The sequence below is a fragment of the Lynx rufus genome, unplaced genomic scaffold (assembly GCF_022079265.1).
Source record: "Lynx rufus isolate CCGP_SWC_20201006 ecotype Redwood Valley unplaced genomic scaffold, mLynRuf1.p SCAF_13, whole genome shotgun sequence".
Taxonomy (NCBI): domain Eukaryota; kingdom Metazoa; phylum Chordata; class Mammalia; order Carnivora; family Felidae; genus Lynx; species Lynx rufus.
This window is the reverse complement of record NW_025814827.1, coordinates 15,575,422-15,863,779: the sequence shown is the minus strand read 5'-3', so window position 1 is coordinate 15,863,779 and position 288,358 is coordinate 15,575,422. Positions and strand designations below refer to the sequence as shown.

The following is a 288,358-nucleotide window of genomic DNA, read 5'->3' as shown; positions in this document are numbered from 1 at the left end:
ATTTCTGGGTTTTCTTTTCACTATGTGTTCTTCCCTGAGTTTTGACTTTATTATTCGTGCTTTCTCATTGCACCTCTCCACAAAGCAACTCTTGTGTCAGTTGAAAAGAGTTCTTCAGACCATAGACCCCAAATGACCCCTTTAAGGTGGTGGCAGTGGGTGCCAGGAGAAAAAGGGTTCCTATTGTCTGGGTCAGTGGCATTGAAACAGTGACTCCCTCAGCTTACTATCCCTATATGTGCTTGTCTCATCTCTTGTGACACTTGTTTTCTTCCCTGATCCTGGGGATTGTCTTCAAGCTGTTGACTTCTGGGATTTACAGATTCGCAATGTGGTACTGCTTTTTTGTCTGTTAGTTCTCCAGGGGGAAAAAGCAATAATTTCTTAAAAACCCATACGAATGTGAAGAAAAGCAGTATATTACTGGTTGTTGTTCATAATACAAAAAAAAATAGTAAAAGGAAAAAAAAAACTTCTATCCCACATCCCATGCTTTAAGTGCCACATTTTCTTTTGAGGAAATGATAAATGGCTATAAATCAAGTATGCTAAAGGATTAATTAGAACCACCCCTCCCAAATAGCATGTTTGCATGGAGACAATGTCTAGATGCAAAGACTAATGTTAAGGGAGGAGTTTCTGGCAGAGCAGTAGGTGGAGGATGAGAAAAGAAAGAAAGAAGTTATTATCTGATCTCTGAACTTATGTAGCATGTTTTTTGTGCCAAACAAATTGTGTTATCGTCTCTGAATTTATCAGTGCCTGGCTGGTTATTTAGAGTAAGGCAAAGCAAACATGAAAAATGTTTGAAGTACAGGCAAACAGTTACCCATGACAATGGAAAGAGCCAGTAAGGCTCAGAAAAGTGAGAGGATGTTCCAATTGCTGGGCAGAGCTCATTCTTCAAGAATGGCTGCCCCTGTTATGTGGACATTCATTGAGGAGGAACTGAGCCAAGTAGAACTGAGATTGGAAGAAATGGTTCCAGGGTACTGAGAAAAAGATCAAGCCCAGGGTTTAGGGTAGCTGGGAGATGAGGTCAGTTACCAGGGCAGAAGACAAGTTACAACAATCTCAGCCTCTACAGGGCCAGGGTTATCAGAGCCAGGCACAGTGCTGGGGACAGAATGTGAGCCCCAGGAACAGCTCACTCCTCTCCAGAGCAGTATGGAGGCCACCAAATTCCCAGGAGCAGCAGGAGACACAGATGATTCAATATTCCATGCTCAGGCCAGCATAGGTCTGAAACGAGGGTCAAGCCAGGCCTTAATTTCCATGTGGGGATTTGTAGACCTTGGCTAAGGGGATAAACAAAAGCTACAGAGGATGGGAACAAGACCGACATTTCTTTTTTTGTTTGTTTTTTATTATTTATTTTTTGAGAGAGAGAGAGAGAGAGCACAAGCAGGGAAGGGGCAGAGAGAGAGGGAGGCACAGAATCCAAAGCAGGCCCCAGGTTCTGAGCTGTCAGCACAGAGCCAGTCATGGGGCTCAAACTCATGAACCATGAGATCATGACCTGAGCTGAAGGCGGACCCTTAAATGATTGAGCAACCCAGATGCCCCAACATTTCTTATCTTACTCTGTATTTGTCAATATTAGAGGTCAAATAGTAACTACATGGAAACCTCATAATTAAAAACTGGCAAGTGCACCTGAGTGGTTCAGTCAGTTGAGTCCGAATCTTGATTTCAGCTCAGGTCTTAAGCGCATGGTTCATGGGTTAGAGCCCCACTGTCAGTGCAGAGCCTGCTTGAGGCTCTCTTCCATTCTTTCTCTCTCTTTCTCAAAATAAATAAATAAACTGTAAAAAAAAATAAACATGAAAGGATTGGCCATAATCCCACTGACAAGCTGAAAATTTTTGATTCTACATCTTTTTTTTTTTAAATTGATGCTCTGAAATCACTTTCTGTTGTTTCCCTGTTTTTCTAGCAACCTGGAATATGAGATCCAGACCACATCCTTCATTTTCCTCTCTTGTTTTATGACTCCAGTAGGATCCTGTTTTCCTTACTGATTTACAAAATTTAGCTAACTTAGGGTCTTCAAAGTACAAAGTTAGATCTAAATTTAGTGCTCTGAGGTGTCAGGAATACTTAGTATGATTTACCTGGGATAGATATTGTAGGTCATAAAATGAAAGGAAGGAAGGAAGGAAGGGAAGGAGGAAGGGAGGAAGGGAGGAAGGGAGGGAGGAAGGGAGGAAGGGAGGAAGGAAGGGAGGGAGGAAGGGAGGAAGGAAGGAAGGAAGGGAGGAAGGAAGGGAGGAAGGAAGGGAGGAAGGAAGGGAGGAAGGAAGGGAGGAAGGGAGGAAGGAAGGAAGGAAGGAAGGGAGGAAGGGAGGAAGGAAGGGAGGAAGGAAGGGAGGAAGGGAGGAAGGGAAAAGAGGGAGGGAGGGGCCCCTGGCTATTCTGGTGATTGAGAAGATAGAATCAGGTAAGGATTGGAAAAAAAGATTTCAACATTGGGCAGGGCTTCATTCCTCATTCACCATGCCCAGCCACTAAGACCTTTCCAGAGATAGCCAATTCTGTTATGGGCAGTTTTTGATCCCCCATAAGAGCTCAGGACACTCAGGCACTATGTGGGGGCCAGGCTCCATCCCTATCACCTGAACACTGTCCTCCTTAGTCTCTGGAAAGCCAGCCGGCCAAGGGATAGGCTACTTCCTTCTTCCTTTCATCCAGAACCATCACCCAGAACAATCCAGGCCTCTATCTTCTTGAACTCGACTTTGAAAAATCAAAAGCCACTTAACTCTTGCAGCAAAGAAAGCCAGACTTTCACTGCCTAAAGCCAGCTCTCCCTTTTGAGGAGGAGGAGAAATTGTGTCTTTCTTTCCTGATGTGCTTACTGCCAAGGAAATAAGACCTAATTCTCAAATAGGTCATCCTGCCAAAATGTTAACAATGATTGGTTGTGGTTGAAGTTGCAGGTGATTCAGATTTTCTTCTTTACACTGTTCTGTATTTTCCAGCTTTCTACAATTATTGTGTATTCCTCTTGTACATCAGTAAAAAACACTGCAACCCCCTTTACTGCAAATACATCCTGCTTTGAGGATTGCCTGTCCCAGAAACCTTCAGATGTTTCATCCTGGGTGAGGATTAGCTACTATGGACCCCCAAGTACCTCACCTGTGCCTTCCTCAGTCACAGCCCTTTCATTCTACATGGTCAGTGACGCCTTGTTCCTTAAATCTCCAGGGCTTAGGTCAATCATCAGCACATAGTAGGTCGATCTGTTGATTAAATTAGTAAGCCAATGAATAAATCAGTGACTGAAGCCCCATATTACCTGCTCAACTCTACACTTTAAAAATCTTTCTAAGTCATAAAGGAGTTCATATCTATTAGAACAAATGTGGTCCATTAAGACCAAGTTGGTTCTCCAAAAACTCAAGAATCCATGGTAAAATTTGAAAACTGGCAAACTCTCCAACATAAAAACCTAAAACTTGTTAGAAATATTTCTCAGGGTGCCTGGGTGGCTAAGCCGGTCAAGCATCCGACTCTTAATTTAGGCTTAGGTCATGATCTTGCAGTTCATGAGATTGAGCTCCGCATGGGGCTCTGTGCTGATTGCACAGAGCCTGCTTGGGATTCTCTCTCCCCCTCTCTCAAAATAAAAAAATAAACAGGAAAGAAAGAAGAAAGAAGAAAGAAAGAAAGAAAGAAAGAAAGAAAGAAAGAAAGAAAGATTTCTCAATTCCTGATCCAAACCCTTCCTAATCCCTAAATTAATATTTAGAAATGTACTTGCAAGTATGATAGTCTTAGGCTATAATGGATTAAAGCTAGGAAAGTTCCATTTGTCATCACCACTTGTTTAAAAATAACAGCCACTAGGGGCGCCTGGGTGGCGCAGTCGGTTAAGCGTCCGACTTCAGCCAGGTCACGATCTCGCGGTCCGGGAGTTCGAGCCCCGCGTCGGGCTCTGGGCTGATGGCTCAGAGCCTGGAGCCTGTTTCCGATTCTGTGTCTCCCTCTCTCTCTGCCCCTCCCCCGTTCATGCTCTGTCTCTGTCCCCCAAAAAATAAAAAATAAAAACGTTGAAGAAAAAAAAAAATTTAAAAATAACAGCCACCCCACAGCCAGGTAGGGGACATACTATGTCTTTTCTGGTTTGTTTCTTCTTAACGGAAAGCTGATTGTTCAACTACGGTAGTTCAACTACTACCAATTGGGGAGGCGGGGAGGGCCGGTGAATATCCCAAATACTTAGCTCATTGCTTCACTGTGATTCTAAGGGTCCAAGAAAGGCCTCTTGCACCCAAACATTGTCCATTTCCTTAGTAACTCCTCTCCTTCCTGTGATAGGGAAACAAAAGCTTTCATTCCAAGATAAGGCTGACCCTATAAACACACGTCCAGGAAAGGGACATGGGCTAACAGCCATACTAAAGTTTAAACAGCATCTGTTTAAAGTTTAAACAGCCCCTAAAGGAGAGAGAGGCCCTGCAGAAAGCGAGGAAGGGAAGTTTGGAGAACTTAACTCCATCTGGACCAGCCCCCTTTTTGCCCAGAGCTTGCTGAGCATTTAGACTGGGTACACGCTATTTAAGGTTGGAATTGTTGGGTTTGGATTTCACCTAAATAAAGTGGCTTCTGGTTTACTCTTCCCGTGCACTCTACTGTGGAGAACAAGACTAAGCAGCCTGATTAGGGACGCATAGCTGGGAACAGCACAAATGCAAAAGAAGACTTGCAAAGGGGGAAAAGTGTGCTTTTCTGTTTTAGGAAACCTGCTGACGTAGGGAATGCTTCTGTTTTTCTGCAGAAATGCTGCCTTCAGTGGACAAAATTCAGCCACAATCAAGCTAATTGAATGCACAAATGTAATATTTTTCCAGGGCACCTCCAATTTAATGCTTGATGAAATCGTGTCTTTCGCATATATTTACAAAAGCTTTTCTTCATCCAGAAATGTCTGTTAAAATTGCTTATAGATGCTGAGATAGCAAATCACTCTTCTAATGTAATGAGATAAGTCATCTCTATAAACTTTGCTTGCTCAAATGTACTCGCATAAAAGAAATCAGGCTACAGGCTTTCCTCAATAAATAGAATGAACAACTAGAACTTGATGGCTATAGCATGTTCTGCCTCATTGCTAAGGGATGTTTAAAATTGCACCCTCTCTCTCTCTCGAAGCAGAGTTTTCATTTTGGTAGTTGATGGAAAAAGGAGGTCAAATAAACTGATGTGGATAAGAAGCCAAAGCCGTTTGTCAAAACACGGGGAGACGCCTGGAGATTGGAGTCATTTAAAGACTAAAAATTGATTTAAAGGAGTTCTGTCCTCAAATCATTTTTCTTGCTAAATGTAGCCACTCTGTGAGTCAGGTTTTCCCTGTTTTAGCCATCTTTACTAATAATTTACACTACAGGAACTTCACATGCTGGGAAGATTCATATGCAGAGCCGTTCGTGTATAGCCCAATAAAACGGATCCAAATATCCGTTTGGAAAAATCTGTATGGCAAAATCGAGGCCTTCAGAGGTTTAGCTAGTTGTTTCCAAATAAAATTTGTCTTTAATCTGGAAGCCAACTCTGTGACAAAAGACCTAATGGGCCATCTTACACATGCCTAGGGTCACCATATAGGGCTGTCATGTATGGCCACTCAGGTTGTGTACTGCATAATTCAAAAGGAGATACCATTCGTATAGTATACAACGTGAAGGGTGCCATCTGGAGCTGTACGATGTGACAGCCTTGCTTAGTTCCACAACACAGGTCAGAGGGGGAAAAGGTCATCCTCTTGTTCACATAGTTCAGTAAGTTTCCATGGCTATACTACATGCATTGCCTTTAACTCCTCAAAGAATAAAATCAAAGTTCTTATTATCAACTGACAAAATGTTAAAGCCTGCCCGGTGCTCTCTTCCTTCTCTTTGCAAAGTAAAATTGTTTGGGAGACTATTCAAATCTCCAGATGGTTCTTTATTTCAAGAAATGCTTTGGACAGCTTGACCGAGGACAGACTGGAATCCGGAAGAGTATGAGACCAAAGTCCAAGTGCCCTATCAGTTTTGGATGATATTAGACAACCATTGCTCCATACAGGGGAGAGACAGCGGGCGGTGTTTGGAACACTTCTCCCAGAGCCTTTCTGGTGCCAGTCTGCCTTTTGAATTTTCCCTCACGCCTGCTAGAGGATCCGACCAGCCAGACCAGTGGCCAGGGTGCCCTAGGCCCGGTGGGGGCAGAAGCCTTCCCATAATCCGGCTGCACAGCCTTACCTTCTCCCACCACTTGCCCCCTTGCAGCCTGAAACACACTTTATGATGGAAAGAAACAAAGCCCAGATACTTCTTGATATGAAACATTGCTCCTGACAGCTTCTGCCCAGCCCTATCAATTTTGAGTTCAATACCATAATTTAGGGTTAAATGTAAACATCCTGCTTCTTACGCAGTTCCTTGAACTCTGCCCCAAGCACACAGAAACGCAGATTTTAGGATTTGAACATCAATTCTAATATGCATAGATGGATACATTTGAGGAGGCACTACTTTTGCCTCACATCCTTTTTCAGAAATAGCGTCGTGGGCTTACAGGTACATCAAGGGCCACACAAGAGCCATGCTCCACCCTGAGTTTCTACCCCAAGTTTGCCAAAGGTCAAAACAGCAAATCATTCAGGCCACATATATATTTTGTTTGGTCAACACAGTGTCATTTGAATGGAATTTGAAGTGCTCAAAGTGGGGCAAACCTTCTTCATTTCTCCGGCACCCCCACTCCCCACATTCTGTCCGACTAGCCATTTTACCTGTTTATTGCCATTACCTACGGCCCCTGCAGACTACTGTGTCCTATGTCGGCCAGGTTCAGGAATTAGCAGGTGACACAGAATCCTCTAAGAAGGAGGAATAAATACAGCGTAAGGGTTTGGGGATAGCCATCAAGTCCCTCTGCCTCCAGCCCTATTCCCAGCTTAGGGGAAGTTCCTGGGTGAGCAAGCTGTCCACAGTGTCCTGGGCTAGCAGCCCATGGACAGCATCTTGACATTATGAGACACAATGACACACATCATGTTTACTGCAGTCTTTCCATGAAAGGGGGGCAGACCTGAAACCAGGTGGTGCCAGGAATGACCCCTGGCTGCCGGGAGGTAGGGGAGACAGAATTCTTTCTGCCCTAAGTCTTTGTGCCTATAGTACCTTTAGTGCGAATCACCTATTCGCCATTAGCAGAACCAAAAGAATCTGGTGGAGAGCTTTCTCCCTGCGTTAAAACTTCACCTTGGATTTTCAGGCAGAGCTCAAATGCTTCCTTCTCCTCTGGGTCATCTTTCCCAATCCTCCACAAAGCAATCACTTTCTTCTCTGTGCTCTCAGTCCACTTCTGTTACACCTCCTTCCAAGAATATCGTAGCCTCACTGACAGGTGAGTCCTTGAGGTTGAGACAGAACGTTATTTATTTCTGTACGTCCGAATGGCTTTAGATATATTTACAATATTTGCTAAATAGAGCCCACCATGCCACCCCACTCGTCTTCCCAGTTTGAGGCCATCACTGATCATTTGTTTTCATGTAATTTACCTGCAGGAAGATGAGCAGATGGAAGTTTTTTCCCGTAGTTACTATTATCCCCTGGGCATGAAGAGCTGCCCAGAATTTTCCCTTATAATGGAAATGTTCTCTGCCTGTGCTGTCCAATACATGGGCTGCTAACCACATGTGGATACCGAGCATTTGAAATGTGGATAGTGTGACTGAGGAAGTGAATTTTTAATTGTGTTTCATTTACATAAGTTTAAATGTAAATCGCCACATCTGGATACTGGCCACCATATCAAACAGCTGAGTCCCAGAGCTTTATTCCTCTAGCGGACAGCTTTACCAGCTGAGCGATACAGCCCTGATGCGTGTCTGATTTTTATTTCTTATTTTATTTGTTTTTACACGTGTTTGATTGCTAAACAATTAAGTTGAAAGCAAGGTCCACAGAGTACTTGTTTATAAAGTAAAAATTCAGTTTATTCATCTGTTTATGACACAGTACACAAGAGGCAAAGTGTTTCACATCATAGGCTTCACTTCCAACTCCTTGGAATGTTCATTTCTTTGGCTAAAGAGACTAGACATGAGAGGCAGGCAATGCTTACGCAAGAAATAAAGATGGGGAAGGGGCAATGCTAATGTCATCCTCGCAGGGATGAGCATAAGGGGGCTGTTAGTCACAAGCTATTTTCTAGAACTGTTAGCTGAAAACAAAGGAACACCGCTCCTGGCGCTCATGCTGTCATGGGCTCAGTCATCCCCACCGCACAGGTACAGCAGCGCTTTCTGGTAGTCGCCCTTCGTGTCTTGCTATAAATGGCCGAGGAGAAAAAAGAAATTCAGTATCAGCAAAAAGACCCAAGGTCTGCAACAACATACAAGCAGGCTCAACGCATAGAGAGCCTCCCTGAGCAGCAACAAAGACAAGACTCTGAGGGACCTGTCCAGGCACAAAGACCCAAACCATCATCAGCAGACCCTCAGGGGGTCTGAAACTAGGGGGGGGGGGGGGGCGTCAAGTGACATGATTACTGCGAGGGCAGAAAGAATGTGAGGTAGTAGTGGATTAACACAGCAAGGAACCAGACCCACAGAACCCAGCCTGCTCTTACTGCAGTGAGGTCCTGTATGCATCACCACTTTTCTCTCTGGCCTGCGTGCTTCCAGAGAAGAGAGGTACTTTCCTGCCTCACCGTGCTGTTTCCAGGATTCTTAAGGTCACGTGGGAATAAGCTAGTGAAGCGAGGAAATGATTACTAATGGGCTCATTGGTCCCTAAACTTTAAACGCGTGCCCTAACAAACCTGGGTGTACCAAACCCACCTCAAAATTCATCCTTTGTAACCACGGACATGCCTTTGAAATTTGCAGGGTCTTCTGGAAAGGGGGGCTGCAATGCCTGTCTGAAGGACACGCCAGGGGGCTGATGCATGTGCAGCCACTCCTTGCATGCAAATGCTCCGTCTCTCCAAAATAGAGAGACTGAATTGATGGGAGACGGAAGTTCTGTGTAACCAAATTTGCCAGGCCTATCACAGAGGATTTTCAAACAATGGAAACAGTTGACCCTTTAACAAGGCCAAAGTTGGGGGCACCAACTCTCGCCCCTGCCCCGTGCTGACAAAAATCCGCATATAACTTTTGACTCCCCCCAAAACTTAACTACTAATAATAGCCTACTGTTGACCAGAAGCCATACCTGCAACATAAACATTAACACACATTTTGTATGTCATATGTATACCGTATTCTTACAATAAAGTAAGCTTTAGAAATGGAAATATTAAGAAAATCAGAAGGAAAATACATTTACAGTACTGCACTGTATTTATTGAAAAAAATCTATTGATTTTCAACCAGTGCAGTTCAAACCTGTGCTGTTTAAGGGTCAACTGCATAAAATTCAAAATTTAATTGATCTCGGGCTCTTCAGGAGGATGTCAGCAAGTCTTGCAGGATCATTGTCATGAACACCAATTATCACTGTAGAACAGCAGATGTGGGAAGTGTAAAATATTTGCCTGTCTCTATAAGATTCTAGGACAAATCGTTAATGGCACTTTCTAAATAAACCGCTGATACCTGAGGACTAGCATCTCTTCCCCAGTGAATTAGAAAACCACCACTCTGTCATTATTCTGACAGGCCACCAGCCTGGGGCTCCAGGGCCTTCTAGATGGCCAGGAAGGGCCAACACGTCACCACGGGGCTTACCTGGATGCAGTAGTACAGGGACTTGCCGTACTTCCTCTTGAATTCAGACCTAATTTTCAACATGTCCACTTCACTGCGAGAGACCATGATTCTAATCAGGACTTTGTCGCGAGTCCCCTTGCCCTGAAAGTCAAGTACATGTTCCAAGTTACAATTCACTGACAACATTAATCCAGTAAGTTTTCTTGCACATGGAACTCATCTGGGTTCTTGAGGCTGCCCTTTAAGAAAGTGCAAAGGTAATGATGAAACTACTCCTTTAAGAAAAATGAGCATCTTGGAATTTCAAACACTCCAGGATGACATCAGCACAAACCCCCACTCTGTGCATTCAGTAAATGTGTACGGAGCATTAACTACTGCATGGTTCAGTTTAGTAAGTGTGAGAGTTTACATATGTAACAAACAGCTCCTGGCTCTCAGGGCTTAGAGAACACAGGCCACCACACTTTCACTGTGGCTCTGTGCCACTGTGAATGGTGTAAACAATAAAGACCACAGAATTTACTTTGAGAGTCTCAGACCAGAGGCACTGAGGAACATGTCCTATTTGACCAAAACCCTAGGAGAGATGGGAGAGGTGGTGTGGGCAAGGGATGATGCAGGAAGGAGCGGGAGGGCCAGGAAGGTGGAAAGCACAAGGGACATCTGAGGCGCAGAAAATGGGATGGGACTGTGGGAAGAGACAGTCGTGGGGCCGCCTTTAGAGGCGGACAGACCTAAGTTCAAATCTAACTACGTTATTTCAGGCTAGTTAAAGCTTTCTGAGCTTCAGTCTCCTGATCTGTAAACAATATGTCACAGGCCAAATGGGCTTTTTGGTAATGATTTAAGATGAAGTAAGTAGCACAACGTCTCCTGCACAGTGGGTTGCTTAATAATCTCTCCCTTCCTTGCCCGTCTTTGCTTTGGGGTACTGGAAGACCATCACTGAGAAGTCTGAGCAGGAGTCAGACACGATTACCATCTGGTACTTTATTTTCTACCTGCGCACAAACACAGGTTCAAGAAGGTAGGAGAGAGAGACAAAGAAGACTGACTTGTGGTTTTCTCACCTGTCCGATACAACCACAGCTGACTAGTACATTCCTGCACCCAGACAGCAGTGTCCCTTTCACCAGCCACTAGTCAAGGAGACTTATAGTTCGGGGCACAAAAGAAGAAAAGCCCATTGTGGAAACATGGACCCCTCAGCTGGCTGCCCTTACCTTCATGGAGTCGTACAGTCGGTCAGCAAAATACAGGGGCTTGTTCTGAATGCACTGGACTGTGGAGTGAAGAAAAGGGGTCAGCTACTCCTCTCCTCACCAGGGAGGAGTGAGGCCCTGACCCCGGGCCGCAAATAAGATGACCTAATGTAACAGGAACAGGCTGCAAAATGGGAAACACTAAGGGAAAACCTGGGCTCCTCTGAAACTCGGCTCCATGGTGATTTTAAACCAGGGGATCTTGAGGGCTAAAGGATATGTGAGTTTCCCCAACAGGGCCCCTTTTGTTGTTATTGTATTCTTCCTGGGAAACTCCTCGCTCTACCAAAGTAAGCGTCCCTCAGTTTTATACCTTAAATTTATTCAGTGAAGATTATACAACTACCCAAGTCATCTAAAGGAGCCACACCTCCCAAACACACTTGAATTAACAGGATGGCCACTTGTTACTTCTGCTATGGCAGTTTACTGAAAGCTGATGTCCACTATGGATGGGAGGGGAGAACCACATGCTCACCCAGGTTCAGGAAAGCATTTTCCAGGTCTCCTTTGACCTCCTTCTTGATGCTCTCCAGCATGTCATAAGGGCTGTAGCTCTTGTACCTGTCAAACACTAAGGAAAAACAAAAAATAATTACTAGAACAGAGCGGCTGATCAAAGCTGTCAATGATCACTCACATGGTTACGCACCATGATAAAAATAAACAAACAAATGAGGATGATCACAGCATCTTAGAGGGTTAGGGGTTGCCGTGATGGACCAGAGCTGACCCTGCACCGGTTGACCTGGGACAGCTGTACTGAATGGCACTGTCCTGAATGGCACGGCCAGACCACATTTTTTGACCATCTTCAGCTCTGAGTGGAGCCTTCTATTTGGAAGCAATGAGTAACAGTACATAGTGCCCAGGAAAGTCCATTTACTTCAACAAATACAGCATGATAAAATGATCCTAGACAAGAAGGGGCAGCAAGATACAGCACCAAACATGCAAATAGGAGAAAGAAGGATCCAAAATGGAAGGGAAGGGCCAATGGACTTGGTGATGGAAAAATGAGTGAGATTATGGGGTACAAAGTAGAGAGTGAACTTTGTTCTGGCAGACCCACACCCCAACACACATAACCAGCAGGCCTCGCTGAGAGGACCATCCCGAGGCTCTAGGACCTCCTCAGCACAGCACCCACCTTTCTGGAGGTGACACACACTCCGCTCGGTCATGATGCTGATCCACTTGGGCACGTCTGTTCCTTTCCTCTTCACTCCAGCATCATAGAGGTCCTACAAGCACAACCAACCAGGAAAGTTGACTATGTGGTCCAGAGTAAGGTCATAAAAACTGTCATGCAAAAAAACCCCAAAAACCTATACACTGAAAATGCCAATTGAGAAAGGACAGCTGCACTGAAGACACAGGCAGCAATGTAGTATTTAAGTCAAAAGTTTTTCTTTTTAAAGGGTCAAAAGTCTTAATCAAGTCTTCACTAGGCACAAAGTATGAGACTAGATTATTTGTGAGGTGGGTGCCGTACACATCGATGTCCTTGAATGCCAAAGGGAGAACCAAGAGCTTCTATTCCTACCCAGAAGGACAAGCAAATGTTCATTAGTACATCCAGCCCTCATTCCTTTGGTACTTTGGATGGCAAATAAGCTAATGGTTGTCTGCTGAAGACAGTTACAGATCAGGTACCTATACCCATGCTTCTTAGAGACTCAGAAAGTCTCATTTTTAGTTTCTGGAAAATTTAGGGGCTACAAATCATGATAAGAATGGCAAGGAGGGAAGGAGAAATATTCATTCAAGGTTAAGATACTCATTAAGTGACCACCCACCATCTGGGGGTTGTAAAACCTAACTTCTGTCACTTCATGTAAAAAACCTTCTCTACCTCCTGCTAAAAGTGCTGTGAGAAACACACTGAATTTTAAAACTAAAATGAATTAATTTTCTCTGCAGCTCTTATAAAATGCTTTGAGATTAGCTATTGACCCTCTGGAAAAGGCATGCAGTTCACAGTGATCTGAACCAGCTTAACAAACAGTTCTCGGTGATTCGCGACTGGAACCATCGAAAGTGCTATTCAACCAGACAAGGGTCTCTGCCACCCTCCCCTTCTCCCTCACCACAAAGGACAATAAGCCTTCCTATCCCTGGCTGTGCCTCCACCATTTTCTTCCACTCTGCTATGTTGTTTATGTAGCAAGTGCACACCAGTGCACACAGCCTTAGCACACTCTGCAGAATCTGGTACTTTCATACAAGCAAAGCCTAAACAAGCATATGTGACTCAGGTATTGATCCTATAATTCATACCAGCATCAAGAGGGAATATCTTATGATAACTACTGTTCCCAGAGAGTGAAAATGAAGCCCACAAATTTGACTTTCCTCCCTTCCAAAAGTGGTGCCTACTTCCCTTTGCACTAACTATAGGCTACACATAGTGACCCACTTCTAACGAAGGGTATGACAGAAGTGACACTGTGTGACTCCTGACATTAGGTGATAATAAGCATTTGGCTTCCTCCTTGCTTTCTCTCTTGGATCACTCACTCTGGGGATAACCAGCTGCCAGGTTGTGAGGATACTCGAGCAAGCCCTTAGAGAGGCCCATGTGGAGCAATAGTAAGGCCTCCTTTCAACAGTCCTATAGATGGGTGACCTTGAAAGGAGAGCCTCCTGATGCTGTCAGGCCCTCAGATGATGCAGCCCTGGCCCACATTTTGGCCCCACCCTCCTGAGAAGTCCTGAGCCAGAACCACCCAGCTGAGCCCCTCCCCAATTCCTGTCCCAAAGAAACTGAGAGATGTAACTTAGGGCTACCGCTAGGTTTGAAGGTAAACTGTTACACAGGATCGATAATTACTAAATAGACTATCTAGAGATTTGCTAGAAAACAGAAACTCAAACCGAGAAGCTCGCTTACCCGAGCATCCTGGTCAATCAGTTCATAATCAATGACGGAGCCATCCTCTGCTCTTCTACCCTACGGAAGAAAACAAAATTAAGAACATCAAATAGGTTTCTTTGTATATTTTTTTTTTTAATTTATTTTTGGGACAGAGAGAGACAGAGCATGAACGGGGGAGGGGCAGAGAGAGAGGGAGACACAGAATCGGAAACAGGCTCCAGGCTCTGAGCCATCAGCCCAGAGCCCGACGCGGGGCCCGAACTCACGGACCGCGAGACCGTGACCTGGCTGAAGTCGGACGCCCAACCGACTTCGCCACCCAGGCGCCCCTCTTTGTATATTTTAAAGTTGAAAATAGTATCTTCTCCCCAACTCTTGTAAGCCGTTATTTAATTTACTGAGCAAACACACACTTAAAGTTTTTCTTCACTTGGGATGCCTGGGTGGCTCAGGTCATGATCTCACAGTTCGTGGTTTCAAGCCCCACATCAGGATCTGTGCTGACAGCTCAGAGCCTGGAGCCTGCTTTGGATTCTGTGTCTCCCTCTCTCTCTCTCTGCCCCTCACCCGCTTGTGCTCTCTCTTTCTCAAAAACAGACAAACAAATATTAAAAAAATTTTTTTCTTCATTTTGAAGTCTAGACAAGACTAAGGATTGGTACAACTGAGGTAGTGAAGTGGGGGGAGGGGTGGGCCTCACCATCATCAACCCCCCCCTCCTCTCCTGGGATAGGCACTTTACAGAATTCCCTCTACCTCCAAAAAAAAAAAAAAAAAAGCTACCGATATTTAGTTCCCTCCCTCAGTGAGCTTACAATCCTGATGGAAAAATAGCGTGGAACAAAGATAAAACAACACAGTAATCCATGGCTTAAGAAGACATGAAATGCAAAAGAAGGGAGAAATCTGACAGCATAGTCAGCAAAGTCTGTGGACAATGGGGTAGGGTTGAGGTGAACACTGAAGGATGTGTCAAATGAGGCTAGTAAAGGGGATGGGGAGAAAGGCACTCCCCGTGGGAGGAACAGCACAGGAAGAGGCTGAGCGCGGCCACAGGTCAGTGAGGTGCCACGCAGCTACAGGGGAAGGGAGGCAGGGGGGAATCCTAGGAGGATTAAATTAGGGAAGGGCAGGATATAGAGACCTTTTTATTTACTGTTTTTAATGTTTATATTTGAAAGAGAGTGAGTGCAAGCAGGGATGGGGCAGAGAGACAGTGGAGACAGAGGATCGGAAGCGGGCTCTGTGCTGACAGCAGGGAACCCGATGCGGGGCTCAAACTCACAAACTGTGAGATCACGACCTGAACTGAGGTCTAACCCTTAACCGACTGAGCCACCCAGGCGCCCCTGGATATAGGGAACTTTTAAAGGCAGCGGAGAATCTGGATTTGATGTAGCAGAAATGCGTGTGATCAAGGGAGTGAAATAGTGAAGGCAGCCTTCAACAGATGGGTGGTTGGTGGTACACAGGGCGAGGAGTCGCCAGGGAGGGCTGTATGGAGTTGTTACAGTAATGGAGATGTGAGTGGGCAGGATGCAGCATGCCAAACAATCATCTGTCATTAAGGTTCCTGGAGAAAATCATTTCTCTTCCCTCCCCCGGCACAGAGGCTTCAAATTGCACACTGGTCAGGACTCAGAGGGAAATGCCTTTCATCCACATGTCTGCATTAACATTAACAAAGACCCCCTCTCCAGGCAAAGGACTACCTGGGCAAATCCTTTCGTAAGACGTGAGAGCAGAGAGAACGAAAGAAAAAACAAGAGGGTCACTTCCCATCGGGTCCTATGTGGCTATAGATAGAGGCAAAGTGACCTTCCCCAAGTCATGTGGCAAGGGCTGCCACATAATCCAGGCCAGGACTTGAGAGCTGCCTATTCCTCCTCTGGCCCCAAAGTCCACTTGACCATGCAGTTTCTCAGGATAAGAAATCCTATTATACAAAAATGACATCTCTGCAGTGACAGTGCAAACCCACTGTCAGAAATGAAGCTGGCATTTCTGATGCAGGCACAGAGGATTGACTTAATTCGCTCCCAGGTATAAAATGCGGTATGTGACTTGCCTTGGGAGGAAACAAGGACAAAGAAATAAACCGGAAACCAACCTTTGCAAGGGCAACCATCAGCTTGCGGAAGTCACCGGATGTGTCAGAAATGATGTCTTTCTCCAGATCAGTCTTGTACACTTTGAAAACAACACGTCTGGTTTTATGCTTCCTGCCTGTGCAGCCAGCCAGCCACCCACCCCAACTGCCCCCTGCCCCATTAAGCCTCTGAGAAGCAGAAACAGTTGTGGCAGCATGGATGTATCCACCCAAATGAGGGCAGATGGTCTAAGATGATTTTTAGACTCATAAAATCAGAGCTAAATGTTATTATCAGTGACAGGAGATAGGCAGGGCTGGATCCAATCAGGCATTCTCAAGCTCACCTTTGATCAGTGACCTCTTTTCTAGCTAAAATACTGGTTCCCAAACTCCTTGACTAGGAATAATCACTTTGAAAAGGAAAAAAATTGGAGGGCTACACACACACACACACACACACACACACACACACACACACACACCTGTGCTTTGTTATCCACTGAATGAGAAACTGCACAATGGCAAAAACTTGTAGGAATTAAATATTACTCTTAAATGAATCTGTATTTTATTATTCAAATAGCTTCTACATTGAAACCTAGTAACAGATACACATGTAAGCTGCATCATTTATTCTAGCCACAGCCTCCTATAGTGCTTGGTGCACACAGATCTACATGCCTCTTGCAATAATTATCCACAATCCAGAGTTGGGAACTTCTTAAGCAGAGACTGGAAAGCACCCAATACATTAAGTCCACGTACACTGCTTTCTACTTCCCTCACCAGACCCTTAAGGAAAAAAAATTGTTTTCTCGCCTTTCCCTCCTGCCTATCCTTTTATAGAAGTTCTAGCAGAATGTAATAACCAAAACCCAGGCCACAAGAAGGTAGAAAAGAGGGACCTGGACAAGGGCAAACCCCTGGACGGTCCAGATGGCATTTCTGCATACGTAATCTGGGCATCCTATCCCCAGCACTAGCCCAGGTAGCCATGATGGGGTTACAGAAATTGGGCTGACAAGCTGCATCACAGAGCGGGAGCTACTCACTTTCCTTGTAGACTCTGTTAATTTCCTGAAGCTCTTGGTTGGTCCTTGAGCAGATGATCTCAATGAGGGAGTCCTCATCCGTCCCCAGCCCCTGTGAACCAGGCAGCACAGACATCAGCAGGGGAAGTTCTCCAGGCCATTAGCCTACGTCTCCGATCTCAATCAGGTAAATCCGCAAACATGGATTGGGTCAGTTAGCATGCTCCTTTCTACATTCCTACCTAGGGGATCTCTACTATATTCCTCAGCACAACATAATGTTATTTTCTATGTCTATTTTCTATGTGCGAATGTTAAAAATACATATATATGTATGTATATCGAATGGGAAGAGACAGTAATGGAATACACCAAAATGTTAAAAGGGGTTGCCTTTTGGTGATGGGTTTACAAAATGATTAACTTTTTCTTCTTCCTATTTTTCTTTATTTTTCAAATTATTTTAATAGATGGGAAATTTTTCTTTATTAAACAATTCTGCTCAGTAATTTAAAATAAAGGAAGAGAGAGAGTTTGTTGTCCTCTGCAGCCAGCACCACTGGAAGGGAGTAAGTCTTTTACCAGGGAAAGGTACAGATAAGATAAAATTTTTAGCTTCACTTCTTTGAAATGTAAAATTGGGTTAATGTTAAAAATTTCATTCTTGTACTTCCACTTTCGCTTGATTACTATGCACTCTTCAGGCATTTTAGGGAAGCAAAAGGAAATAATGAAGTGCCAAATAAACCTAGACACCAACACTTTATTAAGGAATAAGAATTTGATGGGTGATGTATTCAAATTTAATATATACACTTTTGAACGTGCCAGATAGCTTGAAAGGACTCAATGAAACATGTATTTCAAAGCTGGCTTCATGATCAAAGTCAAGATTTAATAATCAGGATTCTCTAATACTTGTCTTTCCGAATATGGAAATATCACTTTGAACTAAGTAGAATTACAACTGTTTAAAATGTAAATCAATTATAAGGTGTTAATACAATACGAAACTTACTTATCCACATGAAAAGTGTGTCAGCTATTAATTAAACTTATTAGAGTTTATATGCCCCTGAAAAGTGGTTCATATAATATAAGCTAAACCTCAGGTTAATGGTTAATTTTGAATTTTATTCATAATCTAATCTATGAGCAAATGCCTCTTCTTCTGAGTTTTTAATCATGACGTGTAGAGGTTCTAGCAAAGCCAAACTTTCTTTCCATCTTAGCAAAAGGTCTACGCAACATTCTACACAAATGTTATAGAATGACTACTGAGTGTCTTCAAATATTTTAGGGGGTAGGCTTTCAATCTCAAGATGATAAAAATACAGACTAGAAATAATTCATGTATTGGAAGAAATGCCATATCCTGACACTGTTGAAATATAAAACAGGTATATCAACATAAGATGTTTTCTTCCCTCGCTGATACGCCAGTGTTAATATCTGAGAATTCTAATAGTGTTTTTATCTCTATTCAAAGGTGACCTTGGCAATTTCCAAAACTTGGCCCAAGCTTTCCACAGATTGTCTACAATTCCTATCACAAGGGCAACTTCTACCGTAACATATGGCTAATATTGCCACTGGTATTGCCAGAAGTCAAAACAGATTTTTTTTAAGCATAGTTCAGTTAATGTCACTTCGAGCTTTATGGATTTCAGAAGGGTACTCAACTGTAATAGCTAATGGAAGAGCTGGCACCAGGTCAAAGATTTAGTCGTCAAAGCACCTTTCATTGGGCCCAATTACAGAGATTACAATGGTGACTGACAGCTCGAACAGGTCTATTTCAAGTTACTAATACCTAGTCATCGATACTAGTAAGATTGTACGAATTACAACTAAATAGATTTTTGATGAAAATAAGATAAACTGATCTGAAGTGATGATGGTCAGAAGAAACCTAGGACAGGCTGACTTCCATGACTCCAATAAACCCACGATTTGGTTTTCAGGAGTGCTCTTTTTATCAAGCAGGGTCATTAAATGTTGTTGACATTTTATCATTTGTAATTCTACCTTCTCTGCAATATAGCCTACTTAGGAAACTCAGAGCAAGTCAGCTCAAATAAACTGAGTACAGGTTGGACTAGGCTGGAGAACTGAAGGAAGAAAGAGATTTCCTAACAAATCTTTCAGCAGCCCTGAGCTATCAAGTCCTGGGCAATGGAAGTGCCCGGTGTGAGAAGCCGCCTCACTCTCGAGGTGTTCTCTGGGGAGAGAGATGACATGAACCATGACATCAGCTCTGGTGACAGGCTTACAGCTTGGTCCTTCATAATTCAGGAACAGGCATCATAGAAAACGCACTTGGACTTAGAATAAAAAATGAGAGCTATAGTATTCCCCTGTACTCTGGAGGCTTTACCTAGTTTTATCAGCAGAGGGCAGTATCAGATTATTCAAAGTGTTACAGGCACACACCACATATAAAAGGGGTTATATTTTGCTGTAAAATGCCTTTATGTTTATGCATCTATCACATTTATATAATACTGGATGTTTTAGGTATGCACAAAATTCAGGGAGTTTCTAACCTGGAATTTTTACTATCTAATGTAACTGAAAATTCTAAATTAACTTTGCAAAAGCAAAAAGCAAACAAGAGATAATCTGTGCTACAATACTTTGAACAAAACACAGGTACCATTCACAATCTGAAACCACCCTTTATATACACTATGATGTTCTGATTTTTTTCTGAATTTGAATCAAACAGTGGGACTCACAGGAGAAGGTCAGAAGAAGAAACACTCAAGACCGCATAGGCAGAATTTGCAAGCTTCACTTAACAAAAGCTATGAGTTTTACTTTTGCCTCAATATCACAACAAATCTTTTTTTAAGAAGGAAGTGCAATCAAGGAAGTACTTTTTCCAAATGGTAATTCCAATTGCCCAGGTGCCGAGCAGTAGCAGCTGGTAACTGACTTCTCAGCATCATGAAATTTCTTTACAGTCTTAAAAAAAGTAATTGAAATATTTTTGGTACAAATCCTGAGACTTATAGCTCCAGTTCATTAAAAAAAAAATGGTTCCAAATGAGAATTCAACAAAACTAAAAATCACCTAATTATACTTAGAAAGCTGTAATTTACAAATATTAATGGCAGATTTGACAGAGATTACATCTCACACATGTTTACCTTCATGGAGGCTTTCAGCTCAGAAGCATCATACTGAGCAGGTGTTTTCAAGAGGCCCAAAATCACGGTCTCCAGGTGGCCGGACAAGGCTGACTTCAGTGCTGATGTAAGTTCCTTCAGAAAAACGGGCAAGAACATGGAAAAAAACAGGTTGGTAACCAATGTTCCCTTTAAAACTGGTGAATGAAACAAAAGTAAGTGGGATGTGTTTGTAAGGCAGGTTGTGATTCCTTAGCCACTCTGGGATCTCAGACCAAACTGGCCCTCAACTGCATTCCCCTCAGTGGACCCCGATGTCAGAAACAAAAAGATCAGACTGCTCTGACAAAATCCCTTCACATCCAAGCTGAGCCATCTTCTCCCAGTCATTAAAAGGAAACCAGGGCAGTATGCAATTTCTCAGAAAGCTAGGGGTGTGAGGACACTTTATAACACCCTCACAAGTGATAACCACTCATAGAATACAGGGCACTTTCCAAGCTCAAGACCTTTGCTAAGAAGGAGGTGGTTAGACTAGGGAGCCCCCTGTAAAAGATGTTTGTGCAGCTGCACTAGAGGTGGCTGCTAAAAGTCTCCAGAGGAACCAGAGGCCCCACCATGGGTGGAAGTTGGATCATGAAGTTTTCCTATGCAAAACACTTCATCCAGGACTGAGAAAACATCTATTTGTCCATACCAAACTGGGGCCGAGTTGACAGAGCCGATGGGAGACTGAAGTCCCTCTTTCTCACCCCCTTGACTTTCCCGCTCTGTATTATATCTTAAGGTTTTCACTGTCATAATTAATGTAGATTTTAAGTCAGAGGTCTGAGTCAGCACCAATGTATGCAGACAAATACACCAATTCAATGTGTCTTTTATAGCTGCTTCCTTGACGATTAAACTTCCTACACATCATGAGCATTGAGTGATGCCTGAACTCTCCCACTGTAATTATTTTCCTTTCTTTTCACTTTTTCCCTGTTCTCTCCCTTCTTTCTTTCTCCCCTGCTTGCCAGCAGCACCTCACAGCATCTATAATGGTGCCAGGAGATGATGTACAGTCTGCTTCTGGCAGAATCTTTGCAAACCATTCAGAGGTGGTGAGAACTGAGATGGATCTCAACAATCACCTGGCCCACCCCTTCCAAACCTACTCTCTTCTGATTCCTGGTGTTCTAGTAACACACAGCACCTAGAAAGGGACTTGAAAAGCAACACCTGCCAATTTGGAAATTTGAGGTTAGGGAATTCCAAACTGAGCCTACCCTTGACACTCCTCGACCCATTGTCTGTTCAAACTCAAATAGCATTTGGGTAGCTACTGACTTCTTCCACTTCTATTATAAACTCCTATTGGCATTCAACTTCCTGCTTCTCACAAGGTCTAGCACAGAGCTTTGTATGTAACAGATACCCCAGAAAAGTTTGACAAAAAAAACATTACCATTCCTTATATGGAGAAATCTGGCATCTGCTTGAACATGAAAAAACAAAACAGAAGACCGAGATTCTCCCCCAGCTCCTCTCCACTTCTATTAGCTCTGCCCATGGTCTTCAAAGCTCATGACCTAGGCAGCCTCAGCTCATATCACTAACATACTCTACAATACAGGGCTTTCTCCTTGACTATGCAGACAACTCATTCAAAACACTAAGGTTCTACTTCCAAAATCTCCTTCGGAAATTATCTCAAGTAATTTATGTATCTTTCTGCACACAATGACAATTTTCCTTAGCCCAAGACTAAGAGACATCACGAATCAGTAGGAGAGTGAACTGTCCCCACCACACACAAAGCCTGTGTGATCAATGAACCCTACCATAATTCTGGTAACATGTTCCTTCCAACATAGTATGTGAGGGCTTTGTTCATCTATCTACTTGAAATCAAGACCCAGGCATCTCTGTTTCCATATACACTTATGTGTACACATCCAAGTGTGTTCTAACACCCCACTCTGTAAGTGACAGATGAGGAAGCAATTACAGGCATAGTGTCCAAACAGGTGAGACTTCTGCTCCACCTGGAACTCAGTCCTACCAGCTCCCAGATCCTTTTAAAAAATTGGAGAAATAAAGCACTCCCCTCATGGCTCACTACAAAAGACTGTGCAAGTCTAGTTGGAAAAAAGCATTTTAATGCACATGAGATAACAGAAGCCAGATTCTTCCAATTGTTTGAGTAGGTGGGGGTTGGAGCTATAGAAGGCCTTGACCTGCAACTCTCAGAACCCTGGTGGTCATGTCAACCCCAAGAAAAGAAATGTCTTTTCCAGAAGCCTTCCAGCTCACCTCCACTGTGGCTACGAGTGAAAGCCGTTAAGTCAAACAGGAGCTGCAGGAAGCCACGCTTACTGCACTGTCCAAGAATAAATCAAAAGCTTTTAATAGCAAGAAGTTAAAAATAAAACATCCCATCCTTAAAAATAAAATTTCCTAACACTGCAACAAAATAAAGGATGAACAAATGCTGGGTTGTTCCTTAACCACTAGAGCACAAGCAAGGAAAAAGCTCACAAAGGCTCTTTAAATAGCGGGAACATGGCATACTGAAGATAGCCTAGTAGACCAAATGAACTACTAACTAAGCCCAAGAATTCAAGTATATATATATTTTTTAAGAATGAGGAGAACCTACCAGGATCAATCCTAAGTGAAGTCTACGGTCCTCAGATTAAATTAGAAACATCTTATCAAGAGCTAGCAGAAGTCATAAAGATGAAATGAGTTGCTACATATAAAGAACTACATGCCTGGCACAAAGCAAACATTCTAGAAATGAGACATGTTGTTGATAATCCCTAGTCCCTCCTAACTTTCTGTTCCCAGCAGTGCTCCCTCCATACTCTCTGGTTGGAAGAGGGCATATAGTCTTTATGGTTGAGCTCCAAGCACTCCAGGGGGCCATGAAGTGTGTGAGTGATGACTCTTACAAGGATGTAAGAGGAAAACCTCGGATATCCAAGGAAAACCTGGCTCTTGCTGGGATGAGCCAGAATCCATTAAAAGAAAAAGCAATGGCTGAGGAAATGAAATGGAACAAGGAATGCCCTCCATCCCTGAAATTGCTTGTACCTTTTTGGTCCTTCTCTGGTAGGCGAAGGCAATATCCTGTCTCTGTTCATTGCTGCGGTTGGTCAAAATGTTGACAATGGTGACCTCATCCACACCTACGGAGATACAAGTTGTGAGTAGTTAATAACCCATGTGCTCTAGTCTCCTGGGCTTATATTGAAGGTTTCAAGCAGTTTTTTCAAACTGTTTTCCAAACTGTTTTCCAAACTATAATGCCAAGACATCAAGGTTTGTTCTTTTTGTCAGTATCCTGCACCCAATGTGTTTACCAAATTTTTATCCTGACAGCCTCAAACCTCAAGTCTAAATGGACCTTTTGAATATCTGCATTTGAAAATAAACTACTTTATTCATAAATTGGTTTCTGGAATCAACCGTGGGAGGTGTGTTTGTGGGGCTTTGGCAGTCAAATGGAACAACAAAGATTTAGGAGGATTTTAAATGAAGGTCCCCAAATTGCCATTTAACTGGGGATTTAATAGACAGTAACTGTGAACTGAATTAATTGAGACAATTATTTATATTTATTGCAGGATTACAGCTATATAAGCAGCTAGGTATAATTTCTATAATTATAGAAACTGTCATGACAAATGAGTCAGATTTAATATGGCAGTTGTATTTTAATAGCATAATTGATTAATGCAATCATACTTATTGAAGACTAAATTGTTTTTTAAGGAAAATAAATGTTCCACTGCTTTTAATCTTCAATAGCAATTTTAATAATCAATTTTATAACTTTATTAAAAAGAGTAAGTGGTTTAATCTAAATTAAATCTAAATTGGGAGTTATGAAGTGCCACCAAAATATTTTAGTACCTATTTTAATTAGAACATGTGTATTTACAAAGATAAGCAATGCCTTCTTGTATCTGAAAGTTTCCAATTTTATAACAGAAATACTCCTAAAATGCCATTTAACTTAAGAAAGCACGATTTTAAGAATTCAGAAAGTGAAAGGCCTCCCTCCTGACTGATTCCGAACTTTGTTCAGTAAAAGCAAGAGTCTTTTTGCCATAACTGGATAGGTAATTCTTGGGTGAGGGAGAGAACAGCAAAGCCCAAAAGGTCACATGCGAACCGCAAACAGCTTTGCCTAAAGGAAATCAGAGGAGCCCCAAAACAACAGAACTGTTAGAACTATAATGCTTTGAGGCAGAGGCAATAAGCCAACTGATAGAGAAGGAGTCCTCAACTCTCAAGCATATTAGATCAAAATGCCATTAGGTTAGATTTTCTGGGTATAAAAATAAGTAACATTTATTTTTGTATTTATATACTCATTTCAGAGTGAGTTCATACCAGTATGTTGCTCACTTATCTTAAGTGCATTATCTATAACTTTAGTTCCGATTTTGAAAGTACCAATGTCAACAGAATAACGCAACTGCTATAAATGAGATGCAGTTTTAAAAACGCTTATTTCAGCATTAGAGAGAGTATCAAAAATTAAGGGGGAAAAAAAGCCCTATGTCCAATAAGAGATCTATTACATAAGTGTTCTTCTGTCCATACAATGGGATACTACCATCCTTCAAAATGATGTCATAAAATATTAATTGATGTGGAAAATGTCCATAATAAACTGTTAAGTAAAAAAAAAAAAGAGAGAGAGAGAAAACACAAATGGCAAAGCAATATATACAGTGTAACCCAATTTTTGTAAAATGCATGTGTACCTACAAGAAAAGATCTAGAAACCTTTATACCAAAGTTTTAATAGTGCTCCTGTGGGTGGTAGGATTACGGCTACTGAGATGGGGGTGGGAGGGAGGGGAGGGTGGGTGATGGGTATTGAGGAGGGCACCTTTTGGGATGAGCACTGGGTGTTGTATGGAAACCAATTTGACAATAAATTTCATATATTAAAAAAAAAAGGATTATGGCTACTGTAAAGTTTTCTTTCTTTTGATTACATGTACCTTCAAAGTTCACTATAATGTCATAAAAAGGGTTCTTTTACATACAGAGTAGTGACATGCAGTCATTGATCTAGAATCGACTAGTGACCTCCCATCAAAAGATCCCTAGCATGGTTCTAAATACCTTAATTAGAATGAAACACAATATGCCTAATAATTACAAACTTCATCTACATAATTCTCATCGGTTTCCAAAATATCCTAACACAAACTATCATTCTTCACAACTACCCAGTGAGGATAGGTATTCCTCTTTCTAGTTTGTAGATGAAGAAGCTGAAGCTCAAAGACATTCCAACTATTACAGGTGTAAACATATGCCTTCTTTGGGTCTCAGTTTCTACATCTGCACAAGTAAGGCACTTGAAAAATGACCCCAGTTCTGCTTCCAGGAAATACTAACAGATACAATCTTGCGAGCCTACCCACACCTGTGTTCTCTCTCTCACTCTCCTTAAATATTCTATGGCTCTAACTTCATGTTAGGGAAACCATTGTTTACAAATGTGTTTTTGCTTTACATTCAACTTTCTTACCCAAATCTGAAAATGCTGGAAAACAACAAAATCAATCATACCCTCAAACCTCAATTCTAGTATTTCCTGAAAACAATTTTAGGGCTGCTGACCTGAATGCATGCAACAACATTGACCCATAAAAATTCTTCTCCCTTGGGGCGCCTGGGTGGCTCAGTCGGTTGAGCGTCCGACTTCGGCTCAGGTCATGATCTCACAGCTCGTGAGTTCGAGCATCGAGTTGGGCTCTGTGCTGACAGCTCAGAGCCTGGAGCCTGCTTTGGATTCTGTGTCTCCCTCTCTCTCTGCCCCTAACCCACTCACATTCTGTCTCTGTCTCTCTCAAAAATAAATAAACATTAAAAAAAAAATTAAAGAAAAAAAATTCTTCTCCCTTGGAAACAAATGCCAAGCTTATGTTTGTGGTCCTAAGCCCACGTGAATCAGAATCACATGAAGCACTTATTAAACACAGAGCCCCTTGGGCCACACCTGAGATCTACTGATTAAGACTCTCTAGGACTTTAGACCAAGGAAGCAGCATTTCTACCAGCTCCCTGGTGATTTTTTATTTGAGAAGCACCAAGAGACGGAGAAGTGTGAGGAATGGAAACATCTTTAGTAATCCGCTTACGAAGAAGACTCTTAAGTCACTGTACCGACTGCTTTTGTGAGGTACAGGATCCACAACAATTTCAGGGAAAGAAATGCTTACCTTTGTCCAAATAACCCAGGTAAGAAATAACACCTGACGAGTTCACTGCACAAACTGCAGTGCAGTCCCACGCTCTTAGTCAATGAAACAACCTTTTGCCTTTCTGTTCACAATAGCTAAGCACCCAGCCAACAGAATCCGAACTCAATCCAATTATTGGAAATCCCCGTAAAGAGCCTGAGGGGTTGACCTGGATCTCATGTAGGTGGCAGCAGCTATGATAGTCTGAAAGAATCTAAATGTATTTTACTGAAATGATTTATCAAGCAAACAGCCTGCTGAGCATCCAACATGCTGGGACCCCTTACAAGTGAACAATCTGATCCATTACACAAATGCTAATGGAAGCAACTACAAAGAAATAGAAGCTATTTCTGCAAGTGAAAGCCCCCTCTCCCTTCCTAGAACCTCACCCACGTAAGCCATTTCTCCCATACCTTTGTCTGCAAGGTTCAAATTGAACTGGAAAGAGGAAAAAAAAATCATGGAGTCCAGGATCAATTGCCTAGTCAAAGCCACTTAAGGCATATCCAGTGTCCTAACACCAGAATACACATTTCTGTCAGTGGGATTTAACCATCTTATCTTCAGAACGCTGCTGCTTCCTCTCAACTTGCTCTCATAATTAGTGAGGCAGTTTATTCCTATGGAAAATAATTCAGTGTAGGTTGAAGCTGCAAGGGTCATCCGGTTACTCACCACTTCTGCCCAGGACACGGCTGAAGGATGAGGACTGAGCACTCAGCTACCTATGTCAGGACAATCATCGTCAACAGTGCATAGCAAGTGCCAGTACACTAGGAAAGCTTTGAATTTAATACATTTAACGTAAGTGCAAATGCTTGGAAGATGAGGTTCTGCCCCCCTAGATTTGCACCTTCAGACCTCTTAGGTTCCAGTATGTAAGGAAGTGTTTGCTGGGCAGAAGGACCCAGGTTCTAATAGAAACTGTGTGGGCAGGGCAATAGCATAAAGAAAAAACAACTACAACAAACTTGAATAATGTTTCTTTTCCGTCCCATTCCTCTTGTGTTTCATGTGGAAGGTCAAAGTAATGGAAGCCAAAGGCTCACAATGGGAAACAGTGATGTGGGCGCGGGAGCCTACAGAATGTGGCTGAGAACACAGTATATTCTGTGTTCCAGGCTGATTTTTTAAAATTTCTTTTCAAAACTAATAGAAGTTGAAAGTTTCAAGATTGGCTAAGGAACTAAGACACAAATTCATTTGGCTCCTGATGGGAAACACTACAGTAAATTTCATAAGCACCGATGCCGTTCATGAAAATGGTCGGCTAATCTCATCAGCTAACTAACTACAAACATGTTTCCACTGCTCCTTAGCTGGGGCATCCGAAAGGTCAGTCACTGTTCGAAATGCCAGTCAACATGAAGCAGTCAGCATGCTGCTTATGAAGAAGACTTGTAAGTCACTTCCACCAACTGCTTCTGTGAGGTATAGGGTCAACGACAATTTCAGGGAAAGAAACGCTTACCTTTGTCCAAATAAGCCAGGTAAGAAAGAACACCTGAAGCTCGCTGCACAAACTGCAGCACCACGTGATGCCACAGGGAGGCGCCGCTGATGGCAGAGTTCAAGCTGGAACCATCTGCCATATTTTTTTTAAACATAAAGAACACTTGCTGTCTAAAATAATGGCCAACTCCAAAACCATAAAATCAGCCTCCTGGAGTTCCCTCCTCTCTGCGGGTAGAAACCCCAAGTCAGCTCCACATCTGGCATTCCATGGAAAATGTGGCTTTATTGTCCATGGCAAGGAACCAAGAGGCCATTCTGAACAGGATGCTGACTCACATCTGCCAAGACACATTGACTGCACAAAGAAAATGGATTTCATTTTGTTTGATGAAGGCTCAGGAGTCCCTCAGGGCATGGCTGATTGGTTAGAAAATTAAACTGCCCAGATTCCCTCCTTATCTAGATGCGGGAAAAACCATGCCTCAGCTTAGATTACTGGAGATATGCGTATCAAACCTCAGAAGAAATCACCTTTGCAACATGAAGGTCAGCGGCAGGCCACAGAGAAAGGAGAGGGCCACAGATCCATGGGTGTGGACATATTTTTTTTTTATTATAATAATATCAGCCACTCACTGAATACCTACCATGTGCCAAGCATGTTCCTAAGTACTTCGCACAATTCTACCATGTACTTTTCACCACATCCCTAAGAGGTGGATGTTATTGCGCATCTTACCGATGTGGAAACAAATGCTCATGCAAGGCAAGGACATGCCCAAGGTCACACAAGCAAGTCGCCTGCAGAGTTGGAATTCAAACCAGGATTAAAGACCCAGGCTCACCGTATCGGGCTATCCTGCCTCCTGTTATAGAAAATTATCCAAAATTTAATAAGATCAGAGGAAGAGAGCACGTCCTCCCAGTGTGGCTAACAGGGCCTTCCAAGGCGCTTCTCCATGGCATGCTCACACTCAACCTGCTAGTTACTACTGTAGGGCACAGGCTCCATGGGGTTACACGTTAACTTGGGAGATTATGGTCCAAAGGTTAGGGCTTCAGTGCCCTGTAGGACATTAAAGGTCTTGTATCCAGCCCAGCAATCCTTATCCCTACACTCTTTTCTCAATGCCTATAAACGTTTACCCAGTCTTTCAAACGTCTCTTTGAACTAGTCTTATCTCCTTTGAGTTAAATAAATATTTGGCATATGTTCATCCCAAAGCTATATGAGTCATGTTGGTACCTTTTTGAAATTACACTTCAATACTTCTTCATATCACACTCCTCCATCTAGCTCCTAAAAAGATATGGGACAGTATTGTATCTATATGTCTATAGCACTGGACTTAACTATTTAGTACATACAAATGTACACACATTTAATAATCTGTAGACAATGATTTGCCACCCACTAACAGTGCATGGCCACTGAAGAGATATCCCAACTGAGGTTTTTTCAAAAGAAAGAGCTAAAGACTCTCTCTTCCAGATAGCCATTACTAACTTGGGGAGAGAAGGGCAGCCCCTTCCCAACAGGGCTAATATGCCAAGTCATCTGTCTCCTGAAAGTGACTTCAGGGACAGAGAAGCACACACACATGTATGTACACACACACACACACACACACACACACACACACAGTTGCCCAAAAGTATCCTTCCCACCATCAGCCACAGTGTTGCCTGGCCCAGAATTCCTGCTCTCGGAGGCACCCCGTGGGATCACTCAGCAAACGTGAGCACTCGGTGTCCAGAGGGTCCCGCCAGGAACTGGACATTCAAGTGGACAACAAAGACAAAAAGGGAGATATCTAGATCAGTGGCAGTGACATATGCTTTGGAAATTATGTGGGGCTCAGAACTGTACTATCTGGGGCATGTTAGTTATCTCCCTGGCCTCGGTTTCTTACTCTGTAAAACAGATCATGAGAACATTTACTGGGATGCAAAAAGAAAGGACAGGCTGAGTTAAAGACTGGGAACATGTCTACTACCTTCTCCACTCAGCTTCTGTCACAGGCCTGGCTCTTGTCTGCATTCGGTTTTGAGTCGATGACAATAAGGGCAAAGGGAGGACAGGGAACACTTTTGCCGTTAGCACTCATTACATTCGTTTTCATGATAACCTGTGGCAGCTGCCTGAGAGAGGAGAAAGAAAACAAGTACAGGGTGGAAGGTGGATGGGGAACCCCGGCGCCTCTCCCAACACTGGCACCGACAGGGAATGGTTCTGACTCAAGCAAAGTGTGGTTTAGCTAAGCGCCTAAGAAGAAGGTTTGGCCCCAAAATCAATTTTCTTCTATTTCCATTCTGCTCTGGTCTCACCTCTGAGGAGTCCCTTAGAAAGTATGTCCGTGCCATCCATTGGTAATCCCAGTGTGCATACACTTCAACAATCTAGAACCCTGTCTGCCTTCCATGCATAGTTACATTTCTGAAATACTCTACAGGACCAGCAGGAAAACACAAAGTAGGCCACCATTCCAAATTCAAGCCAAATCAAAATGTAAATGAAGGACGACCTGTCAAGTGCGAGCACCATCTTGTATCCTGCTACTCTATTAGCCTCAGGAGAGAAAATTTTAAAATCTGAACAGATGCACGAGGAACCAGCATACCCACCCTTAACTTGACTGATAGTGAAGAAGTCACTATTTACTGTCTTAGCATTGCTAACACCAAAAAAATCTGGTTCCTTCCATTGTCCCTAGGTAGAACTGATATTTGGATTTCCTCAGGGGAAAAAAGTAAATTTTTACAAAAAAAAAAAGAAAAGAGCTGAGAGGCAGGCAATCAAAGCTAATGCCTATGGTTAGACAGGCACCAGGGACTCCTGCACCCGTGTTTTGCAGACTTCTTGGCTCAGATTTGGCATCTATACACCCATGTAGACAAAGATCATTTTGAAGAAAATCACAAAATCTGTGCTCAGAGTAAAGGTGGCCATGACTCAGCACTGGCGCCTCTTTGTTCCCAGTGCTGCTGTAAGATGAGAACTCAGCCGAAAGTAAACTTGATCACAAAGGGAAAAGTCCTCAGTGAAGGGAAGGTTCCCTTCCTCCTGTTTCCTCACAGGAGGGTGGGAAGGCCCTGGGCTGCATGGGTCACAAAGACCTTCCTCACGAGTACACTCTCCCTCAGGCTTAAGGGTTCTTGTGGGTTTGGGCCCTCACCTCCCACTCCCCTCTTAAGAGAGAAGCCACCTTTCACAGCCAGTCTGCCTCCTGGCATCTTCGAGAGACTATATTCCTAACTGCTGTCTCAGCTGGACGAATATCCCTCCAGGTGTGCAGGTGAACCAAAAATACACGTCCCGGCCTGCTTTCCACTGGCATGGAATGTTAGTACTTTGGGCCATGCTGGAAAACATGGTTCCTTTTCAAAAATATAAGAGAAAAATAAGTGCAAAAACTTGCTGCAGTTATGCTTCTCTATACTTGTGCTTAGGAGAAGGGGGAAAAATCACCCGCTTTTGCATCCCTTCCGGAGAACACAAATACTGCTAAAATCAAAACTGGCAATAATAACAGGGCAACTCATTTCCCTCCCCTTCTAGAGAGAGAGAGAGACCGAAGCTGTAGCCGTCTCTTGGCACTTACACTAACTCTGGGGTTGTGCTGCTTCTAATTACAATCTATTTTATGGAGTCTGGATTCGTCCTTTTCTAATTTAGCTGACTTTCCTTTCTAGTTATTTGGACCCATATGGTAAACCATTCACAGCTGTGTTGTACACTCTATAGTATATATTTAACCCAGGGCCAATCTAGACCAAGAGACTCCTACAGATTTAAGTCTCAGAAACCTCTTGTTAATTAACCAATATTACTACTTTTGCACAGCCTTATTCAGTTTCTAACTAGACGTAAATTAAGGTAAGTAATTGCATAGTCTACCTCAAGCCAGAGTATACACAAAACAATCATGCATTTGGTTTAGGTGACATACTCAAGAGATACTAAGATCCCTTCAAACTAAAAACAAGGCAGACTCACGAGCGTGAGCTAAATTCATTTTGTGAAAACAGATCAAAGCTCACTAGGGAACTGTTATCCTTCCTGGATACTGTCCAGATTCTGGAATTGTCCTCTGCTGCCTCATCTCGCTCCCTGCTCTGCACTCACCTGTGTGTGGTCTGGGATCTGTGCACATTTGACTACACTTTAAATATAGGTTAAATATTTACCTTCTCATACAGTCTCAGGGGCCATGTTAAATCAGATTAAATAAGTTTAATGAAATAAAGTCCTTGCCTTCAAGGAACTCACATTCTGGTCGGAGAGACAAATCCATACATAAATAGCTACAACACAGTATGACAAGAGCTGTAAATGACTTACATGAAGTATCTAAGACAAAGACCAAGGAATAATTGATTCTGCCTCCTCCTCAGAGAAAACTTGGAGAAGAAGCTGTGTACGGGCTCATGCTGAGAGGTGAGTGGGAGCTGCTTAGGGATAGAAGTGGGCTAACACTCCCACTAGATGGGGACTGCACACTCCCATCAGAGTAAAGGCTCTGAACAGCCTGGAGAAGCAGCTAGAAAGAGAATCTGCAATGGATGAGGCAAGGTGACCCATTAAGAGGACAGATGCCGTAACAGGCCAGGTGAGAGAGGATATGACTGAGGGGAAGGAAGGCTAATAACTGCTTCTGGTCCTCACGACTAGTCCAGACAGTAGTAGCAGCCCACTGTTCTCACCCAGTCCTGCCCCTCCCTCAAATTCCTCCAACTTCAGGCCTGTTCCCGTTTACCATCTTTTTTTTTTTTTAATGTTTATTTTTGAGAGAGAGAGAGAGAGAGCACAAGAAGGAAAGGGACAGAGAGAGGGAAACAGGATCTGAAGCCAGCTCCACACTGCCAGCAGAGAGAGTGATGCAGGGCTTGAATCCATGAACTGCGAGATCATGACCTGAGCTAAAGTGGGAAGCTTAACCAACTGAGCCACCCAGGCACCTCTGCCATCCTTTGTTCAACAGCAGCTGCAGAAGCCTCCCCCCACAGGTGACTTGCTCCCAGCTCTCCTTCCTGAGAGTACCTGCACTAAAGGGAAGTCTGTGGTCAGTCAGAGGGAGCAGAACACGCCCAGTGAGCTCGGTACGTGGCACACACTTGCACATGTGTGCACATACACTGAGGTGACCTGATCTAGGAGGGGAGGCCCAGAGAGTCATCTTGTCATGGTCCTTTGCCCTTTGTTTAGGTCAGCATTTGAGGTTTACCCTTTGTTTCCATTGATGTCAAGGAAACAGCAATTATGGAACATGGTGTCCTCCCGATAAAGGGTTTGAGGTGGGAGTGAGGTTAAGGTGTGGCACGAGCTTCTTAATTACACTTAAGGTAGAAGGTATTTTAAATGGGAAGCGCAACTATTAATTAGCTCACTTTTTAAAAGTAGTGTTGGTTATCTACAAATATCAAGAGGAAGGAGAAAGGAACAAAGGGATGTTACTTTCCCAACTACTGACTTCGTTTGTTTGTAATTAAATGTATTGCCTTCCATGTATGAAGATGATGTGTGCCACCATAGCAAATTTGGAGAATACGCAATGTGCTGAAAGTGCAATAGAGGAAAAGAATCAATTATACAACTGACACCTTTAAGGTGAATGTATGTTAAAATGGGCATTCCAGGGGCTCCTGGGTGGCTCAGTTGGCTGAGCGTTTGACTTTGGCTCAGATCATGATCTCACGGTTGGTGAGTTTGAGCCCCGCGTCAGGCTCTGTGCTGACAGCTCGGAGCCTGGAGCCGCTTCGGATTCTGTGTCTCCCTCTTTCTTTGCCCCTCCCCTGCTCACGGGCGCACGCTCTCTCAAAAATAAGTAAACATTAAAAAAAAATTAAAATGAGCATTCTAAAATGTTGGTGATGGTTGCAAAACTCGGTGAATACACTAAGAAACTGAATTGCACATTTAATATAGGTGAATTGTATGTATGTGAACTGTATCTCTGTAAAAATTGCTCATAAATCTCATTTTTCACATTTCTGTGACATTCTACGGATATTCTATGTAACACAGAAGGAGTTACCACAACTTACTAAGTCATTCTCCAACTAGAAGAGACCCGGGCTTTTCACCACCATAACTAATGCTGATATTAACATCTTTGGTACACTGAGCTCTACATGAATATCACTTTCTTTCTTCTCAATAGTTTCCTGGGTTTAAGGTTCCCAAACATACTGACAATCCACAAATTATTTTAAGGGGCCAAGAGAACTAACACAAGAAAATTCAGTTACTCGGTAAAATTACTAGGTACCAAAAGTAAATAATTAAGTGGTCCTAAGTGGAATCACTAGGCATTAAGTCCGGAAGAGAAGAAGACAGGGGATCTGAACCTGGACCACAAATATGACAGGTATCCGATATCGATAGAATCCCAACTACAAAATGTTCTTCACGTCTGAAAATAACTTATGGCAAAGAAAAAAAGTCCAATCCTTGCAGGTGGGTGGCACGAGATCAGGGTGTTTAAGAACACAGGCCTGGGGCTGAACAAAGCTGTTCAAACCCCAGTCTGAACCAACGCCAAGAGACCTGAAACATGTTAACCCTAAATTGTGTCACCCATAAATCCGAGAGGATACAACACTATGTCAGGATCAATTTGAAGTTCACCTAAGAAGAACATTCCCTAAAGTGCTTGGTGCAATGCCTTCCCATAATCAGCGCTCAATAAATAGTGGCAACCATATTAGTGATGTCAGCTGCTTTTGACCAAACTGGAATGCAGGAATCCAATTCTTAGCCCTCCAGACGTTTCTGTTTAGAAACTACAGTATTTTCCTACTAACTCAGAAAGGGCCTGAAGGTATTTTTATTACCATGGGAGTTTCAGCTGTTACCAGAGTTCATTTGCACAATCTTTACATTCCAGTGTGCTTAGAAGCTTTCTCATGCAGGGATGAAAGCAGCCTTTGTCTCAAGCTTGTAAAAGGCACCATCTTTGTCAGATGAGTTAACTGTTAGGTGAGTGGAGTGTGTTTCTACAGTGGCCTGTCAAGAACACCCAGGAATGTAGGCACACCCAAATAGGGAGATAAGGTGAGTGTTAGGACAGTGGATCCTGTGTGTTAAGGTAACATGTTTTGCACATTTTGAGCACTGTCTCTATGGCAGGCCCCACTCATACCTCACAACAACTGGAGGAGAAGAAAAAAAACCCAAAACTGTGTGAAGTGTAACTCTGATTAGCTCTACTTTATAGGAGGAAACTGAAGCTTAAGGAAGTCAAGTGTTTTTCCGGAGTCAGAGAGCTAGTGAATTAGTGGCAGAGCCAAGGTGGTAAGTGAGCCACAATGGCACATGCACTCACCCACTACACACTTCAGCTCCAGCAAAGAGAAAGGTCTGTGGTGAGATTAGCCCTGCAAGTTTTTTTTAACTGTTTATTTATTCATTTTGAGAGAGACCACTGGAGTGCATGCATGCCCACGCACATGCGCAGGGGAGGGGCAGAGAGAGAGAATCCCAAGCAGGCTCCGTGCTCAGTGGGGAGCCAGACGAGGGGCTCCATCTCACAAACCATGGGATCATGACCTCAGCTGAAATCAAGAGTCATACACTTAACCGACTGAGTCCCCCGGGAGCCCCAAGGCCTGAAAATTTTAGTCTCATTTTCTGATTAGTGACTTCCTGACTTCCCAACCCAGCCTTTGACAAGTATGGTCATTTAAAAGCATCAAGAAAAGAAGACTCATATTAAAGGTCTAATTTGGATGCTTCTTTACTCTGCCTCCAGTTGTCCAGGCAGCCATTCTGGGAGGTTCCCAGTGTCCTCACACAACGTAAGGCTGCTTCAGGCAGATGGTGCAAATCCTTGTGTCCTGTTAGAGCTACAGGATGTAAAAGATTTTTCTCCTCTCCATCCTGTCTCTAGAAACAAAGTCACCAGTTTCTCAGAGGTTTTAGGAAAGATGACCATGTAATTTATCCCACAAAACAATTCTGAGAGTGACAAGGGGCACAATCAGTAAATAACGTAGACATAAATAAGCCAGGTCATATGATCATCCTCGTTTTAGGTTCCTAGGTAATCCTGTTTGAAGTTCCCAGTCTGTCAGTGACCTGAATGCAACTTGTACAAGAGTGTCCCTAAGTTAAAACACTCTACTGTGAAGAGAAAACCACTCATCAGCACAGGTAGGAACCAGCAACTGCTCTGGTTGCTGGGTCACATCCACATTTCAGTCTAGCCCCTCAGGGAAAGGAAGTGCTTTGTCCAAAAGGGGGAAGAATGCAGTGAATCACAAGCATCACCACACTAATCACAATGTTCCAGGGATTTGGGGGGTGGGGGGACCCCAAAGACACGTGCTTCATTAACATAAGCCAGAGTTGAAGAGAAAACAGCACGATGACCTGAACAAGTTCTTGCTCAGCTCCGCCCAATTAAATGCTTTATCTGATGTATTTCTAAGGGAAGCTCATATGCCCCCAGCCCTCTCTTACTCATCCTAGAACTTGAGGAAACACTCATTCTGACAGCTTTTCTAATTCAAGCTCCAGGCAGAAGAAGGGGCGTAACTAATAGGGTTAAAAAAAAGGTCTGAATTTTTTGTTCATTAGATCAATCTAAAAGCAAAGCAGTAAAAATTTCCCAGCATTTTTCCAACAAATGTAACAAAATTCAAGGGGATCCAGGACACAAAAGGCTCTTTCGGATCACCATGACCAACCTCCTCCTTATAAAGGAGGCGCTGAGGCCTCCAAGTGAAGAGTTGAGCCCAAAACACACATGCAGGGGATCAGGCCTCATGGCTCTCAGCTTAGACCTATTCCCATGTTACTGGGCTACTTGCTTAAAATACTTTCTCATGTTTTAAGTCTTCTCTTCAAAGTGGGGAAGGAAGAGGGAGGGAGGGAAGGAGGGGTGGGGTGGAGTGGGGAAGGCATAGATCCACTCCATCAAGGCTCGATGACAATTTCAAATGGGCAGTATATGGAGATTTGAGGGAGAATGAAGAGACAACAAAAATGCCTCAATCAGAGCCTGACAAGAGAAAGACAAAAGTCACCTACCTTTGGTCTTGATGGCCGTTTCAATGTTCAGAGCATCACGCTCAGCATCAAAATTGGTGTATGCTTTGACCGACCCGTATGCGCTTGGGGGAGTGGAGTGCTGAGGTTGAAAGACAAACACACTCAAGTCATAAACATTTCAAGCCCTCCAGCTGAAACAGCCCTAAAATGGACTTTTTTCCATTGTTTCTTTAAACAATTCAAATCATTCGTAAACTAGGTAACTAGGGAAGTATCAATGTGCCCATCACACAGAGGATAAGAAACTTCATCATTTCTAATGAGAATTTGTCTTGAAAGGCTCAGCTACTTTAGAATACACCGTGTGTATTTCCACTTACCCTATTTCTGGTGCACACTCAAAAGCAGACAACCCAAAATTGGGCCTCCTGGCTCTCAGCTTAGGCCTATTCCCATGTTACTGGGCGTTTATCTGGTAAGGCTTTGGAAAGCATGAAACTAGGCCGGCAACAATGTGAAACAAGCTGAAAATGTGGTAATGCCTGAATGACAAGTGTGTTTAGCCAAGTTTTTGCTACAGGCATATGAATTTCCACTTGGCCTGTATCACTGGGCTCACAATTCTTTAAAATATAAATGTAAAATGCTGACCTGCTTATTTTAGACTATCAGATAAGTGAGGGAAGCCATGGCACTAAGGTGGTCAGGCCTCACAGCCCACAACCTCTTTCTGCTCACCAAGTTCCTGCTCCTCTCTCTCTCCATTCCCTCTCCTCTGCTATCTTTAACACTATGCCTTGAACCCTATGTCTACCACTCTTCTTATTATCGCCTTTTAAACAATACCCTCTCCCTTTTCCAATGATCTGATGGCCCCACTCCCACCCACCCCACCCCACCACCCCAGACTGAGGGAAGGACAGTAGAGTGCATCTACATCACTTCCTTCCAAAGCGTTAACTTCTCTCCTTCCTTGAGAGCTCTTGGAGCTTTCCTCCCTGCTACCTGGTCCCAAAGCAAAGGACAAGCAAAATAAGACGGACACTGGTTTATGCTGTCAGTGGAACCATCCACCTTCAACATCAAGACTAGTCCATCCCCACCACCTACCCCAAGTACATAATAGCCATCATGATGTGATGACTTTGCCTTGCTTCGGTTTCTGGGAAGAGTCCCAGACCGAGGTGCCCTGACTTACCTTTCCACCCACGGGCAACACATTATGAGGCATCCCAGCACCCATTTCACTTGGTTTTATTAGCAGTGAGGTTATACAGGTAAGTAACTATGATGCCATCCTCTCAAATATCTCCCAAGGCAAACCAGAAATCTAAGTTCAAGACTGGACAGAGTATTTCAAAATGTACTTGTGGTCATCTTGGCCAAATACTGAATCCATTTAATATTTAAAACTCTGAAACACAATGGATTCTTAAAGTATTCTCCATCTAATTTTCCTCAACACTCCCGTAAGATTATATCAATGGAAATGAAACATACATTCAGGAAAAGGTAAGGACAAAATGCTATTCTGAAGTAATATATTTATTATGGTGGCTACAAAATGTGTTTGGAAATCTAAGAAGAACATCTTAGATTATTAGATTATTATTATTATTAGATTATTAAAACATTATTAACAATAATCAATTATTTACATCAATTATTTCCAAAGGCAAGCAGTCTGGTCATTGAGCCATATCATATAAGGCTTTATTTCTCAGGTCCTATGTTGTCTTATTCCAAAAACAACAGTGAGTAGGGAAAAGTTATAAATAATTTATAAATTTTCTGGAAACAAAACTAAATGGATAGTTGAACCTATTACCTGTAAAATCCACTTGTTTGAAAATCAAATTATTGAGGAAAAGTGATTTTTTTTCTTCCTTCAAAATATGGGGGAAATTGGCCCCTGGGTGGCTCAGTCAGTTGAGCAGCCGACTTCGGCTCAGGTCATGATCTCTCAGTTTGCGGGTTCGAGGCCTGCATCAGGCTCTGTGCTGACAGCTCAGAGCCTGGAGCCTGCTACGGATTCTGTGTCTCCCTCTCTCTCTGCCCCTCCCCTGCTTGCGCTCTGTCTCTCTCTAAAATAAAAAAACATTAAAATATGGGGGAAATGTAGGACATTTTCTATTGCAAGCCCATCTCTCCACACAGAGAAATGCATCATACTAAAGGCTACACGAGAAGCCAACTTCTGAAATCTGATACTAAAAATAATCTAATGATCAGATCCATTAAGGAATAAATTATTTAGCTCTTGGACTTGTCTGGACCTCAACATGCAGCTTGTAAGTGTTGCCAACAACAGTGTGCACAAGTTCCAAGAGGAAAGGTTAAAAATATACACTATTGGGGCACATGGGTGCTCAGTCAGTTAAGCGTCCAACTCTTGGTTTTGGCTCAGGTCATGATCTCACGATTCGTGGGTTTGAGCCCCAGGCTGGGCTCTGTGCTGACGGCTCAGAGCATGGAGCCTGCTTTGGATTCTGTGTCTCAGTCTCTGCTGCTCTCCCCTCCCCTGCTCTCACTCTGTCTCTCTCTCTCTCAAAAATAAATAAACATTAAAAAATTAAAAAAAAAATAACAAACGTCTAAGTCCTTGTCTAGAACAACTTCCTGTACACTGTAAGAAGTCCAAAACACACAAGGATCATTTTCAAGATGGCTGTAGCTTATGACAGTCATTAATAAAATGCCAGGGCATGACATTAAAAGACATGTATCATCATAACAATTACTACCATAACCATGCTAAGTATATAGCAAGGTAAAACTCCAGCCACTCCAATGTCACTAGTGTATGTTCAATTTTAATGTGATGCCCAAAAAGTTTCCAGTGCCATAACATTTCTATCAAATTGAACTACTAGAACAGCAAAAGTAACGGGGAAGGAAAGGGGAACAAAGACGGGGAATGACTGTCTATATTTTGTCCTCATTTTCCCTAGATGCACAAGGAAAGAGAGTAGCACAGTTATCCAGAGAGATGTCCAATTTGCAAAAATTACACAAAGTGAAAATGATATACTTACATCACCCTCCAAGCTGAGCTTGCAGAGAATTTCGTGAACAGTAGACATTTTGAAAGAAGCTGGGGAAAAAAAGTACAACAAGAAAATATTTATGAAGAGGCTTTCCTTTCCCCTGAAGCGCAGTGATTCATTATACTAATCTCTATTTCTTGGACCATTTCATCTGAGGATATTAGAGTAATTTTTGCAAATAGATTCAATTCCTATCTTATGATTGGGCAAATTAAAGCTGGGAGATGGTATGCCTTAGATTTGGGATGGACTACAGAAGCACCCAGTCTTTCTCCTGTTCTGTGTAAACAGAACCTGGGGAGACTGATTTGTGAATATAAAAACATAATGCTCCCCAAGGCTAATGCAACGTGTTCAAACAGGATAAAACGGAGTCTTCCACTTTTCATAAAAAGTGGTAAGCTTGTCAAACCAGCCACTGCTTCTGTATTTCTCACCAGTAATTTAACCTATTGAAAAGGACCTGAAAACCATGAGTGTGGCCTGAAATCAATAGCTTTTGCACACTGGCCCATTCTGTCCATACTTATTACTATCCATAATTATTTTCTAACTCACTGATGTTTAGAAGATATTAAACTGTTTATGAAAAAGACAATGGACAGATTTTCTAACATTAACTCATTCCATAAAAGACTGATCCTTGTATATAAGATTCAAAATGGCTGAAATGAAGTCATCTTCCAGTTAATACACTTAATCGGGCTGTGACACTATAGCCTGATGAATTGGCTTTCCAGCTTTGCAATCACACAGTTCTCGGAATTGATACACCAACCTCTGCCAATGAAAAGTGCCCAAGTAGCAGGAAATTTATCTCAACTGAGACAAGAGAGGTCATTTAGCACCATCATCCCAAAATAAAGAAAACAGAGCAGAGCTGTATCCTGAAACAGTGGGATCAACAATTGAATTACAGCAACGTTCACTTTGATCTCTCTGTGCTTAATATTCTTTGATCAAGGAAATTATGCCTATGCAAATCCTGCTTTCCATTCTCTTCCAACAGTTAGCATGGTCTAAGTATCTTCATAAAACTGGCCTGGAGGCAGTGTTTGGCACACACATTTGTTAACTCTTCTCAACACTTTGGACGAAAAGCAGGTGCCAGGCTCTGTGTTGGGTGGAGGTGTAAGAAATGTAAGAAAACAGGATTCACCTTTATTTGTGCTTATAGATATATTTTTGCAAGATTTTCATCCTGAGCTCTCTCCTAGACCACCCCTCTGTCTTCAAGAAAACCACCGCTATTCCAAGTACCCCCACTCCCTCAGCCCTCAGACACCCCCACCCGCAAATATGTCCCACCACTGGGATAGAATCCTGACTGTAAAAAGTCTTGCTCTATAAATAAACTGTGGTACCCAAACAATGGAATATTATTCAGAACTGAAAAGAAATGACCTATGAAGCCATGAACACACATGGAGGAATCTTAAATGCATATTACTACGTGAAAGAAGCCAGTCTGAAGGGCTACCTACTACACACATGGTATGATTCCAACTAAAATGACAGTCTGGATAAGGCAAGACAAAGGAGACAGTAAAAGGATCAGTGGTTGCCAGGAATTAGAAAAGAGGGAGGGATGAACAGAGGATTTTTAGGGCCACGAAACTACTGTGTATGATACTGTAATGGTAGCCACTATACATTTGTCAAAACCCATAGAATGTATAGTACCGAGAGTGAACTCTAATGTGAACTATGGACTTTGAATGACAGTGATATGTCAAGGTAGGTTCATCAGTTGTAACAAATATGCCATGCTGGTATGGGTGGTCATGCATCTCTAACTGAACTGTCCAAAACAGTGGCTACCAGCCACACCCAGCTATCAAGCATTTGAAAACTGTCAAGTCCAAGGTGAGATGTGCTCTAAGTGTAAACTACACCCTGGATTTTGAAGACTTACTATGAGAAAAAGAATATAAAATACCTTTGTTTTTTTATACTAATTATATATCGTATTTATGATACGTTAGGTACATTGGGTTCAACCAAATACATGATCTAAATTTAATTTCACCTGTTTCTTTTCCTTTTTTTTTAAACGTGGCTACTAGAAAGTTTACAGTTGCATGTGCAGCTCACATTCTCTTTCTGTTGGGCAGCACTGGTCTAAAGGATCCCATGGTGCCATGGTCCAATCCTAGTCCAAAAACGTCTGCAGTAGCCAGGTTACTGGAAAACCAAGTTTGAGATTTCTTGTCAAGACAAACAAGCTTGAGTCTGCCTTGATAGAGCAGGAAATCTCCTACTTCTACTTGTGGCAAGAAACATTCCAGAGGGTATCACCAGTATCCATCAGCCTGAGAATCACCTAAGCAGAATTCCCTAGGACACTAACCACCCAATCCTGACCTTGACTACCACCCGTGAGGCTTAGTCAGAACTGCAATAGGTCTGCAGTAAGGGATGAACTGTTGTCACTCACCTGGAAGAATTCTAGTCCCAACCGTAAACAGCTAAGAAATAAAAACACCAAAACAAAAGCAAAACCCTGAACAGAGGACCGCTAAGTCAGACTTGCAGACAGAATTGTTTCTCCTCACAGAGAAGTGTGGATTAAAGTCCACTTCTTTCTTAAATCAGTTACCTCACGTTGGTTCTGATGTTTAGGGAATCCCAACCACAGAGGCACAGTAAGTTTTTATTGCATAGTTCTTCCTCTAAGTTGCCTTTCCAGCCATGAGCACTGGCTTTGCAAACAGCTGCCTAAGCTTGTCCCACGTGGGACCCTCGTTACCGTATAAGTCAAAGGCAATCTGATATACATTCTCCATTCCTGTTAATTCTTCTCCCACAGCCACAACACATTGAGGAGAGCCAGAAAATAGGGCTTTTTTTAAGCGCCACAAATCTTCATCTCCATTTTATCGTCCACAGTTGTGCTGTTCTTTCATCAAATCAATCCTACATGCTACTATCAATTAAATTCTGGGGGCGCATGAGTGGCTCAGTCAGTTAAGGGTGCAACTCTGGCACAAGTCATGATCTCACGGTTCCTGAGTTTGAGTCTGGTTTGTGAGTTCGAGCCCATCGGGCTAGCTGCTGTCATCACAGAGCCCACTCCAGATCCTCTGTCCCCCTTTCTCTGCCTCTCCCCGCCTCTGAAAAATAAACATTTTTAAAAAAATAAAATTCTTCTATTTCATCCTATTGAAATAGTTAAAAACCCATCCTTCAATGGTATTCTCTTATTCCAGCTTGGGGCAGCCCTCAAAGACTGGCACAGAAACCCCATTTCAGCGCCCTCTATGTACTCCCCAGGAAAAGCGGACTTGAGCCCAATAGTTACTTGCTTCTCCCCAAACACTGTACTCCTTTCATCCACAGCACCCTGATGCCTGCTTCCTCCCCCATATCCTTACCTTTACCTCTTTTTCTAGTTATGGAGACAATACCCATTCCTGAAGTTACCACTACTCTGGCATCTGCTAATGGGGTGGCTGTAGCTGCCATCCCACATGCTCTCTCCCACCTTTCAATGCCAAAAGCACTTTCTGATGCCACCAGACTTATTTGCTGAGCAAAACGTACTGAGTTCCTGCATGTACCAAGTACTCAAATGGCAAATGCCTAAGTACCATTCAGGGTGGCAGGGAGTATGTTTTACCTCATCTTCCTCATCGAGTCTTGATCCCCCGCAAATTTAAGAGTGCCTTGCACACTCTAGATGCTAAATAAACTTTTAGAAATGAGTTGGTATTTGGCATAATTAGCATTTATATTTGTATTATTTATAGCCATTCTGCAGAAAAAGCAAAATGATCACAATAACCACAAAACAATATCCATGACATTTGCTATAACTCAATGCAAGTTCTTTTCTATCCAATAAATATTTCCTATTTCGTGCAAGCTTAATAACAAATACATTTTCACCTTACAAATAAAATATGGCCCTTGTTTCTTCATCCGATCCCCTGGCAATGCAAAGCCATTTTGTGAACGACTGACTAGTCACTGGAAGAAACAGTCGGCTCTGCCACTTATAATGCTTGTTAAAACATCAGTTAGCATAGTACGTTTGATTGATGAGAATGTACCAGTGCAGCGCTACTCTTGAAAGCAGAGAAAGTCTTGGTAGTGCTACTGTAGGTTACAAACACGGGTAACATGCAAATAATCAATAAACCCCTAGCAAGCACACACTTGGGCTGCACTCACTGAGGGCTATGACAGACACACACAAAACTGTGAAATGCAGACTCCACCCCCGCAGGGCTTTCCAGCTCTCTTCCCTTCCTGCCCCAGTGAGTCACCTGAGACATAAGCCCAAGGTACTCAGCTAATGAGAATGGAGGCAGGGCCAGAATCTGGGTCCTCTGACTCTTGGGCCTTCACCTTTGCAACTTCACAACAGTTCTTCATTCCAAAGACTAAGACTCAGGCAGAGAGAAAGATAAAAGTAATAAGGGTGGGATCAGGTAAGAGCTTTCTGGTGAGGTACTGACTAGATGGAGAACAGCATTCACTCGGGAAGGTTCCAACCAGAGAAACATGGGGGAAAGGCTAGGGAGAAGAAATGGAAGACACGGTCTATCCCTGGGTGGTGGGAGAACCAAGAGGACAGGTTTAAAACATGTCTAATGTGGTATCCTGTGGGAGGCCTAAAATATTGGATTCTGAATGGTGCAAAATTAAGATTGGCTGTGGAAATACTGGAGAGCCAGAAAGCCAAAGTGATTTGTTCACCAATGCTTGCAGTATCTGTTCACCACAACATTTGCTGTGGAGGCTGAATTTTTTTTGGGGGGGAGGGGGTGGTGCAGGGGGGATGCAGAAGGGGAGGGAGAGGAGAGAGACACACAGACAGACAGACTCTTAAGCCCTGACGTGGGGCTCAGTCTCACAACCGTGAGATCATGACCTGAGCCGAAATCAAGAGTCAGACTAAGCTTAACCAACTGAGCCACCCAGGTGCCCCTGGAGGCTGAATTTTCTTACTTAAGCTCTGCCTTAGTTTACCTAGTGCTTTCAGAATAAAATGAAGTCTACAAGCCATGAGACAATTCCACTCTCACCTATTCCACATCACGGTGTAAAAATTCTGAAGTGTTTTAAAAGCAGAACAACCACTCCTTGCCTGGCAGACTTCTTACAGAACATGAAAATGGCAGTCTGCATCACTCTTTCCAGCACTTTGACCTCACCCAGATCTCCAACTGGTTTCAACTTGTAAAACAGAAGGGAAAAAAAAAGTCAGCAAATACAATCTGTTGGTGAGTTAGGATCTGCACGCACCAGTACCTTCCATTCCCAGGGAAGGGCTGGCTGACGAGACAAGATCATTAAAATGGCTCTTTATCAGGTAAAGTTTTTTCGTTTAAGAAAATAACTGGAGAGGTACAGAGTGACTTACTGAAAGAGCCACACCTACTTCAAACAAGTCTGAAATAATTCACCACCGGGGTGAGAACACAGACTCACTGTGCCCCTCCCTGCCCCAGCCATAAAGGGAACAGTTTTTTCCTCTGGCCTTGAAAATATTAATGAATGAAGACAGTTAACTGCCTGACTGGAAAAGCTCTTCGAGTACAAAGCCAGACATTAATGAAATCTGTGCAGCTGTCAAAAAACATTTACATTTAACATAAGGACTGTCTTAAAGATACTTAAGGGGGCGCCTGGGTGGCTCAGTCGGTTAAGCCTCCAACTTCCTCCAACTTCGGCTCAGGTCGTGATCTCACAGTTCTTGAGTTGGAGCCCTACACTGGGTTCTCTGGCTGAGCCCACTTCAGATACTCTGTTCCCATCTCTCGCTGCCCCCCTTCTGCTGCTCATGTTCTCTCTCTCTCAAAACAAGTAAAAAAGATTATTAAAAAAAGATACTTAAGGATTTGTCCTTTTTTTAAAAAAAACCCTACATTTTTAAAAATATTTTACTGTTTCACTTCAAACATGCAGTAATAAAAATGGTACAAGTGAAACAGGTTTAACTATGCCCATAAAAAGAAAATTAAAACAAAATTTGCAAAAAACAAACAAAAAAAAGTTGAAACAGACAAAGCAAACCCAAGAGTCAACACTACAAACCAAAAACAAGTCCTACTAAAAGGAATTAGGAACCAGCTCCAGAAAACCCAAATACTAATTCACACAAACAAACAAACAAAACCATGTTGCAACAGGGCTGGTCTACACAACCAAATCTGAAATCTGAGTATAAACCAGCAGTTTCGTGGACACACCCACTTTACAGTTTTTACGTGGCATGTTGATGTGTTGCCACAAAACACAGCCCTAGCAACCACGATGAATCAATCAGGAACTGGATGATACAAATGAGGATTTTTAAAGCGAAAATGTGTGGGGTTGGGAGTGTGGAGGGTTGGGTTTCCCCACCAAAACCTTTCCTGTGCAGAGTTCCAGGTCCACAGGATCAGACTGGGATTTTAAACCAAAAGTGGGGAGGAGGAATGCATGAGTGGGGCTGGGCGTGGAATTCATATTGTACTCCGTCCACTCTTCACCCCACCCCCCCAAAGCATCTCTACTGAAGAGAACATTCCTGAAAACACATACTTTTCTCCTTGGTTTTACGGTCTTGATCAATGCCTGAGTCACAGGGCCAAGTCATTCCACAGAAATCCTGGAATTCTGCCCAGTGGCCTTGATCTAACTGAGCAGGGCGGACACAACAGCACTTGCTCTGGCTTGCTCCTTTGCTGCCAGACCTGTATCAGGATGTGTCTGTTTGCTACCTACAGACCTACGTGGCAGCCTCCTGTTCTCAGAGATTCTCTGTCAGTCCCCTGACATGGGTTTGGAGTGGGTGGAAAGAAACTGGCAGGAAGAATGAAGTCAGCTGGCATGAAACACTTTCAGGGTTGGGAAATCAAGGCCTGCACATCTACAGTTCAATTTCAACGTTTTATGACCCACTTATTATATTTCTAATGGGGTCCTGATGCCTACAGGAAAGAGTCTAAACTCAGCATTCAAGATCTTGACTCTGGACTCTACCTACCTTTCCATAAATATCTCCTACACAGCCCCACACGAATGCACGCATACAAATACCTATGTGTGTGTATACACATACACACACACACACACGCACACACCCCTAGCACTGCAGTCAACATTGGACTGGTAATCCTTCTCCAAATACACTGAGCACAGTTCTACTACGTCTATGCCCAACTTCTTCAAGTTCCCTCCTCTGGGAACACCCAATCTTGATCAGCTGACATCCTCATGAGACTTCAGGATACAAAAAATCATGTACTTTTCTCCTGCACCTCTCCCTGCCCTGTGCTCCTGTCTCCTGTACGTGAAGGTGGTCTTCCATTGTATCTGCTCATAGGGTTTGTCACATTCACTTCTGTTTCCTCACAGGTCTGAGCGCAGTGCCTAGCTAACAGTTGGCGTTCAATCGCACTTATGGATGGTTTATACACAGTGGGTCTTTCCAACTTATGTCTCCTATTTCAATGCACTCTTGCTCAGTCTTCTTTCTCTCCTTCAGACTAAACATCCCAAATGCAGTTCCAGTTCCATATATTCTGAGCTGGATGCTTAAGCGGCCAGCTTCTGTGCAAATCTTCTCAAAGCCTGGCAGATCACTTCAGGGGCAGCCTCCTTCTCATCTTGACATACAGCCCCTTCCAACCCGCAGCACCCCACCTCTGTGCTGTTAGGGTCACTTGGGCTCTAGCTCTGTCCCCTAGACAATGTGGAAATGTAACCTGCATCTCCTACAGCATGGAATGTAAGGAAGGAGGTGGAAACGAGGACCTGCAAGTGGCCTCTGGACTCCCATTCCCTCTGGGTTAAGAGTGTGCACCCTGGGTGTGGCCAGGAGACAAAGAGCAAGGACTCTAGATCACAGCCACTCCCTTGAGTCGAACTTCCCACACCAAAACTGGGATTAGAACTCAGACTACTTGGATGCGACTGCCTTCTCTCTCATAAGACTCAGAGCAGAGAACTTAAAGTTTCAGGGTGTACCCCAGAAGGGAGATTCAGAGGTAATCTCAGTGGAGTCACTCAAAACAAGCCTGGGCATCTCCTGACCCCTACTGATGACCTGCTTCCCAACAAAAGAGATGGAGACCGTCTCTGGAAACAGAAGGAAAAGTATACCAGTGAACGGGTGGAAAGAACTTTTTTAAAGAACTGGAATTTCCTGAGGTAGCCTCTAACTAGAACTGGGTGTGGCACCAGGGAAAATGAGGGAGGTGGAGTCCTATGTGCAAAAAAAGAAAAAAGAGGAGCATTCCATTTCTATTTAATTCTAACAATCAAATCCAGAAGGCAGGTTAAGTCACTATAACTTTAAAGGTCACTGCCACAGGCAAGCTAAAGATGATGCTCAGGTTTGTGGAACAGCTGGATTAAAGGGGAAATGAGCTTTCACCAAGTTTGGAAACTAAATATTCATTTGGGAAAATGTAAAGTTCAAAATCCAACTACTATCTATATAATTCACTTATTTTGTCTGTTTTCTTTCACTTCCTGCCAGACTTGAAGTCTTAAGAGCAGAGTTTGTTTTGGTTTTATTTGTTTGGTTTTTGTCTGTTTTGTTCAGTCTTTTAAACCCAGTACCTATACCTGTGAGTAGAACATAATAAATGCGTAATAAATGCTGTGGAATGAATGGATGTTCAAAGCAGCCCAGGAGACCCTGGGACTCCTTTTTGTGACCCGCCCACTCTCCATTAACAAAAAATGCCTCTGCAGGCCCACAGCCTGCAAGAGTGTTAGTGCAAGATTCCAGTTCCAACGGTGCAGAAAGAGCCTACAGCCCTCAAAATCAATAACAATTATAGAAGGCTACCTACCTTGCCAAGAAAACTACTTAAATCAGAAATTAGTCAGGAAACTAATGGCCGTGAGAGCCAGCATAATGTCAATCAATACAGTCCTTTAATAGCTGAAAGACACAAAATGTTAAATACTGAGATGCAATCCAAGACCAAGAACCTAATCAAAGCCAGTGAGCAAGCAGTATTTCCTGGGCATTTGCCACAGATAGGCTGTTTAGCTCTGTGGGAAATTACAAAATCCAGGAGGTCTCCAAATCACAAAAATACACATTGATGGTCACACCCTTTTACTACAGATGTGATGGATACTTTTGGAGAAACCCCTGAAGCATCTAGATAAGAGATGGACTCAGAAGAGAAGTGCTAAACTGAAATGTGTTAATGTCACAGGCCAGAGGACTCCTCTCCAGAGGTTGCCTCTCTGAACCTGGCCTCATCGGAGATCTTCCCTCACAACGCCTGAATGTTGTAATTATGGGGCTCCTTAATTCCATGGCCTCTAACTTTATAAAGCATAGATGTGTTTAGGTTAACAAGCTTTTCTTGGTTTTCAAATAATACAACTCCTTTGCGTTGCTGAGGATTTCAGGATCACCAACCACTCTTAACTTCATAAATATTGGTTCAATTTGCTAGTCTCTAGCTGGGTGTAAGTACACTGATGTGGGAAGACAGGACTGGATAAGCCTAATGGCTTCTGCAATATGTCAGAGAAGGGGGGCACTAAGGACACAGGAGGTAGGTGGAAAAAAAAACAAATTGGGGGGTGAGAGGGGGCAAAGATCTAATTTGCCAATTAAAATAATTAATCAGGGCCAGCCTTAAAATTAAGGAAAGTTCCAGAATGACATTTCAGTGATTTATTCTTCCTACCCACATACCCTCCTTTATCCTCCCACCTTTCCTCCTCACCATCACCCACCACCAAATTCAGCATGTACTATCAGTACAGAATTTAGATACAATCCATGTTAATTAGGAACCTAAACACCTCTCTAACATTGTTTCAATGAGAAAGTGCATTCTGCCTTCTAAATCTCCAAGTTCCAGACCGGCACAGCAGAACCCACTTTTGGACAGAATCCATCAGTAGAGTCAGTCTAAGCTCAGGGGCCCAGACTCCTTGACTCTAGGATCTTATGGCTTTAGGTAAAGACCATTTGTACCCATGAGGCCACTGCTCTTTTAGATTCAGAATACCCACAGCATTAAAATGGCAAATCTTAACCGAAAAGTGACAATCGGCAATTGTGGGGCACTTCGTGTTTTCAGTATGCTCTACATATTTACTTTTGAATGTGTTTTTTGTTGTTGTTGTTTTTTTTTTGTTTTTTTTTTTTGTTTTTTTTTGTTTTTTTTGAAATCTTCAATAGATAATCCTGTGTAGGTAAGAGCGAGCATCCTGAAGCCACTTTCATGGGTAAGGAAACTGATGTCCTCCTCCCTACCTTCTCAACAGCCAGATGATGGAATCCAGCCCTCCACTCCAGGGGCTGAGACCGGCCTCCCAGCTGCCTGGAGCAGCCCAGGGGGCCACGCCCTTTTCTGTATCCTGGTCCCTGACTCACTGCTGCATCACCGGGAGTAACAGTCAAGGACAACCCTCTTCCTTCCCTTCCCCCAAGCTTGGGGGACACTTCCTTCCTGACGCAAAAAATGGTCAACCAAGATACTCTCCAGATAACAATGAAATCAAAAGTTGCTCTCCTACAAGATAATCTAGGCAAAGGAGAATAAGCTGAGTTTTTTTTCCCTTCTTTGTTTCGTGTTATCGGGTAGCTACTACAAACTCCCACACCTCAACCCCCCCCCCCTCCGCCAGCTGCTTTCCTCCTGCGGGTCGGTACAAGTTGCACAAAGGCGAGGTTTTGTTTTGTTTTTCAAGTAAAGTAACTTGAAACTGCTGGGGGTTACTTTTTAGATGGCCGTAAAGCTTTTGTTAAAAGTGGAAGGAAATGCCCCCCAGACCGCCCCGCCTGGGAGCCGAGGCTACCCGAGCAGCCACACCCTGCCCACCGCCCGCGCCCGGCGCGTCTGGAATGTAGGGCCTCCCTCCGCTCCCCTCCCTGGCGCCCCTCTCCAAGTTTCCTGGGAGCACTGCGGGGGGGATACCCGGCCCCCTCCCTCTGCCCCGCACCCCCAACGCCGGGGCGCAACTGGTCCCCCTCACCCCTGCCCAGACCACCTTGGTACTGCGCCGCTCTCCACCTAGTGCGGACCGTCCCTCCAGCCCCCTCTCCTGGACGGCCTCCCGAGGCCGTTCCCGTGGCCCAAGCCTCTTTGCCAGGCCCTCTGCCTCCTTTTCCGCTCCTCCCCGCCCCGCTAGCGCGGCGGCCCCGGGGCCATAGCGGGCGGGCGGGGCGCGCCCCGCTTACCTGGGCCGGGCGCCGAGAGCAGCGAGCGTCCCCAGTTGTGCAGCAGAGCTGGCTGCCCTGGGTGGGGCTTTTATAGCCGCCACATCCTCGCGGTGCAGGCGAGGCCCGCCCCGCCCCGCCTCCCCCGGCCCGCTCCCACCCGGAGTCCGGGTGACTCACCCTCCCCGACCCGCCCGCCCACTGGGGCGGCCTCGCCCAGGAACGTTCCGGAGCAGCGCCACGCGGGAGCTGCCCCCGCGCCCACGGCCCTGCCCTCCATTAAAACACCAATGAGGCTTCCTTGAGGCCCACGTATCAGCTCGTTTCTTCTTCCCTCCTTTTACTTTTTTAGCGCCACGTCGAGTCCCCAGCCCTGGCTTAAGTTAATAAATTAGCAAGTCTTTAGTAGGCTCGGAGCTTGGTTAAGTCACTTTTTCTTTATTTCTTTTTCTTTCTTTCTTTTTTTTTTTTTTTAGGCATCAATGCAATGGAAGGAAGAATTGTTCCAAGAAACATAAATCGGGATTCCCCTGAACAGGGGCCGTTGGCATCCAGCTCAAGCTCTCCGTTACCGTCTGCAAACATATTAGCTTAACCTCTGACCAGCAGTTCCCGGGAGGAGAGTGGGGCGGGCGATCCGCCGGGTTCTGCCCTGCAAAGACTGGCTCTCTGGGGCCTCGCAGCGGGCAGTAGGGCCCGGAGCCAGGGTTGGGGTGGGAGGAGCGGGTGGGAGGCCGAAGCCAGGAGCCAAGATCCCACCCCGCTCGCGCCCGGGAGGAGCCCGTTTTCCGGAGCGCGGTCCGCTCAGCTTCTCTCCACGCCTCGCACGACCCCGATCCGCACGCTGCGCGTCCTCGTGGCAGGCCGTCCGGACTGGGTGGGGCCGGTGGCTTTGAGCCTCGAGTTCTAACAAAGAAGTTCCTCCCTTCCCTCTTTCATAACTGCCGCTCTTCCGCAGCGTTTTTGGTTTCGCTCAGTTTCTTGCTTTTTCTCCCCTGCTATTTTCCACAAGCCACAGTGGAAACATGTAAGCAAACGTGATTTTGTGTGTGACTGCTCAAATACTGCATTCAAACTTCAAACTAGCAGGAATGTTTGACTAAGAATCCCAAGGACGTCTCCCTGCACCTTTGAAGTACTTCCTTTCTCACCAGTCACCGAACTCTTCTCTACTCCTCGTGCTTCTGTGTTTTAATCTTCCATCTACTGTCAGGTCTATTTTCACTTTACAGTTGAGCCTCATTTCACTCTTAGGAATCAGAAAATGATAGGAAAGCCAAGAGACACAGGTTGCCATGCTCACGGTCACCTAGCAGGCTAGCCACAAAGGGGGTCTATGGACACTCACCCCTGAGCTCAGTTACCCAGTTCATTCCTTTGTAATTATACATAATAGGCCCTATCAGAAGGACAAATAGAAAATAAACCAACTCTTTTGGTACAATTTCTGATTTACATTTTTTTTAAATGATTTTATTTTTAAGTCATCTCTACACCCAACATGGGGCTCAAACCCACAACCAAGAACTCAGGCTGCCGGCCAGGCACCCCCCACCCTTTACATTTATATACAGCTCTTAAATTTAGGCTCAAAGCCTTACAGGCAGAAATCGTGTTTATCTGCCTACTCCTCAGAACATTTTGGAACAGAAAGGGAAACAGACTACACAGGTGGACAGAATTCTACCTCTTTTCTATTCCTTTCAGGGCATGGTGCACAGCTTCTTATTCCTACCTGTGTGTGGTGGGGCCTCTACACAGCATAAGATTAAATTCAAATCATGGAATACATTAAAGCCACCAAGTATCCAAAAGAATGGTTTTTTTTGTTTTTTGTTTGTTTGTTTTTTTGCTTATCTTAGTTACGACTTCAGCAAATTCATAAAGATCTGGGAAATAGCCAGAGTTTGCTTCAAGCTACAGAAATTTACACTGATAGTATCATAAAGCTGAAGCTATTAGAAGCCATGGTTTGCTATTTCTGAGGAGCGTGGGACCAATTCTGCCAGTACAAAGGAACTTTTTAATCTTAGTGCAAAGATTCTCTTTTTCCTTTCTATTCCCCCCATAGTTGGGGAGAATGTTTACTACAAAGGATCTCAGATGAGGTGACTGTTGTGCATACTGACCCCTAAAGCCTCTATTTTACTCACACTTTGTCTGCTGTACCTCAACACAGCTAATAATACCTACCTAGCAATGATAAGCACTCACAAAAAGGATAGAATTATTCACACAGAAACAGAATGTTAGAGCAGAGAGGGATCTCAAGACCAACTTGCCCAATCCTTAATTTTTATAGATGAAGAACCTGAAACCCAAATAAAATCTCCTACCCAGTCCAGAAATTAAATAATGCACTCAAGTTATTTATTGCAAGATATCAAATTACCACCAAAACTTAGTGGTTAAAACATAAATAACCGCTTATTTACTCATGATTTTGCAATTTGGACAGGATTCAGTAGGGACAGCTTGACTCTGTTGCACATGATGCTGGGTGGGGCAGCTCAACTAAGGTTGGAAAATCAAAAGTGGCTTTACCCATTTGTCTAGTGACTCAGCAGGGGTTGCTAGAATGTCTGAGAGCAGACTAGGTCTCTCTGTCTCTTGGTCTCTCATCCTCCAGGTCCTCATCTCTACACCAGGGTAGTAATGGTGCTGGCTTTTCAAGAAGCAAAAGGTGAAGGTGCCAGGGCTCTTAGCTTGCAGGCTATACAAAAACAGCAACAGGCTGGATTGGCCTCATGGGCTGTAGTTTGCTGATCCTTGCTTCAATCCATTGTCTTCTCAGTGTTGGGCTTTGCTTTTCAGCCTCTTGACTACACTGTCTGAGATGTCTTTCCTTTTCCTTAAGAATGGCCCATATTTGGGGTGCCTGGGTGGTGCAGTCAGTTGGGCATCCGACTTCAGTTCAGGTCATGATCTCACAGTTCGTGAGTTCGAGCCCTGCATCGGGCTCTGTGCTGACGGCTCAGAGCCTGGAGCCTGCTTCGGATTCTGGGTCTCCCTCTCTCTCTGCCCCTTCCCCACTCACACTCTGTCTCTCTCTCTCTCTCTCTCTCAAAAATAAAGATAGATAGATAGATAGATAGATAGATAGACAGATAAATAAGAATGGCCCAAATTTGTGGCTGAGTAGCTCTCTCAATATACTTCATGCCAGTAGAAACTCAAAGGTCCAGAAACTTTTCGTTTTGTCCTGTTTGTGTCCAAGCTGACAGTTCCTTTATTAATAAAACTTATCTTTAAAACTCGGTGGATTTTCTATAAATCTTAGTGAAGTTCATTCCAGGCTCCAAAATTTATATCCAATACAATTTTCTCAAAAACATTATGGGTCTTCTGTAAATCTTAATGAGGTTTAACTCCATGCTCCAAAATTCACATGTATTATGCTTGCTAAAAACAGACCTCTCTCAGGGTGTCTGGGTGGTTCAGTCAGTTGAGCATCTGACTTCCGCTCAGGTCATGATCTCACGGTTCATGGGTTCGAGTCCCACATAGGGTTCTGTGCTGACAGCTCAGAGCCTGGAGCCTGCTTTGGATTCTATGTCTCCCCCTCTCTCTGTCCCTCCTCTGCTCATGCTCTGTCCTCTCAAAAATAAATAAACATAAAAAAATTTTTTTTAAACAGACCTCTCTCTCTACTTGGTGCTTGTCAGGCTGGACCAAAGCACTTAAGATTCCTAAGAGACCTGAGATAGTCTTCAAAGTATCACATTAAATCTCTCTGAAATCTTAAAAATAAAAGAAGGTTTTGTAGCCACACATGATTTGATCTTTATCCCGAGGCCATTTCTTACTTTGTAAACCTTGTACTGGCTAACAATTCTGTTTGGAAACCAAACATCTTTCTTTAGTGATTTTTCCCCCTCTTATACTTAATCTTAAGAGGCAAAAAGATGACCATTCTCAGGATTCTTCCTGGAAACCTCCTTGGCTAGATTCAGAGTTCATTAGGCACATTTTCTATCATTGATGTTACCATAGGCAACAGTGGTGTTAAACATTCTGCCAATACATAGCCTTTTTCTCCAACCTCCTCACTACTCTTTCAACATCCACTAACCATCTACTGTCTGGTTACTGCCTGGCAGTAGGGTCAATGCCACATGTTTGAGGTTTTTGTTACAGCAACACTCCATATCTGGTACTAAGTTGTTTCAGTTACTGATATTAGGAAATAAACCACCTGTAAATCTTAGAGGCTTAAAACAACCACTACCATTTGCTAATGATTCTGCAAAGGGCAGAATTCGCTGGGTCAGCTCATCTCTGGTCTATTTAGCAGTGGCTAAGGAGACCCAGATGAGTCTGGAAGATCCAAAAGGGCCTCTCTGCAGCAAGGTAGTTTTTAGGAATGAAAGTGGAAGCTTCCAGGCCTAGACGGTAACATTGTCAATTTGTCTGTATCCCACTGTTCAAAAAGCAAGTCATTTAACCCAAATTCAAGGGGAGGGGAAATAGATTCCACCTCTTCATAAAGGAAGTGACATGTGCTGAGAGGGGTGGAAGGAAATGTTGGAAATCACTTGTGCAAACAATCTAACACAGTACTTAAACTAGTAAGTAGCAGAGCTGAGACTAGAATATATGTTTCTGCCTTTCCATTACACCATATTTTTCACATACCACCATTTTTGCAGTGACACAAAGGCTGGCTCCAAGTCCTCTGTTATATGGCTTAAAGTCTCTCTAACCATTTAGTTGTTATTTCTCTGAGCCCTGCTGCATATAATCAGTACATAATAATGGCTTGTATTTGAATATGTGGCCAGAAGAAGAAAAGAGTATTTGTAAAATCTAACATTCAAATAATAGGCGTTCTAGCAAGAATAAATAGGTAAAACAAAGGGAAGAAAATCATCAAGAAATAATCAAAGACAATTTTCTAGAACTGATGGCCATGAGATTTTACACTGAAACAGTCACAATAAATAGAAAAAAACAAAAAAGCAACAACAACAAAATAACAAGCCTAACACACAAAGACACATTACCATGAAATTTCAGAACACTGGATGGAAACAGGGAGAAATTCCTAAAAGAGTCCAGAAATTTTTAAAGGTCATACATGAAGGGTAAGAAATAAGAATGGCATTATACTCAGCATTCAAATCTTGGTTTCTAAATACTATTTTCCAGTAAATGAAACAATTCTGCTAGGAGAAAGGGCTGGTTCCAGAAATGGGGCAGAGAAAATACATGTGAGCTTTGTGTTAAAAAACTTATCAAAAAGACACAAAAGCCAATTTTAAGGGGCTCTCCTCGCTAAATTTTGGGATAATCTGAGCAAATGACAGGAACTGATGGAAAAATGATAGGAACTGATTATAGTACACTGAATTGTCTAAATTGATAGTTTAAAAAATACACAAAAGATAGGATAAGGAAGCTCTTATTTACAGAGGAATGCCAACTTATAAATGTATTAGGAAAGAAATATGAAGTCATTAGTTTGCAACTAGAATTCTATACCCATCCCACTGTAAATCAAGGATGCATGCATAAGAAACATTTTTCAAAAATGCTGGCTAACAGACACATGAAAAAAATGCTCAACATCACCCATCATCATGGAAATACAAATTAAAACCACAATGAGATACCACCTCGCACCAGTCAGAATGCCTCAATTAACAACTCAGGCAACAACAGATGTTGGGGAGGATGCAGAGAAAGAGGATCTTTATTGCACTGCTGGTGGGAATGCAAACTGGTGCAGCCACTCTGGAAAACAGTATGGAGGTTCCTCAAAAAATTAAAAATAGAACTACTCTACAACCCAGTAATTGCACTACTAGGTATTTATTCAAGGGATACAGGAGTGCTGTTTTGAAGGGGCACATGCACCCCAATGTTATAAGCAGCACTATCGACAATAGTTGAAGTATGGAAAGAGCCCACATGTCCTTTGACACATGAATGGATAAAGAAGATGTGGTATGTGTGTGTGTGTGTGTGTGTGTGTGTGTGTGTGTGTGTGTGTATATATACACGTATATATATACACAGACACACAATGGAGTATCACTCGGCAATCAAAAAGAATGAAATCTTGCCATTCACAACTACGTGGATGGAACTAGAGAGTATTATGCTAAGCAAAATTTGTCTGTCAGAGAAAGACAAATATCTGGCTTCACGATACAAAACAGATGAACATAAGGAAAGGGAAGCAAAAATAATAGAAAAACAGGGAGGGGGACAAAACATAAAAGACTCTTAAACACAGAGAACAAACAGGATTCCTGGAAGGGCTGTAGGTGGGGGGATGGGCTAAATGGGTAAGGGGCATTAAGGAAGACACTTGAGATGAGCACTGGGTATTATACATAGGGAATGAATCACTGGAATCTATTCCTGAAATCATTATTGCACTATATGCTAACTTGGAAGGAAGGAAGGAAGGAAGGAAGGAAGGAAGGAGAAAGAAAGAGAGAAAGAAAAGAAAGAAAGAAAGAAAGAGAAAGAGAGAGAGAGAGAGAGAGAAAGAAAGAAAGAAAGAAAGAAAGAAAGAAAGAAAGAAAGAAAGAAAGAAAGAATTTTAAAAATGCTATTTATACCCCTGGACCCTGTGTTTGTTTCCTAGGGCTGCCATAACAAATTATCACAATCCTCGGGATTTAAAACAACAGAAATGTATTCTCTTACAGTTCCAGAGGCCAGAAGTATGAAATCAAGGTATCCGCACAGCCATACTCCCTCTGGAGGCTCTGGGAGAGAACCTTCCTTGTCTCTTCCAGCTTCTGGTAGCTATCAGCATACCTGGTGGCTACAATATTCCAGTATCTCCCCATTTTCACATGGTCTTCTTCTCTGTTTCTGTCTTCTCCTCTTCTGTCTTTTTTAATTTTTTTTAAGTTTATTTAGTTATTTTGAGAGAGAGTGCATGTCCACGTGCAAGAGAGCACAGAGTGAGCAAATGGGGTGGAGCAAGTTGGGGAGGGACAGAGAGAGAGGGAGACAGAATTCCAGGCAGGCTCCGCACTGTCAGTGCAGAGACCTTAACTGACTGAGCCACCCAGGCACCCCTACTAGTGCAGAGACCAATATGGGGCTCGAACTCACGAACCATGACATCATGACCTGAGCTGATATCTAATGTTTAACTGACTGAGCCACCCAGACACCTTCCCTACCCCTGGCTTCTGTCTCTTATTAGAACACTTGTCATTGGATTTGGGACCCACGTGGGTAATCAAGAATGCTCTAATTCTGAGATCTGTAACTTAATTACATCTGCAAACACCCTTTTTCCAGATAAGGAAATAATCACAGATTTTGAGGCTTGGGATATGGACACATAGTTTGAGCATCACCATTCATCCCATTACACATTACACACCCTTTCTTCGGAGGCTCCTGAATGACGTGCTCCACCAAAACAAGAGAATAAAGCAAAAATAGGAAGCACTGGATCTAGACAACTGGGGACTGAATGCAAAACTATGTGAAGAGAATTCTCAGAAAGACGAGGAGGAGAGAACTCAGAACAACTATGCAGCAGGTATACAGAGCAAACAGTCTAGACTGGAGAAGATAACTGGAGGCTCTAGCAAGGAGGCCTCAAAGGAGTGGGAGGAAGTAATTGCCCAAGGTGTTTGAAGGCACTAAGAAGAAATGAATAGCTTTACTGAGTGGTTTGGGAATGAATTAGTGAGACTGTCAAGAAAAACTATCAAATAAAAACCTCCAGGAAAGCAAAAAATTATTGTATTTTATTGTTTTTCTCATCCCAAAACTCATATATTGCAACCTAATCCTCCATGAGAAGGTATTTGGGAAGCAGTTAGGAAATGAAAGCAGAGCACTCCTATAGGATCAGTGTCCTTATAAAAGATGCCACACAGAGCTCCCTCACCCTTTCTCCACATGAAGTCACAGTGAGAAGACAGCCATCTATGAACTAGGAAGTAAGTTCTCAACAGACCTTGATTCTGGACTATCCAGGCTGCAGAAATGTGAGAGATTAATTTCTGTTGTTTTTTTAATAGAGATTTTTTAAAAATATTTTTATTTATTTTTGGGAGAGAGAGGAATGAGTGGTGGAGGGGCAGAGAGAGGGAGACACAGAATCCCAAGCAGGCTCCAGGCTCTGAGCTGTCAGCACAGAGCCCCATGTGAGGCTTGAACTTGTGAACCACGAGGTCATGACCTGAGCCAAAGTCGGACCCTTAACTGACGGAGCCACCCAGGCACCCTGTTTTTTAAGAGATTTTAAAAAATGTTTATTTATTTTGAGGTTGGGGGGGGAGAGAGGGAGAGAGGGGGGGAGAGGGAGAGAGAGAGAAAGAGAGAGAGAGAGAAAGAGAGAGAGAGAGAAAGAGAGAGAGAGAGAGAGAGAGAGAGAGAGAGAGAGAGAATATCTCAAGCTGGCTCCATGCTGCCAGCACAGATCCCGATCCTGATGCAGGGCTCAATCCCGTGAACCATGAGATCATGACCTGAGCCAAAATCAAGAGTTGGACGTTCAACCAATTGAGCCATCCAGTGCCCCTTAATTTCTGTTGTTTACAAGCCATACAATCTATGGTAGTTTGTTGTGACAGCCCGAAGACAGAACATGTTATACTCTCCAGAGATAACCACAACAATATTTCCCATCCCATATGCTCTGCTAGAACCTTGCCACTTCTCCATCAAGGGGAAGAGTGTATCCCCATATCCCAGAACCGCATCATGAACTATTTGACAAACAGACTAACTGCAGAAATCACTCTGTGTGACTTCTGAGGCTAGATCATGAATACATTTCTACCTTACATACTTGAGATGCTTGCCTTCGAATCCAGCCATCATGCCATGAAGAAACCCAAGCAGTAACCTGTGGAGAAAGTCATAGGAAGAAGAACCAGGGTCCTCAACTGACAGCCAGTACCAACTTGCCAGCTACGTGAGCCATCTTGAAAGTGGACCGTCCAGTCTCCAGTTGAGCTATCTCAGCTGAAGCTTCATGGAGCAGAGATAAGCCTTCCCCAAACTGCAGAAAACAGGTTTGACTAGAAAATCTTCAAGTTCTCTTTGAGCTCTAAAACTCACTCCTTAATGTGCAAATGTAGTATATTTAGGCCCATTAATCATGTATGTGCACATGGATGTTACTAGACATAAACAGGTTTTATCTACTCATTAAAATAAGCATAATAGACTTTCTAAATGCAAGTACTTTAACAAAATTGTAACTCTTTACAAGTAGATCACTAGATCACTTTTATCAAATATGATCAGCTTTCTTCTTTCCATTCCATTCCATTTCTTTACATTCCATTTTTGTCCAAATTGGGAAGAGTATCCCTTGTGTAATTGAATATACCCATATATAGTTGTTGCTTTAGTTCACACGCTGGATCATGGATCCCAGCACGTTTTTAGTCCTTAGGTTACTCAAATGTATAGCTATGGCTGCGAAAGAAACATCACTTTATAGTAAAATGAGTCTGTGTAGAACATTATCAAAATAAAAATAACAGGAAACTGCTGAATATCTCTAATGCTGCAAAGGAACTTAGATTTCTAATAATGTGAATGTGTGATACACTCAGGTAACTAGATAAGGGGATTTACCCTGGGGACACACGTATGCAGATGCTATCACTACTGACAGCGTACAAATATTCCTCCCCACTCTGTAAGGGGACATTAGCAAAAAGCAGTATGGAGCCAGTTTTGTAACCCAAGAGACCAGAGACGGTGCAGGATGCTATGGAAGAACATCAGAAGTGAGGTAGATCTAAGCTAGGTACCAAGGGAGGGGCAAAGGACACTACGACTTGTTAAAAAGTCCACAGGACAAGAGCAGATTCTGGACAGGAGATGAAGCCAAGGTTCAGTAGCTGAAACAACACAGAAGCAAGCAGAAGGGAAGCAAGGAGTATGGTAGAAAGGCTGTAGGTGGGGCCAAAGTGGCATGTGCCTGCCTCTGTGGCCCAAGGACATGTGATACCTGGACTCGGTTGACGTGAAGAGTAGGCACCAGTGGTAAATCATTCATGCCATTTCTTCAAATAATGCAAAAGAGAAGGAGGAGGAGAGGAAGATGATGGAGGAGAGCACTGTGAGGGAGGATCCTAGGCTATTCTGACACAAAGAGAAACAGATTGGGAGGTCCTGACCTAGGCATACCTGTAATCTCATCATTTCCATCCTAATTTCTCCATCTGGGAACTGCACACGTTAGCCCAGACCATCTGTAAGTCCTTTGCTAGCTCTTAAATTTATAAGGTCTTACTAAAACAGAGTTTCAAATTCTTTAAGACTCCATTAAAATAATCTTTGGAAGATTCATAATCCAACTTTATTACTCAGGCAGTACAACTTTAGTTCAGCTTAACACTTTGGCATCTGGTATTCCCGGGGCCCTTGGAAAGAATTCCTGATTGGCTTCTAATAGGGTAGATCTCAAGATGGGGTTAGAAGCAAAAGACAGACAGATGGGTGAGCTGCTCTAATCAGCTCTAGTTGCAGTTTTTTGGGTTTTTCCCCCCTTTTTAAATGAGAGGTTAGTCTTCCCCAAATCCCAAGCCTCCACTCCCTAATTTGGAGATGAACCAGATGATTTCACTGGTCTTTCCCTTCTCTGGTTTCTATGACTCATCAGCTATAGCAACTAGGGTGGGGTAAAGAAAACAATTCTAATATTCAGGTTATGCTGTAGCTCCAAAGGAAGGAATCTGAGAAAAACTGTTAAGATTGAAACAGAATGAAAAAAAAACAATGTAACTCCCAATACTCCTAATTGAGAAATTGTTCCCAGGATGTGTCCCTACATTGAGTGCCCCCATCTTTCCTCTGTAAATATCACTTACATGAATGTTTTTTTCATCAAATGTTTTACACATCTTTTCTATGAAATTGCTAAAATGCTTATTAAAATAGTACAAATAAATGCCTAGTTGATTTTGATCGTCCATGTCTTGAAAAAGCAGCCAGTGCCTAACTATAAAAATCAAGGAACTCCCAAGACAAATTCACTCAATTTAACAAACATTGAGTATTCACTATATGCCAGGCACTAGGACAGGACTACAGCAAACTCATAATAGGAAAAATGGTAACTCCAACCTCAAGGTGTAGCAGAGGTAAGTAAGTAATTACAATTTGACAAATGTATGAGACATGAAATCAAAGTACAGGGAAGCCCAATGTGAGAATGACGAATACAGTTAACCATTAGAGAAAGGAAGTAAGACATTCTGTCTTGGCCAATCCATTCAATTACTCATAGCTATTTGAAGTCATTGTGTAACCACAGAAGAGGAAATGTAACATATACCCCATGTATTCTATATCTGTGGACAGTGTCAATGCAGAGGTGTGATTGTTTTTAGGCAAACCATTCTGGTATAAAAACAGGTAAAAAGGAATAGTCACTAGAGATGGTATATATTTATTTGGTTGATGCCACTAATGTGAAAATTTGAAAAAAATTTTGGAACTCCTCTACTTAAGTATTTTCCTCAGAGCCTAAGGCAAATCTGGGTCTACTGAGAGGAGCTGAACAGCTAGAGGTCATTCTGAGCCAAGGCTCATGACTAAACGGGCAAAGGATAGTAGGAGTTTCAACTGGAGTTAAAAATACAGGAAACCATGATTAAGCCCTTACTTACTTACATTGTTTGATGGAGTCAGCAGTATTGATTTTCTGGTTTTAAGGAAGTCTGATCATTCTGATACGAGGTCTGAAGTGAATATCTATCAGTCCAATAAAGTTTTCAGAGTTCCTGAGATACTAAATATTCAAAATCATGTAATAAAATTTAAAATTACTTTTTGGGGGGGGGGTGCCTAAATGACTCATTTGGTTGAACATCCAACTCTTGATTTTGGCTCAGGTCATGATCACAGGGTTGTGAGATCAAGCCCTATGTTGGCCTAATGAGCCCCATGTTGGCCTCCACACTGAGTGTGGAGCCTGCTTGAGATTCTCTCTCTCTCTCTCTCTCTCTCTCTCTCTCTTTCTCTCTCTCTCTCCCCTTCTACCCTTCTCCCCCATTCATGCACACATCCTCCCCCTCAAATTAAAAAACAAAAAAGGTACTTTTTTGTGAGAATGTCCAAAAATATAGTGGACTGAAATGGAATCTTCAGTAATGACATACCTATGGTTGAGGTACTTATACATCAAAAAAAGTCTGAAAAACCAATATTCCATGGGCAAGGGACTAGCCAACCAAGCTGGTTACAGTTTCCAGTGAATGACATTGGCATGATGTATGTCTCATTCAAAATGGATTCAGTTAACACTGTCAGTCCCTTTCCTCTTCCAGAGCCAGGGGCATTGTAGAGTATTCTGGATGGCTGGAACAAACTTAGATATGACCCCGGACACCTGGAGAGGAAAAAGAGAAGGCACAGAATTAGTGGATGCAGAGTCAGGCTAGAGACCCCTGCCAATCACTCCTCATAAAGATTGAGCACTCTCCTCGAGTGGTACTCTTCCTTCGTAAACAGAAATCTTTCTCAGAATCACTAACATTGATTCTGTTAGTTTTTTAACAAATCAGTCTATTAATAAGTAATGCACATAATAAAGTTAACTGTTCTGTATTGTGAAAAAAAAATGCTTGAAGTCTTCATACCCTTCTCAGATATGAAACCGGAAAGGAACGAGGGGCAGGAGGCATGGTAGAGACCCACATGAGCTGGCAGAACTGGTCAACATGTTACTATTTTAACTGATTAAGTCAACTTTCTCATTCAAGGATATAGTACTCGTTTTAAACACTTACCATTAACATAATTATCCCACAAACATTAAAATGTCCTGGGGAGGAGCCCATAGCATGACTTACCCCGGCCCTCAAGCCTCTAAAGGGAGGGCAATTTGGGTTTCACTTTGGGCATCTGGGCTCAGCTGCTTGGCTCATTTTGTTTTTCTTTCGTATACCCCAGAGTCCAAGTTTTAAAAGGTTAGGAAAGAGACCAACTAGGTAAAAGTGGCATTTAAAGAGCTAACCATTCTTTTTTTTCAAATGACTTTCTTGGGAGGATACCAACATTTTTCCAGATTTACAGTGTACTTCCAAATGATATAATTAGAGTTTAATGCCCCAAAGAATAATTTTTTTTTCCACAAAGAAATCCTTACTCCATTTAACTCGGGGCTGTGGAGGAAGGAGAAAGCATCTGACCAAGCTCGTGTGAGGGTCTGCCCTACTTATCACTCCATTTCTGACTTGTCCAACTCCAGGAGATTTAAGATCAGACCACGTTCTCCCAAACATGGCAGGTATTATTTGGTACTGCAAAAACAGAGGTGACAGATGGCCAAGTAAGATGGATCACCAGAACCTTCAGTTTAGACTGAAAAATAGCCTTCCCAGATGTTCCTGCCTTCAGGCTTCCCCACGTTCCATTCTGCCCCCAAATCTATCCTACACATTATATATTGCCATAGTTTCCATGATAGAAGTTCAACCGTGTTGTCCATCTCTACTGCCACCTCCATTAAAAAGCTTTTCCTGGGGGCGCCTGGGTGGCGCAGTCGGTTAAGCGTCCGACTTCAGCCAGGTCATGATCTCGCGGTCCGCGAGTTCGAGCCCCGCATCAGGCTCTGGGCTGATGGCTCAGAGCCTGGAGCCTGTTTCCGATTCTGTGTCTCCCTCTCTCTCTGCCCCTCCCCCGTTCATGCTCTGTCTCTCTCTGTCCCAAAAATAAATAAAAAAACGTTGAAAAAAAAAATTAAAAAAAAAAAAAAGCTTTTCCTGGGGTGCCTGGGTGGCTCAGTTGGTTGAGCGTCTGACTTCAGCTCAGGTCATGATCTTGTGGTTCAAAAGTTCAAGCCCTACGTCAGGCTCTATGCTGACAGCTCAGAGCCTGGAGCCTGTTTTGGATTCTGTGTCTCCTTCTCTCTCTGTCCCTCCCTGCTCACACTCTGTCTCTGTCTCAAAAATAAATAAAATACTTTAAAAAATTAAAAAGCTTTTCCTTATTCCCCACCTCAAGGCAATGCCACAGTCTCTAAGGCAATCAAAGCTTTTCAGTGACAAGTTCCACAGCATGCTTTCTTAGATCCTTTGGGTCCCTTCAACCAAAGGCACCCTGGTCATGTCTTAGCCACACCAATGACCTGCCATTCCAACATGCTTTCCATGTTTGCACCAACGAACATTGACTCTACTTTGTCCCTGAGCTTGAAATTTCCCTTCCAGTCTGGCAAACTCCTTTCAAGTTTTAGATCAAAAGACATCATTCATTGATTTGACCTGATGATACTTCACATTTATGTAGTGACCTGCAGTTTTTTTTTTTAATTTTTAAATATGTTTATTTTTGAGAGAGAGAGAGACAGAGCATGAGCGGGGGAGGGTCAGAGAGGGAGACACAGAACCTGAAACAGGCTCCAGGCTCTGAGCTGTCAGCACAGAGCCTGATGTGGGGCTCGGACTCACAGACCGCGAGATCATGACCTGAGCCGAAGTCGGACGCTCAACCGACTGAGCCACCCAGACGCCCCAATGTGACCTGCAGTTTAAAAAGAACTTTTAGAGCCATTTCTTATAATATTTATTGGAAGTCCACTAGAGCCTATAGAATATGCTGGGAAAGTATAAATATCAGGATTTTACAGATGAAAAGACCGAAACTCAAAGAGGGGAGAGAGAAGGCCTTAGCAAATGAAGGAGTGGAGACTCTAACTCAGAGCTCCCTACTTCTGCCTCCTCTCCACACCCCATGCCTCTTCCAACAAACTCTGACTCTGGGCTGCCTACTTCTGAGACTCAACTTCTCATACTTCTCTCTGAGTTGCAGCTGACAGTCTTAACATTCTAAAGACTCCCCCATCTGCTGGATAAGAATTAACTCTAGCACCGGCTCCTGGGAGGCAGAAGGCTTGGCTGACAGCAAACTCAGCACTCCCTAATATGCAAAATGACATTTTGGCCTTAGGCACTTAGTAAGTTACACAGTCCTTCCTCCTCAAGAGTAAAAGTTTTCAGGCACTAGAGTGTAGCATTAAAAAAAAGCCAAACTGAATTAGTGATTGACCCACCACTTTATTAGCCTCCCAACATGCACACATACACAGAGACATTCAAGTCTCATGCACTGATTTCACTTTCCCTCACCCTCTTCTTGAACTCAAAAGAACTCATTGTGCAATTCTATGAAACTGCATTTTGGAATTGGACAGAGACTCGTGCCAGCTGCCCGTTGTGGCACTTGGGAAACTATAATCTGCATCACTTTTTGTGGGGCAGAGGGCAGACATTATACTTGCAAAATGCATTCCATTATTTATTTTTCACATTAGTAAAACTGCTGTGTGCATAGTGTTAGAACAAAACACAAACTTTGTAAAATACATTCTACATCTTAGTCGTCGAGAAATGTTAACTCTAAACAGACTGCAGTCACTTGATCATTTATTCTGGACTCATTTCTCACTTTGAGTTGCACACTTCAGGAGGAAATTTAAATAATATGTCATGGAGAATAAGGCAGTCAGTAAAACTGGTCTGGACACAATATCCTCTTTGTTTATTTGGAGTCTAACAGGCTAAAACCAAAAAACCTTATAGTTTATTTCTGGAGAGTAAGTTGGGCAAAGGCTTGCTGGAAGAACAACTCGAAAAACTGTGGATGTCTTATGTTTACTTGGCATCGGGGAACATTACCTGCAGATGATCAGACCTCAGAACTGTGTCAAAGAGTAGCCTTTTTTTTTTTTTTTTTTTTTTTTTTTTTTTTTTTTGCCGCACCAGGAAGAAAAATAGATTTGTCCAGACAAGTTTTGGCTGCCAGGTAGAATGTTTTCAAGAGGTTTTGATATACGGTTTCTCTCAAATTGTTTAATCTGAATTTGTATGTCTTTTGTTGATCTAAAATGAAATAGAGTAACACTGAGTGAGTCAGACAGTAATATACCACCTAAGTAATATTGTGCTTTTCTTGGTGCATAGTAAGAAACATACATTGGTGATTTGTCTCATTACTGATGACTCTAATTTTAATCTCTTGGTTAAGATAGTTTCTGCCAGATTTCTTCAGGATTAGGTAAACAAATAGGTATATTATACTTCATAATAACTATCTAATAGGGAGATTCTTTTTTTTTTTAATTTTTTTTTTAACGTTTATTTATTTTTGAGACAGAGAGAGACAGAGCATGAACAGGGGAGGAGCAGAGAGAGAGGGAGGCACAGAATCTGAAACAGGCTCCAGGCTCTGAGCTGTCAGCACAGAGCCTGACGCGGGGCTCGAACTCATGGACCGTGAGATCATGACCTGAGCCGAAGTCGGCCGCTTAACCGACCAAGCCACCCAGGCGCCCCAAATAGGGAGATTCTTTAAGACTATGTGAATATTTCTATTTGCCATCAAGTTTTCACCCACCATATTTAGCACCCTTCAAGGATTCTTAGATAAATAATTATTTCTATAATTATTGCAAATAGATTTTTGATTCCATCATTCCCTCTGGATTTATTGGTTGGCAATAAATCAACTGTAGAACAGAGTATTTCCTTCTTCCCCATTTATTTATTCCTTTATGCCAGGATGAGCTTGTGGATTACTATTTTACTCAAGGCATTATAAAACATTACTGTCATCATTTCATGCTCAAATCTTCCCAGACATAAGAACTCCTTTAAGCTAGTTCCTGGGTTCTTTTGGCGTGCACCCATCACTCTTTGAGCACTTTATTTTCTGGTGCAAGATGATGCTCCAGGTTCATCTTGTATTCTCCCTGCTCAGTCTCGGAATTAATAATTTCTCCAAGGAGCTTTGATTTCTTTTAGTGAAGAAGAGAATTTAGAAACCAAGATCTGGGCACAAGTGTGTTCATTGTTTCTAGAGTATCATTGCTTCTAGGCTCTATCAGCAGAGTTAGAAACTATGTATTCATACACACACACACACACGCACACACACACACACACACACACAGCTGTATCTGTTTCTCCCACTCTCTCTGTATATTAAGTACCATGGATTCATTCTGATACTTCCAATTCCAGTCCAATACTACAGGGTTGATTCTTGCCTTCCCCTTCTCCATGATTCTCAGTGTATTTATTAGCTCAGTTAATCTAGTATATAACCAAACTCCCAGTTTCTTCGCCCTAGTAAAGAGGAAGTGGAGGAAAGAAAAGAAAGAAAAGGCCAGCATGGTCCCAGACATGCCAGCCCCAATTTCCTGGTTTATCAGCCCAAAAGTGATACTTCTCCCCCCTAAGTTGTAGACCCACATTTTGAGTTTACAGGTTCCATAATCACCTTAATTGTACTGCTGACATTTGGTTGAAAACATAACTAGTTGTCTTTTTTGCCAAATCCACATTCTTCCTCTGATATCTTCATTTAAGTCAGTGGCAGCACTCAGGCTAAAAATTTCAGTTGTCTTTGAAACTTTCATAATTCCACACACACAAGCTATTTCATGTGCCATGACCTTTAATTCATCTTTGTATTCCCAACACCTAGTGTCTATTACCTACTTGTGACTATATTACATGAGGTGAACATTCATTTGGGGGATAGGGTCAAATCTGATAGCTGCTAACTAAATGACTTCCCAATCTACACCTTTTCCATCCACTTGCTAATTCATAGAGTTTCCACCTCCTGTCTTTCCTCTCTCTAAATAATTCTTTATATTGTAAGCATCCTAAAATTGACGTCATCTTGCTCAAAAAGCCTTCAACATCTCCTCACTGCTTTTGGAATCAAATCAAACTATCTGGGAATAATAATACTCCACACTCAGGCTCTAACTTACCTCTTCCACTTCATCTCCCATTTATCTTCTTTCCCCCTCATGCTTGTCACATGAGCATATTTGCTATTCTTGAAAATCAGCACTTTTCATGATTTTTACTCATGATGTAATGCTTTGCTTCCTTTTTCATTTTCTTTTTTTATTTTTGAGAGAGAGAGAGAGAGAGCAAGAGTGCAAATGGGGGAGGGGCAGAGAGAGAGGATCTGAAGCAGGCTCTGTGCTGACAGCAGAGAGCCCCATGTGGGGCTCGAACTCATGAACTGTTAGATCATGACCCAAGCCAAAGCGGATGCTCAACTGACTGAGCCACCCAGGTGCCCTTCTGCTTCCTTTTTTGTCCATATTAATATTTTACTTGTCTTTCAAACCAAATATAAAGGTCATTTCTATCATGAGCTTCTCTTATTGTCAAGCACCCCCTTTTCTTATTCCTATGCACTACTGTGCTAAATTCTGCTCTGTATTACAGCTAATTGCACACATCTATCTCTCCAACAAGATTAGATACTACCCTTAAGACCAAAAAACCCAATCTTATTTATCTTTAAATCCCAAGAAATTGGCATAATGCACTACCCCCAATAGATGCTCAAAAAAGCATCATCAAATCATTTCCAAGTTTTGCTGATCAATTGGCAATGAAGAATTTCATTGTTCCACCTCACCTTCTAGTTAGTCCTTAATGTTTATAAACCTGATTTCCCACTGACTAGCCACTCTAATGAAACTTCCGATTGGTGATAATAAATCCAAGCAGGTAGAGCTTTACGTGCAAAAGCATGCAGGCAGGGACTAGATGGCTAATCTGTGTGTTGGTAAAAGCTGGCTAAAGCGGATGTTGCATTAAAGCAGGGCTCGGAGGAGCCGCAATCCCTGGCATCAGCGTAGCACTGCCTTACTGCAGTGTGATTCTTATGATTAACATGCATATACTCTCCTGTGCTGTACATTTCTGGGTAAGCCAAACCTAGGATAGGGGCTGGAGAAAAGATTCCCCCTCCCCCTCCAAGAAATGCAGATGCTCAAGAAAAGGGAAGGAGGAATTCAACCTACTAATCACAGACTCTTTAGGTTTCTTCACTTTCAAAACATTGATTAATTCACACTGTGGCTTTTCCTCCCATTCCTTAGAGAATTAGCCAGGCTACTCCATGCATGGACAGCAATAGCTCCTTGCTTGATCCCTTTCTAACAATAGCTCATATATTGAAAGCCAACGTGTATGCCAAGGCAAACCCTGTACTGTTTGAATCTTCCTATTTGATGAGGCAATCTAAGCCTCTCATCCTAGAAATGGACATCTGGGCCTCAACTCCTTCAGTAACTTTTTCTTGGCAGCTCAGATCCAATCCCCAGATAGATGCTTTGTGTGTCTGCCCCTACATACCTTGATAAGTTTAGACATTAGCCAAGGTAACATGGTGAGAATGGATCAATGAGATACATCTCCTTTATTTCTACATACATCTCAGTGAGAAACTCAATAAATCTTGATATCAAATACTTTTTTATGCTTGCTTTTTTTTTTAAAAATGCAGTGTGCCTTATTTTAACGAGAGAGAGTGTAAGCAGGGGAGGAACATGGAGAGGGAGGACCCAAAGCAGGCTCTGTGCTGAAAATACAGTTGATATCAAATACTTATACGGTTTGATTAAAAAGGTACCATGTACCTGTAACACATAACAAACATCTTAGTATGCAAATTAGTGAGACACTTCGGATTTAGTGTGTTCATAATAAAATACTAAAGTGTTATTTCCCTTCTCTACCCTAAACCCATGCCTCCTTGTAATATGTCTAAAATGTTTACAATGTCCAAAGCCATAATCCAGGGAGAAATGGAAAGGAACGGGTTAACTTCCTTTGCAGGTGCAAAAGAAGATCCAACTAATGAAACTATTTCCAAGTTTTGGTGATCATTTGGCAATGAAGAGTTTCATTGCTTCCATCTCACCTTCTACTATTCCTTAATGTTTATTTATTTACTTGGTCAAGTGATACTTTAATAGGCTATAAATAAAAATCCTGTCTTTGGAGAGTATCAAGAGCCACAAGTGGGCTAGAGCAGAGAGGAGAGGCAGAGTCTAGAGGCCAGGAAGAATCAACAGGCTGTGAAGAATCCCTGAGGTTGGTTATATTTAAATGGCTTCATGCTGCAGGGACCCCTGAAAAGCCGCAGACACATCTCCTGGGGAAATTCCTTGGGCTCCTCCACACTGTCATCATGGCTCTCCACGTCCAGGTAGACGTCCAGCAGCACACACAGGCACTGCAGCTGGTTGGTCAAGAGACGATGGCTGGACTGAGGGACATAGCTCCTATAGCACACGATGACCTCACTCTCCATGCTCTGAATGTTGTCATCATTGCTACTGTTTTTCTCCCCTTTCCAGTTCAGACAGAGCTGGAAAATGGGTGGGATGGAGGAGTAGCTGGGGTTCAGCACCACGGCAGCCTGGAGTTTGGCTGTGCCCCTTTCCATGAGTGCCAGGAGTAGAGATTGGTGTCCTCAGCTAGTCCCATCTCCACAATGTCCTTGGTGAAATGTAGCTGCAAGTAATCCTCATGGGCAATCGTCTCCAGGCAGGAGACAACCTTTGCAGGGAAGAGGTACTGTCAACCACTGGTAACTGGTTCAATGCCATGTTCCAAGGATGCAAACTTTGGAGGGCCAGGTGGGACTGCACCCTAGTCTTCAGCAGTTTCATGGTGGTCCCCATGTGGCCAGCGCTCGGCAAGTGTTCAGCAATCACCGTGTGCTGAGGCTATTCTTTGCGGGAAGAGGAGGTCACCTAGCTTCTGTACCCAGAAATATGGCTTAAGCACATAGTCTCTCAAAGTCAGGATGCCACTGAAACTGATACTGAATGGCTGGATTCAGAGTCTTCTTTCTGTGATCTCCTGGATACAAACAGCTCAGGACTGAGTGAGGAGACAGAAAGTCACCTGCATTGATGGGGTGATCAGCTCCGTGGTGGTCATCACTTTGGCTTTAATCGTCATGGTGTTGAGGTTCATGAGGTAGTAGAAAGTCAGGTGAAGCACACTGTCATCTTTGCACTTCAGGTCCAGCATGCCAGGCAGCAGGTGCCTCTTCAGCATCTCCATGCACTTGTCATCAAACTGAACTTCCAGTGAGGGCCACTGGCGTTTTGTAGTCTGTTCCTCCTCAGCATCAGAGTCACTCTCATCATCTTAGGAGTCTTCAGGAGGCTTAAACAGAGCCTTGGCTTTGTCCACACTGCCTTCAATCGCCACAATGTCTTATGACAGGCCCGCCTACATGCAGCGGCCTGGACAAAGAGGATATAGAGGGGAGATGGCAGGTGTTTAGCTGTCTCATACTGCTTGTGAGCCTGGTCAAACAGTATGAATAGGTACTCTTACACTGGGAGGGAAGCCTGCGTGATGCTACTGAGGCAAGCCTGGAGGCTGCTGAGGTACCTTTCTTTACCTCAGTCTCCTTGAAGATCTCCTCCTTGCTGGACAGGCACTCTACGTACTTCTCTGTCAGCCTTTTCTTCTGCTGCAGCTCCCAGTCCAGACATGCAAGGGTTTGCTGGTGAGGGTCTCCTATGGTGACTTCAGCCTTGCTAATATCTGGAGGAGCCTCCGTATAAAACTCTTCTAAACTGACCAGATCAATTTCTTCAATGCTTCGACTTAAACTCCAGACATTTGGTGATTTCTTTCTGCAGGTGTATCACCTCATACAACAGGTTCTGGAGCTGCACGTGACAGGCATCTACTTTCTACTTGGCCTCATGGGTCTGATCTCTTGCCTTCTTCAATCTGATATGGGCTGATCGATTAAGCTTCTTCAGAGTCATGAAATGCACACAGCTCTGGATCTTCTCATCTTCCATCTCAGTCTTTTTCTCATCTTCTTCAGCTCCTGGATCTCAGCCATGAGCCTCCACAACTCCTGTGTGTACTTGCACAGCTCAGTCTCTGCCAGGGTCCCACAGGTCTGCCTCAGCCTCCTTGCTCTAGTATTTACCTTCCTGTTCTTTGTCAGAATGGTTATGCTTCCTTTCGGATGGAGCTCCATCACTTTGGATCACTTTGGGCTTGTTTTTTGCTTGATTCTGATGACATGGTTGTTTGGCAATGTCAGGAGGAGATAGCAGAGACCGCATGCAGCCTTGAAACTGTCCAGCAACTTATTCCTTAATGTTTATACACTTGATTTCCATACTAGCCACTTTAATGAAACTTCTCCTTTTACTGAAGTTATATGGTTTTCTCTGGGGCTCCTTTCACGATCCTCCTCTCGTGATGCTCATTTCTGCTATGTTACCTTATCTATTTCTCTCAGTCACCACAGACATACCGATTCCCAAATCCGTACTAATGAGATCAGGCTCCTGAGTTCAAAACTCAAATTATCAGCCCTCTTTGATGTCAACTACCTCTATTAGATTCAACATACTGTTAATAACACACTAAACAGTGTCCTTTCTTTTTTCTCCACCTCAAACCGAATTCTTCTTCTGCATCCCTAAAATGTTCACGACATTTGAGATAGTTAAAAACATGTTCACAAATTTTTTCCATAGTCCTCCTTTCAAGAGGTGGAGCTTGAGTGTGCACTTACTGACTTGTATCTCATGAGGAGAATATGCCAGATGTGACAGTATTTGACTTCTAAGACAAAAAGACATTGGGTGCCCTCTTTGCTCTTTCTCTTGGATAGCTCACTCTGGGGTAAGTCACCTGCTGTCATGAGGATAGTCCAGGAGACCTATGAAGAGGTACAAGCAGTGGGGATAAGGCTTCCTGACGACAAATAGTGGAACACGGGCTTCACCTTTTTGAAAGTAGATGCTCCAGCCCCAAACCTTGAGATCACTGCAGCCCCAGCCAACAGCCAGACTGCAACTTTATGAAAGACCTGGAGCCAGAGACACCCAGCTAAGTTGCATCTCCTGACCCACAGAAACTCTAATACATGTTTGTTGTTCTAACTAAATTTGGGGTAGTTTCTTTTGCAGCAATATATAACCCATACTACATCCAAACCCAGAATCCAAGGAATAATGAAAGGAAACAAACATTTTAACTCCTATCCACATTGCCACTCCTATCCACACTTGTCCTCCTCCCTCTCAATGAGTAACATCACAATTTACCCAGTATCCCAAATGAGAAATTGGGATTTCTCTGGAAACCATATTTGACTTTTCCTACCAACTGCTTCACTAAGTTACCATTTTATTTTCCTGTCACTTGAGCCTAGCCCTACTCTTATTGCTTTAATTCAGGGCCTTTACCATTTTTCAATTATTGTAACACAGCTTTTCAACTTTTCTCTTTCCCTACAGTCTTTCCCACCTCTATTTCATTCTCTAGACTGATGCCATCAAGCTTTTTCAAAAGACTACCTGCTCATGTTGTCTTTAAATTTACTACTAGTTCCCAAATGGCACAACATTCAAATGTCATGGAATGGCATGTCTGTCCCTGGCCAATAGCTTTTTCTCTCAAATCCCAAGTTCAGAGCCTACAATCTGGCCATCTTTCACCTTTGCATATGCTTCTTTCTTTTTATGTGGAAGATCTTTCATTCTTTCCTTATAACCCTTTCTCACTTCGAAAAGACTCACCTCAGGCTTCACCTCAGACAACTTGCCTTAATTATCAGGTTCAGGTTATATGACTTTTTTATATTACTTTATCAGAGCACTTACCACATAGTTTAGTATTATGTCCTCCACCAGAATGTGAGCTCCTGGAAAAAATAAAATCTGTCCTTGATACCTAGACCTTCATTTAGGCATCCATCCAACTTCTATCTATTAAGCTGGAACTATAAGACAGAATACCAGGTTAGGTGTTTGTGACATAGTATGAACAAAACAAGTATGCTTCTGTTCTTACACAGCTTGTAGTCTATTCAAGAAGAAAGACAGTAAGTCAAATAAACAAATACTATGGTATGTGAAAAAAGAATATGAGAGTAACAAGGAGGACCTACTTAAGACTGTGTGACACACAAATACACTCAGACATTTCCTGAAGTAAATGTTTTCCAAGAAGTACATATAAATTATACCTTCACCATGGGTGTAAGCAAACCAGGTCCATTGCATTCTTTCCAACACTGACTCTGCTTGACCCAGGGTTGCCACAAACCTTCAATTTGTAAAAAAGAAAAAAAAAAAGTACTACCTGCAAAGTGCAACAAAGAAAAGTGCAATAAAAGGAGGTATGGTTGTACTAAAAATCAAGGAAAAAGCACAAACAGGATCAAATACATGCTATAAGAGACTTGATTAAGCACAAATGAAAAACTAAGGCTGGATTTATATATTTATCAGGGTTACTCAAATTTATGGCTAAGATAATTTCAAAATAATCACTTGTAGGACCACCCATTTTACTAAGTAAAAAATAATATTAAAAATTGAAAGCCAAGTCTTTCTGGTATTTAGAAGTCTGAAGAAATCATCGTCTAGTTTTTTTTAAAAGAGCAAATTCCAAGGGAATCCCTGCCTCTCCCTTAGTTCACTGCCAAATGATTCACAACTAAAATATGTCTGGGATATGGAAGCATGTGACAAAGTTGAAAAAAAAAAAAAAAGCTCAAGTCCATTAAAAAAAAGCTCAATGTTTTAAAAAGGGAATGGCAGGGGGTATGTGGGGGGCTCAGTCTGTTAAGCACCTGGCTTCAGCTCAGGTTATGATCTTGTGATATGTGAGTTTGAACTCCACATCGGGCTCTCGGCTGTTAGTGTGGAAAGAGCCCGCTTTGAAATCTCTGCCCCTTCCCTGTGCTCTTTCTCTCTCAAAAATAAATAAACATTAAAAAAAAAAAGGGGAATGGTAGGATGAGGAAGTTACATACTAAAATACATAAAACAATTTTACTAATAATTACTCATTAAAAAATATTTTATAACCGATTATAAAAATCAAAACAAAACTTGGTAGTTGAGAATAAAAATATTCAACTGTTACTTATAATAGTTAAGAAGATTTCTCGAACTAGTTCTTCTACTAGTTCTTCTACTAGTTCTTTTACTAGCATAAAACACATTTAAAAATTCCAAAAACGAAGCAGATATAACTTTGGATTACAAAACATGTATTTTACAAACAGTGCACATATTTCTGAAACTTTCACTGCACATTAAAGAACAAGATACAAAAATTAAATAAGTCCATTCCTTCTTAAGTCCAAATTGGCTACAGTAACATCAGCTGATGATGAGCTTTTCCAAATTCATCTCCTGTGGTCTTAGGAAATTTAATCAGTACAGATAAGAAAAAAATAGCTTATGATGTATCACATATTAGCCTTATCAGTTGAAATAATGAGATTTTTCTGGAAAACATGATCATCTCTGCTTTCAGTAGCATATTTTAACACTCAGCCGAAATTTGTGCCAAGAGATAGAGGTATTCATCACCAAACCTATAACGCCACAGGTTTGTTTTATTTATTTTTTATTTTTTTATTTTTTATTTTTTGAACGTTTTTTTTTTTTTTTTTAATTTTTTTTTTTTTTCAACGTTTATTTATTTTTGGGACAGAGAGAGACAGAGCATGAACGGGGGAGGGGCAGAGAGAGAGGGAGACACAGAATCGGAAACAGGCTCCAGGCTCTGAGCCATCAGCCCAGAGCCTGACGCGGGGCTCAAACTCCCGGACCGCGAGATCGTGACCTGGCTGAAGTCGGACGCTTAACCGACTGCGCCACCCAGGCGCCCCGAAGGTTTTTTTTTTTTAAAAAACTGATGGTTGACCAACAAGAAAACTGTTAACTTGTGACTTTTCAGAGGCATGGAGTTATTTATTTTTAATTTTTGGCTTCTGCAATAAAATTGCATCAAGTTTTTAAAGATATTAACTTTATTAACTTGCAACAATCATTTTAAAATAGTATATAAAAACTGTCACAATGCATCAGAAGCAAGGTTTATGTTGCTCAAAATTATTTCTGACAGTGCCAAGATTCAGCTTTTTGAGCCAATCTCAACAGATTGGTGATATAATTCAAATTGTTAACATAACACACAATGATAAATATTGCTCTTGAAAAAAAGCAAATGATTTTCCTATTTACAGTTTTTGGAAAAGGTCTACTATAAAAATATTTTTCTCCTCTATATGTTTCCCTGCCATGATAATGTTAAAACATATCTAGATTCTCTTCAAACGTCAAGTGGTAAAAGTATAACATTCCATTTTAGCTGAAACATTCCTTTACATAGCCAACATATTTTTTCAAGGCACTCTAAGAACTCTCAAGGACACTGAAAGAAAAATGTTCATCTTGTCCAGTGATATTCTGGGTATATTTCCCCCTCCAACTTTTCTAAATTGAACATTGTTAAAACCAGTTTTTCTTCATTTTCCATGGCAGAGTCCTTAAGTTATTTTTCTTTTATTTGGAGCTTCTCCTTCATTTTCAACTTGCTGAGCAGGCAGACTTTTGGTTTCCATGGAAACTGGATTCCTGCGGCTGCGTGTAGGCATTCTTGTTCCACCAACCTAAGAGAGGAAGCAAATAGTTTAATATGTTTACAACATATTTATATACAGTCAACTCCATATTATTTATATATGTACTAATTACCTTGCAAATAGTCCTTTATATATTTTTAATCTCCAGCCACCTGGCTGCTTCTAAACAAACTTTAATTTGACACAGTGTAAAGTACTAAACTTTCAAATGCAATCACAGAAGGAATAGATCAGGGTAGGTGGAGAGAAGTGAAGGGAGAAACTACTCTGTGTGTTAAACCTGGAAGAGGCTGAAATGTTAAATTAGAAAATGATAGGATGACAGGCTTTTTGAGCAACGTGTTTGCAATAAAGACTGAAGGACAGAAGAAAGGGAGAAATGAAAAAAACGATAGGAGAGAAAGGAAATACAAGAAAAAGGTCGGAGGTGGTTAAGAGGGGGAAAAATTGTAAAATGGAGAAAGAGACAAAGAGTAAGAAAAATAGCCAAGTCTGCAGAGAAAACGAGGGAAAATAAATGTGGGGAAAAAAAAGGAAGGCAAAAAAAGAACCCAAGTAAAAAGGAAAACTTGAGAAGCTGAAAGAGAAGATTCTTGCAAGAAAGAAAAATGGGAAGAAAAAATTGGAAGGAGGCTACAGAGGAAAAAAGGAAGAAGGGAAGTGGGAGGAAGAAAGTTTGGTGGGGGGCTGGTGCTACCTTAATATCTACTCCTCTTCAGCAAAAGTAGCTGCCCACCCTCACTTTCTAGTCCACACAGCCTACAGAAGAGAGAAGACGTATTCTTAGGACACAATCCCTTGCTAACTGTAGTCCTGCTGAAGATGAGATCTGGAAATTCTGTCATCTCCTTAGACACTAAGAGAACATAGTTTTGACAAGTGGTAATGGAGAAACTCAGGCCTTGCAGAGAAAGGCCAAGGCCATACAGCCTAAAACCATCTCCCCAGGACCTGTCCATTTCTGCTTCTATTTTCCCTGGCCACCTTGCACCCTTTGTATCTTCGCATCTTGTCCAGTGAATTCCAGAGCTGGTGGTGATGGGTAATATTGTTACTCCAAGCACACTCATATTCCTAAATATGAGACATATTATTAGCATTGCTCTAAGGGGCTACTGGCTCACTCAGGATGCACCAGACTCCAGCTTCCCTAACCTAGTATGTTATCTCTTCAGGGGTATTTTTTAGTTTACCATCAGATGACCAGAAAGGACAAACTCCAGTTAGGATTTGAGTCTGCCAGTGTCTGTCCGAATCTGATGAACTTTTCAAATGCACTGATTAGAAAAGGGCTGTGATTTTCAGATTATCTATACCACTCCCTACTCAGCTGATATTTACTATAAGAGTATAGTGATGACCCTAAATTGTATCTACTATATCGCTGAGGAAAGTAAGCATTGTGAAACTTCCATCGTGAGATTTTGTGTGTGTGTGTGTGTGTGTGTGTGTGTCTAATGAGTATCTATTACCAAAGTTGTAGAAAGAGAAAAGGGATGGGCACAGAGCCTCTGCAAAAGTACTGGAAGTGGAAAAAGTCAGGAGTGGCATAGGAAGCAAGGGGAATCCTCCTATGAAGTGCTCCTCCATGAAGCAAGAGGCAGATATAGACTCCACTGTGGTATCTCTCAGGGTTAGTACTTAAGGCACTACACAAAGATGAGAACTGCAAGTGGACTAGGGACTAAAGGATTGTATCAGAGACAGGAATATTTGTTACCTGAGTTTTTACACCATTAAATATGTGGATGATTTTTGTTTCATGTAGGGTGTTACATCCTTAGGTTTCCTGAAGCTTTAGTGTTTTCCTATTGCTGCTAAGGCTAGAAACCCTGTCTGCTTACCTTGACTTGGAGTCCCATTCCCATGGCCTGGTTAGGAGGAAGTAAGGGAGGAAGGTCAGGTAATTCCCTCCAGACATAAAGCTAGATTGTAGCGAGATGTGTAAGAGATGACCAAAAACTTTCAAGGACTTGAAAACATATCAAACCAAGCATTAATTATCTAACTGGACCTAACAGCTGCATCTTAGATAATCTCACTAAGGGTTTGTCCTTGGCACTGAATACATGAAGTGTCTTAAAAAATACAAACCAGCAACTACTCGGTCATATACATATAAGTGAACTGTTTACTTTTGTATTTATATGGCCAAACCCTGAACATATGGAATCGTACTGAAGTATTAAACCAAAAAGGAATAAGTCACCCCCATACAGAATTGTATGTCACAGGTGAGACACTATAATCAGAACTTCCAAATGAAATGGAAATCTTTATCCTTGAAAGAACATAAATCTTTCAAAAGTAGTTTTCAATTAGATTTAAGTTAGTGAAGAAAATTTTGCCTTAGGAAGTTATAAAAATCACTAGTCAAATGAAATTTAAACTGGAAATAACAAACCAGAACTGTAGACAAAATGATTTAAAATGTTAACTTTATCCATTCTTTCACTTATAGCAACTAGTTAACCATATTTATATGTTTTCATGGCCAGAGTTAGCTAAGAATGAGCAAGGAGTTCTCATTTCTAAAAAGATCTTCCCATACAGTAACATTAGGGTAAAGAACTGAAAAATATAAACAACATCATTACTCTAAATTATAAAAAGATCCTCAATATTTGCATTCCAGCCATTTCTAAAAGGATTTGAAAACACAGATTAATATACCATGGGGGAGAGAAAAAAAGAGAAGATATCCATAGAATATGTAACTGATAGCTGTTCCAGGACACACATACTGGTAAGATGATGGAACTCAGACAATAATTTTGACTCAAAGATTTTTGGCAGCAGGGAAGGAAAATACACTCAGTTTTTACTTCCTGAACATTCAGATCCACTTGTACAGAACAAAACTCTTCCTACAACTAAACCCAAACTGGAGTATCTTATATGATATAAAGAATGAGTGACATGGTGAAGAGTTTCTCTAGCCATGGCTTTACAAAAGTTTCAGACAGGTAAAAGTCATTCAACTGGTATTTCCAGGAAGGATTCTACAAAAAGAGTAATGTTAATTATAACTCAATAAATATGGAGTTATACAATACTTTGTAAACACAATTTAGTCCTTAACAGTTCAGCGTACATTTAAATTTTTTTTTTTCAACGTTTTTTATTTTTATTTTTGGGACAGAGAGAGACAGAGCATGAACGGGGGAGGGGCAGAGAGAGAGGGAGACACAGAATCGGAAACAGGCTCCAGGCTCTGAGCCATCAGCCCAGAGCCCGACGCGGGGCTCGAACTCCCGGACCGCGAGATCGTGACCTGGCTGAAGTCGGACGCTTAACCGACTGCGCCACCCAGGCGCCCCTCAGCGTACATTTAATAAGGTGCTGCATTCACTAATGGCTAACACTTGCTTTTCTATTTTTCTATACCCTACTTATCAATTTTTAATTGTACCACCGTAATTTTATCGTATATATTCTTCTGCAAATTGTCTCAAACATTTAATGATATCAAACAGTATAAATAAATAAAAATCAGAAAAAAATGTAACTTTGCTTTTCATAGGAACACAGGGATTTAACCAGGTGGATGCTCCCACTGGACAAGCTATTAGAATTTTCTTTAGTTGACTTATAAACCTTACAAAAATAGAAACTTCCACTGATAATAAATGGACTCATTAAAGCATAAAACTTTATCTACTCTTATGAAAATAGTTTTTAGAATGATATTGCGATTAATGTAGCAAATGTGGACAGGATGTTAAAATACTGTACTGTCAATGAAACAGATAAACAACCTAATGGAATATTTAATTGCCAAAAAGATCTTACCTTTTGTTGTGGTGTGGGACCTAGTGATTTAGGTGGAAAAGTACAAGGTATTCTTCCATGATGGATATGATATGGTAGTAACAGACTGGGATCTAAAGGGACCCAGGGAACTGAGAGACTGGAAGGTACACCAGGAAGGCTGCAATGTGTTTTATGTAAATTGTAGGCTGTCCTAGTAACTTTTCCATCAGATGTCTTGTAGATCAGGAGTGAAGAATCTTCTGCTGCATGAGACAACAAGTAGGAACCCTCCTGCAAGCTAAATCATACAAGGAAATACAACTCATTGGCTCACTGTGTCAATTTCAACAGCATTTTCTCAATCATGATCTATTAGTAAAATTGAAAACAATTATGGGAAGGGAATACCACCTCTAAAAACACTTCTATGACCAAATAACTTTTAGTAAGTCTTGTTTTTGACTATTTTCATGATTTTTAGGCAATTATTTTTTTTTATTACATTTCTTTATTTTTGAGAGGCAGAGACAGAGCGTGAGTGGGGGAGGGGCAGAGAGAGAGGGAGACACAGAATCCGAAGAAGGCTCCAGGCTTTGAGCTGTCAGCACAGAGCCCGACGCGGGACTCGAACTCATGGACTGAGAGATCATGACCTGAGCCGACGTTGGACGCTTAACCGACTAAGCCACCTTTAGGAAATTATTTTAATTCTTATTCCAAAGTTCAGGATATATAATTACTTTCTTTTTACTGTTATCTCAATCAATTTTTAAGTGTTTGGTAATTTAATGGGAAACAGTCTAATTCTCTAATCCATGGATAACATATAATGAAAACCATTTCAGGAGTGTACATACACAACAAACACAGAACCTGCTTTGTATCCAGTAATATAAAGATTAAGAGATATAGAAGTGAATATGATATAGTTTAAAAGAAAGTGGAAGGAAAAAAATGGACAATCACAAAATATGAGGTGCTATTAGAAAAAAAATAACAGCAGTAGCTGATAGGTATGAATGTTTATCATGAGCTAACTATTACACTGCTTAAAAACCATTTTACTATTGAATTCTCAACAACAAATCTTTAAGGCATAATTTTAATTATTCACCCCATATTAGAGCTAAATAGAAATTAGAGACACTAAACAATCTGCCCAAAGTTCTGAGTGCAGGGCTTAGATATACACTCAGGGGATTGAACTCCATAGGCCATAACCTTAATTATGATTCTCTACCATTACAATAATCACTTCTATCAAACAACAAATCTACATTTTCCTTGTCTCCTTAGAAACCTTTAAGGAATTCAGTATGTCAACATAAAGAGCCAAAAGGCTATGATTAACATCCTGTGCTTTCTTGGGATTTTATATTCCTCTAGCTCAAAGGTGCTAGAACATCAGCTATTTCCCATATCATTTAAAATAAGGATTAATCATACTTTAGTTAAATGCATCTGCCTACAAACTTGTAAGTTATGTTCCATTAATTTCTTTTTAGAAATTAAAAAAAATTTTTTTAATGTTTACTTTTGACACAGAGTGCAAGCAGGGAAGGAGCAGAAAGAAACAGAGACACAGAATCGTTCTGAGCTGTCAGCACAGAGCCTGACGCAGGGCTCACACTCATGAGCCATGAGATCATGACCTGAGTTGATGTCGGATGCTTAACCGACTGAGCCACCCAGGTGCCCTGTTCCCATTAATGGGATAATTCAAGGAAGAGTGTCTTCAAAGCACCATACAGTGCAATGTACATGGATGGGTACTAACCATGGTAGGCAGAATAATGACCTCCCAAAGATGCCTATACCTTAAACCCTAGAGTCTGTGAATATATTACATTACCTGGCAAAGCAGAACTAAGATGGAATTAAAGTTCTAATCTGATTTTAAAATGGTAAGATTTTCCTGGATTATGTTAGTGGGCCCAAGGTAATCAGAAGAGTCCTTCAGTGTAGAATAGGGAGGCAGAAGGGACTCAGCGGGGAGATACAACTATGAAGAAGTCAGAACAATGTGATGTGAGGTCTTAACCTGCCTTTGAAACTTTGAAAAAGGAAGAGGTCAACAAGCCAAGGAATACAGGTGGCCTCTAGAATTCACAAATGTCCAGGAAAGAGATCATACCCAGAGTCTACAGAAAAAAAAAAAAAAAATCACTCTGGCTGACACCTTGATTTTAGCCCAGCAGACCTGTTAGACTTAACAGAAATGAAAGATAATAAATTTGTATTGTTTTACAACATGAATTTTGTGGGAATTTGCTATAGCTGCAGTAGGAAATGAATACACAAATTAAGATATCGATAATAAAATTTCAAAAAGCATCTGACAAATGTCATGTATAAGTACTGTGCTTCACGTGAAGAACACAGTACACAAAATAAAATTTCTGCCACAGAATCACAGAACTGAACAGTACCTATGAAATTAATAAACTCAACACCATCATTTTATAAATAAGGAAACTAACATAATAAGTTGCATAATAAGTAGAAGACTCAGAAGTTTGAGATTTTTTCACTTTTAGTTCAGACTCTTGAATTGTTTTTTAGTTTATCTTTAGTAAGGGCATAACAGGAATGCAAAGGTTCACATAATGAAACAGTCTGATAAAAATAGGTGGGGAATCTATATTCAAGATTTCTCTGGACTTACTGAGTTTTGAACACCAGCTCTATGTTGCTTCCTTATCCTGAATATATAAACAATATAGCTAGGCTACGCTCCTTAATGGCCCCCAGAATATCCACATCTTAATCTCCAGAACTTTGGAATGTTACCTTCAATGGCTTTCCAAATGTGATTAAGGTGCAATGTGACAAAGGAAGCAGAAATGTGAATGATGCACTTTGAAGATGGAGAAAGAGGCCACAAATCAAGGAATATGACTATGATCTTAGAACCTCCAAAAAGAATCAGTTCTGCTGACATGAGTTTAGACCAGTGAAAATGATTTTGGATTTGTGACCTCCAAAACTGTAGAAGAGTAAGTCTGCACTGTTTTAAACCAGTAAATTTGTGGTAATTTGTTACAGTGACAATAGGAAACCAATACAACAGAGCCTTACAGAAAAATGTTTATTTACTAGTAAGCTGGGTACTATTATATTATCCTTTTATTTATATTTTCACAATTTAAATCTTGACAAAATAGAATAAATGTTGCATTTCTGTTTTTTTTTTATCTACCCCTAATAGTATATATTCCAAGTTTCTATGAATTTTCACCCAAGAAAATCATACATATCAACGCAAAATGTCCAAAAAATACTTACCTACTCAATTTCTTTAGAATGTGTTGGAGGATGTTAAATAAACTTGAAATCCTATTAAACAGAAGAAATTCATGTAAAGTTAAATGTTAAAAAAAAAAAGGTATTGTTAACAATTGTGGCTTCTCAGAAAGAGAAATACCCTCATTAACAAAGCAAAAAAAAAAAACCAAACCCATAAAATAATAGAAAATAGAAAATGCCAAAAATATGATTAAATTAAAAGACTTGGGGCGCCTGGGTGGCTCAGTCGGTTAAGCATCCGACTTCAGCCAGGTCACGATCTCGCGGTCTGTGAGTTCGAGCCCCGCGTCGGGCTTTGGGCTGATGGCTCAGAGCCTGGAGCCTGCTTCCGATTCTGTATCTCCCTCTCTCTCTGCCCCTTCCCCGTTCATGCTCTGTCTCTCTCTCTCTCTCTCTCTGTCTCAAAAATAAATAAATGTTAAAAAAAAAGTTTGTTGTTTTTTTTTTTTTAATTTTTTTTTTTTTTCCAACGTTTTTATTTATTTTTGGGACAGAGAGAGACAGAGCATGAACGGGGGAGGGGCAGAGAGAGAGGGAGACACAGAGTCGGAAACAGGCTCCAGGCTCCGAGCCATCAGCCCAGAGCCTGACGCGGGGCTCGAACTCACAGACCGCGAGATCGTGACCTGGCTGAAGTCGGACGCTTAACCGACTGCGCCACCCAGGCGCCCCAAAAAAAAAAAAAGTTTTAAAAGACTTAAAAATTTACTTAATTTTTGCCATTTCCTGATTTCTCTTCACAATCATAAAGTATTTGACCTGTGTGAATCAGATGTAAAGAAATCACAATTTTATATTCAAATTATAAACTTTAAAAATATTCAGAAGTCTTCAGCAGAACTAATGTGCAAAGAGCTTGCCTTTTAGAGAAGGTGGTGAATTAGCTTCCAAAGTAACTGAGAGGTATTTTAAATGTGTGATGCCAGAGAAGCCACTGAGTGGCGACAGGATAGTTAAAGGGAAATGAAATATATTTCTTTTGTATCTTTTCTAGACCTAAATTCATTCCTCAACTATTTATTAAAAAATAGGTTTCATTGGGAATGGTGGGGCAGGCAGTGAGTAATGCATGGAAAACATTTTTTATTCATGTAAAGAAAAAAAATTACCCCTCAAAAGAGGTAGTCCTTATAATAGAAGTGGACATTTTTGAGAACAAGCAGAGAATTCAAGACTGAATCTGAAATCCTTCAAAAATTGTGTCAAGCCCCAAAGCTGGAACTCTGCAACCAGTCTAAGTCAGGACAGTGCTCATCCTACTGGTGAATCAAACATCTTCACTACCAAGGTTATCACTCTAGCTTGGCTGTGTGCTCTGGAGCAAATCACTCTAAGGCCCAGCTTCCCAACATGTAAAATGGGGATAATACTACCACCAGTCTTTTCTCGAAAGCTGTGACATACAAATTAGATAACGTTCGTAAATTATGTTCCTTTGCATTTTGGTACGTGGAGTCCTGAGCACAATAAACTCATTTCAATCTGATGTACAGTCATCCGTGGCACAGGGGAAACTTTTAGAAGTCAGGATGTCTAAATAGAAAGCTTGGAGCTAAGAGTCTAGGACTATACTGTTCTTTCCCATCCCTGAAAAGGAGTGACTTGTGCTCTCATGCACTTCCCAGATGCTGGGCTACTACTCTCCCTCTAGCCTTCTCTGTCTGAAGTAGAAAGACTGGAACCACTGGTATTCCATTTAATTGGAAAATGCAGATGATTAATACAGATGGATCACAAACTGGGTCAGGGGAAGCCTCAATGTATAAAAGGTATAAAAGTCTTGAAAATAAATGATTTAAATTTAACCAATATTTAGAGATAAATGAAAATTAGTGATCATATTAACAAGTTTTTAAAATCCCACCACAAAGTAAACTTTCTTACTTGAGTGCTGAGAGTTTTTCTTTTAATTCTTCTGAGGTAATTTCTTCTAGCAGAAAAAGCTTTGAAGTAAATGCATCAATATGTCCTAAAATAAAATATCAAACTTAAAAAGAACAATTGCAGTATTGAAAAACAAAAAAAGTTATCCAATCTCCTTAAAGATGTTTTTACAAAAATGTAACACCTGTAAAGGAACTTTACGTTCTAAAAGAGAATTATACATTTTATTAAGTTTGTTAAGTAAAGCTGCATTTTAAAATGACACTAAAGTCAGATTATAAAAGACATACATATTAATTCTAAAATATTTGCTGAGGGGCGCCTGGGTGGCGCAGTCGGTTAAGCGTCCGACTTCAGCCAGGTCACGATCTCGCGGTCCGTGAGTTCGAGCCCCGCGTCGGGCTCTGGGCTGATGGCTCGGAGCCTGGAGCCTGTTTCCGATTCTGTGTCTCCCTCTCTCTCTGCCCCTCCCCCGTTCATGCTCTGTCTCTCTCTGTCCCAAAAATAAATAAACGTTGAAAAAAAAAAAATTAAAAAAAAAAAATTTGCTGAATATAGAAAATTTTACACATATGCACACCAAAAACTAACCTCTAAGTCCCAAATTTAAGAGTAATAACTGATAAGGGGCCTGGGTGACTCAGTTGGTTAAGTGTCTGACTCTTGTTTTCAGATCAGGTCATGATCTCACGGTTCATTAGATCAAGCCCCATGTCAGGTTCTGTGTTGACAGTGTTGAGCCTGCTTGGGATTCTCTGTCTCCTTCTGTCTCTGCCCCTTCCCTGCTCGCACACGCCCTCTTTTTCTCTCAAAATAAATAAAATTAAAAAAAAACCCTAACTTAAAATATTGGTGTTTCTATTTCCTATTAATGTTGCATTTTCATAGGGATTAAATTTTTAGAGAAATATGTACCTATTATCAAAGTAAGCGGATAGTCAGATTTATAGTTTGGGTACGTTCGCCACATCTCTAACACACACCTGGTTGTTAAGATAAGAATTAGATTATAAAAATCCAGCTTAATTATTCACAACAGCCAACATATGGAAACAACCTAAGCATACATCAACGGATGAATGGATAAAAATGTGGTATACATAAAAAATGGAATATTAGCCATGAGAAAGAAGGAAATTCTGTTTAAAACAATATAGACAGACTTAAGGGCATTATGTTAAGGAAAATAAGAATGAAAAAGAAAATATTATGTGGAGTCTAAAAATAAAAGTCAAACTCATAGAAACAGAGTAGGAAAGTGGTTTCCAAGGGCTGGGGGAGGAAGGAATAGACAGAGGTGGTAAAATGGTACAAACTTTCAGCCACAGTCTGAGAATCCAATATGTAGTGCGGTGACTATAGATGCTAACACTATACTGTATGATTGAAATCTGCTGAGAGTAGAACTTAAATGTAAATCATCAAAGGGAAGAATCCTTTCACAGTGTACACGTATATCAAATCATCATGATGTACACTTTAAATATCTTACAACCTGATTTGTCAATTATACTGCAATAAAGCTTAAAAAAGTCTGGCTATTAAAGCACACCATAAGATTCCCCATGGTTAAAAAAAACAACAACAAACTCTGCTTAAGGTCCTACTTTCTTAGAAGTATGACATAATTCCAGAATTCTAAGAAACAACGTAGCAAAAGACAACACTTCCATTTTAAAAAGTAACATGTACCTTATACAACAAAATAGGTTGAGACAGGACACTTAGGTTTTTTTTTTTTAATTAAAAAAAATTTTTTTTTAAATTTTTTTTCAGCGTTTTTTATTTATTTTTGGGACAGAGAGAGACAGAGCATGAACGGGGGAGGGGCAGAGAGAGAGGGAGACACAGAGTCGGAAACAGGCTCCAGGCTCCGAGCCATCAGCCCAGAGCCTGACGCGGGGCTCGAACTCACGGACCGCGAGATCGTGACCTGGCTGAAGTCGGACGCTTAACCGACTGCACCACCCAGGCGCCCCCAAAAAATTTTTTTTTAACATTTATTTATTTTTGAGACAGAGAGAGACAGAGCATGAATGGGGGGAGGGCCAGAGACAGAGGGAGACACAGAATCTGAAGCAGGCTCCAGGCCCTGAGCTGTCAGCACAGAGCCTGATGCGGAGCTCGAACTCACGGACCGTGAGATCGTGACCTGAGCGAAGTCGGACGCTCAACCGACTGAGCCACCCAGGCACCCCGACACTTAGGTTTTAAATGTACCAAGGAATGGGAATGCAAGCTGGTGCAGCCACTCTGGAAAACAGTATGGAGGGTCCTCAAAAAACTAAAAATAGATCTACCCTATGACCCAAAAATTGCACTACTAGGTATTTATCCAAGGGATACAGGTGTGTTTCGGAGGGACACATGCACCCCCATGTTTATAGCAGCACTATCAACAATAGCCAGAGTATGGAAAGAGCCCAAATGTCTATGGATGGATGGATGGATAAAGAAGATGTGCAGGGGCGCCTGGGTGGCTCAGTCAGTTAAGCGTCTGACTTCAGCTCAGGTCATGATCTCATAGTTCGTGAGTTTGAGCCCTGCATCGGGCTCTGTGCTGACAGCTTAGAGCCTGAAGCCTGCTTCAAATTCCACGTCTCCCTCTCTCTCTGCTCCTCCCCTGCTCATGCTCTGTCTCTCCTTCAAAAATAAATAAAAACATTTAAAAAAAATTTTTTTTAAAAAGATGTGGTATATATGTACAATGGAGTATTACTCGGCAATCAAAAAGAATGAAATCTTGCCATTTGCAATTACGTGGATGGAAGTGGAGGGTATTTATGCTAAGAGAAATTAGTCAGAGAAAGACAAATATCATACGACTTAACTCATATGAGGACTTTAAGAGACAACACAGATGAACATAAGGGAAGGGAAACAAAAATAATATAAAAACAGGGAGGGGGACAAAACATAAGAGACTCTTAAATATGGAGAACAAACAGAGGGTTACTGGCGGGGGTGTGGGATGGGAGATGGGCTAAATGGGTTAAGTGGCACTAAGGAATATACTCCTGAAATCACTGTTGCAATTTATGTTAATTTGGGTGTAAATTAAAAATAATAAAATTTAATTTAAAATAAATAAATAAATAAAATGTACCAAGGAAGAATGATATAAAAGATAGCCCTGGGGGCACCTGGGTGACTCAGTTGGTAAGCATCCGACTTCGGCTCAGGTCATGAGCTCACGGTTTTTGAGTTCAAGCCCCGCATCGGGCTCTGTGCTGTTAGCTCAGACCCTGGAGCCTGCTTCGGATTCTGTGTCTCCCTCTCTCTCTGCCCCTCCCCGACTTGTGCTCTGTCTCTCTCTGTCTATCAAAAATAAATAAAATGTAAAAAAAAAAAAAAAAAAAAATTTTAAAGATAGCCCTGAGTTAAATGTTACAAAATCAAGTCAATACAAAAACCATGCTATGTACCAGAGTTAAAAACATCAATTAGTATGACAAGAATGTAACACTCATCAATGCTGAAAATATCACTTTTTGTCTTTATTTTTTAACTTGCAATATTTAGTTATCAAAACACATTACCTGGGAAGCTGATGACAATCACTGGGACAACAAAAAGTGCACATGTCATTTTTATATATAGCTCCCTTTCATTTGCTTTGTGCTCATAAAAAGAATTAGAAACATTTTTATCAGATGCTCTACCTTAAAACAATGAATCCATTTGTCCCACGTCCATTTGTTATTTCCTATGCCAAGTTTTAGTTTCACCTCTGCATTTCTAACACTCATTATACAGTGGCATTTCTTTTTTTTTTTTTTAAACAACATTTTTTTTTTTAATTTTTTTTCAACGTTTATTTAATTTTGGGACAGAGAGAGACAGAGCATGAACGGGGGAGGGGCAGAGAGAGAGGGAGACACAGAATCGGAAACAGGCTCCAGGTTCTGAGCCATCAGCCCAGAGCCCGACGCGGGGCTCGAACTCACGGACCGCGAGATCGTGACCTGGCTGAAGTCGGACGCTTAACCGACTGCGCCACCCAGGCGCCCCTATACAGTGGCATTTCTAATAACTGCTTTAATAACTGTAGAAAGGGAGTATTAAATATAATAAAATATATTTAGACATTTACTAAATATGCCTTTGAGGAGATTAATAAGTCATATCTTTTTCAAGAAATCTCAGTAAAAAATATAGTATATGTCAAATATGGTCAAAGGTAACTATATAGAGAAGGCCAGACTAAGTGCTAGGAGCCCTACTTCTTCAAGGAGTTTAAAATTCTCTCAATATTTGAGCATTTTCACGTGTGGGCCTCAAATGACTCCTGTGTACTTGAGATATTTATCTCCTCAGCCCTTGGGGCAGCCGAGGAAGGCTTGGGATGGAAAGTTTCTTGGCCACTGCCCTTCAGCCATGACCAATCTCTTGTACATCAAACTGGGCTATCCAAAGGTGGGAAAAATTAATTTACAGAGTACAAATAAAGCCTTTGTGTAATACAACTAAAGGCTTTCTATACATGCATTAAATCATACATATATTCAAACACACCTATACATGCATACATACATATACACAGCAATCCTTGCTTTGCATGCAGTATGGGATGATAAAAATAACCATACAAACTGAAACCATGCAAGCAATTTTAATGATCAGCTGGAAAAATACAGTTGTTCCATAACCATTAAAACTTTCTGTCAAAACATTATGAATTGGGGAATTGATGAATTCCCCATCAATTGTAAATGTTTATGGAAATGAAAAAGATAGTAAAATTAATATTTATTTATATACTGGAATTTACAACATTACAAACACTGAAGATTATTTTATTTATAGAGAACTTATCAAGAGCAGTTTGAACACTGCTTGTCACCTTATTTTGGTACAACTTACGATAGAAAGCAAGCATCTCTTCTATGCTATGAACCGTCATACTCCTTTCTAAGTTAGGATCAGCTTCCAACATTGTATCCTCTATACTTCTGATGTCAGGAAACATCTCCAAGAGTTCCTTTAATGTAAAATCTTATGCTGGTGTCACTTTTTCATCCTTTATGTCACAACCACTTTCCTCATTTGTGTCCCTAAGTTGGCCTTCACTTCATTCCCGTGGCGACACATCTGCGCTCTCTTGAACAGCAGCGGTGCTGACATTCCACGGTTGGCTATTTCTCCTGCAACCCCACTTCTGTTCAATTCCAACTGCACTTCCAGCAGTATCGCTGTATATTTCTTGGCTGTGCTTTAATCGTGGTCGGCCAACTATCTGTGTGATTATCCACTTTTGTAAAACGTCATGAGTTTATCACTGGGAGGCAAGGAAGGAACACAACGACACACTTTGTTTTCTGTGTGTGAACTCAGGACACAGGTACACAGTGACCACTGACAGACTGGAAAATGTGACATAACCGGTCACTGGTCATGATGTGCGTCTGTGTGGACTGGAGAGTCAGCAGTGAAGTCTGGAGTTTATACGATTAGTTACAGTAAAAATACCAAAGTAACTGAAACTGGTGTATCTTAAAACTGCAAATTCACAGGCCTGTCTTTTGTCATTTATATAGAACTGATATATAAAAAGGATTAGAAGGTAGATACACAAGTGGTAAGATTACTTCAGGAATTTTCTTTAAGGAGCATCTCTTAATGTTTTTATGGGGTTTGAGGATAAAAAAATACTGCAATTGAGGAGAAGAGAACTTGTTCATGGTAAAGAAGCAGACATATATTAAAAAAAAAAAAAAAACAAAACAACAGTACATTTATTCTACCTGAAAAAGAGACTATGAGCTACAGAAGTGGTTCTCAAGGTGCAGTCCCCAGACCAGCAACAGCAGCAGCACCGGAAAACATGCTAGAAATGGTAAGCCTTAGGTCCCCTCCCAGACCTACTGAGCTAGACACTATATAGAGTCAGGGCCAGAAATCTCTACTCTCACAAGCCCTACTTGTGATTCTGATGAACAATCAAATTTGAAAATCACAGAACGCATGTCCTACAAACCAACATGCTCTTCAGTTAAAGAAAGTAACTCCGATCTTATATCACTGTCTTTCTTGTAAGGTAAGTTTTATCTGAATTGCTCAATCATGCAGATAAACTCTATCCTCACTGTTTTCTCCAAAAGATCTAATGCACTGTTCCCCAATTTTGATTTCTGAGGAAAAATCATCTTAAATTTCCTCAAAATCTTGAGATCCCAGGGTTGGATGGGGAAAAAATAACAAAATGCTTAAATTAAATAGAGGAGTGGCTAGCAATGGTCAAAAGGAAAACTCAGGCCACATTTGAGAAAGGACTGTGGTGCATGAGTGCATGAATATATGAGCATTTGGAAAGTTTCTAATCAAGACTTTAAGAATTCAGTTTCTAGAACACAGTAAAATCAGTTGTTTTAATTTACACTGATTAATATTTTCACATACAAAGTACTTCACTTTTGTTACATCTAACACCTACACCTCCCTCCCCCAATTCTTCCGTAGGCCTTTTTAGTGTTATGGCGAAGTTATTAACACTTAAAAACTGAATGAATCCTGGTCCTGCCAACCGAAAAACTCTGTATCTATGAATAAGTTACTTAATTATTCTGAACTTTACTTTTCTCTTTTGCTTATAGCAGTGGTCTACACACATCAAAAACTTAAACAGAGCACTTAAAACAGAGCAAATTATCTTGGAAAAGTTAAAATAATATACAATGTATGAATAACTATGCTTTGTTTTGAGAAATCTTGGTTTAATGCTGTGTGATACAACTATGTGAAGGATGGATTAAAAGTTCAATTCATTTTGGGGTGCCTGGGTGGCTCAGTCAGTTAAGCATCTGACTTCAGCTCAGGTCATGATCTTGCGGTTTGCGAGTTCAAGCCCCACATCGGGCTCTGTGCTGACAGCTGGAGCCTGGAGCCTGCTTCAAATTCTATGTCTTCCTCTCTCTCTCTGCCCCTCCCTTGCTTGCTCGCTCTCTCTCTCAAAAATAAGTAAACATTAAAAAATTAAAAAAAAAAAAGTTCAATTCATTTTACTACAGGTCTGTGAGAGCTAAAAAAAGATCCAATGATACAAAGATCTAAATGCAACAAACGGCTCATTGCTGGGCTTACTGAAGAGTGACAGTGATTGTTTTTAACACCACACACCAATTACACAAAAGTCTTTGTCTGAATTCTACTAATTAAAGTCCATCTTCCCTGTTGTTAACCAGTTTTTCTTACAAACATTACGACAGGGCCTGCACTCCTATCCTTGAGGCTCTCTGGAAGATTTTAAAAGAGGTTTCTTTTTTTTTTTCTAATCTGATTCCAAGTTTTTAAAGTATACAGATATGTAAGTTTTTTGTTTGCTTTTGTTTACAATAAGTGACACTTTGGGGTGCCTGGTGGCTCAGTCGGTTAAGCAACCAACTCTGATTTTGGCTCAGGTAATGATCTCATTGTTCATGGGTTTGAGTCCGTGTTGGACTCCGCACTGACCATGGAACTAGCTTGGGGTTTTCTCTCTTTCTCTGCCTAACCCCTGCTCTCTCTCAAAATAAATAAACATTAAAAGAAGTAACATCTTTCATTTTTGGCAAGAAAATCATACTTAACATACCCAAGGATGCTGTACGGCACAACTCTTGGGGTGGCTGTTTACAAGGAAGGGATTGAATACAATGTCTCTCTAGAGGTGTGCTATGTGGAGATAATGAAGATATCTTCAGTATTATACGTGACAGGACTGTATGACAACATAAAGAGAGAGTACGATTTATCAATCCACATACTTAATAATACAAGTAATGTTTAACTTTTCTTTAGAGAACAAATAAATAAGAGTTACAATATTCTCTTCCTACATCCCAGTGGCTTATCTTATGCACACCTAGTATACAAATTAAATGGTTTGTTTTTTACCATTCCCCTTTTCCTTGACTTTTACTGTTCCTTCAACCAGTAATCAAAGGCAACCTCTTTCATTCTAAGCATAAGTGAGTATCTCCATGTGCCAGATACTGTTTTAGGAGCTTGAGATATGATCAATCAACAAGAAGCCCAAAGACGGGCAATCGATACAATTAAAGTACAAAGTTTACTAGCGGCAACCAGGAAAAGGGATTGGGAATACATTTGTGTGGATAAAGAGTAAATGAAGCCAACTAGAGGAAAGAAACCTAGAGATGTGAGCCTGGTCTTTGTGGTTGCTTTTCTCTGGAAAAAGCAATGAAAGGCTAAGAAATGAACCAGGGCTTTCAATAGTCTTTCAGAATCAGAGGACCAAAACTGTATTTCGGGATCTATCAATGAAGTGAACACCTAAACTCTGAGTTGGGACCTTGTGTAAAAAGGGGTCCCTGGATTTGGTGATTCTTTAAAAGAACTCATAGGATTTAGCATATAGCTGTACTCATGGATAAGACGCATTACAGCAAAAGGATACAAAGCAAAAGAAAAATGACCAAAAGGAAAAGGTGGGTGGAGTGAGGTCCAGAGGAAACCAGTTGAAATCTATGAGTCTCTCCCGAATTTCTGTTTGGGGATGATGAAAAAATTCTGGAAGTGGACAGTGGTGATAGCTGCATAACACAATGAATGTACTTCATACCACTGAATTGTACGCTAAAAATGTATTCTGAATTGGACACTACGATGGTTAAGATGGTAAATTCTAGGTTATTCTAAAATATGTATATTTACCACAATTAAAAAACAAAGAGTCCCTTCCTACTGAAGTCACATAGGATGCACCTTAATTCTTCCAGCAACAAGTTTTTTTTTTTGTATATTGGAAAAGCTCATCAGAGATTTAGCACTCAAGGTTTTTATTGGAGGTTCATAATGTAGGTGCGCACTGCCTAGCACATACCAAAATTCAACTTTCAAAGGAAGGCAAATGTTCAAGATAAGCCATACTGTCTGTACAGTGTGGGTACTATGACCTATCCTTATCAGTTAGAGAAAATCTTCTATCAGTATAGAGAATGGTTTACTATCTAAGTTCCCACATATCAGCTAAGAGCCAGCCTTGCAAGGTCTTACACAGGTCTTTCCAAGACCTTACACAGGTCTTGTACAAGACCTTACACAGGTCTTTCCAATGATTGGTAGTGTCAGTCCTGCTACATCAACTCCTACCTACACAGACCCCGAATAGCAATACCCTAGCAGTAAGTGAGAAACAGACTGGTCTTTCTAGGGTCCAAAGTCAAGCTTTAAATGATCTAACTCCCTATAAGTGAATTAGGGTAGATTGCAAGTAATCTTGTCTAGGGCCATCTGGGTGGCTCAGTCTGTTGAGCATCTGACTCTTTATTTCAGCTCAGGTCATGGGTGGTGGGATCAAGCCTTGCATTGGTCTCCATGGTGAGTGCGGAGCCTGCTTGAGATTCTCTTTCTCTCTCTCTCTCTCTCTCTCTCTCTCTCTTCCCCTCTCTCCAACTTGCATGTTCTCTCTCTCAAATAAAAAAAAACTTTTTCTTTAAGTAGTCTTGTCTAGAGGAAGATACATTTTAGCTTTCTCATTATCTCTACAATTTTTCATATATAACAGCTGGCCCATGATAAAGAACAGCCTGGCATACAATGAAATAACATGGAAAAAAAAAAAAAGAAACGTGAAGATTGTGTCCCCCACAAAAGATATGCTGAATCCCTAATCCACAGTACCTTAGAACATGACCTTCCTTGGAAACAGGATCACAGCAGATATAATTAAAGATTAAGATGAAGTCCTATTAAGATGAGTAGGGTGGGCCTTTAATCCAAGTGACTGGTGTCTGTATAAGAAGAAGACAGAGACACAGGAAGAAGATGCCTTTTGATGAGAGAAACAAGAGATAAGGGTGATGCATCTACAATTCAAAGATGTCAACAACTGCTGGCAAATACCAGATGACAAAAAGCATTCTATCTTCTGAAGGATTCTCTCCTACAGGTTTCGGAGGGAATATGATCCAGTGACACCTTGATTTTGGATTTCTAGCCTCCAGAACAAGAAATATCTGTCGTCTTAAGCCACTTACTTTGTGGTACTTTGTTACAGTAGTCCTAGGAAACTAATACATAAAAGAAAATAGAAAAGATCCACAAGAAATCTAGGAAACAGAGGCACTGGACACAGATTTTAAAATAATTTTACCTAATATGACAAAGGAAAGATTGAGAATTTCTATACAAAACTATAATCTGTAAAAAAAGAAGCAAATGCAGGGGCGCCTAGGTGCCTCAGTCAGTTGAGTGCGTGACTCTTGATTCTGGCTCAGGTCATGATCCTGGGTCATGAGATCAAACCCATGTCAGGCTCCACACTGAGTGTGGAGACTGCTTAAGATTCCCTTTGCCTTCCTCTGCCCCTCTCCCCTGCTCACCCACGAGCTCTGTCCCTCTCTGAAAGAAAGAAAGAAAGAAAGAAAGAAAGAAAGAAAGAAAGAAAAAAAGAAAGAAAGAAAGAAAGAAGGAAAGAGCCAAATAGAAAATCTAAAACTGAAAAATACAATAACTGAAATTAAGGACTCAAGTCATGGGTTAAATAGTGTATCAGGGACAGATGAAGAGGGAATTAATGAAGTAGAAAAAAAATATCAAACGATGCATGAAGAGTCAAAAGGAAAGGTAAATAAAGAAAAATAAATATAGGACATTAGGGTTACAATAAGATAATAACACTGCAACTAAAATCTTGGAGGAGAAAGAGAGACAATGGAAAAGCAATGATGGTTGGGGACATACTGACAGAACTCTCCAAAATTGTTCAAAATCATCAAGTCACATTTTCAAGGAGAAATATGAACCCCAAAAGGAATATTTACAAAGAAAATCTAAACTAAGCACATTGTGGGAAAATTGTTCAAAACCAGGAGGAAGATAAAATTTTGTCTGCCAGAGAAAAGAGACTGGTTACTTTCAAAGGAGCAAAAAATTAACATGGACAGCTGACTTTTCAAGAATAAAGTTGAAATAATTAACAACAACAACAACAACAATAATAAACCTTTTAGATGAATAAAAACTGGGATTCTCTGTCACTAACATATCTGTAATAAAGATAATATAAAGGGTATTCTTCAGACAGGGAAAAATGACACTAGTTTGAATCTTAGAAATATGAGAAGAAAAGCAGTAAATCAGGTAAATAACATGAATAAATGTAAATGAATATCAAAAGTATATACTAATAATAATGTATACAAAAATAAAATACTATTGTCTGAGAAAAGCCTAGAGTACTTTTTAATGGAGATAAGTCAGGGATGCATGTTAAAATTATTAAAGTAGCACTCTCCAATTGAGCTTTTTGTGATGCTTGGAAATATACGCACTGTCCCATATGGTGACCAGATGCAGGTTTCAAGCACTTGAAATATGGCTGGTATAAGTGAGAAACTGAATTTTAAGTTTTACTTAATTTTAATAAATTTATAATAGTCACCTGTGGCTAGGAGCTACTGTATTGGCACACCTCTAGAGTAACCTTTAAAAGAGGAGTAAAAGAGAAAAGAAAAAAACAAGTAGCAAAAGAGTATATATATATCTATGTTAACAAAGAACTATTCTGTTAATAAAGGGGAATAAATGGAATAAAAATATATTCAATTCACAAGAAAGCACTAAGACAAAGGTCTCTAAACCAATGAGTCAAATAGAAGTAATATATAAACTCAAATTTATTACTAATATGTGGTAATTACTATAGGTACTACAGACATTAAAAGAGAAGAGGATATTATGAAGACCTTTATGCCAGTACTTTTCAAAATTTAAACTGAAAACATTTCTTAAAAGCATACACATACCACAAGCTACGAAACTGATGCAAGAAATTAACTATCTGAATGGCTCTAAAACTAATTTAAAAACAGAATTGATAATTAGAAGCTTCTCAAAAAAGAAAACTTTAGGCTGACATGCTTCCTAAGTAAAATTTACCATTTATAGAAGAATTAACACCAACTTTACAGAAATTCTATCAGATAAGAAAAGAAGAGGGAATACATCTGAACTCACTTTATGACATAAACATAACCTTAATATCGACATCTAGGCAAGGTATTACAAACCAATCTCACTCATAAACACAGATGGCAGAATATTAACAAAATTAATATTAATATTAAATTAAACGTGCAAATATATAAAAAGAATAATATATCATGAGCAAGCTGGGTTTATGGCAGGAACACAAGGTTGTATTAACATTTTCTTTTTAAATTTATTTATTTATTCTGAGAGAGAGAGAGAGAGAGAGAGAGTGTGTGTGTGTGTGTGTGTGTGTGTGTGTGTGTGTGTGTGTGAGTGGGGGAGGGGCAGAGAAAGGGAGAGACAGAGGATCCCAAGCAGGCTCCACACTGTTAGCACGGAGCCCAACATGGCGCCTGAACCCATGAACTCATGAGATCATGACCTGAACCTAAAACAAGATGGACACTTAACCAACTGAACCACCCAGGGGCACCAAGGTTGGATTAACATTTTAAATTCATCAACAGGATATGTCACATTAGAGAATAAAAAAGTCACAGCAACACATCAAATGCGAAGAAAATAACTGATAGTTTTTTTTTTTTACCCATTCATGATTAAAATTCTTAAACTAGGAATACTAAGGAACTTCTTTATTATAATAAAAGGTATCTACAAAAACCTATGCAAAATACCAAACACAATGGTGAAATGTTGAAAACCTTCCCTCTTAAGATTAGAAATATGGTTAAAATGCCCATTATTCACCCTCTAATTAAGTGCTAGGTAATGAAGGCAAGGAAAAATAGGTATAAAGGTTGGAAAGAAGAAATAAAATGGTCATTGTTTGCAGAAGACATGATTGGTTACTTAAAACATCTAAATCATTAGAATGAATAAGTGAGTTTAGCTAAGTTGTTAGATAGAAGATCAATATACAAAATCAACATGCAAATAAAGTTTATATTTTAGTAACAAACCATAAGAAAGTAAAATGTCAGAAATACCATTTACAATAGCTTAAAAATACCAAATACCAACAAAATGCACTTAACAGATATACAAGATCTCTACATACAAAATCATAAAATACTAAGAGAAATTAAAGATATAAATAGAGAAATATACAAAGTTCATAGATTAGAAGATATGTTATTGTGAAGCTATCAATTTGCTCCACATTGAGTCAATGCAGTTGCTAACAAAAATCCCAATCTTCTTGCTGTTGTTGGTAGAAACTGACAAGCTGATTCCAAAATTTGTAAATACAAAGGGCCAAGAATAGCCAAGAAACTCCTGAAGAAAACCAACTGACAAGATTCACTTTACAACATAGAACATTTTATAAAGCTAGAGTGATTTAAACAGTGTTAATTGTCTAGCTAGAGTAGGTAGAAAAATTAAGTAATTACTCCAGGTGGAGTACTTAAAACAGGTACTGCCTGAAGGACATACAGGGAGTGAGAATTAGATTCACATATATGGTTTATAATACAAGTAACATTGGAGAGCAGCAGAGAAAGGGTGGTATTTTCAATAAAGAGTGCTAAAAATTGAAAATATGATCTTGATATTCCATGTAAAAATACCACATAAACTGTCTATCTAAATAGAAGGGGTAGAAAAAAAACCCCAAAGATTCTAGAAGATAATATAGGAGAATATCTTCATGATCTTGCTGGGGGATGCAGTTTAAAATGGGACAAAGAGGGGCGCCTGGGTGGCGCAGTCGGTTAAGCGTCCGACTTCAGCCAGGTCACGATCTCGCGGTCCGTGAGTTCGAGCCCCGCGTCAGGCTCTGGGCGGATGGCTCGGAGCCTGGAGCCTGTTTCCGATTCTGTGTCTCCCTCTCTCTCTGCCCCTCCCCCGTTCATGCTCTGTCTCTCTCTGTCCCAAAAATAAATAAAAACGTTGAAAAAAAAAAATGGGACAAAGAAAGCACTAATCATAAAGGAAATAATAAGTTCAAAAGATAGCATTAACAGACTGAAAAGGCAAGTTACAGAGTGGGAGAAAAATATCTGTAACATTTAAAACCAATAAAGAAGGACGAAACAAACAGAAATGTCACAACAGAGAAATGAGCAAGAAGTTTGAATAGACAATTCATAAAACTGAACATCCAAATGCTCAATCACATGAAAGAGTGTCCAACTTCATAAACAACCAAAGAAAGGCAAAGTAAAACAATAATGAAATAATACTATCTACCTACCAGCATGGCTAAAATGAAGTCAACTGAGAAGCCCAAGTATGGGCAAGAATGTGAAAAAAAACTGGAACCCTCACATATTGCTAATATAAGTGTAAGTTGTCTCAATCATTTTGGAAAACTTTCTGAAATTATCTACTGAATTTGAAAGCATACATAACCTAGTAATTCCACTCCTTGGCATATGCCCAATAGCAACATGTATGCATGCACTAGTAGACATTTACAAGTATGTTCAGAGTTCCATTAAAATGGAAACCACCCAGACAGGTTCCTAAAGTTAAATGGATAAACTGTAGTATATTCTTATAAAGGAATATGTCAAAATAACAAAAGTAAACTACTGTTACATACAGTAACAATATGGATAAATTTCACACAATATGGATAAATTTCAAAAATTATGTTAATTGAAAGAAGGCATAAGCAAAAAACTCCTATTTTATGGCTCCATATGTATGGAGTGGGAAAACAATACTATCACATTGGAATTATGACTACAAATGGAGAAGAGGAAGAAGGCAATGATTGGGAAGGATCACTTGGGGATCTTCTGGGTCACTGGTAGTTTTCAGCTTCTTGATCTGGGTACTAGTTGCAGAGGTACTGGCTTTATTATAATTCCTTGATTTGTACATTTATACTCTTTCCATTTTCTGAAAGTGTATTATACTTAAAAAGTTAAAAATGGAAGACAAAAACACATCAAGTCAATGGTGTACTTTACAACTATTCTATTTTCTTAGAATGGAAAGAGTACTATGTAGATATTTAAAAATTGTGTGTAAGTATAGAGAAGTTATTGCTCTTTGTTTTAGGCTGCTTTTAATTTTTGGATAAGAAATCCTTTAACTCTTGTATCATAAAGATGATCTTCCATATTTTCACCTAATTCTAGCTTACTAGCTTTTTCCTCAGCACAAATATACAAAATCTTCCTTCACTATCTTGCAGTTATCTATTTTCATCACGAAGTCTACTTTTGGGGCAATATATTAGGTAATAATTATAATAAAAAAGGTTTGTATATACAGTCCCTGAAGTAAGTTGAACAAAATATTATGTTCATTATGTATAAGTGAAAAGGCTCAGGCAAACAATTATAAATACATAGTAATCATACACACATATCTTCTCACTCCCACATTTAGCATGATTTCCACTACTCTATTTATAATGGAAAAAGCACAGGCTGTGGAATCAGAAGAGATACGGATATAAATTCTGGATTTCCCAGCAACTGTGTACTCTTGAGCAATAAACACAGAGAACCTTAGTTTCTTCCTCTGTAAAACAAAGATAAACATCATCTATTTCACAGAATAGTGAGGATTAGCAATAATGGATATATAGTCGTCGACCCACATTACATACTTCATAAATGAGAGCTCTATTATATTCTTTTGTTCTATTATTTTACACACACACATACACACACACACACACACACACACACGCACACATGTATTTAATAGTTTCTAAGGATGATTTTAGAGCATTTCAAGTGCATCTGATAATATACAACTTGGTTTGTGAGTGGTAGATACATAATAAACCAAAGAAGAAAAAAAAACAATATTCTATAAGCTGTACTTTGGGAGGCTGGGAGGAGTGTAGTGAGGAAAACTAACTTATTAACAGGGAGGATCAAAGAACAGAATATTTGAAAAGAAACACATTACAGCTTTTAAGGGTATACTGTAACTCATATCTAGCAACTCATTTCCAATTTAGTCTGTTACTTGGATGTCAAAGGGCAATAATAAACACTTCAGAAGTGGGATGTCTTAAGTATTTTATACACAGCTCCTTTACCTTTTGACTATCTGTAGACAGACACTCTTCTTAAAACCAAAACCACTAAGTCTACATTATATTAGGTGTAACTATAAAGAGATTAAGTAATGAGTCACACAAACCACTTTCACAACTGATATATAACTTATTTTAATTATATTCAGTCATTCTAGATTCAACAATAACAAAAATGACTGTTGCTTTCTGTATTTCCAGAGAGTAATTATAAAAAAAACTTACTTAGGAGCCCTTTCTCCTACACTCCCTTCCTGATGTAACATTTTTCTGAAAATTAAAAGAGTAATACAGCAACATGAAACAACAATAAAAAACAACCCTCTAACCCATAGATGCTTTTAAAACAACATTTTAAAACATATTCACGCCCACATAAAAATTCAAACCTATCCCCAAACCCAAAGAAAACACAACCATGCAACATAGGTTTCTCATCAAACAAATGTCAGAGAAACCAAATACACCATCCCATTAAATTAAAATGAATGGCTTATAAGTGGGTAAGATTTACGGAGGATAAAGAGCACACAGGACAATAATTACTTGGACTTCAAAGAATACTTTAGATGAAGTAAGCCATATAGATGATGGCAGTTTTATCTGTTAGAGTACATCAGAAATCGAACAAAAAAACCCCACCACTTCGTATTGTTTTCGTCATGAGTCTCTATTCTTTCTGTGCTTTAAACAGGATTTAAGTGCTCAGTTTTTGTTTCATCCTTTCCTAAAATGGATGTGGCTAGTAACTGCTTTCAAGTAGCTTACATGAAGACTGTTGGTATGTTTCATGGCAAGAGGTCTTTTGGAGGAACACTGCAATTGTGGTCAGTGGCTGAAAACTAAAAGAACTTCGGGCACTGAGTATGAAACAGGAGGAGGGGGCTAGTGCACTACCAGGTAGGACATTTAGCCACTTGTGTTTTTGAGTTAAGCAGAGAGAGCAAATCAGTTATCTTATTAATACTCTTACACAGTAAAGACAAAATATTGATTAACCAAAATATGGAAAAAATTTTCAGATGAGTCGCCTTTTTCTGATTAAGCAAGAAAAACACACTCGTAACAGTTATTTCACACCAGGAATTACGCTAAGCACTATGAGAATACAAAGTTTCATCAGACACTGACCTTAAACTACTTACTGTCTACTGGGAAGATAGGATAAGTATCAAAAGGAACAACACAATACAAAGTAACAAGTCATAAAAGTGGTGAAAAAAAGACTACCTTGAAACATCAAAAGAAGGAAATGACTTCACAGAAGGGCAGCTTGAGATATTTGGGATGGACTGAGACATATGGTATGAATTAAAACATGGGATGAGACATTCCACTTGGAGGGAGCAATATCAATAATGACTGGTAAGTAATCCTTCATGTGAAGTATGTTAACTGTACGTGAACCCAGATAACACAAATCAAATCCCTAACCACCCCCTCAAATAGCAAAACAGAAACAAAGTAAAAAAATGTTATTTGAAAAAATTCAAATGTCATTATAATTTTAAGAAAATTTCAAAATATGTTCACAGTAACAGTTTAAAAGAAGCTTATTAGAAAACACCTCTACAGTTTTAGTTTATTATACTGTAAAATAAACTAAGTATTTTAAAAATAAAAGGACTATGTTGACATTCAAGTACAACTGAACAATGAGTAAGAGGGAAATGAAAACATTTGATCTCACTAGTCACACCCCACCATTTAAGTTTGCAGGAGGAATGCTGTTTTAATAGAAAAAAATGTTAACACAATAAGAAAACTGAAAACAAAGAGTACAGAATGGAAGTATTTATAATTGATTAACAAAAGTATGTTTTTACAAAGGAATTAAAAAGGAGAATAAAGCCTCCTGTGTAACTTACCAACATAAAACGAGCAGTTGGAATGCAACAAACTTTCAGTCCATAAGCGACACAGTTCACTTTCAGTTAGAGCTTCAACTCCATAACAAGCTTGATATTCCACTTTGGGTAGTACATAAACCGGAAATTGCTGAAATGCAAGGTTATGCTTTTTCAAAGCTCCATTAATTTACTTTTCATAGCAAATACATTTGCCTATATAGTTCTGCCACTTTCAAAATACTTTCACCTAATCTTATTTCATCCGTTCAGACACAGTAGAATTCGAGGTGGACAGATAAGATATCCTGAACCAACAGCTACCTGCCTCCCATCTCCACCCCAAATCCACATACCTCCCTACATATGCACACATTTTATCAGGCTGTGTAAGTGACATTAGAAACCTGGTAACAGAGCCTATAACACATATTTGCCCAAAGGTTCAAAGATGGATGCTAGGAACCAAAGACTTATACTATTAATTCTCAGAGGATAAAAAAGGAAAAAAAATTTTGGCCCTTTAAAGCATTAAACACATGGTCTCAGGCTCAAATGCTCTGACTAGCTTGTTTTCATTCTATGAATGTATAGGCATTAATACCTACATTAACACCTGTCAGTGTCCTTATCTTCATTAATACAAAGGCTTTGTTCCGAACATTAAATACCTGGTAGATTATCCATTTAGAGTTTATTGGTCAGGACACTAAATAGATTAAGTAAAATAACTGTGGCCATTACTGGTCTAAACGAGTATATGCAAAGATATACATGCTTCTGAAATAGTATGTTAGTCATGTTCACTATACTCATGTTATCTCATTTCTGTCAAAGAATATTCTACGTTTAATAGTCTCTTCATTTGCAGCTGCAGAAGGAGAAATACATGATTCAAGAAATTTATTCAAAGTGATATGGCTAGTTAGTACTTTTGAAATTATACTAAGCTGTCACTATTCATATACTTGAAAATATTTCATAAATGTTTCAGAATTCCTGATTTTCGCAAAGTGGCAAATTTAGTGTGCTTGGAACAATGATGGTGGTAAGAACAATTCAAATCCAGTAAAATTTTTCTTAACAGTAAGTTTGGTTCATAAGATTACCTTTGAATGTTGTAAAACTCTTAAAGCAGTGTTTCTTAGATTTCAAAGTGCATATGCATAACCCGGGGAATAGCTTTTTTAAAATGCAGAATCCGAGATGAAGAACAAGGTTTTTCTTTTTTTAAAAACTGAAGTATAATTAACAGTGTTATATTAGTTTCAAGTGCACAATATAATATTCCAACAATTCTGTACTTTAGGTTTTGCATATTTAATAAGCTCTTGTTCCAGGGGGCCAAACCTCAAGTATAAGGCTCCTACGTGTCTTCACATTTAAAAACAAATTACACTGTGATAAAGATAATTTTACTGCTAAAAGCGTTTTATTATATAATAATTCTTTGGCAATTGGTAGTCCACATTGACAGTTGCTTATAGTTGCAACGATAAGCTAGAGATAAGGAAGGAGAGGTTAAAATGGTTGAGAAATTTGCTCAGGGACAGAGTCAGTTTACAGCAGAGTTGAATAACTGATAGAGAAGATACTCTTTTTGGATCATGAGTAAATTTTCCTTGATAATACTGCCGTATCTATAAAACTAAGTCCTGAATCTGGTTTTAATTTCTGTGTGTATTCTACTGCCATCTCCAGGAAGCCAAGGGAAAGAAAAGTCTGGATATTTTATGGTATTATTCCAAAATTAAAGTGAAATTTTAAATACAAAGCTTTCAAACTATAAAAATTAAATTTACTGGAGCACCCAGGTAGCTCAGTCGTAGACTGTCTGACTCTTGATTTTGGCTCGGGCCATGATCTCACAGTTTGTGTGTTTGATCCCTGCAATGGGCTCTGTGCTGGTGGCGTGGAGCCTGCTTGGGATTCTCTCTCCCCCTCTCTCTGCCCCTCCCCTACTCACGCGCATGTGTGCTCTCTCACTCTCTTTCTCAAAATAAATAGGTAAATTAAGAAAAAATTATATTTACTCTTCCTTTCTACCTTGAATAGTAACTCCTATTTTTCCCCAAATGAAAGCTTTTATTGGTTCTGTCTTCCAGTTACTCATATAAACCTTTCTAAGCTTTTACATGAATTCCTAAATAGATACTTAATAGCTAGTATCAGAGGTTGAAGAGACTTTTAGGTATTTTAAAGCTTTATCTAAACAAGTTGGTTTTTAAGTAGTAAATATTAATGAGAATGCTTTCTTACCTAGAGTTTAAATAGGGCTACTTTAAAACTTTTCAAACTAGTGCTTAAATTTCCCTGAAATAATTTCTTCCTTAATAACACCCTTCTCTCTCATCCCTCAATTCTTCTTGTTTATAGAATACCTGTTTATTGTGTTTCTAGGATATAAAACATTTGGGAGAAACAAGTAAGTCAGACATGATTCCAAGGGAAATGCATTCTACTAAGGGATTTTAACCATGTGTACTAAACTATTACAGATAATAAAAGGTACAATATGATAAGAATTCACTGAAAATTTTACAATTTTACTCTGGTTTTGACATAATCAAAAATATAAGGCTATTTATATTCTATATCTAAGGCTATAGATATTCTTTGGGGCTTGACTATTTTGATATATTTTGATGAAGAGTGAATTCTTAACTATAAAGTTGTGTCTCAATATTAACAAATTGCATTTTAGTCAAGTGAATGACAATGTCCTTAATAGGTTATCTGTTTCAAGAATTAACTCGGTACCCAATATATCCCTAAAGCTATTCTTTCTTAAGAGATACTGGCCACCAATAGTTACTAACTGCTGGCAGCTGGGAGATCAATACAAAGTGCTAAGGGTTCACAGGGTAGAAAGTGAAAGAAATGAGGTTAGCTCCCAAATAAATCAGAGAGATAGTAAAAATTACAGAAATAAAACAATGAAAACACAGTCCATAGCACTGACACATATTTAAGACATTCATGCTATGGCCATTAAATTGATCACAGTTAAGTATACACGAGAAGGGAAAAAATTAGCAAATAAGGTAAAATCTTTTAATTTAGAGAATATTAGCCTTTATTTAGGAGCAGACTAAAATAAAATTTTTAGTATTCTGTCATTCCTTGACTTTCTCTTATAAAAAACCCTACTACATACATTTAATTCAAAACCATTTGGTTTCTAAAATTTCAAGTCTTAACCACTGATAAAAGCCAAATTATGAAAAGAATTAAAAATTTTATTCACAATCTTCCTTCTATTTAACAAAGGATAACAGTATCATCAAGCAAAAGATCCTCCAAGTCCACTAGACTCTGCTGGACAAAGATCCTAGATCCTGATGGGTTCCTTTTAGAATTTTTTCTTGATAGACACTGCTATTAGCAGCTTGGAAAGGCTGGCACGTCCTCCCTCCCTTTCTTTTCTCTCTCTTTCTCCCCACGTCCCTCCCTCCCTCCCTCCCTCCCTCCTTCCTTCCTTTTCCCAGTTACTCCTTAATATGACAAAGTAGTAATCAGGGACTTGATCCACAAGGGTCAATGCTAAAGCATCACTAATTTTGATCACCTGATTCCTAGCTGCAACTATAATGACATTTTAAAGTGATCACTAAGGATTCTTATTAGGAGGTAGGTTAGAAGGCAAGAGACAGAGACATCAAAATTAAAAAAAATACACACACACACAAAATGACAAATGTACACAACGGAAAAAATTCTCTTATGTAAAAATGAAAGACATCACTATAATCAGTTATAATATAGAGGTTCCTTTTTACCAGAATTCAGTGATCACACAAAAACCAAACTAATCTCAAAGACAACTTCAAATATCAAATACAGAAAACTATTTAAGAACCAATTACTCAAACTGTAGTAAGAACTTCTTAACTGAAAAAAAATTTTTACATCAACCCTCCTCCTCCTCCCCCCACCAAAAAAAAAAAACAACAGAGGAAAAAGAAGACCAAAAATGTGGCCTTTTAACAACTCTGGGAAGACTTCAAACGTGTGTGAAAGCGCACCTGTCAAGATGTGGTACTTCTAAAATGAGTCAAGAAGATCCCCAAAGTAAGAGAGAAAGGGGCTAATAAGTCATAATGGAACTCCAAATTCACAGAAAGCAGGAATATATGTGCCAGCCTAGGTCAAATCTACGATGGTGCCATTTTTCATAAAGTTTATAAATTTCATGCAAGAATGTTACGAGCATTCATGAATTTTATATTTAACACTTTCCATTTTCCCTTATTAAAAGTGCTTTCAGTATTTTACTAAAAAAACAATAAACAAAAAGCCTCAGCTCAACCTGGAAAAATTCTAGAGTGACCAACAATTTAAAATTAAACTTCATAACAATGGCATGTTAAATATTTGCTGATTATCTACTTATACTACCACATCCTAACTCCCGAGGTAACAACTTACTCTTCTGATTTTCTTCCGTTTTTTAGAACGTGGTCTGGTCTCTATCCTCTGGACACTGCATCGCACAAGTAACAACAGGTCTTGCAGGCTAAATAACTTGTAAACAAAATTTCCTTCCTGCGGAGCTACATATTCTGTTGTATCTTCAACATAGTCCTGAAGTTCATATGGCAATCCTTTAAAAATAATTATATTTCTCATTTTTATTTTAAAATACATTAGCTCTTTATCTATCATAATTCAAAATAAAATAATTCCATTATCTAATTTTAGGTTTCTATCAACTTTACTTTCTATTTCTCTGAGTTGAACATTCACACTAGTACCATTTCTGTTTACTTTTACAGGAACTGCAGCCAAGAGCTGAAGTCAAAACTTTTACTACCTTCATTAACACCAACGTTAAATTAGTGAAACAACATATGAAGCAAGAAGAAAAAAAGTTTTAAAAAAAGTGATGTCATTTTCCCTAACCTGCTTTTCAACCGAAAAAAATTTTTTACATCAACCCTCCTCCTCCTCCCACCAAACAACAGAGGAAAAAGACCAAAAATGTGGCCTTTTAACAACTCTGGGAAGACTTCTCAGGCAGAGCTGAGATGCAACTTTATATCTATCTCAGAATGTGAAAAAGTATAAAACTCCGGTCTGACACCACAAATTAGTCAATTTTGAACTCATAAACGTTGATGATTATTTTTGATCACTTCCCCTTCATCATTCCAGTGAGCCTTATCACCTGCAGCTACAGTAGCCACTGTACATGTTGGATAAACAGTACACTGAAAAATGAAATCTCAATGACGATGTAAAGATTATGAGACGGGGGTGCCTGGGTGCCTCAGTCAGTTGAGCATGTGACTCTTGATTTCGGCTCAGGTCATGATCTCATGGTTGTGACACCAAGCTGCATGTGTCAGGTTCCGTGCTTGAAGTGGAGCCTGCTTAATATGTTCTCTCCCTCCCTCCCTCCCTCCCTCCCTCCCTTTCTCTCTCTCTCTCCCTTCTTCTGTCCCTCCCCTGCACTCTCCCTCTCAAAAAAAAAAAAAAGTATATATATATATACATACATATATATATATATGTATGTATATATATATATTTCTATATGAGACAGGTTATAACAGAGAAAGTGAGGGAATGCGGGAGAAAAACTGAAGGATAAGGAAGAGGCAAAACAGTTAATACAAAGGTCTTTGTAAATATTTACTTACGTCCTTTTGGCTTCTGAAACGCAGAAGGCCAAACAGATTTTGGCCAACTAGAGGCATCTGAAGGAGCAGAGGATTGTTCAGAAGGTGGAGTTTGTTTAGAATTTTCCAAATTCATTAAGGGCAATTCAGGTATTTTTCTGGAAATTGGCTTTAGGAGTTCATCCTGCATTTTTAAAATTTCTCCAACTGGATCAAATTTTTTATATACTCGTTTGATAGGTTTTTTTAAAACACATGACTCTTCAGGACTACAAGTAGCATTAGTCTGGTTTCCTACAGAAGCCTGTGTGGAAGAAGAATTGGGGCTAGCTGGTTTAGAATTTAAATTAGAATTCACATCGGCTGTCTTTCCATTACTATTATTTTGACACTCTGTGTCAATGATTAAACAGTCTTCATCTGTATCACTATTGCAAAGAATTACATCTTCACTTCTCACTGCTTCTGATGTAACAGTCTTTTCCTTTGAATTGTCTGTGTTCTCTAGAATATTTAGTTTTTCAGGGGCATATACTGTATCAGTAGCTATATCATTTTTATTAGAGGTTTCAATTTCTGTAGAACTTTCTAACTGTAAGGAATCAGACATTTTCAAGTCACTATTTTGCACCAAAGACTTCTCAGGATTTGATGCCTTTTCACCACATGGTACATATCCCTGATCATCTTTATTTTTGCACTCTTCAGGGCCACCATCCATACCAGTCATGAGCTGTTTCTCCTTTTGCAACTGTTCCATCAGAATCTGAGATAAACTTCTAGAATGAGCAGAAATGTCTGGAGCAGTTGGTGCCACAGATGTGGTTGCTGTGCTGGGAGCTGTGGGGGTATCTGTTGTGTTGGGTACTGTGTAAGTGCTTGCTGGACTTGGTGACTTTGATGGTTTGGTGGTGTTTACTCCAAAAGTTTCAAGTTCTGTGACGTCACCATCAAAATCCAGGTCCAAATTTTCAAGGGTCTCAATTTTTCGGCACTCATTAACTTCATAAGACATCTTAAGAAAACATATTGGCAAACTATTAATAGATATTCCAGGACAGTCCTCACCTATCTCTTAATGCCTCTACACATCACATAGATAGTTCATGCTCTTTAAAAGGAGAAAGAAATGTCTAATGGCTTTGAAAGGTTCTTGCTTAAGAGGATGATAAACTACTACCAACTAACTGATTCAACCTTACTTTCCTACTGAAATGTTGATGAAACAAAGACAAATTTGTGAACCCCCACATCCCAAAAGGAATTTCCACTCATCGAAAAGAGAACCACAAAGAACAAATGTGGGGCCAAACAGAAATGCAAAGGATTTTCACTGATACCCACTGTATATACACTGTAATGAGGTGACCAGGAGGAAAGCCTCTTTGCCCCTATGAGGAAGCTGCTTTCTACCGCAGCTGGGGAAGCGTCACCAGCCTCCAATGCATCCCTAACGTCAACAGTGACTTTCTACACCTACTCAGAGAAAACAACTCCTCTAATATGGACAGGAAATGATTTTATTGTATTCTGGGACATCAAATCATTGAGGTTATAGTTTTTCATGTATTGTTTTGGTAACGGAAGAACTATAAACAGGTCTAATTTATTCAAAAATAAACTGTCCTCTCCCCAAGTAGCAATAGATCTTTCCTCAATCTGGCAAAGGACTTTAGATAAATACCATAAAAATTTGGTTACAAGCTATACATACCCACTAGCCATACAGGTTAGGATCTGAGAGAGAAATATTCTGACAGTAATCATGTAGTAAGAAAGAACAACTTATGTCAATTATTCAACTTCTGTGAACCTCAATTTCTTCATCTCTAAACAGTGATAAGAGGGTCATCTTCTTGGATTTGTTCTAAGGATTAAATGAGAACTTGTATATAAAAAGTTTCTTACCATAGTCCCTGGTACATAGTAAGGAGCTTCTCAGTAAACGGTAGCTCTTATTAAAATAGGCCACCAGATTTAGTAAAAAAGTAAAAAAGTTAACCATATGCTGTTTACATGAGGCATTCTTACACAGAAAGGTTAAAAACAAAACAATGGGACAAACATCAAGAAACAGAGATAAGAGATAGCAATATTAAGTGTTCAACAAAGCAGAATTCAGTGCAAAAAACATTAGACAGAAAAAGGAATCCTATGTTGAAAAAAGATGAAATCCATTAATAATGATTTTTCACATGCCAAATAACTTCAAAATATGGAGTCAAAATTGAAAAATAAAAGGACAATCTGACAGAAATACAATTGCACTTGGTCAATAATATACTATTTCTAAGTAAAAACAGGGATATAGAAAGTACATATAATATTAAATGATGTATGAATGACTGAAAACATATACACAGACTGCAAAGATATACCTTTTCCCTCCCAAGAATCCAAGGGGCATTTCCAAAGATGGACTATAAATTAACATACAAAGAAAACATCAATATAGCACAAAGCAGAATCTGCTAAGATCTTACTCTCTGTTTAGAAGGAAATAAAATTGGAAATCATTAAGAAAAATGTAAATAAACAACAATAAACCCAAGCACCTAGACATTAAAAAACATTCCCAATTATTGGATAAAAGAATTAAAATAATTGCAGAATAGTCAAAAAGGAACAAAAAATAGAACACTAGACATTAAAAATCGGAAATATCATTCACAGCCTTTTCAAGATATAGAAAAATAATACTATTATAATCATAATAATAAAGTGAAGAAATTTAGTAACTATAAAACAAAAAATCAATGAACTGAAAAACAATGGTCTCATCTCTAATAGAACAAACTTAGATAAAATTTTAAATACCATTTATCTGTAAATACTTCAGTATGTAGCTGTAAAAGGATTCTTCTCTAAAACATATCATTAATTATATCAATAAAAATTAATAATTTCTTAATGTCATAAAATAGCTAATCAGTGTTAAAATTACCCAGCCTGATAAATGTCTTTTACAATTGTTAACTGGAATCAGGATCAAGATCCCTACACTGTATCTGGTTGACATATCTGTCAATTTTGATTTGTCAAATGCCTCTCTCCCATACTCTGCCAACTCCCACATCACCAGATATTTGTAGAAAAAAAACAAATTAGTTATCCTACAAAAATTTCTAATTCTGGGTTTTAACTTCTACATCTCCCTGATGTCACTTAACACATTCTTCTATCCCTTAAATTTCCTATTAAAACAACCTAGTAGCTTGATTAGATTCAGGTACAATTTTTTTTTTTTAATTTAAAAAAAACGTTTATTTATTTGTTTTTGAGAGAGAACTTGCGTGCCCACAAGCAGGCACAAGCGGGGGAGGGGCAGAGAGAGAGAAAAAGAGAGGCTCAAGCAGATTCTGCAAGCAGTTAGCAGAGAGCCTCACATGGGGCTCAAACTCACCAAATGTGAGATCATGACCTGAGCTGAAATCAAGAGTTGGATGATTAACTGAATGAGTCCCTAGGTGCCCCTCGGGCAGTTTTTTGTTGTTGTTTTTAACCTGAATATGGTAGTATTGTGTACTTTCTACTTCAGTCAGGAGGCTAATAATGTCTCTGGTTGTCTTTCTTTTTGTGATACTATAATTGATCTATCGAGTCATCAAGGGTCCTCAACTTAATCTACCCACTATGAAACACCTCACTGATCAATTTTAGCAGCCATCACTGATGATCACTGTTCACAAGTTTATTTAGTGTGTGTGTGTGTGGGGGGGGGGGGAGAGAGAGAGAGAGAGAGAGAGAGAAAGAGAGAGAGAGAAAGGGAGAGAGAGAATGCCAAGCAGGCTTCGTGCTGTCAGCACAGAGCCTGGCACAGGGCTCGAACCCACTAACTGTGAGATCGTGACCTAAACCAAAATCCAGTTGGACGCCCAACCGACTGAGCTACCCAGGTGCCCTGATGATCACTGTTTAGATTCATTCACTATTTTATTAGCTGAAAAATGGTGACAATCACATTCTATCATTACCCTAAATATAGATTGCACTGGAAAGGCAAGACAAATATCTGGTATTTTTTAAACCAGTTTTTAGCATGACTTTATGCACTAACACCCTCCAAAGGTGACTAGTACTTTTTAAAAAATTATCATTATGAATTCATGGGTTTTAACATATTTTCTATGTTTTATTCCATTGCAGCCATTCTTTGTCATGTCAAACTGACACATCTCTGGTCAACAGAAAACCTTTCAGTGGCTCTGGCATGTTTTTGATACTATTCCAATATTATTACAGGGCTTTTACTTAACTTCTTTGATTGGCATTTACTCTCTCTCGTATCTCCAAAATTCTTGGTTCCTAATATAAAGGAACCATGGAAATTATCTAATATGCTCAAAATCACAAAAGCAGTATCATTACTAACAATATGGTTACTAAATGCAGTTTAAGATTTTTTGGCAGCTCTTTTTGAACTTAGGATATAAATCTTTTGGGATGTATGGTCAAATTAATGAGCTTCAAATCATTTAAAATAATTCACTGAGTGGTTAAACTACTAACTTGATATATTGTGGATTAATTTGTTTCATTTCAGCTTAGGTTGGCTTTTATAACATCCTAAAAATTCGTTTTATAGACACAAAAACAAAAGTGATTCAAAAGTCAGAAGTGTGAAACAAAGTACATTTAGAGAAATCTAGTTGATATCCTGCTTCCCCTACTTTGTTCCATACTTCTCCCAGTTTTAGGTTTATTATATGCAGGATTTTTATTCTTTTTAATATAAGCAAGTCAGTTTATGTGTGTATATATTTGTATTTCCCCATACATAAAAAAATAGTAGTACATTACACAAAATGTCATCTTCTTTGCGTTTTTCACTTAACAATATATCTTGGGTATCACTCTGTAGATTCCTGTCTATAGTTTTTTCATTCCTTTCAATAGCTGCACAGTATGCTGTCGAAGACATACAGTTTATTTAATCAAAACCCTTTTAAGGGACATGTGGATGGTTTCCAATCTTTTGCTACTACAAATAGTGCTGGAATGAATACTTTGCATATACTTTTTGCTCTTTTCCTAGTGTACTTTTTTTCCTTTTAAGATTTTATGTTTAAGTAATCTCTACACCCAAAGTGGGGTTCAAACTTATAACCCCAAGATCAAGAGACATACGCACTACTGACTGAGCCAGCCAGGCGCCCCTCCTCATGTACTTCTGAGCTACATTTTTGGAATTGAGATTTTTATAGTAAAGGATGAACCCATTTCATGTTTTGTGGGTACATCTTTCTTCAGATGATTATAGAAATGTTATAGAAGTTATCTTTTTTTCTTGGAATACCTTTGTAAGAGCTTCCATCAACAATCTTCTGTTGTTCCTCTTTAAATTGGATGGATTCTCCTGTTCCTGGACAATTCCGTGTGAGGGCAGGCCAAGTCAGCTTTTTGAGCTTCATGGCTCTAAGCTCATGTTTCACTCCTCTACAAAGTATGTACGAATGAATGTATGTATGTATGTATATAAGTGTGTGTGTGTGTGTGTGTGTGTGTGTGTGTGTGTGTGTGTGTGTAAAATCTTAAGTACATTCTGAAATCTGCTTTCTCTATTCCCCTCGTCCTCAGCTATAGAAAAACTTCTTTTCCTTACCTTTAATGTCCTTGTTATGCTCAATATGGACTGTACTACTAGGCTGAATGAAGGCTTTTGTCTGGGAAAGAACTTTAGTTGGTTAGTTTCTAGAGTTTTTAGGGCCCAGGTCATCCCACAACTCTCTTAATTTCCTGAGTGTCCCTGTACTCACCTACAGATTAGAGCCTATCCACATTATTTTCACTTTTGTTTTTCTTCATTCCCTCCTGCATCTTTTACCATGCTCCTTCTGTCTGGGATTATTTTCCTTGTGCCTGAAGAACATCCAACAGAGGCGATCTGCTGGTAGCAAAGTCAATTTTTATCTGAAAATATCTTTGATTTTTTTATTTACGGATATTTTCATGGGTTAGGTAATTTTAGTGTAGGGGTTATTTTAGCACAACATATTGTTCCCAGGGTCTTCTGGTTTCCCTTGTTGTTACTGCAAATTACTTGCCAGTCTAACTCTCAGTCCTGTACAAGTAATGTGCCTTTTGTTTTTCTGGTGGCTTTTAAGAGGTTTTTTTTGTTTCCCACTATTGCTTTGGTCCAATTATCTCTGTTACAATATCTTTCTGGGTAGAACTACATGTGTTAAATGGTCTCACTATATCCTCTATATTTCTTGCTCTATTCTCCCTATTTTCTTTCTGTTGTCCGTGCTTTATTATGGATAGTCTTTTCAGACTCATCTTCCAGTTTATCAATTCTCCTTTCGGCTTCATCTAATGTGCTAATAACCCCACTTAGAAAATTCTTAACTGCACTTACTATATTTTTCAGTTTAAAATTTTTTCTTTAGTTCTTTTTCAAATCTACGCTTTCAAAAGTTTCTAGTTCCTCATCAAAATTTTCAAGCATGGCTTTAATTTCTTTGAATGCTGTATGTTAAACAGAGTTGGCTAATAATCTGTGACTGATAACTGTAGGATCTATTTTTCAGTCTATTTCTATGGTCATTGTTTCTGATGGTTCTTGCTCTTGGTACCTATTCTCCTTGTGGGTTCAGTTATCTTTAAATGTTTTCTTGATGCTTTATTTAAAAAGTTAGTGGTAGAAATAATTTGAGGCCCAAAATGACATTATGTTTCTTTAAGAATTATTTTCATTTGCTCTTACTAGGTGTCTAGAAACACTAGCAATCCAAAAGCATTTGAATCCAAGTTGAAGGCCTGAAAACTCGGGCTACAATCTCTGAGAAGGTGAATTTATTTCTAGTTCACTCTTGCTCCTGGGGTGCAGCCCTGTAGGGTTCAAGCCCTTGGTAGAAAACTAAACTCTGACTTTTTCACCCTAGTCCTGTGATCCTGACAAAAACAAAGTTCATTTTTTGCTGCCTCTTCAAAACTGGCAGATAACACTCAGGGCAAAAATGACTCTCTGAGTGACAGACTTAGCTCTCTGGATGTTGGTCTTCTCTAGTATCTCAGCCCTGTAATTCCTCACTGTCTTGTTAGCTCTTTGATGATGCTAAGAAAGAAAACTTTATATTGTGTCCAGCGGTTTTTCGTTGTTATCAATAATGATAAAGGTCCAAAATACTTGGTTTGTTATCACAGAAAGAAATTATTGTTACTTTTTTTTCCTCTTAACCTACTTCATGCTTCTTCACAGCACTTGTTACTTCCTGACACTCACCTCACACCAAGTATAAGGTAGATTTAAAAATGTGTAAAAAGAGGGACACCTGGGTGGCTCAATCCGTTAAGCCTCTGACTTCGGCTTAGGTCATGATCTCACTGCTCATGAATTTGAGCCCCGTGTTGGGCTCTGTGCTGTCAGCTCAGAGCCTGGAGCCCACTTTGGATTCTGTGTCTCCCTCTCTCTCTCTGCCCCTTCCCCACTCATGTTCTGTCTCTCTCCCTTTCAAAAATAAACAGTAAGAAAATATTTTAAAAATGTATAAAAAAAAACTTAAGAAATGTTGGAAGTGCTTTATGATATTACACCATAAATATATTAAAGGCAAATGTCAGAGAAAAACATATAAACAAATATGAAAGACAGAAGGCCAATATCCTCAAGATAGTATGAGCTCTTAGGTATAAATAAAATAAAAAACATTTTTCAATTTTATTTTCCAATTTTGTTTGCTCTCTCACTTTATTCGGGTCTCTGTTCATATTTGTTGTCACTGGAAAAGTCCTGATCATCAATTTAAAATAGACACATTCCCATCTCTTTCCCCTTAACCTACTCTATTTTTCTGCATAGGATTTATCACAACCTGATTGTTTGCTATGCTTTTATCTGCATCCTCCATCACTAACCTAAGCTGTGAGAGAAAAAGAGACTTTATTTTTATTCACTGCTGTATGCTCAGTGCAGAGAACAGTATCTGCTTAATAAATATTTGTAAAATGAATGGATAAAGTTTTGTCTAAACAGAATGTCTTAATTTAAGAATCATGGAAAATATTTTTAAAGACACAAAATAATAAAAGTACTATTTATGGAGAGGCAAGCATTGTCCTAAATGTTTTATGTGTATTAACTCATTTAATCCAAAATAATCATATGAGTTAGGTACTATCATGAAACCCATTTTGAAGATGAGCAAACCATATACAGAGAGAAATCAGAAAGCTTGCCTAAGGTCACACTGCTCATGAGTGTACTGAAAAGAATTAACAATCTGGCCAAATACTTTTCTGCACCAATCAAACTCATCTATTCCTTTTCATACTTAAGAACTCCTGAATATGAATGAAGTCAATTAAATAAAACCACTATCATGATTACCACCACCACTAAGTTTTTAGTACATATACACTCAGCATTTTACATGTAATATCAAACTTAATCCTTGCAACAATCTTGTGAAGAAGGTATTATCATCTCTCCTTTACAAAAGGAGAAAACTGAGGCTGAGGGAGGTTAAATTAGTTGCTCAAAGTCTAGCTTGACTTGGGGTTCAATTTTAAGTTTCAATATAGTGCCTGTATTTTAACTATTAGATTTAAAGACCTGCAGTAAAACTTTATGTTTCAAAAGGATAAACATTTCTTGAAAAAAAAAAAAAAAAAAAAGGAAGCAAGCATTACATACTTCCATTTCAGACATATAATCTTCTGGTTTGTCCATAAATACTGCAGAAACTGGAACAGATGTGTTTTTGGACATCATGAATTTTAATGGAACTTCATGGTAGATTTGATTTCTCTCTCTCATTGTCATTTTCTTTTGAGGAAGTGGTGAATTAATATAAATTACTTTAACAGGTTTTGAACCTTAAAACAGAAACAGAAGAAAGAGGGTGATTAGTTTCTAGTAGTTATATTTAAAAGAAACAAACAAACAAACAAGATACAGGGCAGAAAGATCACCAAACAAAGCAATATAGAATAGGAAAGTGGTAGCACATGTCTCATGTATTTGCCACTCTTGAGCTTGTGATCTTTAGAGATATAAGGCTGAGAGAATTTGGCTAGAAAAACGTTCTCTAACAGATTTTTAAAAAGCTTTTCTGCTTTTTATTGTTATACTTTTGCTGTCATTATTACTCAGTTCTTACAAGACTCTAGTTCCAAAAAGCGACAAAGTTTTTACCACAGATAATATATTACATTTAGCTCTAAACTGTGTTCATTAGACACAGTTCTGTATTTACTACAATTGTTACACAAAATAATATTATACAAAATAATATTAATTCTAGAAGATATTGACTGTCCAAAGAAAGACTATCCTATGCTTATAAGTACAGACCTATTTTCATTCTGAATTCCAGTACCAGACACGTAAATAAGTCCTGGAAACTGACCCATCTGAGGCTATCTAATAAAGTTCTGCATTCCTTTCATTTCAGTGAAAGAAGAAACTCATTATTGCAAGTATTTTTGGCTACTCTAAACCGTAATTATTTTTCTCTTTCACCCCACAAAATGAGTACGGGTTCTGTAGACCTAAGAACTCATGCATGAGTATCAATTCTAGAGTAGCACTATTTAAAAGTTCTACTAAGTATAAATGTAAAATTCACATTCTCCTTAAATCAAAACTTAAGATTTTTTAATTTGACAAATGATCATCTATGTTTAGATAGTTGAAATAGAACTGGTCCACTCCGCTTTTGAGAGCGTTACTTGATACAGCAAATCACAAACCTGCAACAGGTATTACTTGAATACACACTGGAATTTCCCACTGTTCCCTGTAGTTTGGTCCATGATTATTTAATAAGGTAAATAATGATTGACTAGTTAGAGCTATCTGAGGGTGATATCTTGAAACAAGCTTCTCTGCATTTGGATCTTTACTAATATCCTGAAAAACAAAATACAACTTGTTACTTGATTATATTTATTGGAAATTTCTTCGAGGAAGTACCAAAAAGAAGGGAGACATTCCACTAGGGGACTTTAGAACAGTAAGATGGTTATGTACTTTATGAGATACAGAAGATTACTTAGGAAAATTCAAAAACACTTGTCTACTTACGTAATGCATAGCTGCAGCTGTTTTTTCTGGTGTTTCAGTGGTAGATATGTTATCTTTTGAGAGCTGTAACTTTGCAGGCATTGAGGGAAATACTGTTTTCACGTATTTTACACTGCCCTAAGTAAGAAAAAAGGGAATGTCTTATTCCAAATATCTTACATATTTTTCCCCTAAGACAAGTATTCTCTTCAGCATATGAAACCCTCAACTTAAAATTCTTCACTCTACTTTAGGACCTTCTCAAAGTCAAGACTTCCATGATTTTGCTGGAAAACCTGCATACATGGGTTTTTCTTTTCAAAGAAGGTCCAAGACCAGGGTGCCATGTAATCTTCCTTACTTTAAATTCTAACCTCTCATTTAATGAGGTACAAATAGAACAGAAACTCTAAAATATCCTCTTTACCCATACTTACTTCCAATGATTGTGAATAAAAACCTTTAAAAGAAAAAAGGTTACCTTCTTTGCATTTAGGAACATTACAAAAGGTGGGAATGAAAAGAAAATCAAGAAATAAAGTTAGCAGTGACATTTTAAAAAATATCAAGGACTGTTATCCACAAAATAAAGAAGACCCATTTGTATTGCATATTTTAAAAGTTCTATCCCATTATTGTTCAAAATTTAAACATAAATATTGTCTGTGAAATACAGATGATGTTTCAGACAAAAATAAGTTTATACTTTCATTGGTAAACCTTACCAATGCGAGAAGAGTTTTTTCTAACTTTAATCCCATCTCTATTCTGAATGGGAAGAATCCCATTAAGCTGGTGACTTCATGGAGAGTATAGAACTCTGGATACTTTTTCACTTGTTCAATGCAAGCTTTTAAAATTTTCTAGGGAATAGAAATTAAGAGACAATCATTTGTATCATACATCTGCAATAATAAAACAAAAATAACTTAGTTACATGGGACTATATAATTGTTCACTGAAATATTAAATTCATCTCATTAATCAAACTTCCAATAATCAAAGCATAATGTATATTCCTTTAGTTAATGTCTTATTTTTCATAATTCTTTTTAACCTAATTTCTTAAAAGTTGATATTTAAAAATATTAAAACTAGCAACTGTATTAAAATTTAAAAATAGAAAAGATGCATCATATTTTCTGTGCTATTTAAGAAACTGTCAAGGAAATAAAGTCACATGAAAATTTCAACACACTTCCCTTCAATAAAAGCAGTTATATGACTAATTAGAAATAAATAAGTTTAATACACTAATGATTCCCAAGCACAATAAATTAACAAAGTAGTTATCTCACAGACCACTATAATCTATAATCTAAACAAATAAATAACAGGGGTTTCTGGGTGGCTCACTCAGTTAAGCATTTGACTCTTGATCTCAGGCTCAGGTCATGATCTCAGTTCATGGGTTTGAGCCCTGCATCAGGCTCTGCACTGAGAGGACAGAACCTACGAAGGATTCTGTCTCTCCTTCTCTCTGCCTCTCCCTACCACTCTCTCTCTCAAAATAAATAAAAGAACTTTAAGAACTAAGTAAATAACAAAAGTTATAAATGATGGAGTATTTAGTATTTTCTTCTCTCCAAACTTTTCAAAATACTAATAACTTACCAGGAAATATGATCAACAAGGAAATAAAATTCACAGCTTTACTCAAGCAGAATGTATGACAATTGTGATAACATGTAAATAACTCAAACATGCACAGCACTTTCGGGTGGGAGTGGGGTTATAATTAAAAAACGTATGTACATAGGGGTGCCTGGGTGTCTAAATTGATTAAGGGTCCAACTGCAGCTCAGATCATGATCTCATGGTTTGTGAGCTCGAGCCCTACATTGGGCTGTCTACTATCAGCACAGAGCCCGCTTTAGATCCTCTGTCCCCCTTTCTCTCTGCTCCTCCCCTGCTCTTATACATGCGCTCACTTTCTCTCAAAAATAAGTATTTTTTAAAAAACCCATAAAACACATGTATATCATCTTCTAAGAAACTTAGTTTTTTTCTCCTGTTAATCTAATCTGAACCTTTTAGAACATATTTTACATCATAAGAGTAATTAGCAATAAGCATATCTTTGTAATATCTTTATATCCTCTTTGACTTCAGACATTTATGAAATCTGTCAAGTTACAAATCAGTAACTTTACTCTAGTCTATCTTTTCATCTAGTTTCATATCCCCTTCTCCTCTTATTTAATTCTTACTGCCCCGTCTTTCACATTTTCTCCCTCAATCCATGCTTTTCAATGCTGACTTTGATATTTTATTCAGGATATACTTGCAACTAAGGCAGATGTGGGTTAATATGGAAAAATTCTGTTTGTTTTTAAAAATCCTAGTCAACTGCAAAGTGAAATTTGCATAAAACCTTTGTTCCTTATTTATATTAGTTAACTTCCACCCCTAACATTCCCATCTTATGGCAGTCATTATAAGAAGTTGAACATACGTACAAAGGTAAGCAATATATAACAACTGTATGACACAGAAACTATTCTACTTGGATATTCACTGGCACATCTTTCTTGGTAAAACTCTACTGGATGTTTCACAGGGTTTTACTGAATTCACTAATCAGGGAGAGAGAGAGTCACAGAAAATCTAACACAGTTTTACTCCTATAATGAGATAGATTACTATATATTATTGTTGCTGTTGTTATTATTATCTGAGAGAGAGGGATAGAGAGGACAAGCTGGAGAGAAGGACAGAGAAAGAAAATCTTAACCAGGCTCCATGCTCAGCAGAGCCTGACATGGGGCTCAATCCCACCCTGGGATCATGACCTGAACTGAAATCAAGAGTTGGGACGATTAACCTACTGAGCTACCCAGGCACCCCATTTTTTTTTAAGCGTTTTGTTTTTTTAGTAATCTCCACACCCAGTGTGGGACTCAAACTCACAATCGCGAGATCAAGAATCACATGCTCTTCCAAATGAGCCAGTTGAGGTGCCCCCATTACTATATATTATTAAAGGTATTTCATAACTGGTAGGTACTAAGCAACTAAAGAATCATTATTTGATACATTTAAGACGCTTTAATAATTTATTTGTCTTTGAAAAACAGCTATGAGGTTAAGAGATTCAGGCTATTTCCCATCACCCAACCTCTGAATGTTATTTAACACTCTAAATATCTTGAAAACTAAATACACCAAAAGCATATACATGTACACAATACAGATTTATCATTACAAAGAAAGGTGAAAATGATTCAGCTCCCTAATTTTATTTTGGGCCAGAAAGGAAAAACATAGTATCATACATGTTTGAAACTTAAAAATTTAAAGGACACTACTTCTGGCAGTATGGTAGGGTCGGTACTTTGAAGAGGACTTCTACCCAAATCCCACTAGATACGAGATAAATCAAAGCTAACAATTTTTATGCATTATTGGACTTGGTACAAAGCAAAAAGAATCTCAAGGACCCTAAGTAAATAAATAACCCCCAAACACCTAGAGCGAAAAGAAACAGGAGCAGTGAGCAGTAAGAAAACCCATGAAAACTGAGGTGGCTCGAGGGCAAATGCCTCCACCTGTGGCAAGATCCCGTGAGGTGAGGAGCTGAACACGTGATTCTTACACTTACGCCTTACAAAACAGAGATTTGAACAGGTATTTGTACATCCGTGTCCACAGATGCATTATTCATGAAAAGGCACAAGTAACCAAAGTGCCCATCAATGGATGAATGGATAAAAAAATGTCCAAATACTTACAATGGAATATGTATTCAGCCTTAAAAGAGAAGATTTAGAAACATGCCATAACATGGATGAATCCTAGTTGAGAGTTATTGTTTAATGGATGTGATAAAATAAGAACTACTATTGGGTCTTTGTCTTGGTTCCTGACACAGGGCACCTAAAACCTTGGAATTTCCTGAGTGATAAGAAGGAAGGTCTTTTGTATACTACAGAGATGACTCATGGCTCCTAGATAACTTCAGGGTGGGGGATGTTTGCCAGGAAAGTCCAAGGCCCATTACAGGGCTACAGGTTGACCTACTCACCAACAACCCATAGTTTATTCAATCATGCCTAGGAAACAAAGCCTCCATAAAAACCCCTAAACAACGGGGTTCAGAGAGCTCCAAGGTTGGTGGACACATGGTGGTACTGGGAGGGTGGTGTGCATAGAGAGGGCATAGAAGCTCTATGCCTCTTCTTCCATTTCTTGCCAAATGCATCTCTCTCCTCCATTTACAATCAACTAGAAATAGTAAGTAAAGTGCTTACCTGAGTTCTATAGTAAATTATTGAACTAGAGAAAAGCGTCATCGAAACCCTAGGCCTACTGTCCTGAGGTGGAATACTGGTTGATGTGGGGGAAAAAAACCCACATAGTTGGTATAGAAGTGTTGTTAGAGCAGAAACAGTTCAGAAATAGGTATAAAGTCTCAATTTTGCAAGATGAAAAGAATTCTGGAGATTGGCTATATAACAATATGAATGTACTTAATATTACTGAACTGCACACTTAAGATAGTAAATTTTGTGTTGTATTTTACCACAACTAAAAATAAAATTTAAAAAGGGGAAGGAAATTCTGACACATTCTACAACATGGCTAAACCTTGAAGAAGACATCATTCTAAGTAAAATAAGCCAATCAGAAAAGGACAAATACTCTACTTACGTGAAGTACCTAGAAAAGTCAAATGTCAAATTCACAGCTAGAAAGTAGAATGGTGGTTGCCAGGGACTGGGGAAAAGAGGGAACAATGAATTATTTAGTGGGTACAGAGTTTCAGCTTGGGAAAATGAAAAAGTTCTAGAGATGGATGGTAGAATTACATTCACAAAAGTATATAAAAGTATTTCATGCCATTCAACTGTCCTTAAAAACGATTAAAATAGGGGCACCTGGGTGGCTCAGTTGGTTAAGCATCTGACTCTTGATTTTGGCTCAGGTCATGATCTCACTGTTCCTGAGTTCGAGCCCTGCATTGGGCCTCTGCTTGGGATTTCTCTCTCTCCCCTTTCTCTGCCCCTTTGCCGCTCACACACACTTGACTGTGTGCACACACTCCCTCTCAAAATAAATAAGTACAAATTAAAAAAAAAAGATTAAAATGGTAGCTTTTATGCTATGTATATTTCACCACAGTTAAAAAGTGGAGGCGGGGAGGGAGAGAGAAGGAGGGAGGGTGGGAAGAGGAAGGAGACAGAAAAATGGAAAAGAGACGGAGGTCTGACCTAGTCAATATGGGAATCTCAGGAAGACAGGTTGAGAAAATGAAAGAAAAGCAATAAATGAAAATGGCTGAGAATTTTTCAGAACTGAAGAAGGAAAGGAATCTACAGATACAAGAAACATAATGAACCAAGCATCATTTAAACACACATACACTGTAATGAAACAGTAAACCACCTAATATAAAGAACAGTCAAGACAGAAAAGAGAGATTCCCTAAAAGAAATGACAGATAACACACCTTTCTTTCTTTTTTAATGTTTATTTGGGGAGGGAGGGGGAGAGGAAGAGAGAGAGAATGAGAGAGAGAGAGAGAGAGAGAGAGAGAGAGAGAGAGAGAGAAAGAATGAATCTCAAGCAGGCTCCATGCTGTCAGCACAGAGCCCAACACGGGGTTTGATGTCACAAGCCATGAGAGTATGACCTGAGCTGAAATCAAGAGTTGACACTTAAGTGACTAAGTCACCCAGGTGCCCCCTGATAACACACTTTTCTTTTTTTTTTTCACACTTTTCAATAACAGTAACATTCACCAGACAAAGAATTATTATCTTCAGATAAAGAAACAAAACAGTCAACTTAGAATTATGTATGGAGTAAAACCATCCAATCAGAAAAACAAAAAAAAAATATTTTCAGATAAACAAACCAAAAGATTGTTTATCACCAAGAGACCCTCATCAAACAAACATCTAGAACACGTAGCATTTGAGGAACAATGAAGAGGATCTCAGAATGTGATTTGAGAAGAGACTGAAAGTCAAAAAAATTATCAAAATTTGTGGATAAAACAAATATTGCCCATATAAAATAATAATGTAGATAGGTTTAAATAAGAGACAGCATTAAACAATATCAGTCAGGAGGGGTGTGATGAAAGTCAAAATGTTCTATGGTTTCTGCAGACATATAGACTGATAAAACTGAATAGAACCAGGAAATTGACCCACACATCAATAGTGACAAGACAATTCAGTGAGGGAAAAAATTCATTGTAAAAATTCAAGTGTAACCATTAAGAGAACAGAAAAACAATGAACAAATTCCAAATTAATAAAGAGGAAAAGAAGGAGAAAAAACATCAATCCCCTCAAAAGAAGTAAAAATAGAACTGTAAAAAAGACAAAAAGAAATCACAAACAAGTCTGTGTACATCAATTATCATAATGAATGTAAATGACTAACCTTTCCATTTAAAAGGCAAGAGAGGTCAAGAGTTTACTCAAAAAGAAAAGGAAAAAAAAAATCTAGCTAAACACTATTTTAGAGATATTTGTAAAATACACGTTCTACAGATTCAAAAAACCCCATTAAAATCCCACCTAGCTCTTCTGTAGAAATTGACAAGTGGGTTCCAAAATTTACAAGGAAATAAAAAGGACTAAAAAGAGCCAAAAACAATTTTTAAAAAGAACAAAGTTGCAGGACTTACCCAACATGGTTTCAAAACTTACTAGAAGACTAGGTGATGCTGCCATAAAGACATATATAGATTAATGAAATAAAATAAAGTCAGGAAAGTAACCCACATATTGGTGGTGACAAGGCAATTCAATGAGGGAAAAAAGAGCTTTTTCAACCAATAGTGCTAGGCAGAGTTTCTCATCATTGACAGTTTCAACATTTTGGACCAGATACTTCTTTGTGGTGGGCGGGGCATCCTATACCCTTAAAGGTATTTAGCAACATTCTTGGCTCTACCGAGTAGATGCCACAAGAACTCGTTTCTCAGTTGTGACAATCAATAATGTCTCCAGAAATTACCAAATGTTCTCTGGGAGGCTAAAGCACTCTCAGGTGAGAATCATTATGCTAGAACTAGATATCCATTCAAAAGAAGAATAAACTTTGATCCCAACATCGCATCTTACACCAAAAAAAACCTTGAACATTCACACTCAAACTATAAAACCTCTAGGTTAGGGTTTTTCAACACAAGCATTACTGTCATTTTGGGCTGGATAATTCTTTGTTGTGGAGATGTCATGTGCATTGTAGTATGCTTAGCAGCATCCCTGACCTTTAGCCAGTAGATACTGGTAGCATTCTGCCAATTGTGACAATCAAAAATGTCTTCTGACATCGCTAAAGTCCATAGGGGTAAAGAAGTAAACATGATCCCAGGTGAGAACTACTTGGGGTCGGCAAAGATTTCTATACTAGAATACATAAAAGCACCAACCATAAAACATTTTGAAAAATAAGACTTCATTAAAATTAAAATTCTGTTCTTTGAGAGACATTGTTAAAACATGAAAAAACATGTCACAAACTGGGAGAAAACCACAAATATAATAGACCTGTATTCAGAATACATAAAGAACTTCCAAGACTCAATAAAAACAAAAACCAATAAAATCAGCAAAAGATTTTAAAACATCATTGCTCATTAAGGAAACTAAAACCACACTGAGACACCCAAGAAGTTGTTAAAATGTAAAAAGATTACCAATACTAAGTATTAGCAAAAGTACAGAGCAACTGGAACTTATTTTTAAGAGAAAGAGAGCACGGGTGGGGGGGGAGAGGAAGGAGAGAGAGAGAGAGAGAGAAAGAATCTTAGGCAGGCTCCATGCTCAGCGCAGAGCACTACTTAGGGCTCAATCCCCCGACTCTGGAATCATGAACTGAGCCAAAATCAAGAGTTGGGATACTCAACCGACTGAGCCATCCAGGCGCCCCAAGGGAACTCTTACACACTGTTGTGAATGTAAAATGGTACATCCATTATGAAAAAGGTTGGCAGTTTCTAATAAAATTTAACTACACATGCCATACGATCTGGAAAATCTACCCCTAGTTCTTTAACCCTCCCAAAATGAAAAAAATGTTCCTAAAAAAACTTGTATAAGAATGTTCACAGTAGCTTTATTTATAATTGCCTCAAACTGGAAATAATACAGATGCCCATCAACAGATGAACTGATAAACCAATTTTGGCATAATCATACAATAAAACAAAAAGGAATAAAAATGAACACATTATACATATTTGTGTCAATGTGGATGAGTCTCAAAAAATGCTGAATGAAAGAAGTCAGACACAAGAATACACTGTGTGCAATTCAGTTTTTATGAAACTCCAAAAAAACCAAATCTAATCCATGGTGACAGAAAGCATACTGGTGGTTTCCAGGGCCATGGATAGAAAGAGGCAAAGAGATCTTTTTAGTGTGATGGAAATATACCGTACCATGATTGTGGTCATGATCATACAGGTGTATACATTTGTGAAAACTCAGTGACATGCACTTAAAATGGTTCCTTATTATATGTAAGTTATGCCTCAATAACATTGATTTTAAAAAAAGAGCTTATTTAGTATGTAATGACTATATGCTCTAACAACAGATACAGTACAATCTTTTTTTTAAGAAAGTAAGGGAAAATAGGGAGATCGTATAAAAAAAATTTGTACAGTACAAGCCTCATAGATTTTACCAGAATGACTCGAAAAGACTCAAAAGCCACGGGGCACCTGGGTGGCTCAGTCAATTAAGCCTCCTACTTCAGCTCAGGTCATGATCTCTTGGTCCGTGAGTTCTAGCTGCACATTGGGCTCTGTGCTGACAGCTCAGAGCCTCAAACCTGCTTCGGATTCTGTGTCTCCCTCTCCCTGTCCCTCCCCCACTCAGACTCTGTCTCTGTCTCTCAAAAATTAATAAACGTTAAAAAAGACTTAAACAAAAAAGACTCAAAAGCCAGTATAAAGAGCTGTCACTGGCTGAAGTTGATCTTGTATGAGCTTCAAAAAGAGTAACTGCAGTGGACTAAAACCCATCAAACATGTTTAATTCTATGATTTAATAATAATATTTTTAAAAAAGAAAACACCGATCAACTTTGGAGAATAAGAAGGAATCAATTTTTTTGAAACTCGCACATAAGGGTAAAAGAATCTAGCATTTTTTCTGCTACATGAATTGGGGGACCAAATACATAAGGGAAAACATATCTTAATAAAATTATTCCAACTAATAAATACAAATAAATGATGCAACTAGAATCCTACAATCTCGCAAACCCCAGTGAATGAACAGATCTAGGCAATGAGCATGAAGAGCTGCAAACACCACACAAAGAAACAACCAGACATTATGTCCCACCTGATTAAAGAATAAAAAATCTATGTGTTAAATCCCTTCCGCCAAGACTAAATCTGTTCAAGCTTCCAGATCCCAATGACAATTTGTAAGAAATACAGAGAAAAGAGAACATGTTGAATGAACATCACTGCTAATAAGCAATCAAAATCTAGACTGTGGGAAAACTTTATAGGTCAAATGACCCAAGTTCTTGAAAAGAGAAGGTTTAAGGAAAAGAAAGGAATTGAGGAGGAACCTGTAGATTAAAAGAGTCCTTTTTATCAAATAGAAGAAAAAGGGTCCAACATATACAACCCATTAAAAGTTTTGTATTTTGAATATACAAAGAACTCCCACATATCAATAACAAAAAATCTACTAGAATAAATAGCAAAAACTTGAACAGCTGATTCATACAAAATGACCAATTAGTATATGAAAAGATGAAGTCTTATTTTATATATATATATCCTCTAGATTGTTTAAAAGTGAAATGACCTTAAGTGTCAACTTGAGGATATAGAGCAACAAAACTCTCAAAACTGCTGGGTAGACTGTAAATTGGTATAATCCTTTGGAAAACAGGTTAATATTATTTACTAAAGTTGAAATATGCATACTTATGACCCAACAATTTCATTCCTGGGTATATACCCAGTAGAAATGTGCACTGTGCACCAAGAGACATGTATGAGAATTGTCACAGAAGCACTATTTAGAATAGCTCCAAATAGGAAATGACTCAAATTGTGATCAATAGAATACATTGTAGTTTATTCATACAATTAACAATGCACAGAAATGAAAATTAATGAACTGTAACTACACACATACATGCATCTCACAAACCTAATGAGTGAAGGAAGAATTCTGTTCACTTAAAACTCAAAAAAAAAAAAGGCAAAAGTGAGCTTAAAGAAGTACCAAAATAAAGGGTATGGAAATTATCAATACCAAACTTGTATCACTGATAACTTCTCAAGGAGGAAGAATGTTACCATCAGGAGGGATACATATGGAGCTTGTGGGTTACTGGAAATGTTTTATTGCTTAACTTGGAAGAGAGTTACATAGGTGTTCACTATATAATTATTTGTTAGGCTGTTTATATTTGGTCTATATACTTTTCCATAAGTATACTGCATTTCATAATATAAAATTAAAATTTTTAAACTGTAAAAAATCAGGAAAATATCAGTGAGCCTTTAGAGTGGAGATATAAAATGTAAATTAGACAAAATATGTTGCCAAGTCAATCTGACTAAAAAATAAGACTTAACGCTGATTGTTAGCTATCAAATAATGTACTTTGTCAACAAACATTTTTATATTCATGTAGTTAAATTCAGCACTTGAGAACTGTGTGTCAGGCATTATTCTAGTCATTGGGAACACAGCAGTGCACAAAAAAGTACTTACATACAAGTTGTGGAGAAAGACAATAAAAAAGAATCAACATGGTAAAGGGAACCCTGAAAGCGATGTTATGTTTTTACGGTAATTAGGGATATCCCCACTGATACTTGGCATCTGAACAGAGAGAGACTTTAAATCAAGACACTACTCCATGCCCTTCTCTGGGAAAAAGCTGCCAGAAAGATGGGAAGAGCCAAAAGCCTTAAGGCAGGACCATGCTTGGAGTATTCAAGTAACACAAAGGCCAGTAGGTTGGAATAGAACAACTGGGAGGGAGGTATGTAGGAGACGAAGCAGGCTGGTGTGGGGGGGGATTGAGAGGGTGTGATCACAAAGGGCATTCATTGTAGAACTCTGTAAAGACCTCTTTCTGAGTGAAGTGAGAAACCATTTTAAACCAGTGACATGAGGGGATGTGACTTAGGTTTTAAAACCATCATTCTGGTCTTTTCAAAGGCACTATTAAAATAGGAAAAGCTACAATTCCTTTTCTATATGGAAAAATATGATACTTGGTTTGAGTATATCACATATAGGTTCGGAGAAAATAAACACGTAATGCTTCCTTTTATTTAGAAGAATCATTCTTTTAGTTGATATTAATAGCAAAATTTCACCTTAAAAAGTGTTCAAAAAATGGTAAAACTAAAATCCTCTGCTGTCCCCCAATTTACAGTGACCAGTTTTTTCTTTTTAATTATGGTAAAATACACAGAAAACTTACCATTTTAAACCATTTTTTACATTTAAGAGTTCAATAGTGTTAAGGGTATTACAATGTTGTGTATAATGACTAATTTTAAAGGCTTTAAAAAAATTCAGACCAGTGTTGATGTTTTTAGATAAACTCCAATACAGTAATACATATTATTAACAAAAACAAGTATGAATATACTACAGTATATGATTTTGAGATGCTAGTATTTCCATTATTAAAATATGTGATGAATAAAAGACCTATTACACACAATTTGTTCTCTAAATTGGTGATATTTCCATATGATTTTGGCAGGATCATCACACATTTTAAAATGCTGTTATTGCTTATTTCTCGGCAGTTTAAATAAATGTGATTTTTTTTTTTTTTTTACCTCTGTGAAGAGACGAGCATCATCAGAAAGCATATTATAATCCTGTGCACATTTCTTTGCAGAATTCTGCAAAAACTTTAGGAATTCAGTAACTTCTTCATTCACATGTTTTTTCATATCCTGATTTTTAAAAAAGTAGACACGTCTTGGAATAAGAAGCTTAATTAAAAACAATCACCTCTCAATCACTGCTCTAATAATCTGGATTTAAAGACTAATTAAAGTATCACATCCAAAGCAGAAATCAGAAACATAGTAAGAATTATTATATAATAATGGCAAACATGTTATTAAAAACACTACATTGTATGTAAATGTTAAAACACTATGTTGAACACTTGCAACTAATACAATATTGCATGTCAACTACACTTCAATTTAAAAAAATTCATAAAAATAAAAAAGCAAATGACTATTGTACTACCTATTTAGGAATCATTAAGCTTTTTCATAAAATGCTCTAAATTAACATAAAAAAAGACAAACATCCAAATGGAAAAATGTGCAAACAACATGAATAGGCAAGTTATAAAAAAAAAAAAATAGAAATGGCTTATAAGCACATAGGAAAGACTTACTTTCATTACCAAACACTGTAAATTAATATGAAACAAGGGATCACCATATTTTCCATATCAAATTAGAGGCAAAAAGGTAATGCGCAGCGTTAGTGAAGATACATATTTTTTTAAAGAAGATTTTCATACAATACTGGTACAAATTGGTTTAAACTTTTTGTAGAACAATTTACTCAGGTATAAATACAGATTGAAGCCTTAAAAACATGTATAGTTTTGATCAGGCAATTATATTTTTAAGAATTTATCTTAAGGAAACAAGTATAAATGTGAACAAAGAGTTTGCAACAAAGATGTTCAATACAGCATCATTTATATAATTGAAAACTTAAAACTAAAGAAATTAAAAACTTAAAATTGTTTGTGAGCATTGTAAAATTGTATTGCTAGTACTTAAGATGAACTGGAGTGAAATATGCTCAGAACTAAAGGGAAATGCCTATTACAAAAGAACCAACAAAAGAATGAAAGCACCAATGCTCTATCAATTAAACTCTTTAAATTTCCATTTTTGTTAATAGGATTGTACCTAAAAACATAAAAGCAAAGTTAAAATATTTTTTACTGAAGCTGAAGAATAGCATACATACCAAATACTGCAAGTAGTCATTTTTATTTATTCCAACAGCTTTGGAATTTGCAGGAATTTTTGCGTATTTAACCAACAAGTCCACATAACTCCTCTGCTCTCTCTGTGAGAAACGAGAGAAACGAGGATAAGGAACTCTTGGTTTTGGAAGAAGAACCATTCCAACTGTGGTTTTAACTTTTTCCTTTGCTTGAGTTGCTGAACTAACTGCCGGCTCATTTTCTACAGAACTTGCTGAGGCATTCAAATTTTCTCCTATACGTCTGGAAAAAAAAATACAATTTACAAATATGTGCTTTTCACATGAAGATTACTATCATGGAACTTCATGATTCTCAATCACCAGGGAGAATATAGCATGATTAACATAGTAAATTCCAGATTATTATCTAACTCTGCCACCTGCATTTTGATGTTTAGCCATTTGGTGTAAATTAAGTATTCTGCAGGATACGATCACATTACAAGTTTACCTTCAATTATCTGATGGAGAGGGAGAGGCAAACTCCTTAGATAAGTTATTCAATTTGGAACTATTTTCTCTTTACTCAAGAGGGGTAATTGCTCTTTCCAATCTATTATATATGCAGATATTCCATGTTTACATTTTATTACAATAGAAGTTGTTTTCATTTTTTTATTTATTTTTTTAATTTTAGTTTTTGAGAGAGAGTGTGAGCAAGGGACAGGGGGAGAGGAAGAGAGACAGAATTTTAAGCAGGCTCCCTGTTCAGCATGGAGCCCGACTCAGGGCTTGACTGCAAGACTGTGAGATCATGACCTGAACCGAAACCAGGAGCTGGATGTTCAACCCACTGAGCCACCCAGGCACCCCAACGATGCGAGTTGTTTTTAAAAGCTTAAATTCTTCAGTAAGTGACATCCATTAATATAAACAAAAGCCACTAAAAGCAGGATACGATGAAGTCACAAGTTCACAAATTGATTGAAATTCTAAATTTTCTAGTTTCCTTTGCTTTAATTATCTCAAGATTTAAAAAGAAAATTCCAACACTGTGTGCCATATTTTACGGAAGCAACAGTGGTTTTAGAAAAGCTGTACAATTCTCTATCACTAGTACATGGCTGAATCCATGGAAATGTCTTTATGCCTTGAATGAATGCAAAAGAGAAAATCTGGTATTATCTATGATGAAATGCACTAGACGAGAAAGTGGTAACTACAGAATCTGTTATCTATGAAACGATACCTGCAATTTCTAAAAAAACATCTTTCTGCCCCAGTGAGGTATATGAACATGAAGTTCTTATCTTATTCATAATCTGTCTCTATTCCTAGTATTCAAATGTAGTAACGTACATTTAAAAAAATATTTGTTTGTTTATTTATTTATTTTGAGGGGGGTGGGGAGGAGAGAGAGAATCCCAGGCAGGCTTGGTGCCGTGAGCATGGAGCCTAATGCTAGGCTCAATGCCACAAACGATGTGATCATGACCTAAGTAAGCTGTGATCAAGAGTTGGACGCTTAAATGAATGAGCCACCCAAGTGCCCTAGCAATCTACACTTTTAATAAGAGAGTTTTAAAGTACACAAATACACACACATACAACTACACTTCCTTAGCCTCTATAATTCTATTTTCCATAGCAGTTAACTGTTCACCGTGATCTGGTTCCAAATTAAATAACAACAATAACACAAGAGGAAGGGAAACTAATGAGAAGGATGGCTGTCTATTGATTCATTCTTCATCTCCCCATTCATTAATATTTACTGAGTGACTATCATGTGCCAGGCTAACGCTGGACACTGGGGCACAATACAGTCTCTATTCTCTAAAACTTTGCAATCAAATGGATATGTACATTAATACAATGTAACTATGGAGATCTGAGGTTTCCAAACTGGGTACATACTGAATAGGTGATAGAGAAGAATCCTAAGGTAATGGGATAAGGGATTAAGAGGGACAAAGGGGAGACACAAGAAATATTCAGAGCTGTGGCTTGCAATCATGACAGTATTAATTTCTCTGGGGAATTTTAGAAGCCTGTGGCTACATCCGGGTTGTCACAAAAGAAGGCATGTAGAGAGAGATTAAGGAACACCAGATGCCTGTAATGTAACATATGAGAGTGTACTACACAACTTTCAAAGGTCCCTTTAGGCTTTCTCTGATCATATACAAACAAACCTGGTCTGTTATTACTTATCCTACCAATACATTTTATTCTCTTTTATTTTTATGATTCTTCTATGGCACAGTTTATATTAACCTCTTTTCAATCTAACCTTGTTCATTTTAGCTGGTGCATCTGACTACTGCATTATATTTTCTAGTGCAGTAGTATCTATGCATTTACATATTAAAATATATAATAAGTATTCTTTTCTTTGATTTCACATTTATATATCTCGGACGTTACTTTTAAATATAATGTCGGAGGCTAATTCCATTTCAGGCTAGTAAAGGAGGTATCTCATCTCTTATAAATATTTGTTATGAAAAGTGGGACGGTGTTGGACTGATAAAGCTGAGAATTATCAATCTAGATCTGTATCTGGATAAAAGGTGAGCCCCATCTAAAACCACTGCTAATTTGTTTTAAATCAGCTTTATAATACTAAAGCAAATACAGTAAAAATGCAAAGATTCTTAGAAAAAAAAATAAAGCAAAATATTCAAGAGTACTCTTCTAGAGCTAAACTAAAGATGGAAAACTAATCAAAAGAGCTGGTTAGTGGATGGGAAAAGAATTTTGGAAATTAAAATACAGATGCTTAGACTGGCTCTGAAAATAATACAGGTGAAAGAAGACATACTTAGCTACTAAAGTTTCTCCAATAACTGTATAAAAATAAGCATATTTTAGGTTAACAAAATGAATATTAACTGCTGATCTTGGGAGAAATGTATTACAGCAAATTGATTTCTCACTAGAAAATGTCTTGAGAGCTATTCAAACCTAATGGTATTGTGTCCTCAACTCTTAACAATACTGCTTCACAGCTGTCTCTCTGAATATGAGAACATGTCTGTCCTTGTGGCACAAACTGGCAAATTTAATTAAGCTGCTGCAGCAACAAGATGCTGACTCAGATATGCCAGAGTAGGAATGTCAAGAAATTCTAGCAGTTTAAATTGGCTACATTCAGCAAAGAATGAAATGGCAGCACATCAAGATCATTTCCGTGTGCAGTGCTGTCAAAATCTTCATCAGGGCGCAGGCCAAAAGCATCTGACAGGGTTTCTCTATGCACATTTACAGCATTATATTTTATTTCAGTTGATGGTTTGAAGTTTTTCCCCTTCATTTTGTCAACTACCCACTCTCCTTTCTTAAAGTTTCTATGAAGAAAAGGCAGAATTCAAACTTAGTTTCCTATGCTTTAAGTCTACTGGTTTAGGTGGCTTCTTAAAGTAGCATTTGGAAATGGTGCTTCTAGCCTCCATCTAAAGTCTACCTGTACCTTCTGGATTGATTTAATTTTCTATATTCGACACGTTAAAATTTCATAATTTTTTAAATTGGAAGCTACTTTCCCCCTTGCTGGTTTAAAGCTCAGTTATAAATATCTACAATCAGAAACTTTGATTTAAAAAAAGGTAAATGTTTACTTTTCAGTAGAGGGAGAAGGGCTGAATAAAAATCTCATATTACTGAAAGCAGAGTAATGAGAGTTACCAATATTTTCCTGAATATGATGGGAGAAGGCAAAACACACAAAATTATGGATAATAAAAATTTTACATTTTTTCTAATATTTCCATCAAGAAAACAGCTGTAAATTACCACAGTCTGAAAACCCACTCCTTACTGTAACAAAACTTAGTAAAATTTAACGTGAGCAAAAAAGACTAGAAACATGAAATCAATGTCTTGTGTCTTTATTTTTTCTGTGCCAAAAGGTAAGTTACACTAATAAATTGTTTTGTGCTATACAAAAATCTAAAGAAAAACAAGCATATCCTAAGAAGAAAATATTTTAGGAGCTGTACCCAATTGCCAGCAAGATATCCTTTCCCTTACGTAATTCAGACTATAACCCACACCTAGGATATGCTGACTAGAACCAAACTTGAAAAGAACCATTAAAATACGGTGTGCCTGGGTGGCTCAGTTGGTAAAGTGCCCAAGTCTTGATTTTGGCTCAGGTCATGATCTACAGCCCTGCGCAGGGCTCTGTGCTTGGGATTCTCTCTCTTCTTCTCTCTCTGCCTCTCCCCTGCTCATGCTCACTAGTGCTCTCTCTCAAAATAAATAAATAAATTTCAAAAAAAAAAAAAAAAAAGAACCATTAAAATAATTAAGAAGCAGGATAAAGAAGATGAATATTAAAAATTTTTAGCCTGAAAAGACGAAGGCTGAGATAAATGTACATAAAACGGTGAGCAGTGTTTTTTTTTTTTTTTTAAAGATATATGTTCATTTTACCTTTAAGAAAAGGTAAAGACATACATCTTTACCCTCCTCTTCCAGGATATTACAATTGGTAGGCATTCTTTGATTCAAATAAACAAAGGCAATTCTTTATGTGATAGTAAGTTTTAAAAAATTAAAAAAAGAAATTAAGGTATCCTCAAGAAATGGTACGAGTAACAAAATCAGCTTGAAAAAAATCTATAGATACATTTATACAGGATTTACTCAACCTTCTATAGCTGATATTAGCAAAGACATTATAATTATGCACTTGGCAAGAATGTTGCTTTTAAAATTGCCTCTTTAATACAACATCTGCTTGCTTTTATGTGAACTTATTTATTCATCTGATAATCAAAAAAGCATTTTTAAAATGTTTTTAATGGCAATCTGGCAGCATCTATCAAAATAAAAAACATACATACCCTCCTCGTATAGGAATTTATCCTACTTATATCAGCACATGTATAAAAAGGATGCTCATTGTTTATAATTGGAAAGGGATGGAAATAACCTAAATAAATATCAGTGGGGTCAATTAATTGATTCCAGAGTCATCCTTAAAGGTTTGGATTCCAAAAGCTGGGTTGAGAGTACAAAATCATTATTTCTTAAAAGTACCAGAGTGAGTCTAATGAGCCAATACAATGAGGCTGAGGCAAAAGAGACAGAAATATCACTATCACCAGAAAGCCAGGAGAGTGAGATGTCTTCGTAGTCAAGAGCTCATTGATGATCCTGAGAGGAGCAGTTTTAGTAGACTACCGAGGGTGGAAGCCAGATTACAGTGAGATGTTCAGTGAAAGCAAAGGCAGTGGGATGTGCAGTGACGTGTTTTCTTCTGTTTTATTCATCCATTCTCCTAATCTGTCTTTTGACTGGAAAGTTTAATCCATTTAAAAAGTAATTATTGAAGGGGTGGACTTATTATTATTGCCATTTTGTCAAACGATTTCTGTACGCTTTACAACTTTTTGTCCCCCTCTTCCTCCCAGCAAACACACACGAGTTTTTAAAGAAGTCTAAGTACAAATGAGAGCAGAAGTAAGAAAGTAACATGGAATCCAGGGATTGAGCAGGAAAAACTTGAGCACCTTTAAACACTGAAAGATGAAAATACAGGAGTAAGAGCAGATGCTAATTGACAGAAAGGGTACTGAGAAGGCAGAACAGATGGGGGCCCATTCCATATACAGGCTGGAAATATGCTTCCTCCACTGCAAAATGAGTGAAGAAAAGATGAACGTAAATGTTGAACTCTAGAGAAGCTCCCCAATTCCTCACTTGGCGTATTTACAGTCCATTCTAGCAAATTCAATTACTTGGTTTCAAGATTCATCCACAATAACAGCCAATCACAAAGGAAAGGAGATGTTACAGGCAGGCAAGCAGTGAGAAGGGAAAATTACCACTCAACAGGCATGTTCATAGCAGAGAGGAATTTGGCAGTATCTATCAAAATATAAAATGCATACACCATCTGACTGAACAATTCAATTTCTATGAATTTATCTTATGAAAACGATTACGAGAATTTCATCAACGTACTGTTTATAATTACAAAAACAGAGGAACATATTTTGCAAATTCAGACTACCTAAATGAATTGAAAGTAAATCTATATAATGAAGTATTAAGCAACAATTAAGATTAAGCTATGTGTAGAGGCATGGAAAACTACACAAAATATTATTTTAAATGAAAAAAGCAAACTGTAAAACAGTTTCTTAGTATTTTACATTATTTATAATATGATCCCATTTTTGTTTTTATATCTATGTGGAGAAAGATCTGAAAAAAATTTATACACACACACACACACACACACAAACAAACCAAAGACTAACCATCCTTGGGTACTGGGTTCTTCCATTTTCTAATTTTTACATTTCTGTAATTTGAATGTTTAATACTGGACACATTTATAACACTTCAACTGCCAGAAAACTAACAATCAAATATAAAAACAAATAGCCAAATAAATAAATACATTACCTGTTAGATAAAACACAGAGTTCTTTTAAACTTGGAGCCATGGAATGATCTTTATAATTTTCTTGAGAGAAAAATGTCTTAAGGCCATTTTTTGGGGAAACATCCCTGTGAAACAAAGTAATTAACTTACATTTGACAATTCAGAATCTCATGCTAGACTAAGCAGCACACTGGTACAACTGTAGTTTACAACTACTTTTGCCCCCTATACCCTTTTCCAAGACAATCATTTCTTTATAATTTCAGTTTCATGTACCAGATGTTTGAGTTTAGATGTTTTACTTGGGTAGCTTTTAGCCTAGGCTCATTCTGAAATTCTCCAGTTCAAATAATCAGCCTTGCTCCTTAATACCCAATTAAATGTCAGAGATACTTAAGAGTCAAAGAACAGACTGATGTATAATAAGAGCCTGTCAGGAGCAGAGCTCACCCCAGGCTCTTAGTTTTGTACCATGCATTATTGTGCCAGGCCAAAAGACACTACAAAGACTGAATATCTTACCTATTTTCATTAACTTGGCCAATGTGATAAATGGGGTGCCTCTGCTAAAACCACTTCAAGGTCTTATATGATTTTCCATAACATCATAATTAGAGACTAAGCTATTATAGTCAATGCTTTCCATAGAGAAGGCATCTAATAAAAGCTGGCTGAAGGAATTAGAAAGTTAAAAACAATGAGAACCATAATCTATAAAGGATAAAGATGATTAGGACTCTGTGGAAAAAGGGCTACAATACTGTGCAAAGGTTCACATTTGGTTTCACAATGTCAATGGCATTTTAAGAGCATCTGTGCTGCATCTGAATACATTCTTTATGGCAAGGGGCATAAATGTACATGCCTTCTACAACTTACAGTAGAACAGTCTATCAAATGGTAACTTCTGGCTGCCCATTCCCCAAATAGGAAATCTTAGCATATTTGCTCCACACTAATTTCTGTTTTTAAAAGTGTTTATCAAAAAAAAAAAACCACTGTGATTAAAGTACAAATGATAAAACTTAGAATGTCTTACTTGCTATGTACCAATGTAGTTTCTTATGACTCGTTATGGTACTCTATCTGTGAAATCTCATTAAATTATAAGGATTTTGTATATCATACAAAAACAAAGTCAGAGACTCAGGGACAGTGAGCTCCCTGAAGGAAGGGAGTACTGTTTGCAACAACAACAAAAAAAACACTTACTGAGCACATACTGATTGAACCTTCTGAGTCAGGTACTATTTTAATCAGCTTTGTCATCTCTTGTAACTTTAGTATTCTCTTTGGCTAGCAAAGAGTGGATGCTCAGTAAATGTGTGTTAAACTGATCTAACGCAGCTATGTATTAGATCCCTACAAAACCACGTTTACTGAGTCTGCTATTTGTGAAGTTCTCATGTATTTCTAAAACAGTCTATGCATTTATGTAACCACTTGATATAGACTCTAACAAAATGAAGCTTGTCTATTCTTAAAGAGGTTTTTCTATTACTTGTACAGATACAGGCAAGGTTCTTGTACACAAGAAAATTCTAGCCTGTCTCCTTCGCTGAGAGACCAACAATAAATACATGATGAAGCAATACCTAGTAGCAATCTGAGTGATGAACTATTGTCATTTTTAGGAGAGGAAGTGCAATCAGCTATAACTCAAAAGTGCTCAGTACGTGAAGACAAGATCCAGGTACATTCTTAACCATTAAACTTGTATCATCTTTGTGTTTCCTCCAAATCTCTCCAGGCCAGAAACTCTCCTTTGCTAAACCAGCCACCAGTCCCACTTCACTCCTCTGTAGAATACAAACAAATGTAACTCACCAGTTCAGCCTGGGTTCACCCATGGCCATCATGGAGCTCATATTTCTAGATTTCTGCTTCACTCTAGCCCACAATTCTGCTGCCTGGCAGTGCAGGCTCCAACGGAGGCAGGATTTCTCCAGAATCTACGCTCAACCGAGGAAAAACCAAAGGTCAGGATCAAAAGCAGGTGACCGGCTGGGCCAGGGGCTGTTAACCTAGGTGTAAGAAGAACCTTTAACACCTACCCTCAACTGACAGGGACACCTAAAAGAGAATACAGCAGACAGATGAATATTCCCAAGGTTCTTTGGAGCAGAACAGCAATGCTGATGTAGGAGTCCTTCTCCATTTAACTTACTCCAGTAATGTAACTCTCAGGACACTTACTGAGGAAATAAAAGGGTCAAAACAGAATGGTGTTCTCATTGGTTACATACTAAATCACTTAGAGCATGGCGCTGTAAGTCCTAACTCAGATCCCCTGCACTCCCTTAATGGCCAAATAAACCTTGCTTCCGTTTTCCTAAACATACACGGCATGGGGCAGATTCTGGCAAGCAATGCTGAACAAAAACTCCCTGGTTATCAAGAAGCTTTCAAAAAGAATCTCACTTTTGAGGAGGCTGAGGTCCAGGTGACTTAAGTGACATTTCACAGGATCATACAGAGGAATCACTAGGACTGCAAATCTGGGTTGACCACTCTATGTTCACTGCTTCTCCTTCATCCGGAACGGACTGATAAAGTGGTATGTGAGAAAGGAGCAGTCACATTTAAGAGTCGGTCTCTCGGTACCTGAGGGGCCTGACCTGCTCCTACATAATCCCACCTCTCACATTATGACCCGTTGTGGGGTTGGGGAGGGAGGGTCGATGAAGGTAAAAGGAATGGCTGCGGGAAGGGGGCGGAAGGAGAAACAAGGTTCCAGAAAGGCAAGTTAAAGGGGTGAGCAAAGCCGTGGGAGGGGGCCGCGCCAAAACCCGGGGCAGAGGGTCCTAGTCCGGCCGAGGGGGCCGCCATGTTCCCTCCTCCCGCCCTCACGAACGCCCGCCTGCAGGGCAGCGCCCTTCCTTCCGCGCCTCTGCTGCAAAGCAGCCTTTCCGCCCACCTCTTAGTCCGCGGCGGCTCTGACCCGGGCCGCGGCCCCCACTCCACACGCTCCACCCCACTCCTTACACTGTCGCGCGCGCCCTCGGAAGGCCTTATTTAAAGGACGTAGCCGCGCCGTCTCGGCCCTGCGCAATGACGTGTGCAACGACGCCGGGGGCGGGGCCCGAGGACTCCTTCTCGTATTCGGGGTATTTAGGCTAGAAATTGCGAGGTCCGGTGCGTCGCGGCTGGCCTGAAGGAAGGAGCCAGGGGTTGCGTGTTGTCCTAGAAAGTCCTCGACCTTGAGGGGATGATGAATTAAAAGGAGGACGGGCGACAAGTACAGTACTGGAAGGACCCAATCAGACTTGGTTGTGACCTTAGGCTAATGTCTTAGCTTCCTAAACCAGTCTCCTCATCAGTAAGGTGGAGATATTATTAGCACCTACTTGGTAGTATTTTTTAAAGGATTACATGAAATAACGGAGAAAGTTGTGCTCAACACGGTACTTTAGATGTCACACCCCACTTTAGATGTCAGTTTCCACCAGCAGCCCCTCTGGCTCTCCCACTAATTTTGTTCTCATTCATTAAGGAAAGATTTATTGAGCACTTAACAATTTGTGCTTGGTGCTGGTTACATATATAGGCCTAAGACTGAATACCAGTTCTTCCAGGAGCTTTTGATCATTGGGAATCTCATTCACATTAAATAATTATAAAACAAAATAGAAAGTAGTAAGCTACGTAAGAGAAATTGTACGAATTCAGAGGGAGAGAAATTACTAGTGAGAGGGACAAAAAGCAGCTTTTAATAGCTAATGATACCTTTTGAATATTTATATATCAGTTACCACATTGGACACTTGACATGTCAGCTCATTTGAAGAATTTGAAGTATGTGGATGATGAGAAAGGACATTCTAGAAAGAGACCAGCACAAGGAGCCACATAAGTCTATTGCATGAACAGAGTCCAGGGTGTATGCTAACAGAAAAACATGTCCTAAATTTTACAATGATTTATGATATTATGTAAAGCTATGTTCAGAGAGAAATTATACTTCTATTAAAAATCTCCCTTGGGGCGCCTGGGCGGCTCAGTCGGTTGAGCCTCTGACTTCAGCTCAGGTCATGAACTCACAATTTGTGGGTTTGAGCCCCACATCAGGCTCTGTGCTGACCGCTTGCTCAGAACCTAGAGCCTGCTTCAGAATCTGTGTCTTCTTCTCTCTCTGCACCTCTCCTGCTCAGGCTTTGTCTACTCCGATTCTCAAAAATAAATAAATGTAAAAAAAAAAAAATCTCCCTTGAATCCAGTGACCCTTAGGTAATTTATTTTATCTGAAATGCAAGGACTATGAAAAGTAGTAGAGGAAAAGGGTTTGAAAAACAGACTGGGATGTGGCCACACAAGAACCTATAAGTTAGATTAAGGATTCTGACTTTATTGTATAAGAAATGAAATGCTGGGCTGGGTGGGGGTGTTTATCAGCAGAAGTATGACACAGAGTTTCTGTGTTTCAGGAAAGTTTATCTGGCAATGTATTAAATGAGTTGTAGCACAGAGGCAGGTTAGGACGCAGTGCTTATGAATACTTGCAAATCAGCCAGAGCAATGACTGGCACTGTGCAAGTAGCACTTATTAGGTGAGTGATGTTGACAGCCTGTGCTAGGACAGAGATGGACATCAAAGCAGTGTAGAATTTCAAGTGTTGGGTACTGTCTCTTAAAGCATGCAGTCAGAGAGAATTGGGAATCCTGTCCTACTGTTTAGCAGCTGCTTACGAAACTGTTCAAGAATAGTTCAGGCACTTATGCTGCTGTTATCAGCACATAGTAGTGTGATATAGTAACATCACCATACGTGTCCTGTGTTGAGATTACAAATTATCATCAAAGAGTATACTCTGGTTTGGTCTATTTGATTTCCAGTGGTTGCAAGATAGCACATAGAATCAGAATTTTTAGAGCCAGAATGAACTTTGGAGATTATCTAGTCTAACTTCTTATTTTCCTGTTAAGGAAACTAAGGCCCAGGTTGTCCAATGACTTTTCCAACATTATATGATAAGTGATAAAGTGGATCCTAAAAATTAGGTCTTATAACTTTTGCCATTACAATATATTAAATGTATGTCTCCTTTATTCTTGTTTTTTTTTCTTTTTAATTTATTTTTGCGACAGAGAGAGACAGAGCATGAGCAGGGGAGGGGCAGAGAGGGAGGGAGACACAGAATCCGAAGCAGGCTCCAGGCTCTGAGCTGTCAGCACAGAGCCCAACACGGGGCTCGAACCCACAGACTGTGAGATCATGACCTGAGCTGAAGTTGGACGCTTAACCGACTGAGCCACCCAGGTGCCCTGTCTCCTTTATTCTTTATGCTCTGCTTGTAAACCAGAAGCAGCTTAGTGAAATGAACATGGATTTTGGAGTCTTGCTGATAAGGGTTTTATCTCAGTTTTCTTGCTTACTGGCAGTGTGATCCTAAACATGTTGTGTCTCCTCTGTGAGCCTTGGTTTCCTCATCTGGGTAACGGAGACTGTAATATCTCCCCTACAGAATTGTGAGGATTAGAAGTAATATGTAAAAAAAAAAAAAAAAAAAAAAAAAAAAGTGCAAAGAGTAAATATTCAACATAAAATAGCCATCAGTATATATTTTTTCTGCCCTACAAAACCCCACAGTGGTGGGGCGCCTGGGTGGCTAAGTTGGTTAAGTGTCTGACTTTGGCTCAGGTCATGATCTCTCGGTTCGTGAGTTTGACCCCGCAATGGGCTCCATGCTGGCAGTGTTGAGCGTGCTTGGGATTCTCTCTCTCTCAAAATAAAAACAAACAAACAAACAAACAAACAAAAAAACAGTGGAGGTGGCATTATAAACAAATGATTATAATACAAATGAGAAACAGTACACACACACACACACACACACACACACACAGATTCTATGGGAACACAATGAGGAATAAACTCATTCTGATTGAGACAGTTTAGATACCACTTCAAGGAAGTTTATTTTACACTGAGTCTTGAAAGATGAGTAGGAATTCCCTGGGTAGAGAAGAGAAGAGACCTGTGGGTTTTCAGGTTTGGAAAAAATGCAGAAATGTGAAACAGCACTGTATGTTCTGGGGAAGGGGAAGAGCTACTCCCATATGGTGTGTGTGGTGTGGGGGGTAATGAAACTCATTGGACTGAAAAGGGGAGAAGGGGCCAGAGAGGTTCTTCATGCTATGTTAGGGAATTAAGCTAGGTTTTATGCTCTTGGTGATGTGGAAACCAGTGTGTGTGTGTAGTAGGTTTAAAACAGCTTTATTGTATCCATGTATCATAAAACATAATCTATGTATCATAAAATTCACCCATTTTATTTGTATCATTCAGTGATTTTTAGTAAATTTATGGAGTTTTGCAATTGTCAGTCAACTCTGCCAAGTTATAAAACATTTCATTACCCTGATAAATCCTTTGTGCCCCTTTACAATTAATCTCTCTTCCCACTCTCTAGCCCCAGGCAAACCCTAATCTGCTTTCCATCTCTATAGATATGCCTTTTCCAGACAAAAAATTATACAATATGGATTGTTTCTCTTGGCAAAGTATTTTCAAGATCATCCATATTGTAGTAGGTGTTAGTAGTTTTGTTGCTGGATTGTAGGGCACTTACAGATATGCCCCATTTTGTTTATCCGTGCAACAGTTGACAGACATTAGATGGTTTCCACTTTTTGGCTGTTATGAGTAATGTTACGAGCATTTGTATACCACCCTCTGTGTGAAGTTTGTATGTTCATTTCTCTTGGGCAGATACCAAGGAGTGGAATTGTTGGGCTGTATGGTAAACTTATGTTTAACTCTTTAAGACCCTACCAAACTGTTTTCCAAAGTGATTGTGCCATTTTATTCAATGGGTTTTTAGGCAGAAGAAAGATGCGATTTTCCATTTTTGCTAAATTGAAAAACAAACAAACTCAGAGGTTGAATGAGAAGTCAGTTTCATATTAAAAGTATTTAGCAGTAGGTACTTAGTTTGAATTTACAAGATGTTTCATTGGACCAAATTTCAAAGAGAACTCTTAAAAGGGTGACCACTTGGTTAAGTAAAGTTATTACAGTTGCTTCTAGATTTGTGTTTCTTCTTGTGGACCAAGAGACAGAGAAACATGCATGGTCATCTGTTTTTTATTAGTTCCAAGTCATTTCCTACCGTTCAGCCAATGAGCTTCCTTTGCCTGATTTGTGGTGAACTTAGCTTTAGAGAGTTTATTGCCTGGTAAGTACTTCACTCAGGAAATCGCTTCATGAACTTACAATCATCCATAAGGACCTTTCAAGATGGGAGTCCAGAAATAGTTCTCTAGCAAAGAGGTTTCAATCTAGTAATTGATTCAGGACTATGGGGGGGAAATACTATTGCCAGTAGTAGTTTGTTCAAATTGGGCTTTTCAGCAAAAAATCCTATTTCAAGTGGGGAGGGAATTCTCATTACTTCTGAAAACCAGCTTAGTGCTCTGGCTCGAGATATCCTGTTTCAGAAGAGAATGGCTAAAGAGTTCAAAATTTCCCACTCAGAAGATAATTTGTGAAGTTTATTTTGTTGTGTTCTGTATGACATGGTTCCTGTGCTAAAACAAACAAACAAATAAATAGAAAACCCAGAACTAACTGTTCATCTGAATGCTGGTCTTCTGTAGGGAGCATCTAACTCTCCCACAGAGGGGTTGATGACAGAAGAGATAATTTCAAGGAGGCTAATGAAGTAATTATTTATATTCATCTTTAGAGCACAGTATGTATTTTATTGGAGGGATAAAGAAAGAAGGGTAGAAAAGGTGGGTGTGAGATTTGTTAGGAGGTTATGATCATAATTTTGGCTGAGGCCAATATTAAAATTAATTTTTGTTCTCCAAGCACAAAACAAGTAATAGTTGAAACAACTTCTCCCCCACAAAGAGGAAGTCATCTTGGAGTGAAAAAATTGTCTGAGAAGCCCATCAAGTGGAAAAACAACAAATGGATTGTTGAGACATGCCTATATTTTACTGGAGTCAATAGTACCCCTCCTGAGGAGAAAAAAAAATCCAGAGGCAAAGTCAAATGTATTAAGGCTAGCTTATCTCTTTCCAACATCAGAGATAAATGACGTTAGAAAAAAAAAATAAAACAGGATTTTTCTCCAGCTTACTGCTGGTGGTACAGTGCAATTACAGAGTGCCTGTTAATCTAGTAGTAGACTTCTGCCCCTCCGGAGAGTCTAGGCTTGCATTAAGAAAAGTTGGGGATCCATCAGTGTGATTGTTCTGAGAAGAAGAAGGAGTGTTCTCCTGACAAAAATTCCCTGCTTGCGCCCATGTTCCTGAAATCCCGCAGGCAAGAATGTTTTTATTCTTCTGGTCTCTGGTGGCTTATATGATATTAACCGCCTCTTTTAGGGCTTTGAATACCACTGGGGCCCATCTTCAGTTTCTTGTTCAAAAGGGGAAGTCGACGTGCTGAGCTGCATCTCAGCACGTCAGCGGTTACCCTCCGCAGCTCGCGAGCATAGTCTTTTCGCAGACCTGTCGTGAGAAGTCAAGGCCTGCTCTGCACTGGTCTGTTTAATCCAAGTGCACATTAAAAGTGGAAGTCTAATTTTGAGGGGCTAGACTGATCTTGGCTTATGAGACAAAGCTTAGTAGTAATAGTACCAACCAAGAGACACACTGCGGTCAGGTCTTACTAGGATTATTACTTTTGCTTTTTCTCAAAGAGTTTTTTAACCAGATGTTTGTTTTCCTTTCTATTCCCCCATGAGACCATTATATACAGGAGGTAAGAAATTCCTCTTATACTCCTGTTCTGGTATCCCTCTGGAAGCTGGGCAAGTTAATACATGATGCGGAGGTGAGTGTAAACCATTGTTTTCATCAGAAGGAGGTTAGGCATGGGTTTGGCCAAAGGCCTGGATGTGACAGATTTCATAATTTGAACTCCATTATGTGCATTAATTCTTAATTTCCTGAGATGCTAGAAGGTGGTGAATATTTGTAATTATGTAGAACTTGACAGTCTACAAATATTTCTTTTTCTTCCTCTTCTCTGAGGCAATTGGAAATAAAAGCAGGATTAGGGACTCTCACATGAAGCAACTTTTGGGGTCAATTCACATATTTATTTTACTGAGTGCAAGAGACACTTAGGTATTGTAGTATGCATGTAGAGGAAAATACCAACTCTGTTGCCTTTATTCTGACCTCAGGGTAGTTTACAATCTGAATGTTCTTGACATTACTTTCAAAATATTTTATTTTATTTAAGAGTGAGTGAGAAGGGGAGAGGGGCAAAGGGGGAGAGAGAGAGAGAGAGAGAGAGAGAGAGAGAGAGAATCTCAGGCAGTCTCCACACTCAGCCTGGAGCCCCATGCAGAGCTCTATCCCATGACGTTGGGACCATGACCTGAGCTGAAATCAAGAGTCAGACACTCAACTGACTGAGCCACCAGGGCACCCTCCTTTCAAAATAAATTATGATGAGGGTTTTTGCATCATTAAAATATTGTGATACTTAGCTGATGTTAAATTTATTAGTTTACTTCTATATAATCTACACAAGCGGTGGTTGGGCTGGAGTAGGGCAAAGATAGCTCAGGTAAAGACGGATTTTTCTGTCTTTGGCATCATTTCTGACATTCCATTGTAATGATTTCTAAAGCAAAGATGACAAAGTTTGGTGTGCATTCAGGATTTCTCCCCTCCCATACATCAGGGCAGATACCACTAATCAGTCGTAGCACCCTTCTTTGAGACAGCAAACAGCCTGAGAATCCTCAATGCTGCATTTCTGGTAGCTGTGTCCAATCAACAGACTGGTTAAAATTTCTTTCTTCGACTTCTCTGATCCAAAGGGTAGCTTGATCCTTCTATACATTTTCCCTCAGCAAATGGAAATGAATTAATTTTTTTAAAAAGGACTATACTACAGACCAGTACTGCTCAAACTTTAATTTGCAAACCAATCACCTGGGGATCTTGTAAAAATGCAGATTCTGACTTAGTAGGTCTGGGAAGGTGCCTAGAATCCTGCATTTCTAGTAAGGTCAAGGTTGCAGGTGATGCCAGTGCGAATGATCTATGGATGGCACTTTGAATAGCAAGATTCTTCTGGTCCATTTTCTGGAGACAAAATGTGAGCCAGCGAACTCAATGCAACTCAATAACCAAGAAAAAAGAAGAAAAACAGGCAAGTGTTCCATTAGAAGCTGAAGTTTTATTATAGGATAACAGTACATAAAGCACATCTAAAATTGATGTGTTCAATGCACTTTTAATAAAGGTAATGTAATATTAAAGGTACAGTTTCTAAGTACAATATAACAACATTCATATTAGAATGAAAATCGGAGTATTTAAAAGACAACATTAAATCTCTCTTTTTTTTTACAGCTTGTATTTACAAAATGAATCAAAATATTTTTTTTTTAAATTGAGGACTCAATAAAATAACAAACAGCTGGAAATAAGCAGACTACCGTAAGAGTGAATTGAAAAGAAAACCCAATGTAAGTGAAAAGTTGGATGATCCTCTAATAAAGATCATTAGCAAAGTTTTAGTACAATACTGTTTTTAGGATTCCCGTAAATGGCTTGCATTTTTAGTGTGGCAGAAAAGGAGTTTTTACATACTGTACACAAAACAGACAGCATATATTTATAGGTACAGTATTACTGTTTCCAAACTTGCATGTATATTTACAGAAGGCTGAGTTTGTTACTCACAGAGTTTTGTGACATTTGTGTGCTTAATCCTTAAGACCTACACACAATTAGAATCAGCATTTCATGTGGTCTTTTTAAATGTGGCTTTATTACTTGGTTGTAGAAGAAAGTGTTAACCATAAGGCTTGACATACTTTATAAATTTACCAAAAAAAAAAAAAAATCCCAGGAAAAAGTTTTAATTTGGGCACACTTGTCATTTAACAGTTATCAAATGCTGACGTGTGCTGGCCATTGTGTAGACGCGAAGAGATACAATCTCTACCCTCAGGAAGTTTAGGATGCTAAATGGTGCTGAAAAACAAAACGAAACAAAACAAAACAAAAACAGGTTTCAATCTCTACATGAAGCAATAAGGAATGACGTGATTTGTATTTAAAAGAGATTTCTCCCTAAACTGTAGCCAATTCACTTTAAAAGGTTAACTCTTAGCATTCGCTCTCATTAACCACATGATTGCATTTATAATTAAGGTAACAGCAACTCTTCCATAAAAATGGAAAATGTCTAGAATTGTGGGTAAATATGCAGTGCACGGAAGCCAATAACCATGGCTTGAGAATTTATTACCTTCAATTACAAAAAGTGCAGTAAACAGAAACATTTGCTCTATATTTATAAATTGCTCAAAAATCTTTGCTAAAGATCTTACAAATTCAGTAATATTACAGAACAATTCTAATCAATATTTAATAAGGTTAACTACATCCTTAGTCAGATATTTGATATACTTTGATTTGTAAGAATGCCAATAGGTCTTGGGAGAACAGGTGAAAGAGTTTTAAAGTGAAGGTCTTTCACTCAGTTCATGGAACTGGTTGAGGTCATATTAAAACAGAACATCTCTTGTCAAATTTGCTTTATGGCCCATGTTCTGCCATGATAGTGGACATCTCTATGCTTCCCATGGCTCAGGTAGGAGGGGAAAGTTTCTGCTATCAAGCCACCAAGGATATTTTATATAAATGCCTATCATCTATAATAGGAGCTAAGTACACAACTCTGTCAGGTGCCAATAATATAATTCCTTCGTAAGAAAAAACAAAAGTATTACTCCATTAAACTAGAGTGTTTCTTTAGGATCTTGAAGGCCTGGCAAATTATTTCTCATCTCAGGAGATACGGTATAAAGCCAAGTAGCAAACATAAAGTAAATGCTAATAAATTTTCATATATCCATATTTATAAACAAATTCACCCTATAGATGTCAAATATCCATACTAAGGAAGTAATTTTATCCTAATTAAATACACTCTAGAATAATTTATATAATGATATTATGTATTTAAAGAGAAAAGCATGTCCCAAATCCAGCACTCTGATACAGCTGCCAGTGGGAACAGGTAGATATATATATATATATATGTATATATATACAAATATATAGTTATACTCAGTGAAATTAACAAGACCCAAAGGTGGTATTGTCTAGGAATAAAAGGGATTTTTTTGTTGTTCACAAAAGTAACTTATCTAGCACCACACATCAGAAAAACACAAAAATAGCACACTCTAGTTCTAAACAGCTATGTCTAAAATAGATTATATAGTAAAACCAGTATTATACAGCATATTGTGGATTTGATAAACAGATAAATATTTGCACTGAGTAGGCTGTTTATAATATAACATTTTCTTATCTATACAGAATGAAAGCCAAAAAGTTAACTGTATAGAGATGTGCAGAACAACATTAAATATTATGACTTAAAAGCAGGGACAAAGGTAAATTTGAAAGAAGAGTAAGAGAGAAAATGTTTACAGGCCATTACAAGTTCTTAAGTTAATAGTAAATAAGGAATCAATTGCTCAAGTTGAAGAAAGCAGTAAACAAGAGATTGCATTTACATGCAGATGTCTAAAATTTGTATTTTTTTAAGTCTATGCACAAAAGTCATTTGTTTTATTGCTTGACATTCAGTTATGGCTAGATTATTTAACCTATTTTTTTTTTTTTGTACTTTGGAAACAAGAATATCGTTAAAGGTGCCATAAAAATGGACAACATTGAAAACGGTTTGCAAATAAACCACCTAACACTGCAGTTCTTTATACATATTAAAAGCCTTGTCTGGGGTTTGTCATATGTTAAATATATTTAAACTGGGAAAATATGTTGTAGCTTGAAGCCTCCCATTGGCCCAAACATCCAATACAAAAACACATCTCCACAAAAGGAGCAGGCAGACAATACAGGTACATTTAAAGAAGCAGCCAGCTAATGTCCTAACGTTTAAAATTTACCACTGTTTTATATGAGATTTCAAACCACTGTGGATAAGAAGAGAATTTCGGATTCAGGAAGATGTGTACAGTACATATGGATTTTTTGTGTGTGAAATCATATTCACTATATTGCTCAAGAATTATCTGCATTTACATATGCAATCTGTTTAATAATAACCAAGTTCCTAGAAATGGTATTCATCCACATTAAAGTCATAATGAGTGAAAAGGAAACACACAGACATTGGAGAGAGTTTAGTTGCTCTTAGAGAACAACATAATGGCGTGTGCAGTGTGTCAATGCTAGTAGCAAGCTGTCTTTCATTAGTCCTTAGAAGGAAAGAAGTAAAAGGAAATGTGGCAAACACACTAAATGTAAACAGCAAACACAGATTCTATAGGCATCTATTTAAAATATTCATGTTCAGTTTCTCAACACAAGACTCCATTTTATGTTGCATTGCTGAAAAAACATCTCTATTTGGACTGAATATTCTGTCATTCATTTGTAAGTAAGTAAATGACTGAATGAATGTGTTTATTGCTCTAAGATCTGAGGGTCTGGTTAAACACGGAGATCCCTCTATCTGTGATGTTTCCTTGGTATAAAGCCAGGCTTCTGGATTATTTTAAAAATTATTCTGAGAGCCTGACAAAACTGATCTCACACAAACAAGCAACAGACCCAGAAGTGAAACCGATTGCTATGTAAAGACATTTACAAATCTGCCACCTTCTCATACCTCAAGAATAATAATAGGAAGGCCTCTTTAATAAAAAATCAAATCTGGTGGCACCTCTTTAATAATACTAGTGTTTAGAGATAGAACGAAGACTTGTATTACAGACATTAGCAACAGATCAAGATTTACTATTGCAATTACATTTGTTAATCTGATCCATAGTATAAAGTTGTTTTCATAGGGTTCTGTTGTATCATATCTTTATAAGTAAGAAGTGGCAATCACATGATACAGTATGTGAAAACGTCAATAACCTGTGTGTGATTATATATATGCATATGTATGTATATATGTATATGTGTATGTATATATACCTATATGTATGTGTGTGTGTATACATATATATAGGCAGAGAGAGTAAGAGAGAGAGACAGGGAGAGACAGAGATTTCTGCCATGTTCCATAGTCTTTAATATCAAAACCAACAAGGTCAAAGTTTCTTTTTCATCTAAACAACATGGAAAGTTTTCCCAAATTATACTCTGCTATGGGAGTAAGAAAATATGTAAAACTTCTTCTGAATGTGTATTCCAGGTATGGAAGAATCAAAGCCAACAGTATACTGAGGTTCACTGACCTTATGAAAAATAATGCAAGGAAACATAAGAGCGACGCTCCAGTTCAAAAATGTCCAACGTAACCTAAAAGCTGGCTTGTGGTGCTGCTATATTGTCTTTAAACATTAGCTCTGTATTAATTCAACGGATGAAAACTATAAATGTGGAAGTAAAAGAATGGTGTTACATAGAGGGATTTTTTGGTTTGCTTCTGGAGAACACAATTAAAATAAGTTATTTGCTAGCATTTGAAAAGACTTGTTCAAACTTTCACCTGTTTCACTGCACCAATAAGCAGGCTCTCATCTCATGAGTGGTTTCAACAATTTTTTGCACACCATGTAGACTTTGAAATAGTTCCTAATATATAATGCTATGAATATATTTATCATGGATGGTTTAATTATTAGAGAAAGGTAAATGGAGTATGTGGAAATGCACTTGAAGTGATACTCCCTGTTGGTATATCGCCTATTAATGTATCTTGTGAAGTACTGCTTTGGAAGTTATTCCATGTTTTTAACCACACAAGACTGAAGAACACATACATTTTGAACTCAACAAAACAAGACGATAGTGAAGAGTTTACACGCACGCACACGCAGTCCTACACAGTTCACTTGTGCCTTGAGGGATAGCATTATTATCACTATTATTAATAATAAAAAACACAATTTGTCCCAGTAGTACTGGCCACCCTGTTTGAAGAGTTTTAGGAGATCCCTGAGCACATTGTTTCTGACTCTTAACCCCAACTCCAAAGTGATAGGGTTTCTATTGTTGATATCAAGATGGATTGTCATTCACAGTAAGTCAATCATAAGGTGCTTATTTACCCTTTTTTTTTCCACCAATCAGCACAAAGAACTGTCAGAAAATAACTTTTTTTTATTATTATTACCTTAAAATAATAGCACTGGAAGGACACGTGATTTAAACAATCAATGTTTGAAAACAGTGGCTTTAGGATTATTATCTGGCTGCCCCTCAACAATAACAAGTGATTCAATCGACATTCCTTAGCCAAAAACAAAAGGCAAAAAAAACCAAACCATACCAAAACAAAACAAAAAAAACAACCCAAAAACAAAACAAAACAAAAAAAACCAACCAAAAAAAAAAAAAAACCCAAAACAAACCAAAACTGTACAAATATGTATTTTTTCCCTGAGGGATCAAGGTACACCCGCAAGTGCTCTATGTACATATTGCACTAGAGAGGAATGGAGAACATGTGCAAAAAAGCAACAATGAGAGAAGCTTACATCCTACTTAAACCTTTTCATTCAAGATTCCACTAGGTTGTTTTGCATTTTGGAATGTCGGAACACAAACAGCTATTCCTTAGTCTAAAACTAAAAACACATATTTCTACTATGGCACATTCAATGAAATAAAAAGTTTCCCAAAGACAGATAGACAAATTCCATCAAGAAAATAATACAAAGTTTGTTTGTTTGTATTTTTTTTTTTAGAAAATTACATTACTTTCTTTCTTTGTTTCACATTACAAAATCTTTTTTTTTTCTTTACACAAATCACATTTTATTGCAGGAATATTTCAAGTGCCATCAAATATTTATAGAAGGGTTAAAAAAATAGAAGTCTCTCTAAAGTGGTCCAGACAAGGCTTTGTATAGAATAAGTCATTTTTTCCCCCATCTTCTAGTTTTGATTTAAGTATTTTGAATACATTTTCTTTTCCATTGACACTTAGTAGCCTAGAAGCGGTCCGACACACGCACATCATACACACGAAAACCACACCCACACCTGCATACACACCCACCCACACATACTCCCTCCTCCCTGGCCCTCAGCCCACCCCCATACACTCACAGAGATCCGGGTATCCACACTATAAAGAACAACCAAACTTAGAAGCAGTGCCATAAGTCATATTTTCCTTAAATTAGGAAGGGTGAATTAGGATGCTGAAGACTTTTTTTTAAAAATCCATAGCTTTAACGCAAATTAGGATGCTGAACACTTAAAAAAAAAATCCATAGCTTTAACACAATTTGCAAACTGTCCAAAAAAGCACTTTCATCTGCACTTTTGTTTTCATTGTGACCAAGGCCAGGTTCTCCAGAGTATAATGCAATCATTTGACACCATTGTAACCAAAGGTATTCGGGCTTTGTACAAAAGCCTTACGTACCTTATATGAAAAACTGTATACAAGACATAGCAGCTGGGATAACAATGATGTGATTCCAATCTTTCAAAGACTACTGGATATTTTAGTTTAGGAAACTTTAGTTTATAAGCACTCTTAAGAATAATTGTTCTGTATCACCAAGTATTTTGTGTCATCACACAGGTGTTTCTATAGTAAGAAAGAAAATAAAAATGCAAAGTTTTTCACATCCTTTTCTGAACTTCACTTTTTAAAACTGAATTTGTTTAACTTCAGATCCCAACTTTTATCCAAATAATAGTTGTTCCCTCTGTTCACCGAGCACACCTCTCCTGCTCTGTCCGTACACTGTCAATGTACTTTGCTCTTAAAATCCTCACCTTGCTTTTCTTTCAGAAAGATCTGGTAGCAGCATCATGTCAATGTATCTTGGTTTACTCTAAAAGCAATGTCACCATGGTGGGACTACTATTGAGATTAAGCATCTTTTTTTTTTTTTTTTTTTTTTTTTGCATTTGGTACATGCAAAATCCCTTCTGGGAAAAGGAATTTCTTTTAAGCTCAACATTATGCTCTCTCTCACCCTTAGAGAAGTTCAATTAGCTCTTTTCATTTCACAAGTGGACACTGGAATTAGGTTTAGTTGCTCTTTAATGCGCTAGCACCTGAGGCTGGTCATATTCAGAAAGCTTTGGTTAAAAAGAAGTTAATATACTTTAATCAAACCACCCCCAAATTTAGTGAATCAGAATGACAAAAAACCAAAAAACAAACCAAAAAAAAAACCACCCCAAAAAACAATACCATACCATTTTCCCCCACAAGAGAAATAATAGGAAAAAAGATGGACAAATAAATAACTGAACTAAACGTGGTACTCTTTTCAGAGTATAAATACTATTGATCCTTACAGGAACTATGCTTATTTAAATTAAAATTTTGATTTAACCCTTCTTGCCCAAATATAAATACTATATGCTGATAGTTAACCTCTCTGTATAAACACTCACATAAAGTTTTATATACTTGTAAGAAATTTAAGTAAATATTACTTGCGTCTTCTATTTATGGTTAAACCCTTACTATATTTTTGAAAAAAAAATTTAAGATGTTATTTAGGCTTCATACACACTTTTGTGTGAATAATCCCTTCCTCTTCTCCAAATCCCTCAGGAAACAAGTCAGAAAATCAGTGGAGTTAAAGCCAGAGTATCGGGCTCTGGGAAGCCCATGCTGTTATCCACGTGACATCAGGATTCAGGAGGGACCCTGGTGGTAGAGACACTTTCTCTGCTATAAAGGGCTGCCTGGACACTCCCACCTTTATGCTATGGGAAGATATTTCCTTTTCTGTACAAACGTGGTCTTTGATGTCAGACCACAAGTTTGAATCCTACCCCCAGGGTGACTAAAATCATCTTCTAAATGCCTACATTTCTAAAGGGCACTTATTTTTTCAAATATGCACACCTGTATATCAGACTGTTCATTTTCCCTTCCCCCCTGGGAATTATTAAAATAAAAAAAAACCCCAAAACATGAAATTAAACAAGAACATTCAATATTTCTCACCTGAACACAAAAGCCAAACAATCTTCTAAATATTTAATAAAATAAATTACAGTCCACAGTTTTCTAGTGAAGATAAATACAAGAGTAAATGTTTGCAGCTTAACATCAACTTCACTTTGAATGCTTAAAATATTTCATATTTAAGTAAGAGAAACTGGTTCTGCACTGCATGCCTCTCTCGCCCCTCTATCCAGGGTCTGTGAGCTATGGAGAGCAATATTCTAGAATTATAGCATCTAGAGGCAGCTAGTCTAGAACTAGTTTACTCTGAGATATCCTCTTAGGGTTCCTAGATTATACCAAGAACATAATCATTCACAAAGTAAATGCTTCATGTCCTCACATGGGGAGTGTGTATTTGCTCCAGATATAATCTTTGGGTCCTTCTTATAATAAAAGCTGAATTCCAATAAATATTTGGGTTACTGATTTGTTCTCAAAGCATTAAGAGTTCCAAGTTGAGATGGACTCCATATAACTATAGAATTGTGTAAAATGAGCCTCCCCTCTCTCCCCTGCCTCCATGAGGTGGCATTTAAAAAAGCTTTTTTAAAAATAATGTGCGTGATGGTGTAAGTCCATAGCACCAATCGATCATTCAACTTTGTATGAAGCATAAACACATCTACCCTTAAACTTACCACGAAGCAAAGTATAATTTAGGTAGAGTTCTAATTCCGAATTCACGTGTAAAAAAAAAAAAATAATAATCCACATCGTGATTTCTAGATATGACCAGCCAGTCTTTTAAAAGTAATTTGTAAACAGCAGCATAAATACCTCCTGACGTACCTTCCAAGCCTTCTCAGTTAAACTTGTGTTTCTGGTGCACATGCGACACGACAGTGAACACGCTAGCATTTAATTTAAAGAAAAAGGTGCAAAATGAAAGTGCCTTATCAATTCAACAGGAAAAGCTACACCAGTAACTACATTTTATATTAATTAAAACAATATATAAACAATATCTCTTTTAGCTATATATAGTCTTCATGCCCATTTACCCTGTAATATATTATAATGCTATTGTTGCTAGTGCTATGGACCCTTTTCATGCCATCCTGCTGACTGGCAATAATCGGTGGAAAAATAAAAACTTCCTTCATGAAACAGAGAGCAAGTTGTGCAAAATAATGCCGCAACCTCCGCTATGCACACCAGTCACCGATTATTGCTGGACTCTCTGTTGTTACCGACAGATTGGTGACTCTGCAGAAAGTCTGTGGGCAGTGAGCTACAAGAAAAGGAAATCCTCCGACTTTAGTACCCTCCTTCAGTTGTAAACAGAGGTCAATGATTGAGAAGTTGAGACAGAAAAAGGGTCCATATCTGTAGGCATAATGGAAATCATATGCATGAGAAAAACAAGTTCAACTTTTATTTGTTTTCATTGTTTCCCCTCCTTTGCCTGACCCCGATCACCAAAAGATGTGCAGTGTGTTGGCGCTCCAGGTCTGTGCAGGGCCATATAAAGTGTCTTGGTTAATTTGTTGTTGTTGTTGTTTTTCATGTTTGTACTTCAGACATTCTAGAAGTGCTTAGGTGATACATTTACCCATCGATTTGCATTGCTGGCTCAAATTCTGAAGTGAACAACTCCTTGTATAATGGAGGAAAATGAAGTCGCACAATGTCTGGGTATATTGCTTTAAATGCCATTAGCTTTTCTGTATGTCGTCCACATAAGGCTCTTAACGTAGACACCTTGCATATTAACTGCAAGTGGAAGAAAGGACATGTTGTGAGGAGAGAACAGACATGAGCATCACAAATCAGAGAACCTGGATGATCTTTACAATGTTGTTTATAACAGTGAAACTCACTTGAAGCGACTTACGTCTTCTTCAATAAGGAAGACTGGTAAAAACACATTTTAGGTACATCGTAGAGTATCAAGTATACATGAAATACAATTCTGAAGACAAATAATATAACAACCCGAAAAGATGTTCACGAGCAAGAGTGGCAGAGTTGAGATGAGAACCCAAGCCTCTCACCTCCTCCTCCTATTCCAACATGGTTTCTGCTCTACTGTCCTCAACCCTGCCCTCTGCCACTGTGGAGAAAGAAGACATCTGGTGACAAAGAAGAGGACAAGGAGGTAGTCAGGGGCAGGTGAGGTCACTGCAACTAGAGATGATGGCATCCCCCACGTATTTTAGGCAGCACTAGTACTAGCCAACTCCAGTGACAGCAAGTTTCTTCTGGGAAAGCCCTTTGCCTGAAACAAAGCAATTCTGGGTCTGAGCAAAAGGCCCTGAGTAAAATAAAAAAAAAAAAAAAAAAAAAAAAAAAAGAAGAGTCAGAAGGCCTGGACGGAAGTCCCAGCATCAGCCATTTACCAGCTGAAGATAGTAACAGCTTGAAACCACGTTTTTTTAAAACTCTAAACCACCATACACACTACGTATCAGCTCAACCAGAATAATCCTAAGAAGCATGTTCCACGGATCGTGGATCTTGTCCACATGTTCAGTGCTCTCTATGATAAAAGAACCTGATGGTACCCTTGCCTTGGGGCAAAAAGTTGGAGAAGAAAGTACGAGTCTAGAGACCTCTTCTTCTATTTTCTATTCCTGCCTCAATCTCTTGTTGAAGAGGTGCAAAATAAACACAAAACAGCAGTTAACCCCCAACCTCCCCTCTCTGTATGAACTTAGCTATTGGGAGAAAAGAAGAGAAAGCAGGAAGAAAAACCCAAACCTCTCAAATCAATCTTCTTGAACAATAAAATGCATAGAATAGTCTAAGAAAGAATTGGGCTGATTTTTTTTTAAGACCAAATATATACCACTAAGCACTAGCACTGAAGAATATTAACGTATTTTAAATTGACATCCTAATTATATTTTTATTGCAAAAGGTAATAATTAGCAAAAATGAAGCCTTCTGCTTGGAATACAGGGTAGTAATGGGAAATTGATGAAGAAAATACAAGTCACTTTCTGTTGATTATGAATGAATGTAATGGAAATAGAACTAATATTAGACTATGTGATTACCCTGCTTGTTTTAGTCCTTTATAACTTCCTCCTTCTAAATTCAAAGATTCTTTCTCTAATTTATGTCAATGCAGAACATTAGCTCTGCTTTATGCCTAACTTAGATGGAATAGAAGGAGGATTTCCAGAATGTATTAAAATGCTTAAAAAAAAATTCTACCATTGCCCTATTATTGCAGGATACTTCATAACCAACGATGGTAGAACGTAACCTGAATTTTGGCCCAGTGGAATTTTTTGAAGTGGAGACATTTCTTTCTTGTCAGTAGCCTACTGCTTATAGATACTTTTGGGGTCTGGTAAGATGACTTCCAAAGGTGGCTGGCAGCGAGATCTGTGGCAAGGGATGATTCAGGCTATGCCAGCCAGACCATCTTTTACTCTTACCTTTGTTAGGATTCCATCTTCTCGGTGATTCTTCTGCAGGACATGTTGAAGAGCTAACTGAATTTTCTGTTGCAGTTTTTCAATCTTTACCTTCTCCTGCAGCCATGAGCGATCTACACATGAAAAATGATACTTCTTAGTATTTCTCCTCCATGGTCTCGGGACACCCCAATTCCTCCTGACTCTTAGACACAACTATACCACAGTGCTGAGTTAGAGAACAACAGGCCAGTCTTACTCCTTGTTCAAAATTTGCTCCTAAAACAATGGAAAACTGATCTATGATAGCTATAAAACCGAGTGGTAAAGCTTTCCATTTTTACTGGTACTTAAATGAAGGGAGAGTCCTCTCCTTCCAAAAGAATAGCCATTTAAATTGAAGGCCATATTCACAGAAGGACAAACGAAACCATCACAGATGCTCAAATCTTTCTAAAATTTTTTTTTAATGTTTACTTATTTTTGAGAGAGAGAGACATAGCACGAGCAGGGGAGGGGCAGAGAGAGAGGGAGACACAGAGTCCGAAGCAGGCTCCAGGCTCTGAGCCGTCAGCACAGAGCCTGACGCGGGGCTCAAACTCACAAACCATGAGATCATGACCCGAGCCAATGTCGGACACTCAACCGACAGCCACCCAGGTGCCTCGATGCTCAAATCTTTCTAATAATTACATTTCTGGATAAAATACTCATAGCAATTATGCCTGCCTTTCTGGTAAATAAGAAAATTGCCTTAGAATCCAAGGCAACTAAAATTGTCAAGAGAATTCCAAACAACTGAAGGGTTGTTAATGTGCAGTCTTTAGGTATAAGAATTCCAAACAGAAGATAGTAAATTTGCAAAGCAGATTATCCCCAAGAGGCAGTACTAGTTGAAAACACAGATAAATTCAGGTCAACTTGTGGGTGACATCCAAAAGAATCTTAAGAAAAAGTAGGATGCTTTAAAAACCATGTTATCTCGAAGATTTGTGTTAAGAAGGGCAGCCCTTCTCTCCCAGAGCATTTCCTGTGTTATGAGGAGGTTAATTATGGACTGGGTTTTATTCAATTCGCATTAAAAAAAATTTTTTTTTTCGTTCTTTCTTTAAATTTGATTTTAAAATATTTTTAATTTTTAAAAAATTTACATCCAAGTTAGTTAGCATATAGTACAATAATGATTTCAGGAGTAGAATCCAGTGGTTCATTCCCTACATATAATACCCAGTGCTCATCCCAAGGAGTGTCCTCCTTAATGCCTCTTGCCAATTTAGCCCTTCCCACTACCCACAACCCCTCCAGCAACCCTATATGCTCTACATTTAAGAGTCTTTTATGTTTTGCCCCCTCCCCCCCGGCTTTTTATATTATTTTCGCTTCCATTTAAAATTTTTTTTTAAATATTATTTAAATCCAAGTTAGTTAACATACAGTGTAATAATGATTTCAGGTCAATTCTCATTTCTTAAGATTTTCTCAGAATGGCACGAAGTCTTAAACACACATACATGTGCATGTGTGTGTGTGGGGTTGTTATTTGAAAAAAACTTAAGATTAGATTTAATAAGGGTGGCAACCTTTCTTTGTAGGCACCTCAATATTCTATAGCCATTAAAAGTTATGTACCTTGTAAGAATTCTTTACCTGACATTTCATTGTCATTTGGTTCTTACCTGCTGACATTAGTACAAATGCAGAAAATAATGCAATTTCATCTTCGGTCAGGTGCATAGAACATAAACTCTTTCCAAATTCAAATACAAAGCTAATAAAGTCTTCACAACCTGCCAAAGTTAAAGACAGTTTAGGATTTTGGTTATTATCCTAGGAGAAAAACATAGAGTAAGATGAAGAAGGATGTAGTAGTTCAAAATCCATGGGGATAGTAATAACATTTCTACATTTCTTTTGAAATCTCAAAAGAAAAATTTGTTTAGCCATCATCACTATCAACACCATCATCATCATCCAAAATAATGACAGTGGACTTTTGTTGCAAGGTTACTACGTCATTAAGCACCACTCTAAAAGGTATCTTACTGCTTTACAACAGCTCTGTGAGAGAGGTATTATGATTATTATCCCCATGTTAGAGGTAAGGAAACAGACCTAGAAGAATTATGCACTTTAGGTTATACAGGTAGGAAGTAACAGCCTGAAGTTCAAAGTCAGTCGGCCCGACTTCAGAACCCGTGATCTTTTTTTTCTTTTAATTTTTTAAAAAGTTTTATTTATTTTTGAGAGAGAGTGAAAGAGAGACGGACTGCGAGCAGGAAGAGGGGCAGAGAGAGAGGGAGACACAGAATCTGAAGCAGGCTCCAGGCTCTGAGCTGTCAGAACAGAGTCCAATGTAGGGCTTGAACCCATGAACAGTGAGGTCATGACCTGAGCCGAAGTCAGACACTTAAGTGACTGAGCCACCCAGGCACCCCCAGAACCCCACTATCTTAACCGGTAGACTCGAATGGGCACAATCTAACTGAAACATTACATTCACTGACTTTCTGTTTTCTACTGTATTTGACCTAAAGCACCCTTAAAAATGATAACAAATGACATATTATGGTGGTAAAAATCATTATAGCTATTACAGAATTGAAAACATAAAATGTGGAAGTCCCATAAAATAATAACCCATCCTCAAGAGATTGGTTAAGTTTGGTGTCTACTCGTTCAGTTTTGCATATTATGTATACATATTTAAACGGCAATGGGCCTTACTAAAGTACATAGACCTTCTATCATTTAACTGTTTTTAAAATCATTTAACAACATTATCTTGGATAGCGTTTCATTCTTAATGATTACATCCCACTTCAAATTATAGAAATCTAAACTAATTAATTTTTATAGTACATGTCACAGTTTCACCTAGCAATACTTTGTTTCTACGATATCTGCATTTCATTCTTATTAATGGTTGTTATTGGAGAAGTACGGAAAGGGCAGACATTTAGCTATTTGCTTGATTTTATGTATCAAATCACATCCTCTCATTTACGTGAATAATGTATCCTTTGAAAATCTGGTTCTTAAAATCCAAAAGGGAACTGGAAAGTTAGACAATATAAATTTCTTCGATTTCCACCTAGATGAAATGAAACGCTAACCCTTTAAATGTAAGACAGACATGTGTGCATTTTCTGCATTGACTATAAAGTAACAGAAGTATAAAATCCTTTCATTTTTGTTTCCAAATAACAGCCTCCATTCCATGCAAAAGCTCTTTGGCGGCGTTCCCACATTTTCCTACGGCCCCAGTTTAAAGACAGAGTAGCCAGGTTTCCTTACCCAAGGATTTGAAGACATCGGGGCTAGCATATTTCCCATCAAAGTACACGGTGTTGTTCTGAGAGTCGAAGGCACGGCACATTCTGATAAACACCACCTCTAGAGAACCTAAGCGAAGGCAGAAATGGTGTCGATTATTTTATCGTGGTGGAGACTCATCTAGCTTGAAGGCACGAATGTAGAGCCCCCTTTGCGATTCAGTGCAGCAGGGGCAGTATTTGGCAAACGGCTCCCTGTCACATCAGCTGTCTGTTTAAAGGGGCAAAGTTCACGAGTGGAATTAAAGATGTGTGCTGAAGCTAATGAAGGCCTGTATTCCTGAAGACAGATGGAGTTACAAATTACTTCTCTGGCATTCTTCTGTCTTGCATTACAGAGTCTCAGAGTTGCCGGGAAAACGTATTGATTCCTATTTATTAAAACAAACCAAAAAACCAGGGGCGTACCTCTGAATGCCACAAATAACCTTCCTAACAACTTACTGTTCGCTCCCGAGAGTCTGGAGTGGGAGAAACGAAACACACAGGTGATGATAAGATGGGGGAACGCAGGTGTCCTTCAAATTAATTGTTTCATTCAGAGGAGAAGCAAAATGGAGGCAGTGTTTTCCGCAGATAGCTCAAAACCCTTTAACAAGGACTCAGTTTCTGCTAAGAGAAACCCGAGCTATCATCGTTGGAGGAAAACTGTTCCCGACACCTTCCTTACCAAGCATTTCTTTAATAAGTGGGTGAAAGCAGGTTAGGAGGAGATCTCAAAATTCACTTGCAGAAAGCACATACCTGCTTTGAGAAGCACAATTTGATCATTTTGACACAGTTCCATAAATCCATCAATGCGTTTGGCAAACTCCACCACATACTGTATAGCCTCCGTGATTTTGATGGCACACAATTGCCACATCACCTCCCGCTGCTGTTGAGAAGCGAAGCACATTGACATACACGGTCACCCATATCCTTGACACACTCATTTTAACTGTTCGTATTTTGTAAAATCCTTCTTTGGAAACGGATTAAACAAAGCTAGAGGATTAAAAATGAACATCTGGGTTCTAACGACTGCTTCCAAGCCCCCCTCGTTTCCTCCAGTTCCTCTTTTACCATCTTGGTGGCAAAGGGACGGGAGGAAGATGTTATGAGCAGGTGAAAACACGAGGCAGGAAAGCAACACATGCCACTGCTTTACCCTTGGGCCTCGGAGAGAAGCAAAGTAGGATCTTCTTTTTTTTATTATTATTATTATTTTGTAAGTTTATTTATTTATTTTGAGAGAGACAGAGCACAAGCAGGGGAGGGGCAGAGAAAGGGAGACAGAATCCCAAGCAGGCTCTGCACCATCAGTGCAGAGCCCAATGCAGGGCTTGAACTCACAAACCGTGAGATCGTGACCTGAGCCGAAATCAAGAGACAGACACTTAACCGACTGAGCCACCCAGGCGCCCCAGTAGGATCTTCTTCTGAGCAATCATTTTACCTTGGGGAATTTAACACCACTTTACTGGGGGAAGGGAAGGAAAAGGGGAGTCAATTACATTTACTGTGCACCTGCTTTGAGCTAGATGCTTTCTGACACCTTTGTCTTGTTTCATTTCCCCACGAACATTTTTCCGTTTCCCATAAATGGACATGAATGGTCACAGAGGTTTCACAGCTGGAGGTGTTGGAGCTGGGATTCAAATCCCAGCATCTCTGACTCTGAATCCCATTTCATAAGCCTTGCTGTTTCTTACTGCTTTCTGGTTTCCCTTTGTAACACTGGTTGGCCGCTATCTCAAAGGCAAACAAACTGATGTGTTGCCGTTCTTCAACCTTTCCTGTTTACCTGCTTTTACATACCCACTCTTTAGTTACAGGGTATCTATACCCTGGATCTGTTACACTGCTCATGTGTTCCCCCCATCTTAGTTTAAGACTGTTTCCACCAATATGATGGGGGTGAAGGAAACACTGCATTAGAAGCCAGGAGTCACGGTCTAGTCCTGATATTCTCAATCCCCCACCATATGCTAAGGGTTGTTAGTTTCCTCATTTGTAAAATGCAGGGGAGGATTAGCCTGGATAATCTCTATCATCATTCCTAGCCCTACCTTTCTATAATTATTAGGAAAAACCACAGCATTTCCCTTTCCCACGCCAGAATGGATAACTGAAACTTCCCTTTCTCCAGCCCTGCCCTTCCATTCTGGGGGCTTGTTGATCAGAGTGTGTAAAGAAAAAGGCTAGAAGCAGTGCTCTCTGTCAGCCTCACGTTGCTAGGTTCACTGGAGTTATGGCAATAGCTTCCAAACCTTGTTTTGTACACACTCTCTAGTGCTCTGGAAACACGAGGTTGAGATTATTTTCTATCAGCTTCCAGAGCTTGAAATCTTTCACTGTGATATCAGGACAAATCTCAATTCATTTGGGCTTTTGGACACTGCTTCCTCCAGCTCCCATGGACATATGATAGGAGATATGTGTAAAGTCATAGCACAACAAAATCGGTTTGTTATTGCAGAAATTTCACACACTGGCATCTCACTCAGTAAGACAAAGCCCCAAGTAGATGATCATCTCTAGGAGAAAGATTAAAAAAAATTTTTTTTTAATGTTTATTTATTTTTGAGAGTGAGAGAGAGACAGAGTGTGAGAGAGGGAGGGGCGGGGAGAGAGGTGAGACACAGAATCCAAAGCTGAGCTGGCAGCACAGAGCCTGACGCAGGGCTCGAACTCAGGGATGGTGAGATCATGACTTGAGCCGAAGTCGGATGCTTAACCAACTGAGACACCCAGGCGCCCCTCTAGGAGACAGATTTTTAAACAGACATCTGATATCTGATGAAATACATTCATTGTCTAGTCTGTTTGTGTTCTTGATCAGATCTCTAGCATAAACACCCTTCCCACCGTTGCCTCAATCCTGGGTAAAATTCTTCAGAGTATACCTTGTTTTGGTAGCTCTCTATCTCCTCCTGCAGAAAAGTCTGCCACGTTATCTGCTGGAGCTCTTCTCTCAAGTATTGGCAAGTTTCCAGATGTGATTTAGATATATTCTGTGCAAGGTGTTCTAAGGAGAAAACAGATCACAAATATGAAAAGCCAAGTTCTTCTTTGGATAATCAGGGTTTTCTGTACTTATGTGGTTTAAAAAGTAATACGTACAAAGCAACATGTTGAACCAGTTTTCATTATCTTTACATATTTAAATGAGCAATTTGGAACTATTCTGTATTTTCGAACATGAAGATGAAGGACAGGCAAAGCCAATATTTAGCAATAAGTCTTGGGGACTTCAAAGACCCTCCTGACCTTGACCTTCTTCTGTGGCCTTACACTGTTTGGGAGTGAACAATTATTGACCTGGACAAGAGTAGGAAATGACTGACACAGCCTCTTCTTGGAATTTTTATGAAGACACATCTGCTGTATACATTGAGCTCGGGAGGATTTCTCTTGAAAAATTGGGAAATGGGATGTTTGTGTGAAAACAACGATTTCTTTCTTTTATTTTTCCAGCAACTAGCACAACAAGCATTACCGAGGGCCACTATGCCATTACACATAACGTGGTGGTTAAGAGGTGGACTCTGGCACCAGACTGCCTGCGTTTGAAACTCAGCTCTTGTATTCACTAGCTGTATGACCTTGGGTAAGTTACTCAATGTCTTGGTGCTTCGGTCTTCTCATTTGCAAAAACAGTACCTATTTCAAAGAGCTTGTTAAGAATTAAATGAGTTGAGCACTTAAAACAGAGAGGGTCACCTACTATGGCGCTACATAAACATTTGTTCTTATTATACTGGAATATAGGCAGTCTGAAGATATTAAAAGAAATATATGCCAAAGAAATTTCTCTAGGAACTTATAATCTGGTGAACATGTATGCACACGCTAAAAGGACAAGTCAAGACATTAGGCAATTCAGCATCAAGTTGAATTATATCAGAAGAGACAAAAAGATCACAAGCACTGTCATGGACGGGAAACGTGAGGGGAATTAGAGAATGGTTCTTGGCAGGAGAGGAGCATGTGACGTGGACCCTGAAGGATGAGGAGGGAGGATTTGGCAGGCAGAGGTCAGTGGTGCGAAGAGGTGGGCCGGTTTCGCATTCAAGGGAATGACAGATGAAGGAACAAATGATGGCATGTGCAGGGGACAGGCAGATGGGCTAAAGTGATAGTATCAAAACAGAAACACGAGTATGTAAGAGTCCAAATTCTGGAGAAGCTTGAATATTAGGAATGTGGGGTTGGACCTGCTTCACAGAAGGAGTCCGCAGAATTCTCAAGGTGGAGCAGACACACTGAGCACTGTATCTGGGGAAACAGAACAAGCAGTTTTGTGACTGGTGGATTGGAGCACAGGCTGGAGGCCGGGGCGTCATCAGAAGGCTGCTGCAGTCCACAGTGAGGGACTAAGAGCGTGCAGTAGGTTGGTAATAAATGTTATGGAAGAGAAGGATGATGAAAGTATTTTAAAAGAACAGACAAGATTCCATGAATATGAAACCATACCCAAAAGCGATCCCCTTCCACCGTCTTGATTATGTAACAGGAAAGCCCTTTAAAGAAATGGTGCTGAGTGAAACCTTGGCAATCCCAGTAAGAGTGTCTGTTTGGAAATTTGTTACTGCTTTCATTAGACAGAATCAGACTTGTTTGTGTGAAAACAGACTGGGTTCACCTAAGTGAAGCTTGAAACCAGAATCTCCTTAGAGACTGAAACACAATAAATCTTAACAGTTGTATTTGGCAACACACAGACACAAACACAACATAAATGAATATCACGAAAACAAAACAAAGAAAAAAACTGAAGTGAAGAGACAGAGAGACACTGACCAAAAGAGGGAGAAGCCGATAAATGATGTGTCATAGAATCAGTGAAGCTTATGGAGAGAAGAGGGGAGTAAAGACAAAAACAATGAGGAGCCAGAAACAAGAAAATAATTGTGCAAATAGTCCAATGATTTTTGCAGATATGAAAAAAAATAAAGCGTTTGCAGGGAAGCCAGAAGACCCCTATGAGGTAAATAATGGGAAGAGACTCGTAGTATTCCCTTCCAGATCATGCTTCTTTTCCAGTTAATATGGTCAGCATCTTGTTTCACTTCATCCCCAGAATTGTTCCCACCCCTCCCTGCCTATCTGAGCTGACAAGGAATGGCGTAATGTACACATCGAGCCAGTAGAGGGCAGTGCCTGCATTCTCACAACTGCCTTTGCTTACAATTCACAGTTGATTTGGCAAGTGTAAGATTTCAGACACTACTATTTTTAAATCTCCATTTCAGCAAAGGACAAGATGGTCAGACTGAGTAAAAGTTAAGTTAGTGTGGTCTCTTAGAGAAACACTCTGGAAGGGTTAGGAGACCTGGTTTCTGGTGTGAGTTCAGCAGATAACCCACTTCGTGATGGGCAAATCCGTTCACCTTCTCAACCACAATGGTTTCCCTCAACACAGCTAAGGTCTAGGTACTTCAGATAGAAAATCCTGACTTCTCAGTCACAGATTTTCATAGCGGGAAGGGACTCTGGACATCGCCTGGTCCACCTTCTCCTCAGTTTATAGATAATGACACCATTAGTAAGGATGATAACAGTTAATGTTTATATAGCTCTATGTGCTAGACCCATATATATAGACACATATATTCCGAATATACAAATTTTCTTAATCTTCATAACAACCCTAGGAAGCAGGTGCTAGTATTATTGCCCTCTTACTGATGATGAAATCAAAAGCGAAGTGGCTTTTCCAAGGCATCACAGCTGGCAAGTGGCGAGTGATTCAAACACACACAATCTGGCACCAGAGTCTGTGCTCTTAATCTTTCTATTCTGCAGGCAGGGAAACTGCAGCTTGCAGAGGTTATAGGACTTAAAATGGGTTGTACAACCTATAGCAAAGCTAGGACCATAAACCATATGAGCTGACTTTTTGACTAGGGCTTTTGTCCAATAATTGTCTCTTCTGCACAAGGCTTTAGTTATCAATTACAGTGACACGTGCAGCTAGCTTTTTTTTTTTTAAATGAACGTAGGTTGTTTATCTGCAATGTATAATTCAGGTACTAACTGTACATCAAGGGCGAAATTTCCTAGCCAGGAATGCAGATGTATTTCCACTGAAAGTCATGGATTGTAGATACTATTGTTGAAAGATAGAACTGAGGTTAAGATATGTCAATTTACAATTTATTCTCCAACTGTAGAGTTGGTTTCATCTGTTTAAAATCTGATGACAAAATTTCGCCTACAATGAAGTCAGGAGTGTTAGTTAAGATAGTAAGACAGGAATCACTTTATTGTACAGCTGAAACAAATATAACGTTGTATGTTAACTATACTGGAATGAAAAAAAAAAAAGACAGCAGGACTTAAGGCCCTAGAGGAAATATCAGGGAACCCCAGGTAGCTATGAAGAAGGAGCAGCAAAGTCTTTGGCCACTTCTATGCTACCCTTAGCTCCTCAAACTATTTTGTACATGTAAATGGGGAAGAAAATTATAACCCAATTATATTCTTTTCAGACAAATTCTTGCTTAGTTTTAGGTTTGGGACTAACCCTAGTGATAAGCTAATTTGAGTCATTCTGGAAAGGGCCACAGTACATGTGAAAAAGCCCTAATTTAGGAGAGCATGGAGAACATAAGAGGCTACAGGGCTCCCAGACGGCAGAGGGAGGTGACAACTGTGGAAGAGGACATGGACGTGTGGGGTCAGGGAGAAACGGCTTGGCCATTTGTGGCCCCACTTAGGTATTAGCGCACATTTAGCCCCAGGGCCATATTTAAGGGCAATGCTTTGGCTAAGCCCTATGGATTTATTCCAGAGTTGACTATTTGACAAGCAAACAGGACAGATTCAAATGTATTTATGATAAGGTGGGAGCACACCGAAAGTGAGCCAGGTCAGTTTTCATGATATCATGTCAGCTTTCAATCAAATGTGTATTCATTTCTGAAAATTTCACTTTCATTACAGTCCTGCTTAAGTCTCGGCCAGCCAAGATTTCACGACAAAAACGGAAGGTTTTTGTTCTAGTTCAAGAAAAAAATATCAAACCTACCTCTGCTCAGCTTGGCTTCTAGTTCAGAGGTTCCTCTGTTAATCAAAAGAGCTGTGATACACCTTTAATGCTGTTCAGTGGTTAAAGACCGAGCTTAAAATGTCCCTGCTCTTGAGGATTTAAATTTAGACCCATAAAGAGGTGCTTGTGTAAAAACCGTAAAGAACATTCAATTTGTTCTATTTGGAGAAAGATTTTACTGGAAATATAAATTTCACTTAAAATGTTTTATGGGGTACAGAGGTGGAGAAACCATCTAAAGAACACAACCGTTATTTCTGTGAACTAAGAATGTCTGTGCTCAAGTCAGAACCTGCTGGTTCTTTTCCATCTGAAGTCTCCATTCTCTCCTCGTGTTAACTTAGTCACCTCCACAGCAACTAATTGAAATATCCCAAAGGACTGCAACCTTGTGTGAAGAATCGCAGGGAGGAGCACATCAAATTCTAGAACTGCAAAGTTTCTAATCAAAGATTCTCTAATAACAGTGTTGTACCTAAAAATCGATCACATATTATAACGAGGGTTGTTAACACAACTTCCTTGAAATGGCAAGTCTTCCACTGTCTGTGTTATCAATATGGCTAGGTCACATTTCCCAAAAAGCAACAATGTCTCACAGGAATTAGGAAACGACAAATTTTGTTTTGCTTTGCATGGTGAGTCTTCTTCTATGAAATATACCAGTGTTGTCACCAATATCATCACCAAACCATTTTGGCAAATAAAGACGCCAATTTCCCTTTAACATTTATGGAATACACCACGGTTGCAAAACCTAGATGCCAACAGGAGCTGGGCAGTGATATAAAATGGGAAAACACGCAAACGTGTTAGGGCCTATCTGGGGCCAGCTGCTTATTGTCACTCACCGATACTGGTCCAGTGTACTTAGATCATTTTTTTCCTCTCACAAGAAGCTGAAAATGTGAACTTCTAGGCAGAATTGTCTAGGTTTAAAATTTTAGCAACCGATTCAAAAATCTTACAACTCTGCTTGCGTATGGACCGGGCTCAGGGTCAAAAAAACATGTGTATGGACCAGGTTCAGGGTGTGGGCTGCCATTTTTATGACTCCAGGTATAAAGAAACACCTGGAATATAACTAAAGAAAATAATGAACAAAATTAATGGGGCTGTTTCCTGAGTTTATAGCCTCTGTGGAATTTAAAGACCGCTTTAAATCTCTGAACCGAGATGCTGTTCCCTCTCTGATACTGACAGGTCAGTGCGTTTCTTTGATATGTGATGGGAAATAGGGCATAGTCAAAAGCAAAGGGGCAGCGTGAAAATCTGAAGTGGCCCATATGGTAAAGGCGAATTTCTCTTTTAGTACCATTTAAGTACCATAACTTATTACGGGAAAGTCCAACATATCCCACTTATCTGGAAGGGAATGAATAATGCATCACAATGGAAACATGGAGGCCATTACCTAGTTCCGCCATGGACACAGTTGGGGAAGTCTCTCCATTGGTGAAAGAACAGTAGGGAAAGAAGCCTGATGCTGGTGTGTAGTCACATATTGGTTCTGGCTTGATTCCGTTGATATCAAGACCTGACTGGTCTGGGGAAGGCTGTATGTCCAGGTAGAAGCTGCTGACAGCAGAGTCTGCCTTGCTCCCCTCAGGGGTGTGCCCGTCAATGTAGTTGCTGAGGTCCTCGTGAAGCTCTGTCAGCCCGTTGGCCGAGATGTTGTAGGTTGGAGTCAGCGGCTCAGCCTCTCCGGGCTGCTGTTGGTGGTCTCGCTGCTGCTGCTGCATCCGGTGTTTCTGCACTTCTGCGTACAAGCTGTCTCTCTGCTTTTTGGACATTCGGCCAAATTTTACAGCTGGAAGAAAAAAGCCAAACCGCACCATATACAATACGTTCTTCTTTATTATTCTCTCCAGCATGCTTCAGGGGTTCCTTTTAAGTCTCAGACAATCTCAATCAAAAACCACATAACCACAGAATGAGGACATGATCCAGGGGTGAAAGCAGTCCCACCCCACACAAGCTTGCTGGCTCCACATCCCAGAGGAGCAAAGTTTCAGAAACAGACCTAGGACTGGCGGAAGGGCAATGACCACGTATGTTTTCCTGCTGTCACATAACCCTACGCCCAGTGGGAATCACTGACAGGTGACTTAATGGGCTTGTTCATTCTCCACCCATGCAGCCTGCCTAGACCACCTCTTTCTCTTCCCAGGGTTCAGACCAGTGTACAGGGATGCAGACTCATAGAGGTACAACGAGGCACAAGCAGCCAAACTTCAACTTTCATTCATTTCACGCATTCATTCATTTGCTCCTTCCCAATCCAATGGCCCGACACTGGGGCTTTGCTGAGAGACCTAAACAGACTGGATGAGGCCTTTGCAATTCCCTGAATTATATCTCTGAGTCTATGTGACCTAAGAAGCCCCCCTCATCCTTCTGGGTCATGGTGACCCTTGTGAAACCCTTGGGCCCACCTTTAAGTGACTTTCTGCTGTTTAGTCTCCAGTAGAAAGAGTACTGGAATTTTGGGAAGGGCAAACAATGCGTAAGATCCCTGTTGGGAAAATTTGTGTTTGCAAATTTCTCCTTGCCATGTGTCCCCATATTTGAAAAAAGTTTTTATGTTCATTTATTTTTGAGAGACAGAGAGACAGAGTCAGAGTGTGAGCAGGGGAGGGGCAGAGAGAGAGGGAGACACAGAATCTGAAGCAGACTCCAGGCTCCAAGCTGCCAGCACAGAGCCCGAAGTGGGGCTCAAACTTGTGAACTCTGAGATCGTGACCTGAGACCAACTGAGCCACCAAGGCACCGATGTGTCCCCATATTTAAAGTAGAACAATGCGTGTATTAACTATCCAGTTCATTCAGAATCCCAAATGATCTCTCTTAAAATACCAGATAATTGATAAAAGGAACCCTACGATTTCCTGGTCTGAACTCTCCCAGTAACCCATTTATTTGTTAGCCTGATTCTTTTTTTTTTTTTTTAAATATAATTTATTGTCAACTTGGCTAACATGCAGTGTATACACTGTGCTCTTGGTTTTGGCAGTAGATTCCCATGATTCACTGCTCACACACAACACCTCGTACTCATCCCAACACGTGCCCTCCTCAAGGCCCATCATCCATTTTCCACTCCCCTCTCGTCTTTCCCCCCATTGACCCTCAGTTTGTTCTCTGTATTTAAGAGTCTCTAATGGTTTGCCTCCCTCTCTGTTTGAAACTGTCTTTTTCCCTTTCCATTCCCCCATGGTCTTCTGTTAAGTTTCTCAAATTCCACATATGAGTGGAAACATATGATATTTGTCTTTTCTATGACTAACTTATTTCACTTAGCATCATACCCTCCAGTTCCATCCACGTTGCTCCACATGGCAGGATTTTATTCTTTCTCATTGCCAAGTAGTATTCCATTGTATATATAAACCACATCTTCTTTATCCATTGTCAGTCTGATTCTGTGTATGCAGATAAATCCTCTGCTGGAGGGACTAAGATCTACTAATTGATTATGGTTACATTAATACCCGATTAGGTGGATGAATGCACCCATTTGGCTATCATTATAATACTTGGAGTTTTGGGGCAGGAGACAAAATAGATGGAAGTGAAATTGGGATCCAGGGCCACCACCCAGACCAGCTGGGAGATACATTTTCTGCCAAGGAAGACATGTTGTTCCTTTTCACATAGGAAACAAGGGAGTGGGATCCCGGTCACTTTCCAGTTTCCACGACTCAGGTAACAAACTTGGGTGGGGCTGGTTAGGCAGCGATCAAGCTGTTCTGAGCTCTAGGTTTCAGGCCTGTCATTGTATAAGCCCCAACATAATAGAATACCCAGTGGGACAGATAACCATAGGTATGCACACAACTTGTGATCTTAGCCTACAAGTTCACAAGAGAAATGCCTAACTTTGTCGGTTTAGTGCCATCGGAAGATGAGATCTGCAGAGCTGCCAATCACAGGAATTTCTGAGAATATAAATTCTGTGACTTGCATCTTTTCATGACCCAAACTTTCTATTTTTTGTTCCCACACATTTTTGTTGCTACACAGGTCCCATCCTGTGCACCACTACTGAAGGACATCACAACTTGTGCCTGGACAGGCCTATGGGCCCCAAGAACATCTAATTAGGGGGAAAGACAGGCTTTCAGAATGCCTGCCCAGCGTTCTGAAATATTTTCCACATGCTGAAATTCCACTGAAAGAGATGTTTCCTTCAAGGGATCTCTTAAGAGAGCCAGCCAGCCTGTATATTCATAAAAGTATCCATTATACTTTGTGCCCAGTTTCCCCGTTTAAGAATAACTGTCTTGAAATCTGGGGTTGATTACTCCATGTACATAAGACAGTTTTACAGAAGACAGTTTTACAGAAAGATCTTGAAATGTTTTACAATTGAATGATGGCCTCTATTTTTTAACATACTTTCTTTTAAGGAAAAAAAAATTGTCATTGAGCCATGCTTTGTACTATTTTCACACATTCTCTAGGTACAAATATATGACTTTTTCTTTTGTTTTGAGATATATTTTGATTTGCTGTTTGATTTCTTATTTGGCCCACTGCTTGTGCAGTAGTGTGGTGTTTAATATTTATATATTAAATACTGAATATTTACATAGTAGATTCTCCGGCTTTGTTTTATTATTGATCTTTAGTTTTGTACCATTGTGGTTGGAAAATATACTTGGTATGATTTCAGTCTTCTTAAATTTATAATATTTGTTATGTCTCTTTTTATGTGACTTATCCAGGGGATTCTTGAAAAAACGTAAAGAAAATGTGTATTCTATTTTTCATGGATGGAATGTTTTACATTTATCTCTTAGAACCATGTATCCTAAAGTATGCTTTTAGTAAAAAATGTTCTGGTTGAAAAAAGAAATAATAACTTTAACTGGAGGTACTCTTAAAGCCTATTGGAGGGTAGGAGGGAAGACGGACAGGTTAAATAGACAATGAGTATTTAGGAGTGCACTTGTCATGATGAACACAAGGTGTTGTATGGAAATGTTGAATCACTATATTGTACACCTGAAACTAACCTAGCACTGGATGTTAACTACACTGGAATTAAAAAAAAGTAATAAAAAAAATTTTAAACTCAAATATATGACGTTGGTATGTGATTCAAAACACCCAGTTAACATAAAAGCTAATTCATTCCAACTGCCAATAAGCTTACTAGTGTCAAGCACGTGATGATTAGCTCTGGCTTATATTTCTTACTGGGGAAAGTGCCTATAAGAGGTATATTTATTTAGGTCCTCAGATGACATTTACCCTCAATCAATTCATCAACCTGTAATGTCTTAAATGTAAAAAATCTGAAGGTGTTCTGACCACACCTGCTTCTCTTCCATGCCACTCCCACCCCCAGCTGACTCCAATGGATTACAGAGGGGGAAGTAACTGTTGTGGAACCCAAAAAGCCACCAGAGATGGTGGGGTGGTGTAGGGGAGGGGGAGGGACAGAGGCGACATCTTTTGGCAGATCTGGGTCCAGGTCTCAGAAGGCACTTTCACAAGCCCATGCCACTCTACAACTCAAATTATGAGGGCTCACCATCTCGAGACATCCCTACGGCAAGGCATTTCTGCAATCGACAGTGTTGGCAGCGGTTTCTACTGGTTCGATCAATCAAACAGTTCTTCTGACGAGGACAGGAGTAGGTGGCATTGCTTTGCTGACTTCTCCTGAAAAAGCCCTGTGATTCAGTTATAAAATATAAAACAGGTTAGTGTCAGTTTGAGCCGTATGATACTAAAGGCAGTATACTAAGCGCTGAGCAGCATTAATGTTTAATGGAGAATTAAAGTTGTAGCAGAATGATCCAGGAGACCATTAATGAAATTAAAGTCACTTCTTTTGCTTGGGTAAAACTGATCCCCAGAGCTTAATCCTCTGTCCCTTACACATGCGAAACTTTCTTTAACTCCAACAGATGGTTGCCTATTTGAAAGGCATAGGATTAGACCCTGTTCTCAGCTTCTGACGAACAAACCATGTGCTTGATGGATCGGTACAAAGTCACTTATCTTTAACCTTTATCTCCAAAATATTTTTAGTGGAATAAACACAAAACACTTCTCTGGGATGTCCAGAGATAAGGAAAATGCTGCCTCAGTGTAACTCATGGTGGCTGTAATCCTGCTACTGCGGGTAATCTCTACTAGCCCACTTAACTCCACCACACCAGGCATCTTGCATTTCCTAAGACAGAAGCGACTGCCCCAAGAACTTAAATGACATTTGGATGGATGACCCTGGTAGATCAATCAGAATGGGAATACTCCTCAACCTCTGACAGTTTGGAAATACCACATGTTCAGGGTTATGGCCTTAATTTAGCAAATCCAATCTGATGTTCATCAAGTTCCACTTATTTGTTAAGCACCATTTTCGGAAATGAGAGGGTATTCAAAGATGCCAAAGAGGGGCGCCTGGGTGGCTCAGTCGGTTAAGCGTCCAACTTCAGCTCAGGTCACGATCTCGCGGTCTGCGAGTTCGAGCCCCACGTCGGGCTCTGGGCTGATGGCTCAGAGCCTGGAGCCTGCTTCCGATTCTGTGTCTCCCTCTCTCTCTGCCCCTCCCCCGTTCATGCTCTGTCTCTCTCTGTCTCAAAAATAAATAAAACGTTAAAAAAAAATTATAAAAAAAAAAAGATGCCAAAGGAAGTACTGATCTCAAGGATTTCATTCATTCATTCATTCATTCACTCACTCATTTTTGCTAATTTTTTGAGCTGGATCCTCACTATGTCATTAATTTTCAGTGTTTATCATTTTCCTAAAGCTGCACATTTTCCTTTTTGTTATATATTTTTTTTAATTTTTAAATTTTTTTTAACGTTTATTTATTTTTGAGACATAGAGAGACAGAGCATGAATGGGGGAGGGGCAGAGAGAGAGGGAGACACAGAACCGGAAGCAGGCTCCAGGCTCTGAGCCATCAGCCCAGAGCCCGACGGGGGGCTCGAACTCACAGACCGTGAGATCGTGACCTGAGCTGAAGTCGGACGCTTAACCGACTGAGCCACCCAGGCGCCCCTTTGTTATGTTTTAGAAGTAACCCACAAGTTTTGCTATGTAGCATTTTCATTACCATTCACTTGAAAACATGCTCTAATTTTCCAATAGATTTCTTCTTTAATATAATATTTAGAAGCATATTTCTTGATTTCTAAACATATGGGGCCGTTGGTTGTCTTTTTCTTGTTGACTTATCTCTTAGTGGTTTCACAAGCTAGGGAGGTAGTGAAGAAAAGGAAGGTGAGCAGAGTCATTTCTATGATGTAAAGCCATGAAGGGTACAAAAGAGCATTATTATCCTCAAATCCTTAATGTTAAAGATACATGACCTCAATAAAGGGGACACAAGTGGAGAGGGGAGAGGTAAAATCCGGAAAAACTGACAGAGTAGTGGACAAACTGACAAATGTACTATCCCATCAAAAGATTTTTCTGGAGGTTAATTTGGCAGTTGTATCAAAATCCTTAAAAACATGTCTATTTATTAAATTAGTAATTATCCTTTAGCGAATATATTTAAAAAATTTTTTTTAATGTTTTATTTATTTTTGAGACAGGGAGAGACAAAGCATGAACAGAGGAGGATCAGAGAGAGGGAGACACAGAATCTGAAACAGGCTCCAGGTTCTGAGCTGTCAGCACAGAGCCCGACGCGGGGCTCGAACTCACGGACCGAGAGATCATGACCTGAGCCGAAGTCGGCCGCTTAACCGACTGAGCCACCCAGGCGCCCCAGTAATTATCTTTTAGCGAATATATTTTAAAGGAATATTAAGAATGGTACAAAGATTTATCTACAAGGATGTTTATCATACACAGTATCTGTTATATCAAAATAATTTAGAAAGATGCTAAATATTTTACATTAGTGAATTGGAAAATAACTGGATATCCATACATTCAGAAACCATTAAAAATGGAATTTCAGAAATACAAATACTGACTCGAAAAGATGATAAAAATAACCATCTTTCTGTTTATCTGCACTTTCTGAATTTTCTACAATATGTAGGTGGAAATGTATATGAACTACTTGGGAAGTGCAATCTAGTACATCTGCTTTCTTTTGTGACAGGTGGGTGACTATGGATTAAGTCAATAGGTATGATGGATATGACCTTAGTTCCCACTTCTTCGTTTTGGAAGTCAACCTGGGATGGGAGGGGGAAGGGCACTGACCTGTCACCTGCTCTTGGCTCTCTGCCAAACCACTCACTAACCTAAACATGGGCAAGGCTGGGGATCCTGGGTCTCAGACTGTCTGTCTGATATGCTTTAAATCTCCCTTATTTTGAGTCTGGCCTCTTCTGTGAAGCAATCTCTCTTTTCTCAAAAAAAGCTGTGGGCTTTTTCATTGGTTGTGTGTGTGTGTGTGTGTGTGTGTGTGTGTTTTCTTCTGTGAAAAGGAAGTGAGAAGAAGTAAAGCTTTCTTTGGGACTTAATGGAGAGAATTCAGGAAAATATAAATGGTAACAGAGGCAGATAAGCCTTAGAAAGAGATACCAAGAGGTCACCTGGCTAGGTATTCAATTTGTCTGAGATGCATAATCTCTGTCAAAGCTGAAAGGTGTCTATTTCTTTCTTGAGACTACTACTGCTCAGACCAACCCACGTTCACTGTCACCACAGGTGCCTAGGATCAGGAATCACTTGCTTTTCCTGTAGTCGAAGCTGAATTTTGTTGCTTCACAGTTAACCTGCTCCATTTTGTTCCATGATCATCGAATACGGAGAAATGTCTGAGTGATCTCCTTTTTATGTGAATGGAAGCAGTACTTGTGGATGGCCACCCCACTTCCCAATGCCGTGCCTGTAAACCAAATCACAGCATCTGTCACCTTTCTCCTCCACCTGAAGTATTTCTTCTCAGAATCCTCTCAGGTTTCTCCACTTTCTTCAAAAATATGAAATTCAGAACTAGATACAGCTCTCGAATAATGTTCGGGTCATTAACAAAAAAGGATGCCACTTTTTAGTTTGCACTTACTAAATTCAAATTAGTATCAACCATCACTAGTAAGTTCCAGAATGCTTGCATAGAAGCCATCGATTTGCTCTGCTACCAGAGAACACTGAGAGAGGATGGTGATGGTGATGATGATGATAATGACTGAAAAACTTTAATGAGTACTTGTATTAACCATATGTTTTTATTCCATACTTTTTATGCTTTGACATCTTGGGGCCTTGTGACCCAAGGAGAGATTACATTTCCCAGGGCTAGCTAATTCTTAGACATCTCAAACAACTTGCCTGGGAACACACTCTTCATAGGCAAACCAACCAATCCAGAGCCCGTATACCCAAACACCTCCTCTATAATGCTCTCACACTCTGGGCCACTAGTGCCCTGACCAAATTACCCCAGGACCAGGTACCAGACAACTAGGGCAGCCAGAGCTGGCTAAAATTATGAAAACTAGCCAATCTTAAACCTGCTTATCCTGCCCTGCCCATTCCTTTCTAGGGGAAATCACAACAAGGCTCTTGCCCACATTTTCCCCTTGCTCCCTCTACCCCTGACTGATCCTGGTCCTTCCCACTGTGGTCCCCCCTGCATGCCATGCTGCACCTCTTTTTCCTAGGGACCTGTGAGTATAAAATCTTCATCCTTCATGACATTTTTGCATCTGTGTGTCTTACCTACCTGATTACAACAAATCGAAGGTATTGTTGAAACAGTGATTATGTGCTAGGCACCCTGTGCTTTACGTGGATGACATCATTTAATTATAACAAGGGCAGTATGAGGAAGGCATCATCAATTCCTTGGTTTTAGGTACAATGACTTGCTCAGAGCTCCACCTTTAGCATGGGGTAAAGGCAGGGGATGAATGCATGTGGCTTAATTCCAGAACTCACACTTTCATTCTTTTTTATTTTTCTGATTCCCTTGCATGTCAAAAGGATTCCCACTTGCTTGTTCTCATAGAGGGCAACCATTAACTTAGGCAAAGAAACAGATATGAATAAAGCAGCAAGACTGATCTACTCTGAAATTGCTGTTTTCCTTCAGGTTAGCCCCTTTAGCAGACGAAAGGGCACTGCCCAGGCATTTTACAGATTTCTCTTCCACAGTCACCTCCTAATGTGGGTTAGAGTCAGATGAGAAAACCAGTCCCATGATCTCACAATTTCCCCTCATTTCTGACCAGAAGGTCACGTCTCCTTTTATTCACCTTATTTAGGTCTACATTACTTCGGCTTACTTGGAAAACAAAACAAATAACAGCAAACTTACTTCAAGGACACTGAATCATTAAAGACATGCACCATTAAAGATGTCTGAGTAATTATGCCATAAATCGCAAGGAAAATCCATGAAGCATTCCACATGTGCTTTGAGCAATGGCACTGAGGCTGGAACTAATGTCTGGCTTCCACGCTATCAGCTTGGAAAACAACTATACTTCTTTAGATGTGTCAGCTTTGAAGGGATTGGGAAAAGCAGGCGAGCAAACAGACATACCATGCTCTTCTCACCATTTATTCTTCATTGGGTCAGTTGAGCAAGTGTCTGCTGAAAGTTCTAGGAGTGGGTAAGAGCCAGAGAAGAGATGTTCCTTTTGGACTAAGACAACAGAGTCATGCCCACGAGGAGAGCTATCACATACCAGATGGGATGGGTCAAGTAGGGTTATAAGGTGAGAGCCATGAAGAGAGACAGAGGGCAAGCCTGTATGACTCAGATAAACACTGAACTCTGCATTTCAGAGAGAATTAGGACTTGGTCTTGCTTCCTTCCTTCCTTCTTTCTTTCTTCTTCTCCCCTCCCTTTTCTTTTCTTCTCTTTTCTTTTTTTTTCTTTTCTTTCTTTCTTTCATTCACTCATTCATTCATTCTCTCTCTCTCGCTCTCCCTTCATTTCAGCATTCCTTGGGGTTTCTCAGAGGAGGAGGACTGGAAGAGCAAGAAGGACGAGGAAGAAAGGTAGAGGTAGAAATACATTCATAAATGTAAAAGGATTTTACTGACTGGGGAGTAATCCTGTAGAGGGTCCGAGTGAGAAATGAGTGAGCTGTGACACAAGTTCTAGGAGTTGGGGGAGTTTGAGGCCACACAGAGAGTGTAAATAGCACAAGCCAGCGCATGGAGCTTTGGGTGGAACTGAAGAGGTATGTATAAAGGAGAGAAAGTGCCGAAGCTATGTGTTAGCTAGAAAAGATATTAAGTTCATAATTTTGGAGTTGTATTGCCAAAAGATGAGCTCATGAATTACTTCTTTGGTTTTTTTAAAAGAAGACATTTTTTTATGGATGTCAAAATACATGGAGATGTGCCATTGTGAACATGGTGGACTTGACCAGAGAGAACTTCAGGGTAGCAGAACTTGGTGTGACTGTGGCACACGATCACCACCTAGTGGCAGCATACCAACGTGCAGTTACTGCAAATAGTAAATGAGAGTAATACAAACAGGTCTTTAGAACTGGAAGGAAGCTGTGAGATTATCAGGTTCAGTAGTTCTCAAACAGATGGTGCATCTGAATCACCCATGAAGCGTTTAAAAAAGTACACCTGAAATTTATTGAACCAGAACCTTTGGGGATATAGTCCTGAACACATATATAGTTTGAACAATATGAAAGTGCCATTTTTGCAGGTAAAAAACCCCAAAAGATATCACTTTTATATGATAAATATTTTAACAAAGGCTCCTGAAGACTCCACTGCCTTTCCCTTGTTAAGATCTACTCTAGTTTTCTTATTTTGTAGATAACAAAAATGAAGCTCAGAATGGTTAATGACTGGTTTAAGGTTGTCCCATGCCTGATTAAGTATTACTACTAAGACTCAAACACCACTGTCCTAATTTTAAGCGTGGTACCGTTTCACTTAAGTATCTCTCCCTCAAGTGTTGGGCTAACAAAAGTGATGCCACACAGTCTTGATTTCCTCATACACACCAACTGTTTGTATCAATTTCAACAGCCTCAAAGACAACTCTCCAGTGTCTCCTTCCTGATTTTACCTAGCCTTTCAAAGTGCCTTTCATTGAGTTTTATTTTCCATTTCTGCTTCCAACCTCTGGGAAATTCTCTTGCCTAACTTTTGACTTTAGGCTACGAAATTGTTCACCAGTCCTACTAGTTTGGAGTTCCCCAGGACTGGGACTGAGGCCATGATGTATGGGAGAAGCCTCACAGCAGGTTGCAAGAGCAGAGTGTTAAAATTTCAGGAATTCTGTGAACCAATTGTTAAACATAGCCATTATTAAAAATTAACTCATTATTTTATTATTATTTTGCTATTATCCATGCTCTTGAGGTTATTTACATCAATTATATCCAGATGGTGTGGCTGCTACAAATGGGGTGCTACTGTGAGTGAATCTTCCCTGCTCCGTCTTTCCTGCTCTGTCTTCAATGGGATGTCAGGTTGGGAGGCCTCAAATTGACCATGTGCTGGGAGTATTTATACCATGGAAACTGGCAAAAGCTACAAATCAGGGCTTGATTTATTGTTCTGCCTATTGTCTAGATTTAAAAAGCGATCAAGAAGGGGTGCCTGGGTGGCTCAGTTGGTTAAGGGTCCGACTTCGGCCCAGGTCATGATCTCACGATTCGTGGGTTCGAGCCCTGCATCGGGCTCTGTGCTGACAGCTCAGAGCCTTGAGCCTGCTTTGGATTCTGTGTCGCCCTCTCTCTCTGCCCCTCCCCTGCTCACGTTCTGTCTCTCTCTGTCTCTCAAAAATAAATAAATGTAAAAAAAAAATTAAAAAAAAGTGATCAAGAAAACAATAATGTGGGTTAAAGTTAAAATATGTAATGTCTCTGGGGCACCTGGGTGGCTCAGTCAGTTAAGCATCTGACTTCCGCTCAGGTCATGATCCACTGGTCTATGAGTTCGAGCCCTACGTCAGGCTCTGTGCTGACAGCTCACAGCCTGGAGCCTGCTTCAGATTCTGTGTCTCTCTCTCTCTCTCTGCCCCTTCCCCACTCACACTCTGTTTCCTTCTCTCTCTCTCTCTCTCTCTCTCTCTCTCTCAAAAATAAACATTTTAAAAAAATAAAAAATTAAGAAAAGTACGCAATGTCTATACCCACCACATTGTGAATAGCACAACAAATGTGAGGAAGTATTCTAGTATTTAAAAACTATTATCTGATTCTGGAAAGAGGTTGCTCATGTCATCACTGATGAATGAGTGAAGTTCCAAAACACGTTTTCCTTATTTCATTTTCCTCTTATTCATTAATGTAAATGGAAGTATCAACATTCATGTTGGCACTACAGTCTGTCATCAACAACAACTGTACCTATGGATGGAGGAATTCAGCAAAGATCACTGGGGGCATTTAGTGACAACCATTTGTCTATACGTTTATAATGAAGAATATTGTAGATTTTACTACTTGAAAATTGTGTCACATATCCATGAAACATACACTGAAGTTTGGTATATACAGACAGACACTGTTTTCCAATGAGTCAGCTGTTAAAAACTGACCAGCAAGTGACTGGACTGAACCCAGTTCTTCCCCAGATTCCCATCACACTATCTGAATGAATCTTCCCTACTTAGGATGCGCCTTTCGCCAAAGCTGTGGCTTGGCCTTCTATAGCCCTATCACCCCCAACCCTGTAACACACACACACACACACACACACACACACACACACACTCTAGAAACTTCAGCTGAATGGTTTTGTCTTCATTCCAGAACAGAACATATCCCAACCCACCGCCTGTTTCCTAGCTTTGTCTCCTTCGGTGTTTGCTTGCTCAGCCAAGGGACCAACTTCATCCCAGTTACTCAAGGCAGAACGATAAGCTTCATTGCATCTCTGCCTCCTCCCCTCCCCCACCCAAGCAGTCACCGTATTAGGCTGTTTCTTGCCACTTTCATATTTCTCAAATCCATCTACTTCTCTCCATCTTTACTGCAATTTTCTCAATGCTCCATATCTGTAATCTCCTGAATTAGTTATTATACAGCCTCCCAAATGGACTTCCTGCTTCCATTCACACTCTCTCCAATCCATTTTCATACAGTCACTGGAGATCTTTTCTAAAACATAAACCTGATCAGGCCACTTCTCTGCTTATTAGCCCTTGAATAGCTCTCTACTACTGACCAGGCCACAACCACCTATCCAGGCAACTCTCTCCTACATTCACTCCTCTTCTCAAAGTCATACTCTGGCCAAGCCTAAACTGCTGTGTTCACAGTTCCTCATAGGACAGCCACCCCCACAACCCCCCAATTTCACCCCCATTTCCTAGAAGCTCTCCCCTTCTCTTTTTTTAAATTATTATTATTTTTTAATGTTTTACTTATTTTTGAGACAGAGAGAGACAGAGCATGAGCAGGGGAGGGGCAGAGAGAGAGGGAGACACAGAATCCGAAGCAGGCTCCAGGCTCTGAGCTGTTAGCACAGAGCCCGACGCAGGGCTCGAACTCACAAACCGCGAGATCACGACCCGAGCCGAAGTTGGACGCTCAACCGACCGAGCGACCCAGGCGCCCCTCTCCCCTTCTCTTAAGAATTCACTGAGATAATCACTTTCTCTGACTTTGCCCCTTCCAAGACTGGTTGAGGGGCCCCTCCCATGTATACGCTCAGAGCCAGGTCTCCCTCACTGACTGCTTTGTTTCTTTCCAGTAATTAACCCAGTACTTCAAGAAGTCAACAAATACTTGTTGAATGAATGACCAGAGGGAAAAAAAGATGGTACTGATTAAAACCTGTGGTGACAATCATATGCTGAACACCTATTCAGTACCAGGCACTATGTAGGACACTTTGCAAACATTATGGCTCTGTAATTCACATCAACCTTGCAAAGTGGGTATTACGGTATCTGTTTTACAATGAGAAAATCAGAGTGCACAGAGGCTAAGCCATGTGTCCAAAGTCGCACAGCAGGTAAGGGGAAGGGCTGAATCCTGGGTGCATCTTATTCTAAATGCCGTAGACTTCTTAATACAGTACGAAAAAAGCATTGAGGCAAACACGTCGGGCAGATCAAACAAAAGCAGATAAACAACAAAACCAAACAAATAAACGCAAAAGGCCCACTTTTCAGTTCTGTACTCAAAGCTCCGCATAATGGTTTAGACACAGGAGAGGGAGGTGACATTTCGCAGGGTACTGAATACCAGGTTTACATATGGGTAGGAAAACATTTTCATTTCCTGGATCTACTTAATAAACATGGCATTGCCTATGGGGGTTATTAATAGTTTTGCCCAAAGGTGAGGGTTGGCTGGATGGAGGACGATGGGTGTGGTTGGAAAGGTGCTCAGAGGATCTTGCTCTGAGGGGGCTCCCCTCCTGTTTGGGGCTCCTTCTTAGTAAGGCATAGGCTGAAATGCTGATCCGATGTTTGGTCTTTTGACAATTTTCACTTAATGAATTGATTCCTACAGTTCATTAACATACCCACTTCCACTTCTGTATACACATATGTCTTAATTAGCTGTTCATTGGCTGTTTAATTACAAGAAAACAGCTGACAGCTGCCTTGCTGAATTCTAATGGCAGACGCTTTGGAACGGCTACACATTTGCTTTTGACAACCAAGATTTATTCATAACTCTATGATTTATTGTGAATGCTCCTATGCCTGCCTAAATTATTGTATTTTCCGATACAACTAAAAAATTGAAATGGGGGGGGGAGCTCTTGAAGAGAGTGTGTGTGTGTCCCTGTCACGGCAGAGAATCCCTTATGTAAAAGATGAACTGTTACAATTTTATTTCTCTCGGGAAGTTTCTGTTGAGAATATTCAGAAATATGGGAGCGAGGAAGAAGAAACATCTTTGGATAAACATGGGGAGAGAGTTAAGTATTTAAAGTAAAGAAAGAAAGAAAGAAAGAAAGAAAGAAAGAAAGAAAGAGAAAATAATTGCCAACGTAATCTTACTGAGGGGGGAGGAGAGGGCATGAATAGATTAAAATCAGAGACAGGAAGAGGCAGAGGGAAATGATAGAATTAAGTTGCAGGGGGTGGGGTGGGGGCAGGAATAATATTCCCCAAGGAAGCAAATGAAGAAGAGAATTTGTTCTTCAGAAAAGAATAGGCAACCTCATTTGCAAAAGTTAGCTGGTACAGCTCCACACGCATACATCTGGTAGCAATAAATCATGGAATCACAGATCTCCTGAACAACTTTCTCCTTCAATAATGACTGGCCTCCCTGTAGAATTGTATGTGCAAATGATCTCTGATTAAAGCTGACCTCACGTGTCATGTTTGGTAAGCGTAGACGTCTGCTTTGGCATACTGTGATCTGTGACACTCAGACCCAATCCAAATGAACACATTGAACAGCAGGGATTCCCCAGGCAAGCATGAGGGGCCCTGCCCAGAGTCGGACACTACGTTAGAGCCCCTGCTGAGGACAAGGCCATAAGCCCAGCACTGCCTGTGAGCGAGGAAGGGCAGTAGTTACTGAGACATGATTAAGACCAAAACAAAGAAACAAAAAATACAACAATAAAAAAAAAATCCAAATCATCTGGATGCACATTGGAATTTAACACACTCTACTACCAGTGTATTTCATCACAGGACTGGAAGAGTGAGCTACATACATTTTTTTTCTTATCACCTGTATATAACAGAACCGAAACCCTGATGTCACAGGATGCAGAAACAGCCAAGTCTAATTTTTGTTTTAAATGGCTAGCTCTAATATTGGGTCCCGGTGTTCTAAAACACTAAAATAAGGGTTAGGGATGCCTGAGTGGCTCAGTCGGCTGGGCATTTGATGCTTGATTTCGGGTCAGGTCACGATCTCATGGTTCCTGGGTTTGAGCCCCGCATCGGGCTCTGTGCTGACAGTGTGGAGCCTGCTTGGGATTCTCTCTCTCTCACTCTCTCTCTGCCCCTCCCCTGCACACATGCACACACATTCTCTCTCTCTCTCAAAATAAATAAACTTAAGAAAAAATAAAAGTGTTGGGCAGGAATATATCACTGTTGAAAAGTGGATAAAATTGCTCCAAAGCTAGTAACATTTCACAACTGAAATAAAAATATTAAAATCCTCTAAGAAACAGTTGGAGCCTAAATAGAATATTTATGGACATTTCTTTTTAGCCTAAAACATAAAAAGCTCCAGAAATTGCTTTAACTCTTTCAGGAAAAAAAAGAAAAAAAGAAAAGTACCAATTTTGCACTCTGGCTATCTTTGAAAGGCTTTTTATTGTTAACCTCAGATAGCATATTGTTTTTTTTTTTTAATCATTTGTTTTGAGAGAGTGCATATGAGAGAGCATGTGTATGTGCAAGGGGGGGAGGGGCAGAAGAAGAGGGAGAGAATCTTAAGCAGATTCCATGCTCAGCAGAGCCCAACGTGGGGCTCGATCCCACAACCGTAAGATCATGACCTGAGACAGAATCAAGAGTCTGAAGCTTAACCAACAAAGCCACCCAGGCGCCCCTCAGATAGCATACTGTTAATGCAAAGATACTCCTCCAAATTCTCTGGGTGGAAAAGCAAACTTTGCATAAGACATCATCTTACATGTATTGATTGATGAATAAGTATGTGACAAACAAACGCTAGTCTGTTGTTACCCTATCAAGAGCAAAAGGTCTTAAATGTAATCAGAAATCAATTTGCTAACTCCAACACTTGACTGTACATTATTATTTAAAAGGTTAAAGTTGAAACTGTATATCCAACAAAATCTAAAGAATATAGATTTAAAAAAAAACCTGTGTTTTTTATCATGAGATAAATTTTTCTTCATCATCATCTGAGCAGCCACTGTATCTAACAATGAAGCTGGGAAGGGAAGTGGAATGACAAATAGGGCCATTTCTCAAAGGAAACCTCAACCAGTGCCATTTTTCTATAAACACTTCAGCAGTTTTATTCACTTTGAAGACTGAACCTCAACCCTAATATCTGCAGCCTCTTGTTTTATTTCTGGCCTTTTCTTCTGCCTGCCCATTCCATGGCCTGGCCCCTCCTCCCAGGCAGGCCTGCCTCAGTTTACCCCACACCCGCCTACTAACTTATCCAGTGCTAAGACTCAATTCTGTTCCAAGACCTAAAAAATATCTTTAGTGACAGACCCACACCCCTGCAGACCTATTATCTATGTTTTTCTGAGATGCAACATTCAAGACATGACCAAGGCTGGTATACTGTTACCTCATTATTTCAAGAGAACAAGTAAAGTACCTTCGTAATAAAAACCTTGGCATAATGGACTCTTTATAAATTTGGGAATGGCGTACCTATTTGTCCTTATTTTCCAGTGTCCACAGAAAGCTACCCTTTGCCCCACTTAAACCGGATTATATGTTGTCCACAAAATATAACCAAGACTTTCCCGTCTGTGGGTTCTTGCTGCCTAGTGGGTATGTGCTGTTTGTGCCACATCATAGACTGTGACATTACTCCAGGATTTTGTTCTTTTTATGTGCATATATTATTTTTTTTAAAATTTTTAGGTTTATTTATTTATTTTGAGAGAGAGAGAGAGTGCACACGGGAAGGCAGAAAGAATCCCAAGCAGGCTTAGTGCTGTCAGTGCTGAGACCAACATGGTCCTTGATCACATAAACAGTGAGATCATAACCTGAGGCTAAATTAAGAGTCAGACACTTAACCAACTGAGCCACCCAGGTGCCCCTTATTTTATTTTTTTTTAATTTTTTTTTTTTCAACGTTTATTTATTTTTGGGACAGAGAGAGACAGAGCATGAACGGGGGAGGGGCAGAGAGAGAGGGAGACACAGAATCGGAAACAGGCTCCAGGCTCTGAGCCATCAGCCCAGAGCCTGACGCAGGGCTCGAACTCACGGACCGTGAGATTGTGACCTGGCTGAAGTCGGACGCTTAACCGACTGCGCCACCCAGGCGCCCCTTATTTTTAAATGTTTATTTCTTTTTGAGAGAAAGGAGAGGGATTGGCAGACAGAGAATCCAAAGAAGGCTCCGCACCGTCAGCACAGAGCCCGATGCAGGGCTCGAATCCATGAATTGCAAGATCATGACCTGAGCCGAGATCAAGAATCGGACACTGCTAGGAGCCCCATTTTTATATATATTTTAAATGAACTTCACTGAGGCATAAATTAAATACAAAAACGCACCACTAAGTGAAGAGTCCACTTTGAAGAATTCTGACAATGGGCACACCTGTGTAACTACCGCCACCTTAGAACATTGCCACAAACCACAAAAGTGTCCTTCCCTTAGCGGTCATTCCTCACCTTGGCTCTAGGTAACGATATCTGCTTTCTGCCATTATAGATTTAAGATTGGTACTTCTTCTAGAATGATTTCTGAGTGCAATTCTACGGTATGTATTCTTCTGTTTCTGGCTTCTCTCATTTACCAGAATGTTGTTTTGTGCATACAGGGTACATTCTCTCTTATCGCCAAACAGCATTCCACTCTATGGATCTTCTTTATCCATCCACCACCCACTTTTACTCCTTTTTCACTTGACGGGCATTTGGGTTCTTTCCAAAGCTTTGTGGACATTGTGAATAAAGGGGCTGCAAATACTCACAGAAAAGTCTTTCCATGACAGGTGCTTGTGTTTCTTTCCGGGAAACACCAAGGATCGGGTGTGAGGTCATATGTTAGGTTGATGCTTATGAGATGCCACCTTTCTTCAGAGGGGCTGTGCCACTTCACAGCCCCGCCCCCAGATGACAGGAGACTGGGAAATTCACCAGTTTCTCTGTATCTTCATCAGGTTTATCATTCGCAGAGTTTTTGTTCTTCTTCGTCTTGCTGCTGTTTTGTTCCATTTTAATTTTAGTCTCTCAGGTGAATATGTCATGGTATTTCCCTGCGGTTTTATTTACATTTCCCTAACGATTAGAGATCTTGAGACTGTATCCATGTGTTTATTGGCTCCTTGTCCGGGTTTTGTGAAGAGATGGTTCTTGTTATTGTTCCTTTTTATTATTATTTTTGTCCTTTTATTTATTTTCAGATTTGGCTTTTTTTCCTTCTATTTCTTCCAGTACATGGCTTGCCTTTTCGTTTTACTAATGATAGCTTTTGAAGGGCACAGATTTTCAATTTTGATGAAGTCCAATTTATTATTTTTTAAAATAAGGTAAGGACTTCAGTGTGTGGTCTGAGGAAATATTTGTATGTCTATTGTTACAAAAACATGATTCCTTCTAGAAATAATACAGCATTATGTCGTTTTCTTAGGATATTCTTTTTTTTCTTCCTCTTCTTTTAAAAAATGTTTATTTATTTTGAGACAGAGAGAGAGTGAGTGGGGCAGGGGGTGAGAGATGCAGAGAGAGGGAGAGAGACAGAATCCCAAGCCCCAATACGGGGCTTGATCTCATGAACCATGAGATCATGACCTGAGCCAAAATCCAGTCAGATGCTTAACCAACTGAGCTACCCAGGCGCTCCTCTGACCCTTTTTTTAAATGTTTTATTTTACTTTTGAGAGAGACAGCGAGAGAGTGAGCACATGTGTATGTGGGCACATGTGAGTGGGGGAGGGGTAAAGAGGGGGACAGAGGACCTGAAGCTGGCTCTGCACTGACAGCACAGATGCAGGGCTTGAACTCACAAACAGTAAGATCATGACCTGAGCTGAAGTCAGATGCTTAACCCACTGAGCCATCCAGGTGCCCCAGTTAGTACATTCTTTAAGTTAATTTTTGCTTTCAGGGAAAGGTATAAACGTGAAGTTAATTTTTTCCTTTTTCATATTAATGTCTGGTTGTTTCAGCAACATTGTTTGAAATGACCCATCTTTCTTTCATTGAATTAAATTGGCATCTTTGTCAAAATTCAACTGACCTTAAATGGGTGGATCTCTTCCTGAACTTCCTCCCCCCTTTAAATTTTTTTTTCTGGCTTACTAAATCTAGGATTTAGTTCTTGCTTTGCTATTTAGCTTTTCCTATGCAGACCTCATCTCTACAACTAGATCATAAACTGCTTGAGGGAAGGATCAGGTCTTCTATGTCTTTGGACCCCTTACAGCTCTTATATGGTGCCTGGCCCCAAGGTGGGGGTGGTTCTCATTATTTTGCTTTTATTAGCAAGGTCTGCATAACAAATAGCAAATGGTCACAAAATTAAGACTTGACCCCTACTTGTCCTAGAAATGATAGCTGACTACAGTAGCATGACTCAAGCATGTGGAATTTGGCTAGGAATGATTATAACAACAGCCAACACTTACTGAGTGATTGTTATACGCCTGGCATTTTTCTCAGCGCTTTACCTAAATGCATGTGATAACCCCAGGAAATAACTACAATCACTATCTTGATATTACAGACGGGAAAGAGGCACAGAGAGGTTGGGTCGGTGCTCAAGTCAGTAAACAGAAGAATTAGATTCAAACCCAGGCAGTCTTGTTCCAGAGTCAGATCATAAGTGACGCAATACTGTCTCTCCACAGGTAGCAAAGGGGACATGGAGAGGGTGAGCTGGGAACACCCAAGAAGCAGAGAAACAGCTATGAAACTTCTATCAGTTTTGCTGTTGATGTGCAATGCTTACCTGAGTAAATATGTGGTAAAATAAATGATCATCTCAGCAATTAAATAGGTTCTCTGGCTTCTAATGGTTTCAGGTGGTTGACTTTAAAATGCAATTTAAAATACATTCACAAAGTGATTAGCTCCAAAAATGACTGAGTCCCTTTCCTTCCTTTCATTAGATATCTATTTATATATATAATTAGAAATTATCCTTATGGCTAATGATCCTATCACAGAGATAAACTATTTACAATTTATGATGCTGTAACCACCCTCACCTGGTTAGAGCATGATAAATCATTAACATCAGCGGCAAAAGCAGAAGTCTCTAGACTTCACCACAACTAGAGATAAAAATATTAATTATAGCAGAGAGAAATTATAATTGCAGAGCAAATACCATGCGCATCAAATATCAACACATACCCCTGCATTGGTCCCAGGCTGGGCATAGGCCCAATCTGTTAATAAAACTAAGTTTTAATTGTTTGTCTTTGTGATTTCCAATGTATAAAGTCAACAGGACAGGAGAATAGAACCACAGATAACCAAGAAACAAACAAACAAAAAAACCAAAAAAACCCTCACTTTGGCATTGAGGCGGTATGAGATCTGGAAGGGAATCTAGAAAAGTGATAACTATGAAATAATAGCTGCCTTTTGCTTTCTTTTTTTTTTAGTTTATTTATTTTGAGAGAGAGAGTGAGAGAAAAAGAGAGCGCACATGTGTGCAAGTAGGGGAGGTCCAGAGAGAGAGGGAGAGAGAGAGAGAATCCCAAGCTGTCACTGTGGAGCCTGATGTGGAGCTTGAACTCACGAACCGAGAAATCATGACCTGAGCTGAGGTTGGACGCTTAGCCGACTGAGCCACCTAGGCACCTTGTGCCTTTTGTTTTCTTATCGCTGTTATTTTTGTCATGAATAAACATTGGGAGTAAAAAGAAAACACACATTGTTTATGCCTATGTAAACCCAGTGGTTCTCAGACAATTCTGATTTTACTGAACAGCCTGTTGTTAATTAATCTTCTGAATTGTTGGGTATTCATATGAGGGGGCCCCCACCTCTACCCTGGCCCTGACTCAGATGCCACTCTTAGGTATTCACTCTGGCTGGCACAGAAAACGACACGTGGCATTACTAAGAGACTCAGAGAGAGTACTCAGCTTCTCAGGCAGAATGAAGGGACACGTGGGTAATGCCCAGGACCCTGTCCACTTCAGGAAATACCCAGGCGCTGTGCAGCGCACAATATCATGTTTGCTTGGAATTTCTGGCAGGGGGCATCGCCGTCTATATTCCCTTCACCGAGAAAGGCTGGGTCATCTTCCAGCAGGACGAGGTGTGAGCACAGAGTAGGTGGGGGTGAAGTGTGACAGCTGCCCAGCCACATCAGCTGAATTAACTTTGAAAATCAATGGGATGTCAGTCGTTGCAGGCAGACCACCCTCCCTTACATCCTGGGATGGCATAGGTCACGCAGTTGATTTCATTGTGTCTACTTTTGTTTACCTAATTGATTAATTTTGAGGGAGGGCAAATTGAAGAAGTAAAAGGACATAATTTTTTTTCTTAGTAATCTAGAACCTGAGGCCTTGAGGACTGATGTAACGATGAACAATTCAAAATCCCCTTTAAGTAGCAAACCCCTTATTCCTAAAAGGCAGATGATTAAAAAAAAAAAAAGCATGCTTGGCGGTGTGCAGAAAGCTCAAGAAGCACCAAGATGGGATCAATACAGCGGATCTGTGTGCGTACAAAGCAACACATGTTACCATGATTAAGAGTAAAACAAAGACTTAAAGAAATTACGAGGCAAATTTCCCTGAAATCTCCCAGTAGTTATCTGTTATCAGAAGGTGATTTTCTATTTTATGACATTATATTTTCTAATTTCACTGAAGGAAAGCTAACCAAATTTGTGGATTTTATTTTATTTTATTTTTTTGCCTTAGCCTCAAAACGCCTTAGGGCTAATCAGGCCTGGTTCAGTGGCAATCAACTGTCTCGGAGGCCTCCTGCATGTTTAAATAGCTTCTTGCCTGTTTATTTTGCACTGTTTTATCCTGTAAGCTGTCTCAAGGCCCTTCCAATATAAGCCGGAGGATTTAAATCTTAATAAATTGAAATTTGAATAACAGAGGCAATCTGGGTTTGGAGGTCTTGAATGATGAGGATAAACATCTCTATTCCCATTCCCACATTATGCCTGTGCTGAACGTATTGCCCTCGATCAGCACCAGCGATAATTAAGTAGTAACAACAGCAATAAGAATGAAAATATTTCGATTTAAATAGCACTTTTCAGTTTGCAAGGACTTTTATTTACAGGTTTTCACGCTATCCTTGGAATAGTTCTAAAAGGTAGGAAGAACAGGTGTTATGCCCACTTTATAGATGAAGAAACTGAGTCACTAAAAGATTAAAACAAGCCCAAGCAAGAGGGACAGTGGTGGCATTAGGACCAGAACCGAGTTCTATCCAGTGGCTTTGCTGTAATTTGGCTAGATATATCAACATATGTGTGCCAACAATAAGATTCTGATTACATTCTGATTAAACCATTGGAAATATTTTCTTATAAAGTTTATAACAGGGACACTACAGAAATCCAGAGTCATTTCTTTAAAAAACAAAAAAAAAACCCAAAAGGGATTGTTCATCAGTTCAATCAATTCCAGGATTGGAAGTGACAAGCAATGCTCAAATACTTTCCTCTAGCTTCCTGTTAGTTTGATGGAAGGCATAAAAATATATACGACTTCCTTAATTATAATTTAACACCAAAATATTTATTCCATCCTGTCATTTCTCATCACTCAAAATGCCAGGGAGTTGAATTTTTAGACATAGCAGAAGTAACATCGCAAAGATACATTCCAGCATTAATAGAAACAACAACAACAATTAAAAAGGCTTACCTTGCAGCCTTCACATGTAATGACACCATAATGGATTCCTGATGATTTGTCTCCACAGATCTTGCAAGGAATAATTTCAATTTGAGCTGCAACAGAAGCACGCAACCAGTTAATTACATTTTCTTTTAAACACCTTATAAAAGCGTTCCCTGATCAGCATTTGTATAGTGAAAACTAATAACCTGCTAAACATTATACTGCATTAACTATTCATTGCTGAACTGTGAGGGTCCCCCTAGAGCCCTGGACTAAATTATGGCTGCTCGTTATATAATAGCTTTCGGGTTATTAAAATGGGTCATTTGAGAAGGTGTTTAAGAACCCACAAGAAGACTGGAATCAGCATTTCAAAGCCTTCAAGAACTGGAGAGCTCGCAGTTTAGGCCTCAGAGCAAAGCAGATACTAAAATGTTTCCTCCGATCTCATTTTCCATCATTATTTTTAAAAGGTCATAAATCTGTCTTGGCTGAGCACTGTAGCTCCACTGGTAGGGAAAAAAATATACTCCAAAAAGTCAAGACTGCTTAGGAAAATGATTCAACTCAAAATATTAATAAGTTACATATGATGGCAAGATAAGAATGCCTTAATCATCTTTTTTAATTAATGTAGCTGCCATGTGTTAAAAATCAGTCCATTTGTGTATGATCAAAACCTTTTAACCATTAAGTTAATATCCTAGCTGAATTTAATAATGGTGAATCCTGAACAATTGTATATGTAGCTTCTGAGTTCTTCAAGTTGGAAATTGACTGCCTGGTACAGCGTGTGTGTGTTTCTATCCAACTGATTACTTGAAGATGCCTCATACTGGAACACCACCCAAAGACTAATATACATGACACCAAAGTTCTCAAAGATGACAAAGCACATTTCTGAGCAAACACAATAGATCTTTAGCACAGTTGGTTGGAAAGAACAAAATTAAGGATTTAAAAAAATAACCTAAGGAATAGAGTAATTAGGCAAAACAAAGTTCTTGGCTCACCCATTAAATATAATTTGTATGTGAAATAAAGATCAACATTGAGCTGGAGATACAGGATGGCAACATTCACCAGTTTACCTGGAATGTTCCATTTTGCTAAATTTTATTTCTCATGGGCTTCACTATGGATATCATAGTATCATAGATTACTAACTCACACACACAAACACAATTGCAAGAGCATAAGTGGACTTCATTTTCATATAGCCCCAAACTGGCTCCACGCCTTACACAAAGCAATGACTTAACCTAAGGGCTATGTTGCACGATGTAAGTAACACACTTATACATATAGCCCACTCTTAGTTCTAACGTAATCCCATATCCTGGAATAATTTCCACAACCTCTTACTGTGGATTTGATGCAATGTTTGCATCTGATACTCAGAAACAGCATACATTAAATTACTGGATTTAACCTCATTATAAACCATGTGTACCTGCTAACTTCCTTTCAAGGGGACTAGTACAGGACTGCAGTGACTTTTAGGGAGTGCAAGCTATTCTAGAAGGAGAGGCCTTTTCATGTCGATCACTTTTAGTGTTGACATACTGGGCTTCATTGTCCAGAATTAAAGATTGTTTGACATCTTACATCCAGTACATTTTCTGTAATGGGGAGGTTTTCTAATATGTACATAATGGTGTTTTCATATATTGTCTATTCTGAGTTACACAGCTTAATGTGTTATAAGGTTGCATTTAACAAAAATGATCATTTCTAAATCTTCCACCACATCTTGATGTCTTGTTTGATTTCTTCAAGGAAATTCTTTATGAAATGTGAACTCTAATAATGCTTCACATTTATGGCTCCTCCAGTATTTTTAATATAGTCAAGGCCAAGTTTTGTGTCACATAGTGTCTGTAGATCTAGATAGAGTTATATCCAACCTTTTTGAGACACAAAAGCCAAGTGGTAGTAGAGACATTCTGGAAGGTGATGTCAGCTGAGAGTGATGGCCTGGATTTTCCCATGTGAATTAAGTAGTCTATAATGAGAACCAGCCTCCGCCCCCCCCCTCCCCCAACCCCTAAGGAATAGAATAATCAGGCAACACGAAGTATCTGGACCATCTATTAAACAAAATTTATATGTGAAATAAAAAGACGGACACTGAGCTTTTCCTACGTCTTACCTCAAGCCGTAATCACAGAAATTAGACACAGATGAACCTCATTAGGCCCTATAGTTTAAGTCTGTATCAAAACTACCTGAGGCAATTAAAGCAATGTTAGTGCTGAATTTGGACCTTTCAAGAGTTACCTTCCTTCCAGCTTAACAATAGTGAGAGCAAGCACACCTATTTAGTTCTTTAAAAGATATGAAGGCCCTCCAATATTGGGAATGCTGAGTAAAGCTGTATCTAGATCGAATGGAGAATAACGCATTGCTGTTCATTTTGCCTGGGGTCACAGTGGATTATCCATGAGAAGTGAAATGATGATGTAAACATCACCTTAATAGGTAAGACCCAAACACCTGCCAGTGGCTCCTGTCATCCTGCAAGTGATATGTGCAAGGCACAGAGGGGTCTGCTCATGATGGGGGGAGCCCTGGGATCCGGGCCCAGAACTTCCACCCTCAGAATGACTCATGGCTTGGCTCGGGCTGGGGAATGGGCGGTTGGTGGAGGGTGGTTGTAGCACAAACCCAGAGTTTGGTACCAACTACTGCATAGCTCTGCTGGTCTGAGTCAGGCTCCCAAATTCTTGGGGTTCAGCCTTGCTTCAGCTCCCAGGTCTTCAGATCTGGAGGACACTCAAGCCCGAGACATATTTCACAAGATTTATGGAGGCCAAGATGCTTAGTCTGAATGGACTCACTGTATATTGACCTGTATTTTCAAGCAGGGGTCATTTACCCAGACCTTTGACTCCCGCTGTGTTTGTGCTTAGTTCTAGGGGACAATGTCGGCCAAAGAATCAGAATTGGAAAAGCCTCACTAGGAATCTCATAGTAAGGTGATGGGAGCAGTCTCCAAAGCAAAATTCAGGTGTTCTGATTGGCCAGATTAAACTATTCTACTAGCTTACCCCCCGGGTGGCTCTCTTATCTCAGAAGACAATTTCAGTTGCAAGTGCTCTTTAGGAAATGATTAAAATCCACCTGCTCCAAAAAAGCAAACTGTCTGAATGTGATCTGATCACATGTGTTGATATTTCCAGAAAGCAAACATTTGCAGATTGGAGCGGGGCACTTACTCAACCTTCCATTTAATCCAACAATGCATAAAAGCCACTTCCCTCCACCTTTTAGTCAATTCACAGAATTCAAATGTATCAATGAAGGAAAAAAATGCCTTGCAATATTTTTTCAAAAGGAAAGCAGTTTAGTTCTTTAAATTTGAGTTTCCAGACCAGTAAGAGGGAAAAGGACAAAAATCCCTTTTGCCCTTTGCTTTCTATCCCTCAGGCTTTTTCATTTTCTAACAGGCAGTGCTGTGTCTTTTCAAAATAATCTTCTTTTAAGACAAATTATGAGTCTTGGCCCATATATATACTGCACACATTAACTCAGCCAGCCTTTCAAAGGATGAGTTCTGTCAGACACCACTACTGTCACAAGTATATTGATTAAATTAGTCCACATACATATTCATCGCAGCAAAGACGTTCATTGTGTAGCAGAATATCTGAAGCAAGACGTACACATATAATCATGAATTGGCTTAACAATGCACAATCTTGCTATGAAAAATTCTAATTTGCCCACATTTTCTGCTCTATTGCCTAAATAATTTGCTCTCTCACGCACCCTAAGTAATTCAAGCACGCTCTCCACACCTGCAGAGGCAAATTTCTGCGGTTTCAAGGAGCTGACAACAAGTGGCAGCGGGGAGTCAGGAAATCCTGGAATGCAAGTGTGCTAATTAGCCAAGTGGTCCTTGGGCTGGGCTGTCATTTCACATTGTACTTTGAGAAAAGGCTGGCTTTTTACTTTTCATTATAAAAGGGACAAGAACATGGACAATGGCATTCTTAACACTTCACTTATTCCTCAGTACCTTTTTGGGGAGATATCTTAGTCCAGAGAAAAATACCCATTCTCTCAAAGAATTAAAAAATACAATTGTACAAGAGCTGTACCCATTCAATGGGGGAAAAGGTGATGTCATGATAATCTAATGGATTTATAACTAACAATAATAATATGAAACATGTATTTGGCTTATAATGTGTTAGGCATTATATCCATTTCTCCAATAACCCTATGAGGAAGGTGGTATCATCACCATTACCATCACCATCACCATCATCTGCATTTTTCAGATGAGAAAACTGAAGCTCAGAGACCCTAAATAACTTGCCCAAAGTCAGAGAGCTAGGGAGATGGAAGGCTGGGATTTGGACACATTTTGTCTTTTTTGTTTAACTCAAAAGTTTAGTTTTTTTTTTTTTTTCCCATTTCCCACCATAGTTCTCAGCCAAGCTAACCTTCTCCAATAACAAACATCAGGAACATACTATGACTGGTGTGCCACCACTCACCAAGGATGCAAAGGACACAACACAAATGATTTGGTTAAACTTACATAACTACTGAGAACCGATGTCAAGATATCTTTCTGGAAGTTATACGTCATTACTTTATAACCAAGTACTTTATAATTGTAAGAAATCATCAACCTTCTAGAACATTCTTCTTCATTTTATAGAATTTCGAGTAGAGTTTTTGACCTTAAGATGACTAACACCAACGTTTAACAATTCTTAAGGTTGGGCAAATTACTTCACCTCTCTGAGCCTCTGTTTCATATTTGAAGATCCAGTGAAATAATGTAGACATGATACAGCACATAAATGATTATTGTATGTATGTATTCTATGCAGATACACATGCACATCATACAGAAATATTTGGCACTCAATAAATAGTAGTTATTATTATTGCTATTGTTGATAAGAAATCCTGCCTTATAGCGAAATTAAAGTCTTTTCTCCAGACTTTAAGCTCTTTCCAACGTGGGGATAGAGAAAAGCTGCTTATCCCCCAAATAATATGACAGGCAGTTCAGACCAGCTACCACAGCAATCCTTTACAGCCTTGGCACTTAAATGCTACGACGCGGCCGTATATTGCCATCCGTTATGGTGTGTGTCACAAGGAATTTGTTACTAATAATAGTAAAAAAAATTAAATTTTTTATTGGTTCATATAAAGAATAAACTAATAGGGGCCTACGGTTACCTCAATAATATCTACCACTCTAGCTCACATATACAACCAGATACTTTCTTGAACTGGACTGAACAGGGCGGGGTTCCTGCTGGCTTGCCAGGAAAATGGCCCAACCTTGGATGCACCCGAGAGAGGAAGTTATATGGATGAATGTTAACGCGAGTTTGTGTGTCTTGCAAAAACCATCGAGAACTACCGCTTAAAAAAAAAAAACCCCAAAAAACAAAACAACCAAAACTCCCAAACAACTATCTTTTATACCAATCTGTGGACAGCTTTTTTTCTGGAGGGCTGAGAATGTGGAGGACTTTGTACTTGCCATGTTACATATTCCCCTAATATTTGAATTTTTTACAAGCAGCATGTATTACTTTTGTAAGCAGAAAAACCAATAAAGATTAAAAAAGAAAAACCCTAAGGCATTTGGTTTTTATTTTCGGTAAAATGGCTTGAGTCCTTTATGGATTAGACACTTTATTTTATCCCCAGTTTAAAACTGCTGGGGTATTAAAAGCTTCTGTGGCTGCCTGGATGGCAGGCTGGCCTGCGTGTCAAGGCTGGCTGGTGGACGCTACACCTGCTTACCTGCTCCTGGCTTCTAGAGTTTCATGGCTCCTCTGGGTCTAGCCACCTCCTAGTTCCAGGGACAGTGTGCCCTGCCCAATGGGGTCCCACTGAGGGGACAAAAGTCGGGGCTGAAATTCACCTGGCTGTTGAGCCTGAAGGGTGTCTGTAACAGCCTGGAGTAAGGGAGCTTTGCACGGATTTGTCTGCCCAGATAAGCACCTTTTTCTCAAACCAACCTTGCAGGCATGGTGCCGTCCTTCATAATGTGCAAAGGCACTGTGTGTACTAGTGGTGAACAATTCAGGGAGCAAAATGATTTTCCTCCACTCTCTCAGGGCTGCCGCTGGAGGCCACAGGCCGCCACAGGATTTGCAGAGAGCTCTCATTACCTCTCCACGATGGGAGGGGAAGAGACTGTGGGCTTTGAATAGTTCGGCACATTCTGTTTTCCTGGATGCACGGCTCGGGAGTACAGCATGGGTATGTTCCACAGCCCAGGCATGCTCAGTGGTCCTTCAGGGTGGGGAGGGCCAAGTTCCAGCTGCAGCCTATACAAACTAATGATCAACTTGTTCTGCCATTTATTTTGTCTACTAAATATATACCAATACTAGTACGTTTCTCTGTTATGGTCCTTCCTTCTATGGACTTTGGATTCTTTCATAACAGTACTTAATCCTCCCTAAACATCACCAAAGCAATTAGCCACCTAATTAGAAAAGCCCTACCCCCTTTGCAGTGCAGCCTCGTGGTCATTTCTGGCAACAATAATAACATCTGATTTTTGCAGAATTGTGTAACAAATTGTAAAGTTTTTGTTCTCATTAGCTTGTTTTGATTTTGATGCTTACAACAACTCTGAAGTAGGCTGCTGGGTATTATTATCCCCATTTTACAGATGCAGAGAATGAATCTTGGGAGGGTTAAATGGTTTCTTCTCTAGGTCTAGATTTCCCAGAGATTTAATCGTAGAGGCAGCCACGAGTAAGACTGACCTGGCGTCTCTTTCCTATTCAGGATTATTTGATGCCTTCAGGTTTATGCTATCATCAATCTGGGGCTCTCGAGGGGAAATGACAGGAGAAAGCGCTGTAGGCTGATTTACCGAAGAAGCAGAGCTTGCAACACTTCCAAGTCTCCCTCTGACCCTTGACTCCCTGGGTGGCCTCAAACAAGTCACCAAGTCACTCACACCCCCACTTCCTCCGTCCACAAAATGGGAATAATTCTTACCTCCCAGGCAGGTGGTGGCAAATGAATGCTCGCAGAGCTCTTTGAAGATGAAAAGACTTATATAAATGGGAAGCTTTAGGAAGCTTGGCATATCATTCTTGGCAAGGGCCAGGACGCCGTGCCCTCACTACCCACAACAGGCTTCTCCACAAAGCGAATAAAGAAAAATACACAGAACTGTAATTTTCATCTGCTAGCTAGACTTGAGTTTTGTTTTGTTTTGTTTTGGTTTTAATTGGTGGTTTCCAAAATGCCTTCTCGAAGGACGAATAGGTTCAGATCTTACTATTTTAGTCTCAACTTAAGAAAAAAAGGACACACAGATGGAGAGGTCATCTCTCCATCTCAGCTGTGTCAAGCAAAGTCACTGAAACTAAACTTTCACCAGGGCTTGTGCAGTGTTGCAGGGGCATCATGGAAACTGCATGGTTCCCATATGGTAAACAATAAACACACTTGTCATACTTTGACATCCTGAGCCTCGGTGTTAAGCTGATGTCTGACCCAAAGGACCTTGTCAAATTATAGACGTTAAAAAAAAAAAACAAACTCCTGCCACATATTCTGCTCTCTTACAAAACACCTATATTTTACCTACTATTTAAAGCTACTTCTTAAAATCTTTAACTTGATTGTTGTTTCTGCTGAAAACAGCTTTAAAAAAAATTTTTTTTAATGTTTATTTCTTTTTGAGAGAGAGAGAGAAAGCACGCGCACACATGTGCACGCGAGCATGGGAGGGGCAGAGAGAGAGAGACACAGAATCCGAAACAGGTTCCAGGCTCTGAGCTGTCAGCACAGAGCCCAATGCGGGGCTCGAACTCACGAACTGTGAGACCACGACCTGAGCAAAGTTGGATGCTTAACCGACTGAGACCATGACCTGAGCCGAAGTCAGATGCTCAAGTGAGCTACTCAGGTGCCCCAAAACTTAACAGCCTTTTAAAAAATGATTTTTTAATAAAAAAGTACTGTACATACCCGCCAAAATACATACAAATAAACACACCTGAAACAGTCAAGAGCAAGCATCTACAAACTAGAATTAAAATAAGACAAAATTAGAATTTTGGGGCTTTGGCCATTTCCTTCAGACTTTATACATGTATGAGTTAGGTACATAAGAGTTAAAACACTAGGCCAGAATGCCCCATATGAATTCAGAGAGCTTAGTTGTGTATGCAGGAAATCTCTGAAGAATAAGGAAGACAGGCATATCTTCTCATGTGGCTTTCTGTGAATATGCAGGTAGTTCTGACAATGGGAACTGAATATTAATCCTTTGTAATAGGTTTCTATCCTTACTAGATAAAGCTTTCCAGAGAAACTGACTCATATTCCCTGATGCTTATGTATCTTTGCTAAAAGCCCAATCCAGATGAGCGTTTCTGTCTCCAGACAGGGAAATTCTGTCAAATCAGAGAAGAAACAGATTTCTCGCATAGAGGAATAGTGGATGGCTTTGATTTTTAGATCCAGGTCCGTCTAGAACCCTCCTGCTACACAGTAATGTACAAAACACCGCCATTTAAAGTAATTGACTCTTGACCTCTTTGGGTAACTACCTGATAACCAACTCAATCTTGAGTAAAATACTTGAGTGGCAAGAGAGGCAGTTTCTTAATCTTCACTGTACTCATCCAGTGGGCAAATACTGAAGAAATTCTCAGTCACTAAAAGAGGATGCCATTAATGTCAGCAATATGAATACTTTTCTCTGTTTTGTCTTCCCTATCTAACCTCTCTTACTGCCTTTGTAAACAGTGAAACATACTTGTTGGGAATGTGTGGGGTTCTATGCAATCAGGGACCAAGACAAAGGCAACTGGCCATTTGGCCAATTATTCTCAGCTGGGATAAGGTTCCTCTAAGATTCTAGAATTGACTACACTTTTTCAATATTTAATTCTTGAAGATTTTCTAGGACCTTGCAATCAGAAATATCTAATAAAAACTCTTCTCTTGAATCTCTCAGTGTGGGTTAACTGTCATATCAGCAGGAAAAAGAATCCATTTTATTTTACTAAGTGGTTAGACTATGATCAAATCAAGGTAAATCCCTAATAACTTCTTTTCCAACAGTAAATGTGTGTCCCTTATATTCTCCTGGATAATACTAGGCCAAAAAATGTCACCTGACTCACAGAAGTGCATCTAATCTTTTCTAGCGATCAACCTCGCTCTAGATACCAATTCCTTTTTTCTCCTTAACAAGAACAACTGCGCCCCATTTAGGTTAAATCTTCCTTCGCTTGCAGTTGAGGGCAACGGGGTCAGCTCTTTGCTTTCATCATTTTAAAGTCTGTTTTTCACAATAACAGAGAAGAACATCTCTAAAACCAAACCAGACCAAATCTGGAGATCTTATCTAGTTTCTGCTTAACCAAGAACATCAGAATTACTCTTACTGCATTTTATGAAATAATCTTACTTTATACCATTACCCACCAATTTTCACACCTGACACTCCATTTGGCAGCTCTCTTAACTTCACACGTTTATGCATACCTCAAGCAATCCTCATTGCGCAATCTTGGTATTTCAACGTAGAAGCTTTTATGTTTTTTAATGTGTGCATATAATGTTACAAAAATAAACAAACCTGGTGATTCAATTACAAGTCCAAAGACAGAGCAATCTAGGGACATAGAAATGGATCTTACAACAAATAAGACATTTGCTTAAATCTATCTGTTCTATGGCTTCATGTGAGTCCGACCCCTTGTATGCTCAGCATATAGCATCATAGTTTACTGAATAAATCAATCAAAACATTCTGTTTGCCTCATAATACTCCTTAAAGGGCCAAAATCTCCTGCCTAAAAAGTCAGCTATTGATTGTTAATTCCAATTGTGTAATTTCTATGCTCCCCCCCCCACCACAGGTGCTATCACAAAAACCAGCTGGATGGAGGTGTGCAGAAGTGGGTCAAAATAATAAGAATCCAGATTATATCATCAAAGCTTATCAGGAACCCATTGCTTCTTTCCATTGGCTTGGATTGTTTTTTGGATCAGTTACTATTCATTGAATAGTAGATTATGTCATTTAAGAAATATTCATTCTCTAATCAAATCAAGTTTGGATTCATGGCAAAAGATTGAAAATAACTTGTAACTTCAAACCTTGGAAATAAATTGATATTGCTTTATAGTAAGCCACAGAGGACTAAAATGACAATACATCCACAGCCACGGGTACACATTTCTTGGTCCACAGATCTAGGATGAGGGTAACAAAGAGGATCGTCCCACAGCCCAGATGCCCCTCCACCTCTGTGTTATTTCCTGCTTCCCAAAATCTCCCTAGAATTAATAGGGAGAATGGAGCTTTGGATAAGAAATCACGGAAAGGTCTGGTTTTTATTAAAAGTCATAAGCAAATTATTTGGACTTGCCAGAAGCAGAAGTGTAGATGTTGTTACAGTAATCATTTTAAGACATTATGATCTTGAAGGATTAGCGACCAACTCCTGGAAGAAAAATTCGGCTGGTTCTCTACCTCTTCTTGCCAGGACATAGCCAATGACATCTAAACAATAGATATGTCAAGTTCTAAGCCTTCAACTGTATCACAGATGTATTTCTGGATTGCAGTTCAATAGTATTTTTTTGCAATTATCTTTTATGGTGCTTTTCTTAGGCAACCAGTTCAGCCAGGCATGAGAATGACCAGACAAGTGACCTGAGGAGTTTTTTTCCTGACTCTCTCTCTCTAAATGCATGTTCTTTCCCCTTGCTTTTTAAAGTAACATTTCCATTCTTTATTATAATATAGGAGATCAACCAGAGAATGGTTAACAATATTTGCTGACCGCTGAAGCACAGTTGTTTCTGTGTCTATTCTCATGGGGAGAAAGCAGGCGCTGGTAGCGACTTCTTCGTAAGAAAGGGAAAAACGAAAAAGGCTGCAGAGCCTTGGGGATATTAAATTGCTGTGAGGCAGGAGGAAAAGGAATGTTCTGACCAAGTAAAGAGATTGTCAGATTTATTTTAAGAAGGTCTCAACATCAGACTGGGCATCAATTCACAGACTGTAATACCTAATAAATGTCATTTTTTCCCAACAAAAGGAAATGCATATCGTGGGTGTTTATCTTGAAGCTACCTATTTTCATGTGAGTCAGGTACGAGAGACGAGGTAAGAAGGCCACAGCCATGGAGAGATCACAAAATAAGGTTCACGGCACTGTCCTTCTTACTCCACTTTCAGTTTCGGCTCCTCTAGTCCACGGAGCTGCTTTTTGCCTGCAGACAAACACGTTTCAGATGACATTCTACAACCGTCCTGCACACACCCTCATCAGCCATCCAGCATTTGGCGATGTGCGCTTTTGCTACTTAAGATCGCTTGAGTGAGTGAGTGTGACATTATCATTGGAATAAGCGAATTCTTCTAATTTGCAGTAAAAGTGCACCATTCATACACTCTGCTACTTCAGTGTGGCAAGGTTTTGAAATCCACTTCACAAGTGATGGCAGTGCATTTCACATCAGATGGAAACACACTCTGATTGCTAACAGCTGCTACAGGCACATCTCACTGTCACAGCCTGAGCTCAGAATAGCAGGTCCTTTTTAATGCCCAGAGCTGCTACCATCTTAAATCATCTCTCTCTCTCTCTCTCTCTGACACACACACACCATATGCCACATGCCGCACACTCACACACAGGTCCATCCAGCTGCAACTCCTACCACTACTTGCTGGCAACCTGCACGGCCAGACACCAGAGACGCAAAGAGGGCCCGTGGAACCCACCAACATCTCGTTGCGTCAGCTCCGCCGTATACGAATTAAGGATGGAAGTGCAAACAGGTTTCCAAAGGAGAAGAAAGGAAAGAGTTGGGGATGACCCTGAAGGTAAAGTGTGGAGGTTCATTTTGCAAGCTCTAGATCCTGGGGGTGAATCCCCACCCTGTCACTTACTAGCCATGTGAACTTGGGCAGGTTTCTTAATGTCTCTGCCTCTGATTCTCCTTGCCTTTAAAATGTTCGCTACCGGGGCGTCTGGGTGGCTCAGTCGGTTGAGCGTCCGACTTCGGCTCAGGTCATGATCTCACGGTCCGTGAGTTCGAGCCCCACGTCGGGCTCTGCGCTGACAGCTCAGAGCCGGGAGCCTGTTTCAGATTCTATGTCTCCCTCTCTCTCTGCTCCTCCCCTGTTCATGCTCTGTCTCTCTCTGTCTCAAAAATAAATAACGTTAAAAAAAATTAAAAAAAAATGTTTGCTACTTCATTATTAAAGCGGACCCGGCAGAGTGCCTGAAGAGCCAGTGCCTTCAGTAAGTGCTCTGTAAATGTTAGCAATCCTCTTCCTCCTCACCCATGTTTTAAGGGAAGTACTATCCGCTCAGGGCTGCAAGTGGAGGTGAGAAAACCAGCAGCAGAAAGAAGAACAGGTCAGTACACTCCTTTTAGATAAAGACACAGTCAAGGTTAGCAACTTTTTAAAAAATTTTTTTTAAATGTTTTTATTTTTCAGAGAGAGAAAGAGAGACAGAGTGTGAGTGGGGGGAGGGGAAGAGAGAGAGGGAGACACAGAATCTGAAGCAGGCTCCAGGCTCTGAGCTGTCAGCACAGAACCTGATGCAGGGCTCGAACTCATGAACTGTGAGATCATGACCTGAGCTGAGGTGGGACGCTTAACCGACCAAGCCATCAAGGCGCCCAAACAGCAGCTTTATTTGTAATGCAGAGGCCTAACATGAGAAGTAACACGAAGCAGATACAAAGCAGAACTGAAAGAGACCGGTGTGTATTATGTCAGCGACCCACTTTCTAGGTAAAGCCCACGGCAAGGCTGGCATCTTGGAGAGGTGGTAAGCAGAGGAAGTGGGAGAGGTTTCTAAGAGCTGTGTGGTGAGATAGCAAAAAGACTGAACTACAAGGGTTAGGAGGCTTCTAAAAGTACCTGTCACTGAGTGCAATTTACCAAACACCGGAGAAACTTTGCAACTCTCTTTCTCCAGGGCTCATCTGATCTTAGGTGCATTGTGGCACCAGACAATCTTCCCAATCCAGTCCTGCTCTATTATACTGTGATTTGATGATTAAGAGAGTTGAACTGTCATTTCTCCAACAGTAGGGACATCTTTTTCACGGCAAAACCCAGCAGGGTGTCATCTAGTCAGGGAAAAAGTTGTAATAGAGGTTGGAAGGGAAGACCACCTGGCAACCAAATTATCTGTTTTCATCGCATGTTGGTTTAGGAAAGAGAACAGAATGAAATGTTCTCCTCGAGGTCCACAGGAAAAGTTCTGCCAGAGCTCTTACCAGAGCTGGAACGCTTTGTTTCTATACACCTGCCGCTGCCCCACTCCCTTTTTTGGTCTTATGAAAGAAAAAATGTTTACTACTATCAGTCAAAAAGTATTCCTTTCAATATCATGCCCTGCCATTATAGAAGAGACAGACAGAAGAAATGGTTAGCAACACGATGCTAACTTGGTGTTGATAGAAAATAAAGTCCTATTTTCCCTTCAAAGTAAACAATTTGAATAGAATGTGCTGATACAGGGTAAGATTGTTTGTATTCCCACCCCCACCCTCAATAATTGTATGCTTTTGCTTTAAATCCAAAGCAGCAAAGCCCATGGCAAGTAGCATCAGTAATGCAAATCTATTTCCCATTGTTATTTATTTTTCACAACAAAACCTCCAACAGCAAAGCATTTGAGGACCTCAAGCTACATGGTTCCCAGCTACAACTGTCTAAGGCAATAGAAGTCAAGGGCCAAGTCCAAGGTCATGTCAAGGACCATTAAGAGATACAGAGGTAACCTCTGAGGAACTGTCTGGTGACAGCACAAAAGCGTATTCATCAGACAAGAGTCTTCTCTCTGAGATGCTGGGGAACCAATGCCCAGAGGGGTGGCTGGAGTCAGCCCAGTGCTTTAGGAAAATCAACCTAACTACTCACAGCGACCTGCCTTTATTTTGATTTAGCTGTTATTCAAAGAAACCCGATGCAGCTACTGAAAGCAATTCCAAAAAACAAGAGTTCAAAAAAGAGAATTAAGGCTTAGAAAAAATCATTTGAATAAGCGTTCAGGCTTCCAAACTGAAATTCTGAATGGGACAAGATTTTTTTTGGGTGCACAACCTTGGTATGTTGCTTGAAAAAAATCAGCCACACCTCAAACACACCTGCCAATAACCAGAAAGACGGCTAGCACCTATGAGGAATTAGTGTTCATTTAAAACATCCTTTAAAATACGTCACAAGATTAAGTTTGATCAGTCCTTACCCAACTCCACCCTCTAAAATAAACAAATATTTCTATTGAAGCCAGTTTCCTGTTCTTGGAATCAGCTTTTTGAGTTGTCAGTTAGACAAGATGAACTGATTACCATAAAACGTACCATTGTCAACAGCAAGACAGGTAACTCTACCAGAGAAGAATCAGTCTGTTTCTTTTTTTTTTTTTTAATGTTTATTTATTTTTGAGAGAGAGAGAAAGAGTGAAAGCATGAGTGCAGGAGAGGGACAGAGAGAGAGGGAGACAAAGGATCCAAAGTGGAGTCTGTGCTGACAGCAGGAAGCGCAACGTGGGGCTCAAACCCATGAACCATGAGATCATGACATGAGCCAAAGTCAGACGCTTAAGTGACTGAGCCACCCAGGTGCCCCATTCCATTTCAAAATGTTTCTTGACAGTGAATTACTCCATCTATAATAGAGCCATCCTTTCCCCTTTTCTGGTCTGTTGAGGTAAATGGTCTTCAAGAGGGAGCATTTCATGGCCCACTCAGTACAATTCATTTCAGAGTGAATCTATTATTTGCCTTTCGTTCTTGAGTTGGATGTTACTAGTTAATTTCGAAGAATGTTTTCTTTGGGCATAAGTTTACAAATATTCTTTGAGTACCTACATTAAAGTTCAAGGCACTTTGTGAAAAACATAATGTCCTCAATAAGGCAGGGGGTTCTCAGGAACAGTGGTCACAATGATTTTAAAAGGTCTATCTCGTTTTTATATGTGTCATTCCAGGAGTTTTCCTTAATGAGGTTTTAAGGAAGAGATTAACATAGAGAAGACCAAACTTGAAAGTCTCAGACAGGCTGCCTTCAGTGTAACTCCCATCGGAGAGTCAGGAGGCTGGGGAGCCCTCAGTCCCACAGGATGCCACAGCCTCTGAGCCCTCTCCTAACCCGTCAAATGGACAAGCAGCCGTGTGGCTCTCCACCCTCGTTCATTTGCCAAGACTTCCATTTTCTTTCACCTACAACTGACAAAATCGGGAGTAAGAAAGGAGAAAATGGAAAACCCTTGTTATTTGAATTCATGTTTGCTCTGTCTAGTGAGAGAGTAATTGCTAAAACTGGAGGAAACCGCTCACAAAGACTTTGGCCATCGGTGTAAATGGCCAGTGGGCCAAGGGGTCTGAGATCATGACTGGCAGATCGAAGAATGGTTTCCCCGGGAATACTGCCACTCATCTCACTCCGGTGTAGCTCTTCCTCCCCCAACCGTAGCAAGACAAAAACGGTCCCTCGGAGAAAGGCACAGGGACCAGAAAACAGGCGGCAGTTCTATACATCCTTCAGCAGCATCTCATAAACCTTACAAAGTGAAACTTAAAGGAAACCAATTTAAATATCCCCAAACACATGGAACCACCCAATGGGACACAACATGGATTGTTCCAAAGGACTTCCCAGCGGGAATGCTTCGGCGCCCCACCAACCCTTCATCGAAATCCCCACGGCGCCCTGGTCTTGAACGCCACCGCTGAGTACGTGAGGTCTGCCCAGCCCAGAATCAGGGAACTCTGTGCAGACTGCAGTAAAGGCACTGAGCTGCCCCACGACCAAACTCGGCGGCACCTTAGTGATTTCTGAACTGGTGGCTTACGTCAGAATTCTCCAGTGATCACTATCAGGTTATGACAATGAAAGTCACCATCTAGGAGTTTCCCTTTTTCCCCCCACCCTTCAGCTTCCCACACTCACTGCTCACTGTGCAGTTTTGTTAGTCAGGGAGGGGTAATTCTGACACGGCCAAAACCGCACACTCTCGGGAGGGGGGTGATATCTGGATATGGGCCGCGCATCGTGTGTGTGGAGGTGCTTCTGTACTGAGGCACAGACGGCCTTTGAATGTCCTTTCTTTTTTGTCGTGGCTGTCACCCACCATGTTGATTTTCTGGAAGAAGAGAAATGGCCGCCGATATTTTCTTCCCACAGAATTACTGGCACCGGCCTCTCACCCAAAATGAAGATTGGTCTTCATAGGAGCGAGGCTGTCGTTGTCATAGACTTCTTTGAACTGCTTCTCTGGCAACCACATTCAGTGCCAGTGTGCTGATAAAGACAAGTTTGTCACTTCGTAGTCACTTTTGTGGTGGTTGTTCTTAAGGGAAAACAGCTTGGCCTGGTTTCTTCTCGTCCCTTCCTCACCATATTAACCATTGGTTGTTTTCAGAAATCAAATGATGTCACTCTTCCAGGAGAACAATGGCCACCATGGAGACTATTAAGACATTGCTAAAGGAGCCGAAAGCAGTTCCAGAAGAGAGATTACATATTAGTTTTTGGCAGGGACAGCGTTTTTGGCACAGATGTTTAGCCTCCCCAGCGGACTGCTTTGAAGGGGGCAATGTTCACGAGGAAGCATACCTCCTGGTACATTTGTTAAAATAAAATCAGCCTCATTACCTAATAGTGTAAATGACTTTGGGAGGAAACTCTGAGTCTCATATTTTACCTCTCCTTACAATACTGTTCAATTAGAGTGGACTTTGTGGAAATTCTGATTTCATTACCCATCACCGCTGCATTAAAATATGCTTTCTGATGTCATACTCTGAAATAAGCTCGGTTGTTTGCTACAACTACCTACACACAAATTAGAAAATTATATGACAAGGAGTTTAATACAGCCTGTAGCTGGGACACAGGTTATTACTCAAAGTAGTTGTTCGCATGGTTTCTAGTTTCGCAGTAAAAGAAGACGACTTAAAAGGACTCCGTGGTTTTGATGTTCTTCTGAAATGAAAACATTTAGTGAGTGTGTAGCGTTGGGTTGTCATTAATGTCAGCCATGCGAAAACACTGTCTCCAGGAACACTCCAGTCATCCCCCTCCCCTCATGGATACTAGGACTTTCCACTCTCGGGCGTTTCGTTTCGGGCATTGTGCTGGTACTTCTCCAGAAGAGAATCTTTGGGCAAGCCATTCAAGGTAATCAAACACATACAACACTCTTAAATGAATAGGTGGCCTCAATTTGCTAAAATTGGTCAAGAATTTCCACAGGAGAACGTGTTCCTTCCTGAGAAACACAAAGTTAATGAGGACATCCTCAACCTTGGAAAGTGAGAAGTTACGAACACTACACTTAAAGGTACATAGTGTGGGTTCAAAATGATGTGGTGGATAAAAATATTAAAACACCAGATTAGCTTTGCTCCTATTGAACTTCTTGATATGTACAGTTTAACAAAGTCTTAGTGATGAAAGCAGAAAAATCTGTGGCATTCTTGATGTGTTTGATGGTAGGTAGCACCTCTTAAGTACTGTGTCTGTTGCCTGATTGTATTATAAACACACAACAAAACACTATACTTAATCCCAAAGTTAGAAGGAATGAGGAATTAAACATGTTGTACGGAGTGAAATTAATAGCACAGCATTAAAAAACCAGAGTTGCTCTCTACTTTCCTGCTCTATGCAATCAAGTTTGGCACAAGAGAGAAGAAAATAAAGCTATTTTCTTAGGTAAGAAGTAAGCATTAGGAAGTGGTAATCACTATCATATCACCAGGGTATTTTGTGGTTGCTGTTATTTTCCTCTCCTCATTCATTGCCCATGAACTGATTTAAGAAACAAGCAACGCATAAGGGAATAGGCTAAATATAAAACGGTATTCGCTGTATTCTTTGGTTTCAAACACTTTAAAAGAAAGGGACCAAACCTGGGATAAGAAAATATTGGGCAATTTCTCAGGATATCACATATGTGTCATGCTTGCTACAGTGGTTATATACCATTTTTTAAAAATTTATTTTATTTTATTTTATTTTTTTTATGCTTATTTATTTTTGAGACAGAGAGAGACAGAGCATGAACGGGGGAGGGGCAGAGAGAGAGGGAGACACAGAATCCGAAACAGGCTCCAGGCTCCGAGCCATCAGCCCAGAGCCCAGAGCCCGACGCGGGGCTCGAACTCAGGACCGCGAGATCGTGACCTGAGCTGAAGTCGGACGCTCAACCGACTGAGCCACCCAGGCGCCCCTGTTATATACCATTTTTAATATCACTTTCTTATTGCAATGGTTTTTAAACACCCAAGGTGGATTCTCAAAAAGAGATTGCCTGGGTGCTGGGAGGTGGGGCGGGGCATCTGGTGATACTCTCATGGTAACAATCTTTTCATTTCACTCACTTTCTGTGTTTTCTAATTATAAATTCAAACTGTAATGTCTCTCTCCATCCTCTCACACTTCCTTTCTAATCTACAAAACAAAGCAAAAAAAAATGTATTTTTAACTTGTATTGTGAAATAGTCACAAATAGGACTCCAGGGGTTCATAAATTCTGCTGTATGTAAAGTGTCTGATTTTCTTCCAGCTGTCAATTAAATCACAAGGAAAATGTAGCTCATTTTATAAAATAAAATATAAATGATATTTGAAAACTGTATGGCCAAAGGTTTTATTTATTCATATTTGAGCTGCTTTTGACCTAGTAAAATGTATAGGAGAGGAACATCTAAGACTTGATGTGTAGATGGAAATTTTAATGTTCTAAGCTGTTCACATCCAACCCCAAACACACTCATTTAAAAAAATATTGTTTAGGGGCGCGTGGGTGGTTAAGCGTAGGTTAAGCGTCCGACTTCAGCTCCCGTCATGATCCTGCGGTCCGGGAGTTGAAGCCCCGCGTCGGTTTCTGTGCTGACTGCTCAGAACCTGGAGCCTGCTTCTGATTCTGTGTCTCCCTCTCTCTCTGCCCCTCCCCTGCCCCTCCCCCACTCGAGCTTTGTCTCTCTCACTCTCAAAAATGAATAAATGTTAAAATAAATAAGTAAATAAATATTGCTTAAAGCCAAGAATTTATAGTCTATGTAAAAGGGTTTCCCCCTTTAATGCTTACTTAAAAGGCATTAAAATTTTGTTTTTTTGCTACACAATCCTATCTGGAAAATATCAATAGAAGTGTTATCAGTTATCAATCCTCCTCACTTGGACATTAAAGGGATTAAAGTTATTGTCAGCACACAACAAGCTTCCACTGGAAAATAATTAATCCTTTTTGATGCTGTTTGTTTTCCTCAAGGACAGTCAGAAGAAGATGTAAATGGATGTACAGATTATCATGTAAATGTTGGCTCCCAAAGGAGATGAAGGAATCTAAATAAGGCTACCTTCATTCTGAAATAACAAAAGTTCAAATAATGAATGGCTGAATTCACACCTCAAAATTACATTGAACACCGGCTCGCAAAAATAAGTTTTCAATTGTGTGGCGCCATTGCCATCCTGACAGAAAACAAAAGAAGCATTTTGCAGAACCATGCTGGTTTTGCTGCTCTTTCCGCTAATTTACTTTGTGCAGAAGATTCTCGGCGTGGACCACTTGTTCTTCATCACAGTAAACAAACCCCTTAAGAAGAAAACAAGGCAGGGGCGCCTGGGTGGCGCAGTCGGTTAAGCGTCCGACTTCAGCCAGGTCACGATCTCGCGGTCCGTGAGTTCGAGCCCCGCGTCGGGCTCTGGGCTGATGGCTCAGAGCCTGGAGCCTGTTTCCGATTCTGTGTCTCCCTCTCTCTCTGCCCCTCCCCCGTTCATGCTCTGTCTCTCTCTGTCCCAAAAATAAATAAACGTTGAAAAAAAAAATTTTTTTTAAAGAAGAAGACAAGGCAGTGATGAATTAAGTAGTACCTTTTCATCTTTCAGGTTTCTGCAAGGAGATTTCACAGGATTCCGTAAGTGAAATCAATTAAGTAAAAGCTATGGCTGCAAAGGGAATATACAACACGATGCATCCATGTAGAATAGATCACGCACATTTATTTTCAGCGTTTAGAAATTACTGGTGAGAGTGATTCAGTGCCCTTGCCCGTTGTCTTCCTGATAATCTAATGTAAATGTATACTGCATAATAGCTTTACCACTCTGACCTCAATATGGAGTAAATGACAGATGACAAGGAAGTAGAAGCTAGTCACTTACACAAATATGTGATTTTGATGCTTTGGCTCATTCTGGTCCCTGCTCAGTTGCCACAGGACTGGTCAGGAGATGTGGCTGACTTCGTTAAAACCTACTATTTCTAAGGTTGAAGATATTAAACATAGTTTGGGCATATGAAGAGTCATCTTTGTTCTTATTATTTCATTAATAATCTCAGTAAGAGTCCATTCTAACACTAACTGTCCTCAGGAAGGGAAGTTAAAAGGCTTTGAATAATTTCCCCCACTGCCCTGCAATGATATCTTTGCTGGGCCCCCTTCCTTGTCTGAAGATCCTTCTCCGAGTTAGACAATAGAGGTAGAGGTGCTCTGTCTCATGAATCATAGTTTTTGTTTTGTTTAGCTTGCTCTAAAGAGCTAAACCAAATTACAGAGTTCCAGACCTGTAAAGACCTGTGAGATTGCTCAATCGAACCCATTATTTTTTAGCCAACGCAAATGAGGCTCTCAGAGAGGCAAGGTGACTGTCCCAAGATTACCAAGCTGGGGTGAGACCCAGGAGAAACCACCACCCACATGTGCTCATTCTCTTGCCATCTTTCAACTACGTTTATCCCAACGTCCCCACTTCACAGATGAAAAGAATGGAACCAGAGTCAACAGAAATCACTCATGTGGGAGGACTGAGCAGAGGTTAGTTTATCAGGGTGGCTACTTGAGGCCTGGCAGCCACAGGGGGCCTGACCTTGAGGACACAAAAAAGAGGATCATTCACGATTCAGCTAGTGATGATAAGGAGAGGCGGCAAGCTTTGGCACGGCAGGCAGAACGCTGGGCAGCTGGAAGTGGAGATAGTGATCAGGAGAGAAGATCCCAACAGAGTGGGGAAATGACGCGGGTGCCGAAGAGGAAGATTACACTGAAATACAGTTGGGTCCACTTGACATTCTCCCCCAACCGCAGTCCTAGCCCTAAGTGAGCTATAGACGTATCTAGAAATACAGAACCTAAACTTACCTTTTATAGTCCCCCTTAATATTTGCCCTAGGGACCATAGGAAAAAACAAAAACAAACAAAACCAAAAAACCAGAGGCATTCCTACCCTCTCCCCACAAGTCATCTGTTATTGTAATATCTGGATTCATTCTTCATTAACATCTATCACTCCCTGGAATGTTTTGTGTTTATTAGCTGTCTTTACACATTTAGAATGGAAGGTATATAGAGCAGGACCCGTCTTTCTTCCTCATCCTATATTACCCGGGTCAAGCTCAGTGCCTGACATATGGCAGGTGCTCCAAAGGAATGATTAAATTAGGGAACCCTATTGCCCCCTTTTAGCATGTAATCTATTACTGTAGAGAGGAACAAGAAGGCTGCTAGAGATATCCTAGACAGACCTAGGCTTTTCCTTCTAGCATGAAAACTGTATGGCAAGGACCAAATTAAGTTAAAGGATACCTAATTTATTAAAAAAATGAAAAACAAAATCATCTGGGCAAGCATCCTTTTCTGAACTACATTTACTAGAACCTGTAACTCAAAGATGGCAAAGGAGTTCACAGGATTAAAAAAAGAAGCCAGGGGTGCCTGGGTGGCTCAGTCGGTTGGGCGTCCGACTTTGGCTCAGGTCATGATCTCGCGGTCCGTGAGTTCGAGCCCCGCGTCGGGCCCTGTGCTGACAGCTCAGAGCCTGGAGCCTGTTTCGGATTCTGTGTCTCCCTCTCTCGGACCCTCCCCCGTTCATGCTCTGTCTCTCTCTGTCTCAAAAATCAATAAACGTTAAAAAAAAAATTAAAAAAAAAAAAAAGAAAAGAAGCCAGGGGCTGGAGGTGAGGGAGAAGGTGAACTGTCACGGAGAGAAAGGTAGTAACTATTCTTCTGACATCAGAGGCTGGTCCACAATGGACAGCACAGAGGCATCCCACGTGTACTGTTAGGTGCCAAGGAATAGCTTTAGAGATAAATCTGAGCCCAAATGCTAAGTCAGCCACTTACCAGCTCAGTGATCACGGGCAAGTTACTTATCCTTTCCGGTCCTCAATTTCCTCGTCTGTACAAGAGATAGCAGTAACTATTTCACAGGGTTGTTAGGAGGTTCAAATGCAAGAATACATCTAAACAATTAGCTCAGTGCCTGGCACACAATGGTAGACACTATTACTATTATTATGTGAGCTATTGGTATTTTTATCTAATCTCAGATAATACTCAATAATCAAAGTTAATCTCCATCTGCTTTTCTGAACCAAGAATTACTGCTTTATCCTGGGATTACGATAAGGTCAAGGTGGCAAGTGGGTTTCAGCTCATTTCCTAAGTCAGATGGAGTTCTCATGAATGCTTAGGATGCTGGTCGAGGTGCACTGTGCTGTGATTGATTGTGACGTCTGCCAAGGGTGTGGGGCCGGACTCGCTGGTTCTAATATTAGAATTGGTAAGCCTCTTCCAGTGTGACAGAGACTAACAGCTATGTTGATATTACATAACAAAACACAAAGAAATGGAAAGAACGGACTAAGAGTCAGGTGGTCTGGGTTCTAATTCTAAGCTTTGCAACTAACTGGCCGGTGATTTTGTTACAGTCGTTTCTGCATAAAGTCACTTCCTATTCAAATCCTGTGATTTGCCACAATGGATGTTTAAAATGTAAGTTAAATAGTGGGCAGGGTTTGTCCTACAGGAAGTCCTTGGATGGTTATTTGTTGAGATCATTTGAAAGAAAAATAAAAGGCCAGGGATATCATACAGAAGTGTAACAGTTAAATATTTTCTGTCCTCATTCAAAAAATTTGACTCTTCCTACCAGTGAAGAATATGTTGGAAAGGAGGAAAAAAAAATTACAATATTTTTGGCACTAAAAAAAAAAAATCAGCTAATGCTTAGGGATGCTCCAAGAAAGACAAGGCTGTTGAGAATATGGCAGCTCTTTAATAACCAAGGCACCATTTAAAAATAGCTGGAATTAATTACAGAGCTAATGACCCATTGAAAGGCTTATTTAAATACCAAAGCCAGCACTGAACAATCATGGAAAATATGGCTTAAAAGGGTTTTAGAGAACAGAAACCAGGAACAGCAGTTGAAACAAAAAACACATTATCCTAGAACACTAGCTACTTTGGTGAGAAACATTCAGGATGTGAAAATCTCAGGGGAGTTCTCACACTGGGTAAGAGAAGCCACTAGGATCCACAGAAAGACAAGCAGATGACACATTCAGTCACCTGCTTGGAAAAGAAGTGCTTCTATTCAGCATTCACCCCTCGAGGAGAGTCCTTCACAAACAGCCCCCTAGCCCCCGGGCTTCCTTCCACCCTTCCAATCTGCTTTTCTGAGGTACCTACCCATTTTTAATGTGCGATAGGATAAAATGAAAATTTCCGCAGAGAGGCAAATATATATTTTAATAAGTCTCCTTGGCTATTTTAGAGCGGCATTATCTCCACGAGTTTCCTGTGTCTTAGTCCTCTGTGCCTCCCATCCACACCATCATAAGCCAAAGAGGAGGTGATAATGTTCTTCGGCGTGCCCTACTTGCCAGGCAAAAGTGATACCGCTGCAGTTCTTAGCTTCTCTCTGTACCAAAATGGCCTTTCTGCATGTCAGTATCCTGGGAGCACACCGGGTGGCCAGGGCTGGAATGGTTTCATTACTTCATTCATGCCCATTTATTAAATGCATTACTCTTACCCTTATTTACTACAGCTCAGACGTGCCTTGTAGTTGCCTTGCTAAGTTAAACGTGAAATGGAATCAAAAGGTTCCAAAGCCCTTGAGATCTCAGCGTGGGGACGTTGGGGGTGGAAGCGAGGCACTCTTGACGTATATTGGTTTCAAGGAGCAAATATAAATTTTAGTATAAATTGCTGCTCACAATAACGCTTTTAAACCAGCAATTATTTATACTGTACTACTCGAGGAACCCTATAATTATTCTGAAAGCGCTTGCCAACGTCTACCCTGTTTCATAATTGCCAACACAGCCTTGTTCAAAAGAATTAGTGGCTATGTTAAAATTCTGTTTGGTATTAGGTTACTGTTTGAAAGAAGTGATGGTGCGATCTTGTGATATTTAAGCAGAATGGGGCCAATAAAGGAAAAAGAAATGGTCTTGTATTCACAGGTGGGAAGAGGAAGAAGGTGGGGGTTCGGAGGACACTCCAATTGTTTGAAGGTTTTTTGGTTTTTTTTGTTTGGTTTTTTTTTTGTTTTTTGTTTTTGACTTCTCTTCTTAGAAATACTGTCCTCTGCTGAGCAAAATGACTTTTAAGGAAACTTTAAAAAAATGTCTCAAGTGGTAGTTCTTTGAAAGAAGAAAGATAACCCACTTCTCCTTCTTCTTTACTCCCACCCGCCCAGAAAATATTTTTCCACTTCCGGCCTTTACTCCCAATATTCGTAAGTGAACCCGGGTAGTGACTGTGGAACCACAGCTGACACATCTCGAAACACCCATCTGTGTAGGTCACTCGACTTTGTTGACCTATTTTCTGCCTTTTCTTTCTGTTACATACATTTCCCCCACTTGAAAGAGTGGTCCCTCTCTACTTGCCAATGAGGCAAAGAAGGCAGAGGGATTTTAAGTTACCTGAAATTGAAAGCTTTTGGAGTAACTGGCATTTCAGGTGAGTTCTATGAAAAAACAAAAACAAAAAACCCAAAAAGGGATGCATCCTGGATGCTCCTTTTATTTCTACTTCATGCTCTCCCTCCTTCTAGACTCACTCAATTGGAGACCAGGGGCTCTGTGTTCCCCATCTGTCCCCAGATGAAATCTACCCTCAAAACCGAAGGTGTTGTGGATAGCTGCATAAATAGGAAGAGGGAGGAAGAAAATCTAGCCTCAGCAAAAAATTCTGACTTTAAACCATTTATTCTCACCTCCTCCCATGCCCTTTCTCTTTTATGAACCTATCATGGAAAAGTAGAGAACTAAAGCAGTTACCGATCTGAAAATAAGAGTTTTTGTATTATCTATCTAGAATTTTAGGGAAGTACGTCTCCCGCTCTGGGGTCTAGGCTATTTTCTTAGTTCTGTTTACTCTGGCAGGTGAGGTTGTTACCATTGACTGCTCCCCACACTTCTGAGAAGGTGCACTGGGTGAATGTGCCTATGGGCGTAAGCCAAAGTCAGCATCTGAGTCCACTGGCCACGAATGAAGTCCTCTGTGCCTAGAAGGTCATAGCTTCCCCTCTCTCTTCACCATTTCAGGCTCTCTTGCAGACCCCATCTTTGGTTCAAACCTCACTTCCTCCTTTCAAAGCCTTCTAAAATGAAGAAACCTTACAAATTATAATAAACGCTTCTTTTTACCACTCACGTGTCCAATTTGAACTTCCTTATCTTCCTTTCTGTGAGTATGCTGCCTTGCCATCATCCTCTAGGAACACTAGTTTGTCCACCCCAATTCAAAGATAAACGACAAGGGAACAGATTTATCGGAGCATACATTGCTGCATCATCCCCAAATGCTTGAACGGCAATAAGTACCCAATAAATGCTCTTTAAATAGCCAATCCTGACTGGTTTAATCCCACTGTCACTGAACATGTCTTTTTCTCCTTATGTTCTAAACAAGTTTCTCCTCCTCCTACTTGCTGCCAGGAAGAATTTTCTGCTACCTGTATTCTTTCTGCCTAGTGCTCTGATCCTGTGAAGGTTGAGCTTCAAGTTGCCACGGAAGATTCTGCATTATCCCTCTACAGTCATACCTAAAATTAGCCCACTTTCTTAAGTAAGATCTAAGATGCACATAGCTGTTACAATTACCCAGGAACTAGAAAGTAGGGCTTTCTGGTCCTAGAAGAAGATGTACAAGAGGACATGTATGGTTTGGCCTTCATTTGGAAGGAGCAAAAATCGCAGAGGTCACGGTTACATGACAGGAAGGGCCAGTGTAGTGAACAGCATGTTTTGGTGAAGTTACTTTGCACTGTTATGTAATGAGATACAAGCTCAGCCTTGGAGTTCAAATAACCAGAGTCAACTGTTTCAAACTCTGGGATGGGAGAATAAACACAGGAAATTCTGTCCTTGGTCCTCCAGTTAGTCAAGCCCACCATCCATCAGGAGAACATTCCCTTGGGCTACAAGAGAAACATCTTGCAAACTGGAAACAAACAGAAGTCATTTTCTAGATGGTTCTCTCAAAGAATTCGATGAAGTAAATTTTCCTAACTCCAAAAACTTTGCGAACATTATGTATTTTAGAGCATCACCACAGCAAACAGCAGTGAATTTCAGCTGATTAGAGCCCTAATAAGTAATCTGGCATTGCTGAATTTCCAAAGAGCTGAAGTTTTATCCAAGAAAGCACATCAAAACAAAGAGGATAGTTATCCTAAACATGTTTTATGGAGTATTTTAAAAGTGTGACATATTTCTCTTCTTTTTAAAGTATTTTGAACATAACTTGCTCTTTCTTGATGAAGTGACATTATAAAACTTGTTTTAAGGGGTGCCTAGGTGGCTCAGTTGATTTGAGTATCCGAATTCAGCTCAGGTCATGATCTCACAGTTCGTGGGTTTGAGCCCCACACAGGGCTTTGCGCTGACAGCTCTGAGACTGCCTGGGATCCTCCCCTGCACCACCCCCCCACTTCTGCCTCTCCTGAGCTCATGCGCATGCGCTCTCTCTCAAAATAAAACTTGGTTTAAAATGTATTAGTAACTTACCAGAAAAGCAAAATTATTCTATATTATTCTAAATTATTCTAAAGTAATGACTTTAAGGACTTCTAAGATTTATATGACATTTTGTCCCAAAGCTAAACGCCCCATTCTGTTGTCCTTCTTATAGTTATTTTCCTCTTTATCAGTTGTTTTCTTCCCATACATAGTCATATGCTAGCTCTTATGCGGCCTTCCTTCTACTTGTAATTAATATTTCATCTTGGAATTACTTATGTGCTTGGAACGTAACCAGATAGCCAAACTTGTCAGATGACCTGTGTAAAAGCCAATTATAAGTAGGATGTATTGGGTCCAAAGGGATTTCCTCTGAGTCAAGTGCATGAGCTGCAGTGCTTGAACTTTGGGACTCTGTTTTGGCAGCCCACGGGCCTATTTCCTTACTTCCTAAATTCTCAGATGGTTGCTGCTAGAAGAGGCTGCAAGAGGGCAGATCCATCCTAAGTGAAATTCTGCTGTGGCAGGAAGGCAAAAAAGGTAATCCAAAGAGCACATTCGTTAACCTTCCCAGATCAAGTGTGGTGCACAAGGTATGGCCATCACCTTTCTGTTATTTCCATTATGGCTGGATAATTTTACAGAAAGCACATTCAGCTTGAGAAAGTTTCTCGATCTCTTCTCAATGGCTTCAAGTAGATATGTTTTAAGAAATGGAAAAATGACTTAATACTAATCAAAATAAATTTGATGCTCTAAAAAATATTCTAAGCCAAATATCCATACTTGATAAATTTTGGCCATTTCCCCCCTCTTATTACAGACAGTCAAAAGTTACACTGGTTGTTTTTTCTTAAGGAAGCAATTTAAGTTACAACAAGAAGTCTGTGAATGATTTGAATTTGCGGTTTTGGTTCATTTTTGGCCCACGTCAGCCAATCATGTGTAATCCATATCTGGCAAAGCAAAAAGTTTATCAGAGCGACTCTTACTTGCGTTCCCTACGAGACTGTATTAAATTTAGATCTCTCTAGAGATTGTGACTCACTTCTTAAGGAGATTCAGGTTGAAAATGATCCTACAGCTATAAAATGCAGTCTGGCTAGATCTTAAAATGTATGTCACTTTAAAAAACACTGTGTGACAAAACTGCTTTTGTAAAATTCTTTTCTTTTTGTTTATTTTTGTTTTCAAGAGTGTCTTCTGAAACAGTCAAATTCATGTGACATAATCAGGGTCAGCTTGCCCTAGTCACACCCTTAATATTTCATTAACACAGGAACTGAACTGCCAGTCCATTTTTGTTATGTTTATGCTTAATATGTGTATTCAAGTGCATATCCTCCCTCTAATGTGGATGCTTGGGCAATCTGTCCATCTGCCCTTAGCAGCTGCTAATGTTTAACTGTAATTTTAGGCTACATTTTTTTTTCCTATTTAAAACTGACACAGGCTTATTGAACAGAATTTAGAAAATCCAGAAATGTATAAAGAAAAAACGTATTCACAATCTTCATTCCTCGAGATAATCAAGGCTTATAAAATGTACACACATTTGTATATATGCATCTTCACACACACACACACACACACACACACACACACACATATTGGTGGTGATGTTTTAAAATATAAAAATTTCCATACCTGAGGAGGTTTTAATTTGTATTTTTTAAATATGGAAAATGCACATTAATTGTAAATAACTGAAACATAATTATAATTGTGATGATAAGAAAGTAATGAAGAAAATTTAAAACTCTGACTTTGAAACGAATACAAGAATTTCACCCAGTGTCATAGACTCAGGAAAACTTAAGGAAGAAGCCTTAACCACAAGATAGCTCCCAAGGTTTTGGACCCTGTTCCGTGACATAACTGATCTCAATTGCAAAATACCAACCCATTTAAAAAGAAATTGTTTTTAATGTTTTTTTTAAGGGAGAGAGAGAGGAAGATGGAATGTGAATGGGGGAGGGGCAGAGAGAGAGGGAGACACAGAATGGCTCAAACTCACGGACAGTGAGATCATGACCTGAGCCGAAGTCGGACGCTTAACCGACTGAGCCACCCAGGCGCCCCTACCAGCGCATTTTAAAGAGGGTCAAGGAAAAGAGAAGAAAAGTAAATGTCAATCCATAACTCTACCCATGTAAGTTGAAATTCTCCCCAAATGAAGAGTTAGCCTATCAAAGCAAAGCCAAAATGAGGTGAATATTCAAATACGCAGACAAAAATCCCTGTTACTGAAATAAACCACAAATATTTCCTTATTAGCACCTACCATGTGCAGGATTCAGACTATGCAAATATCAGGTATGCCAAACAACTGCCCGCCCTTTCCTGCTTCTCTTTCCCTAATCAGATACATCTGTAGCATTCCACATGGGATTCCACTTATTGTATAGTGGCTCAAGAGGCATTTATTCTAACGGATAGAAGATATTAAACAGGCTTCTGAGTTAGCAGGTGTCTCGCTTCACTTCAAAATGAAGTCTACCTTGTAAGTTTGATTAGGGAAGTGTCATGAGATTTTGGTCCTTATGTGTATTTCCAATCGTTGTAGTGGTCAAGAACACTCAGGATTCCAGTGCTGGCACTTATATAGATCTCAGGGAAATTTCCTTGAGCCTCAGTTCTTCATTTGTAGCAGGAGGATATTACCACTCACCTCACTTCACCTCACAGTGTTCTAAAAAGAAAATGAGATAGTACAGCGCTTGGGTGATGGGAGCTTCTCACGGTAGCTCTTACTGTATATGCCGAAGAGTCTATTAGGCGACTGGCTCCCCACAGGTCCAAATCATGAATTGCCCTGTGTGGTCACACCACAGGGGACACGGGTTCTAGTTCACGGTGGTTCATCGTTAGCAGCCGCTGGGAAATTACTCCACTATGGTAAGTACATGCACAGGTAACGATGACCTCTGTATCTATTAACCAGCAAACATGACACTCGGGATTGGGTAGAACACTCCTGGTATCCCACAGGCCTGGGTCCAGAGTTCACTCTGTGCTCTCACATGCAGCCTTCCACATACCTCCTAACTGGAGCATGCTTGTCACCACACACTTCTTTCCTTTAGCCTGTGAATGACAGGTCGAGGCAATGAATCTACCGTCGGAGATACGCATGCTCACACAGGCATGCTTACAGAATGGCTGTGGCGGTGGAGACAGGGTTGAAGGGCTCTGGGGTCAGACACCTCAATTCAAATCTCAGTTCCCAGTGTTCCTCCAAGAACACTGTGTGATCTCGTACAAGTCACTTTAACCTCTCTGATCCCTGGTTCCCTCAGCTAGAAAAGGGGGACAGCAACTGTTCCTACTTGGAGAGCTGATGAAAGTTAAGGGTGATCATGCACGTTGACTGCTTAGCTCAGTGCCTGGCATATAGAAAAGGTTCAATAAACGTCAGTTTGCGTTGTTACTATTGCTGACTTTATCCTAATCTGGTGCTCTTCACATCTGCTCACCAACTAAAATCTTTTGGAGCTGTTTTTGTTTGTTTGTTTGTTTAACTTGTAGTGATAATTTGGTAAGAATCATCCATACCCTTTCACCCTGTTACTTTTACCTTCACTTATAAGAGCTGGCTAGGGTTTGGGGTACCAACAAGGGCTGCGGAATACGCTTTCCTGTGTTTGAAGCCTCCTGTGCCATAATAACTCTGATCTTTTAGTATCTGTGACAATCCTCTAACCAAGAATGATAGGGCCTGTGAAAGTAAATCCTCTTCGACTTGTTGAACTTTTAACAAGTTTATTGCTCAAATATATCGGGGGATGGGGAACCAGTGAGGGTTCTAGTTTAAACTATTTTCTCAATATAAACTAATCATTATTCTAAGAAAATCACAGGAGAGCAAAAAACATTGATATTTATTTTTTCATTGTTTTTAATGTGTTTAGTTATTTTTGAGAGAGAGACAGAGCACAAACGAGGAAGGGTCAGAGAGAGAGGGAGACACAGAATCTAAAACAAGCCCCAGATTCTGAGCAGTCAGCACAGAGCCCAACGTGGGGCTCAAACTCATGGACCGTGAGAGATCATGACCTGTGCAGAAGTCGGATGCTCAACCCACTGAGCCAGCCAGGTACCCCCGAGAAGCATTAATATTTAAATAACTTGATACCCTAATAATACCAGAGTTAAACCCCTGTAACCAGTGCAATAATAGCATCATTATACTTTGTTTTTCTTCCTACTCTTTAGGGTTTTTAAATTCAATGCCACAACCAACGGCTTACAAACTCCTATGGGCAAGCAGTGACCTCCCTGTGAGCTCGGTGAATATTATCTATTGTGTTCTACCAGTATCTCAGCAAAAAGACAGTGTTCCTGAAACCTCAGTCTTTGCCTTCCCCGTCAGAGCTTTGAAGAACACTGCCTTCTTTTCATGTGGGCTGATTTCAAGGGACAATAGAGGATTAACAGAAGACAACACAAGCAGATTTAGATAAAATTGGTGTATTCCTCAGAATTCTTCCATAAAGGTAACTTCCACAGCTAAAAATAAAAAGGAAGAAAAGTCGGTGTGTTATTTTTTTATTTTTTATTTTAAATTTTAAAGGAGCTGCTTCCTGTAACCAGAGACTCAAGTACTGTTGCTGTTCAAACAGGATTAATTCCAGGCATAGTAGAGGTGGCAAAAATACTTCTGTAAGTGTAACTTACAGGGTGCATGTTACATGTAATCTATTTTTATGTATTCATTAGCAAAACCGTTTGGAATATCTCACTCCTGAATAATGAGATAAATTGCATTTGTCCAATATATTTCCATTTATATCACATTTATATTAGGCCTTGAGCCTAAACCTATGCTATTCAACAATTTACTCTATCTCACTCATAATGGATTTTCTCTAAATGGATCTGTTTCATGTTAAAATTAGTGATAAAGGTAGTATTTTAATGGGATAGGCAGCAGGCCATAGCAACTTCTGAAAGCATAACCTAATGGGGATAACTTAATTATTAGCTATATCACCTACACAAAACCAGGATTATAATAAAACTCAATTTGGCTCAAATATATATATATATATATATATATATATATATATATATATATATCACACACACATATATATTACATATATTTTTTTATCCGTTTTCTTTTTAATTAGCTAATTATAATGTGACCTGAATTGAGACAGTCAACATATCCCTTTGAACAACCACTCACACACTTAAGGAAAATGAATTGTCCTTGAACTCAGGCCAGGTATTTGATGGATTAATAAATGTCACTCGCTTCCTGGCTTCAAGACTGAAGTTAATTCTGATACGAATTTCTTGCCCACCTATCCCTTGATGTTGTTGGTAAATTGTTAAGTAAGCATTTGGGTAATAGGATGCAAAGTTAATAACAGAGGTCTATAATTAATATACACTCATATGTGCACTCTAAAAATAGGGTACCAAGGAAAGTCTTCTTATTAGGCAATGCCATCAAGAATTAATTGGTTAATGTCTATATAGTCCAACTGTATATACATAAAATGTATGATTATTATAATTATGGAGAGCACAGTTCAAAATCCACTTCAAGTTCAAAGAATACCGATTTATACATCTAAGTATAGACGCAAATATTTAACCATTTAAAAATACTTATATAATTGCTATTCTAAACGTTTTTTAAGTATTACCTCTCAAGTTTTACTTTTTCCCTCTTAATAAAGGGTCTGAGATAATACAAAAAAACCCTACATAATTCCATTACTGCCATTAATAACGTTATTTTAGTGTTATTTTAATTTGGCGGGGGGCAAATTTGGTCATACAAAGGGAAGGGAGAAAATTTGGTATTTCCTACAGAAACTGCCATGTTAATGACCATGCATGATGGTGGATGATTAAGGAGAAGGTGATTTAAGTTTACTAAAGGCTAGGTTTACGTGGAGGAGAAAACAATAAATACAGCTGGGTTCCTAGCCTCCAACTCTTTTACATTACTTGAGGTGGGGAGATGAATATAGGAATGTATGCTAAGTTGTAAAGATCAGAATAACATAATACAGCAAACCCAGCTTTTTGAAGGAATTCAGGAAGATCATGTGTAATTTGATCTGGGTCACGAAGAGTGATTATCACATTTCAATAGGCAGTGGAAACTGGTTTGGGAGGGAGAGAAAGCCAGGCAGAGGTCCCAGTAAGAGCATGCATGGTTTGTTCAGAGAGGCATGCTGCATCTCAAAGGAAGGGTGGACAGGAGCCAGTGGGTGCAAAGTAGGCAGCTAGGTTGGTGAGTCCTAATCTTAAAGGATCTTGAACACTCTGCTAACGAGTTTGGACTTATTTTCCAAGTCACTTAAAGTTTTTGGAACAGGGGAACCTAGTGAGACCCATGTATTAGACCAGAGATTTTGTCTCATCTGCCCAATATTCAGCCACACAAAGCTTTTGAGTTTTCAAATTTGTTTCTGACAATTGGTAACCAGGGACTTTCACAGCGAAACTCAGACTTCTAGATTCTCTTGAAAAATCAAAAGACCTGGCAATGGTGGACCAGTAATTCTAAGTGGCGACAGTTGGTCAGAGCCAAGGGAGGTGGCTCGTCCCAGATGGCGTATGTGCTGTCCAGAGGTCCAGGTGCCTCTTCTATCTGCCACATTCATATCACCTGCCTGGAGACACTAAGCACTGAGGTTTATGGCTTCTCTTTTAAAGAGATGTTGTCTTTCACCACAGAGTCTTTCTACCAACGCAGGCAAGTATAAATGAACTTAACTGAGTTAATTTATGTGGATTATCTCTGGCTGTTTTTGCTAATGCATTACTTTCCCCCCTTTTTTGTCCCTCATGCCAATGAGGTCTCCCACTTATTCCTTTATTTAAAGGTGAAAGTAAGTGCTTTAATTTTTTCACTTCAATTCTTTATCTTTTGAAACTAAATGCTTTTAAATATAAGGTCTTTGGGTTGAAAATGAAGATGTTATGTGTGAGGGGCCCATGACGAACATGAGGTAAAGAACATGTTCCATGGCAGAATTCCTCAGCCTCAGCACTACTGGCATTTTGGGCTCTGTGATTTCTTTATTCTGGGTGGCTGTCCTCGGCATCGTACAGAATGGGTAGCAGTATCCCCGGCCTCTGTCCACCAAATACTAGTAGCACTCTCCAGCGGTGATAATCAAAAATGTCTCTGGACATTGACAAATGTCCCTTGGGGGTCAGAACTGTCTCCAGTTGAGAACCACTGCTCCACAGGGAGAAGGGCTTCCAGAAAAACAAGCTCTGGGTAAGAGAGCGGTGCTCTGCTGGAAAACGGACAGGATGATGCCTCATATCTGCTGCCATTACTTCCACCCCTGTGCATCCTTCTATTATGCCAGAGACAAAGGTTCTCCCAACCAAGGGGAGATGGAACAGCTGGGCGGCCTCAGAGAGTGATAGCAAAATAGCCCCCAAAGGCCTTCCTGTCTGTGAGAACCTCCAAACGTACCCATGAGGCGGCACAGCAGTGAAGGCTCCTCTTGCTAATGCTCTTATTGATGTAGTTACATGACCCAAACTCAAGACCCAAACTTCCCCATTCACACACCTTGGCCAAGTGTGGTGTGAGAATGCTTCTGAGAAGAGAAAAAGCCATTTCTCCCCACACCAGGCAGTGGTGAGGTCCGGTCTGGTCTGGTTGGGACAGGGGGACTTGTTGCTGCTAACACCTGCTGGTTAGAGGCAGGGTAGGCCCAGGTCCGAGAACACCTCAGACCACACTCCTGGGCTTCCCCGTCCACAGGCAACGGGGCCTCTGAGCTCACACATCTGAGAGTTCCTTTCATGTTTCCTGTAATGAAATTAATCTTGAATCTAAGCATTATTGTTAGATTAGCAAACCATCAGTATGATTCTGTATGCTTTCCTAGTATAAAGAAGAAAAGGCGAGCTTTTGTGGGGGAGGAGTGGGCAGTTGCTGAATGACAAAGCCAAGAAGTAGGTAAGAGGTGACTGGAGAGTTTTGATATTTTTCATACGGATTTCGCGTTGGACTGGTTTTGAGCTGAGAAAAAAAAAATGTGAAGATTAGGGCATTTCCTGAAGTGTAAAATGGACAGGCTGATGATACGCTTACAAAATCATATTTTTGTGGTTAGTGCCTTTTCACACTTCTTTTTTCTGGCACATAGTATCTGATCATTTCTCTGTGGTGAGAGTATTGTATGTAGAAAATTGGTTGAATTAAAATAATCAACAAAACAGGCTTGTTTTCCATCCCTTCTCAGAAGCAGCCAGACTCCATTTTTACAAAATTCAAGTCTTCTGAATGATATTAGCCAATATGTAGTAGATACTCAATGTGGTTTAGCTAATGACAACAGTGATTCTGGTCATCATGATAATCTAGGGGAGCGGTGGTGGTGAAAAGTGAAAACAGGACAACAGCAAAGAGAAAATGACAATTGGCCACCTCATTCACTGAATAATGAGTAAATGAAACAGCAGTACCCGCCCCCCTCCCCCCCCCTCCCCCAACACAGACCGTGTTTATAGCAAGGACAGCTCAAAGGATGAGCTGGTTAGAGCAGGGGGAGCAGGAACAATACCGGGGTAAAAGAGGGACAAGGACAAGGAGGGTTTGAGTAAGTTAAACCTACTGGTGACAAAGAACGGACAAAGAGCAGGGCTGGGCAGCTGAAGCATCCTTTTATTCACAAATCAATGGAAGCTATTCAAGCCAATATGGTTTGATTTAGCAGATATTAAGCGCAACTACAGAGATGCAAATACGTCAGCGAAAGGAGAGCAAGACAAACAGGAGAAACCCACACGGGCTAAAAAAGGAGCTGAGAACAGAGACTGACATTTAAAGACCAGATGGAAAGGATAGGAAAAACCAGAGAAAAGTAAGAGGATGTGCGCATGACACCCTTAGACTGAGGGGTGAAGGGGACAGATCCAATGATCCCCCTTATTCGTTGTCTCAGAGACAAGAGGAGAATTGATCATGGACCAGGGGTCACGCAAATACAAGCACAGGCATTTAGCAAATATTTACTGAATAACTAAATATACATGAAAAGTTCCTTCCTCTCTGAATTTGGCAATAAGAAGGTTTTACACGATATGGTATTAAGTTTCTGCTCTCTGGGGATGCTAAAAATCACGAACAGCTTTCAGGAGGATTTTTTAAAAACAGCTATCCATTTAGAGAAATTTCTGTGAACCTCATCTTGCACCCCTGACGCTGGTCGTGTCATAGACTCGATTCAGGGGTCACGCTACAGTTGTGAGAGCACTACACCAGGAGTCAAGAGACCAGGGTCCCCAAACTGGCTTTGCTGTCAAGTGTGTGATCCTGGGCCAGCCACTTAACCTTTCTGAGTTTCCCCTTCCTCTGGAGTAACAGCCTGGACTAGGCTGTTAGAATGAAGAACATGACCATGTTAATCATGGATTTTGCTCTGTGTCTATCCTGCCTTGTATGCCCAGAGTTGACTGGCAGATAAAAGTTCTCCCCCCTCCCCCGACTCCTCATTTTGCCTGCTAGTGGCTTGTCAACAGTACTTTATATAATCAATTCTGGAAATGTTTACCCATCTGTATTATCTGAGGGTTGTTATTTACTGTTCTGCTATTTTTTTTTCCTTGGGGTGGGCGGAAGAGGAGGGGGATTTCGCTGTGCCTTTCACAGGGGACCATAGCAAACAAGAATAGATTTTCACAGTGCTCAGCGTGAAGGGACACCGTTCTGCTGGCTTCTCTGACACAGTTTGAATTCCTTGTGATGGTATATTTGAAGTGGTTTCCTGTGTTTTTCTGTGCTTTTAAAGCCGACATTAAAGCTCTGGTGCATATGGTCCTCTGTGCTGTCAGTCTTGGGTGGGATTAATTTTTTGCCCTTTCCTATGAAAACACAAATAATTATGCAATCAAACCTTTTGATAAAAATGTACAATCTTGTCGCTAAAGAGTGAAACAGGTCTAACACATCACTTACAGCCCTTTTTGATATAATATCACATGTAAGCTGTTTGCGGCACTCAGAGGAAGCATGAACAGTGAAACAATCGTGGCAGGGAGCGGGAGACTGATTCTAGTCCTTAAAGTGTACTACTAACTTACCCGGGGCATGCCATTTGATCCCCCACCTCCCTAATTCGTGAAGTAAACACACCGGACTAGACGGCCTCTGAACTTGCTTATAGGTCTAATATTCTATAAAATGCCCACTAGCTAAGGGACTGATGTTTTTATAGCTACATCACCTTCCACCATCAAAATTCTGCTCTCCTCTAGGGAGTTATCAAAATTCACTCATCACGACACTGGGCCGACACATAAATCGACTTCACCACTGTTCTGTCACCTCATTAAAAAGTTATCGTTCATGCAAAAGTGCAGGGTCTAAGAGTAATGTATATAAACAAAACAATGTCCTGACCGAAACATCCCAAAGCATTCTGCAGAGGTCATAAATCCCAGCATTCTGAGATGGGGAGAGGGAGGACTGACCTCTATGTTCTGTCTGCAGAAAAGACACTGGGTATACCCCATCTTCAATATCCACCATTTGAATTTCAGACCTTAAAACAACATAGCAAAGTTGAGTAGCTTTAAACATAGAAAGCCACACAATAAATGGGTATAAAGTGGATTCACTTGTTGGAGATGTCCTGCATTCACACAGCCAAGACAGAACAAGTGGGGAGAGTGACTTAGAACCCCATGAGAAACCAATAAAAGAATGAGCGTGACGCCTCATATTTGTACAGTCTTGCACAACTTTCTCAAACACTTGAATAATTTGGGCAAATCCAACCACAAGAAATGCAGGGGGTATAACTCAGAGGGCTAATGAGCCCACAGCTATTACAGTTAGTTGCACTGTCCTGCTTTTATCATTGGTAGCCAGACAAGAAGAGTGGCATTTAAGTCATACTCTACCCTGCCATTAAAAAAGATAATAATAATACCAATAATAAAGTGACATTCTGAAGCACTTACTGATGGGCCAAGCACCTTAAATGTATTATCTTATTTAATCCTCAGAACTATCCACTGAGGGCAATGCCATCATTACCTTTGTTGGCAGATGAGAGCTGAGTCAGTTAAGGAACTGGGCTACTATGGAAAGGAAGTGAAATCACCTGCACTGTGGATAACTCTGCCGAATGCCAGTGTTTACCTTGAACGTGTGAAGGAGAAACAACCCGAGAGGCAGCTGGCAATGATATTTACTTCTCCATGGTGTGGGCATAAGTCCTGACTAATGTATTAAATTGCCAAGCATATCTTTAAATAAACGAGTGCTCCAGCATCTCAAATTCAAACAACAATCTTCAATGTAATAATTACACTAGCTGTGACACGAGCCTCGCCGAGAGTGTATTTTTATTTTAACAAGCTTGAGTAAGTGCACGAGTGTGGGCTGAGCTTTTTGCTCGACAGTCAACACTTGAAAGCTGGCTCCAACCTTTAATTTAAGCATTCGCTTGTAGCACCAACAGGGCTACGGGGTTTCTAGTATCAAAGACACACTCCTTCATCCTTTCATGGCCCTACTTCTGTAAGCAGCGTGATTGAACTGCGGCACCACAGAAACTTGTTTTCCCTCCTCCTGACAGCGCAAGCCAAAACACTACTGCCCCATTCATCTTAGCGACATCATAATGAAGTCCCTGAATCAATTTATAACAAGCAAAGTGCAAAAATCCATTGACGGAGTCTTGTGGCGGATGCCTTTCATATCTCTCTCGAGAGCACACAAGAGGCAAAGTGTCCGCACAGAAACCCAAATCATACCATAGAAGGGTCCTTTGCTACATCCAAAAAGCTTTTTTATTTCTTCCCCCTGAAGTGATTAAGGGGGAAAAGAAGATGCCAGGAACATCTGATTGCTCCTAATGATTCCATGCGCCTTGAAAATGCTGGGCAACCTCCTTCAGTGGCTTCCCACCCACTTCCGGATAGAGAACAACTCCCTTGGAAGGCCAGCCAGGGTCTTTTGTGGTCTGAAGCACACTGGACTCCTCTACCTGTCTCGTCTCCTGCAGGCCCCACAGGCCACACTCAACTACCTGCCGTACACCAACTCACCTTACTCCCTGTCCAGCCCTTTGAGAATGTTCGCAAGCTCTCTTCTTTGCTAGGAATACCTTCCTTCACTTCACAGCTCAGCCAGGCCTTTACCTCCTCCCTCCAGAGGGCTGTTCCTGCCCCTGCCTGAGGAGGGCTCTTCCTGTATGTTATCATTGCATCTCTCCTTCTCTCAGCTGGCACTTTCACTGTGTTGTGATTGTATGTCCACCTCAGGTACTTAATCGCCTGGGAGGTCCTTGCAGGCAGGGACTACACCTCTCTTCATCTCTGTGGGTCTAATACTTTGTACACAGTGCCTGGCACAGCAGAGGCTCAGTAAATATCTGTGTCTGTACTACCTACCCTCATTCCACCGAAGTGGTCTGAAAGAGCCCCCAACCCCAATGTGTATGATGACCCCATCTCCGAGTCTGGAACAATGTGTTTTTGTGGGATTCCTGTGGTGCTGCGATCTTGGGTCAGAATCACAAGGAGGCTAGAGACACAGCCTTGAGAGTCAGATAGGCCTGGCCTCCCTAAGTGCTAGCTCTGTGATCCTGGATGGATGTTCTGTCTCTCGGAGTCTCAACTCTGTAAAAAGAGGGATGAAAGGCTCACATGAGTATTCAGCGTGGTAATAATGCACTTCACAGCGCTTGGCACAGAAGAAGCACTTTAAACATGGTAGGCTTAGGATGTGTAGTGCTGTTTACAGTGGCAGTGCTTGGGATAATAAAGAATCTGAAGCCTCCTATGTTATATGATGAGGAATATCATCAAAGTGCCCCTTCGGTCAACCCCCATCTGATCAGATCACGTAACTCCTATCTCTGGGCACCAGCAAAGGCCTCTGTTAAGATGCCAGGGCACTGGCATTAAAAGTGTGCACCAGCTAAGATGGGGTGACGTCATTACCCCTACTGCAAACTTGTGTACGTGATGTGTACCATTCCCCATGTGAACAGAGTGATATTAATCACAGCACTTATTCAGCATCTACTATGTACTAAGGACTTGTTACGGGCAAGGCATTGCAGGAAGCACCTTCTATGTATTACTGTCTACTTTCTAAAACCCCTGTGAGGTCAATTTCTTTATTATTTTCTAATTGATGAAACGGAGGTTTAGAGAGGTATGCGACTTGCCCAAGATCCTTCAGCTAGCATGTAGCATTTCTGGGACTTTAACCTCCTATTTGGAAATATCTCCAAATCCACTCATGCTCTTACACCGATGCCAAATGTCTCACATTCCTTCCTATTCATTTCAGCCATGCCACCTGGAAGAGCCAGGAGAGAAGGAAACATAAGACCATAGCACTGAGTCAGGGCACAGGGAAGGGAGAGGTGCACTACTCAATATTTATGCAGAAGGAGGGCGACGCTGCCGTCGGCTGCTAAGTCAGGAGACCCCAAAGAGCATGAGAAGGGAAATGCTGGACTATGAAAACAGCCCATTTGCCTGAGGCCATCCTTATGGAGGGTCAGAACCTCTGGCAAAGAGCTAAAAAGCACACAGGAAGCATGAAGTCTTCAGAGAAAGTCTTACTCCTATAACAGTATCCCAGTGTCTTCTGATTGACTTTCTCCTTCTACCTTCCTCACAGGTCATTCAAGAGCCAATGCTGGAAGGAAGGAAGGAAGGAAGGAAGGAAGGAAGGAAGGAAGGAAGGAAGGCAGGCAAGAAGGAAGGAAGGAAGGAAGGCAGAAAGGGAGGGAGGGAGGGAAAAAGAAAAGAAAACCACAGGGCTGCTCTCAAGTCTCTGTGATATAGTTATGGCTTTGTAGACATACTTGACTCATATAAATGTCTTTAGTTTCCCTTCTGTACAGTCATAGATTCAATTTTACGTTTGTGAGGTGGTGGTACAAAGGAATAGAGAATAAACAAAACGTGTGTTAAATGACAGTGAAAAATTCCAAAGCCTTGGGTCTAGAGAATTTTGTCAGTACTGAGTGTATTATTTACGTTAAAAATGCACTAGAATGCCCTAGCCTTTTAGTAAGCTTTTTACTTAAGTGCAACATGCCTACAGAAACAGGCCCACATCATGAATGTAAGCTTGATGAATTTTCAGAGAGTGAATACTCCTAGATCAAGAATAAAAATGCCTTTTGGTTTTTTAAATAGTTTCCTACACCTGGGTCAAGACCAGTGAATAAGGCCAAACAAAATGTGTAAAATGTATTATTTTAAGTTCAGTTCGCAAGAAAATGCTAAGAGTTTCAAGAGCCATTTCACCTCAAAGAGGATGATTATCTTGGGCATTTGGAGGAAGTTTGGTTTTCTTTTTCACCATGAGTAGGCATGTAGTTACTTTTCTCACCCTTTTTGCAAAGGTTACAGCTTCACCTTCTCAACAGCCCAGGGAGAGAGGATGCCATCTTCATTTCCTTCCTCTCCACTCCCATCCTTCCCCCACATTATCATTGCGAGCTGTTCTGAAACTAGGCCATCTCACTCCCCTTAGCCCTCCTCATTTTGGGCAGATCCAAGAGGAAATGAGGTGCTTTTTCTCATGGCCAGGCTAGCTGGGGGCCACTGTACAACCTCTGTTTACACAGTGAGTATGTTTCAGCCGATGCCTTTAATTGGCTAATAAAACTGTGCCAGGAGCGAGGGATCCCGATACCCTGACACCAATCTGGCTCTAGGGGTGCCAACTCCTCCCTGAATTACCAGTCAGGAGCAAGACCCTGGAAAAGCAGAATGTGCCAAAATGCATTTGCTCCCAATCAACGGACAGCTTGTTGATAGGAAACCAAATGGCACCCGGACCCATGTGCCCCCTATTTGATAACAACGAAGAGGCCAATGGCCCAGCCACAGAGGACAACGTAAATGCCTATATGTTAGATGCCAACAAAGCGATTATAAAATTAACAAGTATTTGAGCATGGCTTTCTAACTGCACGCTATTTTTCACAAGACATTTCAGAGAAGGTTGGACTTTGATACATTTAATTAGTAAATGGAACTGATTCTGCCAAGCACATCTGAAGTTAGTCGAAGGCTCAGCCTTCTTGCCACGCTCTCAGTGCCAACAGATACCTGGGCAGAACTCTTCCCTCCTAGAGAAGGTCTGAGGGAGCACAGGTGATGGACATCGGGTGAGGGGATCCTTTCCTTGTGTGGCAAGACCCGTGAGGGTTTTCTTTCCATCACTGCAGACAGTAGTAAAAGTCCCCAAAGCGCCCCCATTACTGGGAGAGTCTCCCGTCTGTCAGGATTTGGGGATAGCTCTGGAAGTTGCACTAATGGTACAAAATATTTTTTCCTCAGTATAAGCCCAAACTGAAAAGACAAACGGCAGTAATTTACTACAGTTTTTGCTAATGTAGGTTGCAGATGATTAAAGACAAATCGTAAAGCCTCTGTAAACCACAATTTTACGCCAAATCTCTGTTGTATTAAAAAAAGAAGACAACTCTGAAAATGTAACATCAGCAATGATTTTGGTCTTCTGTGGCCATTAAAGGGAAAGACTTTATAACGAAAATAGACATTAGAAAACTTGTTCTTGAATCCATGTTTGAAAGAGTTTTGCTTAATATAGAATTCACGGCTCATCAATTAAATTTATCTAAATTTAAAGCCCTTTCTATTATTACCTCGTGCTTTAGCACAAAAATCTCCTGTCTCCTAGAGTAAACCATACATCAGTGGTTCTCAAACTTTTTGGTGTCTGGATCCCTTTATGTACTTATAAGCCCGAAAGAGCTTTTGTTTATGTGGGTTATATATCAATAATTACTGTATAAGAAATGGAAACTGAGAAAATATTTACTTACAACTAATTTAAAAATAACAGTAATAAGCTCATTACAGATTAACAAAGTATTTTTTAGGAAAAATATATTTTCCCAAAAATGGTTAATCAGAAGAGTTCGTTTTTGTTTTGTTTTTTTTTTTTTTACATTTTTACACATCTTTCATGTCTAGCTTAATGGAAGATAGCTGGATTCTCATATCTTCTGCATTCAATCTGTTGTGTTCTTTTGGTTGAAGTGAAGACAATCAGGCCTCACATAGATTTATAGCTGGAAAAAGGAGATATATTTTACAGCTTTTTCAGATAATTTTGGATAGCCTTTGACACTACACCAAAACTCCCCAAGTGCTGGTGTCTTTCTTTTTTTTTTTTTTTTTTTTAATTTATTTATTTTGAGACAGAGAGAGCATGAGCAGAGCTGTCACAGAGACAGGGAGAGAGGGAGAATCCCAAGCAGTCTCCTCACATCAGCACAGAGCCCACCGCAGGGCTTGTGAGAACGAATTGGGAGATCATGACCAGAGCCGAAGTCGGAAGCTTGACTGACTGAGCCACCCAGGCGCCCATTTATTTTTATTTTATTTTATTTTATTTTTTTCGCCCATTTATTTTTAATGTTTATTTATTTTTGAGGGGGGGGAGAGAGAGAGAGAGAGAGGGAGAGAGGGAGAGAGAGAGAGAGAGAGAGAGAGAGAGAGAGAATGAGTGGGGGAGGGGCAGAGAAAGAGGGAGACAAAGGATCCGAAGCATGCTCTGCAATGAAAGCAGAGAGCCCCACGCAGGGCTCGAACCCTGAGATCATGACCTGAGCTGGCATCAGACACTTAACTGAGCCACCCAGGTGCCCCTGTATTTTGTACTCTGAACGGATCTTCTACCCATGTATTGGCCACTTGGAAACCATTAGTTCATTGAGTTACGAAGCTCTTCCAGATGTTGACATATTTCATTACCAAATGAGATTATACCAAGTAATCACGTTTATTAATATCACCACCTACATCATCAGAAAAGTCTTGAAATACTGAGAGGCAGTCAAATGAATGGTGTTGGATGCACGTGTTTCAAACTTCTATTTGCCTGAAAGCCTGAATTTATCGGGAATAAATACTGCCCGCTATTTTTCTTGAAATGATGGGTTCACTTGGTTCATTTTTGAGAAAATAAATGACCTATACCCAATTCTGAATAGCTAGAGTCAGTCGTCCTAGTAAGTACAATGGCAGTCCTCTCAGAAAGCAGCTAGTTCAGCTATTAACTCAACGGCACAGTACTTTTCCCTGGAGACAAACATCTTCCTTCAGCATGTAGCAGATAGTGCTTTTATGTGTACTTCCCATTTGTCATAAAGAATATTAAAAAGACTTGGACTCAAGGGTCGAAATTTAATACACTTAATAATTGTTACTGCTTCATCAAGGACATTCTCAAATGAACCTGGCAATGTTTTGTTACCAGCAAGCCCGCAGTAATAACAAATACGATGACGACTTGTCCAAGTCGGTGTCCGTGCCTTGATTCCTGCAAAGATGCCAGGAGTTTTACCCACCAAGGCTTTGGCACTATTGATGCCAAATGGTCAGTACAGTGAAAAGGGCAAACGGTACCTCAGTATCATTATACAAATAGTTTTTACCTCTTGGAACCCAGGAAGGGCCTTGGGGCCCCCAGGGGTGCCTGGATCCCACGCTGAGGACCACTGCATAGAGGATACTAACAGCATAAATCCACTCTCTAATCTGCTCAGTGTTTATGTCCTTGTGGGGTTCACATAAAGAAGATTTAAAAGGTTTATTTCTGTCTCCACCCTCCTGCCCTCCCTGCTGAAAAAAAAAAAATTCCATTGTGGCAATTCAACATAAATTGTGTGTATAGAACAAAGAAATTGCAGTACTCTTGATTTCATCAGCATTTTCCTCCCTAACAAAGAAAGCTGCTCTAACAAGCTATTGGGAAAACTATCATGAGTTACAGGAAATATGACCTGCTCAGTCCCCCCTCTATCCCATCTAACACCCAACCCTCCCAAGCCTTTCACTTCAGGGGTATTTCAGATGAGCTCTTAGTAGTGTCCTCAGAAATAATTGGGTGTCCTAATTCAGCCACATGCAAATTACTGCTCCCCTAAAGAGGCCTTATTATAATTTCCAACCCTTGATGTCTACATAATCCCCTATAGTTCTTTAACTTTTTGCTTTCTAACTTCTGTTTACCGATGCACTACTTTTGTCAGCTCAGTATAGCATCAATTAGTAACACAGTTGTGTTTATTAGGTCTCCCCAGAGCCTTGAGAGAGCTGCTTTGTATTTATTAATGACTACACAGAGCACTACTATTTTTCAATAGCATTTAAAAATGAGTAAATTACTGAAGACGAACTATAAAAGAACTTCAAATTTCAAAGGCAAGCAAAAAAAAAAAAAGGCACAGTATTTCAAATCACCCATAATCCTTGCATGGTTAATTTTATTTTCAATTTAATATTAAGGGTTGGCGGGGGGGGGGGGGGGGAGTCAAATCTAGGCTGTTCTTGTTTTACTTTTGGCATTGTGGAGTACCAGCCATTCGATTTAGAGAACTGAGGTACAGATCTGGTAATTAATTAAGAGCCGGTTTAACAGGTCCAGATTTCATTATCACACACACCTGTTAAGTAATGCATACCTGATTCAGCAAAAATCCACCCACAAGGTTAATTTAAAAAAATTAAAAAGCAAGCAAGAGAGAAAGAAAGAAAGGCATAACTCTACAAACTTAGGTCCAGTTTTCTGTTCTCAAGCAGAATTCAACACAACGCACTTGAAATATATCCAATTTGTACTCTCTTATTTTGTGAATAATTGCCTGTATTCTATTCGGTGACGTTAGAGCTGCCCACACTGCTACAGAAATCGTTACTTAAGGAAATCAGAGAGACCCATCTCTGTGCGATGAGTCTTTCCTAGCCAAACTTAAAGTGATGGGGAGCAATTACCACGCTCGTTTGCCCTGCTTTTTTATATTCCCGGTCATTTATGAAATGAAGACGCTGATCTGCAAAAATCACTTTGCATTCATGAAGGGAGCTATGGGAGCTCCCCCTGAGCATCTGGCTGTGAGGCAGAAACATACCTCAGTGCACTTCCTTTGTCTTGCACTCCCTCTTTGATGTGCAAGTCACTGGTGGAGTAAGCTGTGATCGCTTTGATGTTGAACTTCTAGACTTTATTGTTACTAGCATGCCTACAAGGAGAGCTGTCAGTCATTTCTTACATCTGAACAACCATGTTTCTTTACGGCACCCCTTTTACAAGCATCAACCCTTAAATACATGTTTTCACATTCCTGCTGATTACCACACTATCTTCGTTGGGGGAGGGCTGTACTCAAATAGTACAGCACCCACATTGTCTGTAAACACCCTGAGGCATCATCAGATGGCTGGTAACCAACCTTCTTCAACAAGAGAAGCCTGAGCGCAGAACATATTTCTAGCAAATGAAAACATTCTGAAAACGCGCAAGCCATCTTAACAGTCAAAATGAGTAGTTTAGCCAATATTTCCCCTAAGCAGCCATTGAAATCACAGAGAAAACTTCCAAGCCACGTTAAAAGGGATTCTGAATGCAACACCAGCAGGAGGCTCAGAAAGTCGGCCAAAACTTTAAGACATCTTAACTCATCTTAGACAACTTTGTTTCTCCGCAATGGTGGAAACAAAACGCTTCTGTTCTACATGATTTTGCTTGTGATGGAAACACTGCTTTTGAAATAGATTTCTGCCAAACCACTTATTTTATTAAACAGTATCATTTCAGAAGATACTTGCTGTTATGGATGCAATTTAAGTCAGAGGAAGATGATTTTCCGTAATTTAATATGTAAGGCAAACCTATGGCTGTGTATACAATGTGTGTCCCATTTCTTAAACGTATACACATAAAGTAGGCAATATATTCATCTTTAAAAATCTCTGTTGAAAAAGACACGGCTCTCATTTCATTTACCTGCTCCCATCAGATTTACTTTTCAAACTCCTTTATCAATTCTGGAACTGCTGAATATTATCAAACCCCACTGGGGACATTCCACACCAAAAGGAAATAAAGTTAAGGTGCTTACATCACACAAGCCTGGCTAATAATGAACTGCTACCTTTCTGAATAAATGTTTCAATGAAACCCAAGTTCTTAGAGATACTGGATTTCAAATGAGGAAGTACAATGAGTTTATTTTTCATGACAGAGCTGAGTTCTGTTATTTTCCTTTTGTAAGCTGGCAACATAGGAGATACACTGTTTCTGCTGGCTAATAAACTGCAAATAATATATTAGGACAGACTCAAAGTTTTGTTGAGTTTCTGGCCTGGAATATTTGGTAAAGAATAAAATTACTGTGGTATGCAAGAGTTAAGACTATTCCAGGGTTTCCATTTTTACGCAACCTCCCTGCCCCCAACCTCCTTGGTTTTAACTCAACCATCAAAAATGGGAAAGGCTTTGGGATGGAATTTGATAAATATTTCTGTAATTTACCAGAACTAAGTCTGGGCATATTTATTATTAGTATTAATGAAAGCTTGCTTGTGCTTACATTTAAATAGTTGGCCAAAAGTAATCACCTCTTTCTATCTTAAATTTTCTTTACTTCTGAAAGGAAGGGATTAGCTGATTAAAGCACTTACAGCAACTGAGGGTTGAGGTGGGGGAATAAGGAAACTAGAAGGCATTCATCTGTTTCTTCCAAGTCTTGAACAAGAAACCAGACCACCTTTTTGTTTTAATACAAACACTTCATCAAATGGGAGAGCTGGAAAAGACCTTGATGGCTCTCCAGTCTCTCCAACTTAACAAACAGGAAAAATGAGCAACTGAGGTAACCCGAAAATAATTTGAGTAGTAGATCTGGGAGGAGAACCCACATCTTCCCCCACCCAACATGGAGCGGGAAGTGGTCTGCACCACTCAGTGCTGCTTCCCTGCAGTGAGCACCAACGACTCATGTGTAAAGCAAGGGTGTTGGACTTGGGGGTTTCTCAGCCAGAATCATACGGGAAGCTTAAAAATGAACAATACTTGATAAAATAAGAGCCTCGGAGACATCCTGGGCTTGAGTATCTTTAAAAATCTCTGTAGACAGTTTACTGTGCAGAGAAGGTTGAGAACTAAGGGACCCGATGACCTCTAAGCTCCTTCCTGAGTCTACTGCCAAACGTTCACCATCAGTTGGAAAAAACATTCTTGGATTCTGTTCCCTAAAAGTTACCCATGAGGCCATACGCATTTCTAAACTGTCACACTGTCTGCCATGTTAGCCTTGTTGTTGTTACTACCTGTTCTTATCTGGCTCATTTATGTGTTCACTTAGGTATTATCTGCCTCTTCCCAACAGAATGGACACTCGCAAAGGCCAGAGACTAAGCCCACTGTGTTCACTGTAGCTCCCACAGTCCCAGCATCATACCTCCCACAATAATGGGATATTGCACTGCCGTTTTCCAAAGAAAGAGGGGTCTGGAATTGTGGTGTGCAAGGGAGCAGGCTGCCTTCCACATCACCCAAGCAGTTCTAATTTTATCTGTTTCATCATTCTAGAATCTAAGCTATATGAAGGCAGGGTTGTGTCTGCCTCATTCGTATTTAGTTACCTCCAGCGCCTGGAAGTGGACAGGCCCGCCAGGTGTGCAGGGCCTGAGAAACACGTAAATAGGAAGCACTATGAGACAGCCAGGTGCTAGCACCTTAACTTTGTTGCTGAGAAAAGCAACACAGAAAAGACATCACTGTTGCCACTGGAGTTGGCCTTGACTCCTGTGGCACAATCCCTAACCTAGCCCTACTGAGTGGTCACCATGGTGGCAAGACCCAGCCCCGGGGCTCACCGAATGCCAGAAGGCCAGAGCTGCCTAGGAAGATTTATGCAGAAAAGGCACACAGTGTTTGGAAAGTATCAAAGGCATTTGCCACACCAAAGTCTCAGGGTGTTCTGCCTGCTTGGGCCACTTGGGTTAACAGATTTGGGTTATGTCCACTTCCTCCCACACGGTGGTATAGAAAGGCCGAGATAATCAGAAGATTATCTCAAGTGTGTTAATTACATCCAAATAATGGTGGGAACTGCTCATGTTGGGCATCTTAAGCTCGAAAGGAGATTCCGAGAACTAAACAAAGGCTTGTGCTTTAGCCTAATATTGTTCACCTTTCTGAGCTCCACTTTCCACACTAGTCAAAGAGGGTTAGACCAGAGCAATGCTTCCCAAACTTACCGGATCCTCAGCCACCAGAAGAGCTTTTACAAATTCAAATTCCTTGGTCTTACCCCAGACTATCAGAAGCAGGATCCACTCATGTGGTGATGGAGAACGGGCATTTGTTTTTTTGAATGCTTCCCAGTCGACTGGGAAGATCAAGGATATTTAGGAACCGCTGAAGGGCTAGAGAATCCCAGGCTCATCCCAGCTCCAGTAGGTGAGGACTATTTGAATTGGTGGTCTGAGGACCACCTGAATCCCAATCCCTGGAGACACTTGTAAACACAGGGCTTCCTGGGTCAGGAGGACCAGACTGACAGAGTGAGGCTCTCTCCAGGGGGGACCTAGGAATCGGCCTTTTCAACAGACTCTGTGGATTACACGTTGCAGTCTTAAGTTTCAGAACCACTGCTTTCGGCAGGATTTCAGAGCTAACCTATGGCTGATTTGGAAGGAAATCATGTTCACACAGAAGTACAATGATTGGCTTTATTCAATTATAGTAACATTTCACTGTGGGTCGCAAATTCTCCTTTATTTTAAATGGCGTGTAGCTCACAGAAGCTGCAAACGTAGAAGAGCAATGGTCTTAAAACAGCCTTCTCTGGCTAAGTGTGGCTGCCAATCTCCCGGTGCATTTTTTAGATGCTGATTCACGGCTTAAGAGGTAATTGGGAGGAGGGTGTCTCTGCTCTATAAAAGCACACAGTAGGCACTTACTAAGTATCTGCTGAAACGAATTTATTTAGTTATTTACGTTCCGTGTTCTGCAGAAGATGTGACATGAAATAAACAAATAAAAGAAGGTGAAAAAAACCCAACAACTGCAAAATGAAAATAACATTCTATGAAAGAGAATATTTCTCATGTGGTGAAAGAATCACACTTCTGGGTGGCGTCATCTGAAAAACGGTTTGCTTCAATAACTGGTCTGAAACCTAACCACAAGTCTTTACTTCCAAGCCACTATCTTATTTCTATGATGGAAAAGTTTAAACGGTAGGTTTTCCTTGCTTTTTCTCCTCCCTCCTTGTTTTTCACATAAAGATACAATTGCACCTTTCCAGTAGGAACAAATGAGCACTGTTACCCTTGAGAATCTTGGTGATTACCTGTCATTATTATTATCCTGGTTTTCAGCTCAGCTCTGAAGCCTTGACTTCTTGAGCAATGCAACATTCATAAGCCTGTATCCTCATTCTTCTTTCTGCAAGGCATCATTTCCTTACATGATATTTAAGGATCAATACTTATTTCTGATTCCAACATAAGTATCAGATTGTTTTACGATTGTTTCACACTTGATGAACCACCAAAATCTGAGCCCACAATTCACTTGTATTATCTATTATCCTAAAAAATTACACAGACATATTTTTACTTCCATTGTTTTAAAGCATAAGCTCTATATAATATTCTAAAAGTCCTGCATAACATATACTCTATATTTTGGGCAAACTGCTTACACTTATGTGAACCAAGTGATCTAACCACAAGTCTTCACAAATCAAGTGGTTAATAGTTTTGCATCCATGTTTAAAATTGTTTTATTGCCAAAAACTCCAATAGTTTGCTTATTTCTAAATGTTTATCTTTTTTGGAAAAAAAAAAGCTCTAGATTTAAAAGGGGAGAATGCTGATCAAAACGACAAACTCTTTTGGGGCACTTGGGTGGCTCAGTCACTTAAGCGTCCGACTTCAGCTCAGGTCATGATCTCACAGTTCATGAGTTTGAACCCCGAGTGAGGCTGTGTGCTGTCAGCTCAGAGCCTGGAGCTGCTTCAGATTCTGTGTTTCCCTCTCTCTCCGTCCCTCCCCCCACTTGCACTCTGTCTCTTTCTCAAAAATAAACATTAAAAATTTTTTTAAAAAATGACAGTCTCACGGGGCGCCTGGGTGGCGCAGTCGGTTGAGCGTCCGACTTCAGCCAGGTCACGATCTCGCGGTCCGTGAGTTCAAGCCCTGCGTCAGGCTCTGGGCTGATGGCTCAGAGCCTGGAGCCTGTTTCCGATTCTGTGTCTCCCTCTCTCTCTGCCCCTCCCCCGTTCATGCTCTGTCTCTCTCTGTCCCAAAAATAAATAAACGTTGGGAAAAAAAAAAATTAAAAAAAAAAAATGACAGTCTCTTTTGAAATTTTATTTGACGGTCGAGGAATAGAATTAAGGTTGAAACTAAAAAAAAAAAAAATTACAAGGATTACCATAAAGGTCATAATAATTGTTTATTCACAAACCAAATCTCATTTACATTTTAAAATTTACTATGGAGCCAAACAAAATTTCCTAATTCAGCTTTAAAACTTCCCTTTATTATCTCCCAAGCAAACTTGTGAAATTCATTATCTTCCCCACAGATACATTTCTAATAACCATTTAAAACAATGAATTACACTTTGGAATCTGATGAAGAATGCCCCACAGCAACTGAGAAAATAATTTCAACCTTTGACCCTCTCCACTAGCCTGATGGGAAATTCAATGGCACCATTACGCTTTTAGCTTTCCGTGAATAGGTAACCACTAGAGGGCAGCCTTATCTCAGCTCTGACACTACTTTGGAGAAAAACACCTCACAATGCTTCTATGTTCCATTAATTATTTTTGGAATATCTTTGGTTTTCCTAGATATTTAATAATCAACTTCAGCTCATCTAAAGGCATTTCTGAACAGGTCAAAAATCTACTTTCACACATTACAACAATATCACAGGGACCGGTCATGCAATGGCCTAAAGTTACAGCCTAGCCTGTGTATCTTCAAAAATTTTAAAACAAAATTAACAAGTCTTTAGTCTTTACTATGTGGTTAAGTGCTGAGTCAGTCATAACACACCTAGTACTCGGGTTCCACTTTTGGTAGCAAAATGTCAAGAGGTTTTAGACAAATTTAAGTATGCTTGAGGAAGAAACTGATTTAAGATTGCAGGAAGACCTACTGTGAATGAGTGGAGCAGGGGACAGCAAAGATTAAGGGTTAGAGCTGTGTGTATGTGTGTGTTTCACACTTCTAGTCTTCAAATAGCTGACAATCTTTTACCTGAAAGACGGGTTAAATGTGCTCTCCACAGTCCCAAAAGAAAGGGTCATAATCAAGGGATTAAAAATACAAAGGAGAGATTTATGCTTGATATAGGAAGAATTTTCTAATTCAAGATGGAATAAGCTACCTCTAACAATTGGGAGTTTCCTGTCATAAGAGGTGTTCGGGCATAACCAGACAACCATTTAGCAGGAATGCTGTGTGTGGAGAAGAACCAAATGCCAATAGGACCTGTAACTGAATGACTTTTAAAGTTTCTTCTCCCCTCAAGACTCTATGAAATAATGTTTATTTGCTTTCAGACAAACACATCTCAGTCCAGTCACCAGAAAAGTAAACACCCATCAAGTAAGAAATGAGCTTTTGCAGATCTATCCACTTGGAAACTTTTACTCTCCTGTGATTTCCTAAAAGACAACAGATTTCTCAAGAGTTAGGTCCACAATCATGCCCTTCAGCTGTTATGGAAACAACCAGGACAACACTCACCAGCCCAAGGATTCATCAGCTTTCTACATAAAGGCATATTAAAATTAGAAGATGCATTTGTAAATGCTCCCTTTGCCTAAAGATAAGTGGAACACATATAGGTAAATCTCTAGCTCGATTCTCTCATAATGGAGATAGGTTAGCTGCGTTTCATAGTATTCTGTATTCTTTACAAAGGTAATGCTTACATTTCACCCAGATCCTCTTACAACAAGTAGACTTAATGAAAATCATGGATGAAGAGAGCTAATGATGAGCAAATAAGAATAACCCCATTTGTACCAAATTGATTTTATTAAATAGTAATTTAAAGATATTAGGCTCAGCAAAGCATTACATAATTGAATCTATTTTTTTCCTCTTATAAATGCCAGAGTTATAATTTTCACTAACTAGAGACAAAGTTATATCCAGGACATTTTTACAGCTTCCTCCAGGGGAGGCAGCATGAAAATGGTAGAAATTAGGGCTCTAGCCCTTGCTTTACCATTTATCCGCCGGAAGTGCTTGGCCACAGCACATAACCTCTATGAGCTTCATTTTTTCAACCAAACACCATGAGTATCAGTGACTTTCCATGGAGGATTAAGTGACAGAAGAATGTTTGTAAAACATAAAGCACAAAACAAATACAGGTTAACATCATCCATCTATTTATTTATGAAATGCCTAGTAAACTTCAGAGGCAATAAAAGTCAAAAAACGAAATTACCGGCAAACGTATGGAATAGGTTGTAACATGACTTTTTATACTAATGGGAGCAAAGATTTTTAAATTATCACATTACCGCCTTATAATATGATGAGGGCTGACAAATGTCACTTTATTTTTATTATTTTTTTGTTTTTATTTTTTAAATAGGCTCAGCATCCAACATGGGGCTTGAACTCACAACCCTAAAATCAAGAGTCTCATGCTCTACCGACTAAGCCAGCCAGGCACCCCAACAAATGTCACTTTGAAAAGAAAATCCAGATACAAAAGTTTACAACTGCCTTCCTGCATTTTGCACATGGGCTAATCATATGCTACTATCTATTTAGACCTCTTTGGACATAACACTCTGACAATTTAACTGAAAAAGCATGCATCACGTCACACACAATACCAACAAATACAGAAAGCTCCAAGAATCTCTAAGGCCATGACTCAAAGGTTGGGGTGGAAGGGAGGTATCCTCAGAGGAGGATCTATAAGTAGGGAGAGGAAACTTGCAAATCATTCCTCAGAGAGTCAGTATATAGTCTTGGAGATAATATTAAATGTTAATTCATACCTGTGTTGTCACTGGTGGATCTTTCCAAGTTATTTTTTTTTAAGTAGAGAAACATAAAGCATGATTTTATGCTGCTGATTCTGAGATTCTATGGTTCTAAAACTTACTAAATATGAACTATGTAGATTAAAGCAACCTTGAGTTCTTACTAATAAGGACTGGGAATATTTAGAATGCATCAAAACATTTCTATGACAAAGTATTCTTAGATTTGTTCCATACGATGGGTTTTATTGATGACTAAAATAATTTAAGAGAATTTTCAGAAAACTGAACTCCAACTCCACCTCTGCAGATCTATCTACCCATGTATCTAGTAACTTTTTCTCCCAGTAAATGGCCATTTGTAAATATTATTTCCTTCAATGCCCATGAGCAAATTACAAAGCGGCTGGGTGCTAGTGCAGGTGCTTTGCAATTATCTACTTGCTGATCTCATCCATTTCATTGTGATTCACTTGACTGGAAGGGAAAGGTGAGAGAAAAAGGAGTCTAGTGAGAACTATTACTATATATTTATTAATTTATCTACTAGTTATAAAATACTCTCTAAGATTTAAATCATATTCATTTATCTATCTATGTATCTATCAGATTATTTCCATTTAGAAATTATTTTGTAACTGGGCAGCTTTAAAGAAATTACATGGTACTCAACTCAAATTGAGAGCAAAGTGGTTTACTTGAGTATGATGTTACTTTGCATTTCAAGTGAAGTGACTGATATAAAATTAAGAGGCTGCTCAAGAAAATGGCGCTTTAAAAATATTCTCTACTTCATAGAGGGTCTGAGCTTTGCCCCCCCCCCCGCCCTCCCAACCCCCATGAACAAATGGATTCAGAGATCCTCTTTGTCTTTAAAAGAACTGACCCCTCTTTGCCTGATCAACTCTGCTCCGTGGAGCGGCCATTTACATTTTCTCTTTTCAAGATCTAGCCATCACCCTTCTCCCAATCCTACCCATCAAAGGTCACAAAAATGGGACAAAAATCCCTGCTAAAGGTGTCATTGATAGGGCGCTTGCAATAAGACCAGGGATAAAATTCACATTTCATTTGGTAAAAAGAAAGGCCACATTCTTCAAAACTATGAAATCAAATTTATTGGAGTTGGAAATACTACTCATCACCAACACCTAAAGTATTTTCAAAGCAGTAAGGTGAAGTTTGTATTTTGTACATGAATTGTGCTGGGGGAAGAATCTATTATGGGACAGAAATTCCCTTTAAGCCTCTCCCTTCACTCTAACTCCATTTACATGAGCACGGGCTGAGCCCTCAAGAAGCTAAGGGGTATATAATCTACGGAAACTGATGAAGTCCTAGCATTTCCTTTCAACGCTCGGCTGCCGCCGGACATTTGGCCAATGCACTTTTCTGATGAGCAGAACTAGTGCTTCCCTGATTACAAATGTTATCGCTGGCTCTCTCTGTTTGCCCGAGAAGCAATCCAAAGGGTACTGGAATTTTGTTGTTAATTAAACAAAAACAAAACTGAAGGATGAGACGAGAATGGCTCAAATGAAGATGTATTACTTCTAAGCATGAAACCACTTTAAGCTTAAACTTACTTGACAACTAACACAGAGGCAAGGATTTTCTTCCTTGGTGAGTTCAAAGGGCCTGACTTAATGATGTTTAAAAAACACAAGTAATCAGCCAACAAAGAGAATGTTTTTCTTTTATGGTCGCTTGTTTTCTCCTCCCCTCGTCCACATGCATACACGTACCAAAAAGCTATATTGTAAAGAGTATTTCTGTTTTGCATGAAAAATCTAATTATACAAACTCTCTTACATATGGAACCAATTTAACTATTAAAAATGAGAGGCAGTAGGGAAGTATTTAATATGATTCTGGGCCAGCTTTTTTCCCCTTAAATCTGATATGGAAACATTTACAGCATTCCTCATTTTCCCACAAACTACTTCTTCAGTTTAAATTTGCACCAAAGCAAGATAATCCCATTAAAACACAGGATGTTATGATATTGGAAATGAAATATTCTAATTGTCCAGATGCATTCTATTTCTCTCTCTCTCTCACGCTTATAGGAAAACTGCATCACCAGTACTGAGCTACTTTTCTCAAAGCACATTACTATGAATCTATTATCTAATGGCAGCCAGAGGTCACTCCAAGACAAATGTGTGGGCTAGAGCTTTTGGGGGATGATGGCTGTGTGATTCTCATGATTATATTAGCAAGGGATAGTACTCGACTTTGTACTAGAGCTACAAAAGCAAAATTGTATGTACCGAAAGCATCACATTAAATTAAAATATTAAAACATACTTTCCTTACTAATTGGTAGTTACTGTTCATTTGGGGAAACAGTCTTAGCTTTTCACCCTTCCCTCAATCAACACAAATTATACTACATAAAATGGATAAAGACTGGCATTGACATCTTCCAAGCAACAAAATCTATTTTATAGCTTAAAGAAAAAAAAGGGGGGGAGGAAAATATCTTAACTACAAAGGCTATTTGGGTCGTTTTATTCTTAGAGGATTAATAAAACTAAGGAAATAGCATAAAAGTTTTTTTTGAGGGGGAGGGGAGGGGCATAGAGAAAAACTTGACATTTTTTCTTTACAAGATGATTTTAAGATGCTTAAGAACGTGTAACACAAGGAGGTTTTCCCTCGTTTATCCGTTGCATATTCCAAAAATGATTAAATCCCGTTTTCCGAAAGCCACAAGGGAAAGACAGAAAATTTGCTGTGGGTACGTCGTATAGAAAGATTTCATCTCAAGCAGCTCATCTTAGTGTCCAGCACGTTTCGGCCTGTTAATAATTAATGAAAGAGATGCCACCCAATCTCTAGTGGAGAAAGGCAAAGCTCGGTGATCCGAAAGTAAACGCAGCACAGACACCGAACTAGTGTCCTTCATCCTGGACTGCAACAAAACCTCAACCTACTGAACGTTTAAGGAGCTCCGGGCGTCCGCACGGATGGGCAGAACCCGCAGGACGGTCCGGGTCTGCAAAAACGCGGCGCATTAGGGGCTCCCTGTGCGCCGCAAGCAGATGGGGTTCTAAATCCCCACTCTCAGCGGCCGGGTCCGCGAAGCCGCTCGGGCAGATTATCTCCCGGAGGAACCTGCTGGCGCACAAGCGGGCAGCGTGCTGCTGGCTGAGTTTCTCCAGGGCTGTTTGCAAGAGTCCTAACAGCGTGGCTCGGTTCCTCCGGGCCACACAGGCGACTTCCTGCACACCTCCAAACTTTGGCTTTCTCATTAGAAACTTCCCTAACTTGCCTCGGTTTCTCTCCTCCTCACCTGGGAACACCTCGAATGGATCCTCTCTTCAACTAGTCCCCCCTGCCATCCCCCACCAGCCTGCTAAGGAATCCTGATCTGGGCGGAAGGCCGGACGGGGAGACTTGACCGCGACCAACACCCGCGGGTCGGCCCTCACCGCGGTCTAACTTCCACCGGTGCCCGCGACTCCTGTGGGCAGGGTTGCCTCCCCACGTCCATTCCACAACGCAAAATATCCAGTGGGGGTGCGCTGCGGCTGCGGGCGGCAGCCGGGAGAGTCTTGGCACGCTCGAGAAGCCCGTCTCGCTCGGGCCCGGGCGCTTTCGTAAGTAGCCGCGCCGGGACGCAGAGTGAAAACGGCCGCACTTTCCCGGCCCGCGGCCGCTCGGGGCCTTCGGGCCGCCACGGGGGGAGGGCGCAAGGCCTGGGGCGCTGACCAGTCCCCAGGGATGACATCGCGTCCCCGCGCGCGCGCACGGCCCGGCCCGGCCGCAGCGCCTTCCCTACGTAGGCCGGAGCTGTCTGGGGTGCGGGCCCTGGGGACCGACCGCGGGCGTCCCCGGCTTCCTCCGAGCTCCCCAGATCCTACCCTCCCTTCCAGAAGCGCCGCGACTCCCAGCAAACTTTCTTCCGAGAGCCCCGCCGGGTGCCAGGCGGACCTGGGCGGCTGACAGGAGTCAGAGGGGGCGGAAGAGGGGGGTCCAGCCCGTGCGCCTTTGCCCCCTACAGGAGGCAGGCTGATCCCGCGGCCGGGCTCAGGTGGCGCCGCTGCTGTGGCCCAGAAGGCCCTGGCGGGGCTCCGGCGCCCAGCCCGGGGCAGTACGTGCGCTCGGGCAGGCGCGCCCACCCCTCCCCCTGCGCGCCCTCCTCCCCGCCCCCCGGAGCAGCCAGCCCACCCGGCCCCGGCGGGGCTCCCGGCTCACCTTTCATCGCTGCGATCACAAAATACATCATTTAAGCCGCGGTGCGGAGAGCGCAGGGAGAGCCGATGGTCCGACCCCGGAGCCCCCTCTGCCGCCGCCGCGCCGCCGCCGCCCGAGCCACAGCAGCAGCTGCCGCAGCTGCCCGCCCGCCGAGAGCCATCCCGAGCCATAAGAGGCTCCATGTGACCGGCTGACATCACGGCCGCCGCTCTGTTTACACCGCGCCCCTCCGCTTCCTCCCCGGGCGGGAGGCGGGAGGCTGGAGGCAGGCGCGCCCCAGCGCCGCGCCCCGCCCCGCCCCCGCGGGCAGGTGAGCGGCGGCGGCTCGGCTGGCACACCCCGGGCCCGCGCTGCCCTGCCGCGCCCCCGGCCCGCGCCCAGGCCCCCAGCCTTCTCTTTGCCTCTCCGAACACCTGTGGTCGCCCGGGTGCTCTCTGCACGCAGCGCCCCGCGGAACGCGCGCCTGACCACTCTCTGTCCCCACCCCGTGGGGCAAGGGGCACGCAACCCCACGACACTCTGCTTCCTCGCCCGAGCCCGCGGGGCGTTAAATGCTCCAGTTGGCCGGAGAAAAAGCGGGGTTTGGCCTGAAGGGGGGAGGCTGTAGTCACCCTCATTTCCCAGAGCGCCCCAGCTCTGTTCAGAAGGTAGGTCCCCCAGACGGGGCCGTGGAGAACGCTGTCACCCGGACCTTTCTGGGGAGTGGAGTAAGTGCCTCCTAAGTCTTTCCGGAGAGGCTCGGCCAGAGCGGGGGGGGGGGGGGGGGGAACCCCGCCCACCAAGAGGTTGGTAATCTCCCATCACACCAACACCAAAGGTCCTTGTTTACACCTCCCCCATTCCACGGGGAACAATGTTACCTGGAAGGAGAGCAGAAAACTCTTATGTGAATCACCTAAATGATAATCCAATCGCCAGCCCATTTGAGCCACTGAATTCCCAGGCTCTTCCATAACTCCATTCTCTCCAGAGAACCCATTTACAGGTGGAAAAGGCTCTAGTGGTCACATCCTAAAAATGAGACATTGTGGCACTCTGGGCAGGAAAACAAAAATACCTCTAAAGGTCAACTCTGTGAATTTTAACTTGCAACTAAGAGTGAATTCCCTCTGAACTTTGAAGCTTAATCCTTTTTACTGGCCATATGGAAACTTAACTCTTGACAGTATTGTCAGATGGATCTTCTTAGGATGAATTTCAGATGCTTCGTACCCAGAGTTCGCATTATTTAAAAATTTGCCAACTGTGTCCATACCATTGAGCATAATAGGAAGAACAATTCAAAAGCCCAGTCTGCATACCTGCTACTGTTCCTTCACACAACTTCAATTCTGCTTTCTTTCCCGATGGTCTGTATTTCCATTTACAACTTAAAAGATCAGATAGTTTTTAGTGGATGCCTTCATGGTGATTAAATAAGGAGAGTCCTAGCTAGCATTCTTTTCCCATATAACTGAGTTGTCCTTGCCCCTGAGTTGGGCTATAACTTAAAACACATGCAGACAATCAGCCCTCTAGAAAACTTGGGATTCATGTACTCCCCACCCTCCCAACCCTCCTTTTCCAGGCAAAATTTACACAGTCCTGATTTAGAAGGTCAGTAAAATTCATCACACCTTAAATCAAACCATAGCTTTATAAAAGTTTGATTTCAGCTAACGCCATCCTGGCAGTTTTTCCTTTAGATTTCTTTTTTCAAATAAAACCACAAAAATCAGAAATTATGAAAGTGTGAAGCCAAGACCTACCCATGTTAATTCAGCTTTCCAGCCATAGCGAAGTGGACCCGAATTTCAAATGAATCAACCATATCCACTGTGATGTTTACAGTTATGAAATTAAATCACACCACATTCCCATGATGCAAGTGCATCTCCTAGTGAGGCAACGCCCCTCGGTTACATTGACGCCATCCTTCATATTTGGTTCTTGATTTCCCTTGGCCTAACAACTCTAACAGGGAAGAGTAAAGCCAAGCTATCCAGTAGGTAGGTCCCCAGCACAATTTTCTTTCCTTTGTACTGTTGAAGGATGGAAAGTCATCAGGGACTGCATGTTCATGGGTATGCTCTTCATACTCATTGCAAATGAATACAGAAATACAACTTGGAAAATTTGCAGGGTTCCTTTAAAAAACAGTATCCTGCTCTAGAAAACAATGCTTTGAAAATAACCAAATCCATTAGCTCTAGCCTGCCTGTCAGACATCTGACTCCAAGGTAAATAGTCTTACATTACTAGTAATCGGTATTTATTTCCAGACCATTTCAAATGAAATCGGTAATCGGGAATGACATGTAACCTGACGTGTGCTCCTGCAATTACAAGTAGTAGAATCACTCATTCTATAGATATGTCCCCAATAGAAATATAATCTCATAATACTTGTTTGAAATATTTACACATATATTCAACAAAGACATTTCCAGGATAATGTAATACTGACCTTAGCCTTTGGAAATGTATTTCATTCTCATCCTACAACTAATGAGCAACAGAATTTCAGATATTAAGTCTTAACCTTCCTGTGTGGCTAGATGCTATTTGTAATAAATGCCTCTATTAAATGTCGTCAGCTGTTAACCCAGGGTATAATATTGTTCTTTATATTAACACAAAGCTCTCATGAAACTTTGAAAGTAAAAATGAGAGGCTATTAAAAAACACACACACACAAAACTCTTGAAATATAATTTTTCTATGGAATTCTATTTTTTTTTTTTTTTTTTTGCGACAGAGAGAGACAGAGCATGAACGGGGGAGGGGCAGAGAGAGAGGGAGACACAGAATCAGAAGCAGGCTCCAGGCTCTGAGCCATCAGCCCAGAGCCTGACGCGGGGCTCGAACTCCCGGACCGCGAGATCGTGACCTGGCTGAAGTCGGACGCTTAACCGACTGCGCCACCCAGGCGCCCCTATGGAATTCTAAATCCTCAACCAAATAAATCAGTCAGGAATGAAAGGATCCATGTTCCCCTTCAATACTACCAAATTTGAGCCATAAACGATGCACATTTCAGTTCAAGTTTTACCATCTATATATTAACATGTAGAAATAGGTATTTGGATTATAGTAAACAAATGCTTAGAATACTATGGGGGAAACAGTGTTAAGCAATATAGTCTTTCCATTTAAAGTTTTATTGTTTTTTATGTTTAAAAATTTTTGACCGAGTGTTCAGAAAAGAAAATAGAAAAGGAATATTGCTTACATGGAGATAATTAAACAGGATGGGAGTTCTTCACCATGAACAGAATTAAGTTATACATTACTTTTTGATTCAGATGTTCCTGTTGGCTAATCTTGGAAAAGGAAGGCACACCACATAATTATCATGTAATTCAACTCAGAGTCCTCTAGAGATGGTCACCGCCCCATATTGTGTCCCTATATATTGGTTTTCACATTTGATCTGTCACTTAGCAAGAAAGTGGAGAGACACCTCTGATGCCAGCTTGTTCCCAAATGCCTAAGAGGAAAGCCTGCTCTATTTCTTCAGGGTATCTAGAGAGGAGTGTGATCGGTAAGTTGGTGCCAATCTTCCCGCTTTCAGAGATTAAATAAAGAAATGATACTTTATGAGGGTACATTTGGTTTCCCATCAAATGGGGTTTGGTAGACCAATCTGAACCGCACCACAGAGCTGCTACTGCGGAGGGTTGGCAAACCAATGGATCAACAGATTTATCATGACGGGGCAAGTAGCTCCTCGTACCAAGATGATTTCAAAGTTTGCTGCTGCATGTGAGAGAGCGTTTTGGCTCTGTGTCTCACCCAGGCCTGATTCTCCCTCTGTGGTGTGTGGCAGCTTGCTAATTCAATTAATTTCTTTCTAGCTGAACAAGAAAGGGATCAGTGAAAGGTTAATGTGGTCCTAGGCAGCTTGATTCAACTGAATTCTTAGCCACCACTAGACTGTGATCTGTAGGACTTGGGCCATTCTGACCGACATAGAGCCATAGGTCTCCTGCAGACCAAATGGATTCCGACCCAGAGAATTCTATATAAAGACTACTTGGAAAGCTACAGAGGAGGCACAGACTTACCTATAACATATCACAAATGTGCTTACTTTTGAGTCTGGAAAGTCAGTGTCTCATAAAGGAACGTTTACAAATGGAATAATATTGGTGAGACCTGGAAACCAAGGGTATCAGAGAGGCCCTCCCACCTATTCATGAGTGTAAGGGGAGGGGATGAACAGATTAATATAGATTGCTTGCCATTCATGACTTTAAAACAATGTAGTTACATCTGTAACAAATATAGTTGTAGATGTAAACATACATGCATGTATATATATATCTATATAGTCCATGAAATATGGTGAAATAAACTGGATTTTGGTGGCAAGAGATATCGTCAGTTTTACACACTCACACACACATACATATGTCACATTATCAAGCACATTTACTGAATGTGTATTATGTGCCTGGTGTCCTGGAGACTCAGACAAGAACAAGCTCACTCCTCATTTGACTTTGGCTCAGAAAACTGTAGAGAAGTCCACTCCCCAAGTCATCTGAGCAACCCTAAAGAAAGGCAGTGTCTGGTTGCCCATTGAAAAGATGTTTGCACAGCACTTTGAACCTCACAGTTGACAGACAGCTGCGAATCATTAGTGTGGCTATTAGCGTAATGGGATGTTGGAGGTGAAAGATTTGGCTGGATTGAGACAATGGTGAAGGGATTCTGAGATTTCTGGAACCCCATATCTCATACATCTATTGGGAAATTCAAGAACTGGCAGGTGTTTTGTAACCATCACAATGAGGGAAAGGGTGAAGTTCACAGGCACACAGACATGAGTAACCTCCCCAGAAAAGGCAGGTAGCAGGTGGCTCACTATACACACACACTCACACCTGCCAAGGGAGCAAGGAAGGAGGTGCACATCAGAGGCCAGAGAGACCTTCTTGCCTTGTGTTCCCAGGGGGTGTTCTCACCCCACTCCTGCAGCTGGAAGGGGAACAGGCCATGAAATGATTTTTTAGTTAAAGGAATATGAAAAAGAGAAGCAAACTCAAAACCTGGAGCCTGGGTTCAAGTTTCACACTCAACTAGCTGTCAATGCCACCTTGGGCGCGTCATGTCGAGAACCTCAGGCCTCTCACCTGTAGAATGAAGGAATGGGAACGGACCTTGAAGGGCTCCTACAACTCAAACATTCCAGAACAACTTTCAGGATCACGTCCTATCCACTTCTCAGGAACACCATCCCTTTCTCCCTGCTGCACCACATCAACTTCCCTCTCCAAGGAGGCTTCTTTGTGTCACTGAACTCCACGGTATGGTAGAATGAACTCCAGCATTAGACAGACCTGGGCCCCAAACCAACCTTTATCCCACTCACTAGCTGAATGATTTGAGCAAACTTTTGTTTCCTCATATGTGAAATAAGGCTGGTAGGGCCACTGGGAGGATTAAACAATTTGAAGAAAGGACAGAGTGACTACCACGTAGCAGGGCTTACGAGTGGGAATACCCTCACCACCACCACCACCAGTCCCTACATTGTTGTACACACAGAGCCTGTGCATGGCATAAATTATTGACCTTAATAAAGATGTGTTAAAATGGCCATTAGAATGCACTTTTGCTAAGCTCTTTACAATTCTGAAAACGTGTGTGTGTGTGTGTATGTGTAGGTGTATAGAACAAGCATTTATTAAGTGCCTGCTATATATTAAGAATACAAAGATGAATACAAATTAAATTACTCCTTGGTCTCAGGAGCCTTATGGTCTCGCTTTCTTATGTCTTAGCCATCAGAGTGGAAGCTCCCATCTGATGAACAATGTAAACCTCTGTGCATTACAATTTAAAGAATGTGTGTCAGGACATGGAGAGGGAAGCAAAAAGATTAAAACGTCAGGTCTTCCCTCAAGGAGCTTGCCATCTAGCAGATAAACGCATGCAGTACTTAGAATGTAGGACAGAATAAGGTGCTACGTAAACCACAAGAAAGAGGGGCTACTTTGTGCAGGATTAATCTTAAGTTTTATGACAGGGCACCCGTGTGGTTCAGTCAGTTAAGCATCCGACTCTTGCTTTCAGCTCAGGTCATGATCTCATGGCTTGAGGGTTTGAGCCCCTCATCAGGATCAGTGCCAATAGCACGAAGCCTGCCTGAGATGTTCTCTCGCTTCCTCTCTCTCTGCCTCTCCCCTGCCCACTCTCTCCCTCTCTCAAAATAAATAAACTTAAAATTTTTTTTTTTAAGTTAAATTTTATGAGAAGGACTTCATGGAGGACGTGCCACTTGAACTCTACCTTGAAAGGCAAATAGAATCTAATGAATAGAGAAAGGAATAAAGGACATCTTAACAGGAGGGCAGGACACAGATGAAAGTACAGAGACAGAAAACGCATTTCTTAAGAAACTCGTAGTGAAGGCTCATAGCAACATAAAGTACATATGGACAAGAAGCAGGCAGAGAAAAAGCTCAAAATGTAGGTTGTTACTATTTCTTCTGCTTTTCCTCACAGTGCCTAGCAGAGACCTTTGCAAACTATATACATTCAGAGGATGAGTTTTGAAAAAAATAATTGAGGGCAGAAGAAGAGAATTGCGCTTTAGAAAATAAATCTCTTTGCAGCTCACCCATTTCATAGGCTTATTGTAAGGATTAATAGTTGGTTTGATAGTCATAAAGTTAAATTACACTTAATAAAACACATAGAGCAAAAGAGTTCCACATCACAGCACACAGAGGGAGAATAAAACTGGAAATGGGTGTTATTTCATCAGAGTGAAAAGCTATGCGGGGCATTTTAGGATGAACAAGATAAATTGAATGTTATTTGATTCTGTATCTCATCCATTTAAGTTCTGAAAATTATCTGCGACAGTTCTATTAATATAGAGGCTTTGTATATGGGCCATATTTTATTTTTTAAGAAGTCTCTTAAAAATATATTTTCAAATAATGGAGAAAAGATAAGCAGTTACAGATGGTTCTCTCTATTTTTGTCATGCATGATCAAGGGCGGCAGAGTAGGTGGGCTTCATTGGGAAATCCGAGTCTCGCAGCTAGGAGCGTTCCAGGAGCAAATGCTGGCATTATTTTGCTTTCGCAGAGAAAATATGTTTCTGTTCAGTCAAGCAGAGTAATCAATTATTCTGCATTATGAAATACTCATTTTATAACTATTGACATTTCAGACAGTTGTGCCACATGTCAATAGTGGTTCTGATGATCACATTTAAGCTGCAGCTTATAGGATGGGATTCGTTTGGCTGACGGCATTTGATCAGAAGTCTTCTCTGCTCTCAGAAGTACAGCTATTGTTTTTGTCCAGTCCTGCACTGAGGAAGTATGCTTCGAGTACTGAAACAATAATAGGTTGGGTATGTTCTTCTGTTTTAATGAAAAAAATATTAAATTCTTCTAACTATGTGAGATTCACGTTAAAAAAAATTAGCACTCTTCTTTTTCATTTTGTAAGATGGAAGGAGGTAGATGAAGTTAGGCGTTCTATTCAGAAGACTCCAAAATTCACATGAGATTTTGAGTATCCGGTTAAACCTTATATCCCCAAAGATAACTTTCCAAAATCAAAAGGGCTTTCCAATAATTATACAACACTGTTGCTGTTGCTTCTTTTACCTCTCCCATTGGTGAGCAATTCCTTGGGACTTACTCTGTGGCAGGCACTTATGTTATGCTCTTCTTAACATTTAATTCAGCCTGAGCTCTCTTTTTACCGACAAAGAAACTGGGGCACGGAGACATTAAGTAACTTGCCAGGAAGAGAAGGCTAAAACATGGTGGGACCATAAGAACAACCTTTGTAAACTGATGCTAAGGTCTGTACTCTTAACCATCATGTTACGGACTCTCAAAATTAAAAAAATTTTTTGCCTTAAATCGAGCGTTACTCAGTATTTTGAAAATGGCAAGCTGACTTTTTCAGGAATCAAGAATTACTACTCTAATAAATTTTAGGCATGTGTGCAAGAAATTCTTTTATCACTAGCTTCTATAATCGAGTAGACTAGCATGTGTCATTATGAATTATTGCACAATTTAGTAAATTATTTAATTACTTACTAATGAAGAAGCATATTGTACACAGTTGTAATTATCCTGTTTGAAAACAATGTTGCCATTTGTACATTTAAGAAACACTTGCTACAAAGTTAACTCTTAAGGGGAATTCTTTCTTATTTTAGGATGATTAAACAACTCTAAATATTGGTAATGGAATGTTCAATAGGGCCGCAAGGAAACTAAAAGCTACAAAGGCCAAGACTGCACTCCTAAAAAGACTTCAAACAGAAGAACAAATCTGTTAAAAATGTAAAAAAAAATTTGTAGTTCACGCTGTTCTACAGAAAAAGCACAAGATAGGGATACTGATGGGTTTTGCTTTTCCAAAGAATATAATTGATGCTCTTTTCATAGTTTTTGCAACATATCACCTAGTATAGCATTTCCTTCACCTATTTGATCACCTAACAAATGGCTTTGATAGTGTAAAATATTTAGCACAATCACTTAATTTTCAACTCACTTTGAATAAATTGTTGTCCATGTTTATGGACTATAGTCATGCACGACTTTGTTATTTATACAGAGACATAGTCCATGTACGGCCTTTAGACGTTTTGACAACACGTCTTAATTAAAATATAGATAAAATTAATTTTGAAAATGTCATAATACAAGTAAGAAAGAGTGACTTGTTTGTGTGAGTGATGGAACACATTATTGAGAAACTACTGATATGTATTATTGAATTTATTGTAAAGGCCTAAGTATAATAATAGCCACAGAAACCCCAACTTGCCCACTATTCCAAAGGCAAGGTATATATCTTATGGTGAAAGTCACTTTCATAAACTAAAATGTAATGGTGACTTGATTTACATCTTTGCTCCTTGAAATATAACAGAGGGAATGTGGCAAAGCCGTTATGAACAAGCAAGAATAAAAAGAAATACTAGAACTGGAAGACACTCAAGGTCAGGTGGTAGGTCTCCCTGCTTCCAAGGATGTGAGCAGTTAAACCGTCCATGTGTGACAGTTGCCAATCATTAAGTAATCACATAGAAGCAAGATAAGTGATAGTATCATATTTTTTCTATTGCCTTGTTTTCTCCTCTTTAATCCTAAAGTCAAAATGCCATCTAACCGGGTAATTCAATCAAACGCAAGTTCTGTTCTATTATGAATAATGTATATATTAGAACTATAGTATAGATTGCAGATTTCAGCATTTGTCAAAAAATCAGTAAGAGGCTGTTTCCTGTAACCAGTAAGGGCCAGGTTAAATTCAAGCATTACAAAACAAGAGAAAAGAAAACAGGTTTTGTATGTTCATAGCCTCCACTGCTCAATTTATAGAATAACATGAATTACATGGTATTTATTTTACACTAGTTTTATCAACTAGAAGTAGAGTGAAGCCCATGGAGTACCCTGTTGTAATGGCATTTTCTTTCCTTTTTTCCCCATATGTAAATATAATTAACAGATAGTACTATATTAGTTTCGGGTGTACAACATTCTGATTCAAAAATTCTCTGCATTACTCAGTGCTCACCATGATAAGTGTCATCACCATCTGCCACTCAACAACATTATTACCATCTTATTGACTGCCTTCCCTATGCTGCACAAAATGATATTTTCTGATGTTGTTCGTGGCAAACTAGAAGAACTGTATTTTGATTCATCACGTAAATCTCAGTTTTTGCATCTCTTAGTAAAGTATAATTTACATATAGTGAAACTCACCCTTTTTAGTGTATAATTCTTTGAGTTTTGACAAAGGTATGTAATTGAATTACCACCAACCATATCAATATATGGGACAGTTCCGTCTCCTTTCTTCCTAAATTCTCCGGTGCCCCTCTGTAGCCAGAGTATTCCCCTTCCCCAAACCCTGCAACCACATAGCTGTTTTCTATCCCTATATTTTTGCCTATAAATAATATCACTTAAATGGAATAATATGTGGTTTTTTGACTCTGGTTTCTTCTACATGGCATGATGCATTTCAGATACATCTCATGTTGTTGAGCATATCAATAATTTGTTACTTTATTTTTTTTTTATTTTTTAAATTATTTTTTTATTTTGAGAGAGACAGAGAAAAAGCAAAAAGAGAAGGGGCAAAGAGAAAGAGAAAGAGAGAGAGAGAAAGAGAGAGAGAGAGAGAGAGAGAGAGAGAGAGTCCCAAGCAGGCTCTATGCAGTCAGTACACAGAGCCCAACATGGGGCTTGAACCCACAAAACCACCAGATCATGACCTGAGCCATAGTCGAACACTTAACTGCCTGAGCTACCCAGGCACCCTTGCCAATAATTTGTTACTTTCTATTGTTCAGTAATATTTCATCCCACAGTTTATTCATTCCCTAACTGAAGGACACTTAGGTTATTTCCATTTTTTACCATTCACAAATAAATTTGCTAACCTTCATGTACAGGTTTTTGTGCAAACGTAAGTTTTTATTTTACATGCGTAGCTATCTAGAAATAGAACCGTTAGAGGGTATGGAATATAGAAGTTTAACTATAAGAAATGCCCAATGGTTTTCCAGAGTAGCTGTGCCAGCTTGCACTCCCATTAGCAATGTCTGAGAGTTCTAGTTGCCTCAAACTCTCACCAGCACTTGGTGGTGTTAGATATTTATCTGTTATCAGTTCTTGTTATTCAATGCACTGAGGTTCTATAAAGTCACTAGGACCACTGAAGTAGCACATACTGAATCACTGTCCCTAGGGGAAATATAAAGTTAGGTTTCTTGAGCCTGTGCTCATAACATTTTTGCCAACTCATCAATATATAACCTTGTTTTCTTTGTGTTTGTAAAGACACCTTATTTGATAAATACTGTTGCTTCACCAACATTGAATAATGCTTATACATCAGTGAATAAAGCTTATCTAACATGTTTTCTTTGTAAGGCACATCACAGCATTCTTGTAGTCGAGGACACTAGCCAACACTTCAGCAGTATGCTTGACGGCCATTGTAAATAGTAAGATCACGAACAAAAAGCACAAAATTAGGAAAATATAGCACTAAATAAACCGTCAAAAGGACACGTATTTACAAGATGAGAGCTGAAACAAGAAGGCAGAGCACTGCCTCATCAGACCTCAGCTGGGATGTGTATTAGGACGTTCAACCCTTGAGCAAGTCTGAAAATGGCGGCCAGTATTGATTTGGGGGGTAAACACATTTTAGTGAGCAGACGAATTTGCAAATACAGAATCTGCCAATAATGAGAATCAACTCTAACTATGTATCTATCTATCCACCTACATATGTATGTATCTGTATATCTATTTATCTATCATTTTTGCCATCCTACAGTCTCAGTTTAAATTCACTGCCTTCAGGAGGTCTGAGACAAACTGCTAGCCTACATCAGATGAGCTTTGAGTTCCCACTGGCATCCTGTTCCTCCCTTTCCATAAACCTGATTCTTCATAACTTTTTTTTTTTTTTTTGTAAAAAAAAACCTCTGGACTCTAAGAGGCAGGGAACACATCTGTCTTAGTCACCTTTGTATCTCTGGTAACACTAAGACTTTGTATCTCTGGTAACACGAAGACTTAGCACAGTGCCTGGCATATAGTAGATGATGGATAAAGAGTTGTTGAATAAATTAATACTTCTTTTGAAAGCAGTATGTATGGTGGAAAGAACACTGGAATTGGAGTTGGAAAACTTGATTTCTCATCTCGGTTCTTATATCTAGTGGCTATGTGACTGGTAACAAGTTACTTATATTCCTTGAGCCTCAGTTTCCTTACCTGTAAAATTAGAAAAATAATACCTATCTTTCAGGATTTTTAAAGACCTTAAAAGTTAGACAGTAAACGTGAAAACCACTAATATCTGGTATACTGGTGATATCCAATAATCAATGAATTGGAGTGGTTTATGAGACACATTAGATGTTTGTAGCTAGGTAGGTGAGCTACACAAAATATACTGATTACAGTATGAGCAATGAATGTATTTAGCCATCTGGATAGTATTAACTCTTTACACATTTAGTGGTATGTAGTCAGGGAACTTAAATAGTTTGGAGAATTTTTCACTTTAGAAAATAGGTGTTTTCTCACTCTGTCAATCAACCCCACTCTTCAAGATCAAAGGTTATGTACATCCTCTACACTATGAATATGTATTCACAAGAATTGATGATTTATCCATTCTATTTCAAAAATATCTTCTGGATGTTTGAAAGTGATTCTTCAATAACATAATTAGAGTTTGTATTCTCTGAAAACAAGATTTTTTCTCTTTCAAACACTCCTGTTAAACAAAGAATTAAATGCAATTAATAAGCATATGATTCTGCCTGGAATTGTTTTTTTTTTTAATTTTTTAAATGTGTATTTACTTTTGAGAGAGAGAGAAGGAGAGAGCAAGTGAGTGGGGTAGGTACAGAGAGAGGGGACACAGTATTCAAAGCAGGCTCTGGGCTCTGAGCTGTCAGCACAGAGCCCGACACAGGGCTCGAACTCAGACTGCAAGATCATGGCCTGAGCTGAAGTCGGACGCTTAACTGACTGAGCCACCCAGGCACCCCTGAAATGTTTTCTTAAAAAGATCTACCATGTCCCTTAAGATTTTGAGGCTATAAACATCCATTATTTTTTCTTTTTCTTCTTCTCTTTTTAAAGATTTTAAGTAGTCTCTACACCCAGCGTGGGGCTCAAACTCACAACCCCAAGATCAAAAGTCGCATGCTCCACTGGATAAGCCAGCCAGGCACCCCCAAAATCAATAATTTCTATAAAAGTATCACAATCCTCTTGTGTGCAACTAAGGATAATGATATAACATAAATGGTAAAACGCAGTGGAAAAGAAGCTGCATAAATAATGCAGTGGTTACATCACTCAAAATGTGTACATATTATTGCCTTACAAAATTATGATGATCAGATAGGATTAAATGACACTGAATAAGATTATTGGTCTTCAGTAGATGCAAAACACGATGATTCACTGGCAAAGGAAGCTAATGGTAGGGAGGGAGAGATGTTACATTTGTGCGTTTGATTACACAGCAGAACAGATAGGTAAAACCTCAGAATCAAGAATCATTATTTTATATGCAATATTGTTTCTTAACTTAGACGTATGTTAATTTTTCTTGAGATGACATTTTTTTTAAACACCTGAATTCTTATAAGGAACCTACCACCAGGTCTAAATTAAACCTAGGGTTTAAAACATCATTTGCCGACAGGCATCCTGCGAGTGTTTTCCACAGAGGCACATCACATCCGATTATTTCCAGGCTATTTTAAATGGTCCTGGACAGGGCTACTGAATGACTGACTTGTCAGGGAACAGGAAAACATTATGACACCGCTTCTCCAGGTTTCTTCCCACAACATGAAATATTTGGCGTCATTCTAATAGAATCAAAGCTAGCTTAAGAGCAAGTGAAGCTTCACTTTAAAGCTTTCAGTTTTAACTGGGGGAATGCTTCTAACATATGGCAGCTGGGCTCTGACTAACTGCAACCTTCAAATTCTGGCCAAAATGTCTGTTTCCTGAGATTGTGTCTGATAAGCCTGTGCATTCCTGGTGGGGCTCAGCAGGCATTCGATAAATGCTATTGTTGGAATGAATGAATGAATGAAAGGGATTCCAATTATGAGTTACAAATTCCTCCATCAACAAAATAATCCCATAGGAAAGCTCGATGTTCTTGTAATTCATATCTGTGAAGGATTAGATCTTCAGCTCCTTTACAATTTTTTTTTATCATTTATGCTCCACTTTGTCTTCCTTGATTTTTTTTAAACCAAAGTGTGAAAAGCACATAAGCATTTTCCAGAACATGACAGACAAGTATAGTTCTTAGAAAGTTTCATCTGTATGTAGCTTGTGCATGATAATTATGTTTAAATCTCAGTTAATCATCAGATATTTTCTGGGAACAGACTGTGGGTGAGGCCTTGCGTGAGCTATTTGAAAACGGAAGTTAAAAAGTTTTACCCTTGCTTACACGCAAAAAAAAATCATCATTAAGACTAGTAGAACGTATGCCAGTATATCCACAAGGCAAATAGTTATCTAAGCTATATGAAATTAGAACTATTAAAGAAGTATAAATAACTGCTATGCTACTTTTCATAATTAGAGATCTCTCATTCGAAAGCGGTGTGGAATGGAACATGGAAGAAAGCAAAACAGAAGGAAAGATCTGCAAAGATACCACGAAAATTTTAAGAACTCAAGTTCCTATCTGCTTGAAAAGTCTCTTGGGCATTCACTCAGAGACTATTTACTCTTACGTAAGACACAATTCTGCAAACCTTGAGATCTGATTTTCCAGTGTATAAAATATATTAAAAAGTACGGCGAAAGGAGTGGAGAGTTCTGCTCATAGGAGCAAGGAGATACAATAAATACTGAAGGAAGAGATGAAAAACGATAAAACGTATGGCAGCGTGGGGCCATTTAGCATAGGGGCAAACAGATCGCCACACCTCAGGGACTCTGAGGACATCCTGTATTACAGCATACTATACACACCATAATAATTAATGTTTATAATGATTTGGAAACATTAAGAATGGATTAACCCTAAACTAAGGAGACAAGGACTTACATCATCTATTTCGAAAGACCTCCCTCATCCCCACCAAAATAAAAGGGAAGTACCCGAGGCACTTACAGAGATCTAGTTCAGAAAATTAAGTTACATGGGATATCCCATTTTCTAATAACGTCTGTGGGTGCAGCATCGCTATGCATAATTCAATAATAACTCTAATTACTAAAACCTTACAGTGAGGGTCTCTCAGTTATAACAAGCAGTACTCTGCAAACTTTCGGAAAAATAAAGAGATTTTCATAGTACGAATAACTGTTTTATACACGGGTATTTTATTCAATTCTAATATTAGCCAAATATCAATAAAATAAAAGCTGTCCAAATACCCTCTTTTTTTTTTTAAGCTACAGTGTTTTTGTAAATGTTTACTTGAATTTTGAGCGTTCAACGCTGAGGTTTAAATATGTATCATTATATTGAGATACTTGCTATTTATACAGTAGCAATTGCTATTTATACAATAATGTTTAACCTGCCAGAATTCTGAAGAAGCAAAGGTTAGCTGTTAAGTACGTTCAGCGTGGGGGAAAAAAAAGAAAGAAAAACAGAGGCACAACTGGGCGTTGTTTTCACTCCGTGCAGGTGAGGTGGTAGGTGTTTAAAAGTACGCTTTACACAGGCACACACAGGATACCAACACCTCCTTCATGGCTGCAGCGATTCTTTTCAAAACTGCTAGCCTGTTTCCAGGGCAGCTGCAAAACATCCGTGAACACTAGTTAATTTATCGGAGTCATAGAAACTGCTGCCTCTACACCTGCCAGGCTAGATTCACATTGTACAGACTCTACAATGCAGGAACCGAAGGTCCCGAGATGAATTCTCTCCGCTCCAGGCTAGATGGGAGCAAGGGGGAAGCCGCTGCTGTGAATGTTCTGGGCCATACTTTTTGCATTATTGTGGCTTTCACTGCACATCCCGTCCAGACTCCAGAATAATGCTTTTTGTATTAAAATCATCATGATCACCTCTGAATTGCTATTAAATTTATCATCATCATTAGTAGTTGTACTTGGTTGTTGTTGTTGTTGTTGTTGTTCATGAAAATGCAGTCTAAAGGCTACCACCTGACGTTTAACAAATGTCCGGGAAGAAGAGCAAGCAGGCAGGGCTCATAATCCCCACTCACCGATGGGGTAAATAAAGCTTGGGGAGGTTTCCCAGCATAGCCTGGGTCACGCTGCTAAGAGTAGAGCTGGGACTTCAACCAGGGTTTCTGACTCCTTAAGTCTAGTGCTTGATAAATGTTGGCACATGCTTGATACTGAAAACCGATTTCCAGTTCTTTAAGAATTTATATTCTGAGGAACTCAGATTGGTAACTATGGAAAGTTTTCCATTAAGAGGATTTTTGAAAGTAAAACAGGAGGCTGTCTTATACTTTTTCAGAAGATTTTTATCACGAATTCCTTTCAGTTTATATGTTTTTATATTATCTATTCATTCCTACCGCAAGAGATAATTTACATAGTTCAACAATATGCCACCGATAAGTTGCAAATTAATTGTTAATTAATTAGACAGGCTACAGAAAACTAACTCCTATGATGCAGAGCCTAAACCAAGCCTGGTCATAATTTCTAGTCCTTGCAGTGGGATAGGGACACACAGGGTGGTTGTTAGAGCCTGGTACCCAACATGACTCTGGCCTCAGAAGGGCCAGATTTGGTATTTTGGTAATACCAAATTTTGGTAATACATTTTCTAGTCAGATTATGTCTAATAGTATCGATGCAGATTTTTGACTTATAGTTAGGCTTATTGTTGATGGGAGGCAGTGTATTACGATTGGAAAGTACCCTAGGAGGTTAGAGAACTTGAAAAGGTTTGAGGGATATTTGAATTTTAAGTTTTTGTTCTCTCTCTCTCTCTCTTATGGTTATCTTTTTCATTAATTTATTTAAGCCTCCCTTGTACCTTCTAATATGTTGTCCATTCAAATGGGGAAGGGGGGATCCATAGAATTGATTCCTACGATCAGTTCTAACACTGACCATCTTCCACACTTAAGGGAGGCTCATCTGGCATCCCTATGCCATAGAACTTTGCTCTTACCATCCTTTCCTTGGTATGAAACACTGAAGTAGCTTCAAGAGAACCATAATAGGTTATATTACCTTTAAAAGTTGTATTATTTGGGACTAGGGCTTTTGAAATAAAACATGAAGTATGTAACTGGGCAAAATAACATGCAATAATTATGGCAAGGAATTTCTTTAAAAAAATTTTTTTTTCAACGTTTATTTATTTTTGGGACAGAGAGAGACAGAGCATGAACGGGGGAGGGGCAGAGAGAGAGGGAGACACAGAATCGGAAACAGGCTACAGGCTCCAGGCTCTGAGCCGTCAGCCCAGAGCCCGACGCGGGGCTCGAACTCACGGACCGCGAGATCGTGACCTGGCTGAAGTCAGACGCTCAACCGACTGCGCCACCCAGGCACCCCCAAGGAATTTCGATAGAACAAAAACATGGTAGCCGTGGGAGTAAACAATTTACATCCAGTCTCAGGTAGAGATACTGACAGACCCGGGATAAAATCCTCAAGGTCTCACTTCTATTCAGCGCTCTGACCATTCGGTCACACTCCAGGAAATGACAATAAATATCTATCTGTGGCAACTTCACGAGATGGAAATGAGGTGGCCTAACTTTTATCGTTCGCAATGATCAGAAATGAAGCCATTTATAAAAATGCCTGCCCTCCCGTCACAGAAACCACTGCATCTCAACTAAAAACGAGAAGACACAGAAGAGGTTGATAAAAACGAAATCATGATACACTAATCCTTATCCTATCACCAAAGTGGTTGCCCAAAGAGGGGCCTCCACAGCTGCAGGATAAAAGGCACAAATCATGGACTACCCACTGGGGCAGCCAGGCCAGAGAAGTGAGGGAACGGCCCTTTCTTCAGAGGGCTGAATGGCTGGACTCTCTCGAATGAATAGATAACACCATCGAAGAACAGACAGTCGAGATGAAAGTAGAAACCAACGAAAACAGAAGAACGGAGGAAAACCATCAAAGGAGTAAAAAATAACAAAAGTCCAGGGACTGATTTGATCAGCACCCAAATGCTAAAACTGCAGCACGGGAGAGCTGTTTGAAGCTGCTAAAGGGATTTAACACAATCTGGAATGAACAGAATTTGCCATCAAATAGAACAGAAGGGCCACCAAGAGACCTTAAGGAAGGACAATCTAATGGAATGTGAACCCTGCAAAGAGAGCTCACTTGGCAATGTCCTTTTGAACATCTCAATCATTCCAAAGTGCTGTTTAAAACACACACACGCGCGCACACACACACACACACACACACACACACACATGGTCTGGAGTCTGTGGGGAATTTTGATGGGAGCTGCTCATCAAAACTCTTAAATAATGCAAGGCAGTGGCAATCCATCCGATCTTCCACTCTGAGGACCCGAAGCAAAGAACAGACGCAGGTTTTATCAAAGCGGCTTCTAATCTTTCTAGCACATCTGCAATGTCCATCTCACCAGGGGCGACCTTCTGAGTGAACTTTGGGAGAGACGTGCTCTTTGGTTTTGTCTGGGTTGCAGTTTAATTCAGCAGGAAGCGGGCCGTGGCTGGGAACCACAGCACAAAGAAAACCACGGTAAGGAGGTAAAAAATGCGGGACTGATCGACAATAAGTGAGATGAAATGAACGACTGGTAGTTTTTTTATGAGACCAGCAGAATAAAAAAAAAAAAATATGACAGGTTACCACTTTTAAGGCTTATTTCCCATTGCTGCTACTAAGTAGGTAATGATAGCAACAGCACAATTGGGCAACAGCACCCAGATCAGAGAGAAAGACAGAGTAAAAGAAAATGAACGGATCAGACAGGCTCCTTAAGACGGTATCCGATGCGGGGCAATCGCCTGAATAAAAACGTTCAATTTCACTCACGTACAAGGCTGGTAAATTGCATCGTGGAGATAAAATATAGAGACTTTTGAAAAATTCTTGTTTTCATACAGATGGTTGTCCAGAACACCTCTGGACTGAGAGTGTTTTGGTTCAGGTAAGTGTTTTGGTTCAGATGACCAAAAGTGGTGTATGAATTTGTAGAAAAGCTAAGAAGTCATGCTGTCTAATGTCTATGCGCCAGTGGTCTTTCCTGTACTAACCTTTAACCTAATTTAGGAGAAAAGGGAGGGAGGAGGTAATCCCTCGTCCCTGTACATCAAAGGGACTTTGCATACAAAGGGAAATAAAATTTCTCTTCCCACTTGATTATCTTCCTTCTGTCGGGCTGGGCATATTATTACATAGGCAGTGGGGAACAGAAAATTCTTCTTCACTCTTGAACAGGTTCAATCTCTCAGATCTCAAAAGATCTCCAAGAGTCTCCAGAGCAGAAGTGGCCAGAGCCTTGTTCTGATTTCTTCTGTCTCTCCCCCTTGGCTGTTCATTCCATACCCCACCAGGTGTCCAGCACTGAATGAGCATGAGAATGGGTCACACAAGGGAGGAAAAAGGGATTCAGTTCGCCATGGCTTTACCCCTTCTCAATGTCTTCAGCGTCTGTATATGACCGGATTCCCAGCATTGTGGGTTTGTTGCCTTATCCTTTCCCACATTTTACTTTCTTTGTCCTGGTAGGAAACAAAATCACCGTCTGTCTCCATCTCAAACAATCTGAAGTTTGGCAAAAATAAAGAAGGATGGAGTCTTCTTGGCCTGAAGGGTCTAGAGTACTCTGAGCACTTAGTAGGTGCTCAATAAATTCCAGCCAATAGGCAGGGCTGGCTTCCTCTGACAGCTGGCCAGAGGCACAAACTGCTTTGGGAAACCTGATGAAGAGACCCGCCTTTCTGGCAGAGCCATCTCGCTCTTTCATCACTGCACTCAAAGATATTACTGATGTTGGTCCTCTGGTTTTGCTGCTTTTTTCCTCTGACTGGACTAACTGAGTCTACTCTGCTCACTAGCTGCCACTTCAGAATCCTGTCACGCAGCGGAAGGCCAAAGGACATTTTCCCCTAAGTCCTTTTAACTTCCTGGCATTCCGTTTTTCAACCCCACATTAAAGGTGCTGATGTTTCATCCTAGTCCTACCAGCCAATGGGTGGCCTCAAGTCAGACTAGGCAGGGCTTCTATCGGCTCTTTCCCTGTTGGGCACGGGGAGAAGGAACCCAGAAAAATGTTTCCTCAAGCTCATTTTGTAATTTTCCTTTGGATGCTATCACTGAAGTTATGAGATCATTTATTAAGAAACAGACACATTCTAAACTAACATACAACAGATGTCAACCTAGGGCCACTGTTGGCCAGCAAGACCTATTTCTTGCAAGTTCTCAAAAATAGATTTTTTTCTTTTTGCTTGCCTTTTTTCCCCCTTCTGCTCTCACCCAACGCCCAATCATCTTATAATCCATTAAAGCCCGTATACCAATTCTGTCTCTTTTCCAAGACGAGACCTGCCAACTTGAAAAACAAAAATGAACCTCCCCTAACTTTGGCATGTTTCTCCAAGCCTCAACTAACCCTGGGCAGAAACTGGTGGATGTGCGCCCAGTTGAAGCCTGAGGTTAGAGCCATAATTTTTACCTGCTTTAGCGAACAGTCTCCTGGTATGTTCTTGAATTCTCATCCTTGGTATATTGCAGGCCTGGGCATTGGCAAACCCAGCAGACTGGTATTCTCTGCCACTTGGCAGAGCAAGTTATCTGTCCTGAGAAGCTGAGATGTGAGACGCTTCTGCTCCCATAAGAATCCCTCTCTGTCTCTCTGATTTACCCTGTTCCCGGTGGTAAAGTATTTTCTGCAAACATGAAATTAGTTTATATTTTAAGGGCTTTGGAATGACTAATTTCGACTAAGTTAAGCAGGGCAGAGTAGTGACTCCCAAGTGACTCGATCTGTGATTCTTGGGAAGAGTTTAATGGACATTTTATTTTCGTTCAGGGTGACCTCACCAATCATTGTGCAAAATGCCCTCTCTTTGTTGTTTTCCTTCCCCTTAAAACAAAATAACCACAATTTTCTAGACATTTCCGAGGGAAGAAAACTCTAATTGCATTTTACTTATCTTTAAGGCCACTGTTCAGGAATTAAAAAAAAAAAAAAAACAAAAAACTTCTATTTTAAAATTAAAAGTGTAGGTGAAGGTGATTGTATCTTTCCAAAGTCAGTAAAACAAATGTGTTGCATAAGTCATTTCAATTCAATTAAGAGAAACAGGTCAGATGCTAAAATATTAGTAAAATCAATTATGAGTAATAGGTCTCCTGTTAACATGTATCACTACAACTGTCTCTCATAATTTTTGAATAAATTTACATTTGTTTCATATTCTCTGTGTGCCTGTAATGTACGTGTGTGTCACTGACCATAAAACCTTCTCCATTTCCTCTTCTTTGTTACATTTGCTCGGGTATGCCTCGGACTAATGCTAACTTACAGAAGGTTTTTCCAAGAGGAGGGAAAGTCAGCTGGTAAGTTGGAAGGAGCTGTGGAATCAGGTGTATCTAACTTAGAATCTTGTCCCATCGCTTGTCACTCTGGCAGGGGGCTTCCTCCCTCTGAGCCTTGGTTTCCTCATCTGTACATGAGGGTAATGGTACCTTCCCCACAGGGCTGTCGTATGATTTAAGGCCCGCCACACTGCCAGGCACATGGTGTTCAAGCAATGTCTCTTTCTGATCTCCTTTGAAAATCCTAAAAATGATTAATATCTGAGAGAGGATAATAATCGTAACATTTTGGATTTGATGTCTTGTTTTGTGTGACGATTAGGGTCACCAAAGTCCCCTGAAAAAGTAATACCGCCCTTTATCTTTACTATTTATTAAAGGGAGACCCTCAGATTCCATGTAGATAACTCCTGCGGAGGCACAACGATGGGGTAATGAATTTGCTGCTGGGACCTCAGTAAGCCTGTCCTTCAGACCAAACAGGTGATGTCTGATGTGGAGAAATCATGCAGGGAAAAAGAAAAAAGAATACAACATTGGATCTATACCGTAATTACAAAAACACAAAAGTGACATGTATATGATAAAAGATGAGAAAGGAAAACAGGAAAATCTTTTTGGCAGATGAGTGAGAAAAATAGGTATATTGTTTTCCTCTTCTCTAAGATCCTTTTTCATTCTTAAAATGAGGTTAGACATTTAGGTGGAAACTAGAGAATTCTACGGGGATTTGTCCATTTAGGTTGATGGGCTCTCTAGTCAAAAGGTAACTATCTCAGGAATGGAACTTAAATACAATTTGGCTTTAATGGAATACTTCCCTTGCAATAGCACAGAGGGAACACAAATGTTGACAGAGGTGAGGAAGAGGAAGGAAGGGCGATTTTGGAGGATGGTCACCAGCTGAGGGGAGCAGACTTGGAGAGAGTGGGCTCTAGACAGGAGCTCGAGGAGGTGGAGGTGGTGGAATACATAGAAAAGGGAAAGTTGCAAAGGCAAGGCAAGTAATGTAGGTAGACGCATTAAGGGGTTGATTCTTTTGGTGGGGGGTGTGTCTGTGAAGAAAAGAGGCATCCCTCAGGTGCACTAATAAGCTCAATATCTCTCAAGAAAGCCCCAAGAAAAGTATTAAAAAGTTTGGAAGATAGCTCACTGACATCCTGGTTTATAAAGACATTGCTTCTGCCTTTGGCTCTATGAGCCTTGAGGGGAGGGGGACAGCAAGACTCAGTAGGAAGGACAAGGACACAGGGGTGTGACAGAACTAGATTCAAGCCCACCTCTGGGGCTCACTAGCTATGTGGGTTGCTGGGTAAGTTGCTTAACATCGAAAAACTTAGTTTCCTCCATTAATATTCATACTTCATGGTCAAGTTACCATAAGGTTTAAATGAGATTATACACACATATACACATAATTGCACACATACAACATGTATATATAGTAATCTCTCAAAGAGTGTATCTAATCTTGCTATAGGGAGCGGAAGAGATAAGAACTCCCATCCTAAGATAAGAAAATTAATAAAGTTAAGGTTGTGGGTCCATCCAGCTTTCTATACACAAGGAGGGACCAGAACAGCCTTCTCAGGGAGTCATGGTAAACCCATGCTGCCAGGGAAGAAGACAGCACTACCCCAAAGGCCCCCACTCTGCTTCCTAGAATGTGGTGGTGGATTAGCTGCCATTACCCATGGTCGAAAGCCCTAACGCTCGCTCATGTTTCTTCATCTTCGGGTTCGAGCACTCGGCTTGAGGTGATGGCTCTGATACCTGTGTTTTGAATCCTGTAATACCCCATGCTTGGGGTCAGGGGACATGGATAAAGGGGCATAGGGCAGCTTCTGTTCTCTACTGAGCCCTTAGACTGTTTCTAAGTCCTGAAGGTGTGCCTAACCATCTGGGAAGCTGGTAACAGCAAAGCATAACACTGCAGCCAGTATCTCTAACCTACAACATGTGCAACGTGAGAAAGGAGGGAAATTCTCCCCAAAGTCTCATGAGATGGGGCTTCAAGCACTTACTGGGATCAGGCAGGTAACTCTGTACCAGGGGCTCCATCAGCAACGGGGGAGGAGAAGGCTAACACCGGGATTTGAGTTTACACAGCAAACCCCATGACAGGCAATGCCTGGTAGGCAGAGGAAGAATGACGGCGCATGGTAACCAGGGTCTGGGGGAGCTGCTCTCCCCTAATCCAGCTAGCTCATGAGGAAACTGTTTATGTTTTCTGTTTGCCAAGAAAACCTTTGTGCGTTGCTGGAACCTGTTTGTCCTGAACTCCTAACAATAAACACATGGCAACCAGTTCTCCAGATGACAAGTCCTTTTGTTAATGAGCAAGGAATGACTGATGAGGCTGGGTGCTCTGAATACCCTTGGCTGCCTGGAGTCTTGTGACTCAAGGTTGAGAGGGGGAGAGGGCTGCTTTGGAAAGAAGTCTTGTTCTCTCACTCCATCCTGCTCCTTCGCAGGGGGCAGCCCATGAGCACTGTTATGGTCATGTCTCATCTGGGTAAGCTGCTTTCATCGAAAGTGCCACTGCTGTGGCAGAAAGCAAATGCAGCTCCCCAAGACGCACAAAGCTCCGTAGAAAGAGTATTAAGAGATACATACAATTTGGTAAACACATACCCACTCACATACACAAAACACTTTCCATCCCGTTTAATGTATGAGTGCATACGTATATATACATGTATGTATTTGTGGTCTGGGTATCAACAAGAACAAGGTCAATTCAACCACATGTGAATCGATAGTGTTAAACAATTAAATAGAAGTGTTGATCAAACCCCATAAGGGTGTGTGTTTCTCCGGGCTGGTGTAATGACGTGTCTTTGGCGAGTATGAGACTGATGCCAGCACATGCACCCGCTCTCTCCTCTCACCTCGTTGTCTATTAAAATCTGTCTCCCACACTTGCCGGGCACCCTCCCAATCGCACAAGGATTGTCACTGGTTGGCAAGGATTGAGAAATTCTGACTTCTGTTTGTTGTTTTACTGGTATCTGTTGTTAACTAAAAGTTAGAAAATATCCCTTGTAGTCCTTAGAAAGGTTCAGAAAGAAATCCAGAGTTTGGAACAGCCCCAAAGGCGTGTTTAGGGGAAGTCTCAAGGAATTCCAGTGGTCAGAGAGTTTAAGAGATTCTAATCTTGGAACCAAAACAGACCCCAAATATGTCAGAACCTCGTTCCAGGAAAAGAGCTTGGAAAAGGAAGCTTGTCAGGTAAAAATAAACTGATTTTCCCTGAATAATCTTGCACTTTGCACAAATAAGAATGACCACACCTCTGTTCTACGGCTGGGGCAAATCCAGGTTCAGCCCAACTAGCTCAAAGGTTTGCTGAGTCAGTGGCAAGGTGTTAGGAAACCCCCCTGTTCCCAGCCCAGCATCACACGTAACTCTGGAGCGGTCCTCCAGGAAAATAACTTGAAGAAGACTGGATGGAAATGCTCTTACTGTGATAGATAGGCTTCACATTAAAAAAAGATACTGCATTTTGGGGAAGACTTCCACAGTATAAAAATGCATTAAAAAAACCCCAAACCTACTGGCAGCCCCATAATTTTTCCTTCCTATCTTAGCATAACTTATCAAAGGCAAAGTTTATATATACACTCCACTGGTCCATCCATTAGGAGAGGGGCTGTCGCTTTCTGGCTCAGTGGTATAGCCTCAGACCCTCACCACAGTGCTTTGCACTCAACAGATGCCCTTTTCATTGTTCATATTTGTTGAATAAATATGTCACGCAGGGCGAGGAACTCAGTTGGTCCTCATAAGTGGACCTAATCTAAACAAAAAGATTATACCTGGTGCCAGTGAAATTGGGGGCCTCTATTTTTATCTCCAAAATACAGGAGCAAAAGGTGAACTCTTGTACCAAGCCTTGAAGGGCAGCACAAGGCAGCAACTCAGCAAGAAGCAAAAAAGGGAGTGAGAATCCCACTCAGAGAACAGCCTGTCCACAGGCTCCCACAGAGGTATTACGGGTAGCGCTGTCATGGGCCAATTTCAATGCCTGATGCAGTTTCATAACACAGTGGATGATAAGCCATATTCATCAGGAAGAAAGAATAAAGCAAAAAAATTTATACATATATTCATACATAAAAACCTGTAACAGTGAGCTTCTTCATTGCCCAGTCTTCATAAAGTCTGCAAACCTAGTGATGGGGGTTTGCCTCCTGGAGGGCGGAAAGCCTGGCTTCCTCCAGTCCTTGACAACAGGTGCTGAGCCCAAGTGGGAGCAGAGCTGTTTCAGGGGTAGTGTTCCACCGTGTTAGGGACTGAGTTGCCCCTGTGTGCATGGGGAAGACAGGGAGGCAGCTGGGGCTGAGAAATGCTTTAAAAGGGTGTTGTGCTCTCGAGAGTGATAATGGGAGTCAAACTCTGGACTCTGGTTCTTAAAACTATGAAGTCACAGAGAAGTGATTGGGGCTTATAGCTGAGGACAATTTCGAATGATTATATACATATAGGACCATTAGGGGCCACAGATAAGCTCTTCAACATTCTTCCATTACCACGTATCTTTCTTTTCTTAGCCATTAACATTTACATTGGCTGGTTTTCCCCTCTTGTTTTCCTCAGGTGTGGCAGAGGTAACCAGAGACTCCAAGAATCTGATGGCAACATCATGCTCAGAAAGGGCAGTGAAGCAATGTTTGGGTAGCAGGGATAAAGCCTCTCTCAGCTTTGACCAAGGTGAAAAGACTACCAGCTCTGCTACATTCCGCGCCCCCCCCCGATGACCCCCACCAACCCCCACACAGCCCCTCAAAACACATGGGAGTACACACCGACATACAGCTCACACACACACACACACACACACACCTTGAAACCTGTCCTGTGTGCACTCCAGGTACCTGGCACACAGCGGTGCCCAATAAATATGTTAAATGTTGAATGACTAGATTAAAGTATTAGGAAGGAGGTGCCTACTTCATGTTGTATTTGCCCCGCCCCCCCCCCAAGCTTCAACTCACCATAAAATTACGTGGACACAACTTTTTCCCATGTATTTACTCTCCATAAAGGAACTGTGTGATACATAGATAATATGTTCTTTAGACTTTGGTGACAAAAGTAAAAACAAATGACTTTCTCATTTCAAGAGAGCAGAAAGTCATCTTTCCTGTGAGTTTTTTTTCCAAGTAATCTCTATGCACAACATGGGGCTCAAACTCACAATCCCAAGATCAAGAGTCACATTGCCTACTAACTGAGCCAGCCAGGTGCCTGTCCTCTGAGTCTTACCTTTTAAAGACAATCTCTTCCTGAACCCCCAGAATTACTTTTTGAATGTCACTTCCCCAAATTTGCATGTTATAGGAATGGACACTTTCTTTGGAATTTTTCTCGTTTCCCCAAATCTTGCTAATCTGCTGGATTTGAAGTTCATGTATTTTTTTTTTTTTTTCGCATCTGTCCCAACACCTCCTGCTGACACATGCCCAAAGATGCTCAGCTTAAAAAGGGAGTGGTCTTCGAAAACACAAACTAGGTGTTCCCTGTTCAAATGAAAACTTGACAGGTATTCTCACAGGGAATACTGGAACCTTTCCCTCAGCAGCTGTACAAAGGTTAAAACTTGTTCTTGGCAAACGAGTTTACACTGATGCATCCTACATGGATTGTCCCTTCTTGTGGTTCACTACACTCTAATTGCAATCATGTTGGACATAAGCTGCTTACCGTAATGTTTCATAATGAAAAGTGTACTCTCCAGAATTCAATATCCAGTAATGGCTTCTTTGATGGAAAGCATGATTATGGTAATAAAACCACTACAAAAACGGACACATCTTCTTCAGTAGCTCATCTTTCTTTGGAGACAAAGGCAAGTTCTGATTCCTCCGACTGTTGGGGATTGAATTCAGTTTTGGGTACTGTCAGCAGCCATTCCAACTGCATCTGATCCATTGTGGTAGAAAATACCTTGGGGCTACAAATAGGGCCACCCATCTTCACAGCTGATGTATCATGATGATTCCTTTTGGGTGCATTCATAATCAGCAGGGTTGAGGGATAGTTGGCTTTGCTCTGTTGGCTAAAAAATTTTAATTTTATTGCATAAGAGTATCATAACATATAAGGAAACCAAGAAACTCACTCCTAACTCTGGAACCTTAAACACATTAACTGGTTTTCCTTCATCCTTGCTCTCACAGCCGTGACATCTGTCTACACACAAGTCATCTTGCTCCCATGCTTCTCTGTATCAATGCTTCATCATAATGGATCAAGATGGCTTATAACACAAGCATTAGCCATCCTGACCACCTCACTGTGGCTCAGAAGATGGCAGGACAACCCAACTGCCCAAGATTTTAGGGCTCTAGGATTTTTAAGGTATGGAACCACAGACATTGCTTGAGGTACTTTCTGCAGAAGATGTGTAGCTTTGCCTGCATTTTTGGGCCTCCAGGCACAGAAAGCCATCGTCCATACAAGGCTCCTCCTGATCCTATTTATCCAAAGCAGATTCTATTCCAGAGAGTTCCATCCACCTTCTTGGGGGCCTTCCTCAAACCATTCCTGCCCCTAAGACTGTCCTCTGCCTTCCTTTCAACTCCAGGAGTTCCCATGGCCAGCATCTCTCAGCATCTCCCTTTGTTGCAAGAGGGTCCGTGTTTCACGCCACTGTTCCCAGAGTGAGGACTCTGCCTGAGACTTCCCTGGAGTCCCCAGGGTATCTAGAGCACAGGAAGTATTAATGGATATTTATACACTGATCTAAATAACATTGTGGATTGAGGTAACTGCCCAAAGGACAATTAAGTAAGTGAAAATAACATAGAAAATGTGAAAGAGAAAAAAGACATTATGGTATTAGTTGAAACAAGGGCAGGGATCCACTCTCACCCGTTTATGTTACTTAACCTCTCCGCGTGTCAGTTTCCTCATCCAAAAAGTCAAAATAATAATAGTATCCGCTTCATAGGCTGTCATGAGGACTTAATGAGTTCGTATTTGCAAAGTGCTTAGAACAGCACCAGGCACGCAGCAAACGCCACACAGGCATTTGTTACATGAAAATAAAAACTAAATAACATCACACTGCCAAACTCTACCATAGTGCCTGACACAGGGTAGATGATCAGTAAAGGCTGAACTCCCTACTCTGTTTTGTGACACTGGAACCAGCTAGGCCTGGGAGGGAGCGGCTTCCAGGACCGATGGGCTGGTTGGTGACAGTGCTTTCCAGGAGGTGAAGCCCTTGGGAACACAGCAAACTCCGTGCTCCACTTTAAGGGCCTTGGAAGGTACCAGGTTCTGCCACCAACTCGGTTCAGCTGGCGCACTCCCAGGGCTGCGACGTGTGGCTTTTCGGGTTAGCCAGAGGAGGAGCAGTTGCCGGGCACCCTGGCGCCCACAGGCGGTGGCTGCTGCGGTGAGGGGACAGCCCGGAGCTCCGCCCCCGGTCGGCCTCGCAGCCCGGAGTCGGCGCGGAAAGTTACTGCGTGCTAACGTGGCAGGAACCATGGAAAGCGCAGGTCTGCCAAGAGCTGAAATCCTGGGCTGTGTTTCTTAGGCTCACAGGCACGGCTCTTCTGAGAAGCTAGTCTACACACGTCCCTTGCATATAACTGTATTCTTTCAGCAGCTACTATATTTGGGGGCAGAGGGAGGAGAAAAAAAGTTGGAAGGAGTGGCAATAAGGCATGAGCCAAATCCCACGTATGATTTTTTTTTTTGCTTGCCCTAAGATGCGTGTATATTTTCATCCACTGTATTGCATACCGCTGAACTTTGCATCTGATGGATTAAAAAAACACCACCACCTAACTCTTTATCAAATTCAACTCAGCAGAGGCTTGCATTAGTCTATTTGCTCATTCCTTTTTTTTTTTTCCAGCAAACATTTCCTGAGCACCAGTTATCTGTCAGTTACTCAAGTGGGCCCCAGGAACCCTAAAAAGCTCCTAGTCCAGTGTTGAGACAGACGGTAAATTGTTGCTATACCACATAAAGGGCTATCACCGTGGCCTGCACAGTGGACTGCCCGGCAGAGAAATGATTTCTACCAGGTGGGAGAGCAGCCCGCACAGGCTTGCAGGGGAGTCTTGTTAGAGCAGGTCTTTGAAGAACGACTCCAGCGAGAAGGTCACCAGGTGAACGAGTGGCCTAATTAGGCTGTGATGTACATGTATCATCTTTGTCCCACACCTGCTTTTTCAAGTGAGGCTTTAAAAATACAGAAACAGATTGTGGGGTGGGGAATCGCATTGTATCAACATCACATTCCCTGATTATGATTGCTCTTGCTGTGGTCATGGAAGAGAACGACCACATTTTTAGGAAATCCACCCGGAAAAGAAGTAAAGAGAAACATTTTCTTTATCTTTTATACATATCCATACACACGTATGTGTACCTATAGATGTGTGTGTAAAAGTGATAAAGGGGCATATAGGAGTTACTTGTGCTATGCCTGTAAATCTCTGGAAGTTAAGAAATACGCCGACATACATTAACAAAAAATTTTCAAGTATGAAAAATAGTAAGTTTTAAAATTACCAAAATGACAATGCCTCTTACTACCTTTATTCTGAAAAGGAACAGCAATCATCAGAACATAATTTGGTCAGAGGGAAGCAGCTATTCTCACACAAGGCCCTGGGAACTCTAAGGAGTGAAGTGAAGTGACTTTTGTGGTTCTCATTTTCCCACTTTTCCCCCTGAAACCTTGAGATTTGTAGGGTGACAGGGGCAGGACAGTAGTGAAGCCCAAGACAGGTGCAGTCTACAGAGGCCCTGAAAGGGGAGGGGCTAAAAGATGCTGCTTGGCTCTCTCTGCAGGAAGGACTCCTTCCCACCTCCCACCCCCCAAGAACCCAGAAGTGGTGGCACCTGGGGTGGGTAGTCACCTTAGTAAGGATTTGGGATCTGTCTGACAATTCTGTTGTAATTGCTTATGATACATTTCAAGAAGCAGAAAGCAAAATTTAATAATAATAGGAGCAGGTAACACGCAGTAATGTGGCTATCTCATTGATTCCTCATAACATTTCTATAAAGTGCATACTATTAGGGTGCTCGTTTTATAGATGCAGGGACTAAAGCCTAGTTGGTCAATGGTAGAAGTGGATAGAAGTGCAAGTTGCCTGGCTCTACTCTCTGGGCTCTTGCCCACACTGGTTACTATGGTATGTGCATGAGGACTATGAATTTCAAAGGCTATGGAAGAGGGAAGAAAGCAGAATGTTTAGTTGGGGTGGTGGGATTGCAGTGATGTTCACTTTTACTTTGATCTTCCATATTATTTGTGCAATAAATCGTTTAAAAATTAAAAAAAAAATCAATCCCATTGATAACTTTTTGTAGAAATATTTTTTTTTAAGTTTATTTATTTTGAGAGAGAGAATGTGATCAGAGGAGGGGCAGAGGGAGAGGGAGAGAGACAGAATCCCAAGCAGGCTCTGCACTGTCAGCACGGAGCCCAATACGGGGCTCGAATCCACAAGCCATGAGATTATGACCTGAGCTGAAGTCAGATACTTAACAGACTGAGCCACCAGGGCTCCCCTGATTGATAATTCTTGACCCAGTTGATGCAGTTTTTGATATGTGTGCCTAACATAGAATACTTACCACTAAATAAATTATAGCTTTTCTGTCCCTTGGTTTCTGTATCTGAAATATGAGATGATGTTTGCTAACATTCCCCCGCTAAACACTTGCTATATGGTTGATATTCTGTGTATGGTACATGTAGGGTATGGAGGGTGTGGAGGCTAGGGGGTCAGAAAGGGTGGGGAGGAGAAGGATGGAGTGAGGATGAAAAACTCTTTAGAAAGGCAATTACTCACTAGTGGAATCAGACAAGATGCATGAGGTTGGGCTGGGCTTTCAACTCCTAAGGTATTATCCAACTCGAGAAGGAAACATCAGATCTGAATCAGGTCCTCCCCTCCCCTTGCCTTCCTTCTTTTTTTTTTTTCCCTTCTCCCCCCTCCCTTCGTTCTTTCTCTGGGCTAGAGGAAATGGTGTTTTGTCATATTTATACATTTCCTCAGAGAAGATTGGCACAGACTCAGATCAGAGAGAATGTAAGAGGCTCGAAGGCCTGAGCACACCTGTTTTTGCATCCAGGGACTCAACGCTCCTGATATCACTTAACCCCTTTTACCAGATGCATATAACCCTTTTACCACATTTCTATTTGCTGCTTCTACACAGACGATTGATAATTCACTGGAAATGCACCCACAAAAAGTGCAGAATTTGGAGTAACCAAAGGGACATGCTGCTAATGGCTAGAAACTACGTTGGTTGGTTCGTATTCTCTCCCCAGTCACTTTTCAGACAATCTGGATAGAAAGCAGATATTTCATTTCTGTGCATCATCCCTCTAGGTTCAAAGATTCTTTTGAGAGAGACAAGGGAAAGATGATTTAATGCTGTCAAGTGCTTTGAGATCTCAGACAAAGAAGCTCTGTAAATACCGAGAATTACTGGGCATTATCGGCCCTGGTATCAGTCCCCTCAGTATTATAAGGGCTTTGGAAAAATTAATGAAGAAATAGGTCCTGGCATACTGGCAGCAGCAATTGCTTTCTAGAAAGATTAAGAGACCCTCTACATTGGGGAATGTAAGATTCAGTGAAAACTTTCTTTTTTTTTTTTTTTTTGCAAATGAAAATCACCAAAGATGAAAACCCATTGCAATATGAAAAAGAAAGAATTAAAGCTTTTAAAAAATCAGTCTCCAATGGGGAGAGGGCAAGCCATTGTATGGGTGCACATACCTTCCCAGGAGATGAGAAGAGAGAGACATTCAGAGGGACAGACTAGGCTTCATAAAAAAAGCCATGCAAAAGGCTTTTGCTTTTATGTTCATATGTGCTACAAAACTAAATCCTTTTAAGACAATAAAAATAAAAAAACAACTATGCATTCTGTGTTGGTGAGGGTATAATCACGTATGTTATTGGTGGACGTTTAAACTGGTAAATTCTCTATGGAGGCCCACAATGCAATACTCAATGACACTACGAATCAACTTTCCCATTGTCTAACAATTCCATGTCTGGGGATTTATCCTGCACATCTATCTGCGTGAGGGCAAACTGGTATATGTTTGAGGATATTCAATGCAGCACTGTTTGTGTTACTGAGGTCTGAAAACAACCTAAACACTGATTAGCAGGGGATTACATAGCTGCTGGTGTATCCACAAAATGTTGTGTAGCACTGTTGTTAAAAAGACTAAGGCAGCTCTGTGTGCCTTGATATGGAATTAGCTCTAGGGTGGTAGTGGGAATCGAAAAACTCAATATGCAGAACAGAGTGTGTGTGTGTGTGTGTGTGTGTGTGCGCGCGCGCGCGCGCGTGTGTGTGTGCGTGTGTGTAGATGTAACTATGTGTGTTGAGATTCATCATGCTCTTATATCCATAGAATGGATTATTTCTGGAAGGCAGCATTAGAAAGTGGTCATTGGTTAGAAGATAGGGCATACGTCTACTTTATATCCTTTTGAATACTGCATCATGTACCCATGTGACCTTTTCAAAAGATAAAGAATACTAATGTGTGTGAAACCACTGATTAAATGACAAAGTAAAAATACGAACTTTGTACCATTTTCTGGGGGTGGAGCTGGGTGACATGTGTCTTCAGAAGCCCTTCCACGTTGGTCTCAACACCAGGCTTTCCAGCCTCTGACTTCTCCAGTTGTCTACAGCTCAATTCAGGGTGAGTGAGCCTCGTGCCTGTGGCCTAACTCTCCCCAAACCAGGAAATCCTTGATCTGTACCAGATCTATCAGACAAAGGTCTTAGTATGTAGGGACCTTTGCTGTAGGACTGATAGAGAAAATGAGCCCTAGGGATTAGGGCCTCCCCCCCCCCCCCCCACGCTGAGCTATGCCAAACATACTTGCTATAATTCTGACCAGAATTTTGTCAGAAATATAATTTTTCCAAAATATAATTTTGGAATTGTGTGTGTGTGTGTGTGTGTGTGTGTGTGTGTTTTGTTGTTGTTGTTTTGGTTGTAAGGAACAACAACTCACTAAGTGAGGGGACACTTATTGAAAGGATACATGTGAAGCAATGAGAATAGCACCGTTCTCGTAGGAATCCAATAAGAATAATAAAACAACTTCAAAAATAACAATTACGGAGCACTTGGGTGCCAGCACTGTGCTAAGTGCTTTGTGGCAACAAGGGACCTGATGTTGCTTCTCTGTTCTGACAGCAGCTGGCTTATTCACTACCTATTGGGCTCATTCGGTCATTTTGCGCCCCTATAACACCAGCTCCCACAGGGTCCTTTGAGGCCCTCTCCTACCTCAAGGTCCCCTCTGCTTGTCAGCTGTCTCCTAACTGCTTCCTCATCTTCAGATCTCCTGTTCAGTCCCATGAGATAGAATTTGAGAGGTCATCATTCCAACAGCCACTTCCTGTGGGCTGGCTGTCTCATTTACCTGTGGTGAGGGCTACCAGGCCTCATGGGGTTAGTCTTGTCCTATACTCACCAATTTCCTTTTTGAAGAACTGACCTTAAGCCAAGCATTGCGATACTGGGGACACAGCGCCAATAAAGCAAAGCCCTTGCTCTCCATGGATTTGCCTTCTACCTCCTTTACCTCCAGCTATGGGTGTGGCAGACATTCTGGCCTGTCCAGTTTGGAGACAATGGCCCATGATTGACCACTGAGCTCTTGCCTCAGTCCCCAAGTCACTGCCTCCTGTGGTTCTCTGCATTCACGTCCTTTCCCATTATCTATCCACCTCCAGAAACTGGGAATGTGCCTTGCCCCACTGTACTGGGGAGTCCAAGGTGACCAAACAGATGGCCTCAACAGCTGGTGGAGAGTGATGGGAGGGAGGCCTGGTGGGCTCCACTCAGAGGCCCTGTGGGTCAGCTGCCGTGGGCAGTTGAGTCCTAGCTACAAACAATGAGACTGCTAACTGTTGTACCATAATTTGTAGCAAATACCCAAGCTGTTATCTGCTTTTCTCTCTTTCTTCCCTTTTGTCAAAGCTAAACTGCTTGAAAGGATTGTATGCCTTGTCAAAGGCGTCAACGGCCGGAATCAATCTTTTCTAGGCTTGTCTTCCTAGTTCTTCAAACTCCTAGTGATCCTTCAAAACCTAGCTCCAGGCGTTCCCCTCCCGCCTCAGTGAGTCCTTCCCTAAATTCTCAGAGGTCAGCATGCCCTCATGTGGGCTCCTTCTGTACTCGGCATGTAATTTTGTTGTTGCTGTTACCATGCTGTCCTGCCAATATTTATTTAGATATATGTTTTCTTTACTGGAGTGTAAACTCACAGAGGCAGGGACCATGGCTTGGTCATTTGTTCATTCGTTTTTAATTTAAACAAATTATTTTGGAATAATTTCAGATTTATAGATTTATAGTATGTTTGTTACAACTAAGGAATCAACATGGCTATGTGACACTTAAGTAAATTTCACAGCTCATTCAGATTTCACTCATTTTTCCTTAATGTCTTTTTCCTGTCCCACATTACATTTAGTTGTCATGTTTCCTTAGCCTTCTCTGGTCTGTGAGAATTTCTTGAACTTTGTTTTTGATGACTTCGAGAGCTTTCAGTCATACTGAGCAGGTATATTGTAAAATACCCCTCAGTTTGGGTTTATCTGATGTTTTTTTTTTCTCATGGCTAGATTGGGGTTTATTTATTTTTAAACACTAGCCCTGAGCTAAATACTTAGCATGTACCACCTAGTGTAGACCAGGCATTTGATTAATGGTTATTGAACTGAATTAAATTCAAGTGCTTCTTTGGTACCTCCTATATAAACAGAACCCTGATTGATACTTTTGGAGAGATGAAGTATGGACCTCAAGTTCTGTAAAGATCTTCCACACAGCTGAATAATAAAAGGCAACATGCAAACAAGTGTCAAATAAGTGGAACTGAACGACCTACAACAGCTCAGGACATGGACTAACGAGGGTGAGTGGGTGCAGTCAGCAAAGATCTATGTGAAGGAAGGCCCTGGAAAAGTGGGGAGGATTTAGAGAGGCTTTTTTCAGTTTTCAAGCATACCAGGCTGGTTCTTGCCTTAGAGTCTGCTCACATGCTGAGCCCAAAACCTGAGAGACACCTCCAACTCCTCTTTTCCCCATGGCTGATGTCTTCTCATTGTTTAGGTGCAGGGCTAAATGCGAGTTCTGCAGATGACATTATCCAAAATAGGCTCAACTTGCCACTATGTCCAGAGATCTTGTCTGTTTTCTTCACAACTTTTCTCAATGTTTCCGATGATTCATTGTTCCCTTTATTGTCAGTCTCCCTCCCTGGAGTCTAAGCTCCTTGAGGACAAGTAGTGAATTTTGACTTACTCTGGCAGAGTGCATTCCCCGGCAAACAGAGGTACTTGAATTATCTTGTTGAATGAATAAAAGGGTGGGTGTTGGATAAGCCTGAGTGACAAGAAGACGCATGAGCACCTGCTGGTAAGAGGCACTTGAATGGAGCAAGAGTGAACCAGGCAGGCAGGTGGGATGCTGCCAGGTCATGAGACTGATCACAATGGTGTCAGGTGATCTCAAACGGGGTGGCATAACTTGGGCAAAGGCCAATGCTCTAAGGTGTGGGCTGCACAGAGGTAGAGGCTGTCCAGTAATTTTCCACCTTGGGGAGGGCAACAAGGGTTCATAGGACAAAGAATGGGGAATAAGGGAAAAC

General features: G+C 40.3%; 3 protein-coding genes and 1 pseudogene across 5 annotated transcripts; all 4 read right to left on the bottom strand.

The window, feature by feature from the left end:
- Positions 1-7,971: 7,971 nt before the first annotated feature.
- Positions 7,972-51,035, bottom strand: ANXA2 (annexin A2). Its single transcript, XM_047075030.1, has 13 exons — positions 51,014-51,035; positions 39,850-39,908; positions 36,854-36,953; positions 23,189-23,283; positions 20,132-20,245; positions 17,000-17,090; positions 15,966-16,045; positions 13,871-13,930; positions 12,128-12,221; positions 11,456-11,551; positions 10,939-10,997; positions 9,731-9,853; positions 7,972-8,326 (listed from the first exon to the last, which is right to left on the bottom strand). Exons 2-13 carry the CDS (start codon positions 39,895-39,897, stop codon positions 8,267-8,269), a joined length of 1,020 nt encoding a protein of 339 aa, XP_046930986.1. The 5' UTR covers positions 39,898-39,908; positions 51,014-51,035; the 3' UTR covers positions 7,972-8,266.
- Positions 51,036-70,630: 19,595 nt separating this feature from the next.
- LOC124508043 (THO complex subunit 5 homolog) lies at positions 70,631-72,819 on the bottom strand (annotated as a pseudogene).
- Positions 72,820-76,558: 3,739 nt separating this feature from the next.
- On the bottom strand, positions 76,559-141,054 carry ICE2 (interactor of little elongation complex ELL subunit 2). 2 transcript variants are annotated; one of them, XM_047075028.1, is made up of 16 exons: positions 140,929-141,054; positions 140,702-140,826; positions 138,895-138,999; positions 132,514-132,775; positions 131,346-131,465; positions 120,271-120,408; positions 119,567-119,683; positions 119,233-119,392; positions 118,175-118,356; positions 109,561-110,554; positions 108,347-108,522; positions 103,940-104,069; positions 86,135-86,219; positions 84,230-84,280; positions 80,984-81,242; positions 76,559-77,218 (listed from the first exon to the last, which is right to left on the bottom strand). In XM_047075028.1, the coding sequence occupies exons 2-16, from the start codon at positions 140,740-140,742 to the stop codon at positions 77,096-77,098; spliced, it is 2,943 nt and encodes a 980-aa protein (XP_046930984.1). In that variant the 5' UTR covers positions 140,743-140,826; positions 140,929-141,054; the 3' UTR covers positions 76,559-77,095. The 2 variants fall into 2 exon arrangements, with proteins under 2 accessions (XP_046930984.1, XP_046930985.1); XM_047075029.1 differs by lacking the exons at positions 140,702-140,826; positions 140,929-141,054 and having other exon boundaries at positions 132,514-132,615; positions 138,895-138,965.
- Positions 141,055-154,148: 13,094 nt separating this feature from the next.
- Positions 154,149-252,742, bottom strand: RORA (RAR related orphan receptor A). 2 transcript variants are annotated; one of them, XM_047075026.1, is made up of 10 exons: positions 252,643-252,742; positions 194,876-194,961; positions 176,046-176,187; positions 171,921-172,316; positions 166,359-166,480; positions 164,215-164,347; positions 163,433-163,540; positions 161,815-161,925; positions 160,160-160,272; positions 154,149-158,486 (listed from the first exon to the last, which is right to left on the bottom strand). In XM_047075026.1, the coding sequence occupies exons 1-10, from the start codon at positions 252,671-252,673 to the stop codon at positions 158,322-158,324; spliced, it is 1,407 nt and encodes a 468-aa protein (XP_046930982.1). In that variant the 5' UTR covers positions 252,674-252,742; the 3' UTR covers positions 154,149-158,321. The 2 variants fall into 2 exon arrangements, with proteins under 2 accessions (XP_046930982.1, XP_046930983.1); XM_047075027.1 differs by having other exon boundaries at positions 164,215-164,344.
- Between the last annotated feature and the right edge of the window lie 35,616 nt (positions 252,743-288,358).

Coding starts and splice junctions, on each gene's coding strand:
- ANXA2 (XM_047075030.1), bottom strand. CDS start 39,897: ATGTCTACTGTTCACGAAATTCTCTGCAAGCTCAGCTTGGAGGGTGAT. Junction 20,246..23,188: donor ACCAGAGAAGGACCAAAAAG/GTACAAGCAATT, acceptor GTTTTTCTGAAG/GAACTTACATCAGCACTGAA. Junction 8,327..9,730: donor CCCTGTACTACTGCATCCAG/GTAAGCCCCGTG, acceptor GGCCATTTATAG/CAAGACACGAAGGGCGACTA.
- ICE2 (XM_047075028.1), bottom strand. CDS start 140,742: ATGAGCTCCATGATGGCCATGGGTGAACCCAGGCTGAACTG. Junction 120,409..131,345: donor ATGCTCGTCTCTTCACAGAG/GTAAAAAAAAAA, acceptor TCTATTCCCTAG/AAAATTTTAAAAGCTTGCAT. Junction 110,555..118,174: donor ATTATATGTCTGAAATGGAA/GTATGTAATGCT, acceptor TGTTTTCTTAAG/ATGTCTTATGAAGTTAATGA.
- RORA (XM_047075026.1), bottom strand. CDS start 252,673: ATGATGTATTTTGTGATCGCAGCGATGAAAG. Junction 164,348..166,358: donor TAGAGAGCTACCAAAACAAG/GTATACTCTGAA, acceptor GCTTCTCAACAG/CAGCGGGAGGTGATGTGGCA. Junction 158,487..160,159: donor AAGATGGAATCCTAACAAAG/GTAAGAGTAAAA, acceptor TTCCACTTGCAG/TTAATATGCAAGGTGTCTAC.